Source organism: Actinia tenebrosa, unplaced genomic scaffold (genome assembly GCF_029948245.1).
Source record: "Actinia tenebrosa isolate PJP-AT-01 unplaced genomic scaffold, QUT_ActTen_1.0 PGA_scaffold7__59_contigs__length_16204524, whole genome shotgun sequence".
NCBI lineage: Eukaryota > Metazoa > Cnidaria > Anthozoa > Actiniaria > Actiniidae > Actinia > Actinia tenebrosa.
In genome coordinates, this window is record NW_028292584.1 from 15,287,235 (window position 1) to 15,575,592 (window position 288,358).

General features: G+C 38.7%; 11 protein-coding genes and 1 long non-coding RNA gene across 14 annotated transcripts in view; 8 read left to right on the plus strand and 4 right to left on the minus strand.

Annotated features, from left to right (window-relative positions):
• The window catches only part of LOC116290549 (uncharacterized), a 24,881-nt gene extending 19,510 nt beyond the window's left edge, over window positions 1-5,371 (plus strand). The window contains exon 7 of the mRNA XM_089040319.1: window positions 4,855-5,371. The gene's annotated coding sequence lies outside the window, so the exon portion shown is untranslated. The remainder of the gene's footprint in view (window positions 1-4,854) is intronic.
• Window positions 1-9,410, minus strand: part of LOC116297173 (organic cation transporter protein) — a 10,507-nt gene extending 1,097 nt beyond the window's left edge. Inside the window, exons 1-9 of the mRNA XM_031705343.2 lie at window positions 9,033-9,410; window positions 6,127-6,273; window positions 4,864-5,144; window positions 3,331-3,579; window positions 2,642-2,776; window positions 2,232-2,311; window positions 1,739-1,847; window positions 835-907; window positions 1-83 (exon numbers count right to left, since the gene is read on the minus strand). The exon at window positions 1-83 is cut by the window's left edge and continues 1,097 nt beyond it. Coding sequence (XP_031561203.1) covers window positions 1-83; window positions 835-907; window positions 1,739-1,847; window positions 2,232-2,311; window positions 2,642-2,776; window positions 3,331-3,579; window positions 4,864-5,144; window positions 6,127-6,273; window positions 9,033-9,302 — 1,427 coding nt within the window. The 5' untranslated portion in view covers window positions 9,303-9,410. The remainder of the gene's footprint in view (window positions 84-834; window positions 908-1,738; window positions 1,848-2,231; window positions 2,312-2,641; window positions 2,777-3,330; window positions 3,580-4,863; window positions 5,145-6,126; window positions 6,274-9,032) is intronic.
• A 3,384-nt stretch (window positions 9,411-12,794) lies between these two features.
• On the plus strand, window positions 12,795-23,938 carry LOC116297175 (DNA-binding protein SMUBP-2). The gene is made up of 11 exons (XM_089040314.1): window positions 12,795-13,166; window positions 14,479-14,674; window positions 15,370-15,664; window positions 16,040-16,111; window positions 16,581-16,709; window positions 18,287-18,555; window positions 19,080-19,226; window positions 19,844-20,147; window positions 20,703-20,826; window positions 20,989-21,777; window positions 22,353-23,938. Exons 1-11 carry the CDS (start codon window positions 12,917-12,919, stop codon window positions 22,898-22,900), a joined length of 3,123 nt encoding a protein of 1,040 aa, XP_088896440.1. The 5' UTR covers window positions 12,795-12,916; the 3' UTR covers window positions 22,901-23,938.
• A 697-nt stretch (window positions 23,939-24,635) lies between these two features.
• On the plus strand, window positions 24,636-40,015 carry LOC116297174 (mucosa-associated lymphoid tissue lymphoma translocation protein 1). The gene is given in 17 exon segments (XM_089040324.1): window positions 24,636-24,997; window positions 25,871-25,942; window positions 27,040-27,111; window positions 27,737-27,823; window positions 28,870-28,941; window positions 29,507-29,608; window positions 31,136-31,159; window positions 31,576-31,599; window positions 32,069-32,197; window positions 32,686-32,757; window positions 33,348-33,540; window positions 34,466-34,540; window positions 35,495-35,616; window positions 36,132-36,281; window positions 36,492-36,649; window positions 38,058-38,156; window positions 38,955-40,015. Coding segments are annotated over 17 exon segments (1,950 nt in total). The 5' UTR covers window positions 24,636-24,666; the 3' UTR covers window positions 39,123-40,015.
• Window positions 40,016-53,741: 13,726 nt separating this feature from the next.
• On the minus strand, window positions 53,742-62,899 carry LOC116297171 (serine protease 23). The gene is made up of 4 exons (XM_031705340.2): window positions 62,675-62,899; window positions 57,114-57,443; window positions 56,172-56,599; window positions 53,742-54,635 (listed from the first exon to the last, which is right to left on the minus strand). The coding sequence occupies exons 1-4, from the start codon at window positions 62,734-62,736 to the stop codon at window positions 54,364-54,366; spliced, it is 1,092 nt and encodes a 363-aa protein (XP_031561200.2). The 5' UTR covers window positions 62,737-62,899; the 3' UTR covers window positions 53,742-54,363.
• A 4,055-nt stretch (window positions 62,900-66,954) lies between these two features.
• Window positions 66,955-195,982, plus strand: LOC116297172 (MAM and LDL-receptor class A domain-containing protein 2). The gene is made up of 135 exons (XM_089040313.1): window positions 66,955-67,087; window positions 68,088-68,231; window positions 71,019-71,180; window positions 71,393-71,557; window positions 72,360-72,620; window positions 73,647-73,915; window positions 74,441-74,531; window positions 75,531-75,671; window positions 76,444-76,706; window positions 77,047-77,137; window positions 77,410-77,547; window positions 78,083-78,342; window positions 78,763-78,928; window positions 79,311-79,457; window positions 80,479-80,747; window positions 81,082-81,175; window positions 81,712-81,852; window positions 82,052-82,399; window positions 82,821-83,975; window positions 85,473-85,804; window positions 87,162-87,336; window positions 88,358-88,617; window positions 89,803-90,309; window positions 91,526-91,817; window positions 92,277-92,545; window positions 93,453-93,678; window positions 94,401-94,642; window positions 96,327-96,585; window positions 97,210-97,469; window positions 97,974-98,280; window positions 99,829-100,100; window positions 101,594-101,825; window positions 102,561-102,817; window positions 103,895-103,985; window positions 104,369-104,518; window positions 105,778-106,043; window positions 106,499-106,760; window positions 107,380-107,651; window positions 108,534-108,624; window positions 109,015-109,155; window positions 116,342-116,592; window positions 117,475-117,706; window positions 118,485-118,744; window positions 119,168-119,339; window positions 121,163-121,306; window positions 121,910-122,079; window positions 122,481-122,579; window positions 123,100-123,190; window positions 123,800-123,955; window positions 124,973-125,229; window positions 125,656-125,746; window positions 126,263-126,403; window positions 126,922-127,190; window positions 127,962-128,244; window positions 128,471-128,654; window positions 129,544-129,760; window positions 130,407-130,497; window positions 130,832-131,088; window positions 131,311-131,401; window positions 131,784-131,945; window positions 132,339-133,148; window positions 134,023-134,294; window positions 134,719-134,809; window positions 135,088-135,228; window positions 135,923-136,185; window positions 137,401-137,632; window positions 138,190-138,464; window positions 139,090-139,174; window positions 139,460-139,612; window positions 140,214-140,318; window positions 141,490-141,702; window positions 142,735-143,145; window positions 145,348-145,619; window positions 146,382-146,631; window positions 147,308-147,445; window positions 148,439-148,687; window positions 149,255-149,409; window positions 150,093-150,288; window positions 150,876-151,094; window positions 152,031-152,250; window positions 152,933-153,162; window positions 153,709-153,968; window positions 154,939-155,165; window positions 155,939-156,072; window positions 157,123-157,385; window positions 157,762-157,849; window positions 158,214-158,510; window positions 159,219-159,410; window positions 159,762-159,945; window positions 160,380-160,615; window positions 160,717-160,986; window positions 161,681-161,929; window positions 162,483-162,706; window positions 163,489-163,681; window positions 164,946-165,131; window positions 165,221-165,310; window positions 165,596-165,924; window positions 166,367-166,582; window positions 167,287-167,491; window positions 167,850-168,118; window positions 168,574-168,692; window positions 169,388-169,632; window positions 170,068-170,213; window positions 170,629-170,860; window positions 171,320-171,499; window positions 171,655-171,779; window positions 172,716-172,865; window positions 173,332-173,553; window positions 174,345-174,798; window positions 175,190-175,363; window positions 175,884-176,189; window positions 176,887-177,606; window positions 178,452-178,621; window positions 179,315-179,561; window positions 179,920-180,300; window positions 181,380-181,606; window positions 182,807-183,011; window positions 183,435-183,719; window positions 184,097-184,272; window positions 184,701-184,872; window positions 185,530-185,772; window positions 186,376-186,442; window positions 186,884-187,053; window positions 187,333-187,402; window positions 188,447-188,601; window positions 189,061-189,136; window positions 189,716-189,888; window positions 190,936-191,002; window positions 191,583-191,758; window positions 192,524-192,568; window positions 193,034-193,118; window positions 193,640-193,702; window positions 193,834-193,915; window positions 194,732-194,791; window positions 195,254-195,982. Exons 2-135 carry the CDS (start codon window positions 68,192-68,194, stop codon window positions 195,332-195,334), a joined length of 28,623 nt encoding a protein of 9,540 aa, XP_088896439.1. The 5' UTR covers window positions 66,955-67,087; window positions 68,088-68,191; the 3' UTR covers window positions 195,335-195,982.
• LOC148905752 (uncharacterized) lies at window positions 111,207-116,178 on the minus strand. The gene is made up of 3 exons (XR_016121751.1): window positions 115,936-116,178; window positions 115,409-115,508; window positions 111,207-111,324 (listed from the first exon to the last, which is right to left on the minus strand). It is a non-coding gene; the product is annotated as an uncharacterized LOC148905752 (long non-coding RNA).
• Window positions 112,164-115,259, plus strand: LOC148905753 (uncharacterized). Its single transcript, XM_089040316.1, has one exon. It carries the CDS (start codon window positions 112,387-112,389, stop codon window positions 114,820-114,822), a length of 2,436 nt encoding a protein of 811 aa, XP_088896442.1. The 5' UTR covers window positions 112,164-112,386; the 3' UTR covers window positions 114,823-115,259.
• Window positions 195,983-206,054: 10,072 nt separating the features above from the next.
• On the plus strand, window positions 206,055-212,667 carry LOC116308271 (uncharacterized). Its single transcript, XM_031718664.2, has 5 exons — window positions 206,055-206,143; window positions 207,287-208,452; window positions 208,756-208,824; window positions 209,572-209,661; window positions 210,630-212,667. Exons 2-5 carry the CDS (start codon window positions 207,304-207,306, stop codon window positions 210,678-210,680), a joined length of 1,359 nt encoding a protein of 452 aa, XP_031574524.1. The 5' UTR covers window positions 206,055-206,143; window positions 207,287-207,303; the 3' UTR covers window positions 210,681-212,667.
• A 4,723-nt stretch (window positions 212,668-217,390) lies between these two features.
• Window positions 217,391-233,547, plus strand: LOC116308298 (uncharacterized). 3 transcript variants are annotated; one of them, XM_031718699.2, is made up of 3 exons: window positions 217,391-217,510; window positions 220,266-220,349; window positions 228,162-233,547. In XM_031718699.2, the coding sequence occupies exon 3, from the start codon at window positions 228,239-228,241 to the stop codon at window positions 230,906-230,908; it is 2,670 nt and encodes an 889-aa protein (XP_031574559.1). In that variant the 5' UTR covers window positions 217,391-217,510; window positions 220,266-220,349; window positions 228,162-228,238; the 3' UTR covers window positions 230,909-233,547. The 3 variants fall into 3 exon arrangements, with proteins under 3 accessions (XP_031574559.1, XP_031574551.1, XP_088896595.1); XM_031718691.2 differs by lacking the exons at window positions 217,391-217,510; window positions 220,266-220,349 and adding an exon at window positions 221,766-222,161; XM_089040469.1 differs by lacking the exons at window positions 217,391-217,510; window positions 220,266-220,349 and adding an exon at window positions 223,354-223,682.
• A 1,270-nt stretch (window positions 233,548-234,817) lies between these two features.
• LOC116308282 (uncharacterized) lies at window positions 234,818-247,574 on the minus strand. The gene is made up of 10 exons (XM_089040470.1): window positions 247,438-247,574; window positions 246,780-246,933; window positions 246,206-246,651; window positions 245,292-245,504; window positions 244,075-244,462; window positions 243,506-243,589; window positions 242,102-242,240; window positions 241,816-241,931; window positions 240,569-240,716; window positions 234,818-239,587 (listed from the first exon to the last, which is right to left on the minus strand). The coding sequence occupies exons 2-10, from the start codon at window positions 246,910-246,912 to the stop codon at window positions 239,380-239,382; spliced, it is 1,875 nt and encodes a 624-aa protein (XP_088896596.1). The 5' UTR covers window positions 246,913-246,933; window positions 247,438-247,574; the 3' UTR covers window positions 234,818-239,379.
• A 6,688-nt stretch (window positions 247,575-254,262) lies between these two features.
• Window positions 254,263-264,016, plus strand: LOC116308263 (uncharacterized). The gene is made up of 5 exons (XM_089040631.1): window positions 254,263-254,533; window positions 254,631-254,803; window positions 254,905-255,151; window positions 262,785-263,586; window positions 263,823-264,016. Exons 1-5 carry the CDS (start codon window positions 254,263-254,265, stop codon window positions 263,893-263,895), a joined length of 1,566 nt encoding a protein of 521 aa, XP_088896757.1. The 3' UTR covers window positions 263,896-264,016.
• Window positions 264,017-288,358: the final 24,342 nt, after the last annotated feature.

Consider the following 288,358-nt stretch of genomic DNA (forward strand, 5'->3'; position numbering starts at 1 on the left):
CATAACGACAGCAATGAAGCGAACAAGCCACAAATCCCGAACACTGTTACAGGTAGAGTTACATTAAGACCTGGGAGCTGGGACTGAAAAAAGATTGCATTACTTCAAATAAATGAAAGGCTTGGATTTAAAGGAAGGATTGCGTTACATAACAAATATGAATAAACGTGACATGGAAAAAAGATTGTATTTCAGGATAAATAAGATCAAATTGCTTGTGGTGCAATGTTTTCCCATTAATGACAAAAAAATGATACTCTAGGGAATGACACGTGGTCTGTGTCACTCTCTTGAGAATAAGATTCTTTGTTTGAGTGGTATCTATATTCAGGTGTCTTCTCATGCGCAACCATTAAACAAAGAAATGATACTCTAGGGAATGACACTTGTTCTGTGTCACTCTCTTGAGAATAAGATTCTTTGTTTGAGTGGTATCTATATTCAGGTGTCTTCTCATGTGCAACCATTAAACAAAGAAATGATACTCTAGGGAATGACACTTGTTCTGTGTCACTCTCTTGAGAATAAGATTCTTTGTTTGAGTGGTATCCATATTCAGGTGTCTTCTCATGTGCAACCATTAAACAAAAAAATGATACTCTAGGGAATGACACGAGCATGTTCTGTAATAATAAGGTCTATTGGGAAAAGTATCATTTTTACAGAACACGTGTCATTCTCTTGAGAATAACGTTCTTTGTTTGAGTTGTGTCCATATTCATGTGTCAATAATACTCTAGGGAACAAGAAGTGTTCTGTAATAATAAGATCTTTTGCGAAAAGAAGGTGCAAGTCGGATTGCATTTTACTTGATTTATTTGTGTTGTGTCTTACCAGCATCACGATGTATGGCGATAAAATGGCTCCAATCCTTGCACAAGTCGATCCAAAACCAATACCGACATTCCTGCGCGCAAAGTATTTAAAGCAAACAGAATCATTTATAACTTTCATTACTTTTCCTAAATTGAAATCACTCTTCAAAGAAAATTATCTGGGTCTTTATCTGGGTGCTCTGGTTTTCCTCCCTCCGTAAAAATCAACTGCAAGAGCCACATGATTCCCATCATCATCATCATCATCACCATCATATCATTATCATCATCATTATCATCATCATCATCATTTCCATCATCATCATTGTCATCATCATTATCATCATTATCATCATCATCATCATCATCATTACCATCATCATCATTATCATTATCATTATCATTATCATTATTATCATCATCATAATCATCATAATTACCATCAACATCGTCATTATCATAATCATCAACATCATCACCATCAACATCATCATCATCATCAACATCATCATTATCATCATCATCATCATCACCATCATCATCATCATCATCACCATCATCATCATCATCATCATCATCATCATCACCATCATCATCATCAACATCAACATCAACATCATCATTATCATCATCATCATCATCACCGTCATCATCATCACCATCATCACCATCACCATCATCATCATCATCATCACCATCAACATCCTCATTAATATCATTTATCCGTTTCAAATGTTCTTTCAACAAGAGAGAATCCTGTTGGAAACTTGCGATTCCGCGCGAGACAGGAAATGACGTCAAGTGAAACCCACCAATAGAGTGCAACCAACATGGCGGATATGACGTTAGTGAACCAAAAGATTATTTTCATCATAGGACCTCAAAGTAGTAGCAAGTACATTATTACCATTTGACACACTCACCTGATAACGGTTGGATAGAGTTCAGAGGTGTAAAGGTAGACATTGTTGAAGCAACAAGAGTTCAAGACACGACCAATGATGGCGATGGCCAGGACAGCTGTCTTGTTATCTGTTGATAGATTCCAAAACAAGCAAACATTATCCGATGAAATATGGACATCAGTGAATCGACTTGGCTAACCTCTGTGGTCTCTGGTTTGATTCCTGGACTCAATGTTTCTTGAGAAGAGTTTGTTGGGTGTCTCCTTTCTTTAATTTTTTTTTTTTTTTTCGGTTTCTCTGGGTTTCCCAGCCGGCTTTCTTTTCTCCGCAAAACCCCAAACCGAAAAACCTAAATTCGTATTCAATCTGTGAGTTATTCTCATCTTTGAGGATCACCCCATTGATACCTATCTCTGTCCCCCTCAAGGGGTCACATATATTCAAAACTTGTGACACCCCCAAATCCTCCGATCTCCTACCCCCAGGGGTTAAATAATAACCGTCCCCTTACCTCCTGGGATGACAAGTACAGACAGACAAAGTAAGGCGCTTAGGAACATGTATCCAATGAAAGGAATACGACGACCGAATCTGAAAGCAAAACAAATTTTAAAACCACGATGCTGTTTGGATGGATGGATAGATGGATAGATGGATGGATAGATGGATGGATGGATGGATGGATGGATGGATGGATGGATGGATGGATGGATGGATGGATGGATGGATGGATGGATGGATGGATCGGATGCATGGTAGGGTGGATGGATGGATGGATGCATGGATGGATGCATGGATGGATGCATGGATGGATGGATGGATGGATGGATCGGATGGATGGTAGGGTGGATGCATGGATGGATGGATAGATAAATCTTAATCATCATACTTGTTCAATATTATTAGACTTGCCCTACTTACTTTTCCATCAGGAAGTAAGAGATAGGGAGGTTAGGAATAGTGAGGAGTCCCATGATGAGAAAATTGAAGTAGATGTTACCAGACAAGGCAGTTATGTAAAGATAGAAACCAAAGTACACCATTGAGATCACGAACCTAAAAACGGAGAAAATATCATGCATAAAAAATCTTGCTTAGAGAAATTTTCAGATTTTTAGAAACCTTTTGTGCGCAGATATAATCCTTCCTTGCAAGAGATGCTATATTGTGAAAGGATTCCTAACTACATGGCCTACGTGAGCAAAATGTCTCAGTTCTGCGTTAAATGTGCACTTTAGATCGAACCCTGAAACAACCTCTGTGCTGATCTAAGTCAGGGCACGACTAACTCACAGATTGAACCCTGAAACAACCTCTGCGCTGATCTAAGTCAGGGCACGACTAACTCACAGATTGAACCCTGAAACAACCTCAGGGCTGATCTAAGTCAGGGCACGGCTAACTCACAGATAGAACCCTGAAGCAACCTCTGGGCTGATCTAAGTCAGGGCGCGGCTAACTCTCACAGATCGAAGTGAAGGCGCCACATTGGCGCTTATTTCAGTTATTTCCTTTCATATTGGAAATGTGCATATTGTAGCTCAATGAAAACTCGATAGAACTTTCTCGAATACTATTATTTTCATCTCGGAAAAGCTAAAACAATTTACCAGTTGAATCCAAGAATGAAGCTTCGTTTCCTGATTTTCGGTGTTTTGAACAAATCAAGTGGCGAAAGTTTTCTTTTTCCCCTCCTTTCTTTTTCCATCTTCTCATTTTCTTGTACTTCCTCGAGGAGGTTCATCAGCTCATCTCGGTTTAATTTCTGCTTCTTTCTTCCACCATACTTCATGAGTTGGTTGCAGGCCTCGTCCAGACGATTGTTGGCCACAAGCCATCGTACTGTCTCCGGTACAAACCTTAAAACGAGGCGAAACATTATAACCTATTCTTGGGATGATTGTTACATCATAGCCGCCATTTTGTTTGACAATAAAAAAGCATAGAATTTCTCATTAGCTTCTCTTGTTAGATCTCCTTCAATAAAAATATTGCATATAATGTGTTCCTTAAGGCCCTGTTACACGTTGAAACTTTTAGCTGTGAAACGGTATTTAAGGACAACTGAGTTTCTATTATGGGGCTTGGGCGTCGACGACGAAACACACGACGACGACTGAATAACGGCTTCAATGTTGAAAAAGCTTGGGGCGAGCACTTTCTTTTCGGCGGGATAATTGAAGGGTTAAGCAACTTCGTACGATGACGACGAACAATTATTTACTATTTATTTCGAAAAGAATAACTCAAACATATGATGAATATACTCATATTCAGGCTATACAATCACTTTTCGAATTAACAGTAAGTTACGACAAAAAAAAAAAAAAATTTCGTACGCGTAAAAAGAGCATGTGAACGGCTTGTAACTAGGAAATTCCGTCGTCGACGAAGACAGGCCTAGGACGACATATTCTTTCGTACGCACCTGCGCAGTACATTAGAAATGTAACGATCCGACTTCCGGTCGTCGTCGTCGTGTGTTTCGTCGTCGGGAAGTTCACGAAAAGTAGAACTGTTTTTACTCGTGCAACCGAAACTTGTGTCGCGAACAATTTTCAGGACGAAATAGCGCCGTGTAACTACACCCCTGTGAAACTTGACTCACAAGTTTCAGCCAAAAGTTTCAACAGTTTTAACAGGGCCTTTTTACAGGCCGGTTTAGACGGTACGATTTTCGCCTACAACTATCGTATACAACACGCTCGCGTCTGTCGTAGGCGAGTTGTAGGCTTGATTTACACGCTACGACTCGAGTTGTAGGATGGCGCGAGCGTGTTGTATACGATAGTTGTAGGCGAAAATCGTACCGTCTAAACCGGCCTTAACGCTTCTCTTGTTAGAACAACCAATATGGCGGCTATTTTTCTATATTTTTGGTGACGCAAATCACTAATTTGCAAAGAAAATATATTAAAATTTCTTGTTTATCATTTAGTTTTGCCAATCTAAACAACAGAAGAATATCTAAATTCAAAATTTGCCGCTAATCTATTGTCTAAGTACTCAAACACTATTGGATAATTTGTGGAAAATTTGTCGAGGTTTCCTTGGTTGGAGTAGTCACACTGTAATATGTAAAACCTTTACCAAGCGTGTTTTTAATAGCTGAATATGTTTATTTTTATGTGTAGGTTCCTTACCTCCAGCACAAAATGAATGGGATGATAATCAACGTAGATATCAATGTTAACATTCTCCAGTCACGAATAAGGTATGCCAAAAGGAATGAAATCACATCCCCGAAGTCCCAAAAGAAATCCTGTATTTTACCAGAAAATGTTCGCCTACGTGGTCCAACGATCTCGATGATGTACACATATTGACAAAGCATAAGGGAGACAAGGAAAAAACCGACGAAGAGCCGAAGCAAGGCGAGTAGAGAAGGACAGTCGGCGAAGTACGTTCCAATGGAAGAGACAAACTGCAAGAAATTAATGAAGTACTAAAGTGAGTGTGGTTGTGAATAATTCATTTTCCACCTTCTTAGTTACTGTTGCTACGTCGGACAAGCCGAAATGTGTTTTTGATATACAGCATGGAGCATGCAGACACCGATTGCTGAAAACTGTAAATGTATGTCTTAGAATCACTGCATTCTACTTAAGGTAGATTAAGATAAAAAATCGATAAAAAATCTTACAAATTTGAGTTTGTGGTCTGACACTCTGCAATTCATTGGGAAAATTTCCATAGTTTGGGTGGACACACAAGCGTGTAGTCGGGAGCGGTCTATTCGTACACTACCGCTGTCTTCCTTGACTACAGACTCATTTGCTCAGGCTTAGCCTCGAACCAGCGCAAGGGCGGATCCAGGGGGAGGGTCGGGGGGTCGCGACCCCCCTGTCATTCCTGAGGTTAAATGGGCTTCCTGTGGTAAAAATGCGACTGGGATTCCTTTGCCCACAAAATTTACCCCTTAGACCCCCCCTTCAAAAAAACCCTGGATCCGCCCTTGCAGCGTCCATATATTCATAAATACCAACGGTAAAGTAAAGAATGCACGGCTTTAAAACAATTTGAAATTCCACGGACTTTCACTAGAACACGTGAATATTCTACACAAAACCTGAGCAACAGAGAACTCGAAACTGGAGTGTTGCTGCTCAACCTCAGCCTCGTCACGGCGTGTAATACATTCTTTAGAAATTGCCTACAACTTGTGTAACGGGATCCGTGAAATGGCCTATTGATACGTAAGACACGGAGGCCATGTTGGATGATATAACAAGAGACTAATGTCGAATCTTTTGATAAATTGATCCAACATGGCGGCCGTGACAACCATCAGTTATGCATGCAAATTCACGAAAAATGTTGAAAATTGTTTTTTTTAAAGCATTTTTGAAATGAGGGATTTTGGTAGTAAACGACAGAGGGAACAAATTACAATTTCATTTTCTTACCATCATCGAGAGGCCGACTATTATACAAATTCGTCTGCCAAATGTGTCCGACAACCATCCACCAGGTATGGAACCAAGTAACATTCCAATGAAGAAACATGACTGGACTGTCGCACCGATGTGGGCACGGTCACAGATAAGGTTCCACTGACAAAACAAACAAACAAATTGGAATATCAGTATGAAGTGTGACCTTGAGACAAGCATGGTCATCACGCTGTATTGCTTACTATCAATCACGTGACTTTTTGGAGTTGACTGGGGGGCAAACAAGCGGTTGACTGGGGGGCAACTAGCGGATGCTAAGTCAAAACATATCAAAATAAGTCCTCAAACTATTGTATTTGACTATTTTCACGACATCAAACCAGAAAACAAGAGATCAAAACAACCTCGCCAGGATTCTACAAGCTATCAAAAAAAGCGCTATTACCGGAAGTGACGTCTATTGATAGCAACCTATGGACACCATTTTTGCGATAAATCAACGGTACACAGGGAAAGCGGGGCTAGTTTTGGATTGGGGACGCTAATATTTCAGAAATACGAGTTGCTGTATTCTATTGGGGTTTCAAAATCCGAGTGGAATTCCAAATTCCAAATTTGAAATTCCACGAGGATTTTGAAACCCCAATTATAGAATACAGTGAAGAGTATTTGACACGACATCTTCTACTCTTTTTATTATGTTTATTTTAATTTAAAAGTTCTAGTACTTTGAAATATTTCAAAGTCCGAGTAGTAGGACTTTGAAATATTTCAAAGTACTAGAACTTTGAAATGCGTTAGGTCGTATTTGATGGGGGTTTCAAACTACTGCACGTGGGCACAAATAAGAAACCCTGGTTGGTCGATGAGCTCATGCATAATTAATGAGTATAAGATTATTATATCAAATAGAAAATAAGCGCAAATAAATCAAAAATGGTGGGAAAATTATTGGTGGAGCATAAAGCTAGAGTAAACAACTTTACGAAGATCGTTTACATTTACGCCGATTTCAACAAGATCAGCTTTTCAAGGGGACCATTGACAAGCAATAGATAGAAAACCATTCAAAGTCTTTACGAGTTGCCATTTAATAGGACTCTTGGGCTTAAAGGAGCACGCACCAAAAGACTTGAATAAAATTAATTATCCTTCGTGGATGAGCTAGTAATCTTTTAGTAAAATGCTCTTAAATCTGAATCTTGCTGTTCCAAGACACCTGAGGAATGAAGACGATATAAAACAATAGCCAAGGTAATGAATCTACACTAGACTACTGTTTCGTTTACGAAAATACTTTGGAACAAAGGAACAATAGAATAATAGGATTCTTTCATCTCGACCTTAGTGCACGCTTTTTGAATAAATAAGTAGAAGTATATTTAAGTACGGAATCGCCTTAATATAAATTCATTCAGAAAATATAACTAGCTAAAAACTAGTGTGAGCTGCGTCGGTGTTCCTAATGAAACAGTTATGATAAAAAGGTAAATTATACACCGTGAAAAGATGAAAAAACGAAGGACTAGCGTCCGAAACGTCAGTAAGTTTTTTCATCTTTTCACGGTGTATATTTTACCTTTTTATCATTGCTGTTAATTCACTCAGTCAAGTATAACACCGGCCACCGGGTAAGTTATACCGTTTCTAGATTTGTCGCTATTTTTTTTAGATAGTAACGTTTTGTATCACAAATATCTCTAGATTTCGAACAAGTAAAAGTAACAGAAGATGATTTTAAATGAATAAATGATTAGATGATTAGATGATTAAAGCTCTGAAACCATAGTCGTCAAGTAACATCGTTTATTTCTAAACAACTACAAAGCAAAATTCCTAATAAGCTTGCTCCAGCAAGACAATCAAGAAAGATCTAATTTGTATAGTTGATGTTTTAAAAATACAATTTCGTTTCCTGGTACACGTAAAATGATCCCTAAGAATTCATGCAATTACCAATGGTGTTTTCATCATATGTAAATATGATATACATATACCTTCACATATTTACCCTTCGTGCAGACCGAATTTAACTGTCGTTAACGACACATTTTTAATACATTTTAGAAATTAATGGAGAAAAATAAATATTTCATCGATGATTATGTAATAAAGAACTGGTTATATTGCTTGATGAATCGAAACTCAGAAACAATATATGGATATGGCCGAGCGGTCATGCAGTAAGTACTTCTACTAGATACTGAAGAGTACAAGCTTAGGAATTAGATACTCCTCAAAATAGAAGGATTAGATAATTAACTGTTTTGGGTGGTGTGGAAACATTGGCAAACTGACGAAAACACGAGGTTTGGTCTTATAAGGTTGATACATACACTCAATAATTTGCTTCTTAAGGCCCTGGCTAAACGAGAAAACATGTTTCCAGAAACATGTTTACCGCGCGCATGTTTTCTCGATGTTTCCCTGCATGTTTAGCCACATGCGAAACAACGTGCAATAAATTTTTCTTCCAAGTCGCAAAAAATGTTTTTGCTGTGCGGCAGAAACATTTCATGATTCCAAGACGCATGGAAACATTGTTTCACGATGTTTCCTGACAGTTTTGCCACCTTAGGAAACATTAGGGAAACATGTTTCCTCGTTTAGCCAGGGCCTAATAATAAAATTTTTCTTGTTTAAGAAAATATAATAGGAAAACCTATGAATGTCTATACAATTTTTTTTCGAATACGTAAGGAAATGATTCCTTGATTTGAGGAGTTTGCTCCGAGTTCAAAATAAACGTATAAATTCTATCCAATTAGATCCATGAGCGATCAAGTCACTGATCAGAACTACCTCGGGCAACTGAGCAATCAGCCCTCTGTTATCGACATATTACGACAGCTTTGTTTTTAGCGAAACCAATGTTGACGAATGGATTTACGATCACCTATAAGCACCTAAACTCTCACCTCGGATACGGCGCTCGTAAATGGACCATCAAAAGTATAACTTGTACAGTTATCACAACATTTTCCCGACGGACACGTGGAGTTGGGAGAACTACAATGAAACTTTGGAGTTCCCGTTCCAAACACTAACAACGCGAACTGTAAGGAAATGGGCGTTAGAAGCAAATTCCCAACTATGTAAAGGATCTTTTGATAGCTTCCAAACGAGCGGACCCATTGAAAAACGTCATCTAGTTGGAGGCGATTCTTTTGGGGTACTTGGCCTTCCATGTTACTGCGACGTCTGTCGAGACTTGTTTTTACTTCCTTTGAAATTTAAATGAATGACATAACAGAACTTCAAGTAGAGAAGTGACAATCAAAATACATACAATTGGTCTATATGGGTCGGTAACTTATATTGCCCTCCCTGATAGGCTCGGCTGGCTCGGCAACGTGCATAAACGGAGTCAACAAACTCTTATATTAATTCATGAGCAAAACACATTATAGCAATATCAGCCAACCGCGAAGAGTTACATAACTTCGGATAAAAACCAGTTCATAGCTTGTATTTTCTTGGGTAGATTCAATTAAACTATTGTATTGGTTACTAATCTACACTTTTGTAAAGTAAGTTAGAGTGGTTTTCATAAGTTTACTAGTTAAACAATTGTATTCACTAGAGTGTAACAGTAAGATCAATACAACAGGAAACAGAAGAACTAGATTGTAGTTGATGGATTGCAATGGTTCCCAAGAGAGTGAAAATACAAAAACATGGCAGCCATTGTGGTGTCCTAATGATTTTGGTGCTAATGAGAAATACTTTGTTGAAAGGCACTTTAGTGCCTAATCCAATTACTAAAGGCACCAACATAGCCGCTATGATAATCGAAGAATAGTACATCTTAGGTCCGCTATTATTTATCCTTTATATTAATGACCTTCCAAATTGCAATCTTTACTCAAAAGTGAGAATGTATGCGATGATTCTAGTCTTTCTATTGCAAATTCTAATGAAATTATCTTAGAACAGCAAATGAATCATGACTTGCGTGAAATACACACATGGCTTAAAGCAAATAAGCTAAGCCTAAAATGTGGTCAAAACTAAATACATGATTATTGCTAGTCAATACAAGATAAATCATCTTGAACATGAATTTCAAATCCAAGTAGATCAAAAGTCCCTTGTAAGGGAAACAAAGTATAAATATCTTGGAGTTGACATTGACTTGGAAGGATCATATAGAAAATATTGCTATGAAGGTCTCTGGAGGGATTGGAGCTCTAAGGCGTGTTAAGCATCTTGTACCATACGATACATTAATTACAATGTACAACTCTCTTATACTACCATATTTCGATTATTGTAGTGTTGTGTGGGGGAGTTGTAGGAAAAGGATGAGTGACATTCTTCAGACACTTCAAAATAGAGCTGCTAGAGTAATAACAGGTTCGAATTATGATAGAAGATCAATAGAAATTCTGTGTGAGCTCAAATGGGATAATCTTGAAACTCGAAGATATAAACAACTTGCAAAAATGATGTACAAATCATTAAATGGAATTACTCCACATTATTTGACTCAGATTTTTAGTAGCACAAAATCTCTGCATTGTTATAATCTGAGAAACAGATCTGGAAAAACAGCTTCCATTACAGGGGGGCAGTTCTCTGGAATAATTTGCCCAATCATACTAGAGGGCAACCAAATCTTAATTTTTTTGTAAAAAACTTAGAATAATTTATTATTAGTATTATTAAGCTATTTTTAGTAGATCGTAGTAAATTAGAACATTAGGATATATAGAGTAATTTGCAAATTTTGTACATATTATTTGATCTAATTATTTATTATTTGTTTTTGTATATACGGCTCTCTGGAAGAGCATTTTTATGAAGAGATTCCGTATTGAAAGCATTTCAAGGGTTTATGGAAATCACTACATACTAATTTGAAAAGAACTAGACGCACTTTTGGTGCGTTTACTCGGGCTACCATCAAGATGTCCAACTGATAATAGATATATTCTATATCCCTACTCAGAGTAAAATTACTATGATTGAGTCTGAGATTGAGATTCTTATAAACATGGGATAAACCGTTATACAGGCACCATATTATTAGAGAGTTTTAGATTGACATTTTTTCTCCCCGCGGACGGCAAACGTGAGCACGTTTTCATAGTTTTCCTGTATTTTACTTTACCTTTTGCAAACGTTCTCACCAAGCGCAAATACTCTTTTGTTTTTCTACTACTTGGACTTTTTTGCGATTCTCTTTAAGCTATTTAAAATTATTTTTTACTGGTCAACTGACGTTTCACGTTTGCCGTGAACGTAAATCTAAAACTCTCTATTGTGAACTTGGATTTGCCAGAAGTTGCTGATAATAGTTATAATGACATACATTCATTGCTTTTTTTACGAAACATATTTCTTGAGAAGCGCTTTTAGACCATAATTTCCTTCGTCTGGGTAAAGAACCAGAAGCTTTGCTTATTTTGAGCTTCCGATGATAAATTTTGGGACAAGTCTTGGCTTGGACGACGTAAACAACACTTCATGTGAATAAATATTAGCTTTTATTATAATTTTATTTATTTAAATTGCACTCAGTTCTCAAAGATTGTATGGGCTTCCTGTGATTTGAGTTGACTTGAGTTTCATTTGGGCTCATTTCGCGTGGCAATCGACTCTGCGGTTATGTGATTTCAACTCTGCCTAGTTTTCATGGCAGATTCTCGACTACAACAACAGATAGACAGAAAACCTAAACCAGGGCCTAAACCTAGACTTGGCCTACCACAGGTAGCCCGAGTAATAATACATATGCGGCTTATTATTTGATGTGACAGCTAATTGACAGGCAAGGAATTGGCATTTCAAATGCCCTGAGGACCAAACTGAACAACAAGCGACCGCTTGTTATGCTGGCTACGAATCACTGCACTTTCTGTCGAGCTATTAGTAGACTTGAAGAGCATCACTATCTGATTGTTACACAAATACAAAATGAAGGCTGAAAATCAGTGGAGTGAATATTTTTCGAAAAGGGAAGCCAAATTTTCAAACGTCACAGCGGCCATTATGGGGTACCAAAACAAGGCAATACATTTTCTATTCTCCAGGAACTGAACTCTATTTTTATGCAAATACTGTGCAGAAAGTTTCTATTGTTTATTGCTGCCTTCTCACGTGAGTGAAAACGCTCTATATCTTAACATACTAAAAGATACCTTAACGCTGATCTTTACCCAAGATATAACGAGCAAGACAGTACGATATCTCTTCATTTGGCACTTTATACTATAAAAGTACAAACATACTTATGGGAATAACCAATTTATTTGTGCTGTCTTTGACATACTGAAAAAATGCGTAGAATCTAAATAATAATTAAAAAAAAAAACAAGAACAAAAACAAAAACAAACAAACACACACATTGATCTTAAATTGTTCTAGTGGTTTTTAACTTCTTCTTGGGTAATTTTTTCCATCTCGTTTTACCCTCCCCCTCCCCTACAGTAAAAGAAAATAACGAGAAAAAACGGATAAAATCTACACATACCTAGTTTTCGCCATTCTTTAAAAGTCCAGGTAAGGTCAAGCCAGTTTAAAAGTGACAATTTCGTATTTTTTCGTGACTCAGTTTTCGCAAAAATTTGAAAAACTTCTTAAGGCGGTGGTTTTACATTTCCAAAGGCAAAAGAAAAAGAAAAAGAAAAAAAGAAAAGAAAAAGGAAAAAGGAAAAACCCAACAATCAAACAAATAAATAAATAAACAAAACAAAAAAAGTATTAGAGTCCCCTAAACAGTCCCGTGATGCAACGGGTCTTACTTGAACACACAATATCAAGGTCCAGCTGCTTATCCCATGGCAGTAGAAAACCAAGATGGCGGACGTATCAACATTTGTCAACAAAACTCTTTCTCTGTTGAATATCGAGAGGAAAGCCGAGGTAGACGAGGCGAGAACACTACAAGAGAGCTCAAATTTGAACGAACTTCAGAAGAAGGGTGTATGTTTGTTGAGATTACGAGTACAAAGTCGCTGTACGGGGTTGTATGGGAGAGATTTGTTGACGTTTGAGAGTTCGAGATTTGGGACGGACGGGACGTTGGCTGCTCATCGAATTACTCCAGGTATTTTCAGTTTTGCTTAATAATCTGTTAATAATTTTGATGTAACTAAATTACAGATGGTTTGGGTATGTCTTATAGCAATACTTCATGTCTACTTGCAAAGATATTGTGATGATTTTACACTGTACAGTATGCTATAAACCATTTTCACAAAAGCCCGAACATTACTTGCCACCAGCCAATCGATCTCTGGTTAGCCCATGAATAACAAAAGCTTTTTCACCTAAATTATCGATATAGTACTCTATGAATTCAAATTAACCTTTCTCAAAATTAATCTTGAATGGAAGGCTAACATGGAAATACAAAAGAAATGCCCCAAATTCCATCGAGAAAAAATGTGATTTCTTTTGTGTTTCCATGTTAGCCTCACATCTAAGTTGAGTTTGAGAAGGGTCCATGTATTGTCCATTTTTAAAAGTGCCTTGAGCATAGGATAAGTGCGCTATCGCAATAAAGTTTGTTATTGTGTGATTCAAGAAAATTTTTTTGTATCTCTCCTTTACTTATTAACTGGTTATTATCATTATCATCATCAACCATCCCATCACATTTATTCATTCATCCATCAATCATCTATCCATCGCTTTCTCCATCCACCCAACCATACATCTATCCAACCATCCATCCATCTATCCATCCACTCAACCATACATCTATCCATGTCATCTTATCCATCCATCCATCCCATCCATCCATCCACCCAACCATACATCTATCCATGTCATCTTATCCATCCATCCATCCATCCATCCATCCATCCATCCATCCATCCATCCACCCAACCATACATCTATCCGCGTCATCTTATCCATCCCATCCATCCATCCATCCACCCAACCATACATCTATCCATGTCATCTTATCCATCCATCCATCCATCCATCCACCCAACCATACATCTATCCATGTCATCTTATCCATCCATCCATCCATCCATCCATCCACCCAACCATACATCTATCCATGTCATCTTATCCATCCATCCATCCATCCATCCACCCAACCATACATCTATCCATGTCATCTTATCCATCCCATCCCATTGACTTGGTCGTTTCTCTTTCTGATTCAGAGGGTCTTTCCAGCCTTTCAGTTTTTTCTCCTCTTTCAAAACAAGCCTAACTAATTCAAACTGATTAGAGCTGTGCTAAGGGGTCATAAATGAACTGTACATATAACGAATGCCAGGGGTGCGCCAGTGCTGCACTTACAGTGAATAACAACAAAGAGTTTTTTTTTAAAATTGAACCGAGCATTTTTAATTTTATCTCATTTTTATCTTTCATCTCATTTCCTTGCTGATCGTTAGGTGACATTGTTGGTGTTAGTTACAACAGTCCTGCTGGTAAAACACAAGAGTTATGTTCTGGTATAGTCACCCGTGTTACTCAGACGACTGTAGTGGTGGCATTCAATGATGCTGCTGATACTGATGAGCTTGATGATGATGGACCCTACAAGCTGAACAGACTGGCCAATGATGTCACATATAAAAGAATTAAAAGGTATGTACGTTACCACCCAATTCAAACCTTCTGGTAATAGAAGCGTTTGTCTCTACAAATTCAACTGTGAAACCAAAATATAAGGAACAATGAAACTTATACCCCATTCCCACCTAAAGGTGTTTAGTTAAACTATATGTTTTCATTAGGAAAAAAATTGAGGAACTAGAAACCTACAATATAATAAAACTTTCTAAAATATTATCAGAGCAAGACAAAGGATAGTTTACATGCATTATTTGACCAAAGATTGTGCAGTGTTCGTAGATAGTTTTCCAAACCCGTTTAGTTAAACCACTTTAAAACATGTTTAAGCCTTGGTGTGAATGGGGTATTTAGTCCCATGTGGTTTGAATTGGGTGGAAACGTTTATAACAACATGTTAGCCGATTAGGTCTATCCAGATTTGTATCCAGTTGCTTCTCTTGCGCTGGAGTCGATGGGCAGAATTTAGAGAACCTGTGTTGTACCTTGCATATATTAGCTGTCTTCCCATATTCCATTGGGGGATTGGAAGATCTAGGCTTCCCTGGCCCATGGAGCACCTTCGTGGAATGGAAATAAGACAAATGTGTTTAAAAACTCATGTACAACAACTTAAAAACTCCATTGAGTTTTGAGTTCACAGATGGTAAATTGTATCATAAATATACCTTTTATAGATTGTTACGAATGTTTTTCTTGATTACCAATAGTGCTATGCAAGATTTGTCAAAATACAGGGGGGGAACGGCATCACATCTCATTGATGTCCTCTTTGGCAATTCCGAAGTTGGTTTTCCATTGCAGTCTGATCATCTTGACTTGAGCAAGAACACAGAAGAAGGGGGTGGGTTCTTTAACACCTCTTTGAATGAGTCACAGAAGGCAGCTGTGAGGTTTGCATTGAGTCAGAGAGAAATTGGTGTAATTCACGGCCCCCCTGGAACAGGCAAGACTACAACAGTTGTTGAAATTATACTACAAGCTGTAAAGAAGCTGGGAATGAAGGTATGGGTTGTCTGTGTGTTTGATAATAATTCGTTCTTTTTAAAATAAAATTAAATAATAAAAATATTAATAGTGATGATGATGGTAAGAGCCCATTTCAGAGATGTGCTAACCAAGTGCTACTTGCGAATACATGGTGTGAAATATAAGGCCTTCTTGAGAAGTTTTATCTTTAACAAGTGAATAAACAATAATATACCATAATATTCACAAAATGTCGAAGACAAAACTTCTCAAGAACACTTATGTTTCATGCCACCAAGCTTATTTTTGCACATGTATAGCCTTTGTACAAATTCTAGACATCTTAGAAATTGAAATAATGAAGTTGATGATGTCAATGATGGTGATAGATTGCAATATGTTTTTTCTTAGGTACTTGCCTGTGCTCCTTCAAATGTTGCTGTTGACAATCTGGTTGAAAAGTTGGCAAAAAGTAAAGCTAAGGTAAGTTAAAACAAAGTCACTGAGGATCAAACTATGGACCTCTTGCTTACAGCTGTAGCAGGCAGCACACTAACCAACCAAGCCACACTTGCTCCTTAAAACAAGTGTGTGAGGTCACTGAGGATCAAACTATGAACCTCTTGCTTAGCAGGCAGCACACTAACCAACCAAGGCACACTTGCTCCTTAAAACAAGTGTGTGAGGTCACTGAGGATCAAAATATGGACCTCTTGCTTAGCAGGCAGCACACTAACCAACCAAGCCACACTTGCTCCTTAAAACAAGTGTGTGAGGTCACTGAGGATCAAAGTATGGACCTCTTGCTTAGCAGGCAGCACACTAACCAACCAAGCTACTCTTGCTCCTTAAAACAAGTGTGTGAGGTCATTGAGGATCAAAGTATGGACCTCTTGCTTAGCAGGCAATGCATACTTTAACCCATTCTTCATTTATTGTTCTGTTGTTGCAGGTTGTACGACTGGGTCATCCTGCCAGGCTCTTGAAATCAATCCAACAATATTCTCTTGATGCAATCCTCACATCATCAGATGCTTCTGCCATTATACGAGATGTCAGAAAAGATATTGACAAAGCATTGGTAGGTATTACAGTGCGACTACTTCAACCAAAACCATCTCAACAAATTTTCCACAAATTATCCAATAGTGTTTGAGTATTTAGACAATAGATTAGCGGCAAATTTTGAATTTAAATATTCTTCCGTTGTTCCGGTTGGTAGAACTAAATGATGAAGAAGAGCTTGTAATATATTTTCTTTGCAAATTAGTGATTTGTGTCACCAAAGATATAGAAAAATAGTAATGTACGACTTCAAATACAACAGGAAAGCAAATTAGAGAACGTATAAAACACAGTTTTTATGATTATAGTTTGTTTCTTCCAGACAAAGATATTATCAGGCTGACACTGTTAGATCTTATCACTATGTTGCTATGCGACAGCACTTTATATTTGACAACAGAAGTGCCGGCAGTCTTCTAAGCCGTGTAAACCCATGGATATTTGTCCGATTTGTAGCAATTCTATTGTTTAGATTCCTACTTTTGATTGGCTAATTTGTAGAAAATTTGTCGAGGTGGCTTTGGTTGGAGTAGTCGCACTGTAACAAAAAGCAATGACTTTATAATGTAGATGTAGCCAGGGTGTGGGGGGGGGGGGGGGGGGGGGGAGAGAGTAATCCCTTTGTCTAAGGGGTAGGGGTGATTGCAAAGGTCACTGCCAAGGTTTCCTTACTTCGCTAGTGGTTCTTTTACATCCCTCCAACATAGACCTCTTGCAGCACGTCAGAATGTAGCTCAATTTGGAGAACATAACAATAGGTTTACAATTCTATTGAGAATTAAATTCTTTTGTCTTGTCCTCCAAATTGAGCTGCTTTGACATCACATGAAAGGGGTCTATAGACTTTATTTGTGGTAGGCAATGTGTTGCCATTGCAGATCACGTGTCATTCCCTAGAGAATCATTTCTTTTTTTCACGGTTGTACATGAGAAGACAAATGAACATAGTTACAATTCAAACAAATAATCTTATTATCAAGAGAATGACGTGTTCTGTAATGGGAAAACATCGTACCATGAGACTAAGGCATATTAATTAAAGTCTTCAGCTTAATTTGGAGGACATAACAATAGGTTTCCAATTCTCAGGAGATTGAAATTCTTTTGTTATGTCCTTCAAATTGAGCTGCTTTGACGTCACATGCAAGAGGTCTATTGGTTAGAAATGATGTAGTAAAGGTGCTACACACGGTGCAACATTGCACGCAACAGGACTGTTGCAGTGTGTGTCTACCCCAAACTTGTTGCACACAACGTTGCATGCAACAAATCTGAAGTGGAATCGTGCTCTACTCTTACAACATTGTGTGCAACAAATTTCATCATGTGAACATGGCTGCAACGTTACCTGCAACATTTTGAAATTTCCAGCCAATCAGCTTGTACCAAATTTTTAACTGCTGACCAATTATCTTAACATAGCAGGCTGACACAAGCGATGTTGCATGATTTTGTTTCAATGTTATCAGCCCCAATTCAAATTTGTTGCTTGCAATGTTGCGCGTAATTTTGCACCGTGTGTCAGCACCTTAAGAGGTGTAATAAGAGATGAGAATGCAGGACATGCAGTACTCCAATGATTTTGTGTTTTAGACAAGCTCGAGAAAGTCCCGCGGAGCTGCAGAGAGAAAAAACCTAAGGCAAGAAATCAAAACCCTTCGGAAAGAACTACGACATAGAGAAAAGAAAGCAATCAAAGAGATTCTCACAGGTGCTGAGGTCGTCTTGGCAACCAATACCAGTGCAGCGAGTGATGGTCCTTTGGGTGGGGTCATGGAGAATCATTTTGATCTGGTGGTGATAGATGAAGCTGCACAGGCTTTGGAAGCCAGTTGTTGGATTCCTTTGCTAAGAGCAACAAGGTAAGATAACACTGCATTCTGTGAAATGATGATAATATTGATGATGCTGATGAAGTTAACAATACTAATGATTTGGTGGTGCATGATGGTGATGATAATGATGGTGATGATGATGATGGTGGTGATGATGATGGTGGAGATGATGATTATGACAATAATAATAATGATACTGATCAGTTTAACGATGATGATGGTGATGATGGGGATGCTGTTAAGGATGATGATGATGATGCTGATGTTGGTGATATTGATGGTGATGATGATGGTGATGATGGTGATGGTGATGATGAAAATGATGGTGCTGATGACGATGATGATGGTGCTGATGACGATGATGATGATGATGATGGCGATGATGATGATAATAGTAACAGCTGTTTAGAGGCAGTGCATTACCAGCGCACACCACCACCCCTCACGCACCCATTGTTATTTTCCTTGTTTCTCCCTGTCCCCTCCGACTGCGATAAAACAAAGATGTTCTTCACTTCTTTTCACACGATGAAACATTCGTTTTCCTTTAGGTGTATATTATCAGGCGATCACCACCAGTTACCTCCAACTATCATCTCTCATGAAGCAGCCAAGAAAGGCCTGGACGTGACTTTAATGCAAAGAGTCGTACAACTATATGGAGACAAAGTAGTCCACATGTTGACTACTCAATACAGGTAGTTAAGTATGGATACACCTATTTGATATTGATACGAGTCGTACAACTATATGGAGACAAAGTAGTCCACATGTTGGCTACTCAATATAGGTAGTTAAGTATGGATACACCTATTTGATATTGATACGAGTCGTACAACTGTATGGAGACAAAGTAGTCCACATGTTGACTTCTCAATACAGGTAGTTAAGTATGGATACATCTATTTGATATTGATACGAGTCGTACAACTATGGAGACAAAGTAGTCCACATGTTGACTACTCAATACAGGTAGTTAAGTATGGATACATCTATTTGATATTGATACGAGTCGTTCAACTATATGGAGACAAAGTAGTCCACATGTTGACTACTCAATACAGGTAGTTAAGTATGGATACACCTATTTGATATTGATACGAGTCGTACAACTAAAAAAATGATACATTAGGGAACGACACGTCTCGAACCCAGGTCGTATTGTTGAGAGGCGGCGCATTAGCAGTGCACCCCTCCCCCTCCCCTCCCCCTTGTGCTTCTTACAATATTTTCTGCCAAATCAGAGGCGCAATAATTAATGTTATTCACGCTAATTCTCTCCCTCGTCTATCCACTTTTATCTCATTTTCTCTAGAATGAACGAATTGATCATGCAATGGTCTTCCGACCAACTCTACGAAGGTCGCTTAGAAGCTGATTCATCTGTCAAGCATCATCTACTTAAAGACCTTCCGGAAGTAGAAGACACAGAAGATACGTCACTTCCGGTGCTCTTGATTGACACCGCTGGATGTGACGTTTACGAAAATGAAGCGGAAGACGAGGTTTCAAAGGGGAACGATGGAGAAGCAGATATTGTTACTGCGCATGTCACTGCGTTGGTTAACGCTGGCCTTGACCCAAAGGACATTGCAGTCATTGCACCTTATAATTTACAGGTACGTTTTAACGAATACAAATGTATTTCTTTATTCAGCGTTCTCAATTATTTTTACTGGAAAATCTGTTTTGGAAGAGAAAAAATTGAAACTGAATACAAAGATTGATAACTTGTCAGCAACAACAACAGCAACAACAGCAACAGCTAAGCAGTAGTAACAGAAGCAGCATCTACAGCAGCAGCAACAACAACGACAACAACAACGGCAACAACAACAGCACAACAACAGCAACAACAGCAGCAACAACAACAAAAGCAACAACAAAAGCAGCAGTAACAACAGCAGCAGCAACAGCAACAACAACTGTAATAACAGCAACAACAACAGCAACAACACCAACGACTAAAAATGAACAGCAGCACCAGCTTCAGCAACAACAACCCTGACAACACCTAAGCAGTTTCTTCTCATAGAAGAAAGACTATTTTGTTACAATCCAACGAAAAATGGAATAAGCTTGGTGAACACAGATGAGTGCAGCTGTTCTATTTGAGAAATAAGACTACCTTTCATTTTAATACCAGTGTTAATAGCGATTTTTCTATATTCCAGGTTGAATTGTTAAGAATACGTCTGATACCTTCGTTTCCTTCACTTGAAATCAAATCCGTGGATGGGTTCCAGGGGAGAGAGAAAGAGGCTGTGGTCATTTCATTAGTTCGATCAAACAAAACAGGTTAGTAGATAACAGTAAAGAAACAATAACAACCCACCAACCCACCAACCCACCAACCCACCCACCAAGCAAACATCCATCAAGCAAACAACAAACCATACAATTATCATATTAACTAAACAGCCATAGTTTATTTTTTTCTTAATTCAATATGTTTTTCAGGTGTTGTTGGTTTCCTGGCCGAGGACAGGAGAATTAACGTGGCCATAACACGTGCTCGACGTCACTTAGCTGTTATCTGTGACTCTGAGACAGTTAGCCATCATTCCTTCCTCAAATCCTTGATTGACTATATGAACGACAATGGCGAAGTACGCTCTGCTATGGAGTATCTCCATGGAAACGTCATTACTGCTGACGTTTCTACTCTTGAATCAAGCTCCATAGCAACGCACGTGGGAATCCGAGATACCCACCCTTTGGTTTCCAAGGAAACGAAAGAAGGCTGTGATGTCGATAATAACACAAAGAAAAGCGAGAATATGAGAAATCCCTTGGAGCCATCTTCACTAAAGCATAATGTCAAGAGCTCAAGTAAATTTAATTCTACAAATTCTATTTTGCGAGAAAAATATTGTCTAGAAGAAAAGTTAGGAATTGAAAAAGATTTGCCAGACAAAAGAAGCGAACCAAGCGAAAAGACAAAATATACGAACAATAAAGTTGAACATAGAATTAAAAATAATTTCGAAAAGAAAAAGTTTGCTAATGAGAAAAGAGATGTAGTCGATTCTTCAAGAATACCACTCTCAAAAGAACAATTAGAGGAACAAATTCAAGGTTTTTTAAAGAGTAAGATGAAGGAATTGGTATTCAGCAACGAACTAACGTCGAAGGAAAGATTTTACGTTCACTCTATAGCAGAAGACATGTGCTTGGAACACGAGAGTAAAGGAGAAGGAGAAAAAAGGCATATTGTTGTTAGAAAAATAATGAAGAAAGTTGAAATAGGTGAGTTTATATCATATTTTCTATTGCTTCTGTATTTCCTCTCGTTGTTGTCATTGTTGTTTTAATTGTTGTTGTCATCGTCGTTGTCATTCTTATTTTCATTTTTTGGGGGGAATTTACATTTTCACATCTTTTGAATGGAAAAAACACCAAATTTCAACGCTTTTGGATAGAAAACCTACAGTAAGAAAGAAGAAATAACTAGCTAAAAACTAGTGTGAGCTGCGTCGGTGTTCATGAAACAGTAATGATAAAAGCGTAAATTTTACACCGTGAAAAGATGAAAAAACTTCCTGACGTTTCGGACGCTAGTCCTTCGTTGGAGTAAAAGAGCAAGAAAGGATTTTCCACTTTTATATTTAGGAAAAAAAATTTTGGCGAGGTATGCCAAAGCTCAACGTTTTTGGATAGAAAAATTATTGTAAGAAAGGATTTTCTTCGGTTTTTGGATGTAAAACGTCTGGGGATAATATTACCGATATGAAGCCAGGCTTATGATATTGCTTTTTCCATGCGAGAACATTATTTATGAGTTTCCAAACGAGTTACTATTTATTTTTCTCATTTTACTACAGAGAAAGATGACGATCTGCTCAGCACTTGCCAAATCTGCAAGAAGAAGCTCCCAACATGTAACCTTACGCTACACCTGCTTCGGTGTGAACAGCAACAAAAACAAAGAACAGCAGCAGCAGCAATGGCGAAAAATGAACCATTCTCTGATACAGACGATGTGGTTAAGAAAAAGAAAAAGACAAAGAAAACGGATAAGAATCCACAAAGTTTCTCCAAAGTCAAGAACGATGAAGAAGACCTAGATGTAATGCTAGCAAAGTTTACCCACGCTGACACAAGGTGTGCTTTTGAATTGTGTAAGCAGTGTATCACAATGCTGGGACAGACTTGTCGATGTTGCAGCAACACATATTGCTTGTCGCATCATATTCCCGAGGTCCATGGTTGTGGTGACCAGGCCAAGGTACTCTCCAGAAAGAGCCTGGGGAAGACTGAGCCACGTAAACCAAAGAAACTTGATTCGACGCGTAAAGCACAGCTGCAGAAGAAACTCGATAAGAAAGTGAATGAAATGGTTGATAAACGGAAACATAAAAACAAGGAATAGCTTAATAGATCTTATTTCAGTGCCATGGTGCATTCTTGGGCTGCATGTTACGTCATAGCCGCCATGTTGGTTGACTATACAAAGCTTTTCTTGTTAGATCAATACCCAAGATGGCGGCTCTTTCTTTGTTATTTATATCTCGAAGGGATTTTTGTGTCACGTGGTCGCACCCCAAGAACAGGTTATACATTATTCTCATTGAGCTTCATTCTGATTTGCTGCAAGGGGTCATTTGGTATCCTTCCTTCTTAGCCCTTCCCAAACAATCTCACTGAAGCATTTCTAATGCTCTCTCCCTCATCCAAAGTTTGTTAACCAAATATTCTTCGTTAGCACGTACATCTTAGCGGCCATGTTGGTGATAATTTACCCCCAAAATGTTTCTAATTAACTTCGCTTGTTTTATCACCAACATGGTCGCCATCACACCTTGTCATTTAACTCCTTTGGGAACGCTTGCAAATAATAATTAGTTCAACTCATTGCACCTTGAAATTCCTTATCTGGGATTCAAAACCAAATAGTTGACTTCTCTTTAGATTGGAAAGCAAAACCAAATAGTTGACTTCTCTTTAGATTGGAAAGCATTTTTCACGTCAAATGCAAATGGTCGTGATGTTACTACCGAAGCATCATCTTAACTTTGATCATCCCCATCCCTCATTCTCTCTGTGATTTCCCAAGGAACTGAATTAATATACACGTATTTCAATAAAGTCAGTCACCGAAAACCTAGAAAGCTGAGATCAGTGAGCATCATGGGTAACTTTTCATATCACAAAAGCATATATATACAAAGCTTTTTTTAATACAAACTGCAGCTCGATGATGCCCAGAAGAGGTGAGACTGTAACCGATAAAAGATTCGCAAGTCCATAAACAGTTATCAAGCGGTTGAACGTGTAAAATGAATCTACCCATAATCCTTGTCGGCATCGGCTTTATAGCTTTTTAGGTGACTAACTTTATTGAAATAAATGTATGTGCAGTGATCGCATAGCGCACTAATAATATGTAATAAATTTTCAAAATATTTTAGATGGTTGTTGGTGATTGTGTTAGTAATGGTGGGGAGGCTGTCGGTATTATCAGTTTGGTGTAACTAGGGAGAGCACTTCATTGACTTGGTTCTCGCTGGAAAAATTTTTTTTTATTACAGTCGAGCACGAAAAAAAAATTCTTCAGCTTTAAGAATTGCTTACAAGTGAGGTTATCGGGCCGGTATATTGCTTGTTGTCTGTATCAAACTTTCTCCCAAATAATATTGTCGTTCGCGTCATTTGCATGCATCTTTTGTTTGAATCGGATTTCGAGGCGCGAGCAGCAGTCTGAAGGCTTCGAGGAAGACGAACGGAAGCCACGGAATGTTTTCATTAAAGAAAAGGAAGTAAGGAATTTCCGAAGTCTATGCATTCCATTCCAGATATTCCAATGTCTATTAACCGTCTCCCTTGACCTTGGCAAAACGTGATCAGGCAAATAACGTACGAGACTAGACTCAAAACACTCGAACAATAAACCACCCTTAAATTTTTCTCATAATGTAAACCCGTGCTACTATTTTATTTAAACGCGAAAAAACCAGCCAATCACAAACGTTTAATAGTACTTGGAACATGTTGTGGCGAGCACCAGATACATACTTCATGTGACTCAGATTCTGCTTGTCTTAGGGTCAAAAGTTTAGACGTTTGCAATACATGACGTACGTACCGGGATAGCTTGACCGCTGATCCGTGGCTCAAATTTTGATTTTTTTTGCCAAAATGGCTGCAAAATCGCAAAGGTGTTCAAAAGTTTGTGTCGAAAACTTGGCTTCCAACTTAAAACCAAACATCCTAGACGAGCTAGGAATGTACCTCAATCCTCGAATGCCCTTGAAAGACTATAAAACGCTAGCGGGAAAGCTTGGGTATTCATTTTTAAGAGTAAGAAACTTTGAGAGAGAAAGTAATCCAACAGTGTCGTTACTTGAAGACTGGTGGACAAGTTATGGCAAGAAAGGCGAAGCAAAAACAGTCTCTGAACTTATAAATATACTCGAAGAAATGAAGAGAGACGACGCTGCAAGTTTACTAAAACCTTACGAATATATAGGTGAGTTTGAATATTGAGTTCTCATCGTTATTTTAGGGGTATAAGTTAAAAAGATGATTTGTTTATGTCGTGAGTAATAAAGACGTGAAAAAAATATTCCTCATTTATGCATGATTTTTTGAGCCTTTAGAACAAAAGAATGTTATTATAAAAGTTTAAAAATGTGTTTTGATATATTTTATCAAGTATAGAAGCAATAACTTTGTCTATATATAGTGTTGTACAAGTAAATTCGAATTTGAAGTTATTTTTTACTCTGAAATTACGTTAAAAAAGACTAATTTGAAATTATATTATTATTGAGCTTTTAATTAATTCCATGTTTTGTAAACACGAAGATTTTCATATTAGATTTTATTAGAAAATAAAAAATTCAATTTATGCTAGGAAATGTTAACTAAGGTTTTGAATTTAGAGTCAATTTAGTCTAACTGTTGAATAGTTGACATCACCTCTAGATAAGTTATTTACTATTTTAGTTGACTTCGTATGAATTGAAAATTCACATGCCAATGGCTTGAAAACCAAGGGGAGAAGACATTGTCTAGTGAAGCAAATGCCTGGTTTTGTATGACTGTTAGTTTTCCAGATTGGAAGTAATACTGAAACGTTTTTTATCCTGAATTATGACTTTTCGCTGATATTCAAAGCCTAAAATTATACTAAAACAATTATTGCCCTCAGGCTCAGTGATTATGGTGAATATTTTAACACCTCACCGCTCAAAGACTTGTGGCTCTGTAAATATTCCACCAATAATCACTTTGCCTTTGGCAAATAATTGTTAAATATTATCTGTAAGTTTATTTAGTGGAAAATGAAACCTGTTAAAAATAGTGATCAAATTAGCATAATATTCAATTTTGTTTTCAGAAATTGAAGTTCCACCTCCTAGTTATTCCAGTTCATCACCAAGATTCAAGTTCGGTGCTTACTCTTATAATGGTGTGTAAGGAAATTTTCAATTAATTTTCCTTCATAAAAATCCCAGGATAAAATCCTGATAACGATAGATTATTGCATGGCAGGTATAACTTGTAGAATATAAGTAGGGTGTTGGAAGGTTGACACTAGAGTATTGCAAGGTTGTCAGTAGGGTGTTGGTGGGTTGTCAGCAGGGTATTGGTGGGGTGTCAGAAGGAAGTTGGTGGGTTGTCATAAGGGTGTTGGTGGGTTGTCAGTAGGGTGTTGGTGGGTTGTTAGTAGGGTGTTGGTGGGTTGTCAGTATGGCGTTGGTAGGTTGACAGTAGAGTGTTGCAAGGTTGTCAGTAGGGTGTTGGTGGGTTGTCAGCGGGGTGTTGCGGGGTGTCGGAAGGGTGTTGGTGGGTTGTCATAAGGGTGTAGGTGGGTTGTCAGGGCTTTCAATAATATTTGAAGTAGATGGATGAAACTCAAAAGTACACGTCTGTTTCCACAAATTTTACTTCTTATTTATTAAGACTGATTCGCAAAATAGCCGGCGGTATGAAGGTAAGTACCCGGCAATAAACCGCTGGTAGCCGCCTTCTATTGAAACCCCTGGGTTGTCAGTAGGGTCTTGGTAGGTTATCAGTAGGGTGTTGGAAGGTTGTCAGCAGGGTGTTGGAAGGTTGTTAGTAGGGTGTAGGTAGGTTGTCAGCAGGGTGTTGGAAGGTTGTCAGTAGGGTGTTGGTGGGTTGTCAGTAGGGTGTTGGGGGGTGTCAGAAGGGTGTTGGTGGGTTGTCAGTAGGGTGTTGGTGGGTTATCAGTAGGGTGTTGGAAGGTTGTCAGCAGGGTGTTAGATGGTTGTCAGTAGGGTGTAGGTAGGTTGTCAGCAGGGTGTTGGAAGGTTGTCAGTAGGGTGTTGGTGGGTTATCAGTAGGGTGTTGGAAGGTTGTCAGCAGGGTGTTGGAAGGTTGTTAGTAGGGTGTTGGTGGGTTGTCAGTGGGGTGTTGGTAGGTGGTCAATAGTTGGTTGATTATTTGTAAGGTGTTGGTAGAGCAAAGTAGGGTACATACTGATTCTGGGTAATGAACACCAGAGCGCATGCAGTGCTAACATTAAAACACTTTTGTTACTCACAGATATAATAACAGAGACAAGACTACCTACAGAAAATGATTTTTGTTTCTCTGGCTATTCTGGAACCCCAGAAGGTATCTATAAAATGGTCTAGTTTAATGCATATGTAGCAAGGACGTAGGCAGGGGGCAAGGAGGGCATCCCCCCCCCCCCCCCCCCCTTCCCCACTTCGTGGCAACAAAATGGCAGCTTTTTTTAGAATTTATGCTTATTTCAAAAATGCCAGATTTTTTAATTCAGCGTTTTGGGGGCCCAACCAAAATGGCTACCCTTCAAAAAATCCTTGCTACGCCCATTCATAGAAGCATATCAATGGGTGACACATTCTTATAGCCCACTAATTTATATATATTTAGTAAAAATACGCAGGTGATTATAGAAAATCTTATGTGCTGATTGGGCGAAAAAACTCGCACTATCACACGATAATCACCTGCAGTGATAATCCAAAATGGCGGCCAGCCGCTTTGTTGCTGAAACGGGAAAAAATGCCTTTTGTCTTTTTTTCCTTTTTTTGAAAGAATCACCTGTGTATTTATACTAAAACAATTATTTGCCTCAGCCTCAGTGATTATTGGGGAATAATTACCTTGCCGTTCGAAGACTCGCGTCTTGGTAAATATTCCCCGATATTCACTTCGCCTTTGGCGAATAATTGTTAAATATATAATAATATAATAATTTAACCTCTATTTGAAGCAATTGGTACAGTGGTACAGAGTGAAATTGAACATATAATTCATCCTCATTCTACGATGGGCTCCATGTCAGAACCTCGAGCACAAGGTATGTATAAACTATAATGATATCTTTGTTTTCTTATGTACTTCAAGCTACAAACTATCAAAGATCAAAACCTCTTATTACTATTATCTAAAACTTTTGATGCAATATCTCTAACGAATTTGTAAAATCTCAAAAAGGATAGCCTGTGTGCATCCAGTCTTTTGTCTGTCAAGAAAAGAAGGGAAAAAAATAAAGGAAAGAAGGACTTGACAGAGGAAAGCCTGGATGTACACAGGCTATTTTATTTTTATTTTAAAAATGACACAATTCATAAATTTGGATATAATGAGGTTTCAAGGACTGGCCATGGAGACCTTAGTCTCACTCTCAGTCACTACCGCTACTTAGGGTAGCAGCTGCGAGGGAGTCTATGGAGACCAGGGCCTGGTTGTACGAAGCCTGGATAGCGCTATCCAGTGGATAAGTCGATGCTGTTATCCAATAAATTTTTCCACTGGATAAGATTTATCCATTGGATTTAACAGATCAAAAACAGTTTTCCGTGTTTGATACTCTGATCAAAACACTTGGGATGTTGAGAGAACATGAGAGAAGCATAGGAAACCACGACGCGTAGCGGAGTGGTTTCCAGCTTGTCGAGTGTTCTCCCAACATCCCAAGTGTTTTGATCAGAGTATCAAACACAGAAAACTGTTTTTGATTTGTTTCATAAAATAACAAATAGGCGAAAAGATTGAAAAAAAGCAAAGTCTAAGTAAATTCTCCCTATGTACAGTCTTATTCAAACTGACCAATGAGCGCGCACAATAGATTAAAAATGACGGTAGCGTGTTTTGATACTCTCATAAAACATGGTTTTCGACCAATCATAGTGCGCGTAGTATCCCGATTATTTTATACAACCGTACAACCGGGTCCTGCACAATTGTAATGATAGTCACCTTTGTTACTGTGCAACTACACAACCAAGGCCACCCTGACAAATTTACATACCAATTAGCCAATCATGATTTAGTATTTTTGTTTTTAATTTATTACATGTATATCCATGCTGACTTTGTTTGATTGATGATGTTAATTCCTAGTGCGACACCCAGCAACAATAGAACAGATTCAAAATAGACAACAGAATGAACAACAAAGAGTTAGAACACAAGGTGAGTCAGTAGAAGTATTTAAAATTTATATCAAAAATGAATTGTCATCCTCATTAGTATTCTTTATGTAAAGAATACTTATGAAGAGGACTTTATGGGGTTTAAAGGTCCATGCACACAAAGTGTATGGTCGCTCCAAATATCGATTTAATTGCTCATTATTATTCAGGGGTTTTTGAAAGTATTTCATGAAAGCTTGATGAAGGTTTTCTTGCGTGTTGCATGTTATATGTTGCTTGTTGCATGATGCATGTTGCATGCATGCACACTTTCTGTTCCGTCATTCCTATCTAAAATAAAGGTTGTTGTAATTTGTATTTTATAAAACAAATAAAAAACTTGCTTGCTGTGCTGTGTGGAGTTATAAAACACTTGGGGATTAGCAGAACACTCGAGAAGTGTTGAGAAGCACTCTGATACACGTCATGCTTCTCCTAATACTTCTCTTGTGTTCTGCCAACCCCCGTGTGCTTTATAACTTCACAAAACATGTGTGCCCGTTATCTATTTCTTTATTTGATAACTGTCATATATTATACATTGTATATATGTAACTGACCAACAGAGAACCCACCCAAAGTAAATGAAAACTCTGGCATAAGAAATACAAACGTAATGGATGATAGACCTAGTGGTCACATGAGAAATACACACGTAATGGATAGCGGTAAGTACTAATAAAGTACTAATAAATAAAACCGATTTTTCTGTGATCCGTTCAATAATACAGAGTTGGTATGGGTTTTGGAAAGTCTTGGAAAGTGACAAATAAATGGATTTTCTCAAGGACCTGGAAATTTTTGGAAAATTGATTTTTGGTCCACTAGCCTATGGAAAAGTTATAGATCTTTTGCAGCTTGTCTAGGTCATACCTGACAAAGAATTGTTTTCATTGTACTACGGATTTCATTGAAGTGTGCCATGTATTAAAAAATTTGTCTGCGAATTTGCCTACGAGACGCTGTGACTCCGTCCACTCGGAGGTGTGATATTGTGTGCATTCCTTTCTCGTGAAATGCACAATGGACATCAGCGAACTTGGTCGTGTTTACAGTAGGGGAAGAGCATAAGTAGTGATTTGAGATCTCTCGTCATAGATGAGATTGTTGAAAGTGGTGGGGATATCATAGCATGATTCTTTCCTGGGAAATTTGCAGAAATTGCTCGAAAACGTCCCCCGCCTCCATACTCAACTTTGAACTCAAACCTTTTACTCGACGCCATAATTGCGAATTGAACATTGCACGGGAATAGCCAAGAAAGGAATGCAGACAAAATCACACCTCCAAGTGGGCGGAGTCTCAGCGTCTTGTAGGTAAATTCGCAGACGAATTTCTTAATGCGTGCCACACTTCAATGAAATCCATAGTAAAGAGCTGAAGATTTTTTTGTCAGCATTAACGTGTGATGTACACATGTCATTGTCTGCTTCAGCACCTACTGGCATTTTGGTCCTAGTGGAGTGACTTCATTTATGTTTCAGATCTATGTATTTTGCTTTATTTTTGTGCTACATTATGTGTGGTTTTGGAAATTTGAATCAATGGGTTTTGTTTTGAAAAAGTTTTGGGAATTCGTCCAGGGGATCCTGTATGAACCCTGGTAATAAATCATGCGGGAAGTGACGTAATACTCAAAAAGGAATGACTAGTAAACCAACCCCCCTTATACACACTTTAATATGTAGAATTTTTATTGCCTCTTTAGAAACGAGCAAGAAACTGGAGCGAGTTATTGAATTTCAATCGTATTAGAAAAAAACTTTTGTCATTTGAGAAAGCATCTCAAGATTAGTAAGTCTGACAAATTTCAACAGGATTGGATGAAACAAAGCAGAATAGCTGTCCTTCAAAAGTGTTGAAAATTTATGAAGAAAGTATGGTTACAAGTGCCCCTTTAACCATACAGTACATTCTTTTAAACTTTTTTCACACTTTTGAAGGCTTGTAACTCTGTCTTTTTTTATTGAAATGCTTTATTGAGACGTATTATTGAGATGCTTTTGCTGATTACATTAAAATTGAAAAGTCACGCCAGTCTTTTGCTCGTTTCTAAAATGGCCAATTACAAGCAATGCTCTCTCTGATGAGAGGGATCAAAGGTGGTGTACCTTATTTCTGGTATTACAACACATTTTTTATACCTGTGGCAACTATTGTTTGGCATTACTGACTGTTATTTCATTTTTTTGTAGTACAAAGGCCTGGCCTGATGCAAGGTGGGTTATATTATGTCCTCTAAGAGTCCTAAAACAGTATATAGACTGTACCCCATGCACTAACTATTTTTTATCATTTATTTTTGAACCCACTGATAGAGCAAGGTACTTATATACCTTTTTTATTGGGAGTCGCAGGGCTGAGGCAACTCAAACTTTTTTTCAACAATTGTAGCCCACCCCATTTCATTCAGCAATAGATTCATGATGCTCTTAATAAGTCAACAAGGAAACGTTTTTGTCAAAATAAAATGGTTTGACCTCCAATTACTGCTGTCCTTTCTTTCTAAAATGCAGCCCCCCCCTGCTCACCATAACAAAGGTACTTTTCCTAGGTGTTTAGTGCAAGGGGTCTAAAGACATTCTTTACAAAGTTGTTTCATAAATATTTAAAGGAATATTATTTTCTCTTTTAGTGCCAAGACCAATGGAGCCCCCAGGTAGGAAATATATCAACGACATTGATCAAGGGCACTAGGACACCGAATGTGGTTGGATTTCTATAGGGTTTTTTTTTCCTTTTGATTATTTGAATTAAATCAACGTTATACTTGTTTACTTATCTTGCGTCCATGTTCCTTCGTTCGCTGTTGTAATGCAGACGTTTTCATTCCAAAGGTCAAACGGTTTAAATAGCCTATGAGCGTTACTTCTTTAACGGCCGTTCCGTACTTGACTCCGTTTGTACTATACCAACAACAACGCGACCGCGCGATAGTGAGTTAGCCATGCCCTGACTTAGATCAGCCCAGAGGTTGTTTCAGGGTTTGATCTGTGAGTTAGCCGTGGCCTGACTTAGATCAGCCCAGAGATTGTTTAATTTGTTAATCAATGAAATTCGAAGGTTCTTTTGCATTGCTGGCAACACACATTTATTGATAAGGATTCTATTGTTGTTTTGTTGTTTAGTGGTATCAGATAAAGTAGCCCTGGTTATTGGTAACATGGAATATGAATGTGAAAAGCTGAGAGGATTATTGTAACCCGTGAAACAGATGCCTCAAGAGATAGCAAGCACTTGTGCAGCTGTGGGATTTAGTACTAAAATTATTCATCCATGACCTCCCCCCCCTCCTCCTTTCCTCTCGGACTAGGCTTCCGCCCCCCTCCAGAAATCCAAAGAAGAAGAAGGAAAAGAAGAACTCCACTCTTCTCTTTCCTCCCTCTCCTCCTAACTCTCCATCCATCCATCCACTCAGTCCATCCCTTCCTCCCTTCCTCTCTCCCTCCCTCCCTCCCTCCATCCATTCCTCCCTCCCCTCCTCCCTTCCTTCCTTCCTCTCTTTCTCCCCTCCTTACTTCCTTCCTTCCTCCCTTCCTCTCTACCTCCCATTAATCGTCCATTAATTCATGCATTCCTCCTTTCATTTCTTCATTTTCCATTTCTTTATTTTATCATTCATTCGTCCATTAAAATTTTCATTTTTTCTGGTTCATATTCCACATATTCGTTCATTCCCTCCCATCTTTCCTCCCTTCCTCCATTCTTCCCTTTAAAAAATTCTACCATTTCCTCCCGTTTCTTCAGGTCGTTTCTCTCGTTAACCTGTCTCTCAGCGAGATGAGAATAGCTGTCTTGTCGTTTTGTCGTCTTCTAGGTAAGTCGCGGTTTGATCGAAAATCCTGCAAAAAAAAATTCCCAGTAAAATTTAAAGCAACTCAATTTGGATGAAATAACAATAGGTATCCAATTCTCATGAGATTGAAATTCTGTTGTTTTGTCCTCCAAATAGCCCCTTTTCTTATTCCGTAAATACCGTGTGTTTTAAGACTGAAGACTCATCTCTGCAGGCTTAGCCTTGCTTAAGAGTAAATCATTTGCAAATGTCAATTGTAATGTAAAGAATGTGCAGCTTGAACAATACCAATGTTTTGAAATCCCACGGACTTTTAAATCTAAGAAAAAATCATTTGCAAAAGTCAACTGTAATGCAAAGAATGTGCAGCTTGTACAATACCAATCTTTTCGAATCCCACAGACTTTTGAATGGTATCTGTGAATAGCTGACTTATAAACGAAGCTAAGCCTGTGCAAATGAGTCTGTAGTCTTCAAGAACAGTAAAAGCATCGAATGTGAAACTGGTGTATTGAGCTGCTTAGACGTCACATTCAAGGGGTTCATTGCTTAAATATAAGATATTTTGAATAAGTATACCGATCATATTTTATGATCCTTTATTTTGATAGGAAAGGGAGTGTATGCTGTGTTATACTATGGAGGCCACGGTTATGAAGACGGTGGAGAGAACTTCCTTGTTCCAGTGGACGCTAACTTGTTATATAAAAGAGAGGACAGCCTGTGCGCACAGGAGATACTTCAGACGATGCAAGAATGCGAAACAGCGTTAAACTTGCTTATCATCGATTCTTGTCGGATAAGGTTAGGCCTTGGGGGATTTTACAGATTTACAAATTTTATTTTATTTATTTGGAGTTTTGCAATATTGTACATCGACTTTAGTCCAAATAGACTGAACTACATCGATTATGAAATTATAATATTAAATCTCAAATCTAGCTTTGAGGTTTGATTATTGGAGAGCACGGGTGTGCATGGGGAGGGGGGCTGGGCGAGGCTGCTTATTTTTATGGTCATGAGTTCCATTAAGCCCTTGCTAAACGAGGAAACAAGTTTCCAGAAACATGTTTCCCGCGCGCATGTTCCCCGATGATTCCAAGTTTAGCCACATGCGAAACATTGCTACGTGCAACGAGTTTTGCTTCCAAGACGCAAAAATGTTTCTGCTGTGCGGCAGAAACATTTCATGCTTCCAAGACGCATGGAAACAATGTTTCCCTATGTTTCCTCATTTAGCCACGAAAGTCAACATTATAAAAGTTCGTTACTTAGCAACGCTAGCTCTATCTTGAAAGTGCGCATGCGCTAACCGATATTGAGTAAACATGTTTCCCGATGTTCCCTGACAGTTTTGCCACCTTTGGAAACACTTAGAAAACATGTTTCTGGAAACATGTTTCCTCGTTAGCCAGGGCCTTATGGTCGAACAATGCATTATGTGCCTAGATTCAGAATCGCCTTGGAGGTTCCTTCGCTAATGTGCTGACTCTAGCCACTGTGGTCATGCATTCAATACAAGGACCCAGATGCTTTGTGCGCGTAGATTCATAATCGCCTTGTCGCCAGGGGGGTTGCTTTGCTACTGTGTTGCCTCTCACCTCTTGCTACTGTGTTGCCTCTCACCTCTGTGGTCATACTTCAACACAAGATCCTGAAGCATCGTGCGCCTAGATTCCTCGTCCTCTAAAGTTCAAGTCGACACGATTCATTTTCTTTCTTTCTTTAGGCTTCCCGATAGAGGACAACGCCCTACTTTCGTCAAGCGAGGAGCAAAAGGGAATAACATCTTCGCTTACTCATGGTAAGGAACCGCGCCTCAGGCGAAAGAGCGTTCTTTCACTCACGACGTGACAAGGCTGCCATATGGTGTACCAAACACTAGAAACTTTCTGCACAGTATTTACATAAAAATAGAGTTCAATTCCCGAAGGATAGAAAATGTATTGTTTTGGTACACCATAATGGCCGCTGTGACGTCACGTGAAAACGCTCCACAGGCCTCTTGTATGGACGTAATATTTCCCCATTTCACATCTCATTTCAATCCCTCGAGTATCATTCTTTGTCTTACGGTAGAACACGAGAAGAAACAGATGAACATTGATAATACTAAAAAAAAGTCTTATTCTCAATAGAATGACACATGGTTTGAAATGGGGGGAAATCAAGGCCAAGGTAAAGAGGTATATGTTAACAGACACCTTGCAGCACGTCGGAATGCAATAAGTTGGCAATAAGTTTCCAATTCACCTTTTCGGCGCTAGCCGTCACGGAGGATAAATTGTTTTAGATTGTGTTACTGTCACCAAAAAGTTCGGACATCGTTCTTGAATTCCCGTACAAATGTACTGACTCTAAATGAAATATTTACTTGGTTCGTTTAGTTAGTTCTCTAAATACAAGTAAAGATCATTTTTCTAACTTGCTTAAAGCTTTTCTTACTGCTGTTAAGAGGGTTAACTAAAGAAATCTGTACCTACATTTTCTCCTTAAAGTCAGTGAATTTTTATGGGAATCCGAGAACAATGTCCGAACTTTTTGGTGACCGTAACACAATCCAAGCTAGCGCCGAAAAGGTGAATTCTCATGAGATTGAAATTATTTTGTTTTGTCAAAATTGAGCTGCTTTGACGTCACATGAAAGTGGTCTATACCTCAAATATACTTTGGGCACGTCCTGCGTGGTGTATTTTTATTTAGAGCACGAAAGAAATCTGCGTGAACTAATTTGTTTGTTTATCTGGTTGATAAACAGCTGCTCCCAACAGGTAGCCCACGAAGAACATGACCAGATGAATGGATTGTACGCTCAGCATCTTTTACGGCACATCCGAAGAAATGCTAGAATAGAACATATATTGATGGATGTTGCTACAGGTATGAGATATGTGGATGGATGGATGGACGAATGAATGGGTGGATGGATGGTTGGATGGATGGTTGGATGGATGGGTGGGTGGATGGATGGATGGATGAATGAATGAACGGATGTGCGGGTGGATGGATGGGAAAGAAGGATGGATTGATGGATGGGATAGATGGATGGATGGATGGATGGGATAGAAGGATGGATGAGATAGAAGGATCGGAATCGGAAAACTTTATTTACCCACGGTAATTATATCAAATAGTTACATAAATTATATAAAAATCTGTTCTACTTATAAGCCGTGCAAAAATTACATAAAAACTAAATAAGCTGAATATGAATATACATCGATTTAAAAATACTAATTTTCAGTGTTGTCAATGCTAAATCGACGATTTTCTATTTTCCTTTAAAAAACAGCCTTCTGCTAGTTACCTCCACCATTTCCAAGCCGTGTCATTTCTTGAGTATTATCTCTTTCTCTACACCCCAACATTGATTGATCATTATCTTATTGACCCAGATGTTTCCGTCTCGATTGACCCAAGAATCAACCAAAGACCCTGCCATGAGAGTGACGCATATTTAGACTGCAGATTAACGGATCCAATATACCCCAACGTATTGCCGCATGAGTTTTCAGAACGAGTTGCGCTATGGCAGAAAGCACACAGTAAGTAATATATAATTTTAGGCACTGCCTAAAAGCGGAGCTCCCAATAGCACAGGGAGCCCAAAAAAGAGTTAAGGTTGGGTAAGGAGTCATACATTGTTTTACTTACAATTCACAAAATCCCACCCCCATCACCTCCCGAATGAATTCAGTCATATTAAAAACTCTCATCCTCTCTTAGCCATCTGCTCATACATTCGTGTTTTATAGCTCTTCCAGAACCATTCATCGCGCTTGAGACCAAATATCTTGTGGTCGCAATGGAATTTAGAGCAAACTTCTCGAACGTAATGGAGGTGTTAATGATCACATCAAACAAAACAGACTGTCCGATGACACGGTTCGTTATGGATTTAGACGTACAATCGGTAAGTGCAGACGTCTCTTCTTCAGTGTTTGGGGACCAAGGGCAGTGTAGCGGTAGAAAACCTGCCTTTCACTGGGGCTTCGGGTTCGACTCCAGGACTTCATCAAATGTGTGTAAAGTTTAAATTGAGTTTCCCCATCATCCGAGGTTTTTTATAATTTTTCCCCTCCATCTTATTATTATTATTATTAATTATTATAAATTAATTAAAATTTATTATCAATTATTTTATACACTAATAATAGCCTGTGCTATCAGATGTAATCTGCCTGTGATTATTATTATTTATTATTATTAATTAATTAAAATTTATTATTAATTATTTTATATACTAATAATAGCCTGTGCTATCAGATGTGATCTGTCTGTGATCATTATTATTAATTATTATTAATTAATTAAAATTTATTATCAATTATTTTATACACTAATAATAGCCTGTGCTATCAGATGTGATCTGTCTGTGATCATTATTATTAATTATTATTAATTAATTAAAATTTATTATCAATTATTTTATACACTAATAATAGCCTGTGCTATCAGATGTGATCTGTCTGTGATTATTATTATTAATTATTATTAATTAATTAAAATTTATTATCAATTATTTATATACTAATAATAGCCTGTGCTATCAGATGTGATCTGTCTGTGATCATTATTATTAATTATTATTAATTAATTAAAATTTATTATCAATTATTTTATACACTAATAATAGCCTGTGCTATCAGATGTGATCTGTCTGTGATTATTATATTAATTATTATTAATTAATTAAAATTTATTATCAATTATTTAATATACTAATAATAGCCTGTGCTATCAGATGTGATCTGTCTGTGATCATTATTATTAATTATTATGAATTAATTAAAATTTATTATCAATTATTTTATACACTAATAATAGCCTGTGCTATCAGATGTGATCTGTCTGTGATTATTATTATTAATTATTATTAATTAATTAAAATTTATTATCAATTATTTAATATACTAATAATAGCCTGTGCTATCAGATGTGATCTGTCTGTGATCATTATTATTAATTATTATTAATTAATTAAAATTTATTATCAATTATTTAATATACTAATAATAGCCTGTGCTATCAGATGTGATCTGTCTGTGATCATTATTATTAATTATTATTAATTAATTAAAATTTATTATCAATTATTTTATACACTAATAATAGCCTGTGCTATCAGATGTGATCTGTCTGTGATTATTATTTTTTTATTATTATTGATCATTATTATTAATTAATTAATACTTATTATTAATTATTTTATATACTTCTAATAGCCTGTGCGATCAGATGTGATCTGTCTGTGATTATTATCATTATCATTAATTTATTAATTAATACTTATTATTAATTATTTTATATCCTTCTAACAGCCTGTGCGATCAGTTGTGATCTGTCTATCAAGTGATCTGCTGGATGCACGCAGTAATGTGAAACAAGTGGTCAAATTGTCTGCGTTACAAAAGCTTCCCGTAAGTAAATAGTCCAATTATTGAATATTACCTTTATAAACCGACCGACCGTTATTTGGAGGTGGTCACACTGGATATAGGTGCCCTCAAGTCCAGTAAAGGAAATATCTACGCTTATTATCCAAATGGAACCTCTATAATACGGACACCGAGGGGCCATAAAAAATGTCCGTGATATAGAGGTGTCCGTATATAGAAGTGTCCATAATATAGAGGTGTCCGTAATATAAAGGTGTCCGTAATATAAAGGTGTCCGTAATATAGTGGTGCTCGTGATATAGAGGTGTCCGTAATATAGAGATGTCCGTAATATAGAGGTGTCCGTAATATAGAGGTGTCCGTAATATAGAGGTGTCCACAATATAGAGGTGTTCGTAATATAGAGGTGTCCGTAATATAGAGGTGCTCGTAATATAGAGGTGTCCGTAATATAGAGGTGTCCGTAATATAGAGGTGTCCGTAATATAGAGATGTCCGTAATATAGAGGTGTCCGTAATATAGAGGCGTCCGTAATATAGAGGCGTTCGTAATATAGAAGTGTCCATAACATAGAGATGTCCGTAATATAGAGGTGTCCGTAATGTTGATGGTTTTCAACCATTCCCTAGAGAATTAAATAACAAAAGACACGGCGGCCATGTTGGAGGATATAACAAAAGAATTCATTGACAATTCTTTTGTTAAGTTCCTCCAACGTGGCCGCCGTGAAAACCATCAATAGAAGTGTCCGTAATATAGAAGTGTCCGTAATGTAGAGGTGTTCGGGCATCTTGATAAGTCTTGGTTCGTTTTAACAGGATCAACTTCTAGCAAATCTACAGTTATTCTACGACTTCAATGGTAAACCAGAGAGATTGACAAAAAACCTTAACCTTGGTTTTCCACTAGTCTCGTCAGTCTTTACAGAGTGGGATTGGTGGATTACCTGTGGTCGATCCCCGCCTACTAAAATCACGCAAGTCTGAAATGTCCTGAATATTTCAAGGTAATCCTTGGGCTTCCTGTGGTGATCTACACTTTGTGGGGTGATTCGAAGAAAATCGATGGGTTCCCAGTGGAATATTGTAATGTAGTCATTGGGCTGCCTGTGGTGATCAGTCTACAAGGAATATTGTAATCTAGTCTATGAGCTGCCTGCGGTGATCAGTCTACAAGGATTTTCTAAGAAAAACGATGGGTTCCCTGTGGTGATCACTTTATAGGAATATTCTAGTGTAGTGGATTACTGCCTGTGCTGATAAGTCTACAAGGTTTTTCTAAGAAAAACGATGGGTTCCCTGTGGTGATCACTTTATAGGAATATTCTAATGAAGTCAATGGGCTGCCTGTGCTGATCAGTCTACAAGGATTTTCTAAGAAAAACGATGGGTACCCTGTGGTGATCACTTTATAGGAATATTCTAATGAAGTCGATGGGCTGCCTGTGGTGATTAGTCTACAAGGTTTTTCTAAGAAAAATGATGGGTACCCTGTGGTAATCACTTTATAGTAATATTCTAATGTAGTCGATGGGCTCCCTGTGGTGAACTCTCCTAACCAAGAGTACACAAATTTAAAGTATTAATGGTCGCTGTATATAGTAATCTTCTAGTGGTAGTTAGGTTCCCTGTGGTGATATCCATTCAATCTCTTTGTATATAGCTATGTTTTAATGAATTGAGTCTGATCGATGGGATCCCTTCAGGTGATAGCTGGGTTCCCTGTGGTAATATCCACTCTTTATCCTAAATTTATACTCGGTGTAAATACTCGATTGTAAAATCGTCGTGAAGTTCAAAATAATAGGCATTGGGAGAGTGTGATGAAGTGTGACAAAATGCTTTGTTTGATAAGATGAATCGATGTTCGAGAGCTGCAATATGCGTGATATTAGCCTCATTTACTGTGTACCCGGAACACCCTGCGGTCCCAACAACGTTTTTTCAAATAGACCAGTTTCGAATTGCAAATTACCGCTGTGTTCCTTGATTACAGACTCATTTGCACATGGTTAGCCTCGTATCAGTGTTTAAATATTCACAAATACCAACGGTAAAGTAAAGAATGCACAACTTCAACAATACAAACACTTTGAAACTCGACGGACCTTGACTGGAACACGTGAATATTCTGCACAAACTCGAGGCTAACCCTGTGCAAATGGGTCTGTAATCAAGAAACACAGCGGTAATTTGGAATTCGAAACGGGTCTATTTGTTGTAAACTTATTTCAACAAAGTTAGTCAACCTAAAACACTCGACGCTCAGACTGCTAAGGATCCTGGGACATTTCGTATTCAACAAGTAAAGCTTTTGATAGAAACTGTAGCTTGAGGTTGCTCACAGAAGGTGGTACAAATAACCGATAAAGTAAATTTACCACAATCCTTGACGAACTCAGCTTTGGGGCTTTTCAGGTGACTAACTTGAAATAAAGACTCGGAATTTTTTCTGAGGCTTTCAATTTGCAGCTGCATAAGTTACTTGATATACTGCGAGGATCAGCTCAATTTGATACATTACAACCGCAGTACAAATATAAATTTCATATATATTCTCATACACATAACTTGAAATAAGCATTCTCTACTTTCACATCCCCATAATACTTTTCATCTTTGGGGGGTAACCAGAGGGTAAAAACCCACTTATTTTGCTGAAGGCTAATCAGACAATATTGACAATAACTTGTTTGGTATCCAAAAATAAAATGAAGAAGTAAAAAACAGAAAAAGATAGAAGCTTGAAGACGTTTAAGGTAAATTTCAAACATTTTTTCGTAAGTCAATATATTTTCTGTAAGACCAAAACACTTCATGATCTGTACACGCAAAAATAACTTGGAATAAACTGATAATCAGTATTGTACAGATAAAAGCAGGTATAGTATAAATTCAATTAAGAAACCTTTCAATTTGGGACAGTTTTTTGATTGGTTACCCCCCAAAGACGCAAGGCATTATGGGGATGTGAAAGTAGAGAATACAACTATTTCAAAAAGAGTTGTCGGTCGGAGGTCTGCAATCTAAGACCGAGTAGCACGCTGCAAAATGTAATATCTTCACAGTCGAACAACGTAGTTTTCTTTTAGATTGGAATGTCAAGCATGACCATCTAGTTATGACCATCTAGTTAGAAATTTGATTTTTCCGTATTAACTCCCGTTTGAATCCGAATTTTTATTCATTCGGTTAGGCCTACCGTCCACACTAGTCCGGGCGAATCCGGAACAATTCTTCACTGAAAACGATTTTTTTCGAATACGATCTCCAGAGTAGAACAATTAGAAAACGCCGGCTAGCCGTATTAGTATGGACGGAGAACATTTCGTATCCGAATTTTTTCGAATACGATGACGTCATGATTGTCATGGGAACATGGCGGGAAGGCTAAAAATTCACCGCGGGCTCAATTTCAGCTTCGATGCACATGCTCAGTTGTGCAATGAAGCGTTTTTGCAGCCTCTGATCGGACTAGTGTGGACTCGAAATATTTTATCCGTTTTTAGGTGTGGACGGAAAACTTTTTTTTCGGTTTCGGTGTGAAAGTTGCGGATTCAAATTTATCCGGCATAGTGTGGACGGGGCCTTAGTCTCATACCGCTCATTTCACATCTGGGACCGACAACGTTTCAGGAATAGCTAGATGTATAGCCACGTTTGACTGAGTATGAGCGATGGGTTACTCCAGATACTCCATGGAAATATAGACAATTCGCTTTTTCAAACTTCAAAGAATCCAATAATCTAAAATCAGAGATAGTTTCCACTTATTTTATTTAAAGATAATTTCAAACGATAAAACACTTTTCCAAGCATAAATTTTCAATACGCAATGCCAATTTGGACTTTTGATGCTATTTTTGCGAACTATTTGTCTCCGTTAGTAAATAATATATATGCCTATTAATATGTAAAAAAGTATATTTTGTAAATGAAAAAGAAAGAATTTGTAAAAAAAATTATTCTGGTGTTTTCCGTTTTGTTCAATATTTTAAACGCGTTCCAAGGGCGTGGCCAGGGGGACGTTTTTTTGGTTCGGAGTTTCGGGGGCCCAAATGAAATTGCAAATTTTTGTATTTTGTACTCCCCCCATCCCCCACCCCCCACCCCCCAACTCTCCAATACAATGACAATCCAAACATTTTGGTGACCGTAAAAGATTCCAGCCGAAACTACAGGTACTCAACAAAAACAATTTAGAAATCTAGAAAGTTAGAAAGAATATGAAGAAGCCCGAAGACGGTTGTTTACTCGTCTCCCTACGCCACCCTAATCTTGATTACTTGTTAATTATCTGGCAGTAATTGGTTATTTCCAATTTTAATTAATCAATTAATTGCTTGGTCATCAGTTAATTAGGTCTCAGTTTTGTAGCATATAGCGACACTGGTGAAAAACGCACTGTGCACGCTCGGAGATGGCGTAGCGTAACTAACGGCAACTTGTATTTTTGATGCCGGTGTTTTGATTGTTTTACAAAATCGCAAGACTTAAGAAAAATAATGAAAACTTAAGGTTGTCCTTTTCGCAATAGCAAGATAATTTCGATTGAAACTCATTGCTGATTTATACAAAAAAACTTTTGTCTATACAAAGCAAAAATAATTCCGCCACTCGCGGCCCGACGTCAACATCCAGCATGGTTAATTTGCAGATAATCACAAGGTCGGATTCTATGTAAAGAAATTCAAAAACATCTGTAAAATTCCAAAACGAATATTCAAAAAATAGCCCTGTCGGTTAAAATAAAATCTAACTTTCGGATGTGATCAATTGTTATTGTCCGCCATTTTGTTTTTTCTCCCAACGCATGCGCAGTGCGTTTTTCACCAGTGTCGCATATAGCCCCTTGCACTGAGACCCGAGTGGAATTGTTCTCGAAACGAAACAATGACATTGTTTTGAATAAGAAAAGACGGTCTATTGTTTTGGCCCCGAGGACATTTCCTCTTGGAAATCAATGGAAGTATGAAAGCGCAGGAATGCTAAAAACAACCTAGTCGTAAATATTGCTATCCATAGATCTTAAAATTATAAAATTATCTACAATTAACAATTATTCGCCGAAGTCGAAGTGATTATCGGTGAATGTTTGCCGAGACGCAAGTCTTTGAGCGGCGCGCGAGGTAAATATTCACAGTGATTACTGAGTTATATATGGAAGTACTCCCCCCACCCCTTCTTTTAGGTTTTGTGACCCGGTAATACGCGTCACGCGTTATTGAGAATCCAATAAGCCTGAAGGGAGATGACGTTTTACCCCCGTCTCTAGACCAAAGTCCTTTTCACGCTGCTTTTGTTCTTTAATTATGACTATTGTTCCTGTATTCTCTAAGGATTCAAAATTTTTAATATGAACGAATTAAAAAAACTATTATGATATGGAGTCGGGGGTAAAACGTCATCTCGCTTCAGGCTTATTTACAAGTTCTATCGTATGAAATTTGATGTTATATCTCTAGACAGACTGGCAGTCGATTTCTCTAAATGTCAATCGTTTTCTCATCACCCTTTGTCTCGTTCTTCTTACTTGTGTTTTGTCCACAGTGTCACACGTCGCTGTTCGTCTCTCTCGGTACAGATCCGGGCTATTTTGGACAGCATCTGAATCATTGTCATCGACCTCTTCATTGCTATTGATGGTGAAAAAACCTGTTAAAAATGCTTTATACTCCATTTGCACTTTTGAACGTACAGATCATGTGACCTTACCCCAACCCCTTAAACAGGCAGTTGTGTGAAAATGATCCTCGGAAATGAAAAGAACAGTGGACCTCGATATTTGGCAAGGAAGCGAGGTGTCTGCTTCTAGAGCTCGACAGCCAATGCATTTTTATCATACAAATTCTTACAAAATTCTTGCCAACTTTCTTATTAACCATTCCGAAATTAAGGGAAAGATCTAGGTTGAGTTGGCATTGATGTGCATTGCTTAGGACTGTTTTAGAGGTTCGACATATTTCCAAGATGGTGTCTATTTCTATCCCAATAACACTCCGACAATGCACTTCAATGCCAACTCGACCCAGTTTTTTGCTCAACCTCGAGATGACCAATGACCTTGAGATAACCTTGCTATCATCGAGGTGCTCTTTCCATTTCTGGCGGAAATGGCGGTTAGCTTGAGAAGTGCCTTTTGGCCATTTATACAGTTCAATGGTCTACTTCGACGATACGATGGCCATCTTGGATCGCAAGACATTATGGAGCGTCCAGGGGGCAAATAAAGCTTCGTTATAGTAATGACCTCGATTCATATTAACAGCTCACCAAAAGAGAATATAACAACAACCACAACAGCAACAGAACCAAAACGGTACATCGATCACCTTTACCGATAAAACAGAGACACCTTTGTTTTGTGTCATCTTTAATTTGCTTTGTTTTGCAAGAAGGCCTCCGTATCGTCGAAGTAGATTAAGTACGTTCAATAATCAATCCTTAGATTCCTTACCTTGTACGAAAATGCATAGCATTTCTTCGTGTTTTTTGATTTGCCGACTTGCAACCATTCCGATTTTTAAGAGCGTCTATAGAAGAACCTGTGAAATGCTGGCTGTCTTGACGATTATTTAAGAACTCTTCGAAGTCGCATTGACGCGGTTTGTCACTTCTTTCCAATCGTTTTCTTTCGTGGCGATTTGCCGCTTCAATTTCAAGGGCTGTTAGGTCCAGGCTAGCCGTTCCTTGGTTTGCGGCATTCTTACTGTTGCAAAGTGGGCTAATGTCATCCACAATGACGTCAACTGTACTGATACTAAGCATGGATCCTAAGAGTGAAGAGAAAATCTTTGTGTATTTGAAATAACAATTGGAATATTGGCCAAAAATCATCCAACATGGATGCCACTTTTATTCCCTTAGGGATGGTTGCGAACCACCTATAGTGAACATCATCCAACATGGCTGGCACTTTTATTCCCTTAGGAACGATCACAAACCACCTATAGTGAACACCATCCAACATAGCTGCCACTTTTATTCCCTTAGGAATGATTACAAACCACCTATAGTGAACATCATCCAACATGGCTGCCACTTTTATTCCCTTAGGAATGATTACAAACCACCTATAGTGAACATCATCCAACATCGTTGGCACTTTTACTTTTTTACTTCATGGTAAATATAATCTAAGCAATAATGGTACCGCTATTTAAAAAGCGGATAACTAACTTTCAATTGTTCAATTCATAAAAAAAGCGAATGGAAATTAGGAACTCGGAACAAATTTGATTCAGGTGCTGGCGTATTGAAAAAGGAAACAAAAACGGACGCGGTGCCAGCAAGACGTGATCACTAGCAAAATTCTATATCTGTGTCCGTTTAAAAAAAATAAGGTTCTTATATTATAAATGACCAAATGGGCTCGTATTTTAGCGTCCGCCTCGACTTTAGAGAAGTACCCGCAGGTTCGTTTTAGAGTTACCACTGTCTTCTTGTTTTTCGTCAATTCTTCAATCAGCAAATTGAGTCAAACGGTGGAATTCTATCGGGACACTTATTCGATTCAGGTTTTTAGTGCTTAGAAAGCAAAGTTTTGTTAGCATTACTATATACAACATCATCTTTGCCTCTTGCGCCCGCTTTTCTCAAAACCACACGGAATATTAATGTACCGACGTAAGAGATGAAAGTATAGCGCTTGAACCCTATTTCCCTACACCATATCAAAGCAATTTTACCAATCATACCTACATCTTATTTTAGATCTTTTCGAAATTACCTTGAGTGTAAGACTAACATGAAAATACAAAAAGAAATCACACTTTTTCTCGATAGAAGTTGTGCCAGTACTTTTGTATATTCCCGTTGGCGTTGAAGATCTTTCAGTCAAAGGGGTCTATTTATAAAAAGCATTTCAAACAAATGTTCTGTAAAACTCTTCACTTTGTTTTACCTTTCTTTCGCGAGTCTTCTTGTGGAATAGGAGAGTCCATCTCGAGATTGCAGTCTTTACGTGGTGCCATGGAGGAGTGAAATGCTTTCTAATAATGTAATGCATGGAATAACTCTCCTACCATAACAATCGAAAGCTTAATTAAAGCCAATTATGATTGGTAAAGTACTTGAGGTGTGGCTCCCAAATCGATCATCAAAGCATTTCTTTGTTTCTCCGATGCCAGTTAAATTGTTTGCTTTTGTGTTTCTTTCGCGTCCCTGTATAACTGTTAAAATTGGACGAAAATTAATTTATTATTATCATTATTATTATTATCATTTATTATTATCATAAACTCATTAACGCTCAAACGTCGGTGCATGAAAGCATGCAAATACGTTACCGTTAGTCAGAGCAGTTTTAGTATGACTGAAAAGCTCAGTGCCGTAAACGTGAAGTGCCGTGACCGTGATGCTTAATAGAATCTTAATTGGCTGATTTTCTTCACGCGCAATGTGATTGGTCTAAAAGTGATTGACCTTGGCGTGACCGTGTCCGCGCAGTGTTTATGCCGTGTTCCGGGTATTTGATTGGATGGAGAGTAAATTCTCGTGCAATGTGATTGGTCTGGCGTATCCCTTACCGTTTCACGACCGTTCGTGCCGTGAATTAACTTTCCACGGACATACGAAAACTGCTCTACTTTTCCACGTCGTGCTGTAAAAAGAATATGGGTTTTGTAACATTTTCATTGAAGTCAAAACTTTAAATAATTTAAGGCTTGGCTGACTCATTTCTTTTCTCTTTCAAAACTTTCTTTGCTAAGGTAATATTAAATATTGATTGTCAGCTTGGCAGCCTTATGTCCACTCTTTTTCAAAATTTTCGTTGGTATGGTAATATTGAAGAAATAGAAAACGCGCGTACGTACTGTGTACAGTTATAAAGCACGTGGGGGTTAGCAGAAGACTAGAGAAGTGTAAGAAGAAGCACGACGCGTAGTGGAGTGCTTCTGAACACTTCTCGAGTGTTCTGTCAATCCTCAAGTGCTTTATAACTCCACACAGCACAGCAAGCAAGTTCTTTATTTCTTTTATAAAATACAAATTACTATGACCGTTATTTTGGTTAGGAATGACGCAACTGAAAGTGTGCGCGCGTTCTGTGGTGCTATCATATCGTTGCTATGGTAATATTAAATATAGATTGTCGGCTTGGCTACCTAGCTTCTTTTTTTAACTTGTGTTGCTATGGTAATATTAAATATTGATTGTCGGTTTGGCTACCTAGCTTCTTTTTTTAACTTGTGTTGCTATGGTAATATTAAATATTGATTGTCGGTTTGGCTACCTAGCTTCTTTTTTTAACTTGTGTTGCTATGGTAATATTAAATAATGATTGTCGGCTTGGGTGTCTTATGACATTTCTTTTTCAAAACTTTCGTTGCTATGGTAATATTAAATAATGATTGTCGGCTTGGGTGTCTTATGACATTCTCCGTGGTTTTTTAGGTGTAGCAAATGTTATTGTTTTCGGTGTTATAGTTTTTGTTTTGCAGGGTACAGACCATTCCCGGCTATGCTTGAGCATCCACCCAAACAATGGGTAGTTTTTTTCAATAGAACACAAAATGTCCAACCAACAAACTCGAATTCATAAGATTTTTAGGTAGATTTTTTATTTTTTTTATTTTTTTTTATGTACCTTTAGAATAGCAGCAGTAAGGGGGACTCGCGGAGCGCCGGCAGAGGCAAAATAGACCCCCGGCCCCCCCTGGGCTTTTTCGGGTTTGACGAGGCCCTACAGGGGGTCTTGCACGATCCGTCGGCAGCGCGAAAAGTCCCTTACTGCTGCTGTGTTGGGTACCGTAAACGGAGGTAAAAATATCTTATAAATATACGATGCACGAATGTAAGAAGTTCGTTAACGACTTTTGCATAATTTGTCTAAGACCTAAAGTTATCGTACCTAAGCCAGAACCCTTTTGGTGTTGTGGTAAAAAAATGCAAATAGAAGACGACACGTCAGCACAGTGTTACGAGTGTGGTAAGAATATTCGTAATGCCGTACCAAATGCTACCAAAGAGCAATATTAGTAGAGTGTACAGAATCCCATTGTTTCGGCAACCACTTTCGGCTACCTTTTTTTGTGTTCCAAAAGAGTGTATGCGTGTTCCAAAAGATGTGTATGCGTGTCCCAAAAGATGTGCAGCCGCGTCCCAAAAGATGTGCAGCCGCGTCCCAAAAGATGTGCATGCGTGTCCCAAAAGACGTGCATGTGCTAAAAAAGTGTCTCAGAATGTTAACAATAAGGTTAAATCTTCGTTAAGTATATGCTAGTAGAGGGTATGGATTGTCCGCGCCTCGACTACCTTTTTTTGTGTTCCAAAAGAGTGTATGCGTGTTCCAAAAGAGTGTATGCGTGTTCCAAAAGATGTGGATCCGTGTTCCAAAAGATGTGGATCCATGTTCCAAAAGATGTGCATAGTAGAAGCGCCCTGTTTTAGGGCCCTTCCTAACTTAGAAGAGTGTATCGTTTGTCCGCGCCTCGACACCTTTTGTGTTCGCAACCGCGTCCCAAAAGGTGTCGATCCGGATATCCCCCGTAGAATGTCGACAATAAGGTTAAATCTTTGTTAAGGATGCCTGGAAACTATTTCAAAGAGTGTCTTAGAATGTCGACAATAAGGTTAAATCTTTGTTTAGGATGTTACAGAATCCCATTTTCCCGGCAACCACTTTCGGCTACCTTTTTTTGTGTTCCAAAAGATGTGCATTGCTGTCCCAAAAGATGTCTGTGTCGTGGTTTGCGACGCTTCCCAAAATAGAAGAGGGTCAGTGCCTCGACACGACTACCTTTTTTTGGTGTCCCCAAAAGGGTGTCTTTGCGTGTTCCAAAAGATGCGTATGTGTGTCCCCAAAAGATGTAGATCCATGTTCCAAAAGATGCGTATGTGTGTTCCAAAAGAGTGTCTCAGAATGTCGACAATTAAGGTTAGATCTTTGTTAAGTATATATGGAAACTATTTCAAAGAGTGTCTTAACAAAGATTTAACCTTATTGTCGACATTCTGAGACACTCTTTGGAATAGTTTCCAGGTATCCTTAACAAAGATTTAACCTTATTGTCGACATTCTAAGACACTCTTTGGAATAGTTTGCCCGAAGAGAATGGAGGCCCCTTCTACCTTCTTTGTAGGGCCACGCGCAATGGTGCAGCTACGTAGCCCGGAATTCGAATGTTGCCTATTGTCTCCTGCGCTCTGTACAAGCCACCTACCACATCCAAAAGGATTTCTATCGTGCGCTGTTTTCCTAGCATGTATCCAGCTATGCCTATGGCTATGTACAAATACATGTCTATATCCTATGGATCCATGGAATACCCCCTATGGATCCACATGCCCAAACCCTGTCTACATATGTATATGGCCACGCCCAAGATACTATCCGAGGAAGAGATCGCAGGATTGTTGGAAGATCGACGAAATGGAGTAGGGCTGCAAAAGGTAGCCAAAAAGTACGGCATAGGCATACCAAAGATACGCAGGATAGAGCGAGAGAATGGTCTGGAGGTAGCAATACCCGAAAAGCCACCTACTACAGACCTGCAGAAACATTTCCTAGAAGTGCAGGATTCCTTTGCTATAGTCTTGGACGATCTCCAAAAAGCTAGAGAAGAACTCCGAGACGCAAAGGAGGAATTGCTAGCCAAAATGGAACCCGAAGAGGATTCCTTCGAAGAAATAGAGGACGAAGTGGAGGAAATATCCACAAAAATAGACTGGCAAATAGCCGGCAATGTGCTATTTGCCGTCTTGGGCATTGCTGCTGTCGTTTGGGCGCGCATGCAACCGCCCAAAGTTGTCTACTACAGACATCCAGCGGAGCCGCAGAGAAATTCTAGGATTCCGGAAATGGAGTAGAAACGTGCACTAGCCGGTCTTTCTTCTTTGCTTTGGTAGTCTTTTCTCTGCCTATTTTGCAATACAAAGGCGCTGGAGATGTCCAGTCTATAGTTTGCTCTTCTAGAAAATGTCCCCAAACTGGAGTGGTTGCATGCTCCACAGTGCAGCCCTCCAATACGCACTCCGAACATAGCTCGGAAAGGAACAGTATTGTCCTTTCTTTTTTTCTGTAGGTGGTTTTGGCGTACTTCCAGCATTGGTATTCGTTCGGCTGCATATGTAGCGCCTGCGTACATTCTTTGTTCGGTGGCGCTACGACTTTCAGTAGCTTTCCTGGATTCTGCGGCATTTTGTGGTCTATTTTTCTGGCCAACTCGTGGTATGTGTCCAAGCCTGGTCCTTCCGGTACGAAGACAGTTGCTATGCCATTTTTCCATGGCAGTGCGTATGTTGCCGTTTGCTTCGAACTTTCCAGCTGCAAATGCCTCCAATAGGGCTTCCGTGGCCCATGCCACAGACGTTTCTCTATTCCTCCGCAATACTACTCGGTGCCCCCTTGCCAACCAGCCAGCATCCAAGTCTCTGGGGATCGCATATCCTAGTATTTTGTAGTCTCCTGCGGGTATTTGGTCCATCCTATGCACTTTGGCTCTGGGCGTCTCTGGACCAAACGAGCTTTCTTTTCCAAAGAACAATCTACGCAGATTGTCTGTTCTTTTGGAAATCCTATCCAACAGCTTTTCGTACTTTTCCAACTCTTCTTCTATCTTTCGCCTGTCTTCTTCTTTTTGCCGCAGGATGTTCTGCTTTTGTTCCGACAGCTCTGCGTGGTATCTCTGCGTGGCTTCTACCCACTCGTCGCCTTCCAAATCGTCTCGTATGTCTTCCAAGCGCTGCTGCCGCTTTCTTTTGGACAGAAAGGATATCCTGCGGTCCGTAGGTACTTCCAGTATTCCGAAGAGACTCTTTTCTACTCCTATTCTTTGCGCCTTCTTCGTACGCCATATCCACTCTACGTGTTCCGTCGGAGGCAGCATTGTGGCAATGGCAGGGGCATTTGTATGCACTCGGGTGGGGAATTTGGACTCCGCCAATACCGTAGGCGAGTTTTTTGTGTAGCAGCGCAGCGGAGCTATTTCCACAGGTTCCATACCAAGCACATCTATGCGAAATATGGGGCATTTGCGCAGGCCAAACTCTGCTATGGTCCAAAGTACACATTGTTCCCATTTGTCGTTGCCACGAACTCGCACTCCGGCTATGCGTCTGGTTTCCAAATTACAGTACCAAGCTAGGAATATTTCTTTCGTCTCCTCGCAGCAAATACACAAGCACCTGTCCAAATGTTCCGCAAGTGCCAACCACATATTCTTTGGCGGCTGTACTACGAATATGTCCTGCAAAGGTTCTAGTGTTTCCGCGATGGCATTGGTGTGGGATTTGGAGAAATCTTTGCCATAGATGGATATTTCTACCCTAGTGCATCCTCTTTTTTGCACGTCTGGGCGTAGGAATGTTCTACGCAAATGGTCGTTGGGACAATCCACGTACTCTGCCAACTTTGCTCCTACTGGGTTTTGCACTTCTCCGGCCTCGAAGTTCGACACTATCTTGTTGTATATTTTGGTTCTCTTTCCGTCTTCCATCCAAGTACAAACATGGTTCCCGACTGCATGCGTATTGTCCAAAATGGTACCATTGCGCCAACCAACTTCTCCTTGTTCTTTGTAGCCCATTTGCCGCAGTCTGCGCACCAATGCAGCTCTGTCCAAAGTACCGGAGAAATCCTGTGTGTAGTCCACGGAGTAGATGCCATATCCTTGCCCATACAAAGCCATGGAGAATTTGCGTACGTTTTCCCCGACATCTTCTATTTGCAGCTCCGAAGTGTCTACTTTGGCCACGAAGTATCCAGCAGGATCTGTGTCGTGTATTCCATACCATTTGCCTTTGGCATTGGAGCGCTCTTCTATCTTTGCGATGTTTTCTATGATCTTTCCCTGCTTGCAGGTATGTACGATACTCATGGGCAGAAACCCACCAAATGCCACTGTTGCTGCCGTAGATATCTGCGCAACTATTGTCTTTGCATTTCTGCAGAGCAGCTTCTTGCCATACAAATTCTCTTCCGCAACGAAACCATATACGAATATGTCGTCTACGAATGGCGGCAATCCTTCCAGCGGCTGCAAACTGGTAGTACCTTCGTTGTTGCGTAGGTAGTCGCATTTGGATATGTCCGGCAGCAAGTTCCCGTCGCATGCATTGTCCAGCAGCAAATGCGCCAACACTCTGCTCTTTGCACGTATGCCCATTTCTTGCAATGTAACCGAAATACTCTTTTGGGAGTCCATGTCTATATCTAGGAGCAGAAGGTTTTTGGCTACTACTATGGATTTTCCCGCGCGCCCTTGCTACGAGGACTCGTTTTGGGGCCCTTGCTACCATGGAGAGGCATTTCGCACCACGGACATTTCTGGTGCCAGCGCAGTGGGCACGCACATCTTTTGGACAAAAAAGGTAGTAGAGTGACACAACAAGCAGTCCTAGCCTCCATTTACATCCTTAACAAAGATTTAACCTAATTGTCGACATTCTGACACTCTTTTGGGACACGCAATGCTAGGTAGTTTCCACACATACTTAACAAAGATTTAACTTCGTTGTCGACATTCTGAGACACCTTTCGAAATAGTTTCCACACATACTTAACAAAGATTTAACTTCGTTGTCGACATTCTTTGCCGCGGCGGGGAACGAATCGTCCTCTCCCATCTTTCGGGAAACGCATACACTCTTTTGGGAGGCAGTGACGATCCATACACTCCGCGGCACAAAAAAAGGTAGCCGAAAGTGGTTGCCGAAACAATGGGATTCTGTACACTCTACTAAATATACCGGCCGAAGACCTTGGATATGACTCATCCAGTCCCTAAAGTATTTTATTCTCTTATAAGGTGTTTTCGTACGACCTCCATTGGCGTAATATTGCTCTTTGGTAGCATTTGGTACGGCATTACGAATATTCTTACCACACTCGTAACACTGTGCTGACGTGTCGTCTTCTATTTGCATTTTTTTACCACAACACCAAAAGGGTTCTGGCTTAGGTACGATAACTTTAGGTCTTAGACAAATTATGCAAAAGTCGTTAACGAACTTCTTACATTCGTGCATCGTATATTTATAAGATATTTTTACCTCCGTTTACGGTACCCAACACAGCAGCAGTAAGGGACTTTTCGCGCTGCCGACGGATCGTGCAAGACCCCCTGTAGGGCCTCGTCAAACCCGAAAAAGCCCAGGGGGGGCCGGGGGTCTATTTTGCCTCTGCCGGCGCTCCGCGAGTCCCCCTTACTGCTGCTAGAATGCATTGATTCTAAGGCACACATTTTCAGCAATCGGTGTCTGTTCCATGCTGTATATCAGCAACACATTCTAGCTTGTCCGACGTAGCAACAGTAACTAGGGAGGTAGAACAATGAATGCGGGATCGGTGTATTGGAAACCAGTATTGACACTTGTTGGGAAACTATTAAAAAAGTATTCGTTCATAAGCCTTGAAAGCGCTTCTCATTCACACGCGCGAAATCTTGAAAAAAAATATCGAGACATAATAGGGTTTTGGTGGACGCCAATCAAAGAAAAGGCATTGTCGGAAAACACAAAGCTTTTAATGGCACGTGCCTATGGAATGTCATGGAAACGCATTGATTGACGTCCACCTAAACCTACTTCGTCACGATGGCAAATTATACGATTTCACGCGTGTGATTGAGAAGCGCTGTAAATGCACACCTAATAAACGCAATGTGAAATCAGAACTCTTTATTAATATACCAATATTTCTAATACTGTAAATTAGACGCGTTTTTTTCCCTGACAAACACAGCTATTTCAAAAACGGTTGGTGAAGGGTTCGTTACATGCTGCTTACTAAGCTTGAAATGTATTTTTTACAATAACTTACTAATTTCTCGCGCGCTGATTGGTTATTTTTTATCATCAATAAGAGGACAGACAGATAAAGCTGACGTCAACGAGCGCGCGCTCTTTCCGTTGGTTGTTTTGATCGCTAAAAATGAGAAGTTTTTATCGTTTTTGTTATTGTAAAAAACCAATTGACATCAGATTTTTATGTGTCTGTCCTCTAATTGACAATAAATTTCGCCATCACATTGTCAAAGTATTATGCGGAACCAATTTATTGTCAACAAGAGGACAGACACATAAAAATCTGATGTCAATTGGTTAAATATTCAGATGTAAGTAATTTCAGCAGAGAAGATTTTTGCAGGAAAAGGTGCAGACAACGTTCAGAAAAATTTTATATCGTTGCGACTTTTCGCTGCCGTTAGTGCAGTTCGAGCTTGTTATGCAACATGCAACGAGCATTTCTTGCCAGTTTTGAAGTAACTGTAGTCAAGATCGTACATCAAGATCTCGTCATCCATCGATTGATTTGAGATATTTTTTTCCTATTCAAATACGACGCTACCATGTAATAACGAGAGCGGCCTCTATAAACTGATAGTTTTTGAGCTGCAGAAAGAACTCCAACAACTTGGTAACCATGCCTTGCATGATGGACGAGTATTCCTGCGCCTGAGTTTCCTTGAACTGCGTCACACTGAGTAATGATGCGAGAGTTTACTGGGAAAAGAGGTTTACAAGTGGACTTGTACATCTTGTTTCTTGCATTAAAAGCTAGAATGAGATAAGTATTTTTTCTTTAATTTTTTAAATTTTTTCTTCAATATTTAAAATTTTTTAAATCTTTTAATTTTTTAAATCCTGCTGATTCGTTCTTTGAGTGCGAGGATTGTGAGCATCTTTGTCGCGCAATGTCACGGCATGTCGTAACCGTGTACGTGGTGTAAGTCAGTACCGTATGCTTCCCACTCATACGATAACCATTCTTATAGGAAGCCATATCAATGTTACGACATGTTGTACCGTGTACGTGATGTAAGTCAGTACTAAAGTATGTTTCCCACTCATACGATAACCATTCTTATGGAAAGCCATTTCAATGTTACCACGTCGTACCGTGTACATGCTGTATGTCAGTACAGTGCGTTTCACACTCATACGATAACCATTGTTATGGGAAGCCATATGAATGTTACGGCATGTCGTACCGTGTACGTGGCGTAAGTCAGTACAGTGCGTTTTCCACTCATACGATAACCATTGTTATGGGAAGCCATATCAATGTTACGGCATGTCGTACCGTGTACGTGATGTAAGTCAGTACATTGTGTTTCCCACTCTTAGGATAACCATTGTTATGGGAAGCCATTTCAATGTTACGACATGTCGTACTGTGTACGTGATGTAAGTCAATACAGTGTGTTTCCCACTCAGCACCATTAAGGCATGGCTCTTTTGAGGAAGTGATGGAAAATCAGTTATTTATTCATATCTTTGACAGTTTACTATGAATCTTTCCCAAATTTGGCTCGTAGTAGTAATTCTTCAAGGCAAGCAATTACCGCATATCTGTTACCATGGAAACCAGGTCACGTGACCACAAGGCCGCCATCTTGAATTTTTTAAACAAATCGTTTGTAGTCGTATTGAAACTACTTCAAAAGTCCTGAAAATCCATATTCCTTTTTATATTTGCAATACCTATATGGATCTAATTGGATATCTTGGAAATTATATTAAGTTTAATTTTTAGAATATTTTTAATTTTTTGGAAAATACAGAAAATATTCTAAAAATTAAACTTAATATAATTTCCAAGATGTCCAATTAGATCCATATAGGTATTGCAAATATAAAAAGGAATATGGATTTTCAGGACTTTTGAAGTAGTTTCAATACGACTACAAACGATTTGTTTAAAAATCCAAGATGGCGGCCTTGTGCTCACGTGACCTGGTTTCCATGGTAACCAAGGTTCTAAGGTTCCTTCTTTTCACAAAAGACATTAACTTGCCAAGTTTGGGGAAGATTCGTAGAAAACTGGCTATGATATAGCCAAACTGTTTTTCATCTGAGAGCCATGCCTTAATGATGCTGAGCACTCTTAGGATAACCATTGTTATGGGAAGCCATTTCAATGTTACGGCATGTCGTACCGTGCACGTGATGTAAGTCAGTACTGTGTGGGTCCCACTCATACGATAACCATTCTTATGGGATGCCATTTCAATGTTACAGCATGTCGTACCGCACTAGTACGATAACCGCTCTAAATGACAGTGTTAACGATTTTGGATTAAACTTTCTTACCTGAAAATGAGAGACTTGTTCTTCGGTTAAGAGGAACGGAACGCATTTCGATGCTTGTTTTTCCAGGAGATCTTGAAAGCTTTATGAGTGCATAGTCATAATCAACATTTGACTTCCGCTCAGTCGATCGTTTTGGTCTCCATACATGAGGGATATTATAGCTGTCCACGGTGTACCAGTTCATATCATTACTTCTTTGGAGAAACCCGACCCTAATGCTTTTGACAGGTTCCTTATTGATGCAGTGCGCTGCTGTGAGGACGTGGCGTGGACCTACGAGGGTTCCTGTGCAACTCCAGGAACAAAAGCGACCACAAGAGATGAGGGCCGTTGATGATTGGGGACTTAACTGTGCACTTACTGGACTCACCCTTGCTCTGTTATCTGCGCCAAAGATTTGACTTGCTTGAACTCTTGAAAATTGTTTTCTTGAAAAATGAACCAAAAACATGACAAACTGTTGCAACAAGATAAAGATGATCGCTTTCGACAAGTGGTCATTATCTAAAGATGGTGGTTGCGCTTAAGACCGATTTAGATGGCAAGAGTTTTTCTTACAACTGTCGCGCGCAACATGTTGGCAACGTGGAAAGTGTGTCACAAAAGGCCCGTCACAAAAGATGATCGTGATTACGATAGATGGACTCATGCTATAGATGGACTCGTGCTATAAATGGTTGCTCGCAAAAGATAATCATGATTACGATAGATGGACTCGTGCTATAGATGGATAATAATAATAATAATAATAATAATATAATAATAACTTTATTAATGTCTCTATTTCTTCTAGCCGGGCACAAGTGCCCTACTAATCGGGGAGACAAATTAATGGGCTCGTGGTGGACTTTTAAATGGACTCGTGCTATAGATGGTCGCTTACGACAAGTGTATAGTCGATCATGGAATGTATATCATTAGCTATTTTTCTTATCTGCTCACCTTTTTTCTATACTATGATCCACAACTACTCTTTTCTTCAGGTCATCACCACTACTTTTGTATTCATCCGGGATCTTCGTAGCCTTGACAACCGTTAGAAATCTTTTTCCATTGGAATAAACAGTATCATAGCTCTCTTTTAAATCAATAGATGGAATACTTTGGAGAATTTGGTCAATTTGTTCGGAACAGTTCATATTTGTATCGATAGTTGTGAGTTCTTCGTAGATAACGTCGCCGGGTTCGGGGTCTTGGTTGACGTTTGCGCTCTCTTTCTCTGGAGCCCAGCTCCACTCTATCTTGGTAAAATTACTATTCCCTGTCGAAAAACTAAAGAAGGACAAAAGATCAGAGTAACTCAAAGAGCTCGACTTACTAAATAGTACATGGTTATAGTATGTTGGAATTCAAAGCAAAATTAAAAAAAGCTATTCTGTTTTCATACGAAAAGAGATGTTTTGGCTGCAATAGGTAAAACATGTTTGTTTAGCTTGGTTTTGGCTTCTAAAAGACTCTCGTTATAGTTTACCACGATGACTCGAGCTGCAATTCACTATGCAAAGTAAAGAAAAGTATTCTGTATTTCTACAAAACGAGATGTATTGGTTACAATAGGTAATACATGTTGGTTTAGCCTGGTTTTGGCTTCTAAAAGACTCTCGTTATAGTTTACCACGATGACTCGAGCTGCAATTCACTATGCAAAGTAAAGAAAAGTATTCTGTATTTCTACAAAAAGAATTGTATTGACTACAATAGGTGAAAAAATGTTGGTTTAGCCTGGTTTTGGCTTCTAATAGACTCTAGTTATAATTTACCACGATAACTCGAGCTGCAATTCACTATGCAAAGTAAAGAAAAGTATTCTGTATTTCTACAAAAAGAATTGTATTGACTACAATAGGTGAAAAAATGTTGGTTTAGCCTGGTTTTGGCTTCTAAAAGCTCTAGTTATAATTTACCACGATAACTCGAGCCCGGGGGGTACTCCGCCAGAATTTGGGTAGGGGTGTTCCGCTGGGATTCTGAAAGGGGTACCCTGTTTATGACAAAAAAACTCAAATTTGTAGACCCTATGACAAAAGATATAATTTATTGCACCGAGTTCCTGTTTCAATTATCATGTCATCTCGCGTATCGTTTTTTTACAACCATAATAACCAGTTTCGGTCAATACGAAAGTAGAAACCCTGAATATGACAGGAAGTTCAGGAAGAACTTGGAACTTAAGTGAAATTGCATACCCTGTTTATGACAAGAAGCTCGAAAAACCATACCCTGTTCAGCGGATCATTCCCGTATAGTCCATATATGCGAGTACCCCCCCCCCCCTTCCCCCCGGGGACTCGAGCTGCAATTCACTATCCACTAACGTTTTTCATTTATTTATTCGAAAAAAATTCCAAAAGATCTAAGGAGTAGCAAGTGTATTCATGATTTTTAGAGAAGACACGATATTTTTCTTTATATTTCTCTCATAAACATTTTATCAGTCGAACCATATTTTGAGAATACGTTTCTCAGTTTGTTTTGTTTGTTGAAGACGAGAATTGATACTTTCCAAACTTGCCCGAATTTTTTTCATGTTGCTGTGTTTTTTCTTTTAGTGTTAAAATGTTTGAATTTTTCATGCTCTAATAAAACATTTTAAATTAAAGAAAGCATGCATGTGTTCAATACTATCTCATGGTATTTTAATAAACACGGTGTGTGGGGGATTTTCTATTGTTTATCATATCTTTAATTTCATAATTATCTTTTTTTTGCCTCCATGAGTTTAGTCCTAAATTAAGAGAACAGTAATATCATATCAGATTACACGCTATTTTTTGTCAAGTAATAAATTAAACATTCTTAAATCTTATTTTTGTATATTTTCTTATTTTCTTAATTTTTTTACTGCATTCTTTTTTTTTTCATTTCTCTATATATCATAAGTATTAAGAGGACATTTTTTTCAATAACGAGCAATAATGGCAAAAAGCGCCAAAAACTAGACTTTCGTATGAGCTTTTATCCCAATTTTCGTTTTGGGTTAACACTCAAAACCTTTTTTAAACAGTTAGAAACTGATGTACTATCATAAAATGCCTGTTTGAAGCGGTATTCTTAATTGTACAAAGATGTTTTGTTGCATTTGTGTTAGAATGTTGCTTTTTCAGCCTTTTTTATAGAAAATATATGGGAAATATGCAAATGAAGGCCTAAACCTCATTTTCGAATAAAATTTTTGCTTTGGGTCAACACTTTAATTCCACTTTCATCGGTCATCTCCACTTCCAAACAAGTGAAACTTTCTGAATAACAAGATTTTAGCCTTGTACAACAGCCTTTCTTCAAGAAAATAGCTTTCGGCGCTCACTGCTCTAATACGAAAAGAATTCTCTCTTAATTATTGTGTTCTTTTTTATGATTATTCGGTTTCTCGTATATATCTTTTTAGATATCTCTTTCCTAATTCGAAGTCCCACTTGTTTTTTCTAATTTGTAATGTACGATTTTTATATTTTCACCAACCATTTTTCGATTTCATTTCTAATTTTTGCTTTCTTCTCTCATTATTCCCTTTGTTTATATTTTTTATTCCTATTCTTCATTTTTGTTATCTTATTTCTTGGTTACAATTAATGCCCACCTTAATTTTCCTTTACATTTCTCCTGTCTTATTTCCGATTTTTCTTTTCGTTTTTTCTCGTTTTTCATATCTTATTACCTATTCCTCAACATCTATTTTTCATATGTGTTATTTTTGACTTCTTCTTCTTCTTTCAAATCCGTCTTATCTTCCTTTTTTTTCCTATAATTTTGAATTTATTTTAAGTTCTTATATTATCAAAACTCATTGTTATAGTATATAGTTCAGCGTTTGTATTGCCAAAATTCTCACTGACAAAAAAGCCCTAAATAATAAAGGCTTTATGCTAAACATAGCTAACAAAAGGAAGCTATTTTCGCCCACGGTTTCCTACCTATTATTTCAAACTCTAATATCACCGGTAATTCAGAGTACAATATCTCAAGTTAGCAACTGTTAGCTTCACTTGGGGGCGAAAGGTAATGAACGGATAATTCATACTTTAGCAAATCATTTAGCTTTGCCTAGTCGGTTCATGGTCAACGTAGGTAGACAAAAACACGATAACAACTGTGACGTGAAGCTTGTATAGATCTAATTTTAAATCTTGTAACATCCTATGATTATAGAATATCGAAAACTTACATTGAATAAATAAATAAATGTGTGAGGACAAAGAGGATCAAACTATGGACTTCTTGCTTAGCAGGCAGCATACTAACCATTCAAGCCACACTTGCTCCTTAAAACAAGTGTATGAGGTCACTGAGGATCAAACTATGGACCTCTTCATTAGCAGGCAGCACACTAACCAACCAAGCCACACTTGCTCCTTAAAACAAGTGTGTGAGGTCACTGAGGATCAAACTATGGACCTATAGTGCTTAACAGGCAGCAAACTAACCAACCAAGCCACACTTGCTTCTTAAAACAAGTGTGTGAGGTCACTGAGGATCAAACAATGGACCTCTAGTGCTTAGCTGGCAGCACACTAACCGACCAAGCCACACTTTCTCCTAAAACAAGTGTGTGAGGTTACTGAGGATCAAACTATGGTCCTCTTGCTTAGCAGGCAGCATACTAACCAACCAAGCCACACTTTCTCCTTAAAACAAGTGTGTGAGGTCACTGAGGATCAAACTATGGTCCTCTTGCCTAGCACTAGAATTTGCTGTATTTAAAAACTGCGCATTTACAAGGAAAGTTTAAGATTAAAAAGCCCAACAATGTTTAAGAAGTTTTAAGGACACAAGAGCTGGAAAAGTAAGAGCAGATCGTTTGCATGAGAAATGGAATCCATTTTTTTCCAAAACTGTGGAAAATTCTTCTTTTCTCTTAGTTAAATCTATTTTTTTAATCGATTAGTACGTACGTTTTTAGCACGTGTCTTTATCTCAACAAGCTTAATAGAACGGATGCCTTGTGACAAAACATGTGATAACACTTTATTAAAACGACGAAACAGAGGTTATCAAAGAAGACTTCGCAATCCGCCCTGTTTTACAAAATATATAATATTATTGTGTTAGAAATCTAATTTCCTAGACAAAAAGAAGTAATAAGTTGCTAATTTTAGAAAAGTGGATATCTTTTTGCTCTCATTATTCTTTAAGGAAACTAGCAGCTGAAAGGTTTTCCGAACGAAAATATGATTGACGTGACTTGCACGTGCCAATGCAAATTCCGAGAAAATGTGAGTGATGACGTGAAATTTGATGTGTTTAAAAAAGGATGTATGTAGTTTGAGAGCTATGTAATTTTGAAGTAAATGATAACGAAAAATAGTTTATTCTGTTTTATTTTATTTGTGTCTTATTGACAAATATAACTGAACATAAATTTAAAACTACAAAAATAAATTTGAAATCAAAATAACATTCCGAAGGTAAATATGGTATATACTGTGCTAGCGTTAAATACGATCTATATTATTATTACCAATAATATTATATAGTGGTATTTTATGTCATTTTTTCAAATTACAAGGGCGTAGTCAGGATTTTCCGGGGGAGGGGGGGAAGGGGGTGGGGAGGTTTTCTTTTTCTCAAATTACAAGGGCGTAGTGAGGATTTTCCGGGGGGGGATGGGGTGGGAGGGGTAATTTCATTACGTTTCTTTTTTACGAAAGATAGATTCTAAAGAGCCGCCATTTTGTTAATTGCCACAAAGAGAGGTAAACACGCAAGGTAAATTTATTTCAACTTAACCTAAAATAGTGCTAGTTATTTCTATATTAATTAAAAGCTTTAGGAATAAATCTTAACGAAAGATAACATAGAATCAAAAGATCAAGTTTGATAGACGAGAACTGAAGACAAAGAAATTACGTGAAATTTGGGGGAAGGAGCACTGAAGATAGCCATGATAGTGAAGACAGCAATACACAGAGAAATTTGAGCCTTAATTTAGAACATTAAGCAGAGGAAGATGGTGAAAATTAGACAAATGTAAGTGTGAGAGAGATATGATACACACAGGAAAGACTGAAGATTGTGAGAAACGGGAAAAAAAAGTCAAATGATAACCAGAAAAACTAGCGAAGATAGGAAAAACGTTCAGAAGATTGTTAAAGACACATGACAAGGAATGAGGAGGAAAGGAAGAGTAAATGAAACGGGGCAGATAAGAGAACGACTAAAGAATATATGCAAAAATATGAAATTATGGAAAGGGTAGGCTAGCTGTGAGGAATGAAAAGATAAAGAATGAAGGAAAGATGAAACATTTTAGAGAAAGAGAAAGAGAAAGAGAAAGAGAAAGAGAAAGAGAAAGAGAAAGAGAAAGAGAAAGAGAAAGAGAAAGAGAAAGAGAAAGATGAAAGCGGAAAATAACAAGATAAGAAAATAACCCGTCGTTCTCGAAGATATTTGAACGAACCAAGTACACTTAAATGGTTTTCACATGGAAGTATGATTGGCTTCCAGGGCGAAATTCTCGTATTTTTTTCCAAAAATTGTAATAAACATTAAAGAACTGGAAAGCTTACCTTGAAGATTTGACAAAGAAACCCACTAAACAACAAAGAAATAATCGAATTCCTAATGCCATATTGAGGGATATAGCAAGCGCGCACTTGGAGTCAGTCAGAAATGTTTTGACCAGAATCTTGGCTAATCCTTTTATGCTCTACTTACTTCCTCTTTTAAAGCCTAATTATTTCTAAAACAGGATTGAAAGAATTTAGATCTTTCTTTTAAGGTGGCTGATAGGGCTGAACTAGACTTTGACTTACAATTTGATGCGCTTTTGTGCCCCCATAAATAGTTTCTGTATTTAAAAATGCTGTCAAAATTCTATCTTTAATTAAGATTAACTCTCTTGGCAGCGACGGAACTATGTGGGATTCTTCAACGTAAAACGTTATCAAAGAGAACAAAACAAGAATTTAAAGCGTGTTTCGTCCCTCCTACTTCTCCAAATGCCCCGTTCTCAGACCATGTCAAAGGTTCATTAAAATCGAAATTTATCGTCATTTTATGTGAACTTGTGACGCAAGTATTCAATACCAATCTATTAAAGACTATCAACAAAGGATAATGCCATATGTTCACTATATATAGGTTCTCACTAAAATCGCCCACATTTTCAGCATTTATTAAAACCAAACTCGATCCAAAATTGAGTAGAGGGGTACTGATGAAATCGTAAGAGAACCATATAAAGGTAGAATCCAGGTTGAGTAATTTACGTCAACGCCATTATCATCATCAGATGAATACCTACTATCTCCTGTTATTCTATAATATGTCGAACCAATTTCTTCATTAATTTCCAAGAGCCTTTCCAAGGCGGAAGTTTCTAGAAAAGGCCACACCCACGTCGAGCATCTGGTATGTCTGGTCGCTTTCAAAAACATGGGTTTTTATCTCCGGCAGGAGAAATCTTTTGCCATCAAAATGGCTGTCTTTTAATTAGGGAAATTTTTTAAAAATTCCCTGTATCATGTCCCTTGGTTTTTAAACTATAGTCGGGTTGATTTAAGTTAAATTTAATTGGCGTTTACCAAGTATAGGCGGATAAAGCCTAAATATCTCAATCATGGGATGAAAAACAACTAGGGAAAAAAAGAGAAAATGACATTTGAAAATGTCAACATAAGGAATATCTTTGGAAATGAATTATTCGTTCTATAAAGTTTAAGGGCTAGATAACAGATTATTTAATACAATTTAATGAATTTTTTTTATTTTTCTATTATTATATATATTTCAAAAAAGTTTCACTTTCAGATGCACTTGAATTACTTGGGATGAAGGTATAGGACTAAGAATGTACCTGTATTAGATTGGATTAACGTAAGTATAGGAAAGCTGGTATACCCATGAATTACATTGATGAGTTTAATGTATAGGAAGTAAGAATGTACCTCAATTAGATTGGATGTACATTATGTACTTGAATTAGATTGGATTGTTTCCTGCTAGCAGAGTCTCTCTTCTCTTCCTCTCCCTTCTTTCAGGCGGGGAGGAAGGAGATTTTTCTCTCTCAACCAAAGGAAAATAGGCTCTGCTAGCAGGGAAATTAGATGGACGTATAGAAAAATGAATGTACTGAATCTGATTGAATGGAATATGACGAATGTGCCTGAATTAGATGAAATGAAATAAGAAAGGACCTGAAGTTAGATTACAAAAATTTTGACTGCAGAACGTGGAAAACATGCTAAAAATATTTACTGTGTTAATGCGCATTATTCTCGCTCTGTCCGGCCCCGAGGGGTGGGGTTTTCAAGTGATCACTTTGCGCAACGGTTATTGCTTTAGTTTTATGAACGAACCTTCTATATATCGTTTTATTTGTCATCCAGTTAACTATATTTTTACACTGTAATGCTTCAAATCTCTTCATTTAGTGCACCCACGTCACTCTACTCCATTAGGCGTACTTTAACCATTTAAAATTTTTCTTAGCCTTTAGCTATATTTTATTATAGGACCGAACTAGGAAGTTTATCATTTAAGATTGACCACTATATCCGTCTTTAATCTACATAAGTAATACTTAGTTTAAATGATTTTCAATTTTCAAATGAGGATTAAATCTTTATTTTTAAAGATCGAGGGAAAAAAAAGATTTGACTCGGTTAAGGCCAATTTTTGAAAATGTTATTAAACGCTACTTAGCTTATAAGCTATTAGTTTTTTTCTACTTTTAACTGCAGTTTATATACCGAAAAATAGTTTCTATGAAAAATTCTCCCGACATTACAAGCATCAAATTGGCTTTCCCAAGCCCCGTGAACATTTATGCAAATTAGCTTGCGTAAAGCCGTCTAGTGCGAGTTTCAGTTAAACTTCGAAACGGTAGGTTAAAAAAGTTGTGCAAATACCGCTTTATTTTTGCTTGAAATACCTCACTTAGGCTACCCAATGATTTGTCATTATTCTGGGTACAGTTTAAATGAGGAATTTTGGGTTAATGTTTAGTAAGTGCCTAATTTTTCAAAGGCTTTTCAAAGACAGTTTTAGTTGAGCGAAACTTCAACTGAAGTAAACATGCATATGGAAGCTAACTTTCTTCATTCATCTTTTTGGAATGTCTTTTTTCTAAGAAAAGAAACTAGAAAAGAAACTTTACATTATGGAGATATTCGACCGGATTTGATTAGCAATTTAAGACAATGATTAGATCAAAAACTGCCGTTTTTTGTAGTGGAATTTTCATGGTACTTTTTAGCTTTTATTGTAAATATATGTTCAGTAGATCAACAAGACTTGATGTCCTAAAGCCCTTAAAGTAAATTGAAAGGTGGTGTTTGTCTATTTTCGGATTTTAAGGTCGAAAATTGAAGAATCTCCATCAAAAGTGTGAGATTTTGGGCTCATGAGATGAAGTACCACAGGGGCGGGAACCTATCAAATTTAAAATTGAGGGCGCTATATTTTATAAGTATGTTTTGTTTGTTTGACACTCAGAATCTCGCAATAATTTTATGTTGGCAGAATCTGGCAATGGAATATATCAGCAGGACAGAAAACTAGATGGTGAAAGAGCCCATCATGGACTTCCTGTAGCAAATAAAGAGCTCGAGGTAGCACAAGGAATATCGTTAAAAGAGTACATGGGATTCCTGTGGCTATATGTACGAAGAGACCTGGCAAGAGGACCACAGGAATACCATCTTGGGAAATCTTGGGATGACATTCAATCTCGTACCCAGCGTTTTCCGGCGCCTTCCTGTCGTCAGTGCCTGGGACAGCGCCTGGAGTGTCTGGAGCCAAGATCACTGATGGGCTTGATGTGGCTTTTAAAATGTAGATTAAGTGGACCTAGGTCAAAGGGTGCCAACACAGGCATACCATCAATGGTAATGAACAAAAATGATGAGTCACTTGCTGAAACAGAAAGTTTCACATCACAGGCACAGTAAACAGAGTCTGTTTTTCTTTATCTCTGTCTGTCTGTCTGTCTGTCTGTCTGTCTTTTCTTTCTTTCTTTCTGTCTGTCTGTCTGTCTGTCTGTCTGTCTTTCTTTCTTTCTTTCTTTCTTTCTTTCTTTCTTTCTTTCTTTCTTTCTTTCTTTCTTTCTTTCTTCTCTCTCTCTCTCTCTCTCTCTCTCTCTTTCTTTTTTTCTTTCTTTCTTTCTTGTCACAATCTGTCTGTCTGTCAGTCTGTTTGTGTGTCGGTCTGTCTTTCTGTCCGTCTTTTTCCATTTTCTTTGTTACTAGGATAAATATCAAATAATGCTCACAATTCACTGATTCTGAGTATGTCTTGATGGACGGGATTTGAACCCGTGCCCTGGCGATTCCGGTGCCATGCTCTAACTACTGAGCTACCAAGTCTCATAGAATAGTGTTGAGTGTGTGTTTGTGTTTTTTTATTTATTGTGTGTTATTTTGGTCAAGAATACTTTACGTCCTGTGTGAGTCAAGGTTTATTTCTCCTTGACCCTGATCTTAGGCTGTCGGCCACCCTGTGGGCACCCTGTGGTGCGTGAGTTCACTTGCAATATGACACCTATGAATACCCTGAGCCAACTCATTTATTACTAGTTAGTCGTTACAACTAAAACCGTATTCTCACACTCATATCCTCACACTCTGAAACTATGTTTAAAAAGCACAGAAATTATTTAGACTAAAGAAAAGTTATCAAGATTTCAAAATATAAATTGCCCAATATTTAAACTAAGTAAAGCTGTAAATCGAGTCAAAACAGCGGCAGCCGCGACCGAGGTCGTAGACGAATTTAAACCTGCTCTGATTGGACAATATTATTGACATGTATCTTTCAGTGTATCATCTGTTATAATGCAGGGGCTAGCGGCGTCAATCCGTACCAGTCTCGAGTATACTTCTTACAGTATTCTCTCTGTACCTCCTCGCCCCTGTTACAAGACTTGCTTCAAGACCTTGTGAATGTAGCACAGCTTTTTAGCGTTTCGTGGACATTTACAGGTAAGTTGCGCAGAAATACTTAATATAAAAGTTTGTGCTTGGAGTGTAGAGTGTTTTAATAGAGTGTTTAATGCTTGCAAGCATGCACAGGAATGTATGAATGAACTTTGTGTACGGTGCAATGCGAGCCAAGCTCCAAGAGCTCTTCAATACTACAACACCAAATATTCTTAAAAACGCTTCCCAGCACTTGCGCTAGTCGAACAAACTTAATACCGAGCTCTGTTAGCCAATCCCAACTTTTTAAAATGAATTAAATTGGCAATATTATACAAATTATTTTGAAAGTGCGTATGTTGAGATCACTACGAAATCCCTTGGAATAGCGCGCGTCTTAACTCTCACTCTTTCTCTGCCTCGTAACTTTATCCAAATTTTGGAGCTCGAATCATTAAGGATGATGCTCAGATCTTGTAATGTTTAAAGACTTTTGGCTTGTAATTTGCATTTTGAAGTGGATTTTAACAGAACTATCTATCGTTCCTTTGTTGCCAATACCCTTCAATGAAAGACAGTTTTAGTCTTGCACAACACATTGTCGCGTACGATATTCATATAATTGATCATTTTTTGTTATAAGTGTTTTTAAATTTGAAAAAGATTTTTAAAGTCTACCTACCTAAGTTCACAATTTCAAATCTAAATTGCTTGCAAAGAAATTATACTTAAATCAAACAAACTGACGTTAGGGGATTAGTAATTTCCCCTCTAGAATGCTAAAAAATACTAGCCGTAATTCGTGTTTGCTAAAATGCAAGACAAAATAATCCAAAAGTTAAAAATCCGATTCTGAAAATAAATTTTTAAGAGTTTATATCGGAATTTAGAACAACGGGTAGAGATTTTAATAAATGTGTTGGTAACATCGATGACCGAATTCGCGCGTTTTTTGTTTAATTATTAAATGTTAGTGTAGGGGCTATCGCCATTTGGTACCGTTTAGTTAGGGAATGTTTTGTGATTTTGTTTCAAGACGACTTATTATGTTTATATTTTTTAGGTCTTCTATCAAAGTAAAAAGTAACACAGAAGAGTAAAAACTAAAGTAAAAAGTTGAAGAGTTGTCAACCTTCAACTACACGGGGTTTAAAAACCCTCGTAAACATGAGAGAGACTGCAGTGCTCCTTTTATGCCTCGTGGCAGGTAAGACAACTTATATCTTAAAATTCCTGAACTTATTTGAAGCCGAATGGTAGAGATTTGTTCAGCGAAATCACGCAGCTAAAGTGTTATACCAACATGTTATGTAATCTTGATTTTTTAGATATATATTTTTTGATGATTTCACAACCTTTAAAAAAATTGCACAAAGAAAGAAAACTGAAAAAGTTTTGCATTTTCCATAAAAATTTCAAAACTAAATAAAAACGACTTCAGTCGACCTTTGATAAAATTTTGAGGTCAAAATTATCAAATAGACTGTCTCTTGTCATAAAACCCGCGTAAAAAAATTAGTTTTCGATGTAAAACCTGGCACTGATATTTGAGACAATCATTGGGGATTTTTCTTTACTCTTGTAAAACATGCACTAAAATTATTTGATTCTCCTGTATTCAGTTTTCATTTTCCTTTTACTAATATGAGAAATAAACTTGCTTCGAAAACTGTACAATTCTTCTTCCTCAAAATCACTCTAAATTTGCGATAAAAATGTCCTTAGATTTTTGTATATCTAACAATGCTATAAGTTTCAATGACTATGATTAAATTTGGAAAGAATGTGATTTAAAATTCCAGAATCTCAGTGATTTTTGTTGTTGCGCGATCGAGGTTGGCACCGACATTCCCGCTTTCCACCACGTGGACTATATGCGTGACTGAGGAGCGTGACAAACCACGACCGTAAAACGCGAGCAAATCCAAAAGTTTAAAACTTAATCTTTTTGGAATTTAATTCTTATTTAGATAGAAAAATTATTATATTTTAGCCGTTTAGATCTTATGGGTCCATTATACATGAGTTTTTAGCTTTAATTTTGAAAATGCTTATGTAATTGTTAGCAAAGTAACGTCACGCATCGTGCACGAGACGCCCTAATACGACAAGCTCAAAGTCTAAAATCCAGGCATGAAATTCATTGTACAAAATTTCGCAAACCTAAAGAAGGATGGAGTCAGAAAAGAAAATTATCACGGGAAGATTGAGGTAAAAATTCACGGAGAAAAGATTTAAATCTGTTAAAGATAGATTCATCCAGCATTTTTTATTTCGTTTAAACCCAATTTTGCCAAATTGAAATAGCAGCGTGCGTTAGTATTGTATATGTCCAATTTTCGGTTATATTTTTAACTTTCTGTCACATTTTTTGCCTCTGTTGTTACAAGCCTACAAGCTATTCAGAGTCTTTTTTTAAAAGTGGATTAGCCGTCTCTGACGTAGTATCCACTAAAAACAATTAGGGCCAACGCAGCTCTAAGGTTAACTCTTTATAGTTTTCGGTCTACAACTTGATGACCTTGATAAACAAAACAAAAGACACGTACTGATTCTTATTGAATCAGTTCTTATTCTAACTCTCTTTTATTACAGTGTTATCAAAACGAAGATGAACAAAAGAATCTCGTGTGTTTGTCACAAGCCTGAACAAGCACTCCTTTTTTTACGAAAATACAAATTTGATTCTCTATGTTAAGTGTATAATGCTACATCGAGTGTATAAGCAGATTAAAAAATCTGCCTCGTTTTTGTAGTTTTAATTTTTTTTATCTTAATAAAAATACTCATATGCGTTCATTGGGTCACAAGCTTTCTCCTCACATTTATAGGCATTGCAACAGGCTATATCCTATGAGTTTTTTAATTTCAGTGAAGAACAATAAGCCTACAAAAAATGTAGGCTGCCTACAAAAAATTTAGGCTCATGATATGAGAATTTATCAATTTCTCTTGGAAGGGATACAGTTGAAGTGAAACTGTAAAAAAAAACAACTTTTATTTAAGTGTCTAGTCGTTCTAGCGCTTTCGCACTAATTGGGGACACTTTTCACTCACACGCACTACCACTACATATGCACGCAACATTCAACTCACATGTTGATTTTTACGGAGGGAGGAAACCGGAGAACCCGGAGAAAACCCTCGTAGCATAGGAGAGAACAACACATCAAACAAACTCAATTCACATGTGGCGACCACAGGGCTCGAACCAACGACCCGACCCGTTGGACTCACAGCGGTGAAAGACGATGCGTTAGCCACGAACACCACCCATGCTACCATGCTAAAGCGAAAATGTCTAAGTGATAAAGTAGTTTTTCATATTTGGTGAATAACCATGCAACTAGTTACGCCTTTGATTTTATATTTTCTTACCTTTGGCCTTCTATCCGTTCAGTGGCAGATCCAGGGGAGGGGTGTAGGGGGTGCGCACCCCTCCCTGGTTCGACTTTGTGTCCCTACTTCAAAGATTTAACCAATACATAATTATGTTTTTTCACTTTGAGTCTAAGGGGTGCACCCCTCTCTGGGCTAACTATGTACGCTGCACCCCTCCCTGAACAAATTCCTGGATCCGCCTCTGTAGTTCATTTACGGCAGTATGAGTTCATAATACTTAATTGATGGATCAAAACTTTGAATTACACAAATAGCAGTTGCTATTGCAGAAGACAAAAACATCTCTAAGACAGAAATGGGTTGGAAATTAGTATGAGCATTCCCATTATTTCCCTTGGCCACATTTTTGTATTTTTCACAACTGAACCAAAGTTTACCAAAAATAACACCAAACAGTAACTAAGGGAAATACAAGAACTGCTTGCAGTCTACATGGAAGTGGAATAAGGGGTAGAGATAAAGAAAATAGTCTGTCTCTTTTAACCTGTCAAGTTTTTGTTTATTTTTCTTTTATTTAATGTTCTAGTGTGCGGTTTTAGTAATGATATAGTATAGTAATCTAAACCTACCCTTTTATTGTACCTTAATGCAGGTACAATATCACAAAGTCCTCTAGACTGTGACTTTGAGAAGAAAACATGCAACTATAGACAAGATACAACAGATAACTTTGACTGGACATGGAACAAGAGAGGTACTGGTGGTATCAACACTGGACCCAACACAGACCACACCTCTCAGGTGTCAATGCCAAGTAAGTAGACACATGACACACAGGGGTAAGTATTACACTGGACCCAACACCGGCCACACCTTTCGATCAGGTGGCAATGTGAAGTAAGTAAACACACAAGACACAGGGGGCGGGGTAAGTATTAACACAGATCACACCTCTCAGGTGGTCAATGCCAAGTAATCTGATAACAAATGCTTATAAATCTCTTTTTCATGTGTTTACTTTTACAGCTTTGACTGCTGGAGGTACTGCAAATGGTGCTCCGTGTGTTTTTCCATTTATCTACAAGACAAAGTCCTACTCCACGTGTATACCCACTGGTCACACATACCTGTGGTGTGCAACAACCAAAAACTATGACCAAGATCAGAAATGGGGAAATTGTATTCCTAAAGGTAACGCATTACAGATACTTGTACTACAATTTCAGTCGTGGATGCAGAATGATTTATAGGGGGTGACTGCTACCTAGAAAGGCATCACATAACAACCCTTTTTAGTTTTTATCTTATCTTTTACTCTTATTATTTTTCAACTTAAAAAAGGGGGGGGGGGGTGACTAGTCACTTAATTCAACCTGACCCTTGATATTTTGGAACCCTGGGCTGCTGCCTATATTAATTTTTTTTTTGTTTATTTTGGCAAAGAACAAATTCTTTATAGATACTGGTTTTCAATTTGGCCCACTTTTGTTCAGACACACTACCACTATGTGTGCAACTCTCAACACAAATCTCCAGTTTTGTGAAGGGAAAAAACAAGAGAACCCACAAAAAACCCCTCCTGGCAAGGGAGAGAACATCACATCAAACAAACTCAACTCACATGTTGATTTTATGAAGGGAGGAAAACCAGAGAACCTGGAGAAAAACCCTCGTGGCAAGGGAGAGAACAACACATCAAACAAACTCAACTCACATGTTGATTTTATGGAGGGAGGAAAACCAGAGAACCTGGAGAAAAACCCTTGCGGCAAGGGAGAGAACAACACATCAAACAAATTCAACTCACATGTTGATTTTATGGGGAGAGGAAAACCAGAAAAACACTTCTGGCAAGGGAGAGACCAACATGGAACCACTCAACTCACTTATGGCATTTGCAGGAAATGAATCCACTACATGACAAAATACATTTTGACCTTTAAGTCACCCTTCCATCATCAAAGCAAACATGATTTTTTTTGTTTTTCTTTAGGTCTGTCCCCCATTGGTTGTTACAAAGATACTTGGACTCGTGCAATCCCTACTCTATTGGGTAGTGTAGGAGGCAATAATACTCTTGGTCAATGTATGTCAATGGCAAAAGCTAGAAGATTTTCGTTGTTTGCAGTGCAAAATGGTAACGAGTGTTGGTCTGGTGCGAATGCTCATTTGACATTTGATAGATATGGAAAACAAACCACTTGTAGAAATGGTGTTGGAGGTGGTTGGGGAAACGATGTGTATGTTTTTAGAGGTAAGAAAAACTATTGACCAAACTAACGAACCACTAACGTAGGGAGGGGGTGCACCCCTACCCCTAAGGTTTTGGTACCAAAATTTAATTAATTAGTATGTGATTCCTGTGGATTTGGCAGGAAAATGATACACTGCTTCACCTATAATGAAACGAAATATAACGAAAAACAAGCAAAAATAACTAATGAAAAAGAAAATAAACAAATAATCAAGCACTCAAACAAAGAAACAAACGAATGAACGAACGACCAGACAAAAATCATCCACATTGTCGTCAAACGAATGCACAAACAAGCAAAAAATAATCTCAGAGATATCAAGTTTTATCAGGGTTGTCAATAAAATTTTTGGTAGGCGGTTATGAAATTAAAATAGGCGGTAAACCGGAAATCACTGGAGCATGTAATTGAAGCATACTTATCACCAGTCTCACTCTTCTCACAAAAATTCAAGATGGCGGACAACGATCGTCGTAGTTTCTATTGAAAACCCTGTTTATACTTCCAATATGTTAATGAGTGTGATGTCAAACGAGGCATTGGAGTTAATTTGTTATTATTCGTAAATTGAAGCACTAATTGTACTATGAGAAAACAAATAACCTTTCTATAAACCATGAGTAAGACAATGATGTTTTATATAGGATATTTTACTGCCCCCAAAAAATTTTGTATATTTGATAATTCCTCCTATTCACCATTTTCCATACATTCGTTCACTCGTCGCACATGCAAGACACCGAGGTACTTTCAAAGGATTGTTTAAATTTGAACCTTGCAACCTCGACTGAATGCTTTGTGTTTGACCAGTGAACCGATGTATGGAAAATGGTGAATGACATCAAACTCATTACCATAATTGAAGTATAAACCTCAATATCTCCAAGATGCATCACTAATCATTAAAAAAAAACATTTCAGTATTCAACAATCAGCTTCATCAAAAATCGATACTGAAAATTTTGAGTTATAGGGATGAGGGGCACTTTGTTAAGATAAATCCCTGTGTCCATCATTGTTCCTAGGCTGGTATGCACTGATAACCCAGCCAAAGCCCTCGTCAACCAATGGTGTTGCACGCCTCCTTAGCCCCACTGTCCCAGCAACCGGAAGCAACAGCAAATGCCTGCGTTTTTGGTATCACATCTATGGACCTCACATTGACACACTGAAGGTTTATACCAACTCCTCGTACAATTCTTCTCTCGGTTATCCAATTTGGCAAAAGACTGGAACCCAGGGAAACCAGTGGAATGAAGCAATACTTACCATCCAACAGTCGCTGCAGTTCACTGTAAGTATTAGCTGGTATGCAACCCCTGCAGTGAGTTCAAAGAGGAATTGTTCTGGGAGATTGAAAAAACGATAGATTTTTCTTACATAAGAAAAGATGGCCTATTATTTTGTCCTTTCAGAACAATTCCTCTAGGAAATCAATGTAAGTGGTCTATTAATAGTATTAGTGAAACCGTATTAGTGGAAAGCTTGGTTCTCCCTAGTGGCACAAGTCCACACAAGCAGACGCAACTTCAAATTATTGCATGTTCTCACTATGAAAAAAACTGATGCAAGCGCAAGAGAAAAGAAGGTTTTATTTTTATTGCATTGGCTTGATGCACTTAATATGCTTGCGGTGGCCTGTGTTGCTAGTAAGAAAAAACAAAACTTAAGTGATATGAGCTGTTTGATTTCGAATAATTGTTGGTCTGTTGTGAGAGATTGAGAAAGGAAAGAGTACTAGTGGTAGGCCTATATGTACTTATTGAATTAATAAGTTCTCCAACAACTGAAAATAACCAAGCTTTTCTTATATTTGAAGGTTGTATTTGAAGCTTCAAGGACAACTGGATTCAAAGGGGACATAGCTATTGATGATATCACTTTCAAAGATGGTGCTTGTCCAGCCACTGGTAAGAAACACATAATAATAATAAATAATTTAACTTATATTGCACAATTCTCAATACTGTGATTTTCTATTACCCATTAGCATTAATAAGTTTATAGTACACTCAAAAAAATTACTAGACTCTGGTTGGTCGAGAGGAATACAATTATAGCGTTAATTGTACTCTGTAGGAGTATAGTTGCCGCTATGGCAACACGGCCAAAACAATGTCAAAACAATTATTTTCTATCATTTTGTACTTAAAAAACATATAAATAAAATTTTAAAGCCGTAAGAACTAATCTTTTTTATGCATTTCAGTTGCGCGATGGACTGAAAATCGGCCGCCAAATAGACAAAGATGAACAGTATCGCTTCGCATTTTTTACTGAAATTTTGTTGAGTGAACTATAAACAAAAAATCGCACCATCTTCTCATACAATTTGGAATTAATAGACACTTGTAATGTTTTGAAAGTTCTTTAATTGCACTCGCCTAAAGGCTCATGCAATTACAAGAATTTTCAAAACATTACTCGTGTCTATTAATTTCCAAATCGTACTCGAGATCGTGCGATTTCCTATACAAATATCTAGTTATCAATATCTATGTTAAAATCGAATTGAAATATAGCTAAAAAATCATTAAGACTTACATGTAATGAAATAGAATGATCTATGATATTAATTTATAATACACACTACAAAATTACACGATTCTGATTGGACAAGAGGAGTACAATTAAATCCCAAATTGTACTCTGTAGAGTCCCAATTAAGATGCTCATTTTTTTTGGTTGTATTATAAACAAAAAATCCCACAATCTTCTCGTACAATTCGGAATTTATAGATACTTGTGATGTTTTGAAAGGTCTCCAATTGAAATCGCCCAAAGGCTCGTCCAATTTTGAAAACTTTCAAAACATCACTTGTATCAATAGATTTCGAATCGTACTCAAGATCGTGCGATTTCCTATGCAAATTGACAAACTGATTAATTTTTGTAATTGTCTTTTTTAGTTGGTTCTTGTGATTTCCAGACAGACCTCTGTGGTTTCTCCCAAGATACGACAGATAACTTTGACTGGACGCGTAAACGAGGTGGTACAGCTACCCCAGGCACTGGACCTATAACTGACCATACTCAGAACTCAAGAAGGGGTGAGTAGAGAGTTTAGCAGGGTTATCACTGTGTGGAGCTCTGCCTGTGGTGGGAAAGTCAGGAGTACTTTTGTGTTGTTGATAAAAGATAGATAGGGAGGGAGAAGAAAAGAAGGAAGGAAGAGAGGGAGGGAGTGAGGTAGTAAGGGATGGAGGGAAGGAGGGAGGGAGGAAGGGAGGAAGGAAGGGAGGGAGGGAGAGATGGAGGAAGTGAGGGAGGGAGGGAGGGAGGAGGAGGAGGGGAGGGAGGGAGGAAGAATGAAAGACAACAAAAACCAAAAGAGAACAAAAAAATAATTAAAGTAAAAATAAGGTTAGACAGAAATAGATTAAAGGATAAGGAAGGAAGGAAGGAAGGAAGGAAGGGAGGGAGGGAGGGAGGGAGGGATGAAAGAAGGAAGGAAGGAGGGAAGGAAGGAAGGTAGGAAGGAATGACAGAAGGAAAGAAAGAAGGAAGGAAGGAAAGAAGGAAGGTAGGAAGGAAGGAAGCAAGGAAGTTAGGTAAGAAGGGATGAAAGAAGGAAGGAAGAAAGGAAGGAAGGAAAACAAAAAAGAACAATAAGAAAAAAACAAGACCATTGCTCTTTCTAGTGCTTAAGGTTTTCTCGACATCTTAGGCAGCAATATTCATAATATCTAATATTTTTCATTAATTATAAATGTTGTTGAAAATGGTGACAAGATGTCATCGAAACGTCCAGCAATTATTGCGTAGTTTATTTTCTTAATCAATTATAAATTTATTGATGAAAATACAAATATATATCCCTAGGTTATTACGTATACACCGAGGTGAACAACCAGAGAAATGGCGCCAAAGCGCGTATAATGAAGTCCTACTCCAAGACTACTACAAACGGTCGATGTCTGCAGTTTTACTACATGATGTATGGTAGAGAGCTTGGAACCTTGAACGTATATCAGAAGGTCGGCAGCAGCTTGGGTAGTCCTATCTTTACTAGGACAGGAGACGCTGGACGAAAAAGAACGTGGTTGAAAGGACGAGCTACGCTCAATAGTACAGTCGACTTTATGGTAAAAAGTCTAACACTTTTTTTCCCGTTTCAAGACACGTTACCTCTTTGGTAATAGACAAATTTAGCATCAGGTTTACGGCTAACCGCTATAGGGATCAGGGCAAGAAACGCGCCCGCAAACACTACGAAACACTTGGCAGTAATGATATTCAACATGGCGTCTCTTCCATAAACAACTTTGTTATGAAACCTTGCTAAATGTCGAAAGTTTGACAAGAAACGCTTGACGTCGAATTGCAGTTTTAGATTTACAGTACCTAGCAAAAACGTCGTGCTAAAAGTCACTATTATTTCTTTGTTTACCCATAACGCGATGGGATTTTTAATGTTTTATTCAGGTTGTTTTCGAGGGAATCAGAGGATCTGGATCCAGAAGTGACATAGCTATTGATGATGTGTCAGTCGTAGAAGGGAGTTGCGGCAACCCCGGTAAGTTTGTTTTGCATCTTCTGCTTCTTTCTTCTTGGCCATTGTCTGTTAACATGCATATCTGATCACATAGGGCTATGACTGCGAAAAATGAATGGATCTCACTATTTTTTTCTTTGATCATGATGGTGTTGGGTTTGGCAGTAATGACGATAAGAATGACGATAACGATGAAGATGACGGTGACGGTGACGGTGACGGTGACGGTGACGGTGACGCTGTTGTTGTCGATGACAGTGACGATCATAGTAATATGATTTATCTGTTTCTAGGTGACTGTAACTTCCAAAATGGCTGGTGCACATGGTCCAACGACAAGTCCACGGACAATTTTGATTGGATAGTAGGATCAGGGGGAACACCCAGTTACCTCACTGGACCAAGCACAGATCGCCTTGGCTCATCCAAAGGTATTATAAAATAACTGGCGATATTAAGTAATTCCTTCCAAAATAATTTACTCAGGGGGAAAAAAAGGGTAAGACCAATTCTGGTGGAAAAAATAGCGAGAAGTGTAAGTGAACTCTTTTCTCCACATTCGTCTCTGGTTTAATTTCTGGACTTTTCATTAAGTTTGAGTAAAGTTTGTTAAGTTTTCTAGCCGTGCCCTGAATAGATCAGCCAAAAGGTTGTTTCAGGGTTCTATCTGTGAGTTAGCCGTGCCCTGACTTAGATCAGCCCAGAGGTTGTTTCAGGGTTCAATCTGTGAGTTAGCCGTGCCCTGACTTAGATCAGCCCAGAGGTTGTTTCAGGGTTCAATCTGTGAGTTAGCCGTGCCCTGACTTAGATCAGCCCCGAGGTTGCTTCAGGGTTCCGTCTGTGAGTTAGCCATGCCCTGAGTTAGACCAGCCCCGAGGTTGTTTCAAGGTTCCATAAAATTGACGTTTTAAAAATAGTGTACTCTTCATTCTGATCTAAAAGTAACATATTTCGTACATTTTCAAGGTAAATATGTATTCATCGAGTCATCGTTTCCAAGAAAAACAGGCGACAAAGCTCGTCTCATAAGCGAGCAGTTCACCTTCTCCTCGTCCAGCACTCGTTGTTTTACCTTCTGGTACCACATGTACGGAACAACGATTGGTACGCTCAATATCTACCAGAACACCAATGGAGTGAACAAACTGGTTTGGTCCTTGACTGGAAACAAAGGGAACAAGTGGTATAACGGACAAGTGACTGTTGGAAATGCGGCTTCTTACAAGGTAATCCATAATTTCTTCAACATTGACTCTTAATTCACTTTCTTGACCTTCATAGCTCAGTAAAGCAGTATTTGTACGACTGTGAAAGGTTCGGTGCCATATGCGTGCCTTGCCGCTACATTGATGTTTTCTGGAATTTGGATTTGCAATGTTTATTTTTTTCTCGGACAATTAACACTTATTGACTGGGACCGAGGGAAACAAAAAATTCCAATCTCCTGAGAATTGGAACCTATTGTTTTGTCCCCCAGATTGACCTGCATTCCAAAGTGCTGCAAGGGGTCTATTGAAAGTGCTCTAACACAGGAAGCCCAACCACTGAGCACTTTGAAAATGAATAAAAAAGCGTGCGCGCAGAAAGGATGCGCACAAATGCACGGTCGCATTACCTTAAGATATTAACATATTTTTTTACATTAGATCGTAGCGGAAGGAATACGGGGGAAAGGATACAGGGGAGACATCGCTATTGATGATTTCAAGTTCCTTGAAAATACAAACTGTGCCATTGTTCCTTCATCTGCTTCTCCCAACGTACCGACCACCATGCCGACCACGCCTGTTGGAGCCACTACTCAGCCAGTCAGTAAGTATCATTACCCCATCATCCACATAACTCCCTTTACTTTACTACTCACACAACACTGTCACTGTCAACGTACCGAACACTAGACAGACCACGCCTGTTACAGCTACTACTCAGACAATCAGTAAGCATCGTTACCCCATCATCCACACAACTCCCTTCACTTCACATGTAACACAACAATGTCACTGTCAATTACCGATGACTACTGTGGTATCACACCACCTCACCTAGTTTAAAATTTATCATCACCCAGCCACTTGGAAGCACCCTCTGTTACATTACAATCTGGAAATGAGTGCAAGACAACTTTTTTCTCTGGGGGGGAGGGGTTATGTACATATTTGTCATCCCATTTATAACTGTTTTAATATATTTCTAGACAACCTTGGATTAAACTGCAACTTCGAACGAGGTATCTGTAACACTTGGTCACAAGACAAGACAGACACCTTTGACTGGACCCTTCAACAGGGTGCTACATCATCAATTTCTACTGGCCCATCAGTTGATCACACTACAGGAACAGGTACATCAGACCGCCATTATTAGCTGTGTACCATAAACAACAATATGATCTATTATTATTAGCTATTATTTGCTAATTATTAACTAGCGGTTTTTGATTAAAAATTGAAATAAATAATTATTATAATGATAATGATAATGATGGTGATGATGATGATGATGAAGATGATGATAATGATGGTGATGATGATGATGATGATGATGATAATGATGGTGATGATGATGATGATGATAATGATGGTGATGATGGTGATGATAATGATGATGATAATGATAATGATGGTGATGATGATGATGATGATGATAATGATGGTGATGATGATGATGATGATAATGATGGTGATGATGGTGATGATAATGATGATGATAATGATGGTGATGATGATAATGATGGTGATGATGATGATGATAATGATGGTGATGATGATGGTGATGATGAAGATGATGATAATGATGGTGATGATGATGATAATGATGGTGATGATGATGATGATAATGATAATGATGGTGATGATGATGATGATAATGATGGTGATAATGATGATGATGATAATGATGGTGATGATAATGATGATGATAATGATGGTGATGATGATGATGATAATGATGGTGATGATGATAATGATGATGATAATGATGAAAATTAATTATTATGATAATAGTAATGATAATGATGGAGGTGATAATGATAATAATATTACTATTTATAATACACAAATTAACAGAGTGACGGACGGTACAATAAATTTAAATGCGCAAATAATGATAAGGATAATAATGATAATAATAATAATACTACTACTACTAATAATGATGATAATAATGATAATAATAATGGAAACTTTATTATAGCTTTTTTTTGCAATATACAATCATAAACCTCACTATAATAATAATAATAATAACAATAATATATAACAATAATAATATATAATAATAATAAAAAAATAATAATAATAAGACTTGGCTGGTAATGTAGTTATGATATTGATTGTAATATTACAAACTGTTATATATTCTAGGTTCTGGCTCGTACATATTTATTGAGACGTCTTTCCCTAGAAAGCCGAATGATACAGCTCGTATCGTCAGCCAGTCTATTCCTGGGACAACCGGGACCACGGGGAAGTGCTTGTCTTTTTGGTATCACATGTACGGTGCAGATATTAATGCTCTTAATGTCCTGATCAAGACTGGCCCACATAATACAACCTTGTGGTCAAAGACTGGTTCCAGAGGAGATAAGTGGATAGAGGCTAAGGTTACCATAACAAGCAGGGACTTCTTTAAGGTATTGTTTATAATGGGAAATAGGTATCTGATTTATTTATCTCATCCATCTTTCCATCCATCCATCCATCCATCCATCCATCCATCAGTCCACCCACTCACCCACCAATCTCATCCATCCATCCACCCAACCCTCCCTCCCTCCCTCCCTCCCTCCCTCCCTCCCCCCATCCATTATTTCGCTGTCATATCTTTATGCATCCTCTTTCCCCCTTTCATTTCCTCTATTCTTTTCTTTCATTCACTTTTAACCTAATTTCATTATAATTGATCATAAACGTCAGACTCTTATATAATATGATTCCAATATAAACCGTGCCGTGACATCTTTCCAGATCATATTTGAAGGCCTGGCTGGGAGTAGTTACCAAGGCGACATAGCCCTCGATGACATTAGCGTCACCAATGGAGCTTGCAATGTTGCGTCAAGTAAGTGAGAACTCGTGAATAAAAAAGGAAAATAGTTAATTTTGGTTCTCCTCACTTAGACAAAAAGAAAAGAAAAATTCAATGGATGGCAAGGTTCGAACCCGGCACCTTTGGCGCCACATGATATTACAATGCCTATCCCAACCTTAACCCTAAACCTAACCACTTAACCACGAAATGAACTCGCTTGGATGTTTTCCAATTTGAAACAATATCAATATATTTGTGGACACGACTACTAGCCGAATGAATTTGCATTTCGGAATTTAAATTATTCTTCGATTGCACATTACGTCATCGCGGCCATATTGGTGCCATTTAACAAAAGATTTCTCATTAGCATCCATTGTTAACGGCACCACAATGGCCGCCATGCTTTTGTCTTTTAACTCTCTTGGGAATGCTTGCAATCCATCATTAATAGAATCTCCCTGACAATTCCCGTACTCCACGATGCTACCAATGAGTTTGTTGGTTTTCCTCGCTATGATAAATTCGCATGTAAAAGTATTTTTTATTTGGTTAATTTTGTACAGCGACTTGTACCTTTGAGGAATCGCATGTCTGTGGTTATACGCAAGATTCATCTGACAACTTTAACTGGCTCAGAGGCAGCAGTGCAACGACTAGTTCAGGAACTGGCCCGTCTAACGATCACACGTTGGGAACTGCATCAGGTAGGTTTATATTTGACCTGAGAATAGAGTGAAGGCAACGTTTAATAGTCAATAGTCAATAGTCAATAGAAAGCAATGGAATTAGGGTTTACTAAAGTGTATATTAAAGCTTTTTCACAGGTCTAGTGACTTCAAAATAATGACTTTTCTTTCGTCAAGATACTTTTAAACATATACTTGTTTTATTTTTCCTTTGCAGGTTTCTATATGTACATTGAGACCTCTTCTCCTCGTCGACCAAGGGACAAAGCACGTCTCATCGGGCCGCAACAAACAGCAACTAATGGTCAATGCCTCGAGTTCTGGTACCACATGTATGGCCGTTCCATAGGCAGTCTTAATGTATATCGTAGGAGGTCGTCCCTTGGAAGAGCCCTGTGGACCAAATCAGGTAACCATGGAAACCAATGGCTTGTCGCTCACGTGACTATGTCCAGTCCCACATCGAGTTATCAAGTGGTTTTTGAAGGCGTTAGAGGCAACAGCTATACTGGAGATATTGCTATTGACGATATCAGGTTGTTGGATGGACGTTGCCCTTCAGCAGGTATGAATAAACGTATAGCAGAATTTACGATGTACCCATAGGAAGCTGAAATGATATCGCAATAGGTTGCTATCAATAGACGTCACTTCCGGTAATAGCTCTTTTTTGATGGCTTGTAGAATCCTGGAGGTTGTTTTGATCTCTTGTTTTCTGGTTTGATGTCGTGAAAATAGTCAAATACAATAGTTTGAAGACTTATTTTGATATGTTTTGACTTGGCATCCGCTAGTTGCCCCCCAGTCAACCGCTTGTTTGCCCCCCAGTTCCAGAGAACCTGGAGAAAAAACCTCGTGGCAAGGGAGAGAACAACACATCAAACAAACTCAACTCACGTTGATTTTATGGAGGGAGGAAAACCAGATAACCCGGAGAAAAACCATTGTGTCAATAAACTAAAATGATAAAAACATTACCTTCACAGGCACGTGTACCTTTGAAAATGGACTTTGTACCTACAGAAATGATCGTCAAGAGGACAACTTTGATTGGCTACAAGGGAAAGGCAACACCCTGTCACAACAGACAGGTCCAACAACAGATCACACCACAGGAACCAGTAACGGAACCTATATGTTTATCGAAGCTTCCAGTCCTCGCATTCCTGGGGATAAGGCTAGGCTCCTGAGTCAGTACTTCGATACCATGCCCGCCCGTGGAATGTGTGTGTCTTTCTGGTACCACATGTATGGTAATGATATTGGTACTCTTAATGTTCTTTGGAAGACTGCTCCAGGAAATGGCTCCAATGCCGAGCGAATTGTCTGGACATTGAAAGGACAGCAACAAAATAAATGGCTCTTCGCTAGAGTCACCATCCCAAACTTGGTCAAACCAATGATCGTGTTTGAGGCCATCCGTGGCAACTCGTACAAAGGTGATATCTCCATCGATGACATTCAGGTGACAAAAAGGCCTTGTAGTATTCTGCCAACAAATGCAAACCCAACTAAACCAACAGCAACCCCTGTACCGACCACAACCAAGTTCACCCTGCCACCCACCATCCCTCCATCGCCCTACAACTGTGACTTTGAAAAAGACTTCTGTAGTTACACCCAAGTTGTTGCAAGCGATGTGTTTAACTGGACCAGGACGCAGGGTGATACTCATTCAGGTGGTACGGGACCCCTATACGATCACACCATCCAACAAGGCGTTGTGCTGAGCGACAATGGGCCTGGCTCCCTTCGACATGCTCTCAGCGGCAAATGCCTTCACATTAATCAAGGTGCATTCATTAAGCCCAAAACAGGAACAAACGTTGTCTATTATGACGGCTGTGGTCAACTTCGTCTGGAGTTCCAGTTTACAAAAGCTAAGCTTTGGAAGCATACGAAGTTTGGAATGTGCATTGCAAGACGCGGAGGGTCTGGATCAAACGCCGATGATGTCATCATCACCGATACATGTACTGACACATGGACGTTTACACCTAAAGGGTCCATCAAGCATATCGCTACAGGAAAGTGTGCCATGCCATTCAGAGGATATAAAAACCCGCCAAACAATCTCAAAATGGTGCTGTCCACTACTTGTGATGATGCGTCAAACAAACAGAAGATGTTATGGGCTCCATGTAAGTGCAGTGTTTAACGAAGAAATAGAAAACGCGCGCGCGTGCTGTGTGCAGTTATAAAGCATGCGGGAATTGACAGGACATGAGGGAAGTGTTAAAAGATGCATGAGGCGCAAAAGAGCGCTTCTCGAGACTTCTCGCCGAGTATTCTGCCAATCCCGAAGTGTAATATAACTCCTTACAGCAATGCAAGCAACTTTTATAATGTTTTAGGGAATCAGGGGCAGTTTAGAAGCAACGAGGGAAAATTGTCTTTCTATTCAAATCACGATATTCCAGCGTGTTAAAGCAAACGTTGTGCAAGTTTCTCATGCAAAATCAGATTGATACATTTTCTCGGTTTAACCACTTTTTGCATCGCTATTGGGCAATGCACTTCCGTCAATCAGAGTACGTAAAGGTACCGAACAATAGACCTCTTGGGCGCAATATTTTCAGACCACGTGTCATTCCCTAGAGAATAAAATTCTTTGTTTGAGTTTTATTCATTGTCATGTGCATGTCTTCTCATGTGTGCAGTCGTTAAACAAAGAAACGATACTCTAGGGAATGACACGTGATCTGAAATGGGAGAACATAACGCCTAAGCTAGAGTTCTTTTTATTTGATTGACGGCAGTATATTACCTGATTTAGTTCCTGTCAGTCCCTGTCAGTGCGTAGTGCGTAGTGCGTAGTGCGCAATTAAAACGGCGGTAATGCGTTCAAGGACTCACTCCATTTGCCGACGAACGGACAAACACACTCAAAATTCTTAGGGCCCAGAGAAAACTAATTGGGACCCAATTAGATCCAAAATTCAAACAGACATTTAGAGCTCATTTCCCAGAAAATGAAAACCACTGCGCCGTTTTTTTTAATTATTTGTTTATTTTATTTATTTCTTTATAAATAAGTTTGTTTTGAAAATTTCAAGACCAAAGAAATGCGGCTTATTCACCTATTGTGCACTCTTAGTCCCAACGGGATTAATGAACGCTTTATTTTCAACTAACCTTTTCTTTTGTCTTTTGATTGTTTGTTTTTGTTTCCTTGCCTACCTTGCTCTCATTGGTTTCTTTTGTCTTATTCTATCATATATACACTCCTTTCTACCACTTCTTTCTCTTTTACTACGATGAAGGACTAGCGTCCGAAACGTCCGTAAGTTTTTTCATCTTTTCACGGTGTATAATTTACCTTTTTATCATTACTGTTTCATTAGAAACACCGACGCAGATCACACTAGTTTTTAGCTAGTTATATCTTTTTGTTTTGAAACTGTATTGTCAATTTTAAGAACATTTAGCATCGAACCTTTGTTCATATAATGCTTTGTATAGCGTTGTCTCTACCCAAGCTAGAACAGAGTGCATGCTGTTTTTCCTGAAATTCACTGAGATAGCGAACATGATGCATTATGGGCTTGCATGGGTATAAGCATCTTTTGTTCATTATATATGGTATCATATCAACCCAAACCTATAAAAAAAACTTTTTCTATTTTTTCTATTCTTAGCTCTTGGCTATTATGCGTATATTGAAGCCTCGTTTCCAAGGAAACCAAACGACACAGCTCATTTACAGTCCCCAGTCATCAACAGCAACCCCTCTCCAGGCAAATGCCTTTCTTTCTACTACCACATGTATGGGCCCCATATTGGTAGATTTAACGTTTATCTAAAGAGTGGAAATAGGCTTGGGAACCCTGTGTGGTCCAGGACTGGTACCCAGGGCAATATCTGGCACAATGCTAAAATCCCGTTGTGGAAGAATGCGCCATTCCAGATTGTGTTTGAAGGTGTTCGTGGATCGAGCTATCGAGGTGATATAGCTCTCGATGATGTCGAGGTAGGACAAAGGTTTCAATAATCAATATTTTCATTTATTTCCTTATTATGTTGAGATTATACGAAGTTAATAGTCATAGCCGCCATGTTGGTGTACACTTTGCCAAAGAATTTCTCGTTAGAGTGTGGAAAGAAAAGAAAAGAAAAAGGAATGGTGAAGCAACCCATGCCTTGCCTTCTCTAATTTTCATTTGTTTCAAACTGATGTAAGATCTAAAATATAATTGATTTACCAGTCCATGGTGGACGGAAAGCCTAACCTTTTGCGACCCGCTTGTCAAGGCTACCGATACATTGAATTAGAATTTAGTAGTTGATTTTCAGGGAGAGAGGAAAACCGGAGAACCCGGAGAAAAATCCTCTAAGCATAGGAGAGAACCAACAAACAACTCTACTCACATACAACACCAAGCCCAGCGGGTTTCGAACCGAGATGCCTAAGTATTAGAGGCAAGCGTTCTCATTTCTACGCCAGCCGTGCTTCCCAAAATACTATGTACTTGCTAGAGATATTGGGTTTTAAATGACTTCAAGCATATTTTTCTCGGGAAAAAAATTCCGAGCTCCAGCCGGGATTCGAACCTTCTGTTTGCTTGTCAGACGCTCTAACGACTGAGCTACTGGAACTTTTAGTTGAGCGACGTCTAGATGGTATTTAAGCTTGACCACTTAGGATAACGATGTTCTAAGTGGAGATTGGCCGAGCGGTTGAGATCTCGTCTAGCAAACGAGAGGTCAGTGGTTCGAGTCCCGCGAGAACCCAACTGAGGCAGATTTTTTAATCTGCTTATACACTCGATGTAGCATACTTAACATAAAGATCTTTACCGAGTGACAAAAACACATTTCAATAAGATCTTGAATTTGTTCCCAAGGAAAATCTACTCGAATTAAGAAAAAAAAAAAGGATAAATCTTTAATAACTATTCAAGTAGCAAAAATACCTGAATACACGACTTTCATAGCTGGCTGCTGCTAATTTGCATAAACATTAAAAATCAATGTTGTTGGAGTGAAAACCCTTTTAAATCATTGATCTTGTTGATTTAGATAAGGCGTGTGAGTTTCTACTTAAATTATTAAATCCTGTACAAGATGTGAGCATTTGAAGTTTTGAAAATGCAACAAAACAAGGCCACCAAGGCTTCCAGTGATAAATACATACAAAACTCTCTATTTTCGTTCTTTCATAACTTCTTTGGTATGCAGTCAAATTCTACAAACTTTTCTGGAAATAGTTTTCGTGAAGTATTTTCTCAGATAGCATTAATAGTTTCTGGTAAAAAGGCTTCATTTTCTCTATCTGAAAAAACTGAGTTATGAAAGTCGTCTATAGTTATGTAATTCGTTGTTGACAGGTTTCGAATGGCCAATGCCAAGCTACCGTGGACTGTAGTTTTGAGGGTCGCTATCCAAGGTATTGTGGCTGGAAGAACATCAGGGGTGATAATTTCGACTGGACTTACCAGCAAGGAAGCACTGCATCGATAGGCACAGGACCTACTTTTGACCACACCTTTGGAGATGCACGAGGTATACTATAATCATTCTCGTACCAAGACCCTTCTCACCAAAAAATAGAACATTCTGAAAAAAATGAGCAATTTAACGAAACCAATCAAATTAACGATCGATTTGTGCGTTAGCAGAGCCTTCAATTTTTCGTTAGAAGGCGGAGAAGGCTTTGGGTACGAGAATGTAGTATAATAGGCTTATTGTATTTAACAGTCCCCTGGTGATATACACCAATTTTTTTCAAAAAACAAAAAAAAAAACAACGTAATTTTAGATTTGAAAATGAAAGTGCGCGCGCGTGCTGTGTGCTCTAATGAAGCACACCCATCCAACCAATCAGAAAACAAAATCGATAACAGTTTTTTTTTTGGATGATATTTTGGTATCTCAGGTCATTACATGTACATTGAAGCACACCCATCCAACCAATCAGAAAACAAAATCCATAACAGGTTTTTTTAAATGTTTTTTTTTTTTGTATCTCGGGTCATTACATGTACATTGAAGCACACCCATCCAACCAATCAGAAAACAAAATCGATAACAGTTTTTTTTTTGAATGACTTTTTGTATCTCGGGTCATTACATGTACATTGAAGCACACCCATCCAACCAATCAGAAAACAAAAGCGATAACGTTTTTTTTGGGGGGATGTTTTTTTGGTATCTCAGGTCATTACATGTACATTGAAGCACACCCATCCAACCAATCAGAAAACAAAACCGATAACAGTTTTTTTTGGATGATTTTTTGTATCTCAGGTCATTACATGTACATTGAAGCACACCCATCCAACCAATCAGAAAACAAAAGCGATAACGTTTTTTTTGGGGGGATGTTTTTTTGGTATCTCAGGTCATTAAATGTACATTGAAGCACACCCATCCAACCAATCAGAAAACAAAATCGATAACGGTTTTTTGGGGGGATGTTTTTTTGGTATCTCAGGTCATTACATGTACATTGAAGCACACCCATCCAACCAATCAGAAAACAAAATCGATAACAGTTTTTTTTGGATGATTTTTTGTATCTCAGGTCATTACATGTACATTGAAGTCTCGCCTGTCAGTAGAGGCGCCAAGGCATGGTTGCAGAGCACGGTTATTCAACCTCAGAGCGGCAAATGTCTTCGATTCTGGTACCACATGTATGGAAGCAGTGTAGGGACACTCAATGTCTACCTCCAAACCGGATCCAGTCTCCCGCGGTATCCATCATGGAGTAGGAACCGGGACCAAGGAAATCAGTGGTTTATTGGACAAGTGTCAATCAAAAATATCTACTCTGCATTAACTGTAAGTTGTGATGGACATGTCTGTTGAATACTCTTGATTTGGACTTGCTATCAATACACCAGTTTAGCGTTCGATGCATACCGCTGTTTTTGAAGACCACAGACTCATTTGCACAGGCTTTGCCTCGGTTATGAGCCAGCTATTTAAAGATACCATTAAAAGTCACTAAAAAACATTGACATAGTTAATTCAAGCTGCACATTCTTTATATTACGGTTGATTTTTGCAAATGATTGACGTTTGTGCAGATGTGTCTTCAGTCATAAAACATAGAGGTATATACCGAATGAAAATCTATCGCTGACAGATAGACAGACAGACAAAAAAAGACACGTGGACAGACAGACAAACAGACAGAAAGACAGACAAAAAAGACACGCGGACAGACAGAAGACAGACAATCATTGGGCCAGACAGGTAGACAGACAGACATGCAGACAACAGACAAAAATTGTGTCAAATAACAAATGGCACTCTTTGGATTCTTCTTACAATACAGCTGACTCACTTACACAGGGTTAGCATCATTTCAGTGTTAGAATATTCACAAATACCGACGGTATAGTTAAAACTGTAAAGAATGTACAACTTCGACAATACAAACACTTTGAAATTCCACGGAGAGAATTCTCTGAGCAACAGAGAAATTTGAGTAATTTTGAGTACTATTTCGTGTTAGTAACCTCATTTGAACATATTTCTTGATATTAACGAGTGAATTAGCCTGCGTCACATCCGGAATTTTCTTCGTAAATATTTACGAAGAAAATTCCGGATGTGACGCAGGCTTCAAGCGAATAAGAAGCCTGGACTTATAGGAGCACTTGAATAGTCGCCAAGCAACATATTTTCTTCACAGTCAAAATTGACAGATAAAAATTATCAATTATTGTAGCATCTACATTGTGAGTAAATGCCGTCATTTACTCGCAACCCTATTCTTTTTAACCCTTAACTTTTTAACCATTTCTTCTTAATTATAACGTGCTTAAAATGCTGTATGTTTGGTAGCCATCGTCTAATTACTTCAACTAGAAATAATCAGTTTTCAATTTTGACGGATTTTCGTCCAAGTGCACCTTGTAAGAAAAGTTTGTAACTAAACTAGCGTTTCGGACATTTGTCCGTCATCGGAGTAAAGAAGACTTAATATTATTTGATCTTAACTCAATGTTTTTCTGATAGATTGTCTTCGAAGGTGTTCGTGGCAGTAGCTATACTGGAGACATTGCCATTGATGATGTTCGTCTTCTGGACGGTGCTTGCAACCAACCAGCCTTCTGCGACTTCGAAAAAGACGAGGCCTGCACGTGGACAAACGATAAACTAGAAGACGATTTTGATTGGCTCATTGGAAGTGGTACGACAGCGTCATCCTACACCGGCCCTTCTACAGATCACACAACCGGTCTTGGTTATGGGCGCTACACTTTTCTCGAGGCCTCAGCCCCTGCGCGACCAGGACAGAAGGCTCGGTGGCTCAGTGAACGGTTCCCGCCATCCAGTAGGCGTGGTAACTGTATTAAGTTCTGGTATCACATGTACGGGTCGGGTATTGGTGTTTTGAATGTCCTTATCAAGAACAGACCAGGAAACAGAAGCGAGACGCTTGTATGGAGTTTGTCAGGGAATCAGGGAAATAAATGGAGCTATGGACAGGCACCTATCAGTAGCTTGTCTGACTCTTTTCAGGTATTTTTTACTCTTTTGTTTCCATATCGTATTCGCGTTTTAAAAATATCTCTTTTTTGTGCTGTTTCGGTACTAACGACGATGATAATAGAGTATCAAAGTGTGACGTCATCAAATTCGAATTTTGACATTCTTCTTTGAAATGTTCCTATTTGAAGAGAGCATAACATTGTTGCAAGCTGTTGAAATGGAGATATTGAGTATTTAAGCTCAAAAAAATCCCCAAACATTTTCTCTTTTCACTCATTTTTTCATACATTTCGCACGGAGGAAGCATAAGAGTCTAGCTTCTTGTGTGATTAAGCAATCGACCAAGTGCACCAAAAACTCGATGGAAGCTCGCTAATCAATGGCCAATGCTTTTATAATATAGCAAAAGCATAATAAAAATGTCTAAGAAATTCAAATACTATCTTTAACGAAAACTCCATTACATAGCGTGCGTTACTCAATCAGCGTGCACCATTGATTTTTGGATGCACGTTCGCTCACACTAAATAGCCTATCAGTGCGCGCGTTATATCGAAGCCATGTCATAAGACGTCGGTTGTCGGTTGCTTAATCAATCAAGAAGTAAGAGTCGCATTCGGCTACGCCTCGCCTTCAACTGCAACTAAAACTAGATGGAAGAAAGTTAATCAATGACTATTGTCTTAATGGAGAGAAGGCCGCAGAGCTGTCAGTAAGATGCAAAGGTCGTATTTTTCCCCCAAAAAAGTTTATTTATCTATAAAGAGGATTTTTTCAATAATGAGCAATAATGGCAAAAAGCGCCAAAAACTAGACTTTCGTATGAGTTTTGATCCCAATTTTCGTTTTGGGTTAACACTCAAAACCTTTTTTAAACAGTTAGAAACTGATGTACTATGATAAAATGCCTGTTTGAAGCGGTATTTTCAATTGTACGAAGATGTTTTGTTGCATTTGTGTTAGAATGTTGCTTTGTCAGGCTTTTTTATAGAAAATATTAAAAAAAACAAAATAAACAAATAAACAAATGAAGGCCTAAACCTCATTTTCGAATAAAATTTTTGCTTTGGGTTAACACTTTGATTCCACTTTCATCGGTCATCTCCACTTCCAAACAAGTTAAACTTTCTGAATAACAAGATCTTAGCCTTGTACAACAGCCTTTCTTCAAGAAAATAGTATTTGGCGCTCACTGCTTGAATACGAAAATAATTCTCTCTAAATAAATAATTTAATTCTTTACCAGATTGTGCTAGAAGGAATTCGAGGCAGTGGTTACCGAGGAGATATAGCAATCGACGACATTTCCTACACAATTGGGACATGCCCAGTACTACCAAAAATAGCCGTACCTGGCATGACAACCAAGCCTCCTGTTACCATACCAACCACTGTCTCCCCAACCAACCTATACGCCTGCAACTTTGACAAGAACTTCTGTTCTTGGACGCAAGACTCTAGTGATCATTTCAACTGGACAAGACAGTCTGGTCCAACTGGGTCAGGCAGCACTGGACCTGCTTTTGATCACACGTCTAGTAAGTAATATAAATTACTAAGAGTAAATGGTTTGAATATAAATTACTATATTTGGAACATGTTACCGTATTTGGTAAAAGAAAAGCCATGATAATTAATTATAGATGACCATATTTGGAAACAGAAAGCCGTTTAAGTGCCAAGTAATTATAGATTTCCATATATGGTAAAATAAAATCCATTTAAGTGCTAAATAATTATAGATTTCTTTAAATAGAAAATTTAAATTTTCGGTAATTGTAGATATTTGTTAAAAGCCAATTTTACCGAATAAGCCGAAAACTGCAGTAATAATAATAATCGTTGCAGCAAACGTGACCTTCACTTGATATCCGCAATAGAGAGAGTTAATTACAGCCATTTTGTGTTAGCATTTTTCGCGGGGGATTTTTCTCATGTCTCTCATTGCGCGGTGTCCACAAGACAAAAATTAAATCTACTTCTATGTCTTTGTACAGAAAACGGAAGCTATGCTTACATAGAGACGTCTTGGCCACGAAGACCCAACGACACAGCCAGACTTCTCAGTCCTGTGGTACCAGTAAGTACTCGTCCAGGAAACTGTTTGAAGTTCTGGTACCATATGTATGGGCCTCACATCGAGACACTGAATGTATACACCATGACCAGCAATAAGCAGCGCACCTTACGGTGGACGAGAAGTGGGAACCAAGGAACCGAGTGGAAGTATGGACAAGTGTTTATGATGAACCCTACACCGATACAGGTGGGTAGTAAAAAGTTTAAAAGGATTCACGAAACTTTTATAAGCTTTGTCAGATCCTCATCGTCACCATCATCGTCGTCATTACCATCATTACCATTATCATCTAAAAGAATTGTCATCGTCACCGTCATCGTCATTTTTATCGTCGCCATCATCGTCTCCATCATCGTCACCATCATCATCACCATGATCGTCAACATTAACATCATCGTCACATCATCGTCATCATTATCGTCAACATCGTCACCATCATCGTCATCATCATCATTATCACCATCCACATCATCGTCATCATCAACATCATCATCATCACCATCAGCTTCATTATCACCATCCACATCATCATCGTCGTCATCATCACCATCATTAACATCATCGTCTCATCATTATCATCACAACTACCATCATATTTTGATCGTCATTATAATATATCATGAAGGAGGATCACATTCAGCTTTACTAGCATCATCACCAGCTTCACTAGCATCATCACCAGCTTCACTAGCATCATCACCAGCTTCACTAGCATCATCACCAGCTTCACTAGCATCATCACCAGCTTCACTAGCATCATCACCAGCTTCACTAGCATCATCACCAGCTTCACTAGCATCATCACCAGCTTCACTAGCATCATCACCAGCTTCACTAGCATCATCACTATCACCATCGACAACATTGTCATCATTTATCCCCCTCCTCATCATCATCTTTAACTTCGCTATTACAATCATAAGATATAAATTTAATAGATAATCATGATAATGATAAAAATGATAGCAGCGCCAATGATTAAGCTAAAGTCAATGCTCAAAATACATTTATTCCGTTTAAGCCCCAAGACTTTCCGGACTGAAGACGAAAATTAATTGGAATGTCAATTTTATTCCTTTTTGTTCTTTGTTAGTTTGTATTCGAAGGAGTTCGTGGCAATGGTTATATGGGAGATATTGCCTTAGATGACGTAGCCGTTACTGCGGGCCGCTGTCCTCCTCTTAAAGAGTGCACATTTGAAGATAGTCAGATTTGTGGTTGGACGAACGAAAAGACTGATGACTTTGATTGGACAAGACAGAATGGAGCAACACCTAGTGTCACTACCGGTCCACCTAATGACCACACCTACGGCACAGGTAAAGGGGTGTTATGGGTGGTGTGCGCTGCTAATGCGTCGTCTTTCACCGTTGTGAGTCCAACGGGTCGGGTAGCTGGTTCGAGCCCTGCGGTTGCCACATGCGAATTGAGTTTATTTGATGTGTTGTTCTCTCCTGTGCTACGAGGGTTTTCTCAGGGTTCTCCGGTTTGTCTCCCTCTGTAAAAATCAGCATGTGAGTTGAGCGTTGTGTGAATAGAATAGTAAATGTAGTGGTAGTGAGTGTTAGTGAAAGCAGGCCCTGCTCTAACAAATAAAATATTATTATCAAAAAATTAATAGAGCAGTTTTCGCATGATTGTGAAACGCTTACGGCATGAACACGGCGCGGACACGGTCACGCACATGTCACGGTAATGCCAGACCAATCACATTTGAGGAGTAAGAAATCCCCAAATCAAAATTCTAAAAAACATTACGGTCACGGCAAGGCACGCATACGTCACCAACGTTTTCACAGTCATATGAAAACTGCTTTATAGATCCCTTCCATGAGACGTCAATGCAGCTCGATCTGGGGGACAAAACAAAAAATTCCAATCTCCTGAGAATTGGAACCTATTTTTTTGTCCCCCAGATTGAGCTACATCTCAAAGTGCTGCATTCTTATTCTCTCATTCTTATTTTTACCATGTGGGATGTAGTGATAAAGCGCTCCTATCTCACTGATGTTCGCTGATTCTTATTCTCTCTTGTCCCCAGCTAAGGGATACTACATGTATATCGAAACATCTTTACCTGTAACTCGGGGCAAAAAAGCTCGTCTTGCCAGCCCATCGTACCCAGCCACCATTGGCAAGTGCTTGACGTTCTGGTATCATATGTACGGTGCTTCAATAGGAACACTCAACGTCAAGGTCAAAAGGAGTTTCTTCGGAAGACCATTCTATTTCCTCCAGTGGTCTCGAACTGGTGACCATGGCAACAGATGGCGCATAGCTCAGGTATGTTGTTTTTTTTGATGTTGCTATAGTAACCATAGTGACTCCTGGATGCCTATTTGATTTTTACTCGTAAATTAATGTTTTTGTAATATTGTTAAAATATCTTTGTAAATCTATCATTACGTGTGTAAACAACGGGTCAAAATCGAATGGATTAAAATATCGAATAAAATGGGTCAAAATCGAATGGATTAAAATATCGAATAAAATGGGTCAAAATCGAATAGATCAAAATATCGAATAAAATGGGTCAAAATCGAATGGATTAAAATATCGAATAAAATGGGTCAAAATCGAATAGATCAAAATATCGAATAAAATGGGTCAAAATCGAATGGATTAAAATATCGAATAAAATGGGTCAAAATCGAATAGATTAAAATATCGAATAAAATGGGTCAAAATCGAATGGATTAAAATATCGAATAAAATGGGTCAAAATCGAATAGATCAAAATATCGAATAAAATGGGTCAAAATCGAATGGATTAAAATATCGAATAAAATGGGTCAAAATCGAATAGATTAAAATATCGAATAAAATGGGTCAAAATCGAATAGATCAAAATATTGAATAAAATGGGTCAAAATCGAATAGATTAAAATATCGAATAAAATGGGTCAAAATCGAATGGATTAAAATATCGAATAAAATGAGTCAAAATCGAATAGATCAAAATATTGAATAAAACGGGTCAAAATCGAATGGATTAAAATATCGAATAAAATGGGTCAAAATCGAATGGATTAAAATATCGAATAAAATGGGTCAAAATCAAATGGATTAAAATATCGAATAAAATGGGTCAAAATCGAATAGATCAAAATATTGAATAAAACGGGTCAAAATCAAATGGATTAAAATATCGAATAAAATGGGTCAAAATCGAATGGATTAAAATATCAAATAAAATGGGTCAAAATCGAATGGATTAAAATATCGAATAAAATGGGTCAAAATCAAATGGATCAAAATATCGAATAAAATGGGTCAAAATTGAATGGATTAAAATATCGAATAAAATGGGTCAAAATCAAATGGATCAAAATATCGAATAAAATGGGTCAAAATCGAATGGATTAAAATATCGAATAAAATGGGTCAAAATCGAATGGATTAAAATATCGAATAAAATGGGTCAGAATCGAATGGAATAAAATATCGAATAAAATGGGTCAAAATCGAATGGATCAAAATATCGAATAAAATGGGTCAAAATCGAATAGATCAAAATATCAAATAAAATGGGTCAAAATCGAATGGATTAAAATATCGAATAAAATTGGTCAAAATCGAATGGATCAAAATATCAAATAAATGGGTCAAAATCGAATGGATTAAAATATCGAATAAAATGGGTCAAAATCGAATGGATTAAAATATCGAATAAAATGGGTCAAAATCGAATAGATCAAAATATTGAATCAAATGGGTCAAAATCGAATGGATTAAAATATCGAATACATACTATTATTATTATTATTAGCATTATTATTATCATTACTATTATTACTATTATTATCAATATTATTATGAGTATTATTATTATTATTATTATTATTATTACTTCTATGATTAATATTAGTATTTGCGTGTGTCTTCAATTCAAGTAGTCAGTTTGTAAATTACCTATTAGGGACTATTATGAAGGGGATAATAATAGAATTTGCTGAATACATTTCAGGTGACCATTCGATCAATCAGTAGCTACAGCATCATTTTCGAAGGAATCAGCGGCTCTAGTTACCGAGGTGACATCGCTATTGATGACGTCATGTTGTCAGACAACGCTTGTCCTCCCCCAGGGGACTGTAATTTTGAGAATGGTATGTGTACTTGGGTCAACACTAAAGGAGACGTCTTTGATTGGACCAGGAACAGTGGTACCACACCGAGCCTCCAGACTGGACCGAGTGTTGATCATACAGTAGGAACCAAATTTGGTAAGAATGTTTTCGCATAAAGTATGGTCTATGACACGAGTGAAAAACGTCTGTGCATGCTCTGAATCCGTATGCAAATTAGTCAAAACATAAGTAAATTTGACTTTCAAACATGTCTGATAAATTGGACTTCACAAGATACCAAAACTTAGTGTCCATGCTTGAAACTTAAGGCTAATTCTTTCATATTGTGTTTGTTAATACAGTATCTTGGTCTGACAAAAGTATACTCTCGAACTCTTTTGTATACTTGGAGAAAACAAACATTTATTTTCTCACTCAAACTCTTCAAAATTCTTAGAAAACGTACTGAAGTGCACGCATGCGCAAACGTTTTTCTCTAGTGTCACGGTCTATTCTTGGTTTTCGCCTACGTCATCATGAATTTCAAAAGTGTAAATTTGCATTTCAATTTAATAAACGTTTCATAATCTTGGAAAGCGGTCAAAACTACATATTCTGGTCAAATTTTAAGGCTGTAAAACATTTTTTTTACTCTGCACTGCAAATGCACTGCACAACACAGGCTTTTGTTAATACATTCGTCCTTTCCTTGGCATACTTTTGATTTTTATATTATTAGCATTATATTTACTTTACATACCATGTTTTGTTGGATATCAGGACATTATGCCTTCATCGAGACATCATCCCCACGTAAGCCTGGTGACAACGCATTCCTGGAATCAGAGGAATTCCAACCGACTGGTTCCAATGGCCGATGCTTGAAGTTTTGGTTCCATATGAAAGGAAGTGGTATTGGATCGCTAAACGTGTGGATCTACGAAAACAAAACCAAAGGACAAATATGGAGCGTGAACACTCCTAAGACTAATAATTGGGAATACGCTACAGCACCCATCAAGACGACTCAGATATACCAGGTAGAGACTATAGAACGTTTTTACTAATACGGGTGGCCATTTTGAATAATGTGATGTCGAGGGGGCAAACATGTAGAAAATTCACAAAGCAAAGAGCGACATAGAGGAAGAGTTAGATTAAAGTTAATAGAGGGGAATGGTTAGGAAACCTATTGTTATCAGGTCTTTGTTCGCTTTTGATGTTGAACTGGTCTTGACCGTGCACAATGTTTGATTTATGCTCATCCGAAATTGCAAAATAAGTAAACATAAACTTTGTCTATGGTATTGTTGTAAGGAATATTCAAATACCTCTTATAAATCTTTTTTTAAGTATTTTGAACTAGCAGCCAAAAGAAAGATTTTGGTCTGTTCACTCAGCCATTGCCAACAAAAGTAAAACAAAGGATTGTGCACGGTCACGCTTGAAAAAAGTGAACAAACACTTATAACAAAAGGGTTTCCTAACCATTCCCCTCTATTAACTATGGTTAGATTATAATTATTGTTATTGAACAATTTCAGATCGTTTTCGAAGGAATCAGAGGACAAAACCATAAAGGAGACATAGCAGTAGATGACATCTCATTCGTGGTTGGTACATGTCCTGTGGTACCAGCCAGAGCTGTACCTACAAACCCCTGGACAACACCATCCGCTCCACCTACTGTCACGACTGTCGGACCTACTCTTCAGCCATCGAAATGGGATTGTAACTTTGAAGGTGGCTTCTGCTTGTGGACCCAAGCAGTTGATGATAAATTCAATTGGACGCGAATCCAAGGATCAACGGGATCCACTGGGACTGGACCAAGTTTGGACCATACAACAGGTTTGTGGTTTATGGAGGAGTTTTATGGTAGCCAGTATTAATACAATCCAATGTGATGTCTGCCAAGAAAGAGGTTCATAGTTTGATCCTCAGTGACATCACACACTTGTTTTAAGAAGCAAGTGTGGCTTGGTTAGTGTGCTGCTTGCTAAGCAAGAGGTTCATAGTTTGATCCTCAGTGACCTTACACACTTGTTTTAAGGAGCGAGTGTGGCTTGGTTGGTTAGTGTGCTTTCTGCTACAAGAGGTCCATAGTTTGATCCTCAGTGACCTCACACACTTGTTTTAAGGAGCAAGTGTGGCTTGGCTTGTTAGTGTGCTGCCTGCTAAGCAAGAGGTCCATAGTTTGATCCTCAGTAACCTCACACACTTGTTTTAAGGAGCAAGTGTAGCTTGGTTGGTTAGTGTGCTGTCTGCTAAGCAAGAGGTCCATACTTTGATCCTCAGTAACCTCACACACTTGTTTTAGGAGAAAGTGTGGCTTGGTCGGTTAGTGTGCTGCCAGCTAAGCACTAGAGGTCCATTGTTTGATCCTCAGTGACCTCACACACTTGTTTTAAGAAGCAAGTGTGGCTTGGTTGGTTAGTTTGCTGCCTGTTAAGCACTATAGGTCCATAGTTTGATCCTCAGTGACCTCACACACTTGTTTTAAGGAGCAAGTGTGGCTTGGTTGGTTAGTGTGCTGCCTGCTAATCAAGAGGTCCATAGTTTGATCCTCAGTGACCTCATACACTTGTTTTAAGGAGCGAGCGTGGCTTGGTTGGTTAGTGTGCTTTCTGCTACAAGAGGTCCATAGTTTGATCCTCAGTGACCTCACACACTTGTTTTAAGGAGCAAGTGTGGCTTGGCTTGTTAGTGTGCTGCCTGCTAAGCAAGAGGTCCATAGTTTGATCCTCAGTGACCTCACACACTTGTTTTAAGGAGCAAGTGTAGCTTGGTTGGTTAGTGTGCTGTCTGCTAAGCAAGAGGTCCATAGTTTGATCCTCAATGACCTCACACACTTGTTTAAAGGAGCAAGTGTGGCTTGGTTGGTTAGTGTGCTGCCTGCTAAGTAAGAGGTCCATAGTTTGATCCTCAGTGACCTCAAACACTTGTTTTAAGGAGCAAGTGTGGCTTGGTTGGTTAGTATGCTGCCTGCTAAGCAAGAGGTTTATAGTTTGATCCTCAGTAACCTCACACACTTGTTTTAAGGAGAAAGTGTGGCTTGGTCGGTTAGTGTGCTGCCTGCTAAGCAAGAGGTCCATAGTTTGATCCTCAGTGACCTCACACACTTGTTTTAAGGAGCAAGTGTGGCTTGGTTGGTTAGTGTGCTGCCTGCTAAGCAAGAGGTTCATAGTTTGATCCTCAGTGACCTCACACACTTGTTTTAAGGAGCAAGTGAGGCTTGGTTGGTTAGTGTGCTGCCTGTTAAAGTTTGATCCTCAGTGATTTCACACACTCGGTTTGTCTACCTAACCCACACAGCTATAACTTGACACCGACTTCCGACGAAGTGACCCCTTTATTTACATTTATATGAACACTTATAGTTGTGGTATATTTTTCCAGGAAGTAAAAATGGGTACTACATTTACATTGAGACGTCATCTCCAAGAAAACCAAACGAAACAGCACGAATAGAAAGTGCTCTTATCCCCTCAACAAGACAGAAGTGCCTCCAGTTCTGGTACCATATGTACGGCCCGCACGTCGATACTCTCAACGTTTATACCAAACAAAATGGCGGCGCGCTTGGCTCACCTATATGGACCATTAGTGGGACCCAGGGCAACCGCTGGAGACATGCTGTGGTCGCTATGACCGTCTCGACAAAATTCCAGGTACACTTTCTTTGACATTTTTGATGATTAAATCTTCCATTTTTCAACAAGTAACAATCAATCATAATTTTCAAAGAAGACATTTGATGCTGTAGGGTATAAAATCTTAATCTAGAAAGCTTTAGCTGACAGTGTGGGACAATCGCAAAAGAGCTAGGCTCAAAACTAGGTGAAACCTCAAAGATCAAATTGGAGTTTATAAATTGATATCTGAGGAGGGAGGAAAATCGGAGAACCTGGAGTAAAAACCATCAAAGCACGGAAGAGAATCAACAAACAACTAAAATCAAGAGTGTAGAACGCCCTGTAAACCTTCATTTTGTTTAAGAGGAAATGTTTTTCAATAATGAGCAATAATGGCCAAAAGCTCCAAAAACTAGACCTTCGTATGAGTTTTGATCCCAATTTTGGTTAACACTCAAAACCTTTTTTAAACAGTTATAAACTGATGAACTATGATAAAATGCCTGTTTGAAGCGGTATTTTCAATTGCACAAAGATGTTTTGTTGCATTTGTGTTAGAATGGTGCTTTGTCAGGCTTTTTTATAGAAAATATATGGCAAATAAGCAAATGAAGGCCTAAACCTCATTTTCAAATAAAATTTTTGCTTTGGGTTAACCCTTTGATTCCACTTTCATCGGTCATCTCCACTTCCAAACAAGTTAAACTTTCTGAATAACAAGATTTTAGCCTTGTACAACAGCCTTTCTTCAAGAAAATAGTTTTTGGAGCTCACTGCTTGAATACGAAAAGAATTCTCTCTTAATTTGTTGTAAAACAAATTAAAACTGATCGCAAACGTTATAAAACAACCTTGATCTTTGGTAATTTTTTTTCCTGGATGAGTACTACTAATAATATTAATGAACTTTTATTGAGTGTTACACTTAATATTCACTGATAATTACTCATGAATAGACCATTTTACTGTTACGGCAGCCATCTTAAATTATGGGATGCCCAGGGAGTAAGCAAAATATTCATAAAGTATAGATTGGGGAAGTTACTTTTTCAAATGATTTTACGCTTCGGTGTTTTACATTTCGCTTCAACTACCAAATTCAGTAAGCCTGAAGCGAGATGACGTTTTACCCCCGTCTCTAGACCATAATCCTTTTCACACATAATCCTTTTGTTCTTTAATTATGACTATTGTTCCTGTATTCTCTAAGGAAACAAAACTATTATGGTATAGAGTCAGGGGTAAAACGTCATCTTCATTGGATAACGTAAAGTTATACAAAAAGCCGCCCTGAGTGCTGTGCTGTCCACAGATTTTCCAATTGATTTTGCGCCCACGATATCCCATATAAAATTTTACTTAAGACGACAGAATCCAAGATGGCCGCCGCATTAGTATAAAGGTCTATTAGCATACTCGTTGAATATGACGTATATGGCATCACGGTTTGCTAGTTTGCTCGAGCATTGCTCGAAATAGAAATAATGAAGGAAACGAGAAAGCCAAAAGTTGTTTTGTTTGGTTACCAGGTGGTGTTCGAAGGCCGACGTGGCTCAAGTTGGGCCGGTGATATCGCTCTTGACGATGTATCCATGCAAGATGGTCAATGTCCGCCTCAACTGGAATGTACCTTTGAAGATCCTAATCTCTGTGGATGGAAGAACGTTCATGGAGATAACTTTGACTGGACTCGAGCTAATGGAAAAACTGCTAGTTATGGTACTGGACCTTCAAATGACAATACATACGGAACAAAAACTGGTATGTTTTGTTTGATATTTTGCCCTTAACCTGGTGCTGTACAGTAGGACTCAGGGCCCCATTCGTGGAACTTTGCACCAGTTTCCAACCCTGTAAATGCCCAAAAGTAAGAAAACTAATGAAATTGCCAAAAAAAAACCAATTAAATAAAATACTAATAAATGATAATGATAACTATTTAATTAAGATATGATCTGTTTTAAAAAAAAAGAGATGTTTTAAGATCCTTCTTGAGGTTATTTATATCGGACCTTCAGCACCAACTTTTCCACTCTTTATCAATTTTTTTCTTCAGGGGATATTAAGGGAAGGTATGTTTGTTATGGGGGGTGGGGGTGGGGGTGGGGTGTGGAAGCAAGGGTTATCAGTAATAAATTAAGGGACACACCGATAGCTGTTTCTTGAAGGGCCGTAGCCATCAAGAGGCAAGAGAGGCAGTTTCTTTGGTAAAAATGTCACAAACTCATTTCAAAACACTGGAAATCATACTTCCGAGGGTCTCAATTTAGAAGTTGCTCTCGCCTTTGTCGCTTGTTTTGCCTGGGTAAACTATTCGGCCTGCCTTGTCCACTCAATAGGAAGGTCATTAATTTCTTACTGAGTGAAATGGGGAAGGATAAGACTATTTAAGAAAAATTCACTTCGAAATTCCCCACCCCCTCCCCCCCACGTTCCTACCCCAAGTACAATGTCCGCCTAAAGACATACGATTTATACTTTGTGTGATATTTTTAGGATACTATATGTACCTTGAAACATCCTCTCCACGAACGAAAGGCCACAAGGCTTGGCTAGTGAGCAAGCAGTTCCAACCAACCAGCGGCAAATGCTTGCAGTTCTATTTCCACATGTACGGCAGCTCAATCGGAAAGCTCAATGTTCTCTTGCTTCAAAACAGTAGTCGTTCTGCGCCGATATGGTCCATGGGCAGTAACCTTGGTAACAGATGGCGTGTTGCACAAGTGACATTGAAGAGCTTTGTCCCATTCAGTGTAAGTGAATTCTCCGTTCTTCGACTTTTTCTCAATTGATTCAAGGGGTTTTCTCCAGGTTCTCTGTTGTTGTTTTTTTTTCTCTTCTTGCGAAACCTAATAAGCTAAATTCCGTTTCGAATTGTGAGTTAGCCTTGCCCTGACTTTGATCAACCTAGAGGTTGTTTCAAGGTTCTTCCTGTCAGTTAGCCATGCCCTGACTTAGATCAGCCCAGAGGTTGTTTCAGGGTTCAATCTGTGAGTTAGCCATGCTATGCCCTGACTTAGATCAGCCCAGAGGTTGTTTCAGGGTTCAATCTGTGAGTTAGCCATGCCCTGACTTAGATCAGCCCAGAGGTTGTTTCAGAGTTCAATCTGTGAGTTAGCTGTACCCTGACTTAGATCAGCCCAGAGGTTGTTTCAAGGTTCTTCCTGTGAGTTAGCCATGCCCTGACTTAGATCAGCCCAGGGGTTGTTTCAGGGTTCTATCTTTGAGTTAGTCATGCCCTGACTTAGATCAGCCCAGAGGTTGTTTCAGTGTTCAATCTGTGAGTTAGCCATACCCTGACTTAGATCAGCCCAGAGGTTGTTTCAGGGTTCAATCTGTGAGTTAGCCATGCCCTGACTTAGATCAGCCCAGAGGTTGTTTCAGGGTTTGATCTGTGAGTTAGCCATGCCCTGACTTAGATCAGCCCAGGGGTTGTTTCAGGGTTCAATCTGTGAGTTAGCCATGCCCTGACTTAGATCAGCCCAGAGGTTGTTTCACGGTTCAATCTGTGAGTTAGCCATGCCCTGACTTAGATCAGCCCAGAGGTTGTTTCACGGTTCAATCTGTGAGTTAGTCATGCCCTGACTTAGATCAGCCCAGAGGTTGTTTCACGGTTCAATCTGTGAGTTAGCCATGCCCTGACTTAGATCAGCCCAGAGGTTGTTTCACGGTTCAATCTGTGAGTTAGCCATGCCCTGACTTAGATCAGCCCAGAGGTTGTTCCATAAAAATTAATTCTCAAGTAATAAACCTTGCCGCCATTTAGAGAAACTCACTCATATTGTTTTTTTAATCAGAAGTCAATAAAAATAACTTATGATGTTTAATAGGTCATATTTGAAGGAATAACCGGAACAAGCTTTAGTGGTGACATAGCTATTGATGATGTAGAGGTACTTGATGGTGTTTGTCAAATCCCAGGTAAGCAGTTACCGCTTATGACGGAAAATAGAGCAGTATGACACATAAACCTGGATTTATTCTCAAGAAAATGACACAATAAACAATAACATGCTATTTCTAAAGTATATTTTAAAAGAAAGAAAGTAAAAAAGTAAAAGCCGTTGATTATCGAACCGAGAACATGGAACTATTAGAATTGTGAGATACAGACCAAATGTTCACTGATTGGCTAATTCGTTCGGTCAAAGAGAAGCAAAATCGGCTATGCCGGAGATTTCGACCCCGACACCGCTATCCCGGTAGGAATTACAGACTGATCAGGAAGCTCGGCAAAAGCCTAAGGGAAAGGTTAGTTGGCCCCTAGACCGTAGATGATTGTTGATCGTACTTCATGTTTCTAGGTGATTGTAACTTTGAGAATGGTCAATGCACATGGCTCAACACACCGGCTATTGCTAAGGAAGACGAGTTTGACTGGACCCTAGGTGGAGGTACAACACCTAGCTCGTTCACAGGCCCTTCCACGGATCACACTACGAACTCGGCTAAAGGTAAGATACAAAAAGAAACGAAGACCAAATTGGTCTTTTAAACCAACATGGCGGCTATGACGTCACATTTCTTGGCCGCCATGTTGGTTAATACAAAAAGAAACGAAGACCAAATTGTTCTTTCAAACCAAAATGGCGGCTATGACGTCACATTTACAAAACAAAATACTTTGCCGCCATGTTGGTTGATACAAAAAGACACGAAGACCAAATTGTTCTTTTAAACCAACATGGCGGCTATGACGTTACATTCACATAGACAAAATACTTGGTCGCCATGTTAGTTGATACAAAAAGAAACGAAGACCAAATCGTTCTTTTAAACCAACATGGCGGCTATGGCGTCACATTTACAAGACAAAATACTTGGTCACCATGTTGGTTGATACAAAAAGACACGAAGACCAAATCGTTCTTTTAAACCAACATGGCGGCTATGACATCACGAGCAATAATAAAATTGAGAATAAAGCTACACTAATGTATTTAAAGTGCATATGACACGAAAAAATTCTAATATTAAAAATGTGTAGTTTATTGGCACTAATAAGAATATCACGGTTACGTTTGTTCCAAAAACGTACTTCTCTAGAAATTCAAGAAAATTTAGCACAAGTTGTGACGTCATTTTGTTTACAAGTCTCCAGATTTAGTTGCAAATACACGAAATATGTTTGAATGCAGAATCTTAATTTCAGGTAGTACACTTTTCAGTTTCCCAACATTTGAAGAGTACTACGTAAGCTATCAAATGAAGCTGAATAGAATATGCCTTTTGTTGTTATTTTATACGAATTACAATTTATATTTAGTGCATTTCTACCGAATCTAGAGTACGTGTCAACAAAATGACGTCACAAATTGGGCTTAATTTTCTCACATATCTCAAGAAATAAGCTTTTGAAACAAATTTTATTACGACATATTTATTATTATTAACAAACTATACATTTTAAACGATGAAATGTTTTCGTGTCATATACACTTTAAACCCGAGGCTAAGTTCAAGGAGGCGGTGATAGCCACGTGAGAAGTGAAAGAGATAAGGCATGCTGGAGAAGGAAACGATAAAAAAACCTCCGTTCTTAAAAATATTTTGTTTTTTAGGAGGCTATATGTTCATTGAAACCTCTTATCCACACATGCGCGGAGACCGAGCTCGCCTCGAGAGTTCTGTATTCCAGCCTACAACAGGCCAGGGTTCGTGTCTGAACTTCTTTTACCATATGTCTCCTTCTTTAAAATATTTTGTTTTTTAGGAGGCTACATGTTCATTGAAACCTCTTATCCACGCATGCGCGGAGACCGAGCTCGCCTCGAGAGTTCTGTATTCCAGCCTACAACAGGCCAGGGTTCGTGTCTGAACTTCTTTTACCATATGTCTGGAACTGGTATCGGAACACTGAATGTATATATGAGGGTAATAGGACGATCAATGAGTAAACTGTGGACCCAGTCTGGTGACAAGGGAACTACTTGGATTGAGGGACAAATACCCATACTTAGCGCTGGAAGCAGTTATCAGGTAAAATAAATGAGGGTTCTAAAGGGCTAAAATGGGAGCCAAGATTCGCCTTTTTTTGCTGAGAAAGTGGGATTTTATGCACTGGGAATTGGATTCACAAACCAAAACAAAAAACAACAAAATGGGAATGGTATTGAGATTCAGGCAAAACATAGGCTGGGATTGTAGAATCAAGTCAAAATTATTGCTGGGAAATGAGATGAGGAGCCCCATTCAGGATCCTCATAAATGGATGAATGGACGGAGCGGGAAAGAGAGGGAGAGTAAGAGAAAGAGAGAAAAAGCGAGGGAGTAGCGAACGGAAGGGATGGTACAAAAGATTCGAGGGATGGGTTTGGACAAAATGTCTGGCAGCTGCTATACAGTTGAGTACCAGTTTGAGTGAGAGTTGGTTTGATTGGAAAAGTCTTTGCATCTATTTTATTTGTAATTTGATCGCGTTATTTTCCTTCTAGGTCGTGTTCGAAGGTGTCCGCGGGTCGGATCACAAAGGAGACATCGCAATTGATGACATTTCATTCACTCGCTCTTTGTCATCTGGTGGATGCCCCATCAACGCCACCACAGCCAACCCATGGCCTTTTGACTGTAACTTCGAATATGGTCTTTGCAATTGGAAACAAGTTAGAGGAAACGATAGATTTGATTGGACCCGATACCGAGGTTCCACTGCATCTTCCGGGACAGGTCCACGGGTTGACCACACTGGAGGAACTTGTGAGTATACAAATTCAGACCAAGGCTAATCAGAAAAGGAACACATCATTCCCTTGATTAGCATTACTGTTTTTTTATTGACAAAGGTTTGGAATAAAGTGATCTGAGATCGAAGCGCGTAATGCAAACGTACATTTTCTCACTCAAACTCTTCTAAATCCTTAGAAAATGCGATGACATGCACGCATGCGCAATCGTTTTTTTCTATTGTCGCTCACAAAGATTATAAATCTCCGGAAAGTGATGCGTCATGTGAAATAGGAAAACATTAGGATCATTCACCAAATCGGCTGGCTTTCAATCAGCTGGCAAATATCGTATCTTATCTGCTTAAATGGTGGTCAAACAGTGACCAACATGTGCTGTCAACCAGAATGAATTTTATTGAAAACTTTTGATTCAGCTGATGAACGTTCTGCACGAGAGAGGAAATGACGTCCGTGAAATCATGGAATTGGAAAAATAATATGTCAACGCCTTAATTTTTTCCCTTTTTTTGACAACTTATTTTTGTGTTTCATACTGACCTCAAAATTCTAAGTTTTGTCTTGACATTCCTAATATTATCGTAAAAATTAAAAATTAAAATTGTAAAATTATAATTTTCTTATTTGTATAGCTCAAGGCTGGTATATCTTCATCGAGACTTCCTCTCCCCGAAACCCCAACGACACGGCATCGATTGAAAGTCCTGTGGTATCGGGTAACGGAACATTGGTTATACGATGTGTATCCTTCTGGTACCATATGTACGGTCCACACGTCAATACCTTGAATTTGTACGTCAAAACTGGTGGGAATATGGGAAAACCTCAATGGTCCAAGACTGGTACACAAGGAAATGTCTGGAGGAAGGGAGAATATACCCTACGAACATCATCTGATGCAACGGTATGTGATTACAGGGTTGTCAATAAAAATTTTGGTAGGCGGTTATGAAATTAAACTAGGCGGTAAACCGGAAATCACTGGAGCATGTAATCGAGGCATACTTGTCACCAGTCTCACTCTTCTCACAAAAATCCAAGATGGCGGACAACGATCGTCGTAGTTTCGATTGCGTTGCAGTTTTCGTAGTACAACAACAAAATTTGGTTATAATTTATTTTAACGAACTTTAAAGAACTTTAATCAAAATTTACAATTACATTGGGAAGTGGCTGAGTAGGCGGCTGAATTAGCAAGAGTAGACGGTGGAATCTGCCGGTTGCCGGCTTCTATTGAAAACCCTGCAGTGATTATACATGTTACCGATGGTACTGGATTTTTTATTCGTACCATTGAAAACTCTCGGTTTTATATAATCTCTTAGTAGATTGCACGCTATATAGAGTGCAAACCTTATAACTTTGAAACAGGATTTATGGTTCGGAAAAAAATAGCGTGTCACTGCTGGCCTGACTGAGGTAGTGAATGCCTATGTTTTTTTTGTTTTTGTTTTTGTTTTTGTTTTTTTTTTCTATGCAAAATAATCAAATCATATGTGGAACGAGTCTTTAATAATTTGTATAGGAAATCGCATGGTTTCGAGTGCACTTTGGAATAAATTTGCACGAGCGGGTTTTCAAAAAGTTTAAAATTGCACGAGCCCGACAGTAGACCGTAAACCTACAAAACTTTATCGAACTTTGAAATGTTCACAGTAACTTGAAGCTTACTTGCTTTAGCCCACATTCTAGGGCGCTGTGCGCTCCCTTGGAAGGTAAAGACTTTTAAGGCCTTATCTTATATTCTAGTAACACGAGAAATTTTCTTTGCCTTACTCTTAATTAGATCGTGTTTGAAGGTGTACGAGGAATAAGCTACAAAGGTGACATAGCACTTGATGATATATCACTTGAAGGCGGTAGTTGCCCATCTACAGGTAAGATGCTCTGCTTTTGTTGTCTCCATTATAGTTTAGACAGGACCATTACAAACCTGTATTGATTGGCTATGCCTCTACAAACGTGCGTTCTGATTGGCTAATTTTATTTTATCTTATTTTTTCTTAACCAATATGCTTTTAGAATTTCATTTTATCTTTTTTTTCTTCTCTCGACCAATATGTTTTTCAATTTTATTTTATTTCATTTCTTTTCATTTCATTTCATTTCATTTTATTTTATTTTGTTTTGTTTTGTTTTGTTTTGTTTTGTTTTGTTTTGTTTTGTTTTGTTTTGTTTTGTTTTGTTTTGTTTTGTTTTGTTTTGTTTTGTTTTATTTTATTTTATTTTATTTTTATTTTTTCTTAACCAATATTTTTTTATTTCAGCCATGTGTAGCTTCGAGTCGCCCTCCATTTGTAAATATACGCAAGCCACGAACGATAAATTTGATTGGACTAGAGGAAGTGGTACCACGACCAGCATCGGGACAGGACCGCGGAACGACCACACGTATAACACACCATACGGTAAATACTTTCCCTAGATCAGTAAGAATTCGCTATTTTCATATCCCTAATAATGCATTGAGTGTAAACAGGGTAAAAATGCACTATTTAAAGATAATTTAAGAAACGAGGAGAGAAAAGAATTTTTTTTTGACCGGGTTTTTTTTTTTTTTTTTGATCCTCAAAAATCAATGCCTTTTGTGGAATGTGAAAAGGCGAATAAACCATTTTAGTTTATACGTGATGTTTTTCCATCCCAATCCACGCGTCCTCAGGTGTATTAAGGCCTGACTTTAGCATGGAAACGAGGCTAAAAATCAAAAAAAAATTTTCTAACCCCTAAATAATTTTTTCTTCACCGAACTGACATATATTATTAATCATATCAAAATGAAGTCTTTTTCTTCATTTTCGTTGCTATGGCAACCCTTGTCTGTAAAATTTCTTGAAAAATACTACATTAAAAACTCGGTGAAAAGAATTGTAAAATGGGGAAAATTTAAAGACTTTTAACTTTGCCTTATCCGGCCCTTATGTACTCATATGTAATTGAATAATTCAAATACGCTTTTTAAGGTTGACTACAATGTAGATAAATGAAGAAAAATTCCAAAGTCACGAGTAAATTACTATTTTGAGCATCTTTTCCTTTTACTGTTTGGAAACGAAGCTTTCTGGACTAAGTTGAAAGGCGTCTTTATAAAGAACAACCATGCTACTTTTCAGAAAAATATAAATTTACATGATTTTATATGATTAAATGTTCCCCATTTTAGAAAAACTATTGCTTTTTCTAACCATTTCTTGGAGCCGCCATTTTGGTTTGCATACCGAGCTGGGAATGGGCCCGAAATAGTCAAATTCCCCATCCAGGGGAGAGAGGGGATATAAAACCCCATTGGTTTTGAAGCTTTTAAAATCTTCGTCTTACCTCCCCAAGCGAAAAAATGGCACAATTTCAAAATGGCGGACGAAAACCTTCGATTCCCTCTATGTTTGATTTCAAATTGCTCATAAAATACAGATAATATTGATGATTCTACGAGCATGGTTCAATCATTTGATACCTCTTCTATTATAAAATGAGCAAAGATATTCCTTTTTGGAAGTTTTAGACAGGTAATTTTGATTTGAAAAAGGTTATGCACACCACAATGTTTGAGTGATCGTTTACTAACAAATAAAAGTTCTGCTCTATTAAAATGTTAAATATTCTTCAATATCTTCATGTTTATTTGAGTTTTAGGCGGGAAAACCTTGCAACGCGCGTCAATTTGCAAACAGAGCCTCAAATTTCTCTTCAATTCTGTCGGTTTAGTCGAGGCAAAGGGATCTCCTACGAGACAGTCTGTTGAAGTCATACCCTTATTACAAGTAATTACTTGTGTTTAAACAGCTTCCGTAGAAGCTATATCAATTCTTTTCAAACTTATTTTTGTTTGAGGGGGATTAATTTAGTTGAAGACCTAAGTTTAGTTTGCATACAGCTTCTTTAGAAGCTATATGGTTTATGCAATTTACTTTTCTTCAAGGATAATTAATTCACTTGAACAATATTTAAGTTCAATATGTCTGTAAAAGTAGAATGTGCCTGGGCTAGAGTGTGCATTCGAGAAACCAAGAGCCTGTGTTCTATAAAAAAGGCCTTTAATGAGGGAAAGGCAAAGTTTGGGGCAAGGGTTTTGCATGAAAGGTATCAACTTTACAGTGAACATTTCAGTGGCCATGCAAAATTTAACCTAACGCAGTACGAATTTAACCGTGTTGCGAGGAAAATAGATGAGCAAATTGCTAACTGGAGAAACAAAAAAGACAAGGAGCTGTATTTGTCTCAATTTTCGATGACAAACTGGTCTGATCAGGGAAAGATGATGACCAGCGAAACACGAAAAGCACACTCGATAACATATTGCAAGGCTTGCCAACTCTATAACTCACAGTATCAAGCAGCGTATCCTTTGAAAAAAATGTCCATGCTAGGTAAAAGGGGCCCGCTTACCAGTATTGCCACAGATTCTAAAAAACATACACTGCTTTCTGAAGGGTTAAAGGCAACAAAAAAACAGCTGAAGTCTGTTGGACAAACAATTTATTCGACATACAATGAAAAATGTAAAGAAAACTTTGGAAAGACACTAAGGGAAATACTAGTTCTTGTCCCAGATGCTGGTCTTCAGAGAAAACTTTCCCCTGTGGAAAAGAAAAAAGAAAAAAGGAATAAGCTTCGACAGACCAAGAGAGATGTTGAAAACAGGGTTTTAATGGAGAATGACACTGGTGTGCACCTAAATTTAAGGGAATCCTACAATGCAAGACAACAACGCCGATTAGCACAGTCATTTGAAACACCAGAACAGGCACAAGAAAGGGCAAGTACAACACCCCCTAAAATAAAAGAGAGGTCCCACATTCCTGCACTAGAAAACATTACAGGTGATATCGATCAGCTTTTGATAGACATCAACTCATGGCCGCATGAACAAGTAAACTGGTCTGAAAAGGCTAGGGTGTACAAGATACGGTACAAAGGGCAAGACTCCACTCCTCCAAATGGTGGTCAAATATTGAAGACCTTACTGCAGAAAACTCAAAGTGTTAACCTGGCAAATTTTGATAAGCCTGAAAATAAGGATGGTCCAAAAGGTATTTAAAATCTATATATCATTGATTTTGAATTGTCATCAATGTAGTTGGGATGCCTGTGGTAAATATATTTAAATACCGGTAAGCTCCAGTACAATAAGTTTGTTCTATTAGGGAATGGGAAATTCAAACGTTGATGAGGGAATGGATAAAACAAATATGAACTTTGTTTTTCTATTATTGCATGTGCAGGTTTTTTTTTACTATCTTAAACAATAATAATGTGTGCTTAGTTATATGATGTACTGTGAGTTGAAATATAGTAATTTCTTTTATATGTGGCTTACAGAATTTCGAGTAAGACGAGCACTGAAGAAGCAGGCAGGAGGTGAGATATCAGTTCCAGTTCCTCGCACCAATGAGAACATCCGGGCATCCATCAAGCAACTAATTGAGGATGGGACATATGATGTTGGAGTCCCAGTGGTACAAACCGAAATAGTTAAGTTAGCTATTAGTAATGAGGGTGAAGTTATCCAAAAAAAGACTAATGTCTCTGCAAGAAAAATCCCCCTACAGCAAATTAGATCTGAAGCACTCGTTAGAAACAAGGATCTACTCAGAATCAAAGATGACAGTTCATATGACAAATTAACCAGAGAAGAAATAATGAGTGAGCTGAAAAGAATTAACGAAACAACTGGAGATGACACTGAAGAAATGAGAAGTCGCTTAAAGAAATTGCAGCGCCAAAGACATTGGCTAACATGGCATGACCACTCAACAGTGGCAAATCATGGGCATATGCTGTTCTGCGTAAGAGAACTGTATGACAATGCAATTCATTTAAGCACAGAAGAGTTTGCTACTAAGACAGGCCGAAGTATAGACATCCAAGCCACAATTGAAGAGCCACAGCTGTATATACTGGGTCCCAGTAGATCAACAGTAGAGGACCAAATGCAGTTTGTGCCTACAAGACAGGAAGACTTAAAGAAATTGAAAGACAATATCACAACTGAATCTGGAATAGGAATAAAGGATGTCATGAGATTCATGAATGGGGACAATCCAGCAGCAGAAATGGAAGATGGAACTCAACATGGGGGCCACTATGGATGTCCAGGTTGTGATGGTGATATTAATTTTAGCTGTGATATGGAATACTCCTTCCAGAGGAAATATAAAACGTTAGAAGAGAAAAAGAATTTGATTACTGCTGGTCCTGCTGGGAGAAAGAATTCACTGCATCCATTCAAGGACTTGAAAGTCAATGAACTCAAAGCTGAGCTTAGAGCTAGGGGTATGTCTGATGAAGGGAAAAAGAATGAGCTACAGAAAGAGCTAGCAGAAGTACTAGGTGGAACAACTAGACTGCCTGCATTGCTACACCATAATGCCTCAGTTCAAGATCTCAATCTGGAAATGTATGAAGTGCTGTGCTTTGAACCATTACATTGTTTGATGAACCACATCAAAAACATCTTGCAAGAACTGCCTCATCACATAACAGACATTGACACATTGATCAAGCTTAAGGAAATCCTTTCTGTACAGCTAGGTAAAGAGAAACTTAGAGGTGTGGACTACAGAAAGACACTTCTTTATGTGACAATTGCCCTTTACCCACTGGCCAACCGGGAAGTTAAACTTCTACTTGTAACTTTGTGTGAAATGGCTGAGATCTATTATAGCCAGGATGAGAAGAGATGCCCCAAGATGATCCTACGCCTCCACAACCTTTGTTGGAGGCATGCTATTCAATGCCGAAGAGTACTGACTCCTCCAAAGTCCCTGAGCTACAGAAAACTTTTTGGATTGTACTTCCACAGCTGCATCACACACTCCTCACAGCTTCTTAGAATAACATCCCACAGGTCCATTAATGCTGAAATGTTTGAAAGATTTTTTGAGAAGATATCAGATATCACTTCCAAGACTTGGAGCAGGAGAATACAAGATCTGCCAAAGAATGCCATTCTTCATGTCAAACAAGATCCATCCAAACCTGGTCTAAACTATGTTCTCAAAGAAGAAAGGGAGATCAGCAAACTAGCTAAGTCTCTTCCAAGGATGGGAAATACCTTTGTGCCCACAACTGATCTGATGAAATATGCAGGGGACTGGGAGGCACACCTGAAGCTCATTGCAGACTATTTGGAGCCAGGAGAAGGAGTATGGTGGAAAGAAGTTGTTGGTGGAATAGAATTCCTTGATGGTCATGATGAAACAAGCTTCAGAGAAGAGGGACCACAGCTTCATCATTTTCGATCAAGTACAATAAAGAAGGAGCAACAACATCTAGACACTTCCTGGAACAAATGCCTAGAGAGCAAGGTCAAGATTCCAGCAACAAAGCTGAGAGATGCCAAGGGTAAGTGGCATGTCCCTGAAACATGCTATTGCTCTGGAACTGTGCCTGATGATGAGGATGACAATGCCATTTCTACAGAGCAAATGATTCAGCTAATAACAGAAGACAGTGATGTTGGTAATGCCTTGGCTGATGATGAGGACAACATGGATGGAGAAGCCTTTACAACTACATGTGACATAGAATCAGAAGAAGAACAAATGGCTGCACATCAAGAGATGACTGAAGAAATGCATGGAAGTGTCTTGGGTGATGACAAGACCAGAGGGACAGAGAATGTATTGACTGCTGTAAATAAAACACCAACAACTGCTGAAGAAGGAAACAAACTACATGGTAAAAGGCCATACTCATTTCCTGAGGTCAATGAATGTACACCAGAAACCAAAAAGAAAAAGAATTCAGATGAAACAAACAATCAACAACTCAACTCCAAGACAGCAAAAGCCTTATGTACAGTGCTAGGCCCCTGTGAGGAAGTTTTGAAGTATGACAAACTAAGAGAGAATTTAAGACATAATTCCAAATCAAGGTTTCACATTGAAAGATATGAAACTCACCTTGTGAAAATCCAAATTGCAGTTCTCAAAGCTTTCAAACATCTGAGCTCATTCCTTGACGATGCTGAAGAGCCCGTAGTACAAGTAGATGAGTTCAAAACAAAGAAAGTACAATTAAAAACAGCTTCAGAACTTCTTAAATTATGGAAAATAACTGTACACTTCCAATAGGTAGTATGATGTTTACATGTCTCAAGAAATATAAAAGGGCCATTATATGTATACATCATGTATATTAAATTAATAATTTTTTTGTATGAGATTAATAAGATAGTATTTCTAGATGAAGCTGCTGTTAGAACTATTCACACCAATGACTAAATACAGATGTTAAGAAGCATTCACAAACACAACTACCTACTGCAGTGAATATGTTTGAAAACAACTTTGTATATAGAGAAAGCATCCATTACTGCTATTTTTGTATTTAATTGTATAAATATTTAAATAACTTTGTATATAGATGAAGCATGTATTGTTATTTTTGCATTCGAGTGTATAATATTTTAAATAACTTTGTATATAGATGAAACATGATTTGCTATTTTCACATTTTTAAACGATTTTGTATATACATCAAGCATGTATTATTAATTTTTTACATACTTTTGAGGGCACAAAAAATTTCTAAATAAATTATTTATTTATAAAGTTAGAATCATCATGTTATGGGTTGTATATAGGGAATAATCCAGCTATAGATTGGGACATCAAACTAAAACAAAGATCAATTAAATTGATAATGTACGAAACTTACCATGAGAAACGACAACTTTTGTCCACCAATTATGATGACAAGCTAATGTATTATAAGCCTATCAAATAGCTTATAAATACACCCAGCAATATTACATTGTCTGGAAGCAAATACAAAATTAGTGTTGTAGCAAATTTCTGGAGGCAATCACTGATAAAAATACAACGCAACAACAATTCCTAGGTTAGAAGAACTCGGTATTGTGACCTGTTTCATCCGCAAAACATATAAGATTTATAAGTTCAACTTGTAAACAAGCAGCAAAAAAACCCGGGCAAAAAAAAAAACAATGGAAAATTTGAAAAACATTCTTACAAAGCTTGGTGAATAAGATTTGCATCGCTTTGGATAAGCCTTATTGTGTTTAACCTTCAACGGCTCTAATGTTTCTCAATTCGACTTGTAGCAGAGTCAAACAAAAATGCAAACTTCGTGATAATACGGTTTCATTACCGTTGCGTTCGAATCTTTAAAATTTTAATTGACCTTAAAAGGTCAAGTTAAAACAACAACTTGGTATCACTCACCTTCATTCATCATATCTCATGAACTTCTGTTGTTCCCATCTTCAAACATACAAACTCAGCTTTGTACAACCAAGAAAGAAAAATACCTTTCATAGCAAACAACGCTTCGAATCTCATTTTGAATCTTCGGCCGCGTGTATCCCTAAGCATCCGCCATCTTGGATTTGCCAGCAAAGGAAAAAGCTTCGCGGGGGATATTTTGAAACTATTTACCAGGCCTTAATACACCTGAGTCATTCATAGTTTTGACTCGAACAGGATGCTACTAAAACCTTGGAACCCTTAATTGTAACCACGAATTTAATTTCCAATAGTCACTTTGCTCATTCCGACGAAGACAAAAAGTTTCAGACTTTAGTTAGACAATCTTTAGTTATATTTGCTGTAATGTTTATATCGTTTTCAGGACACTACATGTATATTGAGACGTCAGGTAGTCTACCAACTGGCTCCAACGCCCAACTCCTGACACCATTCTATCGAGGCACAACGGGGTCATGTCTTGAGTTCTTCTACCACATGAAAGGAAAAACTATCGGCACTTTGAATGTCTACGTCAAGTTCTTTGGCTTGACTAAAGTGTGGTCGAAATCTGGCAACCAAAGCAACGTGTGGAACAAAGCTCAGGTTACGGTTAAGAGCAGATTTGGCTATCAGGTATGGCTGTTTACCAGTTTTGTTCCTACTGCATAGCTAAGAAAATCGGCCATTTCGTTTCCTGATATGGTACAACTCTGTGTAGCCAGTGGCTGACAGACCTATGGCCTTCGTTCCATAATCCCGGCGTAGTTCCCGGCGCCATCTTGAAAGGTAGCCGCGCCTTTGCATTGGAGCGAGACGAACGGTAAGCTTGCAATTGCAATGATAGAGACCTTTTTAACACCTTGGACAATTATTCACATGTCTCTATCATTGCAAGCTCACCGTTCGTCTCGCTACGAAGCAAGGGCACGGCTACCTTTCAAGATGGCGCCGGGAACTGTGAAAAGGACTATTGGAATGTAAGAGTTGATTTTTGCGAAGGGAGGAAAGTACCCGGAGAAAAACCCTAGAAGCACAGGAGGGAACCAATAAGCAGCTTTACTAACATACAACACCGAGCCTGGCGGGATTTGAACTCGGGTCAAATTGATTAGAGGCGAGCGCTCTCATCGCTAAGCCACCCATGCTTCCCGAATAGTAATGGTTGGAGCGCGTGAAATGCGCGCGTGGGCATTTTTGAGTGCACACATAACCTTATCTTGAAAACAAAACAAATACAAACAAGCAAAAATATATAAATAAAAAATAAAACACGAACACGAATTGATGGTTTTCAGCCATTCCCAAGAGAATTAAATAACAAAAGACACGGCGGCCATGTTGGAGGATATAACAAAAGAATTCATTGACAATTCTTTTGTTAAGTTCCTCCAACATAGCCGACGTGAAAACCATCAATACACAAGAAAAACAAAAACAAAACATAAAAAGGGAAGAGACAAGAACCCTAAACTGGAGTAACGGAAATGCCATTATAACTGTACTATCTCATTCCAGATCGTATTTGAAGGCGTCAAGGGTTCCAGCTACACCGGAGATATCGCCATCGATGACGTCAAGATAACAGACGGCAGTTGTCCAAACCCAGGTGACTGTTCCTTCGAGGATGGTTCCTGTACGTGGTCGAATACTCTTGTCGGTGATAAGTTTGATTGGATTAGCGGCAGCGGATCAACTGGTAGTTTCTTTACTGGTCCTTCAAATGACCACACGACTGGAACCGGCCAAGGTTAGTATCATCTTGATTTTATAAAAATTCTAATGTTTTCCACACAATAAATTGTTTGCGTCTGCGTATTTGCGATTTGAAGTTGAAAGGTAGTTAGCCAAGAAAAAACCCACCTATTGTTATTAATGTGCGGACGCACTAACCGGGGCCACTTGAATAAAACTGACCATTCAAATAACAGTAAACTAGACAGAGATTGAACTGATTACAGCGATAGCCAATCAGATTATCACCTTCTCACGCTCTTATTATATCGATGTGTTATCTGATTGGCTGGTTAGAAATATTGAACTACATGTCACAATGTGATTGGTTAATGATACAAGTTTATAAAATGGTCCCTGTTGGAGTATCCGCCACAATGTGCCAACCAGATGTCTATTGGCTACTGAAGCAAAGAGATGGTAGTCAAACACTGATAACCATTGGGGTCTAATTAATTAGTTGATAAAAGTCTTTATATCTCATTTTCTGCCAAATGATGGTCAAATGCTGACCACCGTGTGCTGTCAGCCAGAAAGAATCATGTTGTAAAGCTGATGCGTATTTAAGCACATGAGCATTCTGCACGAGACAAGAAATGACGTCAAATGAGACCAAACAATCAAAATATTACTAATTCAGGCTTGTGGGAATTTGATTGACAAAATCAAGTCCCTTGTGAGGCCATGTTGGCATCTCGCTAATGAAAAAGGTTTTATCGAAAAAATATATTCCTTTTCCATCCAATTTCTTTTATCAATATTATTATGCCTGATCATGATTATGACATTCTCAGGCAAGTATATGTTCATCGAGACGTCAGCGCCAAGACGAACAGGTGATAATGCATTCTTTGTAAGTCAGCGGTTTGACCCTACTACCAGTGCTGGTAGATGTATGTCTTTCTGGCATCACATGTATGGCTCGACTATTGGTACTTTGAATGTATGGATGGCTGTGAACTCGACGAAGATTCTCATGTGGCAGCGCAAGGGAAATAAGGGAAATACTTGGTTCCAAGGACAGATTCCAGTGACCAGCAACACTCCTTATCAGGTTTGTTTTGCCTTGAGGAAGGAAGGAAGGAAGGAAGGAAGGAAGGAAGGAAGGAAGGAAGGAAGGAAGGAAGGAAGGAAGGAAGGAAGGAAGGAAGGAAGGAAGGAAGGAAGGAAGGAAGGAAGGAAGGAAGGAAGGAAGGAAGGAAGGAAGGAAGGAAGGAAGGAAGGAAGGAAAGAAAGAAAGAAAGAACGAAGGAAAGAAAGAACGAAGGGAGGGAGGAAGGAAGGGAAGGAGGGAGGGAGAAAGAAAGAAAGAAGTAACTATGAATTTTGAATGATGAAGAATTGAATAAACAGGAAGACAGGAAGGAAGGAATGAGTGAATTTTTAAAATTTGGTAATGTGATTTGACGAATATGTTTAATAAATAATATGTTTAATAATGTTTGAATAGATAATCTTTTTAATAATATTTTAATAGATAATATTCGAGGGTATTCGAGGCAGTAGCTATACTGGAGATATCGCTATAGATGACATCGTCTTTACCGTGGTAACCAGTTCATGTCCAATCAAACCATCTGATGCTGTTCCACCAGGAATGTCTACAGTACGTCCACCTCCCACTACCTCTACTGTATCACCAACAGCAGGTATGCAGTCCTTCCAATAGAGGTTTTGCACCATCATGTGCCTGCGCCCATAATACAGCTTGGGCTGCCTGTGGTCAGTAGATGGCAGAACAATAAATCCCTTTGCTCTCGGGAATTGAATCGTTTCTTATGTAAAACGAGTGTATTGTTCATGCCATGCGCATGAGTGCCGCCACGTGATGGTTCAAAACCTCTATGTGTTTTTTTCTTTCATTTCTTGATATGCCGTTTGCAACAAACAGTCGCGTGCTGATATATCACTTTGATAACGAATCAATTCAGCTCAAGGTCCCTTGAAGAAGGCTCTGCTGGATGGCAAGCAAACTTTAAATTGCTTCGTATCTTGAAATAGAAGTATCTTATAAGGGAAAAAAAGTATTTTTGAAAAGGTTTTGGATAAGATATTAGTATTCCAGCAAAATATCTTTAAAAAAAGGAAGTCCATTTTTTTGCCATCCAGTAACAATCTCGTGTCAATCTTTTGCAAAAAGGCATATTAGCCATTCCGAGGTTGAGTCTGTTAGAGTAAAGCCTGTGTCGAGTTAGTGTTGCAGTGCATTGTGGGGCTTTTTAGGCGCGAAATAGACCTGTTTACCTTGGGCGTAATGTTTTCCCATGACAGACCACGTGTCATTCTCTTGAGAATAAGATTCTTTGTTTGAGTTATACAGTCCTTTGACTAAACGTTGTCGTTTGATCGGCTTCTTCCCTACGCGCCTAGACCGAAAAGGATCATGGGGATATCTAATTCACAGTTACTAGCTGCCGCATATGTTATCAAACACGTCTTGAGCAAGTTGTACTGGACTGGAATACTAAATTTTTGGCTCTTATCCCAAAAGTAACCTATTTCGAAGCTACTATCTGTAGCCGGCGATAACTCATCTGAACAGCGCTCAAGCAGGTAATCTTTTAGCGCCTGCACGTTGTCGATATTTGGGACATCCTTGATGGAATATGATGTGAAACGGCTCTTGTTTTCCTTGCGTATACAGTCAATTCAAAAAACGTTGTCGTCGACCGGCTAAAGCCTACGCGACTGGACCGAAAGGAATATGGGTAAAAATCACTGAAGCGGTTAAATATTCATTCTGAATTAATTGTTCCCGCTAGGAATAAAGATAATAATGGCGAGAAACAATCCATCAAATGCATGTCTTTGGGTTTAGGGAAAGAAAAACAAAGTAGTTATGATTCAGTTCACAATTTCGAAAATATGAAGGCATTAAAAAACGTCTCCTTCGACACTTCCCGCTCGCCTACGAAGGTTCGTGCTGTAAACCAGGCATAACTAGTGAGATAAAATTATGCAGTCAACTCAAAGTCAAATGTGCGTTTTGCTCTCCATTGTGCGATTGTCTTCTACTGATAGAGAACAATTAATTATTCATGTTAATTTACCCGTTATCCTTTTCGGTCTAGGCGCGTAGGGATGATCCGATCAACGACAACGTTTAGTCAAAGGACTGTATTCAGGTGTCTTCTCATATGCAACCGCTAAACAAGGAAATGATACTCTAGGGAATGACACATTGTCTTATGAATAGGAAAACATTACGCCTATTCTTATGTGTAACCGTTAAACAAATAAGTAATACTCTAGAAAATAACACGTGATCTGAAATGGGAAAACGTTACTTCCAAGGTAAAGAGGTCTTTAGAAGCCATATTGGAAACATTTCCACGACCTCGAAAATATTGAGACTCCTGTGTTTTTGGTGTCCCCCATTAAAAAATTTATTGATGGAAAAATAAACAGAGAAAAATATAAAGCGTCTGGGGTTGTTTGATCGCTATTACATGATGGGGATTTATCTTTTCAGGAAACACAGGGAATGACTGTAATTTCGAGCTTGGATTTTGCAAATGGAATCAAGACACCACTGACAAGTTTGACTGGAAGCGTCACCAGGGCAGCACGGGCTCTGCAGGAACAGGACCAAAATATGACCACACTAAGGGAACAGGTAAATAACGGGAGTCAATTAGACCACACTAAGGGAACAGGTAAATAACGGGAGTCAATTAGACCACACTAAGGGAACAGGTAAATAACGGGAGTCAATTAGACCACACTAAGGGAACAGGTAAATAACGGGAGTCAATTAGACCACACTAAGGGAACAGGTAAATAACGGGAGTCAATTAGACCACACTAAGGGAACAGGTAAATAGCGGGAGTCAATTAGATCACACTAAGGGAACAGGTAAATAACGGGAGTCAATTACTGGGGTCTAGTTAGTTAGGATAGTACTTGCGCGCTGATTGCACGAAAACTGTGCACTATTAGTGAAGCGTGCGCGAAGTTCTGCTAAATCCTGCGACCTTCTTTCTTTTTGCGTAAATAAATTTAATACCGAAATAAAGTTAGAAACAATATAACAAAACAAATAAAACAGCTTTTTCCTTGCTCCTTTCAGTAATAAAAGACTTAGGAAGCGCCGTAAGCACTCAAGAAGTGTGAGAAGCACTCGCCCACGGCTCGGCTGAACGAAGCATGGAAAAAGCTGTTTTATTTTATAACGTAGGCACTTAACAGGTACCTCGTACTAAACTATTTTCTCTTCAGGTGCTGGCTATTACCTGTACATCGAGACGTCATACCCTCGTAAACCTAACGACACAGCACGTATACTCAGCCCGAGCATACAGAAAGTATCTTCCTCGTCATTCGTCTGCATGAGCTTCTGGTACCATATGTATGGACCACATGTCGATACACTCAACATTTATTATAAGGTATTATTAAATGACTTATAAATAACGCGTTCTGATTGGTTGGGAGCACGTGCTATATGAAAGCACACAGAATGCGCGATCACTTTCAGTTGTGTCATTTTTATAAAAAAAAACCGGTTGTAAATTGTATTTTATGAAAAATATAAAAAATTGCTTGCTGTGCTGTTGTCCCTTAGCGTCGTGCTTCTCCCAACACTTCTCTCGTGTTCTGCCAATCCCCAAGTCCTTTATTACTACACACACAACACGCTACTATATCACATCAGCGTGCACCATCCATTTCTGGATGCACGCTTCGCGTATGCTAATTAACCAATCAAAGCGCGCGTTGTATCTTGGCTATGTTAATAGTTTATGTGCGACATATCAAACAAATAAAATATCGATGAATTTTTCTACAGATTTCAAACACCCAAACTAAGATCTGGCAGAAGACTGGAACTCAGGGGGATGAATGGAAGAATGGCTTGGTGCAGTTCTCTCCTTCAGCTGATTACACGGTAAAGCCATTCATTCGTATACACTACGAAACAATTCAAGGGCGGATCCAGCCACAATTTTAGGGGGGTGGGCTAATTGAGTTTAGGGGGGGCTAACTGAGTTTCTTCCGTCAACACAACCGAAAACTATAAAAAAGCATCTAATTCTTCAGTTTTTTGTTTTTTTGGTTTTTTTTGGTTTTTTTCTGCTGAAGGAACTTCAGCCCCCCTTGCCCCCCTTGCCCCCCTTGCCCCCCTTGCCCCTGATGAAATTGATACAAACTGCAATATGAATGGAACATTACAATTTTGAAATACAAGGCAAAAGTAAAGAAAAGTATTCTGTATTTCTACAAAAAGAGATGTATCGGCTGCAATAGGTAAAACATGTTGGTTTAGCCTGGTTTTGGCTTCTAAAATACTCTAGTTACAACTAACCTCCAAGACTCGAGGTGCAATTTACTATGCGGAGCATTTAGTATTCACAACACGACAGCTGTTTGTAATGTGACATTTTATTCTCACACAAATTCTTATTTAGATCATAATTGAGGGAATACGCGGTACCAGTTACCAAGGAGACATCGCTCTCGATGACGTCACTTTCAAGAATGACCGCTGTCCACCGATAAGTAAGTTCACCCATACACAATGGACCTTCTCAAAATTACCTTGACTGCAGGACAAAATACGAAAGAAAGGACACCCATTCTATCGTGATTTTTTTGTATTTTTCTGTTATTTACATCCAAATTAACTTTGAGACGACGTTAATAGACTTTTCCCAAATTCCCACAAGTGACCACGAAACAATTGCTTCAAGTCGAGGTTGCACTTGTTAAAATACAGTAAATGTATGAACACATCAAGCCCCACCTCGCCTTCAAGCTATCGTTTCGTGGTCACTTGAGCAAGTTCGGGAAGGTTTATCGAAGACTGTATGTTACGTTACGAAAAATCGGAAATAGTGAAGAAACAGAGTATAAGTGGGTGAGGAATCCTTTAAATAATGTTTTGCTTTTTTATATACTTTTGTTGACCAAAAACTTATGTTAACGTATCTTATAATTTGCCAATTGTCTCGTTTACCCTATTGCTATTACGGCTGGCTTGTACCAATTTTCTGTATTTTTGTTGTTTAGTATATGTAATTTTGCAATTTTGGTACTCAATAATGATTGATTGATTGATTGATTGATTGATTGATTGATTGATTGATTGATTGATTGATTGATTTACAGAGGAGTGTACTTTCGAGTACTTTCTTGGTCAACCCTCAACATCATGTGGATGGACTCAGGATGGATCAGACCAGTTTGACTGGACTAGAGCAACAGGATCCACAGCCAGTGTACAGACAGGACCTCCTAGTGATCATACATATGGGACGTCTAAAGGTACTTCCATCCCATTCCATCCCATCCATCCCATTTCATCTATCCTATCCATCCATCCCATTAAATACTTCTATCCATCCATCCATCCCATTCCTTTCATCTATCCTATCCATATCCATCCCATTTATTGCTTCTATCCATCCATCCCATTAAATACTTCTATTTATCCATCCATCCATCCATCCCATTCCTTTCATCTATCCTATCCATATCCATCTCATTTATTGCTTCTATCCATCCATCCCATTTAATACTTCTATCCATCCATCCATCCCATTTAATGCTTCTATCCATCCATCCATTCATCCATCCCATTCCTTTCATCTATCCTATCCATATCCATCCCATTTATTGCTTCTATTCATCCATCCCATTTAATACTTCTATCCATCCATCCATCCCATTTAATACTTCTATCCATCCATCCATCCATCCCATTCCTTTCATCTATTCTATCCATATCCATCCCATTTATTGCTTCTATCCATCCATCCCATTTAATACTTCTATCCATCCATCCATCCAATTTAATACTTCTATCCATCCATCCATCCCATTCCTTTCATCTATCCTATCCACATCCATCCCATTTATTGCTTCTATCCATCCATCCCATTTAATACTTCTATCCATCCATCCATCCCATTTTATACTTCTGTCCATCCATCCCATTCTTTTCATCTATCCTATCCATATCCATCCCATTTATTGCTTCTATCCATCCATCCCATTCGTCCATTTGTCCATTCAACCAGACTCAATCAAAACAAAACCCTTTTATTGGTAATCCTTTTGTATATAATCATTGTAGCATGTTTTGACCTTAAAATGCTTCTCACTTGAATATTAATTTACTTGATAATGACATCGGACGATGTTGAAACATCGTAATTTAGTAGTGTTTGTATTCATTTTAAATCTATTATCAAAACTAAACTTATCAATCCATTTGTCTTCACTTTTTTTTCACTTTTTAGATAAAAATTACATGACTTAAATCTAGTCTTTTTTGCTTAGGATTCTACATGTACATTGAAACGTCTTTGCCTCGAAAGAAAGGCGACAAGGCACGCTTTCTTAGCCCTTCTTACTCTTCAACAAAAGCCAGTTGTTTCCAATTCTGGTATCATATGTATGGTTCAAACATTGGAGCACTTAACATCTACATCAAGACTAATAACCAGCTTGGGAACCCTGTGTGGACGCGGACTGGAAACATGGGTAACAAGTGGAAGATTAGCCAGTTTACTGTCTCTAGGTCCACCTCTTATCAGGTATTAATAATGATGTTGATGATGATATTGGTGATGACAATGGCGATTGTAGTGGTGGTGGCGATGATGATGATGATGTTGTTGACAATGGCGATGGTGGTGGTGGTGCCGATGGTGATTATGATGATGACAATGGTGGTGGTGGTGCCAATGATGATGATGATGATGGTAGTAATAATAGTGATGATGGTGGTGATGGTGATAATGATGATGATGATAATGATGATAGTGTTACATGATGATGATAATAATGATGATAGTGATAAATGATGATGATGATGATAATGGTAATGATGATGGTGATGCTGATGATAGTGACAATGATGTTGGCGGTGATCATGATGCTGATGATGACTGAGAATCTGATGAATCAATGACTTAAACATACCTTTATATTCTTACCTCATTCTTTGAAATCTTTTTCAGATTGTCTTTGAAGGTGTTGTAGGATCCAGTTACAAGGGAGACATCGCAATTGATGACCTGAAACTTAAAGACGGCTCCTGTCCACTTCCTGGTCAGTAAGACCATTAAGTACATTTATATCCAGCTGTGTTGACCCATAATCCTTTTCGAGGAACGCAGTCAACTCAGCTGAATAGTCCCCTTCACGGTTCCCTGCGCCATCTTGAAAGGTAGCCGTGCCTTTGCATCGAAGCAAGACGAACGGTGAGCTTGCAATGATAGAGACATTTTTTAACACCTTGGACAATTATTCACAAGTCTCTATCACTGCAAGCTCATCGTTCGTCTCGCTTCGATGCAAAGGCATGGCTACCTTTCAAGATGGCGCAGGGAACTGTGAAGGAGACTATTGATATTAGTCACATACGGTATTTTATGCTGTTTTTTTTGTTATTGTTGTTGTGGTTTTTTTTTTTTTTTTTTGTTTTTTTTGTTTTTTTGCTGAGTTGATTTTAAGTCCCTGTTGAATAAGATGATAAAAATTGGGGTTTCAGTCCTGAATGCGTTTCTACGAGGCACAACAAGGTCACATGCGTAGTACTCAACAGTTCTATTTTTGTTTTACCAGGGGATTGTACGTTTGAAAACGGTGTCTGCACATACTCACAAGAGACGAAGGAAGATAATTTTGACTGGTTGAGAGGATCTGGAGCCACGCCCAGTTGGAAGACAGGTCCATCTGTTGACCACACCCTTGGCACCAAGAGCGGTACGTAGTTCGAACAATAGATTCCATCACTCGTAGCCTCGTTTTCAAGTGCTTGAGAATGATGTATGCGGGTGAAACAAAGATTTTTCTTCCCATGAGGATAAACATGGCTGCCGTGTGATAAAGGTCGATGTCGTCTAGATTGGTGGATATTGGATATATTACATAGATTGAGAATATGGCTTGAGGCAAGGGTTGAGAAAGGAAAAGGAAAAAAAAGATGGAAGGGAGGTAGTGCGACCGAGTAAAGAGTAATTCCATTCCCGTTGCCATTCCCTTTTCTCGTTTTATTATGTTTGTTTATTTTGGTTGCCTCCTGTGCTTTGAGGGTTTTCCGGGTTGTCCGGCCTTCCTCCCTTCTAAATTCCAATTGGAATCCAGTGGAAGAAGAGCCACTCTGTGGAATCCACTGTTAATCCCATTGTTATTATTCATTATTATTATTATTATTATCATCATCATCATCATTATTATTTATTTATTATTATTTATTATTATATTTCTAATTTGTCTTCCAGGCCACTACATGTATATTGAAGTATCGTATCCAATCAAAACTGGACAAAAAGCTCGCACACTCAGCGAAGACTTCCCTCCAGCTACTCGTCGCTGTGTCAGCTTCTGGTTCCACATGTACGGCGCTACTGTTGGGACGCTGAACGTCTACATCAAGACTGCACCAGGGAACTCATCAGCGGCTGAACGAAAGATCTGGTCATTGTCTGGTAACTTTGGTGATCAATGGATGAATGGTCAGGCACCTATTACGAGTAAAGTGTGGTACACGGTAAGTAGAACAAGAGTAGAACAAGAGTGGAGAGTCTAAGTAGCTCCTTGAGTCTAAAAAAGTGCAGATCAAACAGACCTCTTCGGCTCTGGAGAGCTCGAGCGAAATGTTGTCCCATTTCAGACCACGTGTCATTCCATTGAGAGTAATATTCTTTGTTTGAGTTGTATTCATATTCATGCGTCTACTGATGTGCAATCGAGCGCAAACCTTAAGCAAAGAAATGATGCTCTAGGGAATGACACGTGGCCTGAAATGGGAAAACATTACGTCAGAGCCGAGGAGGTCTATTTTTGGTCATCATAATAGACATCTTTACCTTGGGCGTAATATTTTTCCATTTCAAACCATGTGTCATTCTCTTAGGAATAAAATTCTTTGTTTGAGTTATATCCATATTTACGTGTCTTCTCATGCTCAACTTTGAAACAGAGAAATGATACTCTAGGGAATGAATGACATCTGGTCTAAAATAAGAAAACATTACGGCTAAGAAGTGAAGATGTCTGTTGTGAAACGAAATGTTATTATTATTATGATTTCAAGTGATTTGTTTCCATAAAAGAAAATCTTGACAGTGCTTTGTAGAAGATTTCTCTTTCCACAGCTTACCATTAAACGTTTGAATAGCTGCATAAAATTACCATCTATCGAGGGCTCGATTGTCTCTCAATCACAAGTACTTTTAGTGACGATGGCGTGACTGCGTGACATGCGCTAGTCAGTCCTTGATTTAGCATCCTCGTTATAATTGTCACACTTCCATTCCAGATTGTATTCGAAGGTATCAAAGGCAAGGGAGTCAGTGGAGATCTTGCCATCGATGACATCACCTTCACCAACACCCGCTGTAACGTCCTGCCATCATTAGCCATCCCCCCTACACCACCGCCCACCACCCCTCCCCCTATCATCAACAACTGTACCTTTGAGCAAGGGCTCTGTTCCTGGACCAATCTGAAGGGGGATAAATTTGACTGGACGAGAGACCGTGGTGGTACGGCTTCCTGGAGTACTGGACCATCAGTGGATCACACACTGGGAACTAAACGAGGTGAGCTTTACAACTTATCTTGGCGCATTGCTCTTCTTTCTTTATGTGATTGAGAACAACACTGCTCGAAGGACTCAAGGGGGGAGGGTTTAGTCGAGATTTCCTGCAGTGTTGCGCGCAGCAAAGTTGTGCCAGACATGCAATGTGAACGAGAATTACTTCACATGAAAGTTTGCTCTGTTGCTACTGAATGTTTAAAACTAAAATTAGAAAATTTTTTTCCAAGGTTACTACGTGTACATCGAAACGTCATCGCCTCGAAAGGCAAAAGACTTTGCCTGGTTACAAAGCGGTCTTGTGCAGGCAACATCCGGGAGCTCTGGCAAGTGCTTGAAGTTCTGGTATCACATGTATGGTGATCACGTGGACACTCTGAATGTCTATAAAAAAGTGGGATCCACTAAATCTAAGTAAGTTGTCTGGAGTCAGATGTATAGCCATTTCAAAAAAAAAAAAGGTTGCCATCGCCAAAGGCGATAAGCAATAGGCGAAAAGCGATAGGAGATGAGTCATTCCAAGATCCAAGTATTGATGGTTTTCAACCATTCCCAAGAGAATTAAATAACAAAAGACACGGCGGCCATGTTGGAGGATATAACAAGAGAATTCATTGATAATTCTTTTAAGTTCCTCCAACATGGCCGCCGTGAAAACCATCAATAGCTGGAATAACTTGTGTTTCTGCTTCTTATTCTCGTCAAGAACATGGACCTTAGGGATTCACTGATGAATGTTTTTAACTAATGCACGTTTTTTATGAATGAATGAATAAATATACCATTCAATGAATGAAATTATTCACGGAGAATGATTGATTATTTTGCTGATGAATGATAATATGACTGATCAAATGAAAAAATGAATAAATAAAAACACATCAATACGATATTTAAACTCAGAATTCAGAATAGCGATTTACAAATTTTTAAATCAAAATACAAAACGATTTGTTTTTTTATTTTTTATTTAAACATATTTTGTCGTTATATTAACCCCAAGAGCGTAACGCTCATCGAGGGGGTCTATGTCTTAATTATATTACAAATATATATTTATGTGGACGAAAGGAAAAGAAAATATACACATATAGGAACAAAAAATATAAAGGAACGATTAATATAGTGTAAGTAATATAGGTGGCGTGAATTTAAATTAAGGTATACCAGTTAAAAGTGAGAAACAGTTAATTACAAAAAGCATTCTAAATGAATACTAATTATAATCAAAGCGCTTTGAATCTAATATATATTTGACAAAACAATTTGACTCTTTATCTACAATTTATCTATATTTCACCAGGATCTGGACTCGAACAGGGACACAGGGTAACAACTGGCGTTATGGTCAAGTAGATCTCATCAGCAACTCTCCTTTCTACGTCATCTTCGAGGGCATCCGTGGCAAGAGTTTCCAGGGAGATATCGCTCTAGATGACCTTGACATTGCTGATGGAAACTGCCCTACACCCAAACACTGTGACTTTGAAGGCGACACTTGTGGATGGAAGAACGTCAAGGTAAAGCCCTTTACTACACATTTAGTGTCGATATCAGTGTGATGAAGCCGTGAATAAAAACCATAACGGTAAACTGAAAACTGGAAATTTTGTCCATTTATCGGACTTAAATGTGTAATAAACAAATTATAACATATGTAAAGTGTATGCTGCATCGATTGTATAAGCAGATTAAAAAATCTGCCTCAGTTGGGTTCTCGCGGGACTCGAACCACTGACCTTATATATTCCGAACGGGTTCCGAACATTGTTCGTCCCGTTACGTGTTGGGTAAAAAAACACGTGCGGATTTGATTTAATATATAGATCTAACACGGCCTTCTTCTTTAAAGCCTCAGTGGCCGAGCGGTTGAGATCTCGTCTAGCAAGCGAGAGGTCAGTGGTTCGAGTCCCGCGAGGACCCAACTGAGGCAGATTTTTTAATCTGCTTATACACTCGATGTAGCATACACTTTACATATAGATCTGTACCGAGTGACAAAAACACATTTCATAAATCATAACATGTTGAAAGCATGATATCGTGTTTATATTTCCTTTTGTAGTAAAGCAGAAGAGCTCCATATCTGTTATTGAAAGTCGCATTTTCAACAATAAAAGTGTTATTGGCCGCGAGCATTTATTTATAGTTTTATTTGTACTATAGGGCGACCAATTTGATTGGACAAGAGACAATGGGGGAACGCCTTCTATCACCACTGGCCCATCAACAGATCACACCACGGGAACAAAGAACGGTAAAATATATCATCTTTAAGTTCAACACATCAACACAGTCCCAACTAGTAACCACTAGTCATTCTTATTCACTAGTTGTATTCAACACTTCAACACAGTCCCAACTAGTAACCACTAGTCATTCTTATTCACTTGTTGTATTCAACACACCAACACAGTCCCAACTAGTAACCACTAGTCATTCTTATTCACTTGTTGTATTCAACACATCAACACAGTCCCAACTAGTAACCACTAGTCATTCTTATTCACTTGTTGTGTCCAACACGGTCCCAACTAGTAACGGCTAGTGATCAACGAGTTATTGACTTAAACTTTTGTATATATTTTCAGGATATTACATGTACATTGAGACATCTTACCCTCGCAAACAAGGTGACATCGCTTGGCTTCTTAGCCCACAGTACCCCGCAACATCTGGCAAATGTTTTAACTTTTACTACCACATGTATGGTAACCATATTGGCACGATGAACATCTACGTCAAGACAGGACTTACAATTGGTACTAGGGTGTGGAATATGACTGGCAGTCAAGGAAATGCTTGGCAACATGGTCGAGCAACTGTTTCTAGTTCAAGTCCGTTCAATGTAAGTATTCTTGATCGAGGTGGTCTTTCAGCTCAAACATGTCAGTATGTAGAGACTTATAATAATAAATGAAATAATAAGATTTTGTCATCTTACGAATGTTAAAGTGTTCATTTTATTTTTGATATTAATTTTAACACACCTCGTTGTAAGGCGGTTAGCTCAATGTGTCCTGTTAGTACAAATGGAATTTTTTGAGTGCATTTTCTTTTTTATTTCAAGATTGTTATTGAAGGGGTTGTTGGCTCAAGCTACTTAGGTGACATCGCTTTTGATGACATATGGATGGATGACAGTCCTTGCCCTCCTCCAGGTAACTGCCTCATATAAAGTGATACACTAGACTTGTTATATTGGACTAGCATATTGGAGTGAGAGTATATAGGTACCCTTGCAGCACGTCGGAATGTATCTCAGTTTGGAGGACATAACAATAGGTTTCCAATTCTCATAAGATTGAAATTATTTTGTTTTGTCTTCCAAATTGGGCTGCATTGACATCACATGCAAGTGGGTTTATGGTAGGATAAAGGTTTCATTCCATTGCGAACAGAGTTCGATTTTCGATGTCATATATGAAATTGGGTTTTGCAAGCTGAGAAAATAGTCTTATACTCTGCCTCTCTTGATATTTTCTCAAATATTTGTATAATTTCATGTCTTTTAATGTTTTTATTGTAACCTTACCTTCGTAGGAAGCTGCGACTTCGAGCAGAAGACTCTGTGCACATGGATGAACGTTCCTAACGCAAACAGATCTGTAGGGCTGGATGATTTTGATTGGACACTCGGCAGTGGAGGGACAGCAAGTTACCAGACAGGACCGTCTACTGACCACACAACCGGCACCGCTGCAGGTAGGGGAACATGACAAAAATAAATGGTCGCCGATGGTCGCCATTTTGGTTTTCATCCAATATGGCGGCTATGACATCACATGCACAAGGAAAAAAAACTTGCCGGTCATGTTGGTTGGTATGGCAATAGAAACCAAGACCAAATCTTTTGTTCAAGTCATCCAACATGGAGGCTATGACATCACATGCACAAGGACAAAAGACATGACCGCCATGTTGGTTGACACAACAAAAGACACCAAGACCAAATCTTTTGTTCAAGTCAACCAAAATGGCAGCTATGACGTCATATGCACAAGGACAAAAACATGGCTGTCATGTTGTTTGAAATAATAAAGGAAGCCACATTCAAAAGGATTTTTGTTAATGATACGTGCCTGTTGTATCTATCAGGTACTTATCTCTTCATCGAGACGTCATACCCACGACAACCAGGAGACGTTGCTCGCATACAGAGTCAGACATTCTCACCAACAACAGGCCGCTGCATGTCCTGGTGGTTCCACATGTACGGGCGAACAGTCTCTTTCCTCAACGTCTACTTAGTAGTGGGCAAGACTGAGACCCTGGTATGGAACTTGAATGGAACGCAAGGAAATGTGTGGAAGCGTGGTGAAAGAACTATAGTCTCGCAGAGTCCTTACAGGATCATTATTGAAGGAGTTCGTGGTAAAAGTTACACTGGTGACATTGCTATTGATGACCTTGCATTCTCTGATGGATATTGTGTTGGGTTGTGTAGCTCAGTCGCACCTAACCAGAGAGCCGACTGTGGGTACCTGGGTATCACTCAATCAACGTGTATCCGGACACGTGGTTGTTGTTGGGATTCCAGCGTTCCAAATGTGCCATTCTGCTTCTATCATCCAAGCTCTTGCTCAAGTGTCAACCCTCAGACTCGACGTGACTGTGGTTATCCAGGAATAAGCCAAAGTACTTGCTATAGAAAGGGTTGTTGTTGGGATGGTTCAATACCTAATGTTCCCCATTGCTTCTACGGCCCAGCTGTGCCAACCCCCTTCCCGACCACGCCCGTACCCCCTACCACCCGCCCTCCATCTATCTATGACTGCGACTTTGAAGGTGGCTGGTGTAACTGGAACAACTCCAAAGAAGACGATTTCAATTGGTACAGGCAAAAGGGTGGTACAACCTCTTCAGGAACTGGACCTAGCTTTGACCACACCACGGGCAGTGCACAGGGTAAGTGCCAACAACGCGCCTTTTGGTAAATCAGTCTTAAATAGACCTCTTAAGCTTGGGCATAATTTTTTCCCATTTCAGACCTCGCGTCATTCCCTAGAGCATCATTTTTTTGTTTGTTTAATTGCTGCACATGAGAAGACACAAATATGGATACAACTCAGAAAGAGTCTTATTCTCAAGGGAATGACACGTGGTCTCACATGACGTTTGACCATTTCAAACCACGTGTCATTCCCTAGAGTATCATTTCTTTGTTTAACGGTTGCAAAGGAGAAGGCACATAAATATGGATACAACTCACACAAAGAGTCTTATTCGAGAGAGAATGACACGTGGTCTCACATGACGTTTTCCCTCGATGGAAGCTAGTTTTATGCATGTTGAAAAAACTTGGCTTTCAGCATTGCTGCTGTATCAACTATTTTAACTAGGTTTTGTGGCTTTTCATTTGTTGCCCAAATCACTCATGATTATAATCTACTCGGCGACTCTAAGCAGCATCATATGAAGAACACGAAGTTCCAAACATGCATTTTAAATCTTGCGTACTTCTTCTGCTGCAAAGTTAACAGCGTGTCACCCTCTCTCGATGGACGCTAGTTTTATAGAAAAACTGAACAAGAGAGTTGAGTGTGCTTCAAATAGTAAATTTAGTGGTAGTGAGTATGAGTGAAGGCAGGCCCACATCAGTGCAAGCTGATCAAATAATGAGCCTGCTCTAACAAATAACACATTATTTTCTATCCCTTTATTTCCCTTTCGCTTTTTTTCCTATTTTAGCCGGTTATTTTATAGATCTCTGGTTGGAAATATGTCATATTACGCCCGCCTGTTTAATATTCATTTTGAGCAACTGCATTTCATTTTCTAGGTTACTATGCGTATATCGAGACGTCATGGCAGTCTGCAAACTCAACAGCCGTTCTTATCAGCCCCAACGTCCCACCTACGACAAGCAAACCCAAGAACATGATCTGCTTCGGTTTCTGGTATCACATGCATGGACAGCACGTGGATAAACTGAACATCTACATGAAGACTGGTTCACAGTTACCTACAGTACCGATCTGGAGCAAGTCTGGTACTCAAGGAGATAGATGGAGGTTTGCTCAGATTGAAATGACAAGTAGTGTGAATTTTAAGGTGAGTTTCTCTCCTCTTCTCTCGCACTTCTCTCCTCTCCTCTCCTCTCCTCTCCTCTCCTCTCCTCTCCTCTCCTCTCCTCTCCTCTCCTCTCCTCTCCTCTCCTCTCCTCTCCTCTACCGCCTCTTCTTGCCTCGCTTTCCCGCACATATATTCTCTCAATATCAACCGTCCGAAGATTGGTCGAAGACTACTCATCCGACGACCGGGCTCCTTCGGGTGAGAATCGGCTTTTGGAATATTGGCATTTAATAATTTATTCCAAATTACCTCGGTGAACTCAAACAATAGCGGATAATAGTCCACTGCCGATTTCAATAGCTGTCTCTTTAATGAATTGGCACTTCAAAATTGCAACCGAACAATAGGCCAATCTTTGATACGTCATGTTTAATATTCTTGTTTCATTTTGATTTTCTGGCAGATCGCTGTAGAGGGTACTCGAGGAATTAGTTACCAAGGAGATATCGCCTTGGATGACTTCACTGTATCTGACGGGCCATGCCCACTCCTCCGTAAGTATTTAGCAAGTTAATTAGTTATTATTAGAATTTAATTTTTAATTGAATATTATTAATTTATTGTTATTAATTTATTATTATCATTACGTTTTGACTTTAACTCTAATAGTTGTGATTTCAATTTTTGGGTTCGTAACAGTTGCGGCCATCTTGGAACCCTCCTTTTTAAAATTCCGGATCCCCCACCGAATTCTATGATCAAGGAACACAGCGGTATTTGACTAATTCGTAAACTTCTATTGAGTATATTTTTACCATCCATATTTTAACAGCCGAATGCCAGTTCGAAAATCCCAATATCTGTAAGTACACACAAGACAAGGGAGATATCTTTGACTGGACACAGGGAAGTGGAAAGACAGTGAGCTTTGGAACAGGGCCGGCCTCTGACCACACTTATGGAACATCCACAGGTAAATTGTCAGTCTCACCTCGTTACGCTACTGGACATACGACGGATCGAAATTTGAATAACTATCTGACTGAATAGCGACTGACTAGCCTCTAATACATGTGAAAACGCTTTTGTTTCCACATGAACACGACTCGAGGATACTTAGTCGCTTGTCAGTGCAGAAAAACAGTGATTCAAATTGGTCGCCATATTTCGACATAGAGCAGTCTTCGTATGACTGAGAAAAGCTCGCGGCACGAACACGGTTTTCACACGCCAAGGCATGCGCCAGACCAGTGTCATTGCATGAGAATTTAGTCTCTGTTCAATGCCTGAAACACGGCGTGGACACGGTCACGCCAAGGTTACGGAACTACCAGGCGAATCTTATTGCACGAGAAAAAATCCTCTAATCAAAATTCTAGAAAACAGCACGGTCACGGCAAGGCACGCATACGGCACCGACTTTTTACAGACATACTGCTATAACAAAGAAATGGCTCCCCATTGCCTTCTTGTAACTCATCGATTCACAGGTAAAGTACGGTATAGTTTGGCTAAGAATTTACCTTATCATTTCTAAATCATACAAAAATAATCACTATTTCCGACTCATTTCCGACTCACCGTACGATTGGTCAATTTGCAGTCCATAACCAACGGTGCGGCTCTCGCATTAACCTACATTTATTTCTTTTCTTTTTTCACGATAGGCCGCTATATGTATATCGAGACGTCATATCCGCGCAAGCCTGGTGACTTTGCACGCCTGACGTCACCATCCTTCAGTAAGGCAGACGGTAACGGTAAATGTCTTGTCTTCTGGTACCACATGTATGGCACTGGCATTGGACGACTTAATGTCTACATGAAAGTAAGGAATAGCATAGGAAAGCCCCTCTTCTCGGAGTCAGGTAACCAGGGCAACAAATGGAACAAAGGAATGGTTACTATCAGGAGCCTTCAGTCTTGGCAGGTATGACGTCACACCACAGGAAGCCCATGAATATTAAATTGGCAAGATCAAATTGAAACTAGTTTTTGCACTAATTTATACCTCTATTAAGCGACCAACCTCTATTTAGTGACCAGTTGTCAAAGTCCCAAAGAGGGTTTTTGTACTAATTTATACCTCTATTAAGCGACCAACCTCTATTTAGTGACCAGTTGTCAAAGTCCCAAAGAGGGTTTTTGCACTAATTTATACCTCTATTAAGCGACCAACCTCTATTTAGTGACCAGTTGTCAAAGTCCCAAAGAGGGTTTTTGCACTAATTTATACCTCTATTAAGCGACCAACCTCTGTTTAGCGACCAGCTGTCCAAGTCCCAAAGAGGGTTTTTGCACTAATTTATACCTCTATTAAGCGACCAACCTCTATTTAGCGACCAGCTGTCCAAGTCCCAAAGAGGGTTTTTGCACTAATTTATACCTCTATTAAGCGACCAACCTCTATTTAGTGACCAGTTGTCAAAGTCCCAAAGAGGGTTTTTGCGCTAATTTATACCTCTATTAAGCGACCAACCTCTATTTAGTGTTCAGTTTTCAAAGTCCCAAAGAGGGTTTTTGCACTAATTTATACCTCTATTAAGTGACCAACCTCTATTTAGCGACCAGTTGTCAAAGTCCCAAAGAGGGTTTTTGCACTAATTTATACCTCTATTAAGTGACCAACCTCTATTTAGCGACCAGTTGTCAAAGTCCCAAAGAGGGTTTTTGCACTAATTTATACCTCTATTAAGCGACCAACCTCTATTTAGTGACCAGTTGTCAAAGTCCCAAAGAGGGTTTTTGTACTAATTTATACCTCTATTAAGCGACCAACCTCTATTTAGCGACCAGTTGTCAAAGTCCCAAAGAGGGGTTTTGTACTAATTTATACCTCTATTAACCGACCAACCATTCCTGAAAATGAGTATTTACTGATTCATATCTACATTAAGCGGCCACTTCAAAGTCTTCCGAAGGTGGTCGCTTTTAAAATAGCTGTTATTACAGTTGAGCCCATAATGAGACATTGTTTTGTTTTAAGAATCATACAAGTGAGTCTACTGGATCTATACACTGGTCATTGTCTCATTTGCATATCATTTGCATGCATCCATAATATAGATCTGCTAATGAGGTTCCACTGTGTCAATGAATTTCATTTTGGTCATATATTGAATCGATATTCTATTTTTACCACTAGGCTGTTTTCGAAGGCGTTCGCGGGCGAAACTACCGAGGTGACATTGCTATCGATGACGTCAGCGTCTTGAACTACCCATGCCCAGATCCCGCAAGCTGTGACTTCGAACGTGATAAATGTGCATATACAAATGATGTGCAGGGAGATAAGTTTGACTGGGAGAGAAATAAGGGTCACACTGGAAGTATTGGTACTGGACCATCAACTGACCACACTCTTGGAACATCTCAAGGTATTTTAATTGATGTTATTTTAAATCGCACTAATTTTAAAAAAGTGTGACAGACAGACATAGAAACAGACCCATCTGCAGGAAGGCAGGCAGGCAGACAGACAGACAAGAGAGCAGACAAACAGCAAGCAAGCAGGCAGACCCATGGACCTGGAGGATAGACAGACAGACGGACAGCCCATTCTGCAGGCAGGGAGGCAGGCAGACAGAGAGACATACAAGAAGGCAGACAGACCCATGGACCAACAGGACAGACCGACAGACCAATCTGCAGGCAGGCAGAAAGACAGGAAGACAAACCCACCTGCGGCTTGCAGAAAATCAGGCAGAAAGACACGACAAGCAGACAGACAGACAGAAAGATAAAGGAGCTCCATGGCTCCTCTTACTCGTTACCAGTTTACCGCGTTACCTCAGAAAGGCCAAAAAATTGTTTTGCAAGAACTATATAATGTTTTCGCAAAACAATGAATGTTATTTTCTGATTAAAAAATCGAATGTTTTACCGTATCACATGGCTACTTGATCGTAATAGTCACACTTCTTGAATTTCATAGGTTACTATATGTTCATCGAAACCTCGTCACCTCGTGTCCCAGGTGAAATTGCGCGCCTTACATCCGGGCGTCTCCGTATCAGCTCCGGATATCAATGGTGCTTAAACTTCTGGTATCACATGTATGGCAATAGTATGGGCACGCTCAGAGTCAGTGCCAAATATATACCCAAGTCTGGAAGACCGTACTTGAGACGTCTGACCTACCTTAGTGGCAACCGTGGAGATAACTGGCTATCCAAGCAAGTACAGATCAACAGTGTTGATGATTTCCAGGTAAAAAGGAAAAGCAAAGAAAACATTTACAGCTGATCTGAGGAAAAAATCTTAGCCAATTAGAATCGATTCAAAAATTTGAAAAAAGTTTCAAAACTGATGTGTCACTTTTCCTCTTACAAATATGAATTATCAGGCCACCAAATGAAAAAAAAATTTGGCTGATAAGCTTTTGATAACAGTGACGTAATAATTAATTTTTATTGCAATGACGGGTATGTTTTATTTTTCACTGGCCAATTTTTGTAAGTTTCTTGACAACTCAGTTTTGCAGTGACGTCATTTCAAGGGTGAGATGTTAAAAGAAATGGTACTATCTATATACCGTAGAATCGCCGTTATAAGCCCTGGGCTTTAAGTGGTTTTGAATAAGCTCATAATCCATGGATGAGGCTTATAACCCGGGGATGGGGCTTATAAAAGGGTAGTTTAAAACGTCTGTTAGCAGACGGGAACAAATTTCTGTTAGCTGTCGGCTAGGCTTATGATCGGTAGAGAGGCCTTATAACAGGGGAGCTTATAACCGGGATTCTACAGTATAGCAACAGCTAGTACAAGCAGTTTATGAGCCTACTTGGCATGCACAAAGAGCAAACAAAAACACTTCCTCTTGTTTGTAAACCAGGTTGTCTTTGAGGCAGCTGTTGGTTCATCATATGACTCGGATATCGCCATTGATGACGTCATCGTCACTCAAGGAAACTGCCCAGGTACGATCACGTGTCATGTGCGGTTATACTATTTATGTCATGCGCAGTACATATATTGAATGTCGATTTTTTCTTCTAAAACTCACAAACACCTCATACGGACAAAGCAAAGAAAATCACTAGCGTGAAGTTGGTTTGGAAATGTGATCTTAATTATCATAAAATTTGGCCAATTTATGCTTTGAATTTCTCCGAGAAATCGTTTTTTCAACTCACTCCTCGGTGTTTGGAGATCGGATGAAAATTTCTTCCACGTGTTTAATATATTACTTTATTTTTTTCCAGCTCCGACACCAGCACCTTCTCCGAATCCTTGTGCTGTCAAGTGTAAGAATAGTCAATGTGTCCCCTCGACTAAAGTCTGTGACTTTGTTAATGATTGCGGAGTGGGTGACAATTCTGACGAAAATGGCTGCGCTGACTGTAATTTTGAAACAGGTTTGTCTAAGATATTACGCTTTATACTTCACTGGAAGCAAGTGCCGCGAGACAAAGTGACTTTCAGATTTCCCTTGACCTGCGGCAAGTGCCTGGCAGTGACTTAAGAAGATGTAAAATATGGTATAAAAAGGCCAGATATAGAACCCTTTACCTAGGACGATATGTTTTCTCCCATCAGTCAGAACACGTGTCATTCCCTTGAACACAGAAAACACACACGAATATGGATACCACTCAAACAAGAAACTTATCTTCAAGGGACTAACACTTGGTCTGAAGTGGTTAAACATAATTTCCAAGCTAAAAGGTTATATTAAAGAATAAAGACTGCGGTTTTCGATATTCCGTGAACTCGGTAGTTACAAGCTGCACGCCGAAATTTTTTTTTTTTTTTTTTTTTTTTTTTTTTTTTTTTTTTTGCTGCCGTCAATCAAAACATAATCAGTTCGTTACCTATTATTATTATTATTATTTATTTTTATTTTTATTTTTATTTTTGACTTGCGGCACTAAAAAATAATTACACAACAAGCCGTCAAAATGTCTGAGTTCGCAGAGTATTGAAAACACAGTAATATATTATCTTTATTATGTTTAGGAACATGTAGTTGGAACGATACAAGCAAAGGTTCGTTCGACTGGCGACGTGACCGAGGAGGCACACCATCTTCAAACACAGGACCAACTACTGACCACACACTAGGTAAGGCTCTTTTGATCCATGGAAACGTATTTGAGAGAGATATGATACATAGATAGTCTTTCTGCTAATAGAGTTTGAGAGGGAAACGATATGGCAAATACTTAGCTGTACTCCAGCTGTACCTTATCTTATTCACCATTTTCCATACATTGGTTCACTGGTCAAGCACAACGCGCTCAAGCGAGTCGCCAAGGTACTTTCAAAGGATTATTCAAATTTGAACCTTGCAACCTCGACTGATTGCTTTGTGTTTGACCACAGTGAACCGATGTATGGCAAATGGTGAATATAGTACATACATATTATCACATGTTAATAGCTTGATATCGTTTTTATTCACGAGTTTTCATCTAGCGAGTCCACGAGCGAGTGAGCGATATCATATGGAAAACGAGTGAATAAAAAAGATATCAGGCTGTTAACATGTATAATAATTTGTTTATATTAGGGTCGATGAAATAACAAAATTTACAATATTCAGTTTACCGTTAAGTGATATCGTATCACTTCACTGATATGGTTTTTATTCACGGCTTTATTTCACTGATATCGAACCTAAAAGTGTGATAAATAAACTTATTATATAATTACCAATGAAATATCTATTTTTCTCTATTTCGAAAAATTGATATCTCCGCTTGGAGATACACAATTTATCTTCTCGTGTTGAAAATCTCTCACTCGTTCGCTGCGCTCTTTTCACCACTCGAAGATAAATTTTGTATCTCCGCGCGCCCATGTAATATCCTCTATTTATTATATAATTACCAATGAAATATCTATTTTTCTCTATTTCGAAAAATTGATATCTTCACACGTGAAAATAACATGTTATTTTCACGTGTGAAAATAACACCATTGCGATGGCTATTCAAAAATACAAGGAAAGAATTGCCTGAAAAAGCCATAACATACTTCATTGATAATTATATAATAAACAGAATATTACATGGGCGCTTGGAGATACGAAATTTATCTTCTCGTGTTGAAAATCTCTCACTCGTTCGCTGCGCTCACTTGTGAGAGATCTTTTCAACACTCGAAGATAAATGTCGTATCTCCGCGCGCCCATGTAATATCCTCTATATAAAACTTAACAAACATAAAAAGATGCATATCTCGAAACACAAAAAATCAATGATAACTTACATGACGTGTTTCAATATTCCAGGTAATGCCCTCGGATGGTACATGTTCGTAGAAGCTTCAAACGGCAACTCTTACAGCTTGGCCAGGCTAGAGAGTGGATACCTAAAGCAGTCGTCTGCGACATGTGTCATGAAATTCTGGTACCATATGTATGGCGCAGGAATAGGCAGTCTGTATGTGTATGTCAAGGTTGGACTGACATATTCCAAACTGTTGGAGATGAATGGCAACAAAGGTATACAAATGTAATCACTGGGCTTTGTTTGACATCATTTCCTGTCTCGTGCGAAATGTTCATCTGCTGGATCTCAAGTTTTTAATTCTCTACTTTCACATCCTCATAATGCCTTGCGTCTTTGGGGGGTAACCAATCAAAAAACTGTCCCAAATAGCGCAGCGCAACCGTGACGTCATAAAAACGAAGACAAAGGCAAAATTCGGACAAACAAACTTACAAGTTTACTTTCAGCAGATAATTTTCACAGCCGATCGCAGTTGATCTTAGTTTACATGGGTTATTATTGTAACTTTAAGTAAAAATAATAAAATCGGTTCGTATAATCCTCGTAGCGGTTAAACAGAATGCAATGTTTGTCCGAATCTTTAAGCTATTTTTAGAATCAGTGCGCTGCGCTATTGAAAGGTTTCTTAATTGAATTTATACTATACCTGCTTTTATCTGTACAATACTGATTATCAGTTTATTCCAAGTTATTCTTGCGTGTACAGATCATCCAGAGTTTTGGTCTTACAGAAAATGTATTGACTTACGAAAAAAAAGTTTAAATTTTACCTTCAACGTCTTCAAGCTTCTATCTTTTTCTGTTTCTTACTTCTTCATTTTATTTTTGGATACCAAACAAGGTATTGTCAACATTGTCTGATCAGCCTTCAGCAAAATAAGTGGGTTTTTGCCCTCCGGTTACCCCCCAAAGACGCAAAGTATTATGGGGATGTGAAAGTAGAGAATACTAGGGATGACCTTAAATTCGCACTTTCATTCAATAGAGGCTTTGCATCATCACGTGATAGCAGCCATGACAGGAGGCAGGAACAATTGAATCTGGTCTAACCTGGTTTACATGAGAACGAAATCAGTTTCTAAAGAGAAAAAGACTCTATCTATGCGCCTTTATCATGGCTGTTATCACGTGATGGTGCAAAGCCTCTATTATGGCGGGTAGAGATCACGTGACCTGTTATTATTATCTTCTTAAGCATTCTGGGTAGCTGGTATATCAAAACTGATTTTTCGTGTTCTTCACAGGAAATAAATGGCAGCAAGGGACAGTGTACATCGCACGGCGCTCAACTCCTTTCAAACTCATGTTTGAGGCGGAACGTAGCTACAGCGTCTTCGGTGACATCGCAATTGATGACATCACACTTTCGAACTGCGCGCTTCCTCCAATAACCCGACGTTGTAGGCGTGGTCAGTTCAGATGCGCACGTGGTTCTTGCGTCGATCGAAGCCGTGTTTGTGATTACACCGATGATTGTGGTGATCGCTCAGACGAGCGTAATTGTTACAACTACAACTCCAGGTGTAGCTTCCAGTGGTCTTTGTGTCGATGGTCTCAGGACAAGGGCGATGACTTCGACTGGACAAGAAACCGTGGGTCAACGTCTTCCTATGACACTGGACCGATGTTCGATCACACCTATGGCACATCTACAGGTACCAATCTTCACCTTAGTGCAGATTTCGCATGACTGTTAAAAGCTTACAGCGCGAACACGGTCGTGACACAGCAAGGGATAAGCCAGACAAATCACATTAAACGAGAATTTACTCTCCATCCAATCAAATACCCGGAACACGGCATAAACACGGCGCGGACATGGTCACGCCAAGATCACGGCACTTTTAGACCAACCATATTGCGCGTGAAAAAAATCGGGCAATTAAAATTCTAGAAAGTATCACGGCACGTCACGCTTACGGCACTGAGCTTTCCACAGTCATACGAAAACTGCTCTAACAATATCCTAAGTGGCATAATTTTTGTCAAAAAATCTTTGAAAAAAGTTTGTAGGTTATTATAAAAGACGACGTACTTGCTACTTTTATCGAAGTATTATGATCACCCGGGTGGATGTAATCCTGAGAAGGGCTGTTTGATGTGACTGACGTTTCAACAACCTGAGCGGAAGTCATCTTCAGAGTCAAGTGAAGAATAAAGTCAGATTGGTCATATTTATACTGCCACGATAACAATAGCCTAGTTACCTGGATTAGCGTAATTATTGGCTATTCCCAAATTGAGGAAAAGACTGGCTCGAGTTAGCATTGCAGTGCATTGTGGGATGGTCATGTGTTATTTCCATGATGGCGTCTATTTTGTCCGCTACTACAGTCTCACAATGCACTGCACTGCCAACTCGACCCAGTTTCTTAACTTAAGTAGGCTCAGGGTAGTTTTGGTCTGGCACACCTAGCCGCATTGAAACGGCTACAACTTCGTCTTGAATAACTCGATCTGCAAGCGCTTTTCACACAATGTCAGGAAAGGATTAAAGGTTTCAAAAATGATAAATTAGTTTAAAGCGGCCTTTTCATTATGACGTAATGATGACATCATAGAAATCGTTTACCGCTTATTTTCTCGAAAACTAGACCTAAACTTTCAAAGCGACTTGCACCAGTCGATAGCATTCATCAAGGCACCTCACATATTGCAATATGAAAAAAATGTATGAGAATGTTTTCCAAATATTACGCGGTGAATATTTTCATGGACTTTTACTATTATTTCCAGCGTGTCAACTTTATACCCTCAAAATCTGGACTTTAATTTAGTGGATTCAATATTTTTAGTAGCTAGAATATAGGTACGGATATAGACACTGTCCCTATTGAGTATGAATCAAATTGTGACTTTCTTTCTAACGTTATGGATTTTTTGATATGAAGCTAAATGACCCCATTTGTTGTCAAAAGCGATAGAAAATATCGTTGAAAGCGGCATTCAAAAATTCGTCGAACGATTTTTTTCTAAATGAAGTCACTAAAAGATGTATCTTTTACAAATATTTTCCTTTAATTTCATATGCATTGAAGGGTTTTAAGGCAGTCAAATAAAAATAAGTACGCTCGATACTAACAGCACACGACAAGGAATAACACGGAAGTCAAGCGTGAATAATCAACAAGCAGCCGTGAGCGAAAGTAGTTATGAGCGTACTTATTTTTATTTGACTGCCTTAAACCCTTCAATGCCGCTTTAAACTAATTTATCATTTTTGAAACCTTTAATCCTTTCCTGACATTGTGTGAAAAGCGCTTGCAGATCGAGTTATTCAAGACGAAGTTGTAGCCGTTTCAATGCGGCTAGATGTGCCAGATGTGCTAGATGTGCCTCCTTAACCTTGGAATGGCTTATATAATCTCCTGTTTAGATTTTAGATTACTCTTTATTCTTATTTGAAATTAATACTCCAAACGGTGATGGCTAGCCACAACATCAACCAGACCTTACCAAAATAGACCGTTTTCCCAAGGTTGCGTGCGCATCCAACTTGACGGGCCACAAAACTGAAAAACACAAATTCAGTAAAATTGAGAAGACTTTTTTATATTTACAGAGGGGAATAATCGATTTTATGAATTGTTATCGTAAAAAAAATTCATGGCAATGTATTATATTATATGTACGTGTTCTGGTACCGTTGCCCGTCAAGTTCCTTAAATTTGGATGCGCACGCAATCTTGAGAAAACGATCTATTGTGATTTTTCTCGCTTTCTGATTGGTCTAGAGCCGTGGGATATAGGAGGACATACCGGAAAGCGGTTTTCTTTCAAAGTTTCCTCTTGTTTTTGTATTTTGTGGTAAAAATGCGCTCTCAAATTAAACTTACTTGGTCATCTGTTCTTTTTAGGATACTATCTTTACGCCGAGGCGTCGTATCCAAGGAAACAAGGCGACAAAACTTGGCTCGTCAGCAGGTTCTTCTCCAGCACACCCTCAGGTGACACTAGTTGCCGACTTCGCTTGTATTACCATATGCTTGGGTCAAGCATTGGCTCATTGAACGTGTACACCAGGCCATGTAATGGATGCGCACTCACACAAGTCTTCACTAAGAAGGGACAGCTTGGTAATTACTGGGAGAGAACTGAGATCGTTCTTCAGAGCAAGTATACCTTCCAGGTATGAGTCTATGTTTTGTACAATTCCTTACCGGTTTTCGTATGAGTGGGAGACTGACTTACAGCACGTGCACAGTAGGGTGTGCCGTAACACTGAAATGGCTTGCCATAAGAACGGTTTCTGTATGTATGAGTGGAATCGCAGCATACTATACTGGCTTACATTACATACATGGTACGACATGCCGTAACATTGAAATGACTTCCCTTAAGAATCGTTATCGTATGAATGGGAAACATACGGTACTGACTTACAGCACGAACACGGTACGACATGCCGTAACATTGAAATGACTTCCCATAAGAATGGTAATCGTATGAATGGGAAACATACGGTACTGACTTACAGCACGAACACGGTACGACATGCCGTAACATTGAAATGACTTCCCATAAGAATGGTAATCGTATGAATGGGAAACATACGGTACTGACTTACAGCACGAACACGGTACGACATGCCGTAACATTGAAATGACTTCCCTTAAGAATTGTTATCGTATGAATGGGAAACATACGGTACTGACTTACAGCACGAATACAGTACGACATGCCGTAACATTGAAATGGTTGTGGTGAATCTTTTTTACTTCGTTGTCTGTTAACTTCCCAAGATTTTGTTTTCATTTGTATGTTTATTTTATTATGTTATTGTGTTGATTTGTTTGTCTGTCTGTTCGTTTGTTTAGTAGGTTTGCTTTGCATTCTTTTTTTCATTGCTTGGTTTGCCTTTTTTGATCTATATTTCATATCTCTCCAACAGGTGGTGATCGAAGCAGTCATTGGAAGTAGTTACGATGGAGACATCGCCATCGATGACTTATCCATGACTACATTCTGTCGTCCATACACGGGACCCACCCCTACATCTCCTCCTGTTGTCACGACCAAGCCTCCCAATCCTTGCCCATTCTTAAACTTCCGCTGTAACGATGGCTCCTGTATTGACGTCAGCAAGAGATGTGATTATATAGATGGTGATTGTAAAGATGGATCTGATGAAGCAGGTTGCGGTAAGTTGTTTTTTGTTAATAAGTAGAGGTTATTGTTCAAGCATGGTGTCCAGGAAGCAGGACAAATGTCCAGGAAGCAGGACGAATGTCCAGGAAGCAGGACGAATGTCCAGGAAGCAGGACGGATGTCCAGGAACCAGGGGGAAGGGGATGGTAGAAATTTGTTTGTTCTTTTGCGAGCAAAGTTTTTGGTTACTTTGTTACTTGTCAATAAGTAGAGGTTATTGACCAAGTACGATATCCAGGAAGCAGGACGGATGTCCAGGAAACAGGGGGAAGGGGATGGTAGCAAAGATAGCTTGCAAAGTTCTTGGTTACTTTGTTACTTATTTGTTGACCAAGTACGATATCCAGGAAACAGGATGGATGTCCAGGAAAAAGGGAAGAGGGGATGGTAGAACTCTGTTCTTTGGGTGCAAAGTTTTTGGTTACTTTTTTACTGGTCAATAAGTAAAGGTTATTAACCAAGTATGTATGTTGTCCAGGAAATAGGACAGATGTCCAGGGATGTCCAAAACTCTGGGTTTTTTTTGTTTTTTTTTTCGGTTACTTTGTTACTTATAAATTATTAGAGCTTATTGACCAAGCATGATGTCCATGACGTATATATCTACGTCACATCAAAACAAATAATTATTTTTCTTTAACACGTCCAATGTCTGTTTATTTTATAAAGGAAAATGTGACTTTGAATCTGGACAATGTGGCTGGAGTGATACCAGTCCTGGAAAGTACATGTGGAGCAGGCACAGTGGTAGTACACCATCTACTGGTACTGGACCAAGTGTGGATCATACCTGTGGTAACAATACATGTAAGCGAAGAAACTTTAGTCTGGTACTTAATGCGGGTTTCGATATTCTGCAAAGTCAGGCATTTCAAGGGCTTGTTGTGAAATCGTTTTTTACTGCCACCAGTTAAGAACATAATAGACAGTTAGTAACAATCATGGGATGATAATGATGATGATTATGGTGTTGGTGGTGGTGGTGATGGTGACAATAATAATTTTAGTGGTAAATGATGATAATGGTGACGATGAAGATGATAATCATGGAATGATGTTGATTATGATGATGATGTTGGTGGTGGTGATTATGGTGGTGGTGGTGGTGATGGTGTCGATGAAGATAACAATCCTGGGATGATGATGATGATTATAGTGGTGGTGGTGATGGTGATGGTGGCAATAGTAATGGTAATGATAAGTGATGATAACGGTGACAATGAAGATAACAATCATGGGATGATGATGATGATGATGATTATGGTGGTGGTGGTGGTGATGGTGGCAATAATAATGGTAATGATAAGTGATGATAATGGTGACGATGAAGATGATAATCATGGAATGATGTTGATTATGATGATGATGGTGGTGGTGGTGGTGATTATGGTGGTGGTGGTGATGGTGTCGATGAAGATAACAATCCTGGGATGATGATGATGATGATGATTATAGTGGTGGTGATGGTGGCAATAATAATGGTAATGATAAGTGATGATAATAGTGACGATGAAGATGATAATCATGGAATGATGTTGATTATGATGATGATGGTGGTGGTGGTGGTGATTATGGTGGTGGTGGTGATGGTGTCGATGAAGATAACAATCCTGGGATGATGATGATGATGATGATTATAGTGGTGGTGATGATGGCAATAATAATGGTAATGATAAGTGATGATAATAGTGACGATGAAGATGATAATCATGGAATGATGTTGATTATGATGGTGATGGTGGTGGTGGTGGTGGCAATGATAATATCTTTCAACACCTGACAAAGTTTTATTCCGAACAGGTTACTACATGTATGTAGAGGCTGGTACTGGCTCGTTCATGGACAAGGCAAGGCTACAAAGTCCTAACATGACCCAAACTGGCCCAGGCTGTATGATGCAGTTCTGGTACCACATGTTTGGCAATAGCTTCAGTGATATGCAACTAAAACTCAATTACAAAGGAGGAACGTCCACGGTATTTGAAGCCAGCGGTAACAAAGGCAACAAATGGATAAAGGCAATGGTTGGACTTGGTGCTATGGATAAAGGTATGAGAATTTGCTTTATAATGCAAACCAAATTATACTAAATTATGGTAAATTTTAACGAGAGTCTGTAAAAAGCCCAAACCTGACTAAACCAACAAGTTTAACTCCTTGTAGCGCACAGACACTTTTCTATCTTGTCAGTTGCCTATTTTTTATTCTAGTTTAGTTTCAATTTTGTATAGAATATTCACCTGTTCCAGTTAAGGTCCGTTGAATTTAAGTGTTTGTATTGCTGGAGTTGTACATTATTAACTTTATCATTGGTATTTGTAAATATTTGAATATTGAATATTGAATTGTAGTGCAGACATTTTTCTATCTTGTCAGTTGCCTATTCTTTATTCTAGTTAAGTTTCAACTTTGTTGTATAGAATATTCATGTGTTCCAGTGAAGGTCCATTAAATTTAAGTGTTTGTATTGTTGAAGTTGTACATTATTTAACTTTACCATTGGTATTTGTAAATCTTCTGACATCAAAAGGAGGCAAGCCTTTATTAAATGAGTCTGTAATCAAGAAACACAGTGAAATGTAAAAATATATCTCATGGGAGTGAATTTTCTTACAGGCTTCAACCTCTACTTTGAGGCCAGCAAGTTCTTTACGGCATCAGATATGGCGATCGACGACATCAGTTTCCCAAGCTGCGAACTTCCTCCAATAAGAGCATGTCAAACTGGAGAATACCGCTGCACAAGAGGATCGTGTGTTCTACCGACGCAGGTGAGACTGTTTTGACTTTGATATGGTTGTCATTGTTTCTAATGCTGTTGCTACTGCTGATTTTTTCTGCTTCTGTTGTTGTTGTTTTTTTTAATCTTGTATGTAGTTGTTGCCCCTGTTATTGTTGTAGTTATTGTTGCTGTCGTAGCTGTGTTTTTTTATTGTTGGTACTCTTTCAGTTGCTGCTGCAGCCATTCTTTCGTCTTCTGATGCTGTTGTTGTTCCTGTCGCTTTTGTTGTTGCCGTTGTTGTTGTTACTTCTTTTGCTGATGTTGCTGCTGTCCTTTCTAGACCTTTTTTGTTGCCTTGCTGTTGTTGCTGTGGATTTTGATGTTGTGGTTGTTGCAGTTGCTGTTTTTGCTGCTGCTTTTTCTGTTGTTTTTGCTGTTCCTGCTATTGTTATAATAATAATGATATCTATTTATATAGCGTTCTTTTCCATATGCATATGTTTAAAGGCGCTTCACAATGAGTTTTTGAACTAGAGGTGGTTAGTATGAGGTGTAGGCACTGAGGGTGGTCACTGCCAGGGTTTCTTTACGTCCTCAGTGGTTCTTTTACGTCCCTCCGTTATGGTTATTGTTGTTGTTGTATTTTCTTTTGCTGATGTGGTTGCTGCTGTTGTTGTTTATGTCGTTGCTGTTTGCTGAATAATTCCTTGTTACCTTTGCCACCCTCTTCAGGTTTGCGACTTCTCCAACGACTGTGGTGACAACAGTGACGAACTAATCCAGACATGCGCAACATACAAGGAAAGATGCAACTTCGACACAGATCTCTGTGGTTGGAACCAAGACACAGATGACGTATTTGACTGGAAGAGAGACAATGGTGGTACTGCGTCGTCCATGACAGGTCCAGGAAGAGACCACACAACAGGTACGCCCGTTTTTAGTTGCTTATTTAAAATTACAATAGTGGACCCTTAAAGCTTGGCGTAATGTTTAGAGATGAAAACAACCGTAAGAAGAAGTTGTAGTAGAGGAATGTTTTCCAACTTGCTGCCTGCTCGAATGTGTGCTTTTTGTTTACTAACGCTGCTTTTGTAAGAGAAAAATTCTAGTTCAACTTGTGTACAAACCATTCCAGGTTTCAAAAAAATTTATGATATAGATGCAAATTTATTTGAAAATATTTTGCAAATTGCAGAAAGTAAAAGTTGGTTTTATTTTTTCCTGCAACAGAAATTGGAAGGCACAGTTTGCACTAACATGAACAAAAAAAAACTTGTTTAACTTACAAAATTTTTTTACGAGACAATTTGCGCACAATTTTCTCGAGAAACAGCGCTTTAAATGTGGTTGTTTTCTATCTGTGATAAGTTTAAACATTGGTTGCCTTTCGAGGGTCTATTTCAAAGTAGAATGCACGAACAATGTACCTACGCAAAGTGTGCGGATTTTCTTTTTTTTTTTTTTTTCTTTTTTTTTTTTGTCTTATCTTTTGTATTTTCTTTCGTTCTATAGGTTCAACAAAGGGCTACTATTTGTATATGGAGAGTTCATCACCAAGGAAACAAAACGACACAGCTCGTATCAGCAGTATAACATTCAGATCGACCTCGATCTCTAGCAATTGTCGAGTACGCTTCTGGTATCACATGTTTGGTGCTCACGTGGACACTCTTAATGTCCATCTACGAACATCCGTTGGAGGACCGCTCAAGAACATCTGGAACATGACAGGTAAAGCTAAATTTACAATGTTCAAACAACAGTATTAGCGGACATTGGCGGACACTTTGTCTGCACGACCATACATTTCTTAGTGAATTTTGAAGTTTTATAATGGCTGTATCTTCATCAATATTGACCCGATTAACACCAAACTTCGGGATTTTGTATGGATCAATGTGCTCTTTCTTACTATGTGGGTCTTGTTTTGATTATCACAATATTCAGGAACTCTTACCCAGTCCCTCATGATCTGAAATCAGACAATGGCTGTGATGGTGCAACGCATTAAATCCTTTCTGTTATAAGCCCCCTGGTTTTAAGCCCAATAGTCTGATAACACAACCAGTTATAAGTCGCCTTCCCACGGTTACAATCCCGCCTCTGGAATCTCAGGTTTATGGCGCTGATAAAACGAAAAGATTGAATGGGAAACTCAAAATAAAGAACCTTTTCACTCTCATCTACTCTCTTTTCTTCCAGTTATAACCCCACCCCTCCCATCGCCCACTGAAAAAAGCCGCCCTTCCCCTCCTGAAAGTAAGCCCCCATGCTATAGGCCAATCAAAAACCCTTACGCACAAACTCTTTCTCCTTCCAGTAATCAACGCCCCCCTGAAAATTTAGATGCCCTTCCCCTCCTGAAAATAAGCCCCCTTGCTATAAGCCAATCAAAAACTCTTACGCACAAACTCTTTCTCCTTCCAGTAATCAATGTCCCCCTGAAAATAAGACACAGCTTTATTTGGGAAAACTAATATTACAATGTATTGAATAGAAAAAAAACTAATAGTTACCCAGAAAGGAAAGTCACGAACCCTTCCCCTCCTGAAAATAAGCCCCCTTGCTATAAACAATTTCAAAAAACCCCTTACTGATGAGTGCAAACCCAAAACGTATAACTAGGATTTTAAGGTTAACTGAAAGTATAATTTTTTTTTTGACCAGGTAATCAAGGTGATTTCTGGTTGCGTGCCGAGATACTTATAGTCAGTGCAGTCAACTACCAGGTCGTGTTTGAAGGCATTCGTGGCGCTAGTTACAAAGGGGATATCGCCATTGATGATATCTCTTTTACACCTGGATGTAGACCAGATAGTACTGCAACTATCTCACCTAACGTACCAACTGGCACACCTCCTTCTGGATGCACATCAGGACAGCACAAGTAAGTCAGCGTTCACCTCAATGATGATCTTCATAATCCTGAAAATCTTGACTTAATTTGCATATTATAAGGTATCAGGAGGGGATTTGGACCCCTATAAATCTATCAGTTTTCTCTATAATCACAGAGTGGGACAATCACAGGGAGGAGAGAACAGGAGAGAACCAACAAACAACTCAACTCACATACAACACCGAGCTTGTAGGGACTCGAACCCGGATAGCATTGGTGAGAGGCGAGCACTCTCACCGCTACGCCACCCAGGCTTCCCTATACGCGTTACCTTACATTTAGGACGGACTTAACAATATTTTGCAATAAATTAGTATACATTTTCTGAAAGCGAAATAAACGTAGTTCTCGATAATGATCTAGAATTGTCTCCTGATGCCTTAATGCTACCTTTCTTGCAATTTTTAGGACATTTCTTTGTCATTCACAGTAATGTCAAAATTTACTTTCGTTGAAGATTTCATGTTTCTTTAAAAAGCGTAATGCTTCAATTTTGAATTTCCTTTTGGTCAGTGCTAGCCCAAATTTTGTGTAAACCATCCATAACTTCCAGTGCAGGTCTGTTGAATTTCGGTGTTAGCCAATTTTGCGTAGAATATTCAATATTAAATGATGCTAACCCTAAGTTAAGTGATATATAAGGATTCTCTTTTCTCTTGGCAACAAACAGGTGCACAAACAGCCAGCAGTGTATTCCCGCAAATGCAGTCTGCAACTTCAAGAACGACTGTGGTGATGGATCAGACGAATCGACTTGCCCAGCGCAGTGTGATTTTGAAACCAATGAATGCATGTGGACCAACTCCAAAGCAGACAGATACGACTGGACAAGAAACAAGGGACAAACGCCGACTGCCAACACTGGACCCTCGGTGGATCATACCACGAACACTTCAGCAGGTAATCAGCGCTGTCACGTTGTACCATCTTGTCACGTGGTTCCATCTTGTCACGCGGTACCATCTTGTCACGCGGTACCATCTTGTCACGTGGTACCATCTTGTCACGTAGTACCATCTTGTCACGTAGTACCATCTTCTCACGTGGTACTATCTTGTTACGTGGAATCATCTTGTCACGTGGTATCATCTTGTCACGTTGTACCATCTTGTCACGTTGTACCATCTTTTCACGTGTTAACATCTTTTTTACACTAATTTATTCGCATCATGAGTGCGAATGTGATCTTGTCACGTGGTACCATCGTGAGATTAAAAGACTTTTTTAAGCTGACTGGAAGCCAGCAAAACGTTATGACATTGTCCAAGGGTTATTTTAGTTTATATTTGTTGTTGTTGTTGTTGTTGTAAACGCTGTTAATGAATAATAAATTTCGTTGAGAATGACGACATGGCGTCGTAGAGCTGCCCAATACTTTTGTCTGACATTTTCCTTTCAAAATGTTTTTCAAAAACGTAACTCAAAAGATATTTTTTATTTCTTTAGGTTATTACATGTACACTGAAATCAACAACCGTCCAGGAATCTACGCCAACGCTGACTACATCAGTCCTCTCTTCAAAGTGGCTGGCAGAAGTTGTAAGTTCACTTTCTGGTACCACATGTATGGCAAGAACACCGGATACTTACAGGTGTTCCTCAGACGTAACGCTAGGGACACTAGGTTGTTTTCTATCCTTGGTAACCAAGGCAACGTATGGAAGCAAGGGTCGGTCAACATCCCTCCTTGTGCGAATGACTTCAGGGTAAGTAAAGCAAATTAAGTCGTGTGGTTCATTAGAATCCTAGAAAAGAGGCAACCAATCACCGTTGCAACAGTTTACCCAGGTGGAATTTCCCTATAACACTATGACGTCGCATCAAAACAATCTATTGTTTAAACGCAAAGGATCATGGTCGTCGGAGGGGGTCAAATCAACGCAAATTCACCGAAAATTCTAAAACCCGTATCAATCCACGAAGAGAAGTAGAATAGCCAGCAAACGCTCAGAATATTTTTTTGAGTACATATTAACACATATTATATCTGAAACCCAGGAAATTTTAGATTAAACTGTTTCGCTAGGAGCAAATTTTGTTGAATTTTCTATTGGATTTGGCGATTCTATCCCCCACATAAACAAGCAGTGACGTCATAGTGAAATAGGGCAATTAAAATCTTGTCCCACGAACAACTACACAGTATCTGTTAAGGGTGCTACAAGGATCACGAGGCAATTTTATTTTATTTTCTAAGGACAGTAAATGGTAGAAACAATTTATAATAAACTTTCCACGATCACGAGATATTCTAGATAAGTTGTTGAGGTTGTGAGTCAAAAATCCGATTGACATCGTAAGATCATTACCGTCGTTTGCATTACTACGCGGTCAACCCAGACACAAATCGAGTCGTGTAGTTTGCAATAGACTACCGCCAATCATTCATGTTGACGCCATTTATACACGTTTGGATCAGTGAGTTGGATTTTCTATCAAACTTTCTCAGTCAGATATCACGAAGGAAAGTTCCGAAAGCGATTGCAAAGAGTTTGAGTACATCCATGTAGAATGAGGTGTTTGATTGACGGCAGTCTATTGCAAACTACACGACATGATTTGTGTTTGGGGTGGCTGCGTAGTAATGCAAACGATGGTAATGTGGAATCGTCACGATGTCAATGTGGTTTAATGTTTTTAAATTTTTTTTTTTTACCTTATTCTCTTGACATTCAGATCGTTATCAAAGGTTACCATTACTCAAGCGGTTTATTAGGAGACATAGCTATTGATGACGTCAAATTCATCAACTGTGCCCAACCCTCCCCTCCTTCGTCATGTTCGTCCAACCAGTTCCGCTGTGACAGTGGACACTGTATCGATATGAACTCCAAGTGCGACTTGGAACGCGACTGCTGTGATGGAAGTGATGAGAAGAACAGCTCTTGCACGGCATACACTAGGTACGTTGACTCACCCCTAGAAACTGTGGCTTGGTTGGTTAGTGTGCTACCTGCTAAGCAAGAGATTCATAGTTTGATCCTCAGTGACCTCACACACTTGTTTTAAGGAGCAACTGTCGCTTGGTTTGTTAGTGTGCTGCCGGCTAAGCAAGAGGTTCATAGTTTGATCCTCAGTGACCTCACACACTTGTTTTAAGGAGCAACTGTCGCTTGGTCGGTTAGTGTGCTGTCTGCTAAGCAAGAGGTCCATAGTTTGATCCTCAGTGACCTCACACACTTGTTTTAAGGAGCAACTGTCGCTTAGTCGGTTAGTGTGCTGTCTGCTAAGCAAGAGGTCCATAGTTTGATCCTCAGTGACCTCACACACTTGTTTTAAGGAGCAACTGTCGCTTGGTCGGTTAGTGTGCTGTCTGCTAAGCAAGAGGTCCATAGTTTGATCCTCAGTGTCCTCACACACTTGTTTTAAGGAGAGAGTGTGGCTTGGTTTGTTAGTGTGCTGTCTGCTAAGCAAGAGGTCCATAGTTTGATCCTCAGTGACCTCACACACTTGTTTTAAGGAGCAAATGTGGCTTGGTTGGTTAGTGTGCTGCCTGCTAAGCAAGAGATCCATAGTTTGATCCTCAGTGTCCTCACACACTTGTTTTAAGGAGCAAGTGTGGCTTGGTTTGTTAGTATGCTGCCTATTAAGGTCCATAGTTTGATTCTCAGTGACTTCACGCGCTCGCTGAAAATGAAGAGAACATTTGATAGCAATTGGTTTACTTGATTTTCAGATGTAACTTCGAGAGTGGATTGTGTTCATGGACTCAGCTAACCAACGACAAATTTGACTGGAAACGCAAATCTGGACGAACTGGATCATTTGGTACTGGCCCAGCCGTTGACCACACATCAAAGACTCGATATGGTACGTAAATGAATTCATGATGATTGACAGTTGACTTACCTATCTGGTTGCTTATGGTTTTCAATTATAATATCATTCATAAGAAAATGATCCATACTATTGTGATTCAGTTTCCCAATTGCAATATTGCTTGTTAGTAAACTATCATTATTATGAAATATCCTAAAGACATGTTGACCTCGTTGGTTGATTTAACAAATTGACATCAGATTTTTATGTGTCTGTCCTCTTATTGAAGATAAATTGCGTCATCACATTGTCCAAGTAGTGTGGATCTGCATACTACTTTGACAATGTGATGGCGAAATTTATCGTCAATAAGGTTACAGACACATAAAAATCTGATTGTTATTTTTACAATAACAAAAACGATAAAAACTTCTCATTTTTAGCGATCAAAACAAATAACGGAAAGAGCGCGCGCTCGTTGACATCAGCTTTATCTGTCTGTCCTCTTATTGATGATAAAAAATAACCAATCAGCGCGCGAGAAATTTGTAAGTTATTGAAAAAATAACATATAAGAAACTAAAGAGGAATCTTTCGTGAAGTTTAACCAACATGTAAGAGTGGTTGTGACTAAATAAATCTTTATTTATTCTCATACACATATATATTTTTCCTATCGGGCCGATAAACCTACCTAATGTGTCTTTTCAATCTCATATGAGACTTGGTAGCTCAGTGGTTCGAGCATGCCACCGGAATCGCCAGGGCACGGGTTCAAATCAATTCAATTTGCAGCTGCATAAGTTGCTTCATATACTGCGAGGATCAGCTCAATTTGATGAATAAATTTTTAAGATTTTCGAATAATGATAAAGAAATTTAGCAAACTTGATCAAAATGAAGATTCTGATGAAACAGCATATAAAAGTCGAGTGCGGAAACGTAAGATAAGCTCCTTCAAAGATTCGTTTCCACAACTCAACGCGGTTTATATTTAGTCTCTTTAGAATCCTCCAAAGGTTGCTTTTGGTACTTATATATCCAATGCATATGCTTGTTGTCTAACGCCGTTTTCTTTTTTTTTTTTTTTTGTTAATTAAGGTTATTACGTATACATCGAAGCGTCATCCCCACGTGTTAAGGGCGACAACGCCATGATCGCAAGCCCATTCTTCAAGCCTAGCACGACCTGTACTGTCCGTTGGTTCTACCACATGTACGGTGCTCATATTGGAACCCTTAACGTCTACACACGAACTAGCCTATCTGGACCTCTCAGTAAGATCTGGACTTTAAGTGGTAACCAAGGCAACGTCTGGAAACGAGGCAAAGCGTTTATTAATGTTCCATCGTCAAATTTCCAGGTACATCATAGTCGTAAGGTCTGCTACAGGTGCTGTTAACAAGAAGTATAGAGTAAAGTTTAGAAAAGTTTCAGTTTAGGAATCGAGGGTTAGGAAACAAATCTTCGTGATTTATCTGTAATACCCTCGTAAAACAAGGTTGTTTTTTTAAAGTAACGAATACGCTTTCTTCAATTCTCATAAAAGAACAGATTTGATAATTAGGGCCGTCCATTTTTTTCCTCACGGGGGGAGGGGGGATGTTGGCTGGGATTTAGGGGCTTTAAACCAGGTTGAGAAGGGTTCCTACAAAATCTTACCATGCCCCCAATGCCTGTAACAAATTATCGGCTCCTAAATTTGAAGCTTTGATTAACTTTTTTCGTTGTTCCTACAGGTCGTCTTTGAGGGCATTGTGGGCACTTCCTACAGAGGAGACATCGCTATTGATGATGTTTCATTCACAACAGACTGTGTACTTGTTGGTAAGTTACATGACCCACCAATCGCATCATTTAAGAACCTCTTTGTCTCTTTTCCTAAATCGTAAGATTGACCACGAATATATGATTCGAAGTTTTCTTTGCGAGAGTGTTACACGAAAAAAAATCACCTTCCTACTCCCATACCTAATAGTTGGGTCGCAAGGAAAGATTTAATTCTAGGGGTTCTCTCCTTCCGCGAAATCTAACAATTTAAATTCAAATTCGATCTGTGTGTTAGCTATGCTCTGACTTAGATCAACCCTGCCAGAGGTTGTTTCAGGGTTCGATAATTTATTCCCAAAGCCTTTAGGAGTCATCCGAGTCGTCCCACATGCTCAATCAATCAATTTCTAATACCATACAGGAGCCAGTCCTTCACCCACACCCTCAGTCGGTCCTTGTGGCGCCAACAAGTTCCAGTGCCCAGGATTAACAGGCTCTAACGTCTGTCTGGATATCTCAAAGAAATGTGACTTCTCCAACGATTGCTCGGACAACTCAGACGAAGGACCAGCTGCCTGTGGTTACCCCTGTCCGTTTACTTCAGATACATGTGGATGGACTGACTCAGTGCAGGATAACTTTGACTGGAAGAGACATCGAGGTTGCACTGCTAGTACGCTAACTGGACCATGCATTGACGCCGATAACAGCAGACAAGGTTAAGATTTTCCTTTGCATTTTATGTGAATAAAGTAATAGCATCTCAATTCACCGTTGTCCCATTTCAGACCATGCGTCAAAGATGTTGAGAGTTAGATTCTCTGTTTTTAAAACTTTTTCTGATTGGACAAGCGGAGTACAATTACGTTTCTCAATTTTGTTGAGTGTATTATAAAGGCGAGTCAAATTTGAGAACTTTCAAAACATCACGAGTATCTATGAATTCCGAATTGTACGAGAAGATCGTGCGATTTCCTATACTTACAAAATCACTTCTTGAATCTCATTCAATTTTGGTGTAGCATTATAGTGTAATGTAGAAACTAATGAAAATATGCTCAATGGAATGACCTATGGTCTGTAATAGAAAGACAGTTAGGGTAGTCAGGTCAACTGGGTCAGTACTAACGAATATTATATTTGATGTACTGCCACTAAGACTTTTCTTAATGCAAGATATAAAGATATAGATAAGTAATAGTGCTCGGGAACGAGGTTATTCCGGGCGAAAGACCCTTGGAAATAAATTCGGAAAAATTAATTTCCGACCTCGCTGGGAATCGAACCCACGACCTTCAGAATTGTACTACCGATGCTCTACCAGCTGAGCTAGAGGTCAGACTGAGAGCAGGCCGGGGTGAAATAGATGTTTGGTCGCGGTAATTAAGACTTTTCTTAATGGTTTTTTTATTCTTCTATCACTCAGGTTATTACATGTACATCGAGACATCAACAGGAACCATAGGCAACAAGGCAGTACTGGTCAGTCCTGTTTTCCAGCAAACCTATGCGCAATGTCAACTGAAATTTTCCTATCACATGTACGGTAGAACTATTGGAAGACTCAGTGTCTATCTAAATATTGGTGGACAAAGATTCCCTATTTGGACTCTTGCTGGTAAGTTTGAACTAGTAGCTATGTACGGGTGCTAAAAGTTCCCAACGTTCTCATAATGGCTCGCGAGCGCACAAAGATGAGGCCACCCAGTCTTGTTAAGGCTGAGCAAGGCGCTCATTCAAAATTAAAGGTGGATAGTGCGAATGCAGGTCAAAACAAAAGGTCAAATTTCTATACTTTTCTTCTATAAACGCATTCCATGTGCCTTTGTATCTTTTATTGTCATGAACTAATGACCCTGTGGCCTCCTTTTGGTGCACTTCTCAGCCATTACGAGAGTGCTTTATCTAATGTTTTCCTAAACTTTGTAATTTGTGGATGTCTCACATTTGTTGATTTCTATCGTTTCAGGTAACCAAGGAAACAAGTGGAAGACAGCCTACGCCATGATTGGTCGTCGTTCTTCTGCATTCAACATCGAGTTCGAAGGCAGGCGAGGAATTTCATATCTGGGAGATATAGCCATTGATAACATCAACATGGTGTCTTGTAGAAAACCTCCATCATGTAGTAGCCCTCCATCTGACTCGACCAAGTAAGTCTACCTAGAAGTGGGACATTGGATATGAGGCTGTCAATACTGTATTTTACTCTTCCCATAATCAATAACTGAAAGTATTGACTTGAGTCTACCTTATGGGACATGAGGGTGTCAATATTTCATTGTTCCCATATTTCTTGTAATCAGTGACTGAAAGTGTGGACCTTGATCAAGTGAGAGCCACGTTTATTGCCATAACCACTAGTCGCTCAACAATTACAATATCAAAGGAAAGACGAAACTCAGGATAAAACGTTTTAGTATAATTTTCTCTGGTAAACGCTGGAGAAACCGCACAATCACCGCTCAAGCAGTGAATATCGGCTCATAATCACTGGTCGCTCAACCAATCACAGCGCGCGAATCTCTATTCAAGTTCATAATTACACTAATTTCATATATTAAACATTTACTTTGAATTTCAACAGGTGTAGAAATGGTGGCTGCATCAAAAAGAACCTCTTATGTGACTTCTCCGATGACTGTGGTGACAATTCTGACGAGGGCTCCTGCAGTTCTTACCCTTCAAGATGTAACTTCGAGACCGGCACTTGCAACTGGAAACAACTCAAAGATGACACGTTTGATTGGAGAAGACAGAATGGAAGCACGCCATCTTGGAATACTGGTCCATCACGTGATCATACCTTGGGAACTCCCACAGGTAAGGGAGTGGCCCATTGGATTTAGGTTGCAGGAATTTATGTTGTACGATATTTTTTTGTCTTTGTAACGTTTGCTTTTTTTTTTTTTTTTTTTTTACAGGTTACTTCATGTATCTTGAAGCATCACGTGGTCGCTATGGCGACAATGCTCGTCTAGCCAGCCCCAATCTCCAAGGCCAGTGCACTCTTCGCCTCTTCTACCACATGTTCGGCCGACACGTCAATTCTCTAAACATTTATGTACGAACAACTGTAGATGGGCAGGGCACGAGAGTCATGAATGTATCTGGACAGGCTGGTGATAATTGGTTGAGGTTGGAAGTTCCACTAACAGCTGCTGGATCCAAGCCCTTCCAAGTCATTATTGAAGGTTTGTCTAGAGAACAGACCTTTTCAGACGCCATGTCATTCCCTAGAGTATCACTTATTTATTTAACGGTTGCGCATGAGAAGACGCATGAATATGGATAGAACTCAAACCAAGAATCTTATTCTCAAGACCACGTGTCATTCCCTAGAGTATCATTTCTTTGTTTAACGGTTGCGCATGAGAAGACACATGAATATGGACCAATACAACTCAAACCAAGAATCTTATTCTCAAGACTACGTGTCATTCCCTAGAGTATCATTTCTTTGTTTAACGTTTGCTCATGAGAAAACGCATGAATATGGACCAATACAACTCAAACCAAGAATCTTATTCTCAAGACCACGTGTCATTCCCTAGAGTATCATTTCTTTGTTTAACGTTTGCGCTTGAGAAAACGCATGAATATGGATAAAATTTTTAAAATTTTTGCATAAAATTTGCTTTGCATTTTGCATTCAAGAAAGTATTGCTTGGGAATGAATATCATACAACCATCCCCTTGAGTATTATTATTTTTGTTTAACAACAACGAACATACTTTTGTATAGATGACGCTCATACAAAGAATCTTAATTTCAATGGAATGACACTGACGTGGTCTGGATGCTGCTGACAATCGTTTATTCGATCTTTAACTTAATAAAAAATGATATTACTTACTTTCTTTTGATTCTGATTCTTTTCTTTCCAGCTGTACGTGGTAGAACATACCTTGGTGATATTGCCATTGACGATATCAGTCTCACACCTGGCTGCACCCTATACAGTGGAGTCCTACCCACAGCCGCACCCACCCTGTCTCCTCCTCAAACCACTGCAGCGCCCAACAACTGTAACAGTAGACAGTTTGGCTGCGTGTCTGATGGCAGGTGTATCGACTCGCGTAAGGTCTGTGACTTCAACATTGACTGCCGAGATGGATCAGACGAACGATCTTGCCGTAAGTTCGACCTTTATCTATTTCTTGAATATTTCATTTTTCGGACAATAAGGAAATATCAAAACTAGCTGTTAATATTAATGATATGATGATGATAACATAAATATATGAACTTTATTTTTATTTTACTTATTTATTTTATTTGATGATAATGACGGTGATGATGGTAATGACTAAGACGATGATGATGGTGGTGATGATGAAGATAATGACTGTGATGATGATGGTGGTGATGTTGATGGCGATGAAGATGATGGTAATGATGAAGATAATGACTGTGATGATGATGGTGGTGATGATGTTGATGACGATGAAGATGATGGCAATGATGAAGATAATGACTGTGATGATGATGGTGGTAGGGATGATGATAATGATTGTGATAATGGTAAAGATGATGATTATGATTGTGATGATGACAATACGGTGACGACGATGATAATGATGTTGATATTGATAATGATAGTAATGATGACAGTGATGAAGATGATACCGACTTCGATAATAGTCTCCAAATGTCAAATAATAACTTCTTTCTGTTGTCGATTCCCAGAATCCAACTGCACCTTCGAGTCAGGATTCTGTAGCTGGCGCGTCTCTCCCGATGATAATGATAACTTCGACTGGAAGCGCAAACAAGGACGTACACCAAGCTGGGGCACTGGACCTTCAGTCGACCACACAACAGGAACCAACAAAGGCTACTTCCTCTACATCGAGACATCATATGGCAGTATTGGCAACAAAGCTAAGTTGTTGGGTCCTCGATACCAAAAGGTAGTTTAAATTGTTTTTATTTATTTATTTATTTATTTATTTATTTATTTATTTATTTATTATTTTTATTATTTTTTTTTTGCTCACGAAGAAAAATTAAAAAAATTCACTGCGTGGGAAATAATCACGTGATTTCCATTTTGCGGAAAATTGTCACGTGATATGTAATAAACTCGCCATTTCGACCCTAGCCAGCACGCGGTATGAATTGTATTGGATGATTGTGTTAAAGTCATGAAAAAGTTCGAAAATCGTTCTCGGATTTCGGTACGAAGGTACTGACTGTTAAACAAATTATTCACTTGATTTGTTTAGCAGCTCCCTAAATAATCTTGACTATTTATAAACTTAAACGAAAATTTGCATTATACAAAAAGAGCTTGGCCTTGAGGGAATCAGATGGCTTTTTTGATTGAATAAAAAGCATTTCATAAACAAGGCATTAGAACTTGCTCGTTCATTTCTTAATCACATTAACGTTCGATGAGAAGTCCCCAGGGGTGGTACCATGATAATAATAATAATAATGATAATTATGATAATGATGATGATAATAATAATGATGATAATGATGATGATAATAATGATGATGATGATGATAATAATAATAATAATAACCCATGTAAATAATTTGTTCAAAAGTTGTACCGAAATCTTGTAGCGAACTTCTTGGTGACCGTAACACAATCCAACAGCATTTATACCACGTGACGGCTAGCTCTGAAGTGGTGAATTTCATTGTTGCTTGATACTCTAACAGATTATTCTATTGCATACATCAGTCCCATTCAAATTGTAAGCTTGTATTTTGGTACCATATGTACGGTTCCTCCATTGGTTCCCTCCAAGTCTATGTCAACGTCTCCAACACCTTGTCAATGTGGTGGTTCAAGTCTGGTAACCAAGGCAACTCCTGGCAGAAGGGCGTTGTTGGTATTGGCAAAAGAACACAGCCGTTCCAGATTCTTATTCAAGGTGAGACGATAATATTTCTTGCGCCTTGTTTCTTGACTTTTCTCGTGCATACTCAAGGTCCTGTTACACTGTGCAGTAGACCTTATTCGTGGCGTGACAATGTTTTACCAATTCAGCGTGACAAACCTCCAGAGGATTCATTTTCTTTTTGTTTTACTCTTCAAAAAATTCATGAGTATCCCAAAGGATACGAAAGGAATAACGATGATATCCCGACGATTTGCAAAACAATAGCTCTTCATTCCCCCAGAGGTTTGGGAAAAATTGTCACACCGCGAATAAGGTCTATTCTCTCCATCAGGGGAAGGGCTACACTGCAGCACTATCTCAGCAACTTGCAACATTTTTTGGCTCCTCGGAAAGAAATGAAAAATGTGCGCTTGCGCTAATAATGCCTTAAAGTTGCGAGAAAAAATGTTGGAGGGGTGAAACGCTATGTAATGGCATTGCCAGTTGATGCGATCCGTTGCGAAACGCTTCGTGCAAAGCACAAAAATGCTACATCACTCCTGTTACACAGTGCAATTCTCCAGCAACATGTCTTGGAACATTTTACAGTGTATACGTAAAAAGGCCTTAAACTGATCTATTCATGATCAACATTTTCACTATGAAGTCACAGCGTGTTTGTAAGAGAGGCAAAATGGTGAAAAACATTAACGATTTGGACTAATTTTACTGGGAAGCTGAATTAATAGCTCTGATATTATATGTCTTGTTTTGAAATATGTTATGAACCGCTGTTTATCCTACAAATATACACGGTATTTGGTGGCTATTATTGCTGTTCTAAGTTCTAAAAGATACAATTCTTTTGCTCTTTTGTGTAGGTATTGTCTTGTCCCCCTCCAACAACTACGATTGTTAGTGTTAAAAGAAAATATTAATGTTTTCGTCTGATGTCGTTTAACAAGTAGATATCAGCTTTTTATGTGTCTGTCCTCTTATTGACGATAAATTGCGTCATCACATTGTCCAAGTTGTGTGGATCCACGAGACGTATTGTCAATGTGATGACGAAATTTATCGTCAATAAGAGGACAGACACTTAAAACACTGATGTCGATTTGTATGTTTTTTACAATAACAAAAACAATAAAAACTTCTCATTTTTAACGATCAAAACAACCAACGGAGAGAGCGCGCGCTCGTTGACAGCTTTATCTGTCTGTCCTCTTATTGATGATAAAAAATAACCAATCAGCGCGCGGGTAGTTTGTAAGTTATTGTAAAAGATATAACATGTTATATTAATTTTTCCCAGCAACACGTGGTCGGTCATTCAGTGGGGACATTGCCATCGATGACGTCGAACTCGACGGCTGTGCCCTGCCTCAAACAGGTGGATCCTGCAGCGGTTACAGGTGCTCACGTGGTTCATGCGTCAATCAAGATTACGTGTGCGACTTCAATGATGACTGCGGTGATTCGTCCGATGAGTCAAGATGCTGTGAGTGACTGTTATATAGCTTTATTGCCATTCCCCGTGTTAGAATCCTGTGTCATAATCTAACTCTGATTTTATTTGGATTTTTTTAGCGTCCTATAATAACAGGTGTGACTTCACTAGGGGACTTTGTAGCTGGAAACAGAGCAAAGAAGAAGAGTTTGATTGGTCTAGAACTAAAGGTATTGTAGATGGTTCCCTTCCTTCCTTCCTTCCTTGCTTCCTTCCTTCCTTTTCTTCCTACCTTCCTTCCTTCCTTGCTTCCTTCCTTCCTTCCTTCCTACCTTCCTTCCTTCCGTACTTTTTACTTTAAGACATTTATCCTTGCTTGTTTCCTTCCTTGCTTCCTTCCTTGCTTCCTTCCTTCCTTCCTTCCGTACTTTTTACTTTAAGACATTTATCACATCATGGATAAAATGAATGTCATATTTCATTAAAACTAACCCAATCAATATTTCCAATATTAGGTACAACTGCCTCTTGGAACACTGGGCCACCGGGTGACCACACCACGGGGTCAGGCTACTACTTATACACAGAGACATCATGGCCGCGAAAATACGGCGATCGCGCCTGGCTCGTCAGCTCGAACTTCCAAGCCATCTCCCCATCAGTCAAAGACTGCAAGCTTCGTTTCTTCTATCACATGTACGGCAACTCGGTAGAGAAGCTTAATGTTTATATAAGAACATTCCAGAATGGAAGTGTTGGACAGCCAATCTTGAAGCTTGTTGGTGGTCAAGGATCGATATGGAATAGGGCTGTTGTACCCTTGTCTTCAAGCAAGAACTTCCAAGTAAGTAAATGTGATGATAAACACTGGAACAACCTCTTGGCTGATCTAAGTCAGGGCACAACTAACTCACAGATTGAACCCTGAAACAACCTCTTGGTTGATCAAAGTTAGGGCACAACTAACTCACAGATTGAGCCCTGAAACAACCTTTGGGCTGATCTAAGTCAGGGCGCAACTATCTCACAGATTGAACCCTGAAACAATCTCTTGGCTTATCAAAGTCAGGGCACAACTAACTCACAGATTGTACCCTGAAACAACCTCTGGGCTGATCTATGTCAGGGCACGGCTAACTCACAGATTGAATTATAATTCAGCATGTTTGCTTTTGTGAATTGAGGAAAACCAAGAAAACTATAAGAAAAACCCTCGAATCAAGAGATACCCAGATGTGATGCTGACTCAAGGAATCGAAAATTGAATTCTTTCTTCATTTCCACAGGTGGTAATCGAAGGCGTGCGTGGTGACAGCTACGATGGAGATATCGCATTAGATGATGTTTCCTTTACAACCTCTTGTATACCATTCTATGGGCAGTTACCCATCGCTCCAAAACCGTCCCCGACACCCAAGCCCGTCACTCCTCCCAGCCAATGTACAACGGCCGAATTCAACTGTGTGAATGAAGGGCCCAATGTTTGCATTCCATCGACACAGGCGAGTCTCTCATCTTCCTGTGTATTGTAGTTTATGATTCTAAGATTGTATAGATGTTAAAATGGCATAATCTTAAAAATCATGTGTTTTTGACCTAAGTTTGCGATATACACATATGTATCTTTCCTATCGGGCCGATAAACCCACCTAATGTGTACTTGAAGTCTCATATGAGACTTGGAAGCTCAGTGGTTCGAGCATGGCTCCGGAATCGCCAGAGCACGGGTTCAAATGTCATTCAAGATTCAGAGTCTTTCAATTTGCTGCTGCATAAGTTGCTTGGTATACTGTGAGAATCAGCTCAGATTGATACAACCGCAGTACAAATATATATATATCATATATATTCTCATTCACACAAAAAATTGTCTTGGACTTAACTTGCCTGGAATATTGTAATTCAGACTCATCCATATTTCTTCCTCGCCTCTGTTATCGTAGCGATCCTGGCATTTGTTTTCTCTTTTTGTTTTGTTTTTGTATATTGTATTTATTCATTTGTTTGTTTTGTTTGTTGTTGTCTTTATATTTCGTTTTGTTTCTCTCAGTAATTGATTCACAGTCAGACTCTATAACTGGTCATTCTTCAAGTACCCAAATGACCGCTTGATAAAGGTCAAGTTCACAGTAAAAATATGGAGATGACCGCTTAATCGAGGTTTATCTGAACAATCGTCTTACCTTTTTGATTTTCCTTTTCTTAGGTTTGTGATTTCAGATCCAATTGCAAAGATGGTTCGGATGAAGCCAACTGCATCAAGCCCAAGTGTTCATTTGACGGAGGCGACTTCTGTGGCTGGTACGTGGACAATCCTACACGCATGAAAAGGGCGTTGGCTTACACGTGGTTAATGCAACAAGGCGGCACAGCAACACCTGGAACAGGACCTTCTGTTGACCACACAACTGGTAAGTGTGTAGGATGAGTCAGCAGTACTGCACTCGCCTTCACCTCTAGGGTCTCTGATTATATTCCTGGACTTGACACGTGAGACGAATTTGTTGGATCACTCCCTTAATCCGGTTTTCGCAAAACCAGCATACTAAATTCCAAATCAGTCTATGAGTTAGCTGTGCCCAAATTCTCATCAGCCCAGATCATGGTTATTTGCTGAAAAGGGTTTTGGTACGAGAATGGGTTCTTTGAAATTAGTTATTTTTGCCAAACATAGTATTTATAACTTGAAATGAAAACCAACACTGATGGGTAGGTCTTACAACATTCCACGTTCAGCAGCTTTCAAATTTTTACGATATTTTTGTGTAGGAACCGCGAACGGCTGGTACGCATATGCAGAAAGCTCCGCTGGCCAAGCGGGCTCAACTGCTCCTCTTACAACACCTCGCATTGGTTTGTCTGGACCAGAATGCGTGGTTTCATTCTGGTACCACATGTACGGCAAGAGCGTGGGCACCCTGTCTGTTAAGCTTAAGTTCTTGGATGGGTCGACGCCTCTGTTGTGGAGCAAATCTGGTAACCAAGGCAACCAATGGTTGAACTCTAAAGTCATCATTGGATCAAGAAAACTATTCCAGGTATAAATAATGAAAATAATAATAAACTTTATTTACGTGTCAAGATATTTAGCTATGCAGCTCTTTGAGGACACAACATAAATAAATATTCTAAGAAGAAAAGAAAGAGAGAAAGGAAGGAAGGAAGGAAGGAAGAAAGAAAGAAAGAAAGAAAAAGGACAATATAGAATACAAAAACTTGATGACCGACCTTGCAAGTCATCCAAAATAATATATAAAATCTGTTATAAAATCTATAAAAATCTAACTTCTCTACATATTATAAAATATAAATATATTGAACAGCTAAGATAATTCTAGGTTTCGCAAAAATAGGAACTTAGCCAATCATATTTCTTTATCAAATGTGTGTCGTCGAAGGGAATTAACTTGAATACATCACACATTTATCGAAGACAATTTGTACATATTTTTATATTTATTGAGTGATTTTTATGTTGTACTTTATTGCGTAGGTTGTGTTTGAAGCTAAACGTATTCGAGGATATCAAGGTGATATAGCCATTGACGATGTAGAGATGCAAAACTGTAAACCTCTGGACGTAACTCGCCCATGTAACACTGACGAATTCAAGTAAGAACTGTTTAACAAGACGTGGCTGCTATTTGTTTCAAAAATTCATCAATAATTAATGAGCATTTAGAACTATCAGGTCCTTCAAATCCATCGCGTGCTTGGATCTTTATACCTGATAATAGCTCAACTTGGATATCTTTTTATTAAGATTTTGAAATCTTTATAAAGGACCAAAAGAGTACAAGAGTATGTTACGAATAAGGACCCTAAATGCTCATTAATTATTCATGATCTTTTGAAGTCGTTCATTAAACTCGCAGTTCGTGTTTTACCTGATAAAACACTCCTGCTCATTTATTAACATAGTTCAAACTCTGTAGCTGCGAGCTGCGTGATAAAATTCGATTTTTCATTGCAGTCGGTCGAGAATACGAAAGGTACCGACTGATCATTTTTGATTGACGACAGCGAAAAACCAAATTTCAACCTGCAGCTCGCACCTACATTTCATATACATTATTGTGGTTTTCGATCTTCTGCGAACTCAGACATTCCAACAGCTTGTTGTGAACTTTGCTTTTCGCTGCCGCCAGTCAAGAATGCAAAAGATACCGACTGGTTATATTTGATTGACAGCAGCGAAAAAACAAATTTCAACGTGCAGCTGGTAACTACCGAGTTCGCAGGATATAGAAAATCGCAGTAAGTCGTGGAACAGCTGTACTAAGTTTTCTGTTATTCATCCTATACAGGTGTTTACAGGGAGGTTGTATTCCAAAGACAAGCTTGTGTGACTTCAAGTCTGACTGCATGGCTGGCGACATCTCAGACGAGTCTTCCTGCTCTTCGTATCCTGCACGCTGTGACTTTGAACACGGCTTGTGTTCATATTCACAATCCTATGGTGATGACAAATTTGATTGGTCAATGGGTTCGGGAGATACCGGTTCGTCGGGAACTGGACCGAGTGGCGACCACTCAACAAACTCACCGAAAGGTATTCTTGGGATGCATGTGACATCATAGCCGCCATGTTGGTTGACTTGAACAATGGATTTGATCCTGGTTTCTTTTGTTCTGTCAACCAACATGGCGGCCATGTCTTTTGTCAATGTGAATGTAAATGTGACGTCATAGCCGCCATGTTGGTTGAGTTGGCTAATAGATTTGGTTTTGGTTGCTCTTGTTATGTCAACCAACATGGCGGCCATGTCTTTTGTCAATGTGAATGTAAATGTGACGTCATAGCCGCCATGTTGGTTGAGTTGGCTAATAGATTTGGTTTTGGTTGCTCTTGTTATGTCAACCAACATGGCGGCCATGTCTATTGTTATATTTTAGTTTTTTTGGCCTTGTTTAGTCTTCTCATTTCTCATTACTCATATTTCCATTCTTTTTTTTTTTTTTTTTTTTTTCTGTAATTGTCTCACAGGTCACTACCTCTACACGGAAACTTCGTATCCACGTAAACAAGGAGACAATGCTCGTCTCAATTCACCAATCATCCAGGGCTCATCCCGTGGGTGTAGTCTTCGCTTCTTCTACCACATGAAGGGTGACCACATTGGCAGTCTCATTGTAAGTCATGTTTATTATAAGGGATTGTGTCCCCATTCAACAGCCTATTCCAATGGGAGGCATAATACTAATCTACTACCATTTCATACTCATGATTGTAAGCTGCACGGCTGCCATAGCGCCTTAATATGCAGCCCGTAAAGTCCTCCTCGGGTCATAAATGTAAAGCGCATTGAGATATTTGAGATGCGCTATATAAGAAACTCCCATTATTATAGAACTTATTGTGTAGTTTCCTTTTAGATTGGAATGTGAAGCATGACCTTTGAGAAAGGAATGCAACTTTTCGTAGATAGAAATAAATAAATAAAAACACAGAAATTCCGTCTCAGATCGCCCATTTCCGATCTCCGACCGACAACGTTTTATGATATAAGCTTATATAAATTTATTTTTCTTGTAACCTGATCCACAGGTTTATACCAGAACATCTTACTTTGCCGGTGGACTATCGAGACCATTGCTGAATATTACGGGTAAACAAGGCGACTTCTGGTACAAAACCATGGTGACTGTGCCCTCATCCAATGCTGACTATCAGTTTGTCATTGAGGGCATTAGAGGCGTCAGTTACCAAGGAGATATCGCTATTGATGATGTTTCCATGACAACTAGTTGCTCCATCTGTCCAGACTGTGTCATTCCAGGTGAGATCTAATACTGAATATTTTTAAAATTCACATGATCACTGTTATTATCATATTGCTTGGCGAACGAGCTTGTTCCTAGTTTAGATTATGCCAGGCACATAAGTTGAATAAGAAATAAAAAAGGTAAGGCACGGCACGGTAACAGTATGTAAAAACAATTTGCGTAATCTAATGACAGGGCTAGAAGCATTATCCTCCTTCAGTGAGCGGTTAAACAGCGTGGGCACCTCACAAGATACCTGTACCTTATCTTCTTACCGTCACAAGAAATCTTCTATTTCGACGTCTCAAGAAATTTTTTTGAAAGATCGTCCTTCTCCCTCTTCCTCTCTCACTGCCTCTACCTCACCCTCTGCCCTTTTCTCCCTCTCTGCACCTGCCTCTGCCTCTCCCTTTCCCACTCCTCATTAGCCCCTTCTTGCATCTTAAATACGCCATTTTTACTCTTATTCTTAGGTCAACCAACATCAACACCATTTGGTTTCCATACTCGTCCAACTGGCTCAACCTGTTATGCATCCCAGTTCGTTTGTGCTAATTCCAAGTGTGTAGACAAGGCACAACTCTGTAACTTTAAGGACGACTGTGGCGATAACTCTGACGAGTTGCCCTGTGGAACAACATGCGACTTCGAAGGTGAGATGTTTTTTGTTGTTTTTTTTTCTTCCTTTTTTTTCTTTTTTTCTTTTTTTCTTTTTTTTTTTTTTTTTTTTTTTTTCATATGTAAAAATGATTGTATACTGGTCTTTGGCTCTGACGCATTCTGAAAACATTTTCTTTGGTTGTTTTAGGGCAATGTTACAAGGGCTGGAGACAAGCTACAGCAACTGATAACCACAACTGGATCAGACGTCAAGGACAGACACCAAGTGTCGGGACAGGACCATCTACTGACCACACCCTTAAAACAAAGAAGGTAAAAGTTCAAAATAAAAACACCTTAAATCCAATACAAAAAGATCTTAAATCATATTCCTTTAGTATTGTTACGATAGTAATAGCCATTATACCTTTCGAAATGAAATCATCAATTCTTCAAGAGGCCTTCCTATAGGACGCTTGCACGATGACGTCATTGACCTCTACTACCAGACTCCTTTTCACCCTTTCTTTTGTTCAGTTAATTAGCACCAATTGTCTTACTATTCTCATGAGGGAATACAAATTTGAATAAGAAAGAAAATTAGTGGTGGGAGTCAATTAACGTCATCATGCAAACGTACTATTTCTATGACATGTATTTAACATACAGAAAGACCTATAGAAAGGGTCCTCAGTATTTTACTTTGTGACGGTAATAAATAAATAAATGAATGTAATATAAATATTATATTACTATTCTGATAATGATAATGGCTAACTCGTAGTGAATTGGGACGGCGTGGGTGTGTTGAATACATTAGGGCCAGGTTGTATGAAGAGTGGATAGCGCTATTCGACGAAAAAATTTTATCCAGTGAATAAATTTATTGGATAACAGCATCATTTATTCATTGCTGTCCACCTTTCGTTCAACCGGGCCCTGGAGTATAGAAATGGAACTTTAACACCGTGCAAGAAATTTTGTAACTTACGTCTCCTTACGTTTTGAAAGTTGTTTTTTCGTCAGAGTCTTCAACCCTCTTTTATTTCGACAAGAACTTCGAAACATTTTCACACTCCTTTTTACTCATTACGTTTTTTACTTATTTACGTTTACTCCTTCAAGATGAATGCACTCGATGAAGATTATCTGAAGTGATAATGATGTTGTTAGTGAGGATGATTTTGTTGGTCATGATGATGAATAATGATTGATGGTCATGAGTTGATGGTGATGATGATGATGATTAAATTATGCATTTTTCATCAGGGCTATTACATGTTCTTTGAGACATCATGGGGTAGCCTTGGTGACAAGGCTGAGTTGATCTCATACCAATACGTTGCGTCCAGTCCTAACTGCAAGATGTCATTCTGGTATCACATGTACGGAAATGGAATTGGATCACTCTCAGTAAAGGTATGAACACCAGAACGATAAAGGTTATAAAGGTCCAGGCTAGGATTGGGTCTCTCCTTCAAATTTTATCAATACCCTGAAACAACCTCTGGGCTGATCCCATTTATTGTTACTATATATAATTACCAATGAAATATCTATTTTTCTCTATTTCGAAAAATTGATATCTTCACACGTGAAAATAACACCATTGCGATGGCTATTCAAAAATACACGGAAAGAATTGCCTGAAAAAGCCAAAACATACTTCATTGATAATCATATAATAAACAGAATATTACATGGGCGCTTGGAGATACAAAATTTATCTTCTCGTGTTGAAAATCTCTCACTCGTTCGCTACGCTCACTTTTCAACACTCGAAAATAAAATTCATATCACCGCGCACCCATGTAATATCCTCTATGTATTTTATTATTTTATTATGCCTATCATTATTGTTAATATTGATAAATTTGTTTTTCAGATCAAGAAGCCTGACGGCACCTATGACGTCAAGTTCAGTTTGTACGGCGATCAGGGCAACGTCTGGAAGAAGGCGAGTATTGGAATCCCAAGTCTAAAGAACTTCGTTATCATTTTCGAAGCAACACGAGGAACTACATACCGAGGAGATATCGCTATCGATGACATTGCTTTCGATAATACTTGCTATGTTGATGTGGCCAGAAATTGCACTCCTAATGAGGTAAGTACTCGTGTAAACATAGAACATATTATGAATATACTGATAGCAACCTTAACTTTTCTTAGCAAACCCTGAAACAACCTCTGGGCTGATATAAGTCAGGGCATGGCTAACTCACAGATCAAACCCTGAAAACAACCTCTGGGCTGATCTAAGTCAGGGCATGGATAACTCACAGATCAAACCCTGAAAACAACCTCTGGGCTGATATAAGTCAGAGCATGGCTAACTCACAGATAGAACCCTGAAACAACCTCTGGGCTGATCTAAGTCAGGGCATGGCTAACTCGCAGATCAAACCTTGAAACAACCTCTGGGCTGATTTAAGTCAGGGCATGGCTATCTCACAGATCAAACCCTGAAAACAACCTCTGGGCTGATCTAAGTCAGCGCATGGCTAACTAACAGATTGAACCCTAAAACAACCTCTGGGCTGATCTAAGTCAGGGCATGGCTAACTAACAGATTGAACCCTAAAACAACCTCTGGGCTGATCTAAGTCAGTGCATGGCTAACTCACAGATCAAACCCTGAAACAACCTCTGGGCTGATCTAAGTCAGGGCATAGCATGGCTAACTCAAAGATAGAACCCTAAAACAACCTCTGGGCTGATCTAAGTCAGTGCATGGCCAACTCAAATATTTAATGGAAAAGGTTTTTCTGCCAGGAAGGAAGAAAACTGGAGATCGCGGAGAAACCCATCGTATCATCGTCGTGATTTTTTTTCGTCTTGTATTCTGTTATATGAAGATAATAGGAAAAAACGATATTTTTTTAATCAAATCTACAGGTTCGATGTAAAAACACCGGATATTGCGTCATGCCGCAGTCTGTCTGTGACTTCGTGGATGACTGTGGTGATGGCACAGATGAAGCAGCCAGTATCTGCAGCAGCCGAACCGGAAACTGCAACTTCGAGAACGGCTGGTGTAGATGGTACAATTGGTACTACGATGACTTCAATTGGTCAAGAGGCAAAACAACAGGCGGTGTGGGGACTGGGCCGACTGGTGACCACACAACCGGAAGTGGACAATTCCTGTATATCGATTCATCGTCTCCAAGGCAACCATTTGACCGAGCTCGTCTTGTAAGCCGAACTACGTTCCCTGCCAGCAAAGGTGTATGCACCATGAGGTTTTTCTATAACATGTATGGATCTTCTAGCATGGGAATTCTCAGGGTCTATATCCTTGTACGTAGTGGATATGTGTATCGATGGAGGGAAGTCTGGAGAACAAGAGGTATGTGTTAATTTTCTTTATGTGTATCGTTTTGTTTGTTGTTGTTGTTGTTGTTTTTTTGTTTGTTTTTTTGTTTTTTTTGTTTTGGTTTTTTGTTTTGGTTTTGTTTTTGTTTTTTTTTTTTGTTCTAATTAGAAAAAATACTTAAGGAAATAAAACTCTTGCTTCTACTGGATGGCAAAAAAAAAAGTTGACTTCCTATATTTATAAATTTTTTTGCTGGGATAAGCAATCTTGTATCCAAAGCCTTTTCCTTAAAGGCTGCCTAAGACACCTTTGTGGTTGAATTGATTTGCTATCAAATCATATATCAGCACGTGACTGTTTAAGGCAAATAACCTTTTACTGACTTTTTTAACCGTTATTCTTGCCGCTAATTCTTTTCAAACAGGGGACTCCACAAACAAGAATTGGATCAAGGCTGAAATCCAACTCAACTCGCGCGTTGCTTTCTTGATTGGAATGGAAGGAACCGTAGGTGGTAACGACAAGACCGACATCGCCATCGATGACATCAGTTATTCAGCAGGCTGTTATGCTGGAGGTACCCCAGCACCACCCACAGGTCAGTACCATCGCTATCTTCTTTACTAACAATAGACGTCACTCCCGACAAAATCTGTGTTTTCACTAGAAGGCAATCAATATTCGTAAGCTTAGAGTATCTTCAAGGTTGAATGTTTATCTTGATTTCTGATTTCAGAACGTATAAATAGTTACTCCATTAATAGAGGTTTAGCACCATCACGTGACGGCAGCCATGTTAGATGCCATGAACAATAAAAACGTTTTACATGAGAAAGAATTCAATCCCCGAGAAAAAAGGGATTCTATTGTCCTGCCATCTAACCACAGGTATTCCAAGCTGTATAATGGGCGCCTGCACGTGATGGTGCAAACCTCTATTGATAGTTAAGCAATGAGGAAACAGTGAATATTAGGGGCATGAACCGGAGAGCTCGTATTTTACGTTGATTAGTTTTTGTTCGTTATAAAAGAACAATTCTCAAGGCAATGTCATGTGATCTGAAATGGGCAATTGGTACGCCTACATCCTTTTAATGTTCATATTTGTGCTTGTAAAGGTTACTACAAGTGCAAGACAAACGAATTCTACTGTCCTAAAGACGATCTCTGCATCAACAATAACTGGCGATGTGACGGAGAGAATGACTGCAGTGATGGAGCCGACGAAATGAACTGCCCAAGCACCCAGCCTGTCATCACCCCATCTCTAGGACCTGCTCATCCTGCTGACTGTACTTTCGAGACCGGACTATGTTTGTGGAAGTCTGCTTCGTTTTCCGACATGAAATGGGTGAGAAATCGTGGGAAGACGCCAAGCTGGAAAACTGGACCATCAGTCGACCACACTACAGGGTCTAACCTCGGTATGAGATAATAGAATGCATTCTTCTATCTCTGCTTATTATAATTTCCCAGTTATCTTTGTGCTGCCTTTCGTAAGATCCTGTTACTCTTACTATTATTTGTTTTATTGAGTTTACACTTTCATTCAATTTGTGTATTTATATGTGTGGAATTCTTCTGTTGGTTTTGTTACTGTCCTAGAAGTTATTGTTATGATTGTGGTTGCTGTTGTTGATGTGATGGTGGTTGTCGTCGTTGTAAGACACTAATTCATGTAATAGTCGTTATTGTTCTGATTGTGGTTGCTGTTGTTGATGTGATGGTGGTTGTCGTTGTTGTAAGACACTAATTCCTGTAATAGTCATTATTATGATTGTGATTGCTGTTGTTGATGTGATGGTGGTTGTCTTTGTCGTAAGACACTAATTCCTTTAATAGTCTGTCGTAATAGTTATTGTTCTGATTGTGGTTGCTGTTGTTGATGTGATGGTGGTTGTCTTTGTCGTAAGACACTAATTCCTTTAATAGTCTGTCGTAATAGTTATTGTTCTGATTGTGGTTGCTGTTGTTGATGTGATGGTGGTTGTCGTTGTTGTAAGACACTAATTCATGTAATGGTCGTTATTTTTATGATTGTGGTTGCTGTTGTTATGTGATGGTGGTAGTGATTGTCATTGTCTTTGTTATAAGACACTAATTTCTGTTTATATTGTCTAGGCTACTACGTCTACGCTGAAACTTCAGGATACTACCAAGGTCACTTTGGTGAACTTCTTGGCCCCAACCTCATGCCATCCCAAACATGCCAGCTAAGGTTCTGTTACCACATGTATGGCTCTAACATGGGAACCCTTAACGTGTATACCAGAAACACAAACGATCCAGACCCAGACAACACACAGAAGAAGATCTTCTCAGAGAAAGGTGACCATGGAGATAAGTGGTTCTGCAAGTTCCTCAAGATTCCAAGCACCGTACAGTATTCAGTTGTTTTTGAATCTGTGCGCGGTAATGGCTTCAGATCTGACATAGCTCTTGACGATATTAAGTTTATTAGTTGTGCGAGCCTCGGCCCCACCCCTGCACCGACACCAACTCCCAAACCTTCCATTAACAACGAAGACTTTGAGGACTGTACCAGTTGTTGGATGAACGACAAATCTGGCCACGACCAAATGGACTGGAAAATAGGGCGTGGTTCAACTGGAAGCCTTAATACGGGACCTTCGTTTGATCATACACAGAAGAGTATTTATGGAAGGTACCTTTATATTGAGGCTTCAAATCAGAGCGCGTGGAGTCATGCTGATCTTGAAAGTCGACTGCTCGTCGTTAAAAAAAGGTGCTTCATGTCATTCTGGTATCATATGTACGGCAAGTCAGTTGGATCGTTGTCGGTGACCGCCTATGTTTACAAGAATTATCCGGACCTGACAAGTAAGAAATTGCAATAAACTTAAGCCGTAATTACTTTGTCTCTCAGGGTTAACCTTGATTTTTTAATATGCAGCCCGTAAAGTCCTCCTCTGCAATGTAAAGCGCATTGAGACAATGTGAAAATGCGCTGTATAAGAACCCCATTATTTTTTTAATAAAATATTAACGTGTTTCAGTGAAGGTCCTTGGAACCTTGGAAGTTCAAAGTGTTTGTTTTGTTAACGTTGTGAATACTTTACTATATCGTTGGTTTTTGTGAATATTTAGACACTGAAATAGGCTAACCCTGAGTAAATGAGTCTGTAATCAGCTGCAGTAACTTAAGATCTATTTTCAATCTGCCCAAGATGCGAAACAAACGATCCCTTCAGTTCACTCTATTCTATTGGACGGCACTTGCATGAGTAAATAACAAAGAATTTGGCAATGATAGAGTAAAGGCATTTAACCCGTGAAATAAAAATTATTAGTCAACGTGTAATCGCCAAATAGACACAAAAGAAAACAATAGAATTAAGGTATACGAAAGTGTATTAGTCTAATATCTATTTCACGGGTTTAATGACTTGACTCTAAGTAAGCTAATGTATGGAAATTGTAATACGCCGAAAACACAAAAGAAACTCAAAAGAAAATGCGGACGTGTAATACCCTAAAGTGTATTTCACGGGTTTTTGAAAACCACTCTATTATTATTATTTATTGTTATTTATTATTTTATAGAGTGGTAATTAGAATGAAGTAGTGTTAAATAAACGGGTTATTGAAAACCAATCTATTATTTTTTATTTTTTATTTTATTAATATGTATTGTATTTTGTCACTTCTATTTCATGTTGTTTTAGATCACGAGGAAGCTTCACTGTTTTCTCAATACGGCAACAAAGGCAACCAATGGAACTACGCTATGGTCAGCCTAAACAACTATAAAACAAGCAGTAAAACTAGCCGAATTGTGATATCTGCCTACCGTGGATGGGATTACTATGGTGATATCGCCATTGATGACATACAGGTGAGTACTTGGTCTTAATCAGCTGAATGAATCGCATGAATCTCATTACTGCATCTTATAATTTGCCTTCAATGACAGGCAAACACTACCCAACATTATAAAATAACTGCTCTAAATCTCGCATTCTGATTTGTTGGGAGCGCGTGCTTTATGGGAACTCAAAGCACGCAATCGCTCTTTGCTTTTTATAAAAGAATTAGAAAACTTGCTTGCTGTGTTGTGTGGAGTTATAAAGCTCTAGGGGAATGACAGAGCACTCTAGAAGTGTCGAGAAGCACTCCGCTACGCATCGTGCTTCTCCTAACACTTCTCTTGTGTTCTGCCAGTCCCTGCGTGCTTTATAACTGCACATAGCACGTTTGCGCCTTTTCTATTTCTTCATTTGCTATCAAATAGAGAGTATTCTATTGCTTGTTATCAATCAGCTGAAGCTTCAATCTCATTGCATTCCGTAGATTGAAAGGGTTAATTGATATATTTCTATTTTTTCATGATACGAAGTTCTAAACCTTTAAAATAATATTTTTCGCATTAAAAATCAAGATTGTTATCGTAAATAATCTTGATTTTTGAAAAGATTATTTAGAAGGTTTAGAACCTCGTATCACGAAATTAACTAAATCTTTTGAAATCCAAGCAAAGAAAATATCGGTAGATATATTTCTATTGATTCTGTTTTTCATTTGTTTGCAGTTCCATAACTGTGCGTTCACAACTGAAAGCGTAACCATCCCATGCGGAGAGACGTTTGACGACTGCAATAAAAAGCCAGTTGTACCGCCGACTCTCGGACCAGCAACAGGAGATTGTACCTTCGAAAATGGTTTGTGTCACTGGACGATTTCTTCGAATGCTGACATGCCATGGTATCTGAGAGAAGGAAGTACTGTTAGTAAGGGAACTGGACCATCTGCTGACCACACCACAGGCTCAGGAAAGGGTAAAATCATGAACGTGTCTATGTACCTCCTTCCTCCTCTCTCTCTTCCTCTCCTCTCCTCTCCTCTCCTCTCCTTTCCTCTCCATCCAGTCAAGTTTGCGCTGGCAAATTTCCACGGCTAGGCTTGCAAATGTTTGTTCGGATAGCTCAGTTCCATGTGAACGAAACCCCTAAACGTACAACAACCGGTTAAAAATTCGTCCGGTACCGTGTATACGCAGCGTTACATAGCCTTCCAAGTTTCAGCCGTCCTTAAGGTCCGTCACGCGTTACCCTAAGGACGGCTGTGTACCGTCACGCGTTACCCTAAGGACGGCTGTGTAGGAAGCTACCTCTTACCATCGTTTTATATTTCCAGGTCACTATATCCATGTAGAAGCCAGTTACTATCCCAAAGGATCAGCAGCTGTCCTTGAAAGTCCATACATGCTCCCAACAGATTATTGCTCAATGACATTCTACTACCACATGCTTGGAGCTGACATTGGTTCCCTCATGGTCTTCCTCTACTCTGGTTCCAGGACAAAGATGGTGTTCAATGTGACGGGGAATCAGGCAGATGCATGGAAAGTGGCTTCTGTCACGATGAAGAGTCAATATGGCTTCCGTATTCACATCGTGGGTACCAAAGGTTCTGGCTATCAAGGGGATATATCCATCGATGACATCTCGTTTGCGGGCAATTGCAAATTTACTACTGAGTCGGCTTTGATGTATGGAGCTAATGCTTTGGCGACAGGTAGGCAATTGGTAAAATGCATTAAGCCCCGTTTACACTGGCGATTTTTGCTGCAAATTTTTGTGGCAATTTTCGTAAATATGAAATCTTTTGTCTCATCCTTCAAAAGAGACATTCGTCTAGGAAAATCTTGGTATCCTGAATAAAACTAAGTAAATTCTTTACCATTATTTATTATAATGCAAAAAAAAAAATCGCCGCAAAAATCGCTATTGTAAACGGGGCTTTATGTTGGCTCAGAAAATTGGCGGGAAATAGTATACCTTCAATAAGATGACACCTTGGGGAGGTGACTCTGCCTGATTTCCACTGAATAGAGTCCAATGTATGGCAAGGAAATTTAGGGAGCCGTGTCAATGTATCCGTTTGATAAAGGGTGTCAAGATAATAAGCCATTCTGAGGTTGAGGAAAAAGCTGGGTCGTGTTGGCATTGCAATGTATTGTGGGGCTTTTTTAGGAAACATATCATCAAGATGGCGACAATATCGTCCCTTAAAACAGTCCCGCAATGCACCGCAATGTCAACTCAACCCAGTGTTTTCCTTCTCGGCCTCGCAATGGCTAATAATAGGTGCACTGTTTACGTAAAACTGCCAGTAAAGTAACGATAAATTTTTCGTTGCTTGACTGTTTGTTCATATGTTTTATTGGTTTGATTGCAAGCTGGTGCAGTAGTTTCTACCGATATGAAAACCATATTTCTTCAGTTCCTGAGTTATAATATACCGATCCCACATTCATTGTTCTACCTTACTAGTTGCTGTTACTACGTTGGACAAGCTAAAATGTGTTTTTGATATACAGCATGGAACAGACGCAGATTACTGGAAAATGTGAATGTCTGTCTTAGAATTAATGCACTCCAAAAGCACAATAACAAAAAAATCGAAAACTACTATAAAAAATCTTATAAATTCGAGTTTGTTTTTCGGACATTCTGTATTCCATTAGGAAAACTACCCATTGTTGGGGTGGACACTCGATCATAGCCGGGAACGGTTTATTAATGAATCTAGTGTTTAAGGTAGTCCACGTATCTTTGGTATTATTCATTTCATTACGTTCTTTCTTCGCGTAGGATGCTCTGATGGCAAGAGAGATGGCTTCTTCTACAACCCAGACGTGGCCGGATGCCGAGGACGTTGGTGGGGAAGGAAGAGTCTGAGAGCAACGCGACAAAAAGGCCGTGTGTGTGGTGACGATGTTAAAGGATGGAGTAGATTCTGTTCTAACCCGGCGGACCTTTGCGCTGATGGCTGGCATGTCTGTGGTACTTATGGAGATATATTTGAGATCGTTAACAGGGTATGTATAAATAGCTGTTATTACAGTTGAGCCCGCGATGAGATATTCTTTTGTTTTAAGAACCAAACAAGTGAGGCTATCGAGGCTATTGCATGCATCCATAATATCTTCTGTTGATGTTATTATACTCTATTCCAATTGACCTACTTCACTATGACGTCACATCAAAACAATCTATTGTTTAAACGCAAAGGACCATGGTCGTCGAAGGGGGTCAAATCAACGCAGATTCACCGAAAAATTCATCTAAAACCCGTATCAATCCATGAAGAGAAGTAAAAAAGCCAGCAAACGCTCAGAATATTTTTTAGCACATATTAACACATATTATATCTGAAAACCAGGCCATTTTAGATTAAACTGTTTCGCTAGGAGCAAATTTTGTTGAATTTTCTATTGGATTTGGCGATCTATCCCCCACATAAACAAGCAGTGACGTCATAGTGAAATAGGGCAATTCCAAGAATTTGTTTTACGAAACTTGCATTCCCATAATGCCTTGCGGATGGGGGGAGGGGGACCGCACATAATATGTTCAAAACAGATCAGAAGATGTTGCAAATGTATCTTATGATATTAAAAGGTGTAAAAGAAACGACAAGGAACAAAAAAAAAGAACTTTGAAGTCTTTGAAGTAAATCTTGAACACTTCTTTATGACAATACATTTTCTGTACAATAAACCTCTTGATGTTATGGACGTAGTAATTAACTCAGAAATAAACTGATCATCAGTATTTTACAGATAAAAGCAGCTATGATGTGCATTCGATAGAAGAACTTTTAATTTTATGGCATGTGGAATTTTTAAATGGCTATATAGTTTGATTTGATTTAATTCGCCACAAAAATACAGCAATTGTAACAAATAACAGAGAAAAAGGGGGAAGAAAGGGTTGCGATAGTTTTGGGTAGATAGGTAAATGGATGAGTGATGGACGGACGGACGGACGTGTGGGGTGGGTGGGTGGGTGGATGGACGGATGTATGGATGGATGGATGGATGGGTGGATGGGTGGGTGGATGGATGGATAGACGGACGGACGGACGAACAGATGGGGGGGGTGGTTGGATGGATGAATGGGTGGGTGGATGGATGGATGAATGGATGGGTGGGTGGGTGGGTGGGTGGTTGGACGGATGGATGGATGGATGTATGGATGAATGACTGTTTAACCGATTGATTAAATAATTTCCACAGACAACAGGCGATGAGTGTCGAGGATCAACATACGGTACTCTAAGCGCTGCTATCAACCACTGCGGCAGGAGCAAAGCACAGGGAGCTGATGGATGTAGTCGACCTGTAACTGGACAAGATTACGGCTGTAGTCAATACCACCAAGACTGCTCGGAGCCACTCTGTTGCGGTGCGTCATGCGCAGGTCCTGATGTTTGTGACTCAGGTAAATCTATGTTTGGTTATTTGTTTGTTTGTTCGGGTTTTTTTTTGTTTTTTTTTTTAATTGTGTGTTTTTGTTTTGTTTTGTGGTCGTCGTTGTTGTTGTTGCCGTTATTTTGTTGTTTTGGTTGTTGTTTTTTTTTGTTTTTTGTTTTTTTTTATGTAAGCTTTCAAGCCTTTGGCTCATCTTCAGGGAAATAAAAACGAAAAAAATATTGTTCAAAATGTTCTTGCTATCGATGGTTTTCACAGCCGCCATGTTGGATAAATGTAACAAAAGATTCGTCATTAGTCTCTCCTGCCTTATCATCCAACATGGCCGCCGTGTCTTTTGTTATTTTATTCTATTAGGAATGAATAAAAGAACAATTGCAATTGCTTTGTGTTTTCGGTGATTGACCCTTCTTTTGTTCCTGTTTGTTCATAGGTGTATTCCCGGGTGTGACTCGCTATTCACCATCCAAAGGTGACCAGCAAGGCTGTTCCTTCATTAACACTAATAACGCTGGTGGTGTCATGTGCTGTAAGGATGACAGTACAACCCCTACCCTACCCCCCACGAGTCAGCCAACTACAGGATCATGCAACTTTGAACGGGATTGTGACTGGTCGACAGACCAGACACTTCCTGGCAAGTTTGTTCGGTACAGAGGTGAAACACCTTCAAGAAATACTGGCCCAAGATACGACCACACTAAGGAAGATTCAACAGGTATGATGATGGTTAACTCATTCAATCACTGTTTTCCCATTCCAGATCATGTCATGTCTCAATATCTCCTTTCACATTGATACCAATAAATTAGTGTTGTTTATTTTTTTCTTTGGTGTTTTTTTTTTAGGTTTTTTTAGGTCTTTTTTTAGTGTTTTTTTGAGGGAAAGACTGACACTGACGGGGGGAAAACGGCATTTAGGGAAGAATTCCGGTTGGACCACCCTCAGTGCCTACACCTCATAATAACCACATCTCATTATAAAGCGCCTTTGATCATTTCAATATTGAAAAGAGCGCTATATAAACTCAAAAATAAATCATAATTGTCCTGGAAGATAGAGTTCGCTATAATATTTGTTTTCCTTGACATACAGGCTGGTACGTATACATGCGAGGATATGGCATTGTAAGAGGTGCAAACGCACGTTTCACTTCACCCACCCTCCGACCTGTGCCATCCAGCTGCCGTATTAATTTCTGGTACCACATGTATGGTTCTGGAATGGGAACATTGAGGATGCTGGTCCAGGTTGATGGCAATAATACCGAGGTATGTAAAATGGCTAATTGTGGAATTGGGGGTCCCGTTCCTAGCGTACATAGGCCATGCAGCTTTAAATAGAGTTTGTATGATGTATGAATTGAAGAATTGCTTTGGGACAAACATCTTCATCTTTATGAAGAACAGAACGTATCATGTTTATCTAAGTCACATAAGCCCTATGAGGTTTTCTCTCTGGGCATATATGTCTTGTATGGAGATATTTGTACCCAATTATCAAGACCAATATGCATCCTATTTATCGAAGTCACATAAGGCTTATGAGGGTTTCTCTCTTGTCCACATGCATATAGACCCTTGCAAACGCGTTTGGTCTATTCTATACTGAAAAAAAAATTATGTCGTTTAAGATTCTCCATCGATTAATAACGTAAAAAGTGACCATTGATGAAAAAAAAATTTGATTTTTTTCTAAGGTATGGAAAGTAGGTGGTAACCAAGGAGACGGATGGATTAGAGGCAAGTACGACTTCGCGGCACAGATCAACAACAACAAAAAATTCCGTGTGATATTCGAAGCTGCACGAGGTCCAACCTACACTAGTGACATCGCCTTGGATGACATTTCTTTCACCGACTGCAAACCACGTAAGTATCGCCATGTTTGTGTTCGGTGTTTGTTGTTCTTCAACGACAGTATGATGATGATGATGAAAATAATGATGTTGATACTTGATGATGATGGTGATGATGAATATGGAGATGATGGTGATGATGATACTTCATGATGATGGTGATGATGATACTTGAAGAAGATGATGATGATACTTAATGAAGATGGTGATGATGATGATGATGATGATGATGATACTTAATGATGATGATGATGGTGATGATGATACTTAATGAAGATGCTGCATGATGATGATAATGATGTTACATGATGATGGTAATGATGATAATAAAGTTGATTGATTTGATGGCATGACGATCATGTTGGTTGTGGCGGTGGTGATGGTGATGACGATGATGATGATTAAACCAGAGAACCCGAAGAAAAATTATCGAAGCACAGCTGAAGAGAACCAAACAAACAACTCTACTCATATACAACACAATACCTGTTAGGAATTAAACCCGGGTTTCATTGGTGAGAGGCGGTGCATTAGCAGCTAACGCCACCCGTGCTTCCTGATGATAGTGGTGATGACCATAATGATGATCATGAATTGACGATGAGGTTTTCGGTAATAACGATAGTTCAACCGATTTTTTTTTTTTTTTTTTTTTTTTTTTTTCTTACAGCCCAACCAGGCACATGTAACCGCGACCAATTCAAGTGCAGAAGTGGAGAATGCATCAAATCAAGCTTCGTCTGTGACAACGTGGGTGACTGCTCCGACAGATCCGATGAAGAATACTGCCCCAATGGTAAATGTAGCCTGAAAGAGATCTACTGCCCAGCGGAACGTAAATGCTTGAACAGAACTCTCCAGTGTGATAAGAAACCGGATTGTAGTGATTTTAGTGATGAAGCTCATTGCGGAGGTAGGCTACTATGAAGTACTTCTACTGTAGTGTATGATATGATATACTCTATGATAATCTATGATATATTCTCTATGATATACTCAATTATGTGCGCTATGATTGGTGTAAAAGTTGCCCATAAAGTTCTTCCATAATCACTTTATTCCGTGCAATTTGATTGGTGGAAATCTCTAGGTCTATTATGTTTTACTATAATCATTTTATCACGAGCACTTTGATTGGTGGAAATCCGTGGGTCTTTCATATTATATCATAATCATTTTATTGCGTGCACTTTGATTGGTGGAAATCCGTGGGCCATCTAACTATCATGTTATACCATAATCACTTTATTACGCGCACTATGATTGGTGGAAATCCTTGAATCTATTATTACTCGCGCTCGAATTGGTGCAAATTCGTGGGTCTGTTATTACACGCGCTCTGATTGGTGGAAATCCGTGGGACTATTGTTACGCGCGCTCTGATTGGTGGAATTCCGTGGGACTATTATTACACACGCTCTGATTTGCGCAAGCCTTTCCTTTCTTTATTGGTCGCGTGCCTACATCGACGTCCATCAGATATATTCATCTGGAAGGGTTTCTTATCTCCTTACAGCTTGTGCTAAGGGATATTGTCTGCATGGATATTGTCGTCTGGATGGAGAAGGCCGACCTGATTGTCTGTAAGTATATATATATGTGTGTGTGTGTATGAGAATATATATGAAATATATATTTGTACTGCGGTTGTAATGTATCATACATGCATTATTGGGCCGACAAACCCACCTAATGTGTCCGTGAAGCCTCATGTGAGACTTGTGGCTCAGTAGTTAGAGCATGGCACCGGAATCGCAAGACACGGGTTCAAATCCCGTTCAAGACTTAAAATTTTTCAATTTGCAGCTGCATAAGCTGCTTCATATACTGCGAGGATCAGCTCAATTTGATGTATATACGAATCTTCGATATCATGGGGTCTGCGAATAGACCTTTTTCTAGTTCCAAATTACCGCTGTGTTCCAGAGCATTTCAAGTCAGTGTATTCAAAGAATAATTCAACGTGGGATTCCCTCTCCAGCCAATGAATAATATTGATATAATATTTTGGTTTCTAATTTCAGATGTGCCAAGGGATGGAATGGAACTCGATGTGAGAACAGGATGAACTTCTCGTGTGATCCATCGCTGGTCACATGCAAGATTAATAACTGGTTCTGCGCAAAGAAGGAGGATGTGTGTAACGGAACAGAGTGTGGTTTGACTGTAGGAGAAAAGGCGAAACTCTGTAAATGTGAGTACTTTCAAATTTAGATTTGATCGATTTCCTGACACAAGCTATGGGCACCAAAGTCAGGATACAGTTAAGACTTCTACGAAGACAGGAAAATTAGATAACGAGAAAAAAAGAGAAGCACACAAGAAGAAAATGTCGTACTGATAAATCACGCTAGTTCCATTCGATACATACCGCTGTTTTTGAAGATAATTTATTACTTATTTGCACCGGTTTAGCCTCGTTCATAAGTCAGCTATTCACACTGTAACTAATAACATTATCTTTTTATATTAGATTGCATCTCTGGTTATTGTAAGAACGGTGGAACGTGCAGCGTTGACAAAGACGGCAATCCAAAATGCTCGTAAGTATGCTAAATAAAACTTCCATCCGTGACCGGAAATGATATAAGTCTTAGATAATATTCTTAGACCACCTCAGCACTAATGTGTTTTCGAAACGCTCCGCTTTCGTCCCACCAAAAATGCATGGAAAGCTTCGCGACTTCATAAGTGTCATATTGTCCAAACTAAAACGATTAAAATCGGAGCTAATATTGGAAAGGATGTATGCATATCATCATCTGCGCATGCGAAAAACAGACGTGACAGTGTGGATGACGTCAGCGTTTTCAAAAGCTTTAGTCTTTGCTTTCTAAACTAATACGATAGGCCTCTATTTTAAATATCGCCACCCTGTAGACCGTTTCGTACCAAATGTATGCGTTTTGCTGCGTTTTAATAAGATAAGTGACGTATGGTTTTAGAATTTTGTAAAGTCGACCATTTGTCAGACAAACCCGAAAGTCAACGTTTCATATTTTTACAATAGCACGAATATCTCTTGGACCAATATTGATAGTGAGGGTGCATCTTTATCACTATATTTTGAGCGCAATTGTGATGTTTAGTCAGCTATGGCTTTTTAAAACGCATCCCACATGGAAAAGATAGACCATGGTAGCTTAGTCCTCAGTGATACAAGAGACATATCGGGTATGCTGGTCATAGCAAGGGGTTAATCATATACGGTCTAGGGGCCGACTAACCTCTCCCTTAGGTTTTTGCCAAGCTTCCTGATCAGTCTGTAATTCCTCCCGGGATAGCGGTGTCGGGGTCGAAAAGTCCATACGATGGTTCAGCACTCGATGTCTGGAAGTATGGTCCTGGTTATCTTAATAAATCAATAAAAAAAACTGTTTATATTGGGTTCCAAAAAGTTTTCAAGCAAATTTGCATTTTTACATGATGGCGAAGACTGGTTTTGGAATAATATGTTTGCTTTTGCGATCATAAAACTTCTCCTTTAGATCGTATCAGTCCAAAACACAACGAAAAGTATGCGTTTTCAAACAGAAACCCATAAGTCTCGACGAAGCCATATTAAGTGTCGTATTTTTCTCCTTCAGGTGTCCAGCTAATTACGCAGGTGAACAATGTATGACGCCTAGCTGCGGGAAGGACGAAACTGTCTGTCGTAACCAGTGTGTCAAGAAAAAAGATATTTGTTCTGGACAAAACTTGTGTGGAAAGAACCCAACACAAATACAAGCTTTCTGCGGAGGTAAAGTGATTATTAATTTTGTATCTGTATCCCTGGTAGATTGAGCTTTGAATAGCCTTAAAACAGAGCACTGATAGAGAGAGGGGAATAAAGTGCGCACCGCTCTTCGAGTTCTATCTATCCCTGGTAGATCGAGCTTTGAATAGCCTTAAAACGGAGCACTGATGGAGAGAGGGGAATAAAGTGCGCACTGCTCTTCGAGTTCTCTCTATCCCTGGTAGATTGAGCTTTGAATAGCCTTAAAACAGAGCACTGATGGAGAGAGGGGAATAAAGTGCGCACTGCTCTAAAAATACTCTAAAAACAGAGCACTGACGGAGAGAGGAGGTAGTGTGCACCATCGGCCTCCTGGGATACCAGCCTCGCAGCTGAAGGAACTACCAATATTAAATACAGTTACTTTACATTTACCTTTATTCCTTATTACCTTGAGTAACTTTGAGCGCAATTACTTTTCAGGCTGTAACGATGGCAGTAATTTCTGCGATAACAATGGACACTGTCAACTTCTTTCTACTGGAGTCAAGTCTTGCATGTAAGATTTACTTTCAGCAATCAAAACGTACTTATACCAGGGTTCGTGCTACTCCTTGAAATCCTTGAAAAGTCCATGAATTGAAAACACGTTTTTAAGGGCGCTTGAAAAGCTCTTGAAAATAGGGGAAACGCCAAAACTCCTGGAATACTCCTTGAATTTAATGCAAACTTAATGCTATTTCTAACTTTCCTTTTAAAATAAATAACAATTAAAATTGATAGAAGAGTTTCTGGTTGCTTGTTTACTGGTTGGTTGCGTGTCATGCTCGTTTTTTATCTAAGCTAGTGGCTCCGGCTGAATTAACTGCACTTTAACATTGAATGAATGTTTAAAACCACGTTCCAATACAAAAAACTTTGTCCTTGAAAATCGAATTTTTGTGCTTGAAAAGTGCTTAAAATGTTCTTGAATATTGTAATGAGAATGTAGCACGAACCCTGTTATACCAAGAGAGCATAAATAAGAGAGGCAAACTTCTAAAACGCACGCGCCATGTAAATTTCGGGTTGGGCTATTAGGCTTATCTACTCTGACTTAAATTCTAGTGTCTTATGTAACCCAATTCTATCTTTACAGATGTCCTTTGGAATACTCTGGTCCTCAATGTAAAACAAAAATACAATCTACCTGTGCATCTGGATCCTATCCGTGTGGTCAGGGTATATGTAAGACGAAGAAGGAGCTATGTCCTACAAACGTCGTCGCTCAGTGTGGATACACCGACGAACAGCTCAAGATGTTCTGTGGACGTAAGTGATTGACAACGTGGCCGAATGATACGATTATAATTGTGAAAACGATTTAAGGGAGGGAGGATTACCAGAGAAATACCAGAGAAATTCGAGTAAAATCCTTGACGTGTTTACGAGAGAAGCAATTAGCAATTGCCCTGTTTCACTATGACGTCACATCAAAACAATCTGTTGTTTAAACGCAAAGGATCATGGTCGTCGGAGGGGGTCATATCAACGCAAATTCACCGAAAATTGTTCTAAAACCCGTATCAATCCACGAAGAGAAGTAGAATAGCCAGCAAACGCTCAGAATATTTTTTAGTACATATTAACACATATTATATCTGAAAACCAGGCCATTTTAGATCAAATTTTGTTGAATTTTCTATTGGATTTGGCGATTCTATCCCCCACATAAACAAGCAGTGACGTCATAGTGAAATAGGGCAATTCCACTTACATATGATGGCTGGTACAGGGATTTAATTAACAACTACAACCATCGCCCGTGCTTTCCATTTAAATTTTCTCTCACTGTTTTGTTTACTATAGAGGAAAAGCCCCTTTTCTCATTCCGTAAATACCGCTGTGTTTTGTGACTCATCTTCACGGGCTCAGCCTCGCTTAAGAGCAAATCATTTGCAAAAGTCAACTGTAATGTAAAGAATGTGCAAATTGAACAACACCAATGTTCGAAATCTCAAGGACTTTTAATAGTATCTGTGAATAGCTGACTTTTAAACGAGACTAAGCCTGTGCAAATGAGTCTGTGGTCTTCAAAAACAGCGGTTGTTTGGCGCATTTTTGACTGTAATTTTTTAAACTACTAATATTTCGATAAACGTGCGTGTAGTGATGACTTAGGAAGTGGTTGGGCACTATTTATTCACCTATATTTCCTATCAAATTTGTCTAAAAAGTGGCTGGGATGCCTGCAAATAATTACCAAAAATGTATGGAGGAGCACGCCCCCCCCTACCCCCTACCCTATCAGTGCCCCTCCCTATCAGTGCCTCACCCTCCCTACGTTAGTGTTTCAATGTGCTTTTTTTTTCTTTGCAGAGTGCTTCGCAGCGTATTGTGGCACTCATGGTACATGTAAACTAGTCAATGGAGTCAAAACATGCAGGTATGCGGCTTAGAAAAATCCACACTACATTAGAATGAAAACAATACATTCCAACTTTGGATAGTAGAGACAATCAGAAATCAGCAGAAAACAATAGCCTTATCTGGTTAAAAGACAACAACCAAGCCCTATTTTTAATGTTTGATGTCGGGTTTGAAGTAACATTTCAAAGTCTCCAACATCGGACTGGACGGGATTTCAAGCCAGTCCGATAATGGAGGCTTTGAAATAACTTCTCATGCTCATTATTATTCGACTTGGAGTAACTGGAACAAAATTAATTCAGTCCTAGGACTGAATTTATTTTGTTCCAGTTACTACAGACTGAATTCAGTCCTTTCACATGACTTTACCAGGTTTCAAGTAACATCATGTGACCCAAAAATAGCCCATTGATTGGCTGGTTTCCTCATGAATTATTAATGAGTATGGAAAATTGGATGGAAAACTTGTCCCGGGTTTTGAATTCAGCCCAGCTCTCCTCTGTTAGAATCAATGCTAAAAGGTGACACAAGTTGCAAAAAAAATTGCTCCGCGTAATCGACCTTTTTATGCATTTGTCTGTTGAATTTTGCTGTAGTTGCCAGACGAACTGGAAAGGAGATAAATGCGAGAAAACTGCAATCAACTGCACAGACCCGAAGAAACCCATCCCGTGTAGCATAGGAGACGGCTACTGTGAGAATGTTACTAACGTCTGCAACAAAGGAGTCATGTGTGGGCTGTCAGTTTCTGAAAAGAGCCAATACTGTCAACGTAAGTTTATTTTATATGTATTTAATATTTATTTATTTATTTATTTTAATTATTATTCATTTTTGACTTGATAATGACGTTGCGCAACGTCGAAACGTCGTCACATTTTTTTTTTAAATGTTAAATCATGTTTTTATCGTTCAATTTATTATTTCTAAAAATTATTTATTTATTTATTTATTTTCATTTAGAGTTATTGTTAATCCAATCCGTTAAACTCTTTATAAAACATTTTCAAATTTACCAACAATTTTTATTATTTGGTTAATATTAACCTATCCAAATTACCCGTTACTCCCTGCGCAAGTATAATATACTCTATCAGAATAGGTCATTAGCAGGAAATATTGACTGTTGGATACGGGATGGCAAAACAAATTTGGGGCTTCCGTTTTTCAATAACTTTTGGTGGATTACTAATGTCATATTCAAAACCCTTTTTAAAATACTTTTTCCCCTTATAAAATACTTTCAATTTCAAGATACGAAGCTATTTCAAGTTTGTTTGCCATCCAGCAGAGCCTTCCCCAAGGGACTCTGAGCTGAATTGATTCGTTATCAAAGTGATATATCAGCACGTGACTGTTTAAGGGCCTATTTTCCATCATTCTCTTAGCTAGTAGGATTTTATTTCTCTAGTTTACTAAGACATAATTTTTTGATGCATTGATAACACAATTACACAATTAAATTATCTCAAAACCATTTGATCGTTCAAGTTATTTTACATTTTTTCTGATTTAAATACTTCTATATTTTATTTAGTTTCACCAAATGCTGGAGCTTCAACTGGAGCGAAACAACAAACAAGTAAGTACTTCGAATAAAAACTAAAATAAAAATGGTTTGGTTCGCTGTTCAAACCTATGAATCTATAGAGGCTTTGCACCATCACGTGATAGCAGCCATGACAGGAGGCAGGAACAATTGAATCTGGTCTAGTCCGATTTACATTAGAAAGAATTCAGTTTCCAATGGAGAAAAGACTCTGTCGTGCCTCCTGTCATGGCTGCCATCACGTGATACTGTAAAGCGTCTATAGAACGTTTGCACGTGACGTCACAGCGGGCATGTTAGTGTACCAAAACAATACATTTTCTATCCTCCGGGAATTGAACTCTATTTTTATGCAAAAACTGTGCAAAAATTGTTTGGTACACCAATATGGCTGCCTTGTCACGCGATTGAAAACACTCTATTCTGATTGGATAGACATATTTTCATTTGGGTAACTCCTGATTCGATTGCTAAACTCACTTCGTTTTATTTGTTTAGCTTACATCGCTGTTGGTGTCGCTGGTGGCATCCTCCTCATCATTGTCTTGTTGATTGTTGCTTATTTGGTCACCAAAGGACGAAGGTAATATTTTTTTTCTTTTCACTTCTTCCTTCACTTCCCTCCTTTTCCCTTACATTCTCATTTATTTTTTCCTTTTTTCTTTTCTTTCTATTCATTTCCACTTCTTCCCCCCCCCTCTTTGTCTTCCCTCATTCTAGCAAAATATAAGAAGCATCAATAATCCCACCCTTCGACCTAGAAAATGGTTTTTTGATACGAATAATATACTTTCCTATTGCTCATTGTTAGCCTTCAATGTTAATAAAATATTTTAGCACTAGGAGAAAAACCCGGGGAATTCTAAAGCACTTGTATTGTTCATTTGTATACTTTCCTCGCCTTATTTTCACTGACTGTTACTAATGCTAAACAATGTATTACATGCTATGCTGTTGAGGCTAAACTCGAGTATTAGCCGTTCACTGACTCAGATCATCTTTTTTTTTTTTTTGGAATCGGTAAAATATGAGTCCCTGTTTTTAACTCCTTGTCTACGAACACTTTTGAGCTCCATTTGACGCGGGTCTGATTTACGTTTTCAGGAAAAAGCTTCATCTATTCAACGTCTTCTATGATCCAACGAAGGCAGAAGCAGCACAGATGAGGTAAACATTATATTTTAGTCACGTGACACTTGGCAAATCACGTGATTGTTTTTCACGACCGATTGTATTCATGCTGCTCAAACTTATGTTGGTCAACATATTGAAATAAAATGCTCTTGTCGTGTTTACAGGGGAGGTAAAGGAGCAGGAGTATCTGAGGGCGTTGGGAACCCTGTGTACGACACATTCAACGAAGGACAACCGCTTGAAGAAGTAAGCAGAAAATGTGATATAAGAATAGGACTTGAGCAAGATGGCGTTGTTTTACTTCCACTACCTAAATGCTTCGCGAATATTTTTTCTTTTTTAAATTTGTATTTCTCATGAGAATGGTAAGATAATTGGTTCAAATTAACTGAACAAAAGAAAGTGTGCAAGGGATTCTGGTATTTGTAGTTAATAACGCCATAATGGAAATGTTCTATTAGTCTCGCATACCCATACGCATATCAGTTAAAAACTAACTTTTAAGATGTCACAGAATACTAATTGTTTTTGGCTAATATAGACCCCTTGCATGTGACATCAAAGCAGCTCCATCTGTGGGACAAAACAAAAGAATTCCAATCTCCTGAGAATTGGAACCTATTGTTTTGTCCCCCAGATTGAGCTGCATTCCATTTCAAGAACGAAGGGGAAAAAACCAAAGAAGCCCACAACAGAGTCGATTCCAGATCATATTAACTTAAGTGAAATAGAGTACTTTTAGTCTCACTGTTTAATAGTTGACGTCACCTAAATTAGATAAGTTAGTTACTATTTTAGGTGACGTCACCTAAATTTGAAACTATGAGTAAACAGCTACTGAGATCAGGGGGAGAAACGATGATACAAATGAATGTCTATTCACTCATTCTCTGGTAAAACAACCCCCGGATTAGCATGACCGTTATTTGGCGCGCTTTTACTATTTTAGGTGACGTCAACTAAACAGTTATCTAAGTTAGATAAATTTATCTAACTATTCAACAGTGAGACTACAAGCACTCTAGTAGTACTTATTAAATAACTCTTGTTGTCTTGTTCTAGTTTCAAATGAGCGATGTGGACACCAATATGTTTGTTTCTGACGATGCTTTTGGAATGCCGGTAAGTAAAAAAAATACCTCTTCAGACCTTCAGACCTTCTTTGAATAGCGAAAGTGGTTTATTCTGGTCTACCTTGGGTACAAATTTTCTTGCCCCTACCCAAAATAGACCATAATGCATTGTTATTTTTTCGCACGCTGTACGCTGTATCATTTTAATTCGTTTTTGTTTTGTTTTGTTTTGTTTTTTGTTGTTTTTTTTGTTTGTTTGTTGTTGTTTTGTTTCGTTTTTTTGTAGTTTTTGTTTTGCTTTGTTTTTTTGTTTGTTTTTTTTTGTTTGTTTGTTTTGTTTTTGTTGTTTTTGTTTTGCTTTGTTTTTTTGTTTGTTTTTTTTTTGTTTGTTTTTTTTGTTTTGTTTTTGTTTTTTGTTGTTGTTGTTGTTTTTTGTGTGTGTGTGTTGTTTTTTTTTGCGCAATCGATATTTTCGTTTCGCTGTATAATCTTTTTTTTTTTCATATTTCAGTCTGAAAAAGGAGGTGCAACATCCATGGCAAACCCTCTATATCAAGATCCTTATCTAGAAGAAGACCTCAACAAGTATTGATTACTGATCCCGAAATTCCCTCCAAACAATCCCGTATATATCCCGCAAGAAACCGCTCTTTAGATAAACACTAATTTTGAAAATGAAGATAATAGATGATTGAAAAATTATTACTTTTTTAACCAAGCTGCACATAAAAAGCATGCAACAACAAAGTGGTCAAAAAAACCCCACTAATTAGCACCATTATAGTTAGGCTAACAAATTATTTTAGTTTGCTGAAGTATTTTAAGTTTTCAGGCACTTTAAGGGCTTCTAAGTTGTGACGTATTTCCGGTCAAAATAATTTCCTGACGTGTTTTATATTCTAAAATGCAAATTAGGAACAAAACATTTCTTTTAAAATAACACGTTTTTTAGCAAATGACTCCAGCTTCGAAGGTCTTAAAGTAGTATATCACCTCATAAAGTACATTGAATTTCATGATTTTTTTTGGTTTATATAAATTTTAACAAAACAAATCCTTCAAGAAAGTTTAGCTTTTTAAATCAATCATTTTTTTGTCCTTTGATTTAACAATAGCTTACCTCAGCGTATCCTTTGTTTCTCAATCCTATTATAGTTTTTAATCAATAGTAATAATTTTATTTTAGTCAAATATCAAAAATATTATATTTTTAACTCAAATAAATGTGTTTTTACAAATGTTTCCTGGGTTGCTTTTGTTGAAGGTTTCATAAGCCGTAGAACAATTTACTTGCACAGTAAGTACACAACCCAATGCCGTCCAGACAAATTTCAATGTAAATGTCCAATCACGATTGAGTATATTCTATTATATTCTACATCGAAAACGTGATTTGTGGATTTTATTCAACCATTCCTTTGTCAAAATCCATCAAAACCATGGACTATAGTCCATGCTTTTTGTCCAAAAAGAGCTAAAAAGGACCCATTTTTCATTCTTCATAAATAATGCATAGATTTTGAAAAGGTGTGAAAATGACCCAAAATCGATCAGAACCATGGGCTATAGTCCATGCTTTTTGCCCAAAATTGGCCAAAAATCACCTATTTTGCATTCTTCAAAAATAATGCATAGATTTTGAAAAGGTGTGAAAATGACCCAAAATCGATCAAAACCATGAGCTATAGTCCATGCTTTTTACCCAAAAATAACCTATTTTGCATTCTTCATAAATAATGGATACTTTTTGAAAAGGTGTGAAAATGACCCAAAATCGATCAATACTATGGCCTATAGTCCATGCTTTTTACCCAAAAAAACCCTATTTTGCATTCTTCATAAATAATGCATAGATTTTGAAAAGGTGTGAAAATGACCCAAAATCGATCAAAACCATAGGCTATAGTCCATGCTTTTTGCCCAAAAATGACCTATTATGCATTCTTCATCAATAATGCATAGATTTTTAAAAGTTGTGAAAATGACCCAAAATCGATCAAAACCATGGGCTATAGTCCATGCTTTTTCCCAAAATTGGCCAAAAATCAACTATTTTGCATTCTTCAAAAATAATGCATACTTTTTGAAAAGGTGTGAAAATGACCCAAAATCGATCAAAACCATGAGCTATAGTCCATGCTTTTTGTTCAAAAAGAGCTAAAAATGACCCATTTTTCATTCTTCATAAATAATGCATAGATTTTGAAAAGCTGTGAAAATGACCCAAAATCGATCAAAACCATGGGCTATAGTCCATGCTTTTTGTCCAAAAATGGCCACAAATCACCTATTTTTCATTCTTCATCAATAATGCATAGATTTTTAAAAGGTGTGAAAATGACCCAAAATCGATCAATACCATGGGCTATAGTCCATGATTTTTGCCCAAAATTGGCCAAAAATCACCTATTTTGCATTCTTCAAAAATACTGCAAACTTTTTGAAAAGGTGTGAAAATGACCCAAAATCGATCAGAGCCATGGGCTATAGTCCATGCTTTTTAACCAAAAAGAGCTAAAAAGGACCCATTTTTCATTCTTCATAAATAATGCATAGATTTTGAAAAGGTGTGAAAATGACCCAAAATCGATCAGAACCATGGGCTATAGTCCATGCTTTTTGCCCAAAATTGGCCAAAAATCACCTATTTTGCATTCTTCAAAAATAATGCATAGATTTTGAAAAGGTGTGAAAATGACCCAAGATCGATCAAAACCATGAGCTATAGTCCATGCTTTTTACCCAAAAATAACCTATTTTGCATTCCTCATAAATAATGGATACTTTTTGAAAAGGTGTGAAAATGACCCAAAATCGATCAATACTATGGCCTATAGTCCATGCTTTTTACCCAAAAAAAACCTATTTTGCATTCTTCATAAATAATGCATAGATTTTGAAAAGGTGTGAAAATGACCCAAAATCGATCAAAACCATAGGCTATAGTCCATGCTTTTTGCCCAAAAATGACCTATTATGCATTCTTCATCAATAATGCATAGATTTTTAAAAGTTGTGAAAATGACCCAAAATCGATCAAAACCATGGGCTATAGTCCATGCTTTTTCCCAAAATTGGCCAAAAATCAACTATTTTGCATTCTTCAAAAATAATGCATACTTTTTGAAAAGGTGTGAAAATGACCCAAAATCGATCAAAACCATGAGCTATAGTCCATGCTTTTTGTTCAAAAAGAGCTAAAAATGACCCATTTTTCATTCTTCATAAATAATGCATAGATTTTGAAAAGCTGTGAAAATGACCCAAAATCGATCAAAACCATGGGCTATAGTCCATGCTTTTTGTCCAAAAATGGCCACAAATCACCTATTTTTCATTCTTCATCAATAATGCATAGATTTTTAAAAGGTGTGAAAATGACCCAAAATCGATCAATACCATGGGCTATAGTCCATGCTTTTTGCCCAAAAATGGCCACAAATCAACTATTTTGCATTCTTCATAAATAATGCATAGATTTTGAAAAGGTGTGAAAATGACCCAAAATCGATCAAAACCATGGGCTATAGTCCATGCTTTTTGCCCAAAATTGGCCAAAAATCACCTATTTTGCATTCTTCAAAAATACTGCAAACTTTTTGAAAAGGTGTGAAAATGACCCAAAATCGATCAGAGCCATGGGCTATAGTCCATGCTTTTTGCCCAAAATTGGCCAAAAATCACCTATTTTGCATTCTTCATAAATAATGCATAGATTTTGAAAAGGTGTGAAAATGACCCAAAATCGATCAAAACCATGGCCTATAGTCCATGCTTTTTGCCCAAAATTGGCCAAAAATCAACTATTTTGCATTCTTCAAAAATAATGCAAACTTTTTGAAAAGGTGTGAAAATGACCCAAAATCGATCAAAACCATGCGCTATAGTCCATGCTTTTTGCCTAATAATAACCTATTTTGCATTCTTCATAAATAATGCATAGATTTTGAAAAGGTGTGAAAATGACCCAAAATCGATCAAAACCATGGGCTATAGTCCATGCTTTTTGCCCAAAAAAGGCCACAAATCAACTATTTTGCATTCTTCATCAATAATGCATAGATTTTGAAAAGGTGTGAAAATGACCCAAAATCGATCAAAACCATGGGCTATAGTCCATGCTTTTTGCCCAAAAATTGTCCAAAAATCACCTATTTTGCATTCTTGATAAATAATGCATACTTTTTGAAAAGGTGTGAAAATAACCCAAAATCGATCAAAACCATGGGCTATAGTCCATGGTTTTTGCCTAATAATGACCTATTTTGCATTCTTCATAAATAATGCATAGATTTTGAAAAGGTGTGAAAATGACCCAAAATCGATCAAAACCATGGGCTATAGTCCATGCTTTTTGCCCAAAAATTGTCCAAAAATCACCTCTTTTGCATTCTTGATAAATAATGCATAGTTTTTGAAAAGGTTTGAAAATGACCCAAAATCGATCAAAACCATGGACTATAGTCCATGGTTTTTGCCTAATAATGACCTATTTTGCATTGTTCATAAATAATGCATAGATTTTGAAAAGGTGTGAAAATGACCCAAAATCGATCAAAACCATGGGCTATAGTCCATGCTTTTTGCCCAAAAATGGCCACAAATCAACTATTTTGCATTCTTCATAAATAATGCATAGATTTTGAAAAGGTGTGAAAATGACCCAAAATCGATCAAAACCATGGGCTATAGTCCATGGTTTTTGCCTAATAATGACCTATTTTGCATTCTTCATAAATAATGCATAGATTTTGAAAAGGTGTGAAAATGACCCAAAATCGATCAAAACCATGGGCTATAGTCCATGCTTTTTGCCCAAAAATGGCCACAAATCAACTATTTTGCATTCTTCATAAATAATGCATAGATTTTGAAAAGGTGTGAAAATGACCCAAAATCGATCAAAACCATGGGCAATAGTCCATGCTTTATGCCCAAAATTGGCCAAAAATCACCTATTTTGCATTCTTCATAAATAATGCATACTTTTTGAAAAGGTGTGAAAATAACCCAAAATCGATCAAAACCATGGGCTATAGTCCATGCTTTTTACCCAAAAATCACCTATTTTGCATTCTTCATAAATAATTCATAGATTTTGAAAAGGTGTGAAAATGACCCAAAATCGATCAAAACCATGGGCTATAGTCCATGCTTTTTACCCAAGAATAACCTATTTTGCATTCTTCATAAATAATGCATACTTTTTGAAAAGGTGTGAAAATGACCCAAAATCGATCAAAACCATGGGCTATAGTCCATGCTTTTTGCCCGAAAATGGCCACAAATCAACTATTCTGCATTCTTCATAAATAATGCATAGATTTTTGAAAAGGTGTGAAAATGACCCAAAATCGATCAAAACCATGGGCAATAGTCTATGCTTTTTGCCCAAAATTGGCCAAAAATCACCTATTTGGCATTCTTCATAAATAATGCATACTTTTTGAAAAGGTGTGAAAATAATCCAAAATCGATCAAAAGCATGGGCTATAGTCCATGCTTTTTACCCAAAAATCACCTTTTTTGCATTCTTCATAAATAATGCATAGATTTTGAAAAGGTGTGAAAATGACCCAAAATCGATCAAAACCATAGGCTATAGTCCATGCTTTTTGCCCAAAAATGACCTTTTATGCATTCTTCATCAATAATGCATAGATTTTGAAAAGGTGTGAAAATGACCCAAAATCGATCAGAACCATGGGCTATAGTCCATGCTTTTTGCCCAAAATTGGCCAAATATCACCTATTTTGCATTGTTCATAAATAATATATACTTTTTGAAAAGGTGTGAAAATGACCCAAAATCGATCAAAACCATGGGCTATAGTCTATGCTTTTTGCCCAAAAATGGCCACAAATCAACTATTTTGCATTCTTCATAAATAATGCATAGATTTTGAAAAGGTGTGAAAATGACCCAAAATCGATCAAAACCATGGGCTATAGTCTATGCTTTTTGCCCAAAATTGGCCAAAAATCACCTATTTTGCATTCTTCAAAAATAATGCAAACTTTTTGAAAAGGTGTTCATAAATAATGCATAGATTTTGAAAAGGTGTGAAAATAACCCAAAATCGATCAAAACCATGGGCTATAGTCCATGCTTTTTGTCCAAAAACAGCTAAAAAGGACCCATTTTCCATTGTTCATAAATAATGCATAGATTTTGAAAAGGTATGAAAATGACCCAAAATCGATGAAAACCATTGGCTATAGTCCATGCTTTTTACATGTGGTTAAATGTAATTTAGGCTAAGTTAGACTCGAGGTCAATGACATCTCGCAGTAGCGTTGTCCGGACGCATACCGCTATCTCCGCTGTCAACGCATTTATTACCTCACGCGATCGTTGATCGACTCAGCTAGCAAGTTGTTTATAGCATGTCGCAATCTATTCTAGTTGATCTCTGTGGCCTGTATGAGATATGGATCATAGCTATCATTACGAAATTCGATAAGACGCTACACACGTGATCACGCTAGCTTAATGCCAACCACGCGAACCTTTATTCGCCATCGCTATCTATCGCTAGCACTTGCTATACGACGCTATTACGCTATTACGCTATTACGCTACAACACGAGTTTAATTTCCCGCCCGCCATCCCTACCACTGGTACAGGTAAGTAGAGGTAAGTATTCCATTGACTGATCGCGGTCAATGTGACAGGTGTTCGGCGGGTGGTGACAGGGTGACCATGGTTACCGCTAATTTGTGCCTGGCTCCGCCCATCCCACCGAATATGCACCTAACGCCAAGCTCATCATTAACGATGAGTTTAACCAAAAATAACCTATTTTGCATTCTTCATAAATAATGCATACTTTTTGAAAAGGTGTGAAAATGACCCAAAATCGATCAAAACCATGGGCTATAGTCCATGCTTTTTACCCAAAACTTGACAAAAATCAACTTTTTTGCATTCTTCATAAATAATGCATAGATTTTGAAAAGGTGTGAAAATGACCCAAAATCGATCAAAACCATGGCCTATAGTCCATGCTTTTTTTCCAAAAACAGCTAAAAAGGACCCATTTTGCATTGTTCATAAATAATGCATAGATTTTGAAAAGGTGTGAAAATGACCCAAAATCGATCAAAACCATGGCCTATAGTCCATGCTTTTTGCCCAAAATTGGCCACAAATCATCTATTTTGCATTGTTCATAAATAATGCATAGATTTTGAAAAGGTGTGAAAATGACCCAAAATCGATCAAAACCATGGCCTATAGTCCATGCTTTTTGCCCAAAAATGACCTATTATGCATTCTTCATCAATAATGCATAGATTTTGAAAAGGTGTGAAAATGACCCAAAATCGATCAGAACCATGGGCTATAGTCCATCCTTTTTGCCCAAAATTGGCCAAATATCACCTATTTTGCATTGTTCATAAATAATATATACTTTTTGAAAAGGTGTGAAAATGACCCAAAATCGATCAAAACCATGGGCTATAGTCTATGCTTTTTGCCCAAAAATGGCCACAAATCAACTATTTTGCATTCTTCATAAATAATGCATAGATTTTGAAAAGGTGTGAAAATGACCCAAAATCGATCAAAACCATGGGCTATAGTCTATGCTTTTTGCCCAAAATTGGCCAAAAATCACCTATTTTGCATTCTTCAAAAATAATGCAAACTTTTTGAAAAGGTGTTCATAAATAATGCATAGATTTTGAAAAGGTGTGAAAATAACCCAAAATCGATCAAAACCATGGGCTATAGTCCATGCTTTTTGTCCAAAAACAGCTAAAAAGGACCCATTTTCCATTGTTCATAAATAATGCATAGATTTTGAAAAGGTGTGAAAATGACCCAAAATCGATCAAAACCATGGCCTATAGTCCATGCTTTTTGCCCAAAAATGACCTATTATGCATTCTTCATCAATAATGCATAGATTTTGAAAAGGTGTGAAAATGACCCAAAATCGATCAGAACCATGGGCTATAGTCCATCCTTTTTGCCCAAAATTGGCCAAATATCACCTATTTTGCATTGTTCATAAATAATATATACTTTTTGAAAAGGTATGAAAATGACCCAAAATCGATCAAAACCATGGGCTATAGTCTATGCTTTTTGCCCAAAAATGGCCACAAATCAACTATTTTGCATTCTTCATAAATAATGCATAGATTTTGAAAAGGTGTGAAAATGACCCAAAATCGAGCAAAACCATGGGCTATAGTCTATGCTTTTTGCCCAAAATTGGCCAAAAATCACCTATTTTGCATTCTTCAAAAATAATGCAAACTTTTTGAAAAGGTGTTCATAAATAATGCATAGATTTTGAAAAGGTGTGAAAATAACCCAAAATCGATCAAAACCATGGGCTATAGTCCATGCTTTTTGTCCAAAAACAGCTAAAAAGGACCCATTTTCCATTGTTCATAAATAATGCATAGATTTTGAAAAGGTGTGAAAATGACCGAAAATCGATCAAAACCATGGGCTATAGTCCATGCTTTTTACCCAAAAATAACCTATTTTGCATTCTTCATAAATAATGCATACTTTTTGAAAAGGTGTGAAAATGACCCAAAATCGATCAAAACCATGGGCTATAGTCCATGCTTTTTACCCAAAACTTGACAAAAATCAACTTTTTTGCATTCTTCATAAATAATGCATAGATTTTGAAAAGGTGTGAAAATGACCCAAAATCGATCAAAACCATGGACTATAGTCCATGCTTTTTGTCCAAAAACAGCTAAAAAGGACCCATTTTTCATTGTTCATAAATAATGCATAGATTTTGAAAAGGTGTGAAAATGACCCAAAATCGATCAAAACCATGGCCTATAGTCCATGCTTTTTGCCCAAAATTGGCCACAAATCATCTATTTTGCATTGTTCATAAATAATGCATAGATTTTGAAAAGGTGTGAAAATGACCCAAAATCGATCAAAACCATGGCCTATAGTCCATGCTTTTTGTCCAAAAATGACCTATTATGCATTCTTCATCAATAATGCATAGATTTTGAAAAGGTGTGAAAATGACCCAAACTCGATCAAAACCATGGGCTATAGTCCATGCTTTTTGCCCAAAAATGACCTATTATGCATTCTTCATAAATAATGCATAGATTTTGAAAAGGTGTGAAACTGACCCAAAATCGATCAAAACCATGGGCTATAGTCCATGCTTTTTGTCCAAAAAGAGCTAAAAATGACCCATTTTTCATTGTTCATAAATAATGCATAGTTTTTGAAAAGGTTTGAAAATGACCCAAAATCGATCAAAACCATAGGCTATAGTCCATGCTTTTTGTTCAAAAATGGCCACAAATCAACTATTTTGCATTCTTCATAAATAATGCATAGATTTTTAAAAGGTGTGAAAATGACCCAAAATCGATCAAAACCATGGGCTATAGTCCATGCTTTTTGTCCAAAAATGACCTATTATGCATTCTTCATCAATAATGCATAGATTTTAAAAGGTGTGAAAATGACCCAAACTCGATCAAAACCATGGGCTATAGTCCATGCTTTTTGCCCAAAAATGACCTATTATGCATTCTTCATCAATAATGCATATATTTTGAAAAGGTGTGAAACTGACCCAAAATCGATCAAAACCATGGGCTATAGTCCATACTTTTTGACCAAAAATGGCCACAAATCAACTATTTTTCATTCTTCATAAATAATGCATAGATTTTGAAAAGGTGTGAAAACGACCCAAAATCGATCAAAACCATGGGCTATAGTCCATGCTTTTTGCCCAAAAATGACCTATTTAGCATTCCTCATAAATAATGCACGAATTTTGAAAGGGTGTGAAAATAACCCAAAATCGATCATAACCATGGGCTATAGTCCATGCTTTTTGCCCAAAAATGGCTAAAAATCGCCTATTTTGCATTCTTCAGAAATAATGCATACTTTTTGAAAAGGTGTGAAAATGACCCAAAATCGATCAAAACCATGGGCTATAGTCCATGCTTTTTGCCCAAAAGTGGCTAAAAATGACCTATTTTGCATTCTTATATTGTCCTTTTGTTTTTCCTATAACATAAAGTTATAACAGATTTCCTTTTCTCGATGTGAGTTTCCTTCGCCGTCCCTTGGGCTTTTAAGGCAAGGTAATAGAGATATGCTTATGCTAAGATATTATTAAGTTCAGTTTAAGAGTAAATGGTTTGATCCCAGGTGTTGAAGTTTGTTGTGAAGTGTGATCGTCCGGGTGAGTGTAGTCTTGAGAAAAACTGTTGTTGGTGGTGACTGACGTTTCGACAACCTGAGCGTAAGTCATCTTCAGAGTCCAGTGAGAAAATGAGACATAGTCGATGGTATTTATACCTAAGTTCAGTTTACTGCAAATCTATTATGACATAATTCTTTTAAATTAAGGATCTATTTGAACCGCATTTAATAACTGAAGATAATAATAACTTCATAAATAAAAATATAGCATGTAAACGATTATTGTCATACATTCACTCGTTTAAGACAAACAAATATGTCGAGCGTATGATAGAATACTAACTATTTTTAGATCAAACTTTTCCAAACCCTTTGACTTGTATGTGTACAGCATTTTTTCCCTCCTTCCTGCCCCAGATACAAAACGCGTACGTACCTTCCCTATAAGCAACATACGATAAAATCTTCCCCAACCCAGCTGTATTTGTACTACTATGCAATTGAATTTAGATTTCCTGAAGAAAAACTTTTTTTCTCCTCAAAAGCTAAGGTTGGTTTCTCTTCATTGTCTTCAAAATCGTGTTTATATATGATTGTGTAAAATCGCCAATATCTCAAAAACAACGTAACACCCCTATTCTTTTTCCTTACCAGTTTTTAAATCAGATTAAAGTTATTTTGAAGAAATTGAGATTTAAAAACTCTTTCATGGATTTCTTTCAATAGTAGGCAATCGCCATCAATTAAAGTTAAATTATTTTTTTTACAAAAACTGCACAAATCTATTAATTCAACTTCATACATAAAATTTTTTTAATTACTTTTTCCCATCATTAAATTTTTATATAAATGCAATCTACATTTTGAACTCTGTTAAAAACAATGGTGAAAAAAAATAATTAACACACGAATCTGAATTAACTCTAACATGACTCCAACCTTCTTTCAATAAACTTGTTTGTTATCTTCGGTATGGAGTCTCTATACAAATCAACTTCGATTTGTAATTTCTTCATTATATTGGCTTCTTTTGATGACATAAGTGTGTGAATTGTGCCATATTGAATGTCTTGGAAACAGGGTCAAGAGTAAGTAAACAAAGAAAGCTCAAAGCTGTTTTACTTGAAATTTCATTTGGTTGAAGGTACTTGTGGTGAAATTTTCCAATAAGCGAAAAATCCGTTGACTTCAAGCTTTCCTTCAAGAGAAAATCAGATTTTCTTCATAAGAAGGTGAGAAAATTACTTTTCATATTGAAAACAATAACTGTTTTAAAAAAGCTGAAGTATTTCTATAATTTAGGGATCTCTCGTTGGCTATGAATATGACAAATAGGCCTCTTAGTTTCTCAGTGAATATGTGCATTAAAAAAGGAAAAACGGAAAAGAGAAAAAAGTTTATTAGAGTTCTTCATTCGCATAAACTCAGCATATATTCCGTTCAAATATGCAATGAAAATTCATATTTCGACATTAGAACCAAATATAATTTTAAAAAATATTTTCACTTTTTTTCTGTGAACGCCGAGACCCTCTAACATTTTGCCTTTGTACGTATTTCATTGATTTTCGAATTTCCATGCGTTAAGTCAAACAGACCAATCCGAGCGGCCATTTCTCAATGGTACGCGTCAGATCTATAGAACAAGTTGATCTATAGAACAAGCTGACCAAGTTCATAAACTAATAAGAACAGACGATTGCTATTTGAGAACTGGCCACTCAGAATGGTCGGTTGGTGTCAATGGAGAGCGCCAGTTCAACATTCAACACTTGAACGCATAGCTGAGAAACGAGAGTAAAGACAACTGAGGTAGAATACTGCCACTGCATTACGAGGTATAATCAATCCGAGAGAGGTTGTGAATACCTTTTTGAGTATTAATTTTGGTTTTGCATTCGTCCTTACGTTCGTTTCTCTTGTTCCTTCGTTTCGTTCTCTCGCTTGTTCGTCCGTTTCGTTTTCTTTGTCCGTTCGTTGTTTCAGTTGGTTTGCTTGTTCCTAGTTCTTTCCGTTTCGTTTTTTTCGTTCTCTTTTTGTTAGTTTTTTCCTTCCGTTCGTTCGTTTGTTCGTTTGTTTGTTCGTTCGTTCGTTCGTTCGTTCGTTCGTTCGTTCGTTCGTTCGTTCGTTGTTCGTTCGTTCGTTCGTGTTCGTTCGTTTGTTCGTTCTCTCGTTCGTTCGTTCGTTCGTTCGTTCGTTCGTTCGTTCGTTCGTTCGTTCGTTCGTTCGTTCGTTCGTTCGTTCGTTCGTTCGTTCGTTCCTTTGTTCGTTCGTTCATTCGTTCGTTTGTTCGTTCGTTCAATCGTTCGTTAGTTTACTTCCCTTTTTATTCGTTTCCTCTTTACTCTTTTACCATGTGAACCATTTCTTTATAGGATAATATATTCAAACGATGAAGTCTTCAAACATAACAACACCGCCTAGCATAGGAATAGCCAATGATACTGAACTCGATGTCGATGATGTTGAAGATCTTGGGAGCACGGAGAATAAAGCCCGCGAAGAAAACATGTTTAAACTGGATAAGATTAAGATAATTCTTAAGCCATTGCACTTCTCCCTAAGATGTTTTGGTCTTGCATATGATGGAGCATTTCAAGGTCTTTCTTCGAAATTTAACTCCATTGAGCCTGAAAATAACACCCCTACTGATTCCAATGATATTGAAGCAGGAAACGAGGTAGATAACAGAAGACAACCAATGCAGAGCTCGAAGTGTAACCTGGGAAAATGCTATTGTATCGCCATATCGGTAGCGATGTGTTACCAAGTGATAGTCTCATTCATGAATTTCTTTGATGCCAAGAATTTCTTAGATATAATGCAGACCTCAGTTCCCGTTGCATGGATGACGCTGTGCGCAAGTCAACAACTTGTGTTCTTCCGTGCAAGTTGTACAACAATTAAAAAGATGTCCAAATTTGGTAAATTCCTTAAAGAGTTAGTTTCGGTAAAGGCAAATGACATGTCCAGCACCGCACGTCAGATTAAAGCGATAGTACTTGTGGCCTGGCTTGCATATATCACCAACACCTTCATAGTTTCTTTCGGTCTGATTTTCTCAGCCGATGAAACGACGGGACGAAATGAATTTCGAGAGATCTTGGTTGGCAAGAGGTATGAAAATTTTCTCATCATAACCTACATATATTTGTCAATTAATTTGTTCTTGTCCGGAGTTTGGTTGTTTTCTACAGCAGCCTATGTAGCCTTGTGTGTCCTCGTTGCTAAGCGATTTGATGACGTCTTCAAGAGGACATCTGCTGCTATCTCTTTGAAAAAGAGTCTCAACTTTGCAGCACTTCGAAAAGAACACGTTCAGCTCTGTCACGTGGTCTCCGCTTTGGATGACACGTTGTCGCCCTCCTGTTTAGTCTACTATGCCATCTATATACCGATCACCTGTGTTTCATTGAACGTCTGCATCATTACCTTCGAGGAATCGTCAACAATCAAACGTGTGGCGTTCATATTCTGGATCATAAGCAATGTTATTATCCTCTTTCTAGTCTCTGTCTCTGGTGCTCTTGTTAGCCACAAGGTAAGATTTCTTACATCTGATTATTGATAAATGAATAAATGATACACGTCACAGAAGCTGAAATTTCGATAGTACAGCACAAAAGGGACAGAAAAGACGAGCATGTGACAGGAGGCGGTAACAGGACAACCGCCCCCTTACAGTAAAACGAATAAAAAAATAAAACGCTGACAAATAAGCAAAAAATGAGGACATGATACTGTTTCGTTGCTCAGTTAATTTTTCTTATCGTTTCTTTCGATGTATAGCCGGTAGCGTGTTGTACTCATTCAACTAATAGTTTATATCTCACTTGTGTTGTAGACAAACAGTTTGTCTGAAGTCATTTATGACATCAATGCTAATGATCTTGACAGAGAAAGCGAGCTAGAGGTAAAGTTATAATCTATTGACACTTGCAGCATATCTACCCAATGCAAATCAGACAAAGAATTATTTTTTTTTGGCAATACTCCAGTTTCGAGTTCTCTGTAGCTCAGGTTTAGCCTCGATTTTGAGTAGAATATTCACTATTAAAGCCGTGCATTTTTTACTTTACCGTTGGTATTTATGAATATCTGGACGCTGGTTCGAGGCTAAGCCTGAGTAAATGAGTCTGTAATCAGTTACAGCGGTAATTTGAAATACGTCATTGTTTTGCCCATTGCTCTTATAGAAATTATTGCAAGCTATTTTTCACATAGAAGCCGGTGTTTCGAATGACAAGGAACAACAAATAACTATAAATGCCTCCTCATACGTTACAGCATTAGCATATGACATGGAAAAACCTTCATAATTTTAAGAAGCTGCACTCAAACTATGATTTTTTTCCAGGTTATTCGACATCTTACCCCATGTAGAATCAATACTGTGAATATTGTCAGAAGGGTGATAGGCACTTTAAACAAAGAAATAATAATACTTTTTTAATATGTTTATCCAGCAAAATAAAATATTTACAGTCATGGACTTGTCACGTCCACATCAGGATATAGAAAAAGAAATAACACTCTAGGGAATGACACGTGGTCTGGAATTGGAAAACATTATGTCAAAGCTGAAAAGATCTATTTATTCTAGTGACTGCTGCGGTCACGAGGGGAAGTTTCATGCATGCTTGTTTTCTTACACTTTCAGATGATGCTTCTCATATCCAACTTGAATAGTAACAGTACAGGGCTGACTGTCGGGGGTTTGACCACCATAGACAAGGGGATGATTATCACTGTAAGTGATTATTTATCTTATTTATTTATTTAGCTTTAGATTTTTTTTTATTTTTTTTTTGTACAGCCATTTGTATGTTATAAAATTTGTGAAATATGAATAAAATAAATAAATGAATAAATGAATGAATGAATGAATGAATGAATGAATGAATGAATGAATGAATGAATGAATGAATGAATGAATGAATAAATAAATCACTGTACGTCAATATTAACAACACACACACATATTGCAGAGTGATTTCATCTAACCCGTGAAAGAAAAATGACTTTTAGTTAGTACCAGTTGCTTAAAAAAAAAAGAAAAAAAACAAAAGAAAACAATGGGTTTAGAGTCTACTACTAGTTAGTATGCGTACTATTTTTTCACGGGTTAAGGAAAATCACTCTTGGCCCCGTCCACACTATGCCGGATAAATTTAAATCCGAATTTTTATTTGTTTGGTTCCATTTCGAAAATTCGTTTTCGGTGAAGAATTGTTCCGGATTCGCCCGGACTAGTGTGGACGGTAGGCCTAACCGAATAAATAAAATTTCGGATTCAAATTTATCCGGCATAGTGTGGACGGGGCCCTAGACTCACCATCCACCCCATCATATGGATGTCAAGTATTTTAAAGCAGTAGTCTGAGATAACTCTATTACCGATCTTTTTGGGGGGGAGAAGGGCTAGTACAAAACGAGTTGTATTTTGCTTCAATTTTCCTGAGCTCCCCTACCCCCTCCAACCAATATATATTTTCACATATTCTCCATGTCCCTGCTTAAAAAATCATATAGTGTTCCAGCCCTCTAAATAATAACACCTTGGATATTTAAACTTTTCATTGATGGGAGGCAAAAATCCAAAATCTGGAAATGTCAAACTCTTCATGGTAAATTTTAAAAAATTGATAAAACTCAAAAATTCACTAGTCTGCTGGAAGTTTTCAAATCATCGCAATGCCTCTTTTATTATTTTTTCAGGTGTTTGGTACTGTCGTTGCATATTTTACTTTTCTTATCCAGCTCAAGTGAAAACACCTATAGAAACCTCTCTCTCTCTCTCTCTACAACATTATGATTTGATGACGTAATTCATCGGTATGTCCTACTGCTTCACCCGACTCTAGCTTAGACCAATCAGAAAGCGAGATAATTCACAATGTTGTAAAACATAGAATATCTCACGATTCACTTGTATTTCCTATTCTCCAAAGGAGGCTTCAGGCGAGAATATATACTAAGGGAAAATAAAGTGGGATATTCCATGGTGTGTCACGAGAAAGCATTGTATAACTATATTATACAGTCAATTCAAAAAACGTTGTCGTCGACCAGCTCAAGCCTACGCGACTGGACCGAAAGGAACTCTGGGTAGTAATCGTTGAAGCCGAGTTGACTCCATAATTTTATCTGACTATAGTTTACTAGTTATGCCTGGTTTACAGCACGAACCTTCGTAGGCGAGCGGGAAGTGTTGAAGGAGACGTCTTTTTAATGCCTTCATATTTTCGGAATTGTGTACTGAATCATAACTACTTTATCTTTCTTTCCCTAAACCCGAAGACATGCATTTGACGGATTGAATTGTTCCTCGCCATTATTATCTTTACTACTAGCGGGAACAATTAATTCAGAACGAATATTTAACCGCTTCAGTGAATTTTACCCATATTTCTTTCGGTCCTGTCGCGTAGGCTTGAGCCGGTCGACGACAACGTTTTTTGAATTGACTGTATACAAGTGACAACTGGGATATTCCATGGTGTGTCATGAGAAAGCATTGTATAACTATTATATACAAGTGACAAGTGGGATATCCCATGGTGCGTCACTAGAAAACATTGTATAACTATTATATACAAGTGACAAGTGGGATATTCCATGGTGTGTCACGAGAAAGTATTGTATAACTATTATATTTAAGTGGGATATTCCATAGCGTGTCATGAGAAAGCATTGTATAACTATTATATACAAGTGACAAGTGGGATATTCCATGGTGTGTCACGAGAAAGCATTGTATAACTATATTATATACAAGTGGGGTATTCCATGGTTTGTAACGAGAAAGCATGTATAATTATCTTTTCCTATACCATTGAAATAGCGCCAATACCTAGGCATTAACGTCAAGACATCGCAATACCAGATAACAAGAGAAGTTGTGAAATAGTGCTGATTATACAACATCTTTCCTTTATGCCGATTGCCTGTATTTTCAATGGTCTGTGATTTTTTTCGTACTAGTCTCTTATATTTTCCAATCTTAGCCGCTAAAATTTTCCGATACTTTTTTCCCCCACTACTTCCCCCCCCACGCCAAGGCACCAAATATTGAATATCTTGGTAATACACCGACTCAAAATATAATATTAAAACGTTGTCAGTATAAAAATAAAAAGTAACAGAATAGAAAATAGGAATTAGTTAGAAATATCTTTTTCAAATTTTGATTTTAAATCCCCCTCAGTAAATTGATGAAAATAACCGTTTCAGTATATACCAACAGGGTAATATCAAAAATGTCAGTGTATACCTACCTTCAAAATACTGAAATAATTGATGGATTACAAGCATTCCCAAGAGAGTTAAAAGACAAAAACATAATGGCCATTGTGGTGCCGTTAACAATGGATGCTAATGAGAATTCTTTTGTCAAATGACACCAACATGGCCACGATGACGTAACGTGCAATCGAAGAATTACACCAGTTTTGCTTCAAAAACAATTAATTCCGACTTGTTGTTTGTTATTTTTACATGACAACGTTCTTGCAATTAGGTGTATATTTTGCGACAATAAACACTGTTATCATTATTTAGCTTCATGTCATAACTCTTCTTTTTATTATCGTTATTTAAAGGGGCACTTGGATGAAAACACCCGATTTTTGAAAGTCCGAATAATTGAAGTATTTGAGGATAATATGACTCAATTATAATCATGGAAATCTGATCAGTGAAAATTTTAGCCTGGGAGCCACTCGCTGTTGAGATATTTTGGGCTAAAAGAGAAAAGTACAATAGGGTTGAGTAAATGACGTCATTTACTCACAATTTATATGCTGAATAAATTTGATAATTTTTTCCCGCCACTTTCGACCCTGAAGGAAACGTGTTGCTTGGCTACTATCTGAGCCATATAGATAAGTTTAAACAAGTTTCAAGTCATTTCCAATTTTTATTGATTTTCATCCAAGTGCCACTTTAATCTATGCCCCTTTTAAATATTTTTTATTGACTTATTTTAGATTAAGTTTTGGATAAGAAAAAAAATTTAATCAAAATAATGTTTGTCTTATATTTTTGAATGACACTCATGTCATTTTCTAAATTTTAATTTCATTACAGTAAATGGCTCAAGGTTCGATTAAAGGTTTTATTTTTCGAATATTTAAATTGATTATTTTTTCTGATAATACGAAGACTCAGGCCACACTTTGCCGGATAAATTTGAATCCGAAATTTTCACACTGAAACCGAAAAAAAAGTTTTCCGTCCACACATGAAAACGAATAAAATGTTTCGTGTCCACACTAGTCCGATCAGAGGCTGCAAAAACGCTTCATTGCACATCTGAGTATGTGCATCGAAGCTGAAATTAAGCCCGCGGTGAATTTTTAGCCTTCCCGCCATGTTCCCATGATAATCATGACGTCAACGTATCCGAAAAAATTCGGATACGAAATGTTCTCCGTCCACACTAATATGACTAGCCGGCGTTTTCAAATTGTTCCACTCTGGAGACCGTATTCGAAAATAATCGTTTTCGGTGAAGAATTGTTCCGGATTCGCCCGGACTAGTGTGGACGGTAGGCCAAACCGAATAAATAAAAATTCGGATTCAGATTTATCCGGCATAGTGTGTACGGGGCTTCAAAATTCGAATTCTGATTGTATTATGGTGTTCCTTATATGGAATAACTGATCCAATCAGAATTCAAGTTTTGAATCGGTTATTATTTCAAATCCTGAGTCTTCGTATTCTCAGAAAGAATAATAAGTTCAATATTCGATTAAATAAACCATTAATGGAACTTAGAGGGGGGTAAGTTTACCGTTTTGACTGAAATTAAAATTGTAAATCATCAACTTCTACATATTGTTCACATATTTATATTAAATAATTTCTTCAATACCTTATGATAAAACAAGATATTTCAGGTTCAATTTAAGAATTTCAACAAATTCATGTCTTATCAAAAAAAATTACAGGTATTTTTGTTTGGTAAAATATAATTATTAATTTTCGTGTTGTAGTACACATACGAACGCCTTGCCTTGTTGGTAACGCAGAAGGTGGGTTTTATGCTAGTCACGCAAACGTTTGATATCCAGTCGTTTGGTGCCAATGACACAGTAAGTCCTCAGTGTAGCAAGCAACATCAAGAACCACATGATTAAAACAACTTCATTAAATATTAACTTCGTTAAAAAGTAACATATCTGTTATTTTGTTGCTGCTGAGGTTCTGGTGCTATAAATACTTTAAATATTACGAATTTATAATAATTATTTTGAAGGTTTAATATTATTGTACATACATACATCATCATTATCATCATCACCATCATCATCATGCATCATCATCATGCATCATCATCATGCATCATCATCATGCATCATCATCATGTATCTTCATCATGCATCATCATCATCATGCATCATGCATCATCATCATCATCATGCATCATCATCATGCATCATCATCATGCATCATCACCATCATCATCATGCATCATCACCATCATCATCATCATCATGCATCATCACCATCATCATCATGCATCATTATCCTGCATCATCATCATTATCATGTATCATCATTATCATCAAAATATGAAAATAAATTTATAAATCGAATTTCTCACCATTTAAATTAAATTCTAACTTATTATTACGAATTTATAATTATTATTTTGAAGGTTTAATATTATTATACATACATACATCATCATTATCATCATCATCATGCATCATCATCATGCATCATCATCTTGCATCATCATCATCATCAAAATATGAAAAATGAAAATGAATTTATAAATCGAATTTCTCACCATTTAAATTAAATTCTAACTTAATTTTCAGTGCTCATTTTCTGTAACATTTGTATGTTTATATTTGCCGTCGAGCAGTAAATAGCTTATTTGTGCTACGCGTGGTTATGTGTCAAGTGTTCAAGGGCACTTAGGCCGGATGGCTTGAGCGATAATGACAATATAAATAGATTTGCTGTGTTTGACTGTGAAACCAAAAATGCCCCATGTAAAGGCTAGTAAAAGTCATTTCCTTTTAATTGCTATTTTTTAGAATTTTTTAGTCAGTTATTAAGCTCTCAAGCGTTGTTCATCTCTCACGATTTGGTTCGCATGGCGACTTTTTTCCCTTTTGTCAACACCTTTTAGTATCATTCATGCACAATGTTACCGAGATGCATTTATTCTGCCTTCAGGATTTTTTGCAAATTCCAAACCGGAAACTCTTTGCCTCTTGGCGAATTTTAACCCATTATTAGTGATAAACCTGGAAGACAATAAACCCAATCAAAGATCTAGAAGACGCCTAACTTGACTATGTCTTTTATAAAGGGGTGGCAAGGCAGCCACAAAGGTGAAAAAAGAGAGAAAATTTCCCATTAACAAAATGTAATCTCTTGTCATAAAAACGTTTTACATTGTCCTTCATCATGGCTGCCACTGTCGCTCCTCTATATGAGGCATTCTTATAATCATGGGAACAGGATATAATTTTGAAAGGATCAATCAAAATATACCTGCGTGTCATTTCGTAGCAGATCTTCGAAAAATATTTAAAAATTTATTTAGATTTTTAATCGTGTTTCCATATACTATTAGTCAAGTCATTAAACCCGTGAAACAGATATTAGACTAATACACATTGGTAGATCTCAATACCATTATTTTCTTTTGTATCTATTTGACTATTACACGTTGACTAGTAATTTTTATTTCACGGGTTAAATGCCTTCATTCTATCATTATAATTACTATAATGATATTTAAAACTAATTTCCCTAGTTATTATATTGTTACTGTAATAGATTTAAATATTTAGATTAGCATAACCGTGTTTGCATTTACCATTTATCACTATTATCATAATGATCATAATAACTAATATCACAAATTGTTATAATCATTACTATAAAAAAAAAAAAAAGGGAACACGATGTATCATTAGTATTTTCATGTTCTATTAGTATCAGAGTGCATACCGTATATCTGTGAAAAAGTTAACTTAAAAAATTGTACAAATTAGTGCAAAGTTTTGTAGGTCTACGGTCTACTGAGGGACTGGTCATAAAGTATAGGGGGTGGGGCAAAATCAGGGGTTGGGTCACATAATTTTGAACTCCTTCAAAAGGGTGGGATGTTGATAAAATTTGACAACTAAAAAGGGTGGGCCATTACAAAATAGAGTAGTACTGTATAATTGTCATCATCAGAATTTCTCAAGGAAATTTGCAGTTGCAGTGGATCTGGTTAGGAAGTATGTAAAACAGCTATAGTACCTTCGAATAAAAAAAATTAAAAGGGCAAATGAAAAGAAAAAAATAAGAAAGCAGAGAAACTTAAAGCATACGAAGACTATGACTGGAAAGACATACAAGAAAGCTGAATGCTTAAGAAGCAGAGGGTTGCAGTCTTTGACCTCTTTTTAAAAAAGCACAACTTGCTCAAGCGCAAAATGTACAAAAGTGAGAAAGTCCAAGTAATAAATGCTTGGCTGTCTATGCAGTTTTTAAATACTACGACAGAGGAAGAGCATGAAGATGGTACTTCACGCGAGGACACTGAAGATGATGATAATTCATGTGAGGACACTAATGAGGATACTGAAGATTTGGATAGCAACGAAGAAACTGACATTGTTACTCATGAATTAGGAATTACTATACTGATAGTGAGGAAGACGATGTTAAAGAGAAAGAAGAAGCTGAAACAGTCAATGTTACAAGAAGTGGTAGACGTGTGCAATCAAGAAAATTCTTTTGGCATTTAGATTAAATATAGGTAAATCTGGCCAGTGGATCCTTTTTTCAGGGGTGGGTCATCTGCAATTTTGCTTCTAAACTGGGGTTGGGTCATCACATTTTCAGCATCATTTTATATTTTACAATAACTTACAAATTTCTAGCGCGCTGATTGGTTATTTTTTATCATCAATAAGAGGACAGACAGATAAAGCTGACGTCAACGAGCGAGCGCTCTTTCCGTTGGTTGTTTTGATCGCTAAAAATGAGAATTTTTTATCGTTTCTGTTATTATAAAAAACAAATAGACATCAGTTTTTTATGTGTCTGTCCTCTTATTGACGTTAAACTTTAACCAATGTGATGACGCAATTTATTGTCAATAAGAGGACAGACACATAAAAAAACTGATGTCTATTTGTTAAATGGGCCAAGATAAAAAAAAATACTGATTCTATTCTAATTTTGCCCTCCCCCCCCCCCCCCCCAATACTTTATGACCAGTCCCTGAGATCTACTGAGCTTAATAATTTGTGCAAATTTGTGCAGATTCTTACAAAGTTTTTCACGCATATATGGTATGCACTCTAGTAATATTACTATAAGTGTTATAATGTGTTCTGGTTTAATCTGGTTTATACATCCATACTCTTTGGGTTCCAGTGAATATTGCCTTTCGCGGTCACTGAAATAGCCCAGCCAGCACCCGACACCTGCTAGACAGCGCCACAGAATTTATTAATAGTCTACTTGGCCTTCATTATATTCGAGTATTTCAAGGCGTACATCGACTTCCAACATCTTGGAACAGTTTTACGGTTGATGGGTCAGTTCAAAGCGAACTTCTGAGATATCAAATAAAAAGGTATGTGGAGAACTTGCCAACAATCGTATTTGAATTAATACCATACATTTTTAAGGTATTTTTTTGAAATAGTCTATCTTCATGACATTGAAATAATTAGATATATATTTTGAACATATTACTGATTTTAATACCAAGTTTTTGAGAATGGGGATGTTTTTTTTTACATCCTGAAGGCTGTCACTGATGTCGTAAGATCTTAAATTGCGTATTTGTCAAGCCTGTAATTTTGAATTCAAGAATCTATTGAGGAATATTTTAAACGCGCCATGGAAATTTTTTATATTATATTTACATTTTCACTTGACTTCCTGTAAATCTAATTTATATTGTTTTTTTATTTTCATAAGAAAAATTAGAAAAAATATTAAGTAATTGAATTTATTGTGGCAATGCATGTCAAGCTCAGTTTGAAATCGGTTCGAAGGAAATGCAAATTTCAAACGTCTACACCAAAAAATAATTGATTAAAAAATGTCTTAGTTGGTCGTAATCAAGTACACATTGGTGAGTTTAAATAGATAAACTACAGGTAGATAGCTTTTATTATGTCGAACATGATATCTAATTCTTCGACTATTTTCGTCAAAATAATTGTCACACTAACAATATTGACTTCGAACTTCCGGCTTCAAAATTTAAGTTCATATTTTTTAATTGTAAATACGACAAGAATCATGGTTAACTGATAAAATTGGCTATTTATTCAAGATTTGCGGGATATAATAATTACCCTAATTTTACTAAATTTCCTAATTTCAAATTCAAAGGAACCATTTTGCACCATCATCAACAACGTCCTCATCATCATCATCAACGTCATAGTCAGTAATACACCGTTACCAATTTTTGTTTGTTTGTTTGTTTTTCTTTTTTTCCTTTCTTTTCTTTTCTTTTCTTTTCTTTTCTTTTCTTTTCTTTTCTTTTCTTTTCTTTTCTTTCTCCCCTTTTTTTTCTTTCTCCCCTTTTTTTTTTGTTATTTGTTTTTGAAGCCATTTGTAGACCACAATTTAGGTGAGTTTATGTTTAATAGGAAACGATATATTGGTCAGGTGTTCATGTTTATACTAATATAAATGAAATTATAATTAAGGTAATATTTTAAATTTGATATTATTTTAAAACAAATATGTAAATCAACTATATTTGTTTAATTTGTTTAAAACCAATGTTGTGCCCAGTTTCTTCAAAACTTGGAATATAACACGAATTATTTTTACTCGAGTCTCTTAAACTGTTCGCTGAATGTAACTATAGAGAAAGAGATGAAATAGAGGCGAATGAGAGATGAATAGAGGCGAAATAGAGATGAAATAATACTACAAAAATATAAATATTACATCTGGTAATTAAAACTGAACTTATTGAAATAGCAGTTGATTGAGGTATTTATAATGATACACTTTTTGGAGGCCTTATAGTAGCTTCGGTACTATACTGGAAGCGGGCCTCGGTCGCTGGCACTGAGAGTAGTCACGGCCAGGGTTTCGTTGCGTTCTCAGTGGTTCTCAGTTTACGTTTCATTTTATTGAGACGGGACTGCCATTTAAAGTAGTCATCCGCTAAAATTATTTCACATCACCAAAGGCAATAGGCGAAAAGCAATTTGACATAGGTCATTCCAAGATCCAAGAATAGCTGGAATGACTTGTGTTTCTGCTTATTTTCGTCAATGTTGTCTGTAGTGGACGAAACCATTTCCATCTTGGAATGCCCTATATCGCCTATCGCTTTTGGCGATGACAACTTTTTTTTGAAATAGGTGTATTTTATATACATTTCAAAGCTTAGTAAGCAGCAAGCCAGATTCAAGATTCAGCATGCAACAAAACCTACGTCATCTTTTTTTTTTTTTTTTCAAATAATAACTGCAAATTTTTTTTTAAAATGTTGGATACTGAATACTGCATACTTGGAGTAGTGCATTCCAAGACCAATGTGCATTGTGGGTCTCGTTAATTCGAAATAAAAAGTAAATATACAGCGATTTGTTCCCTATATTTAACTATAGTGTATTGTTTCGGATATAATGTACTAAAAACAAGATAATACACCGAATCGAAATATGGCGACCAATTTGAATAACTATTGTTCTGCACTGACTAGCGACTGAGTAGCCTCGTGATCACGTGCAAACATAAAAGCATTTTCACATGTATGAGAGGCCAATCAGTCGCTAGTCAGTGCAGAACAATAGTAATTCAAATTGGTCGCCATATTTCGATTCGGTGTATAATTATAATTTATTTTTGTACTTTGGACAATATTACATAGGACCCAAAATGCATTTCGGTCTTGGAATACACTATTTAGTATTCAATATCAGGATTCAAAGTTTTTTGAAATAGCTGTATACTACCAATGCTTCTGTAGCTACTACGTATTGTTTATCAAAATTACTAATGTAATACTAGAAAAAACGTTTCCACGTAACATGAGTGCACTTAGGTTTGCGTATGAATAGCGATCTCAGTTGGTGCACGATCAGTTGACGTCATAAGTATATTGACTGCAGCCTGATGTAACAGCCATGAATGCTAATGATACAAAGAAAACCAGGCAAAGATCGGGCCCTTTTACTTAGTCCGTCATGTTCTCCCATCTCGAAATTTTACTTTGAGTCCAGAGGCTATTTATAGACCCCTTGCATATGACGTCAAAGCAGCTCAGTCTGGGCGTCAAAACAAAAGAATTCCCTTTTTTTGAGGATTTAAATGTCTTAAGATGTTAATACATTTATTGTTTTGACCCCCAGGTACAGGGATTTAAAGCAAGGGATCTATTCTTGCTCTGACGTTTTTTACAGCCACAGGAGGAAGCGAAATATCTGGAGCCCAAGGTACTCGGAACGCGTTGTCTTGAGCAAAATCCCTTTGGCTTCCAGTGAAGCTTGAGAAACTATATGGAGACATGTACATGATATCCATAAGAAGAATCTCCATCCAAATGTCCATCTCCATTGCCAACCTCCAGTCAAAGGAGGTGGGCAATGGCGTTAGTATAGTTAACTGACAATTCAGTGGCAAAAAACAAAAAAAAAGTAACTAACTGACAAATAACCTAAAATTAGTAGTTAAAAGTTAACTGATATTTCATTCTTTTGTTTGATATTATGACCAACGCTCGTAATACTATTACAGTTAACTGACATGCGGCCGAAAAATTAGAAGTTAACTAACAATTGGGTACCCCATTGGCAATCTCTAAAAGGGCTCCGCTATCTTGTACTGTAGTTCAATTAAATCGGCAAAGCAACTGGAACGTTATAGTAGGACCATTCAATTATAGTGAATGCAATCAGACAATACCTTTACAAAATAGACCTCTAAATATGTCTAATGCAAAATCTCCCTACGCAGAAAACACATAAAAAATGAGTAAACCAATACAATAGTGTTATGATAATAGATACATTATTTTTGTTTTTGCATTTGTAAAGTTCAATGTTTTTTCAGTCTTTATAAATGCAATTTTGAGGTCCTTAAAAGCCGTAGTTTTTTTAGGTAGCATTTTATTTAAGTTTTAGCTGGGATGACCTTGGCCAGATTCAGTTGAAGATTTTGATTTTTCTGTGGTTTACCACTGAGTTAAAGTATTACCAGTAAACCGATGGATTTGGTGGGCTATAAGCCATCTAAAAATACTTAAAATGAACCAATGCAAGTTCAATCCCACTTAAAAAAGTGGAAATACGTGTGAAAAGAAGCTTTAAGGTGAACTGTTTAAGACTTGAATAAATGACCGCATTTCTTCGAAAACATTTTCTTCTCATGTTCGAAGCGAAACTGAAAATAATTTAGAGGAAAAAGAATAGAAAAGGATGTTCCCCGCAGCGGTTATACTCATTCTAGAGGTACACTAGATAACGCTTGCAAAAAAACATTGGGAATGACTAAATGAATTATTTCAAACCACAAATTAATGCAGCTATATCAAACAACCTATAGGCTATCCACTCTTGGGTTGTTTGGGAGTGAATTTTTAAAGTCAATAAATAAATAAAAAGGGAATCTTTAGGACTAAGAAATCGATAGAATAGTCATTCAAAATATTTCCCTATGTTTGCTGTGAGGATTAGGCTCTTTGTTGTTTTCTCAATGGATTAAAGATTTAGAAAAATTAGGAATTTAATTCCAGGACGATTTCAGAAAAAGTTTAGTTTTGAATTATGCAAAGTAGAAAATTGAAAATACGCGAAAACACAAAGAAATTGAATTTCAGTAATTCAGTCTCCCGATTTTTGATGAGGCTTGCGAATCAACCCGCCTAAAGGCATAAATTATGTATAACAAAAATAGTACTGAAGCGTGCTATTATAAAAAGCTCGACAAACACAAAGCTCGTTCACTGTCACACGCATTAACTTTAGGAATCAAAAAATGACTTAAGCTATGATTACTACAAGCTTGTAAGCCAACTATAGGACTGAAAATCAGGAGTTCTAGATTTGTGGAATTGAGAAATTGTAGGACGGATTTGAATTGGGCATCTGTAAGCGGTTGTGTCGCAGCAGTGAACCCGAGATTCCAGTTGATGACACCTGCTAGCGAGAGATTGTTTGTGTTTTCGTTCATTTTGCGTCCGTGCGTTGGAGTAGTGGAACTCTTTATTACTCGGCCACAGAACTTCAGGAGACTAGAAAATACCCAAGGTATGGATTTAAGTCATGGAGAGTTACTTTATCCCACTTAAAAAACACTGGTATTCGTTTTTATCACCTTATGAATGTATTCTAAGGAAAATAGGTCGTTTCTTCTTTAAAAAATTTACAGAATAACAGCAGTTTGGAATAACAGCTTTATGGAAAAACAAATACGAAACTTTGAATGATTTGCTTTAAAGGACTAAAAGGTTTCTTGGTATTTTGAAATTTTGATATTTCGCCGTTTGACAAACTGAGAATTTTTTTGCGTTGCAATAACGAAGGAATAGTATTTGATGTATGGAAGTCAGTAAATTACGTATTAAGAGGTTATGTTTTGCAAGTTGCTTACTAGTGACATATATCCACTTCAAACACAACTCCCTGAAATACAAATCATGATATCTAAGCTAAATCATACTAGATTGATTTACTTACATCGAGAAGGTGCTAACAATTAATACTAGTATTTGTTTTGGCAAATATCTGTACTAAAGGATTCTTGTTTATCATAATTTTTTTATGGTTTCTTGTGGCAAAAACTGAATCAGATTGGTTAGATATTACAAAATATAACTGACTTCACAATGCCTTTGAAAGCTTAAATGAACTAAATTTAGTTGCCGCTAATCCACAGAAATTTAATGAAATTCTACGATTACAGATGATAAATGCTTGTGTAGAATTACCTAAGATTTTGGTTCGAATCCAATGTTGAACTGCTTAAGCAAATATTTTTTTAAAGCAAAATAAAACATGTTTTTCCCCCTTGGAAATAATAGTCTATAGAAGTGCTCGTTGTCAGGTTGTGAAAAAAGACAAATTGATTCGTTGCGTATATATGTGTTCATTAGCTCCTAGATTAATTACTTTTTTACCATGTTGTAAGCGAACTTCCTTCCTTTCAAGTAGGAGCGAGCAAATCCTCACATTTAAATAAAAACATTTCTCGTGCAAAAATAAATTAAACGTATGCAAAAATAACCTACTCCTCAGATGCGCCAATTACGAAAAAAAGTAAGCTTTCATAACTTGGTTTTCAAGCAAATATTTTTTAATTTTGATTTATATTAAATGAAATAGAAAATCATATATTCAAAAATATGAGGTCGGAACCAAATTATGTTTATTTAAAAAAAAAGGAATACTCGAATGTAAAAGACATGGCATGGATTATTCGTATACTTTAAAAACCTAATTTTGTAATGTCAGCGTGCAGCATAAGTCATTCTTGAACGTAAAAAAATTATTTTAAAGGCTTTTCACAGAATACTTATTTTATGATAATGAATATGGCGATGCCTGGAGAAGAGAACAGTCTGAGCCTAATAATCTTGTATTGCTTGAATATCCTTGATAATAACTTGGTAAAAAAAAAATCAAAATGACTAATCAGAGAGGATTACATTCCTCCTGGATGCGTTGGTTACGATGACGATAAACGTCGAGAGCAAAACTCGTCGAAGCTAAAGCGTCTTAGGACACTCAGAACGAGCTATTTATCCATCTTCGCAGGCGTTGAAATGAAAGGTTTGCATCTTATATCTTTATTTTTGCATACAATATACGTATATATAAATAAGTATAAGTATATAGGCAGCTATTGCAAAAATTCTGACTCTTAAAGTTATATCTCAATATGTGTATACCAACAACCTGAGTTTTCAATAACAACAGGAGATATATCGTGAGATATATCTTAAGTTTTTCCATTTATCATGAAATATACTGCATAGCTGTATCCTTAGAGAGCCTAAGATTCCATTTCATTTATTTTACATATGATTTAACTGAGTTGCTTTAGTCTTAATTTTTTAATTGTGGTAGTAACTATATATTTTATTTTTAATTGTAGCAGTAGCTACTGGCAGTTAAAGCCTATCTTGGTCAATTCGTATTTAAATAATAACAAAAAATGTAAAATAATTTATACTGATTTCAGTATTAAGGGAAATTTTTTCTTCAGATAGCCTGAATGTTAGAAAGAGAGAGGGACAAATAGGAACAATTATTTTATTAAAATATGATATACATATAAAATAATATAATTATTTAATATATAATATACTATAAATATTCAATTTTTATCGAACCGTAAAATAACCTCTGTGCTGATCAAAGTCAAGGCATGGCTAACTGACATATTGAACTTGAATTTAGCTCGTTTATAGGTTTTGAAGAGGGAGGAAAACCCTCAAACCAGGAGAAAAACCCTAGAATCAAAGGAGAGAGCTAATAAACTCTACTCGACACATTTGTTGGAGGAGATAGAAAGACAAGGAAATAGAAACAGAGAAAAATAAAGAAAGGAGAGAGGCAGAGAGGAGGAAGGCAGAGAGGAGGAAGGAAGATCGATGTAATTAAAACGTTTGTAGCAATTAAACCGTTTGCGAAAATTCCGGAATCCTTGATTATTTATAAATGTATTAAAATAGGAATTAAAGATTAGGAAATGACACAAATGACATATAGCTGATATATAAGATGATCAGCAAGTCGAAAATGAAGGAAAAATTAAAACCTTCAGTATTTATTTTATTTTATATTTTATTTTTACTTTTGCTCGCGAGGGCAGGGACACCATAACAGCCTTCACTAATTACTGTAGGCCCTGTAGTGTTAGTACGGGCAGTGCAGAATCTGTCTGTACTATTAATGCCTGCAAATGTAAAATTTTTTTTTTTTTTTTTTTTCAAAACGAAAATGAAAACTGACATCATTCAGCGTAAGATACTATTAAAGAAAAAATATAATTTAATATCATCTCAAACACCAAAACAACATGTAGCTATATAGATCTTGTAAGTATAGATAAGTATAGATCTTGCGACAGAGAAAGGTATAAATACCGATATTTTTGTCCATCATGCAGATTCCATCAATTCACGGCCATATTTTAAGACTTTTTAAAATTTTTCATCTCATTAGGTATTTGTATATATGTATATAAAAGTATACTACAACATTTATGCAACCGAGTGTAAATATTTTTGAGACTAAAAATATTTACCAATGGGTGTAAATAGCTTTTTATGAGATGCACGAATCTGGATCTACTATAGAATTTGAATCTAGTTGTTGAATTTAATTTATTTGTTTAGGGATAGTTATTAGGCAAGAGTGGTTTCTATAGAGTGTGACCTTGGTGAGTTCAGTTTATCCTGAGTGAGAAAGAAAGAAAGAAAGAAAGAAAGAAAGAAAGAAAGAAAGTTCCAGGAAAAAAAAAAAAAAAACAAAAACAAAAAAAAACAAAACAAAACAAACGCCAAAAGAAAAAAAAGCTTACAAACTCGTTCATAAAAAAAGAGAGAAAAAAACTACAGTTTGGACCAAGGTCAATATATCAAGAGCTTTCTTGTACCATAATTAAGCCCCTTTAGAAACGGCTTTCTCTTCTCATCAATATACAGTATTAAATGGAAAGCTTCAGTTTTGCAGACAAAGCCGGAGAGTTTAAGTGGATCATTAGTTGATTAACAGGCATGCAAGGAAAAGGGCTATTTTACACGCCGACAACCCTCGGGGTCAGTGAACTGTCTACAAAACTGCCAAAAAAAGTTGAAAAGAAATTTACGTTTCATGGAATTTTCTATTGAACAATTCTTAAGTGAGACGCTTTTCGTGCTTAATCATAAGTATCTTGTTTAAATACATTTATTATATATCAATTGTATGAAATGGAATAAATTCAATTAGTTCCTATCTCGGCGTTTTTAGTTCTGTCGTTTTTCGTCGTTTCTTAATTTTTTTAGTTTTGTCGTGCTCTTAGGATTTTGTTTTGCCTTTTTTATTGCTATTTGCAACTTCCAATTCGATCATGTAACAAAGGTTGTCAGCAATAGCTATTTTAAAATTGTTATAAACATCGTAATACAAAGACGATTTGTTTATTTGCATTTCATTTCATTTTATTCAATGTTGTTTTCGGCAAAGCCATTCAAATGCTAATTGCTAGAACGTTCTATTTTCTCTTAGACACGGAAAAGTGAAACTTATTTAAAATAAATATTTTTTTCTTAAAGTTTTAAACTTGTAAAACGAGGACGGTTTGTTTATTTTTGTTTTATTTTATTCAAAGGTATTTTCAGCGAGGCCATCCAAATCATAGAACGTTTTATTCAATCTTTTAGACACGAAAAGTAAAACTTATTTAAAAGAACTTGATTAATTGTTTGTAAGTTTAAGCCTTGTTAAAAAAAAGAACGATTTATGTATTGGTATTTTATTTCAATTTCGATGCTTAGTTTCCTTGCTCCAAAGTAAATCTAAATCTCTTAATCTTAGCACTTTGCAGAATTCATCTTTAATAAAAAACCTTTTAAAAATAGGTGTAAGCAAGACTTACTTGTGCCACATGATATGATATCAGTTTTTTTTTTAGCGTATAGTTCGATACGTGAATTCAATTCAATTCGAAATTTCAAAGTACCCGGCTGAGTCAAATATAACCGAGCTTATTTAATTGTCATCAGAATTTTGCAATAATTTGAATTAAGTTCAACAATGAAACAACATCAATTATGGTCGACCCAGAATTATTGATATATTTGGCACGAGCGAAGGGCAGCTTTTAAACTAGAGTCATGAGGAAAGTACATAAATTGAAGTCATTTATTTTAACGACTAGAGACAATTAGCTTCAAAGAAATTTTTAAAAGAATAGGAATTTCTTGCTTTTAAGTAAGTGTTAGCATAAATGTGTTTGTTGTTGTTATATTATATCAAAATTTACTTTGAGGTCAAGCTGTGTCTAAAAACGGTTTTAAAATTGATCTGATTTCTTTTCATAGCAAGTGGCTTTTTTGCTGACTCATACAGACTAAGAAAATGAATAAAAAATACGTATCGTATAATTGGAAAATTACGTAACAAGATCCGTGAATGATCGGTAGTTTGACTATTTATAGTGATCTATGTACACTAGAGAAAATGTTTTGCTCATGCTTGCATTTCAGTACTTCTTTAGTTTAATCTCGTACCCAGAGCCCTTATTATTTACTGGGCATGCTCGACGAAATAACAATTATTTTGTCGAGCATGCGCAGTAAGCCAGTGATAAGGACTCTGGCTACGAGAGTGGCTTTAATTCCAAGAATTCCAAGGGGTTTTAGAAAAAAAAAAAATTTTCATTTTCTCCGAATATACAAAACAAAATTGTGAGTATAACTTAGAGACAAAGATACTGCATTAACAAACAAAGCTAGCTGTATGAAAGAATTCAAGAACTGACCGCTTTAATTAGTTTTGGCATTTCATAAAGTTCATTTTGTAAATCTATAAAGATTAAAGTGCTACTCTGACGAGAATCGCTCAAACTTGGATTCAGCTGAAACTTCCTAAGAATACTCTTTAAAGGTCCAATAATCACTGTATGAAGTGTTTTCTCGATATTCAGGACGAAAGTATGATATTTTTACGATTATTTTTTGGAGTCTGTGACGTCATACACTCAACATCGAACATCGCTCCATACATTTCATTGTAGTTTATGATCAAAATATTAGTAGCAAAGGGAGAAAGAAATACCCAAACACCCCAAAATATAAATTATAGTCACAAGTAATGTGAAATAAGCACATTAGCCACCCTTTGGGCTTCATAGGAATAAAATAAATTAAGGATTTATGTACAAAGAAATGAATGGAGCGATGTTGAGTCTATGATGTCACAGACTCCAAAAAATAATCGTAAAAATATCATACTTTCGTACTGAATATCGAGAAAACACTTCATACAGTGATTATTGGACCTTTAAAGAGTATTTTTAGGAAGTTTCAGCTGAATCCAAGTTTGAGCGATTTTCGTCGTAGTAGCACTTTAAAGCAACACACATTTCCATATTTTTACTGTAGTAAGAAAACGTTTTGTGTGGCAGACTAGGAGCATGCGCAGATTGTCATTTACTCGAGTCGGATCAATGTAAGTGAACCGAAATTAATGAAATAAAAAATCCAATGAAGATGCTAAGTTATGAATTTCATCATTGATGTTTTATTTGTTTCTTTTCAGAATAATATTATAATCATCGTCAAACGGAGGGCTTGCTTCAAAGTTCTTATCCACCAAGAAGGCAATGCTGCTAGAACATGGTGACTGCTCGTCATGAAGGAGTGGCAAGAATAGACTTGCGTTCAATAATCTTACTCCAACAAGCTTGTAAGGATGGAAACATCCAGGTCTTGAAAAAAATTGGTAACAAGCTCTCGAATATTGATCTCAAAGCAAATGGCATGGCCTTAATACATATCGCATCAAGACACGGAAACATCGATACAGTCAGATATCTGATCTCGCTGGGTGCTAATGTTAATACTGTTGATGATGATGGACTTACACCCTTGCATTGGGCAAGTAAAGGCGCCCATACAGAAGTTATGGAATTACTTCTTAGAGCTGGAGCAAACTGCAACGCTCGATCCAAGAATGGCACAATGCCCGTTCACTTAGCTGCAAAGAGCGGTAGCGATAAAGCTGTGCATATACTGATTACTAATGGCGCTGACGGCAACGCAGTCGACAAAGAAGGGCGTAACCCACTCTACCTAGCGAGCGAAGCAGGACATGTGTCTGTCATTGATATTCTAATTCACTATGGTTTCCAGCAACACTTACCGCTTACGGATGGAAATACTCCAGTCCACAAAGCTGCCATGAACGGACACTTGGGAGCCGTTGACTTTCTAATTAAACAGGGAGCTGATAAAAACGCTGTTGACAAAGATGGATGGAACCCACTCCACTCTGCCTGCCAAAAAGGCCATATCGGTGTTATAGAGACGCTTCTTTCTAATGGCATAAAAGCTGATTCACGAATTAACGGAGGATGTACACCCGTAATGATTGCGGGCTGCCATGGCTACCCTGAGGCAGTCGACTTTCTTGCCAACAAAGGCGCAAATGTTCGATCTGCAGATGAATTTGGATGGACAGCTTTGCATTTTGCAAGTCTAGGTGGCCATATTCCTATAATTCGCTTGCTTTTAAAACTCGACGCGGACATTAATAGGCAAACAAGGCAGGGTTCAACTGCGCTACAAATCGCGGCCCGGTACGGACACCACGAGGTAATCTACTATCTGCTAAGGAAAGGCGCAGATGTGCATGCTACTGATAAAGAAGGATGGACAGTCCTTCATTACGCAAGCCAAGGCGGAAAACTGTTAACTAAAGCCTTAGAAGTCATAGTTCAAAAAGGTGTCGATTTAAATGCTCCTTCAAATTCAGGCATAACTCCTTTACATATAGCATCAAGGCACGGGCATCAGGAAATTTTAGAATTTTTATTGGAAAACGGGGCTGACTTCCAAATTGAAGACAAAGAAGGCTGGAATGCCTTTCACCATGCGTGCAAGGGTGGACACACAGACGTTATCGAGACGCTTTTTCACAAAGGTCTAGATATTAACACACGTACTAAATGCGGCCTGACACCTGTGTGTATTGCGGCTCTACGTGGTCATCGTGAGGTGCTGGAGTTTCTTCTTCCTCGTGGTGGTGATCTTCATGTTGCAGACAACAATAGCATGACAGCTCTACACTATGCTAGCAAGAGTGGAGAAATAGGTGTGATAAAGATGCTCCTTGAACATGGTATGGATATAAATGCTCAAACAGAGAAATTTGTTTCGCCTCTGCATAGTGCGGCTGGTGCTGGGCAACTGGAGGCAGTAAAGTACCTCATTGATCAGGGAGGGGATTTCGCCCTGATGGATGAAAATGGATGGAGTACTCTACATTTTGCAAGTCAGGCAGGCCATTTATCTGTAATAAGTGAGCTTATTGACCATGAGGCTGACCCAAACTGCCGAACATTCGAAGGTTTTACACCTTTACACCTAGCGATACAGAATAATAAGCTAAATGCTATAAGAATGTTGCTTTCTAAAGGTGCTGATGAGTACGAGACGACACAAGCAGGTCTCAATTCACTACATATTGCCTGTGAATACGGCTTTGTTTCAATAATAGAGTTACTTCTTGAGCTTGGAGTGAACGTGAATAGCACCACAACTAAAGGCTCTACTGCATTACACATTGTAGCAAGTCGTGGTCACGTTGCAGCTGTTGCACCGTTGTTGTCACGCAATGCTGATTTGCGAATGGAAGATTCGAACAACTGGACGCCACTTCATATAGCTTGCATCGAAGGCCATCTAGAAGTCGTTAAAGCTTTGCTGCAGCACGGCTTGGAGCCAGATATAAAAAACACAAAGAGTATAACTCCACTGCACTGCGCATCACAACATGGCCACCCTGAAATCATCGACTTCCTTCTTACTAAAGGCGTGGATATGAACGCCACAGACGATGCAGGCTGGAATGCGTTACACTTTGCTAGCAGCGAGGGCAAAATTGATGTCGTTAAGAGCTTGATTAAACTTGGCGCTCAACCAGATTGCCCAACATATGACGGCGTAGCACCTATACACATAGCCTCTAAGAATCGTCACTCTGAGGTAATTGACTTTTTAATAGAGCAAGGTGCAGACAAGCATATTGTAGACAAAAAGGGATGGAACGCGCTGCATTATCTTGCTAAAGATGGGAGCGTCAAAGAAGCAGAGGTACTCTTGAACCATGGTGTTGATATTATCGTCAAGAGAACATACGATGGTGATACGGCTCTTGCAATTGCCGAGAAGGAAGGCAACAACGCGATGCAGCAGTACCTACATGGATTTATGTTTAAGCATTTTGGAATAACTGGAGATGAAGCAGATGGTGCAAAACAAGGTGCTTATTGCGTAATTTTATGAAATAAGTCCATAAACTCTGGAGAATAATTCAGATTGATTTGAGTGCGCTTACTGAATGTGAAAGCTGTTTATAGATCCGAGTTAAAACTAAATGTGTCGGCGTGCATCTGAACAAATTCTTTGCAAATGATTGGCATAGCGGCAGATTAAAATTATGACTAGAATTCCAAAACATTGTTCTAATGCAAAGAGCTCATCATATCCGAAAGCTGCATCAAACAAGGAAACAAAAGCAAAATATAGATAATCAGATGAAATGCCTTACTTAACCTGAATAAAAGCTAGTGATATCTCTAAAAGATACTGGACACTGAATTCAAAAGCCATGGCTTTACAGATGCGAAAAACACAGACAAGCTCTAACAGCCAACTAACAGCCATATGACTTGAAAAGGATAAACCAAGCCAGACAAAGAGAAATATAATACAGCAAAGAAAATTCCATTAGTGAGTGGAGATAACGTGGTTATCTCGGTCCTTGTTATTTCCATTATAATTATAAAGATTTTTTCGTTTCTTTGGTTGTTTTTTTTTTCCTTTTCCTTTTTATTTTCTTGACTAGGTAGTTTGTGATTTGTCGCGAAGATATACTCAATTACAAAATTATTACCGGGTTCAAAACTTTAAAAAAAAGAAGCTGAGTCCGAAAGGTATTCTGGGAAATGACCAAAATTTCCTCCCGATGTATTTATTTGAAGAGTAAAGAGTCGATATGGAACATGTGTTAAAAGTGCAAAAATGTGTGAACATTCCACGCGTTGTATCAATAGATATCTCTAATTAACGTATTGCCCATGTACTGTTTTAGGAGCAGGCGTAGCTCAGTTGGTTAGTGCGCAGCCATCAGAGCTAGAGGTCCAAAGTTCGATCCTCAGGAACTCCACGTCGGTTTCGACTTCTCTCTGTTCTGTGTAGCTTTGATTAGCTTTAAATACCCGTAAAAAGGAGCACTGATAGTTAGAGGGGGTAGAGGTCGCACCTTCGAGCGCATTAAACATGAGCCCTTGGCTCTGGAGAATTGGGCAACAACTCCCCGCGTCATCGAAGTAAAATAAATCACCTTTACCTTTCACCTTCTTTTTTACCATTTCGGTCTCAGTTCTATGTTTTGAAACAGGAAATGATTTTGATATTGATGATATGGAACATGTTAATATATCAAAGAGAATAGGATATTTTTTCTTTTAAAAATATTTATCTTATTTTTAGTTCTATAGTCTTTTTGTTCTTAATATATTTCGAACAGAAAATCCTTTCCTAACAAGAGGATTATCATGGGATTATCAAAGAATGACATGCAATTCCCTACGTTATGATACGCGACTAATAAGCTTAAGGTTTCAAGGTTTAAAAATGTTTTCTTGGTTTTAGACGGAGCTTTGCTCTCAAATACGTTAAGAATGAGGTTTAGGAGCTACCAAAATCTCTTCTTATTTTTGTATTAAATTATGCTTTTCCCTGAAAATCTCGAGAAATTTGAGAGTTAGATGAGAAATATTCCAGAGGTCAAGTTTGTTCAAAAAGAGAATGAAGAAGTTTGGTTTCTTGAACAGTTTGGCGCATGGGCGTAAGTTTTGAGTCCAGTCCCAAATGGTTCAATACAATGCAAAACCGATAAAAACGCGGATATGTAATAACTTTGACAGTTCTTTTAAGAGCTGCGACTTTAATTCAATCAACATAGAATATGATATGCGTAAATTTAAAAAAATGCTTTTAAAACATTATTGAAAACTACATTTGTTACGGGATTTAGTGAAGTGAAGTGAAGTGAAGAAATTATTCTTACAAGCATAAAAAAATCGTTTATAAAATGCTATTGGTTTATAAATTACTTTGATACTCCTTCAAATATTTCTTCTAAATTCAAATTTATTTCTTATTAGTTTTGTATTATATAATTATTGCAATTTGATAACTATTAGTCTAGAACTAAACGGAGCGCGAGTTAATAGTAAACATCACTAATAAAGAGATTTAACACCGACAAGGTCTGGAAAATGGACCATATATCCTAGAAGACGCACCGTTGGTATTGTTGTATGCGTTGTATCGACAAATACTTGATTCAAAAGCTTTGCTTGAAATATAAGTGAGGTGCATCTCTTCAATGGGATTATAAACACAGAGAGGCCACACTGCTTGTTGGCATAACAAAAGAACTAACGTGCTGGCTAATGACGTCACACAAAGTTTAAAAAATTATGGAACATTGAAACTTTAAAGTTCAAGATTATCCTAACGTTACCTAACCTTACCCTAAAGCTAACCTTACCTTACCCTAGACCTAACCTAACCTAATCTTACTCTAGACCTAACCTAACCTAACCTTACCCTAGACCTAACCTAACCTAACCTAACCTAACCTAACCTAACCTAACCTTACCTTACCTTACCCTAGACCTAACCTAACCTTACCCTAGACCTAACCTAACCTAATCTTACTCTAGGCCTAACCTAACCTTACCTTACCCTATCCCTTGGGAATCTGCATCCGCCAGCAGTTTTGCATCGTGTGTTTTTTTGCCAATATTAGTTGATGTAATACATTCTTAGATGACATTAGATTTATTGAAATTTTTTACGCTCTAGCAATCTAACATTGTGTTTGAAACAATAAAACAGCTATTACCTCATTATTCAGTATCATACCTGTTCAATACTTATCAACCCACCTCAAAACTGGAAGGTCCCAAATGCACATTCCAGGGTAGAAAGGGGTTGACAGGCATCCATTGAATCTTCACTAGCTTCACCGTTGGTACGGTTTTATCGATTTACGATCCCCTTCTTATGACTGAACCAATCACAATGCCTTCAGGTTCTAACTAATGAAGATTAGTAGTTTTCTCTGCTATTTCCCTGTAGAGGTTGTAACGCTAGCTACCATGTAATGTAGAATAAGTTACGTTTCATTATAGTTACAGGTGTGCGTAAACTATTTTACTGACGGATTCATTAATCTTCTACCTGGTGAAGCTGAATAATCTCTGCTATTTCCTTGTAGAGGTTGTAACTCTAGCTACCATGTAATGTAGAAAATATTACGTTTCATTATAGTTATAAGTGTGCGTAAACTATTTTACTGACGGATTCATTAAAGTTCTAGCTACCTGGTGAAGTTGAATAATCTCTGCTATTTCCCTGTAGAGGTTGTAACGCTAGCTACCATGTAATGTAGAATAAGTTACGTTTCATTATAGTTATAAGTGTTCGTAAACTATTTTACTGACGGATTCATTAATCTTCTACCTGGTGAAGCTGAATAATCTCTGCTATTTCCTTGTAGAGGTTGTAACTCTAGCTACCATGTAATGTAGAAAATATTACGTTTCATTATAGTTATAAGTGTGCGTAAACTATTTTACTGACGGATTCATTAAAGTTCTAGCTACCTGGTGAAGTTGAATAATCTCTGCTATTTCCCTGTAGAGGTTGTAACGCTAGCTACCATGTAATGTAGAATAAGTTACGTTTCATTATAGTTATAGGTGTGCGTAAACTATTTTACTGACGGATTCATTAATGTTCTAGCTACCTGGTGAAGTTGAATAATCTCTGCTATTTCCCTGTAGAGGTTGTAACTCTAGCTACCATGTAATGTAGAATAAGTTACGTTTCATTATAGTTACAGGTGTGCGTAAACTATTTTACTGACGGATTCATTAATGTTCTACCTGGTGAAGTTGAATAATCTCTGCTATTTCCCTGTAGAGGTTGTAACGCTAGCTACCACGTAACGTAGAAAATATTACGTTTCATTATAGTTATAAGTGTTCGTAAACTATTTTACTGACGGATTCATTAAAGTTCTAGGATCAATGTGTCTATCTGGGATATCGTATACGATCTCATGACATCGTACACGATCTCATATCCAACACGTTTCATCTGATCGTACACGATCAGTTTCGTTGTGTGTAGATAATCGTACACGATCAGCTTTAATATCGTACACGATCACTTGGTTGGTTACATTTACAATCGTACACGATATAATTTTGGATTTCGTACACGATCAGTTTCGTTGGTTACATTTACAATCGTACACGATTCAGCTTTGATATCGTACACGTTTCGGGATAAATAACTTTAGGGCTCCAAAACGCGCATGACTATGGATATAACATCACTGGTGACGTAATGATAATGATCATTCATCCATAAATACCGGACATAGATGGGAAAAGCGATAAATATTGGGATCCAAATATTGGATAATACATGGAAAAGGAAAAGAGACTAAAGGGATAAAACATAGATGGGAGTACTAAAGGAATAAAACATAGATGGGACTAAAAGAATAAAACATAGATGGGACTAGAGGGATGAAACATAGATGGGACTAAAGGAATGAAACATAGACGGGACTAGAGGAATAAAACATAGATGGGACTAAAGGGATGAAACATATATGGGACTAGAGGGATAAAACATAGATGGGACTAAAGGGATGAAACATATATGGGACTAAAGGGATGAAACATAGACGGGACTAGAGGGATAAAACATAGATGGGACTAAAGGAATAAAACATAGATGGGACTAGAGGGATGTAACATAGACGGGACTAAAGGGATGAAACATAGATGGGACTAAAGGGATAAAACATAGATGGGACTAGAGGGTTAAAACATAGATGGGACTAAAGGGATGAAACATATATGGGACTAAAGGGATGAAACATAGACGGGACTAGAGGGATGAAACATAGATGGGACTAAAGGGATGAAACATAGACGGGACTAGAGGGATGAAACATAGATGGGACTAAAGGGATGTAACATAGACGGGACTAAAGGGATGAAACATATATGGGACTAAAGGGATGAAACATAGACGGGACTAGAGGGATGAAACATAGATGAGACTAAAGGGATAAAACATAGATGGGACTAGAGGGATGAAACATAGATGGGACTAAAGGGATGAAACATAGACGGGACTAGAGGGATGAAACATAGATGGGACTAAAGGGATGAAACATAGATGGGACTAGAGGGATGAAACATAGATGGGACTAAAGGGATGAAACATATATGGGACTAAAGGGATGAAACATATATGGGACTAAAGGGATGAAACATAGATGGGACTAAAGGGATAAAACATAGATGGGACTAAAGGGATGAAACATAGAGGGGACTAGAGGGATGAAACATAGATGGGACTAAAGGGATAAAACATAGATGGGACTAAAGGAATGAAACATCTATGGGACTAAAGGGTTAAAACATAGACGGGACTAGAGGGATGAAACATAGACGGGAGTAAAGGGATGAAACATAGACGGGACTAGAGGGATAAAACATAGATGGGACTAAAGGGATGAAACATCTGTGGGACTAAAGGAATAAAACATTAATCTCTTTGCAGAGGATTATTGCATGAGGGAAAAGCTTTTCAACTTCACCAGGTAGAACATTTATGTTTCATTATAGTATAAGTGTGCGTAAACTATTTTACTGAAGGATTCATTAATGCTCTACCTGGCGAAGCTGAATAATCTCCGCTATTTCCCTGTAGAGGTCGTAACCCTAGCTACCATGTAATGTAGAATAAGTTACGTTTCATTATAGTTATAGGTGTGCGTAAACTATTTTACTGACGGATTCATTAATGTTCTAGCTACCTGGTGAAGTTGAATAATCTCTGCTATTTCCCTGTAGAGGTTGTAACTCTAGCTACCATGTAATGTAGAATAAGTTACGTTTCATTATAGTTATAGGTGTGCGTAAACTATTTTACTGACGGATTCATTAATGTTCTAGCTACCTGGTGAAGTTGAATAATCTCTGCTATTTCCCTGTAGAGGTTGTAACGCTAGCTACCATGTAATGTAGAAAATATTACGTTTCATTATAGTTATAAGTGTTCGTAAACTATTTTACTGACGGATTCATTAATGTTCTAGCTACCTGGTGAAGTTGAATAATCTCTACTATTTCCCTGTAGAGGTTGTAACTCTAGCTACCATGTAATGTAGAAAATATTACGTTTCATTATAGTTATAAGTGTTCGTAAACTATTTTACTGACGGATTCATTAATGTTCTAGCTACCTGGTGAAGTTGAATAATCTCTGCTATTTCCCTGTAGAGGTTGTAACGCTAGCTACCATGTAATGTAGAATAAGTTACGTTTCATTATAGTTATAAGTGTGCGTAAACTATTTTACTGAAGGATTCATTAATGCTCTACCTGGCGAAGCTCGTAACCCTAGCTACCATGTAATGTAGAATAAGTTACGTTTCATTATAGTTACAGGTGTGCGTAAACTATTTTACTGACAGATTCATTAATGTTCTAGCTACCTGGTGAAGTTGAATAATCTCTACTATTTCCCTGTAGAGGTTGTAACGCTAGCTACCATGTAATGTAGAATAAGTTACGTTTCAATATTGTCATAGGTGTGCGGAAACTATTTTACTGATGGATTCATTAATGTTCTAGCTACCTGGTGAAGTTGAATAATCTCTACTATTTCCCTGTAGAGGTTGTAACTCTAGCTACCATGTAATGTAGAATAAGTTACGTTTCATTATAGTTATAAGTGTTCGTAAACTATTTTACTGACGGATTCATTAATGCTCTACCTGGCGAAGCTGAATAATCTCCGCTATTTCCCTGTAGAGGTCGTAACCCTAGCTACCATGTAATGTAGAATAAGTTACGTTTCATTATAGTTACAGGTGTGCGTAAACTATTTTACTGACGGATTCATTAATGTTCTAGCTACCTGGTGAAGTTGAATAATCTCTACTATTTCCCTGTAGAGGTTGTAACGCTAGCTACCATGTAATGTAGAATAAGTTACGTTTCATTATAGTTATAAGTGTGCGTAAACTATTTTACTGAAGGATTCATTAATGCTCTACCTGGCGAAGCTGAATAATCTCCGCTATTTCCCTGTAGAGGTCGTAACCCTAGCTATTATGTAATGTAGAATAAGTTACGTTTCATTATAGTTACAGGTGTGCGTAAACTATTTTACTGACGGATTCATTAATGTTCTAGCTACCTGGTGAAGTTGAATAATCTCTACTATTTCCCTGTAGAGGTTGTAACGCTAGCTACCATGTAATGTAGAATAAGTTACGTTTCATTATAGTTATAAGTGTGCGTAAACTATTTTACTGACGGATTCATTAATGCTCTACCTGGCGAAGCTGAATAATCTCCGCTATTTCCCTGTAGAGGTCGTAACCCTAGCTACCATGTAATGTAGAATAAGTTACGTTTCATTATAGTTACAGGTGTGCGTAAACTATTTTACTGACGGATTCATTAAAGTTCTAGCTACCTGGTGAAGTTGAATAATCTCTGCTATTTCCCTGTAGAGGTTGTAACGCTAGCTACCACGTAACGTAGAATAATTTCCGTTTCAATATTGTCATAGGTGTGCGTAAACTGTTTTACTGACGGATTCATTAATGTTCTACCTGGTGAAGTTGAATAATCTCTGCTATTTCCCTGTAGAGGTTGTAACGCTAGCTACCACGTAACGTAGAATAAGTTACGTTTCAATATTGTCATAGGTGTGCGTAAACTATTTTACTGACGGATTCATTAATGTTCTACCTGGTGAAGTTGAATAATCTCTGCTATTTCCCTGTAGAGGTTGTAACGCTAGCTACCACGTAACGTAGAATAAGTTACGTTTCAATATTGTCATAGGTGTGCGTAAACTATTTTACTGACGGATGCATTAATGTTCTACCTGGTGAAGCTGAATAATCTCTGCTATTTCCCTGTAGAGGTTGTAACGCTAGCTACCACGTAACGTAGAATAAGTTACGTTTCAATATTGTCATAGGTGTGCGTAAACTATTTTACTGACGGATTCATTAATCTTCTAGCTGGTGAAGCTGAATAATCTCTGCTATTTCCCTGTAGAGGTTGTAACGCTAGCTACCACGTAACGTAGAATAAGTTACGTTTCAATATTGTCATAGGTGTGCGTAAACTATTTTACTGACAGATTCATTAATGTTCTACCTGGTGAAGCTGAATAATCTCTGCTATTTCCATTTAGAGGTTGTAACGCTAGCTACCACGTAACGTAGAATAAGTTACGTTTCAATATTGTCATAGGTGTGCGTAAACTATTTTACTGACGGATTCATTAATCTTCTAGCTGGTGAAGCTGAATAATCTCTGCTATTTCCCTGTAGAGGTTGTAACGCTAGCTACCATGTAATGTAGAATAAGTTACGTTTCAATATTGTCATAGGTGTGCGGAAACTATTTTACTGACGGATTCATTAATGTTCTACCTGGTGAAGTTGAAAAGTTTTTCCCTCATGCAATAATCCTCTGCAGAGAGATTAAAGCTACCAATACTAAAAAATCCCTTACGCTGACAGCCATGTTCTCAGTATCGTTTTGTAGAACTACATATGCGAGAGATAATAGCTATATTTTGGACAGGCTTGTCCCGCATGATCTACAGTTGAAGATAAATGTTTCTATTTATTCTTCGAGGTGTACAAGAACCCCATAAAGATGAATGGCACTCCTTCGTGCTGTTGCCCATTCGATTTCCTGGTTGCTGAATTTCGGATCAATCTCGTTTTCGGCACCGACGGTCTGTTGACCAACCTTGTAGCTGTCAGGTTTGATCCACAACTGAAAAACAACCTTGGCTTTATAGGTCTTCTTCGTTTGTGGATCCTCGAACCTGGTAAAATAACAAAATTGTCCGCAAAAGCCTTTAGATTCATTTATGTAACACGTGAATCCTTTGTAAAACAATAGAAAGTAGGGATCATATGAAGTCAATATTCGTCCCCAAGAGTGCAGTCTATCTCATTATGAATTTTATTCACTGTTTGGTGATATATCGTTTCTCATAAGCAAAGGCTTTGTATTATTTTATTGATATAACTATATTGTATCGTGCATGTGCTGAAATCTTCTTATATCATTCTAACTTCTACTTATAACATCGAAGCTCGTTACTTAATATTTTAAGATAAATCATGCGGGTGAATTATTGACGATCTGCTTAGGTGCTTGATTGATGCTTTTATTTATACTATCATAATATATCTTAATAGCATATGGTTAATTGATGACCCCTTGCGCCGAATGTTATTTTTACTTTAATGCATTGATACATACTATATTGTGAAACGTATTAAGAAAGTGCCAGTGATACATGCACACTGATCATGATTCTCCCATGTGAGTGATCCTAGACTGCATCTATATAATAGTCAGGCGGATATGGACGCGGATATTGTGCAAAATCTTTCACGTCAAGACTGAAAATGGGTATTGGAAATTTAGGGATATTATTCTGTGAATTGACCAACATTAAATTTGGTATTGGTGAATCCATGCATCCCTCACGTAAAGTAATAAACAGTATTTTTATTGCAAGTCCATGACATTTGGCATCCTAATAAACCGAAAAGATTTTTCGGAATCCAAAAGTATGTCACTCACACGAGCAAAGTGTTCTCGATAATAAGAAAGAAAAAGTGGCGAACGACAGAGAAAGACAGTCTTGAAGAAAATGGAGGATGGGAAATGTATGATAGATAACAAAAAAATTATCCTTCCAAGTTCAATGCCTCCATAATCAAAGGTTTCCATTTAATAAAAAGAAAAAACAATTGATGACTGTATCTTCATGACCTACTTGTAAAGGACTTACCTCTTGGACTTAGCGTAGACTTCTAGCCCAGAGTATCGAATACTTGGTGATACGAAGATCTGCTTGGTGTTGAATCCTTCAGGCTTGTTGTCATCGGTAAAGTGTCCATCTACCTCAGATAATCTTCTTCCTTCCAGAGTCTCGTCACCTGATAATGTTATTATTAAGTTAATATTCCAGTTTCGAATTCCCTGTTGGTTAGGGTTAGCCTTGATTTTGTGTAGAATATTCACGTGTTCCAGTGAAAGTCCGTGGAATTGCAAAGTGTTACCGTTTGTATTTGTGAATATTCTAACGGTAAAATGGCCCTTAGTAAGCAGTCTGTTATCAAGGAACACTATTGTACGGATTTGAAAATGGTCTAGAAAATGGTCTAACTTCAGGTAATTAACTTTAAGATGATGGCTATGGTGGCTATTATTGGAAGAATCAGGTAAAAAAGGCGATTAGAATTCAAACAGAAAGTGAAAAAAAGAAAAAGAAGAAAGAATGAACAAACAAATGAAAATAGATGAGTGAATTAACTATGAATGAACACTGACAGACAAAAGAGGGTAAGGAAACGTATATTGAATACTGTATCCAGTGTACACCTAATTCAAAAAACGTTGTCATCGCCAAAGGCGATAGGCGATAGGCCATTCCGACTTGGAAATCGTTTCGTTGAATACAAAGAACATGGAGTCAGTTTCAGCACGAAGGTCCTTGTTCTTGACGAGAATACGAAGAAGAAACACAAGTCATTCCAGCTATTTTTGGATCTTGGAATGACATAAATCCTATCGCTTTTCGCCTATCGCCTCTGGCGACGACAACGTTTTTTTTGAATTAGGTATATACTGAATATAGTGGTTTTACGCCAGCCACGTTGAGGGCAAAATATTTGTACTTTTTACCTTGGTGAAATGAAATCTTTTCTAATGCACAAACATTATACTGAGTTTTCCCACCGTTCAAAATGGCAGTCTTGAAATCCCTCATTATGTGTTCCTAACAGTAGAGGGCTTTATCCACACCAGACTAGCTCAACGTATTGGACCCGAGGCTGGGATGTGGGTGCTTCCATATATAGGAAGGGCGGGGATGCACTTAGGGGAGTGAGCGTTGCGTGACGACACTAATAGCGGCTGCGTAGGAGACTACTAAAAGGTACGGACTGTCCCCCCGGGTTAATGGAGCATGGATTTGTTATCGGAGCTTTCCCGAGTGGACGCGATGATTGCATAACTGAGATATAGTGATCCTACCTGGCATAAGAAGTTTTCCATCTTCGAGTATTGACTTCACACTGTCTGGAGAAGTACCATGGTAAGCGACGTGCCAGTCTTTGTTACAATTGTGTACTAGAGCCGTTCTTTCCATCCTGTATACGAGTTAACCAATAAAAAAATGAATATTTTGCTTTTAAATAGTTTTAAAATGTTTAAACTGAGATAACATTAGTGCATCGGCGTATAGAGCAAGCATAACATTCATATTTCAGGTGTTACGGCTAAAAATAATGGCACTTAACAGAATGACAATTGTATTTACTTGAGTGCAGATCGAGCCCATCCTATCGGTATGGAATAGTCCTTGGCTGGTTTGCCTTGTGTGTAGTAGAGTTTCTCGTTGCGTGATGCGTGACATTCCGTGCAGTAGCATTTGTCAAACTTGTGGTCAAATAAAACATCTGTAACGCAAATGATGTCCAAAAAGATGCCACAACAGTAAATATTTGTATATGTCGCATATTTGATAATTGACTCTGATTGTCTCCGAACAGTCTATGAAGATGGAAAGTCCAAGCGTTCTTTTTTCGTCGCACAACCTCTTTGGTCTTCTTTATTTTGGGTGTATTGTTTTCTCATTTCAGGCAACATGTCATTCTCTTGAGAATACGTTCTCTGTTTGATTCGTATGATACTCTAGGAAATGACACGTGATCTGCAATGGAAAAGCCGTTTGCCAAAGGTAAACGGATCTATTTAAAAGTTTCAGAGTCGCAAGATAATGTAATGAATTAATTAGGCCATCAAAAAAAAAAAAAAAAAAAAGGATAATGGTAGTATCAACCTAATATTGATAAAATGAAAGGAGGATTCTAAATGCTCCTTGTGTCGAATGGTAATCAGCGAGAACGAAATGCATGGCGGGCATGGCACACCACACCACAGCACACCACAGCACACAACAGCACACCACAACACACCACAGCACACCACACCACACCACACCACACCACACCACATCATAACTAATTAAGGTGACTGCCTACTTTTGGAAATTGATTTAAGATTTTTCTAAAACTTCGATTTTCCGAATTAAAATTTAATGCTGATTTCAATCTGGAAAGAAAAATAGGGTGTCCCGAGCTCGTTTTCGAGATAATCAGCATTTAATGGAAGCCTACGCACGAGCTTTTGGAGTAAAAATTGCGCCACCGGAAGTGATTAGAAAAAAAATTAAGATGAATAAGATAATAGTTATTTGCAGACTATATGAATGCACGAACGAAGGCTAGTCAATCCTTCTACAATAATACATGGATATTTTCCACAAAAAGACAGAGAGATACATTGATTTGTCATATTTTGTAGTTTCGGTGCTCTTAAAAAATCTCATAAAGTCGAACAAAATTCCCTACAAAAATCTATTTTTTCATGTGTTCCTGATTTAAACTTTTCCTAAAATGTTGATATAACCTAGATTTTTAGGAGTTTTTTCGAATGAGCTATCAAAAAATATAGAGTCCCGTGCAAAATTTGAGGGTTTTGCGCTGTTGAAGCTCAAAACGCGTATGGTTCTTCAATAAAATCTTGTAGATTTTTCAGCGGTTTTTGAGCGCGCGCACATCGTGGGCTGAAATCGAACGTTCAAAAGTAGGCAGCCACCTTAAACCAAAAGGCTGGCCATATAAGCAAGGTCTTACCCTACCTTCATCTAATAGTCCCTTACCGTTAAGATTGAGTGATTTAATGAATAATCTGCATGTTTCTTTGTAAGCACAATTCTTCCTTGGTATCCCTTTTAATGATACTCCTTTGGGAAAAAAAACAAAAACCATAAAGCGAAACAGCCATTAACGTTTAGTAACTAATATAATTTAATAGCTATAAATAAATAATAATAATCTTCATTGCACATTTAACTAAATATGCTCCTGACCAGGAAAACTCTCTCACATTGGTGATGTTAAGAGAGGTCCTGGTCCTAGTTAAATGCATGCATTGTTCGAATAATTCCAATGTGAAGAGCATATATATCTTATATTCTTAATAATCTTTCAATGTATGCTGAACAATGAATTGGCTTATAGAGGGGCATCACGGCAGCATTGTAGGACAAGACAATTATTTTAAAGTATTTTTTAGAGTAACAATATTTTAGGGATAAAACGATTTTATTTTTTCTTTAAGAAATGTTTTCGTTATGCAAAAACGTTGCGGCATTGCTCTTGTCGTATAAGAGGGCTGCCGCAAAAACCCTTTATATTGAAGGCTCATAATGAGAGACAATCGTCTTACCTTGTTTCATAGGCTGTTGCTTTATTCTCAATAGAACTCTTTTAGCCGCGGCTGCGATGCTTTTGTTGGAGTTCTTACTCAACTCATTCAGCGTTGCCATAGCACCAGGATAATCACGTATCTTCTTTTTGCCTGGTTCAGAATTTGCAAGTAACCACAATGCATTAGCTGAGCATTCTTTGTCTATTGGGTCACCTTTCTTGATCACATCAAAAAGCGGAGGAATGACACCTGCATCAATCAAGTTCGCGCGGTTTTTCTCGTTGACCGCGATATTAGCAATCCCAGAGACGATCTCTAAGGCTGACCAAGTACAACTGCCTGATGCTCCTCTCAGACCTGGACTGTTTGCTGCGTTGACTAACATCCCCTGTATCTGCGATATTGTCTGCAAGTAATATTCTATATTAGTTTAATTCTTTATTTGACAGTTATATAACTTTCTGTCATTCCTAGCATCATTTAAGTACATGACGAAAGCAGGAAAGGTTTTTCACGAAAAAAGGTTTCATTTCCAAAATTTCTGCTATTCTGTTTTCCATGCAATATACGCTTATTTCAATAAAGTTAGTCTACTGAAAAGCTACAAAGCTGAGACCGGCAAGGATTATGGTTAGATACATTTTACATGTTTCAACCGCTCGTTGATAACTGTTGACGGACTTGAAATCTTTTACCATTTACAGTCTCACCTCTCCTCTGAGCATCCCCAACTGCTGCAGTTTTTGTCAAAAGCTTTACTTTTGAATATGAAATATTTAATAATGATAATAATAATAATAATAATAATAATAATAATAATAATAATAATAATACATTGAAATATTTCCCATGATTCTCAGCGATCACAGCTTTCTAGGTTTTTGGTGACTAACTTTATTGAAATAAGTATATATATCTGTCTTGAAACTCCTCTAATAGTTGGAGTAAAGCGGTAATATTATTTTTTGGCCGGGCTGCATGCCTGTTGTTGCAAAATATGCACTCAGGCTATACTATACTTTGTACAGACATTAGCTCCAAACTAGATCTACATTTTTCACCAGCTAATCCGGTCGTATATGCTCTAAAAGGAGTCAATAAAAGTTGGATGTCCGGATCTGAAGAATATACTGCATGGACGTAGAACCAAATTCCCTTACATGCTAGGCTGATGTTGCAAATGCACGGCACATGCACAAAACAGCAGGATGGCTCTTTAATGCTTGCTTATTTACCTTCGTGTCTGCATCAAGAAGATGACTTTGGTTGTCTTCAGTGATGTAAGACATCGCCAACAGTGCTGATATTACAACTTCCGATTCTTCGCATTTCAGGAATGGAGCAAGGATCTCTACGGCATTGATGTCACGAAAGACCTGACGATTCTCTGTTGCCTTAGCACAGTTGTGCAATATGTTGACGGCAGAATCAATGATTCTTTTCTGTTTCTATTAAAAATTTAGGGAAATTTGTAAATATATTTGTAAGCATTTGCTTTAAAACTGATTAATTGGGGTCTTTGGTCTCTTTAGTAACAATTTTGCAGTATACAGCTATTTGCAAAAATGTAAGTAAATTTAGGGTTTGTTGCATGTTGCTTTACCAAAAAATTAATTAAACTTGAAATGTATTATATTCATATGTAAATTATATCAGAATAATACCAGGAAAAAATATATATATACCAGAAAAAAATATATATATCAGAAAAACGTGCAGACAATGTTTGGGAAAATTTCATATGTGCAGACAATGTTTGGGAAAATTTCATATCATTTTTCGCTGATTGCATTCCTATCGCCCATGGTGCGTTTCAAGCTTGGTATGCAAAATACAACATGTAACATGAGGCAGAGAAACTGCAGCTAAGGACCTTTCAAAAAATAAAGTCAGTGTCATTGACAATACATTTACGAGCAGCAACAGGTTTTTGTTTTTGGATGTGTCTATATAATAAAAAACGAAAATTACATGTTGGCTTGAAGATATGATGGTTTTCTTCTCCGGTGTTGAAGCGTCACTTGAAGAAAAACTTCATATCTTTGATTTACCGTCTAACATCCTCTACTATACTAACACTGCTATTTCCATTGCATAGTTTTCTCCCAAAGCTTGACATATTGATATTTCAAGGCTATTTAGTCTATACCTCATCTCCAAAAGCTCCTGATGGTCCAATCCGCTTCAGATCATTGACAAACCTTCCCAAAAGCCCACATTTTCCAATTTCTTTGGCAATTTTCAAACTAGCGTCTGAATAATTCCAGAGAATGCTGCGCACAATGGTAATCCCAACCCAACCTTCTTCGCTTTCGATGCCAAGATCCGGTCGATCAAGTCTTTCCAGAAACTTTTTCAGTTCCGGTACTGCTCCAATATCTGACAGATGATCACCATATCTCTGTCGTACTGCGCGGTCCCGCGTATCTGTGTATGGCTCAAGGACACCTTGATATAGCATTTTAATTATCAAAAGAGGATTGAATGGCAGTTTCATTAGTTCGATGACCTTTTTCATCTGGACCATGACAATAATATGATCCTGCTCGACTGACTCCTCATCATCATTGCTTGATTGGGTTTCTGCGGTTCCTCCTGTTTTTCGTTATTTGTTTTTCAGTGGGACACAAGAAACAAAAATGAATGAGTGAATTTACCACTATGCCTCCCTTGATCCCATTTAAAGAAAGAAATTGTTCACAAAAGAAGAATCGATAGGATACCTGTGATGGTCACTTGTTCTGCCTGTCCATATATATCCACAACTCCGTACAGAACATCAGGGATTGTTTTGAAGCAGTTCCCAATGTCTTTGCCATTCAAGTAAAAGTGCAAACTGTTGTCCGATTTGCGCATCACACCAATTCGATCTCCTGTCTTTAAGACAAAACACGAGCATCAAATTTAGCTTAAGGGTGATTGCTGTATTTTATTTTAAACTCTCACTTAATAATCACTTCATGATCCGTGATGACGTTACAGTTACTACAGACGATACGGCCTAATATGACTATAGCGATGACTCTTGAGCACCACCCGGGAAGAGCAGAGAAAACATTGGGTTTTTGAAAGTAAATGAAAACATCTCGGAGGATCGTTATTTAATTCCAACCTTAGCTTACCTTTACGTGAGGGACTAAACATTTGCAGATAACTATTGCTACAATGACAGTAACTTTTACTCGTCCTTTTAAAGGTCATATGATACAGATTTCGAAAATAATATTATTTGAAAGCGATTTTCTATTTTGAAACAATACCAGAGCCTTAAACACAAATCGGGCACGATATGAAAAAATTCCAATGTCGGTTGATGTTTTACGGCATAAAAGACGAGATACTCAAACTTAAATATTCTTAACTCTTAACTTAAAAACTCACCGTTAAATTGCCCGTGTCGCGGCCTCTTTAACAGTTTTTTTCAAGTTTTTATTATAAACTGTTTGATTTCCTGCCCACATAAAGTTGCTTCCTTCGGTGAAGTCAAACAAGATTCGTGGAAAAGTGCTGAAGGAGCTACTACTATTAGTTGTAGCCCCAATAACAAGGCTGCCATCCCATCTATCAACCTTGCTGTCCAATCGAACTTCAAAGAGTTCGTTGTCTTTCAGTGGCTCAGAAGTGATAACGACACCATCACAGTAAGAACCAAGCGGACTATAATGAATCGAATCATTGGATTTTGAATTAATTTTAAGAAACTGACTACACGAGAAATTTGTTTATTTCTTTGTTCGTTTGCTCGTTCTTTCGATCGTCCGTTCGTTTTCGAATTTACAATTTCAGGACCAAAATACGCGACGTATATATTAGGCGCTTGACTGGATCCTAGAATGCACCCAAAATGGAAAAGAAATATTTACTTACTCGACGCGTTTGGCCTTCTTCCCTTCATACATGACTGCAACATTTTCACCGTGTTTATGACGGGCAAACTGGTAACGTTTAGACGCTTCCACTACAGAGCTATCCGAGTCGTTTCCTGGCGATCCCCTTGATTTTCGCCTAGAGTCCTCGCTCGCCTTTTTGGGGGCTTCAGATGGGTCCTCGGACGTTGTGCAATGAAATGCTATAGGACGTAGGAGGTTTGAAAGGATGGATTCTACAAATATGGAAGAAAATATATAAACGTTTGGCCTGAAACCCCAAATTAATGTTAGTATTTTATGATACCAAATGCTTTTTAAAGTTGTACTTACCACCCTTCCCCATGTATCTCATACGGATGTCACAGTTGCCGAAGATGGCGTTTACAATAGGGCACATTGGACGATCCAACTGTTTCGGTAGATCAGTAAAGGCAACACCTAAATGTACATCACTCGTTGAAAAACTGTAAGACAAAACAGTTAGTAAAAAGCAATATTTTACTTCCATTATCGTTGAAATATGGCGCGCGAGCTTTGATATTCTGTTCGCTGACTAGCATTTCAGCGGCCGTCAATAAAAGAACTGCAATAAAAAAACAATATATTAAGGGGAATTTTGGACTGAAATGAAGTGGTACTTGTAAGGCAGTAGCATTAAATTTGGGCTATGCCTCTAGGTTGCTTTCTCGACATTTTTCTAAATGGACATTGCGGAAAAACTTGAACTCTTGAATACGCAGGTACTTAGGGTTATATTTAATGATTCGAGTAGCACTTATAATGTATTACTGAAAAAGATGAACCTCAAATCTCTGATAACGAGAAGATTACAGGACATTGTAATAACTGTTTTCAAATGCCTTAATAATGTGGCACCATCATACTTAAGTTCACGCTTTGAGCATCGCCTTAGTTCATATAATTTAAGTGGGGTTAGGAAGCTGTGTGTACCTAAAGCGATTACCACTAGGTATGGGCTTCATTCTTTTACTTATTTAGGGGTTAAGCTTTGGAATTCTCTCAGGGATGAGCATAGGGCTCTGGATTCTATTAGTAGTTTTAAAACTAAAGTGAGGAAACTTAACTTTTTAAAATTATTGATCTTATTTTTTTTACACCTTCATTTATTTATCTACTTAAAATTTACTTTATTTAGTTTCTATATTTTTCGGAGATACTCGGGCTTTGTAGCTACTATACATATAAAGATCATGTATGTATGTATGTGTGTGTGTGTGTGTGTGTGTGTGTGTGTGTGTGTGTGTGTGTGTGTGTGTGTGTGTGTGTGCGGTGTGTGTGTGTGTGTGTGTGTGCGGTGTGTGTGTGTGTGTGTGTGTGTGTGTATGCGGTTGAGAACCTTTTGAATGAGCTGCATGCTCTGCTTTATATTACATATAGTGCTATATCCAATGATGTTGTTACCTTAGTGTCTTCTGGTCCATATCCAAGATTACAAAGAATGTATCAGGTACTTGGAATCCTGTTCCAACTGCTGGATAACTGCCCCTTTTCCCGCAATGCCAAAGTGTCTTGCTGACAATATCCCACCCCCAAGACTCGCTGTTGCTGCCAATAAGAGGCTCATAACCCAGAGACTGTAAAGGAGCTTTAGGTGTGGCCACTCCAACAATGGCGAATGTTCCTCTTTCTTCATTTTCCCAATTAATCTCCCAGACGTGTTGTCCATCTCGATACCTTTTTTTGCCTGAAAAATGAGGGCACCGTAAGAAAAATAAATATCAAATAGTTTGTTGCGCCTCAAATTAACTTCCCCAAAGTTCTTCTTAGTGCCTTTCCGAGGCTCATCTCGCAGTCCGCGCCGCTCATCATCAGTAAGTTAAATGGCGCGAGTGTGTTCCCTACTGAATCACGGATTAAAAAACAAACGAAAAAAATTGATCGCTCAGGAGCTACTATAAGGATATGATATTACCTCGTATACAGTCTGAAGTGAGGATTGAAAGTTGCCTTCTTGCCGTCAGTCTATCAGGCAGAACTACAAAGGGTGGTGAACAATCACTTGGATCCCAAGCGTGTTCTAGCATCTCTGATGAGCCATCCGACTCATTGGCAGCTTCTTGAAGGGCCTCCAACATTGCACTACGGAATAGGGCATCAGCCAAGTCTTGTCTAAGTCTCTTTTTTAAAGACTGCTTTGCTCCCATCTTAAATCACAGATGCAGGAGGTACTACTGACAAGTTAAAACACAAACAAATATAAACTACGTTCCTTGCTCAATGAGATAATCGTCAATACATTTGTTTATCCCTTTCCCTTCCATCCAACCATCCATCTACACCTATACGCATTCGCACATCTGCCACTAATGGTACATCAATAAAAATTGGAAGTACCACGTCCCCCGCGTAATCTCTCAGCCGACAAATTCTGCCTTATTCGTTCGTTTGTTCATTCCTTTATCCCATAGTTACACCACTTGACTTAGATAATCAAAGGCAGTCCAAGCACTGTACTTCTATAAAGAATGTATGTGGATTTTTGTGATCGAATTTTTTATAAGTTTAAGTTTAATAAATAACCTAAAAAACTTGATTTTATTATACAAGTATACAAATATACGTTTCTGCATTACATAGTAATCATGTGAATGTAAAATTCTGTTTATGGTATTAATAATTAATATTATTATTTGTATCTGTAAACTATTGAGCACAATAAAGATTGATTGATTGATTGATTGATTGATTGATTGATTGATTGAATAAAACGATATAAAACTTGAAAATGACATTTCATTGTTGACTACAGTCATCCCATTATTCCCAGGATGGAATAAAGGTTCTTGAGAAACGTTTAGTTCTGCATTCAATAAGAGGAAAAGTGCGTGGATTTCTCAGTCCACAAAATAATATCAAAATATGACTAAAAATTGCTTTCGTTCGCTAGGTCCGCGTAGCAAAACTCTTAATCAAAATAGCCTTACAATACTTTCTGCTCATAGTACAGCTCTTCTTCTCTCATTTACAGTATTAAATTTTTTTTTTTGAGTCGGACAATTTATAATATTTTAGCACAATGAAAAGCAAAGGGCACTAAGTTACATGGCTCGTCATTACATCTCAAAAACTGCGAGTTTCATCATGTGCCATCTCTCTAAATTTTATAAAATTATGGTCAATAGCTATTTGGAAACTGCCCTTTTGAAAAATGTATTTTTTATTTTGGGTAAATAATTGTGCGCTTTTTGCGACAGATTTTATTTTGGCTCATTTTACATGCAAAAATACTATGTTTGGCGATTGCGTGACTAAAGATTTTTCAAACTAAGTTCACTTGAAGCATTATTTCTCTTCAAATGTAATCTATAAACAGAAGAAAAAACATAAATATACAAACCTTTAACACAAAAAAGTGCTTTTCATGAGATATCAAGAATTCACAACCGTGAACGCTTCAGTTTACAACCGAGTCTCAAAATTCCCAAAATACAATCTATCAGATAACTCGTCAGTTAATAGCCCAACTTTCGTTCGTGTTTCTTTCAAAGTGATGGGGTGGTTTTCGATGAGCTATCCAGTTGACTAAAGTCGATTTCTACAGTGTCCGGTAGGTTCGTTATTCTAGTTGCACTTGCAAGTTGTTCGTTATCACTAATTTACACATTGTAACGAGGGAAAGTGACAGCTATATTATAATTACAGTCAAACAAGCTCACGCGTTGACCCCTAGAGTCGATTAATGATTTGAATTTTCGAATTTTGATTTCATTATTCAGTTGAAATTTACAACGTCGAAAACGGAGATATGAAAATTCCAATCAACTTTAAATTCAATATACGACATTTTGATTGGTTAATCAGTGCTAACACAGCAGGAAGACCAAGAAAACATGGCGGCCAGAAATAGTCTTGGCCGTGTTTATGTGCCGGGAAGGCCTTTACCTGATATTATTCGACAGCAAATTGTTCATCTCAGCAATAGCGGATTGTCCAATAAAGCAATTTCGTGACAACTGAAAATTTCTAGCTGGGGAGTCCAGAAAATACTTCAACATTATCGACGACATGGAACTGTGTCTCCATTTCGCCCAAGGCGGGAGCGTTCCATACAAAATTACTGACGATATCCTCCAAGTAATTGAGGCATGGAAATTACGAAACCTAGTGTGTATGCTTATGAAATAAGAGAGCGACTTCTGCTCGAAGGTATCTGTAATTTAGATGATTTACCTTCTTCATCACGAGTCGAATAATGAACTGAATTTTCATTTGAATATTGCAACATTGCATTATTCCGGTTCGTACGTATAAAAGGAATAATTGACTTATGATTTCATTAATCGAATCTAGGGGTCAACGCGTGAGCTTGTTTGACTGTAAACACGCAGTCGCTGCGAGAGCAAGTGTGTATTTTCTTTTGGTGTCGCAAGAACCGCGGAGCATAGATTTGAGTCGGGGAACTAATCTGCGGGTACAAGAGAGTGCCCCCTAAACCCCGTAAATTTTGAAAATGAGGTGAAAAAGTCTATCCTAAGAGTGGCTGGACCCCGGGGGGGGGGGGGGGGGGGTACCCCATATATGGACTATACGGGGATGATCCGCTGAACAGGGTATGGTTTCTCGAGCTTCTTGTCATGAACAGGGTATGCAATTTCACTAAAGGTCCAAGTTCTTCCTGACTTTCTTGACATATTCAGGGTTTCTACTTTCATATTGACCGAAACTGGTTATCATAGTCGTAAAAAAAAAAACGATACGCGAGATGACATGATAATTGAAACAGGAACTCACTGCAATTAATTATATCTTTTGTCATAAACAGCGTCTACAAACTTAATTTTTTGTCATGAACAAGGTACCCCTTTCAGAATCCCAGCGGAACACCCCTACCAAATTCTGGCGAGTTATTCCCACCCCCCACCCGCGGGGCTGGACACCACATTGACACCATCCTATGCTGGGATGTTCCGCTGAATAGGGTGATATATGAGCTCTTTAGGTGCACCTCACTTTAAAAAATGCTTTCTCCAAAATTTGGATAGGACGAGAGCTGTAGAAATTTCACTACCATCTAGATAAAGCTCTGGTCTATTGATGTAGGTAGTTTAAAGAAAACACTTGGAGCCGTTTTAAAGAAAACGGCGAAAATGTGGTTTTTAGAAAAACTCTTATTTGTGAGGTTTACAACGACAATTAGTAAAAAAACATTTATTCGATGAGTTTTTAAGATCTGATGCTGATTTTTCGTATGGCTCATTCGCAATACTTGGAAATATATATGTGAAAATTTCAAGACAATCCATTCAATAGTAATGTTTCTAAAGCGCGAGGTCTTAAGGTGGCTCGACTGGGGTTTTGTTTGTGGCGTACCTTCGAAGTTTGAAGGGGAAATGCGTCGCTGCCAATAAGTTAATTTCATATAAATCATTATGACATGTCTAGAGATAGATTCAAGTTTTACATGATATACAATTTATCATGATCGGAGTTACCATAGCAATACAGTGACGTCATGTCATTTTTTTATACATTCCATTTTTGGCGAAATCAGACGTTTGTTTTAAAAATTGTTTAACAGAACTTAAAGTGCATATATTTGTCTTCAAGTTAACAAAGTTTCGAAGATTCGTATGGAAGCGTTTCGAAATAATTGCCGTCGGAACTTTTGGGCAACGAAGAAAGCGGTCGTATATTTAGAATTAGGATACAAATGTTTACGGAATTGAGAATATTATTTGACGGTTTTAAATTATTTCAATGAACTTGAAACTTTAGGGTATATAAATGCGTTATCTAAAGTAACTGACTTCGAAGTTAAAGAATTCATCATCGGATTATTGAGTTTAACCGTTTTTAGTAAAGACAAGTGAAATCTTTGACAAGATATCAAAAGGCACAACTTTACTAACTAGGCTTGAAATCATATTTTTCGAAATCGAATAACGCGATTTCTTTCCATTTCTCAGAAGGACTAGTGGAATAGTAACACAACACTATGACCCCAAAAAAAAGCTTTTCCCAAGTCCAGAAAGGAAAGGTTTGTTTACATTTTTGTTGCCCAAAAGTTCCGACGGCAATTATATCGAAACGCTTCCATACAAATCTTCGAAACTTTGTTAACTTGAAGACAAACATATGAACTTTAAGTTCTGTTAAACAATTTTTAAAACAAACGTCTGATTTCGCCAAAAATGGAATGTATAAAAAAATGACATGACGTCACTGTATTGCTATGGTAACTCCGATCATGATAAATAGTCCATTTCACGGTTACCTGGACGCCATCTTGGACTTGCACGAAAGCGAGGCTGACCTTGAGTCGTCTGGAAAGGCTTGAAAAGTTTATACTGTAGTTCCGGTAACTGTTCAAGCAAAAATGAGCTCAAAACGTTTGAAAAACGAGAGAAAAAGCGTAGGTCCGCAATGTGCTGCCTATGGCTGTACCAACGCTTTTAATAAGAATCCAGACTTGAATTTTTTCTTTTTCCCGAGTGACAAATCAAAGCAAAATCGATGGTGTAATCTTATAAAGAGACGGCACGGCCATGATGGTTTCTATATCACGAGGTTAACAGTGGTTTGCAGTAGTCATTTTTCGGAAAAAGACATTTATAAAACATTAACTGGGATCAAGAAACTAAAAAAAGGTAAGCTTAAAGGTAAACTTGCGTTTTTTCTTGGTGATATAAGCAAACCGGATCAAGCAAAAGATTTATTATTGTTTTTGAAATCTACATCATGCAGACGCGGAACCATCGCTTGGTCATCAATGGAGTAAACCTAAAGATACCAACAAAAGAGCACTTCCTAAATCAAGAAAAGTTGAGACACTGGACAAAAGAACTGAAGATATTGTAACTAGTTGTAATATCGAAGAGGATGTTGAAGTTCCAGTGGAAAACATCGATAATATGGAGGTAAATGTGTTATGGCAATGTAACTTACATCTCAATAAATTTTACACACTTTACTTTGTGAGCTTTGGAGATTAATAACTAGTGTTCCAATTTACCTTTAGGGCTACCAAGAAAACTCTCAGGAAAAACTCATAAATGAGCTGAGGATGCAAGTAGATGGACTTCAGAAACAAGTACAGTCATTAAACGATGAATGTCAGTATCACAAGAGCAAATATTTTTCTCTCGAAAAATATAAAGATGATGATAACGCCATCTCGTTTTACACAGGATTTGAAAATCATAATGCACTAGTAGCCTTCTACAGATATCTTGAGCCTAAAGTACAGAATTTGCAGTATTGGAAAGGTGAAAAAAAATTTAAAGCTGTCTACAAGATATCATGAAAATAATGAAAAAAAGAAACCTGGTCCTACCAGAAAACTTGATGGTTTGAATGAACTATTCATGGTTCTTGTCAGATTAAGAGTTGGATTGTTTTTATCTGATCTTGCAGATAGATTCGGAGTTAGTCAGTCATTAGCTTCAAGCATATGTAATACTTGGATTGTCTTTTTAAGTCATGAACTGAAACTTTTGTTTCCTTTCCCTTCTCAAGACCTTGTGAGAAGAAATATGCCTGCAGAGTTTAACAAATATCCCACCACCAGAGTAGTGTTAGACTGTACAGAAGTTTTTATAGAAAAACCATCAACAATGATTGCGCAGTCCCAAACTTGGTCCCAGTACAAACATCATAATACCTGGAAACTGTTGGTAGGAGTATCCCCAAATGGACAGGTGACCTTTGTAAGTGAGGCTTGGGGTGGTAATTTTCTTGGTTTATCTGTCTTTGATGCATTGCTCGGGGGTCATGACGAATAACTTTTGTGGTAGTACGAATGTTTTCCTTTCCAAACTGGATTTTTCGGATCAGAACTTGATCAGCTGGCTTTGATTCCTCGGTACCACCCACGTTGAAAGACGGGAAGTACAGGACAATGGCTCTTGGTGCTTTTGTAGGTCTTTTCGGGAGAAGTCCTCTATCGCAAAAATAAGTCCTCCTATATGATTGCATTTACCTCTTCCTTCCCCGCTCAGCCCTGCCGGACAGGTGCAAGTCGCCCTTTGGATGTCGTGCTCTTTTGAGAATTCTACCAAAACTTGATAGCATTTTTTCCTCATAGAAGCTATGACATTTGCTTTTACGTATGTGTTCTCTCCTGTATTCTCAGCGATCTCAATTCTACGAATATGTCCTTCAAAAAAGAACTGGTACGACTTGAGCTTTTTGTAGTTTGTGGCTTTCAACACAATATGACGATATTTTGATGTTTTAACTACCAAGTACTCGTAGAGCTGTAGGAAGTTCATTTTTGGCAGTTTTCTCAAGTCTTTCGACCACATAGTTGGCTCAATTTCCTTTGTTGCACTTTCGAAAGTGTAATCTTTGTAAGTAGTTGCCTTAATTCCTGAATTTTTTCCAGTGGTCACTCTGGGAAGGACCGTCTTCATCAAGATAGCGTAAACTCTCAAAATTAAATCTGCCTTAATGCCACAGCATGACTCTGAATATGACCGCAGAATCTCTTTCAATTAGTGACTTTTAGTGCTTGGATATCTTCTAGCGAAAGAAGTTGTTTTCCCCTAAAGGTGATCGGCATAATTAACCTTGTTTCAGATAATAATTCTCTTAAGTATCAATTTTGGCGAACACGTTCTTGCTACACCTTTCCAGACGACTCAAGGTCAGCCTCGCTTTCGTGCAAATCCAAGATGGCGTCCAGGTAACCGTGAAATGGACTATTGTACATCATTTAAAACTTGAATCTATCTCTAGACATGTCATAATAATTTATTTGAAATTAACTTATTGGCAGCGACGCATTTCCCCTTCAAACTTCGAAAGTACCCCACAAACAAAACCCAGTCGAGACACCTTAATTAAATGCTTCAAATTTTGGATCGAATTTTCAAGCTGCGTCATAACTTTTTTTCTGCCCAAGTCTTTCCATCCAAATTTATACACAGGCTACAATAGTACTAGATAATAAGAGGGTGTCTCTGTAAGAACCTCATAACCATTGTGGGTGAAAAAACAGATTTCTTTCAAACTTTGTGTGTGAGTGTGCCCTTCCAAGGTTATTTCCAAAACACATTTTGTTTTGTGTCTCGGCGCTTTTTTGCAAAGTTTCAGGGGGGGGTCCTCTTGGGGGCCAAATTAGTGATTTTGACTAGTTCTCATTCATGAAATTTGGGCGATGTTTAAAAATTCGTAATTCCATAACAAATCATCACAACACTAAATCCTTCCATATTATAGTAGACATATATCTTACGCAAAGATGAGTAGCCTTAAAGTTAAATATGAACTTATTTATATCTAGATATTTTAATTTTACCGACCATCGATAATCGACTTCGGCCAGTTGGCTAAAATATGGCTTAGGAAAAAAAATCAAAACTCAAAAGTTAGACTTCGTATAGGACTATAATATTTGAGTACTGCAGAGATAAAAGGTAGTTCTTACAGAAATTAAAATAATATTTTGCGGCCAGCAGGTTTTGAGAAGTGAACAGGTCGACAAACTTTCAGTATTTTTGAGATTTAATGTACACCTTTTGCTGTTCATTAAGAGAAAATGTACATTCATTTGTGCCAATAGTTGTATCAATAACGTGTAATGTACTTTCATCAACACCACAAGTAACATCATTAGCGCGGATCAACTTTCAATAACGATATTTGAATATGCGTGTACATTCATAGGCATCAATGGACAATCAATAGCGCGTTTGTACATTCATATGCGCGGATTGTATTTTCTTGTGCGCGAAATTCAACTTCAATAACACCAAATGACAAACAATTGCATTTATGGACAATCATTTACCCAAAAGTGAAAATTCATTAGTGCTATTAGCATAATCATTGACAATCTATAATGCGTTTGGACAATCATGAGGGTCAATGTTATATTCTATAGCGTGGTTCGACAAACATTTGCATGATTCGAATGAACAATAAGAGAAATAAAACAATCATTAGCGATTTTTGTTTATCACTTTAAAACGTATAAAAAAACTCAGGTAACTGCCTCCATAATAGCGGCTGCGTAGGAGAATAGCAGTTAGCTCACTTAAAGCAGCAATCAAAGCCGACCTCAGCCGTCCAGAGATCCAACAACATACGAACGATCGGGCTGGGGCAAGACGACAAGGGATTGCTCTAGGTCACTATAGAACGCAGTTGCTAATGGAAGGGCTCCAGAGAAATGTGGCAACTATCACTATCGCTAAATGTGGTCAGTGATTCAGTTATATGCAAACGTATTTGCCACGATGTATAAATGGCGAAGAAATTAAAGGCTAAAATAGATAAAAGGTGTAATAGCAGCCAGAACGAAGAGATATATAGATCAAAGAAGTACGTGTAAACAAACCAGAATTCCACGAAAAGATCAATATTAATTACTTCCAAGAAATATCTTTCACATCTAGAAATTCAGTCTTGAAAATCAAATTATTGATTTCAAAAAATAATCCTTAAATAACAACTAAGCTAAAATATTACTTCATGACTGTGAAGATGAAGATATGAAAATTTTATAACATTGGATATGGGCAAAAAGTGGGATATTTATGGCTTATATACGCGTAGTGTCGTGAAGGCAAAGCTGGAAATGTTCCAAAGCGGGTCTTACCTACTCCAATCGTTTCTCTTTCTGTTTTAAATACGATAGAGTTGTTCGAAAACGTCTCCTGAACTTCTTCAGTCTTTTAGCTAGAAAAGTTTCGCTGTTACTTTAGTAAGCACTTAGGTTTTGTAGCCAGTCTATGTAACGTTCGCTTTCGAGTTTCGACGCCACCTTGTGGAAACAAGAGACCGATTATAATAAAGCAAACAAAGTTTTTTCAAATTACACAGTGTAACCACAGGTAGCCCAAGCTTGGTTTCTGTGGTGTCCTGTTATAAGGAAATGTATGGGGAATCATCACAAATTTCAATAAAATCATCAAAACGTGAAATAAAGCCTCGAAATTTTACCCTATCATTGAGAAATAGCACTTCTTTCGCTCTGCGTGGTTATTTTTTGAATTTAGCCCGTTTTAAGGATTTTTTTCCACACCAGTAAGAAATAAGAGAAGGTTGGAAACTCGGGATCCAAAAGCGAGCCATCACGAGTCTTTGAAACCTCGTACGTCTTCGAATTTTCTTTCCAGCGCCAAATTTTAGTCATGACCCTTCTCTCACATCCCTATAGAACCGAGAAAGTCGCATTAGAGATTAGTCTTCGCGTCTTTAAGCCATGAAATTTGGCTGTATTCACATACTACCTCGCTTGTTCTGACCCGTACTTGGAGCTCACTGTACACCAGTTCAACGGATTTCTTTCGGCAGCCGACCCGAGGTCACGCCGAAAGTCTTCGTATCGTAAATGCGGATTCGATTTGGATATCGTATTTCTTCGAAATTATAAGTTAAATACTTTTGTATCTTAGGCCGTTAAAAAATACACTCACCATAATTTTCGAAATTATAAGTTAAATACTTTCGTATCTTAGGCCGTTAAAAACTACACTCACCATAATTTTCGAAATCATAAGTTAAATACTTTTGTATCTTAGGCCGTTAAAAAATACACTCACCATAATTTTCGAAATCATAAGTTGAATACTTTTGTATCTTAGGCTGTTAAAAAATACACTCACCATAATTTTCGAAATCATAAGTTAAATACTTTTGTATCTTAGGCCGTTAAAAAATACACTCACCATAATTTTCGAAATCATAAGTTGAATACCTTTGTATCTTAGGCCGTTAAAAAATACACTCACCATAATTTTCGAAATCACAAGTTAAATACTTTTGTATCTTAGGCCGTTAAAAAATACACTCACCATAATTTCGAAGAAATACGATATCCAAATCGAATCCGCATTTACGATACGAAGACTTCCGGCGTGACCTCGGGTCGGTTGCCGAAAGAAATCCGTTGAACTGGTGTACAGTGAGCTCCAAGTACGGGTCAGAACAAGCGAGGTAGTATGTGAATACAGCCAAATTTCATGGCTTAAAGACGCGAAGACTAATCTCTAATGCGACTTTCTCGGTTCTATAGGGATGTGAGAGAAGGGTCATGACTAAAATTTGGCGCTGGAAAGAAAATTCGAAGACGTACGAGGTTTCAAAGACTCGTGATGGCTCGCTTTTGGATCCCGAGTTTCCAACCTTCTCTTATTTCTTACTGGTGTGGAAAAAAATCCTTAAAACGGGCTAAATTCAAAAAATAACCACGCAGAGCGAAAGAAGTGCTATTTCTCAATGATAGGGTAAAATTTCGAGGCTTTATTTCACGTTTTGATGATTTTATTGAAATTTGTGATGATTCCCCATACATTTCCTTATAACAGGACACCACAGAAACCAAGCTTCGGCTACCTGTGGTGTAACGGCTTGGGGTCACCCTTGCTGTCAACTAGACCCGCGGTTACGCCGCTTGGGGAGAAAGGCTTAAGAGGGCGTCTCTGTAACAGCGTGCCACTCGATCTGGGCTCGAAAAATAGATTTCTTTTACATTCCTATCATCGAAAGTACTATCTATCCTCACTACAAAATTGCAGTTAGAATTGTTCTAAATTCTTTTTTCCACCCGCTATGCGAATTTTTGTCCATCGACCCCAAATCAGTGAAAGACGCTGATTTTCGAGGTCGGCCGAGGGCTACTTTCAAAGTCTGTTTTCTCGGGTTTCTCTGCACATAAAAGCTAATTTTTCTATCCAGAACATTAGTCTAGTGTAACTTCTGCATAAAAACAGTAATAGTTTTTTTTGGAATGCTCGAATTCTGAAAAATAATCCTAACTAATCGAGACTACTGAAAGCGTGACGTGGAAAGCTAAGATTATGAGACCTCGAATATTGCAAATTTCTCATTTGTGGCACCTAACCCAGCCCTAAAAAATCATTCAACCTTGAGATAAGAAGCTATTTTATAGATGTGTGCAATGAAATTTGCGGCACATTGCGTTTCTACGAAATAAGTTAAGTTTCAAATTGTTCTATTTTCAGTTATTTCCTCGCGTGACACGACAGGCCGTTGGGTCTGTGACGGCTACTTCTTTGCTCATTATCCTCAATACCATTACCTAAAATATAATATGATGTATTAAACCTTAACTTTACAATATTTGTTCCATTATAAAAGATTTCAATGATCTACGGCTTCATTTAATAGTGTTTCTATAAGATGTTTTGAAATTTCACCGCACAGTAATTTTTTTTATTTGAATATCTCGTGGTCGGGAGGTCAATCGCTATTTGTTTATTTAATTGTAGTAAAGAAATCTTCGCTTTATCTCGAAACATACTAAAGAGATCCAAAAATGAGAAGTGTTCTTGTTTGTAGAGCTGAATATTTCTATTTTTTTTTAGTTAAAGGTAACATATTATTTATATCATTGTAAGTGAAGGATGTACTCGCCCGCGTTAGCAGCGTTATTGATCAACTCTATTCTTATGTTAGTAGCACTTGGAATACTGAATCTATATGTCTTTGTACTGAATCAGAATGTGAGTCAGACTAGGACGTCTAAATTGAAGACTCTTGCAAAAATAAAAAAATAAAACAAAATAGCAATGCATAATATATTTTTTTAAATATACATCTTTAATATAATACAAATAACCATAATTACAAATACGAATATATATCTAAGAGCTAAATTATCAGAGAGAAATGAAACTATATACGATGGGCTCCGCCGAGAACCAGACGAAGCTTCTTATACAGTATATCGCTTGTTCAAGAGACATCTTCAACACTTAACATGGGCTGGGCTCTAAAACCAAGAGCCGGAGCTGCTCTACAGAAAATGTGCGGTCGTATTTGACGGTGAAGTTTGACCTGGGTGAGAGGACTGGTTGAGAAGCAGACCCTGAACAAGTTGCCGCGGAAATGCGGTGCGCGAGAAATGAGAACAATGAAAGGAGCTTTGAAAGAGTAGAATCGGGCTATCGAAGACCCAGATTGCAGGATTCTTTTCGCGTCTTTCCACTTCGCGAAAAAAATCCACAGTACGAGATATTTCCGTGACCAGTCCTCAACAAAATGTACGATCTTTGGTGGACGAGGAAGACATTCAGGATGTAATACGAGAGTCAGAACGTAAATCTGTTACAAGAAATTGAGGATAGCATTGGCCTGCAACACCCCATTATGCACTAGTCAATTGAAACCCCCACCCCCCGACCCCCGCGAAAGAAGGATAATAAGAACCTATAAGGCTACAATTTTAAGAAAGGTTCCGATCAGTGGAGTTCAGTGTAAAAGTGTATAGGTAGAAACTACTATAAGTTTGTTTGAGCATGTGTTTTGTGTAGAACATACTGCTATGCACTAGGCTACGGGCTGCCTGTGCTTGGAATCACAACGCCTTCTTTGGTATTTTTCAAGATGGCCGACCTCTTGTTTCCAGGCTATTACATATTCAAACGAGCGTTAAAAAATCCCCGCTCGATTCCCCGATGAGAAAACCATTCGTTAAATCCCCGAACCCCGGGTGCAATCATGCTCTTAAAAGCACATCAAAAACGCGTCACGCCCCCGTTCAGTGCCCGGCTAGCCGCGGGGGTTTCAATTGACTAGTGCATTATGACACGTACGATCTATGCGACTTCTATATCAAAGAAACAAGATCTCTGCCTTCAATGGCGGAAGCTGAACATTAGAGAGTTTTAGATTGACTTTTTTTTTTCCCCTCAAACGGCAAACGCGACCACGTTTTCATAGTTTCCCTGTATTTTGCTTTACCTTTTGCAAACCTTCTCACCAGGCGCAAATATTCTTTTGATGATCGATGATAATGACACTGACACTGACACTGACACTGACACTGACACTGACACTGACACTGACACTGACACTGACACTGACACTGACACTGACACTGACACTGACACTGACACTGACACTGACACTGACACTGACACGAAGAAGAAGAAGAAGAAGCAGAAGAAGAAGAAGAAGAAAGAGCTGCAGACAAGGGATTCTCTTCTCTCATTAGTGATGCAAAGAAATTTGCCCAGGAACTGAGAACAACTCTGAACCTAAATACCCCTGAACCGTCATGTAGCCCATTAGAAGAACCGGAGATAAAGATCAAGGGAATGCACATCAAGAAACACCTTAAGAAAGCTGTAAATGAAAAACTCGTGGGGAAGGTTGAAGATCAACATTGGCAAGGAAGTCTACTGAAAGCAAGATGGCAGGATGATCAATTAAGTCATGAAGGTTGCTTTGCATGGCTTAACAAGTGGGTAAGCGCTCCTACCCATTGTGTTGCAGGCATTATGGAATTGTACGAACAGCTAACTCCAGCGAGAGTCTACTCCGCCTACAAGACGGGAACAACAGACAAGAATAATGTCACATGCAGAATGTGCGGCGAGGGTTCCGAATGTCTGGCACATGTACTGGCTGGATGTCCGTCTCTAGCACAGTCCAAGTACCTGGATAGACACAACGCTGCTTTGAAAGTGTTTTTCTTTGAGATGCTAAGAGATCTCAAACTGGCTGATAGTACACCCCCATGGTTTTCTGATGTCAAACCCAAACCACTCTACAAATCAACTGACGCTGAAGCATACTGGGATGTACCTGTATATGCTGACCACATGTATGTACGATCTAACCGTGTGGACGCGCGTTTCATCGACCACAATAACAAGAAAGTACTCATGGTGGAAGTGAGCTGCCCGTGGGTTAACAACCGAGAAAAGAAAGACAAAGAGAAGACGAAGAAGTATGGAGCACTTAGACTTGAGCTCACAAAACATACATACATACATACATACATACATAAACTTTATTTAACCTCGAATTTCAGAGTAGCTTACAAAGCTAATATCTTCGAGAGAAAAAAAGGGGAAAAGAAAAAAAGAAAAAAAAAAAGAAAAGGGCTATTGAATAATGATTATAAAACTATTATATAATGGTAATTAATATTTACATATGTACACTATATACACTATTTTGCAGAATCCAAACAACACCCAGGATACACGATCTTGCAAGTGAACCTCATTTTGGACGCTCTTGGAGGATGGTCTAAAGAGATGGAGCCTGAGATGAAGAATATATTTGGAGCAAGATACAAAGATGTATTACTTAGAATGCAGAAAGCGGTATTAAGCTGCACAGTGAACATTGCAAGAACATTTAAATTAATCACATCTTAAGGACATTTCAAACATTCCAAGTATTTAAACTGCATCTTGAGAACATTAATAATTGGTTTTAAGTGATTGTATATATTATTAATCCTGTCATGCTGGTAGGTTACGGAATTACGCCCTATCTAGCTTACCTGGTTGGCATTCAAACGTGTTTACTGCTGATAATAATAATACAGCAAAACAACAATAAAAGAAAAGGCCGTCCAATAAAAACATCAATAAGAACAATCTACCAAAGATTTCAGGAATATCAACCATCACAGATTTTGAAAGAATGCTTTAGACGCAACCATAATAGCTTGGCTTCAAAGTAGTTGAACTTACTCGGGTAGAGTGAGAGCTGAATGTTTCTCTAAGAAAAATGAGCAATTTACAGAGTAGCTCTATATCTTCAAAATTATTAAATTGGAGGAGCCAGTACCCGCAACCTCCACTTCCGAACCGCCGCCCCTATATGATCATAATTTTCACAATCACTCCTTCTGTAGTTATAAATGAATTCATACGTTTGTTTGCACCTGTTGCAAAAATCGTCATCTCAGCCGAAGAACAGTCAAGACTGCAAAGTGTTTTTCGACAAAATGATAGTATATGGAGTTCGAAAATGTCATTAGATCATTGAATTCTTTCATATTGGAACAAATATTGTAAAGTTAAGGTTTAATTCATCATATTATATTTTAGGTAATGGTATTGAGGATAATGAGCAAAGAAGTAGCCGTCACAGACCCAACGGCCTGTCGTGTCAAGCAAGGAAATAACTGAAAATAGAACAATTTGAAACTTAACTTATTTCGTAGAAACGCAATGTGCCGCAAATTTCATTGCACACATCTATAAAATAGCTTCTTATCTCAAGGTTGAATGATTTTTTAGGGCTGGGTTAGGTGCCACAAATGAGAAATTTGCAATATTCGAGGTCTCATAATCTTAGCTTTCCACGTCACGCTTTCAGTAGTCTCGATTAGTTAGGATTATTTTTCAGAATTCGAGCATTCCAAAAAAAACTATTACTGTTTTTATGCAGAAGTTACACTAGACTAATGTTCTGGATAGAAAAATTAGCTTTTATGTGCAGAGAAACCCGAGAAAACAGACTTTGAAAGTAGCCCTCGGCCGACCTCGAAAATCAGCGTCTTTCACTGATTTGGGGTCGATGGACAAAAATTCGCATAGCGGGTGGAAAAAAGAATTTAGAACAATCCTAACTGCAATTTTGTAGTGAGGATAGATAGTACTTTCGATGATAGGAATGTAAAAGAAATCTATTTTTCGAGCCCAGATCGAGTGGCACGCTGTTACAGAGACGCCCTCTTAAACACTGTAATCCACACTCGATTCTTTATTGCAATAATGTTGGATCACGTAAAAACTAAAACATAATACAAAGGACATAAATAACTAACTATAATCGACTATAATCGGGTTACTAAGCTAGAATCACATGCGTAAACTTTGGTAACATTGTATAAGTTTGGTTCTTTAAATCATAACAAATTTGTATACGTTGAAGTATGAATCTAAAGATATTGATGGGTTTCTTCCGTAATCAGGTATAGGTGATTGTAAATGATCATGCAACACTATATATTTGATATAAAAGGGGGGAAAATAAGAAGGATAACAAAGTACATACCTCTTTCCTCCCGTACAGTATTCAATCTAAAGCCACGAGGCTGAAACATTATACTACGCTAATAGTAATTGACGAAGTGACGTAATCGAATAAACAGCAAATCATTTACACACGGGAAATCATGGCCAGCTATTGGCCACTTTAGAAACGAGTTGAGGACTGGGAACGAGTTTTTTTAGGGGAGAAAAAAAGAAAAAAATCGCTTTAGGACAAGCTATAGACCAAAAACAATTTAAAAAAACTTTCATGTAGTCAAAGAAGCAGCAGTAAGGGGGACCCGCGGCCACCCCCCGGAATTACATGGGTATTACCCGCGCTCACGTACGTGCGTCCGCCGTGGGTATTACCCGTAAGGTCCCTATGTGTCTGTTCGCATTACTGAGTTAAGATATTTGTCTTATATATGCATGAATGTAAAAAGTTCACCAATGACTTCTGTATAATTTGCATAAGATCCAAAGTTAACATACCCAAGCCCAAGGGTTTCTGGTGTTGTGGTAAGAAAATGCAAATAGAAGATGACACGTCAGCACAGTGTTACGAGTGTGGTAAGAATATTCGTAATGCCGTACCAAATGCTACCAGAGAGCAGTATTACGCCAATGGAGGTCGTAAGAAAACACCTTATAAGAGAATAAAATACTTTAGAGACTGGATGAGTCATATCCAAGGTCTTCGACCGGTATATTTAGACAACGAAGTAAAGGAGAAAATCATAGACCACTTAGAAGGGCCAACCCCACAAAGTCTACGGAAGACATTGAAAAAATTAAAGCTAGGGAAATATTACAAAGCTATTCCCTATCTTTTGTCTGAAATTACCGGTAAGTCTATTCCCGAGGTTTCTGATATGACAAAAGCCGAGTGGATGTTTTGTCGGTTGGATAAGGATATTCCTTATTATCCTGACGTAATCTATAAAAATATTTCACGAAATTGACCCCAACCCCCTGTTGGGATGGATTCCAAGAAAATAAAAATGCAAAACTGGCGTTTGTTTTGCCAGAAACCCCACTGGGGAATGCATCGCGCAGAACACCAAGCTATCCCCAGTGGGGTTTTTTGCATATATCTTTCTTACGACCCACCAGAGGGTGAACTCCGGACAGCGTCCCGAGACACCCCCTGACTTTTCCAACTTTTCCTCGCGAAACCCCCCATCGCGGGGTTGAGCGAGTTTTCTTTGAAGCTCCTCTTTTGCCTCCTGGTAGATCTTTTTGCGAGATTCCTCGGAAAGATCTTTTACGACTGTTTTTTTGTTCCTTATGTCCGACTTTAATTTCTCGTACTTTTCCTCTTCGGCTAAGATAAGCGAGAATTCTACGTCGTCTATCTTTCTGTCACGCAAAGCCTTTGAGACAAGATCGGTAATAGTATTTACTTAAGCCCTTGACAGAGCTATTGTCGTGTCATGCTTGGATATTTTGCTAGACAACTGTTTCATAATGCCCGTAGCAACGGCAGAAATAATACCACAGGCTGCCCCAACGCCGGCCAAAGGAACTCCAACAATTATTCCCGGTCCAGTAAGGGAAGTAGCAACGCCGGAGCCCGTTAACACGACAGATATGGATCCTGAAGTTATTGCAATCTTATGTAGCGTACTCCGGGCTCTGACGTATTTCTTCCTAACTTTTTCGTAGTGTTTTGTCTGCCCTTCCAAGTAAGCCAGGATTAAATTTGCTTTATTGAGCCTGAAGTTTTCGGCATTCATTTCGTTAGGTTCCTTAGGAAGTTCAGGATAAAGTGGAGGTGCTGATGCTATAACATCCATTATATATACTAATGTACGACGCTTTTGGGAATGACATTGAGGAGCAGCCACATCATGACAACCGGGATTACTGGAATTGGAGAGCATTTAGGAAGATGTTTCCGCATGCAGACCCTAGTATAAGTTCGAAAGAAGACCCGATGGGATTTACTTTAACGGCTCCAGGATGTACAGCAATGCGGACTTGGAGCCAAAGGCGACCACCAAGCATCCTAAAATTTTATCGCCCGGTTATGTTAAAGAAAGGCTACCTAATTTTCCAAAGAATCTATTAATAACCAACCAGGATTACCCATTTTACGATGCTGAAGGTGGTGTAAACGACTTTGATAAAATAGTAACACATTTGAAGATTCCAGTGGGTAAGCAAACGTTTGACGTAGTAGTAAGGAATATCTTTAAGGATTTCAATATTACGCACACTTTAGGAAAAGAAGCCAGAGAATGGTTAAAGGGACCTAACTTTAAATATTGGACGCAGCAGTTAAACTTTGCAGTTTGGGCGGCTACGAAGGGCTGTGGGGTTGCCGTGGATATGTTTAACACTGCTTTTCTAAGGTTCCACGTGGCTTTTACTATGCGCCGCCTATTAAAGGAGCTTAACATGCCATTACCGGGAGAGAAGCTTTTTAATAGAATGAATAACCATTACGATTCCGCTGCCCTAGAAAGGCATGAGTTTAAGCCGCAGCAAAGAGACTTTCGTTATTGGGAGGGTGCCACGCATGGTTTAGGTATCATTTATCTTTACCATCCGACTGGAACATACCCCGCAGACACGTATCATCAAAAATACCCAGGTAAGTTAGAGTTTGCAGATTTAGGTGGTAGTAGGTGGAACCTTAATCTTATTGAGAAGATTGAGACGATTTACCCCAGTCCATGGGATCCATTCGTATTATTAAAAGGAAAAGGCCTAAGAAACCTAGCTCGAATTAACCGCAGCATAGAGGCATTCGTGTACTGCATCTTAGGAGCGCAGGTAAATACCCGCAGCCCCATTGTTGGATCCCAAGGTGCTTCACAGGAAACGCAACAGGAATTCCTAACTTTATTTGAGTCCGCAATAATAGAAAATGACATATCCAAGTCGGTGCAGAGATATCAATTAGCGGTGCAGCAATCCAAAGTGCGGTTAGATTACGCCTTGAGTCCTGGTTGTTGGTTAATGCCAAGTAATTTGGTCATCAACACTAATTCCGTCGTGGGTTATAACAACAAGCTGCAGCGAGCTACTAAGGATATGAAGTTTGGGGTGAATGACGTGAACTCTGACATGACCAAGGGCATTCCTCACTTCGTAGAGAAGCCAAAAAAGGAACACGTAGAAAAACCATCAAAAAAGGAATACGTGACACCAAAGAAGGTCCTGCCTACGATACCCGAGGAATATGAACATAACTTACTAAAAGCCGGCTTAGCCACCGCAAGCATTGGTCTGAGTTATTATATATGGCGATGAACAACCCCTACGTAGCTGGAGTAGGTTGTGTCTATACGACTTACACAGGCGAGAAAAAATACAACCTTGTTCTCTCATTTGTACTATTAGCTGATTTTGTCGTCAAGTTCTCTATTTGGGCATCGAGAAGTAGTCGGTTTTGTCTCATGTAATCTGCTTCCCTTTCTTCCAACGTTTCTTGTAGCCCCTCGGCGCGTTTTTCTAACGCAACCCTTTTGTTCAGGGTTTCCAACCTTTCTAGCGCACTTCGGGTAGCCTCTTGAAAGCCCCTTAATCTCTCCACGTTGACCTTGACTGAGCCACTATCGTCGAAGAGGACTCGCGGCCTGGTCCAACGGTTAGCGTTGGGATATCTCATGTCTCTGACGCTTATGAGGACTTTGTTTCCGCGTTCTGTGAGCTTTATATCGTCAGCCTCGAAATGGGGATAGCGCATCCGTAGCTCTTGCTTTGCCCACTCTACGGTTTCCCGCGCGGTTGCTCCCTGCTCGTCTATATTTTGAAGTTCCAAGTGCTCAGGGACGGGGCTGCCGCGGTTCCTTGATTGCCACATGCGATTCAAGGAGGTCTTGAAGCTTTTCCACCTACCACCGTACGTGTTTTCTAGGGCCATGTCGTAGATTAGGGGGTCGGTCTCCGCGCCTTTAGTCCATGCGTCAAATTCTTCATCGTTAATATCGACTTGGCCTTCTTCGGTAAGGGGGTGAAAATCCGTTCCTTCTACTTCCATTATATATGATAAGCTCAAAGTTAAACCCCAACGTATTACCTAAGCAGGTTGGCGGACTAAAGGCAGAACGCACCTTTCACCGGGTCACCTTTACCCCCAGCAGCGCAATACCAGGAGAAACCTTGTACGTAGGCGTGCCCCGCCTAACGGATAACCTAGTATTGGTACACGGCACGCTGGTGTTAAGGTTTGACCTAGCGGTGCAGCCAGATACCGCAGACGCGCGTCATGTCGTCAATAACGTAGGCAGGAACATCGTCTCTAAGATGAGAATCAAGTTCGCCGGGGAATCCCTCTTGGATTTGAACAGGTACGATCTGTACACCACGTACAAAGATTTGTGGCTGACGGCCTTCGACCGCGCGCAAAGGATAGAACAAGGAATCGCAAGCGCAGCCATACGTAAGGTAAGAAGCGCAGCCTCTGGCACCTCAGGAGAAGACGAAATAAAGGCGGCCTACGGTACTAAATATGCTATCCCGTTGGACTTCGAAGTTATCACGAACCACGGCGCATACTACCCAAGGCAGCTAAGTGAACTACAGTTTGAAGTGACCCTAGCAGACCCTACGAACATCCTGCAAGGAAAGGACGTAAGTTCCGCAGCCGTCCACCCATACTCCGTTACTAACTTAGAGCTGCAGTACGAAACGATGTACAGCGAAGAGCTGGCCCGTAGCGCCGGCATGGAATACAGTGCAGGGAAGGCTTTTCTTTACGATCACGTAGTAATGTACAAGACGTTCAGCTTTACGAACAACGTCGAAGAGGTTATCAACCAATGCATTAATCTTCCCAGGCGCAGCCTTACGGGGTTAATGTTGCTGTTCGCAAAGACATACACCGCAGGCTTGCGTGACTCTGAGGTATTCTTTAATCCTAACATTACCAACGTAGGCGTTAGTATTAACGGAGTGCCTAACAAGGTCTACTCCCAAGGGATAAAGCCCGCGGATACGTACCGGGAAGTCGCGCGCAAGTTTGGCGACCAAATTGCCCCAAAGGAGTTCTTCACGGATAAATACGCGCTGTGGATTGACATGCGCACTACCAACGATGAATCTATGCACGGTCAGGGTCTGCGGCTGTAAACACTCAAGACGGTATTACTTTGGAAATGAAGCGCACCAAACATGCCAGCGATTCGACTAAGATAAACTGCTACGTCTTTGTCGTGTCTGACGCGCAGCTAAGCGTAGAAATGAATCAGCTAAAGAGCGTTGCATATTAACATATTCGACTAATACACCATGTTACGCGTCTTTGAAAACAACAACACCAAACTGCAATGCATAGTGCAAGGCGATGAACTGTACTTCAAGGGAAAGGAAGTCGCCGCGGCGTTGGAATATTCCAATGCTAGAGATGCTTTGATCACGCACGTTTCGGATAAGTACAAGAAAAGACTGTCTGAGTTAAAAGGGGTCGTGAATCGCGACACCCTTACTATGCAGCCACATTCCGTGTTTATCTCCGAGCCTGGTTTGTATGAACTGATATTCAGCTCCAAACTGCCTCGGGCCGTAGAGTTCCGCGATTGGGTATTTGAGGAAGTCCTACCCGCGCTGCTTAAGGACGGTCGATACGCAATAGAGCGGCGTTTTGACAGTCCTAACAAGTTGGTCTTCAAAATAGAGAATGAATTCGACCTACATAAAAAGGTGGTGGACTACATCCGCAGGTTTTATCCCCAAATGCTCGTGGCCCCTGGTCTAGGCGAACTGCAGGATTCGGACGGCAAACGCATAAAGTGCTGGCAGAAAGGATATCAACGCGGTCAGCCCGACTTGTTAATCCTCAATGCACACATGCGATACCATGGTTTCTGCATAGAGCTGAAGACTCCTAAAGGTAATGGGGTATTATCTGAGGATCAACGTCGCCTGTTGCACGAATATGAGAGGAATGGTCATAAAGTAATGATCAGTAATGAGCCATCACAGAGTATGCACAAGGAATGCGTTTACCATGTAGGTGGTGCTGCAAGCGTTTTAAGACCACGGACACTTTAAGGACGCATTTAAAGATATTTCATAGAATATATGACGTTTGAGGCTGTAAGGCAGATACACTGGAGAGACTTAAAGGAGGGTGTTACGTATGAAATAAAAAATTACGTAGCCTTTGAAGACAGGCTACGGTTGTTATTGGCGCATGAGGGTGTCACGTACAGCCTGTGGGCGCCGGATCGCGTCCGATACGTCATCGAAGGACAGGAGTTTACGCATCTGAGGTCGTATGGTAAGAAGGATGGCCGCTGGGCCTTTGACGTCGCAAAGTGCGTCCTTCCTTCGCCTCTATGTGGTTAGGCGTGCCTAAAGCGTCGTTTAAGTGGGGTTCGTCGACGATGAGGGTCGGCGACTCTTTTTTAACGATGCAGTCTGCAGGGGGTTCGCATGTAATACAGTCCATATATACTTAGGGTAATTAGTAATCCTCCAAGGAATGCTGCTGCGTAGGCTATCATATATCAGAAACTATTTTGAAGGAATCCCTTATTATTATTAAGATCTTATTAGGGCCCCGGAAACTATTTTGAAAGGAGTCTTATTATTATTCATTATTTATTAAGGGTTTACGGAAACTATTCTAAGGGAAGGCTTATTAAGCAGCAGTAAGGGGGACTCGCGGAATCCAAATCACCAAACATCGAATTTCACGGGTATTACCTGCGTTTCAGGCCCCTCTAAATGTGTGCGTCCGCATCGGGTATTACCCGCGCGATGATTCCCTTACTGCTGCTGTGCGAAGGTTAAAATATTTGTGTCGCAAACGAGGGTTAAAATATTTCCTAGATATAGATGGACGCCATCCAAAGCATTCAAAACAAAACTGTACGCAAGCTGCGAACCCAGGTGTTGGATCGTTTAGATGCTGACTTCGCCTTCACGACTTTTATGGAAGGAGATACGGACGAGACTATGGACGACGCAAGGGCTGAAAAGATAATTGACTTAATTCCTGAAGGCGATTACCGTTTAGAATTGACTTTCATAAAGTATTTAGATGGTGACTGGGTAATAGAAAGGGGCCGCAATCCTATCCGGGCGTCTGGTAAGCAGAACCTGTTTGTCTTAAACAAGCACACCCGCCCCGGAGCGTTGGTAGGCATCGACATGTTGTTCTACGAAGTTGCCTATCCAGTCACCGTAGTTATTTATGCTGCTTATGAGATCAAGAAGCCGGATGTTAAAAAGCTTAAGCCAATGCGGCATCCTGGTAACTGCGTGGGTAAGTTGGTGAGGGAGTTCTTTGAGGATTCCTCTCGTGGTGGTAAGCTTACGTTGAAAAGAAGAGAAGCCATCAGAAAATGGGAAGATGCTACTCGTAGGGCCGGAGCAACGATAGACAACATCAAAAAATTAGAAACTGCCTTAGAAAGGCGCATACACGTAAAAGATATCACAGACGGGTACATTTACCCTGGGACACATAAATACGGCGGCAGAGGTGCTCCTATAGTCATCTACCAGCATAACGGACACGCTTGGCGAGAACTTCGATTCCCGCGAAAGAAAGAGACTAAGGTCTATGAAACTTCCCCATTGGTAGACTTAATCCATGAGAACTCCGTTTGGCTGATGGATCCCGAAGGAAGTCAGTTTATGACGCAAGATGGTACTCTTTACCGCCCCGAAATCGAACACCGGCGCATCCAAAGCGCCTGCGAAACCCTTGGGGAAGACTTCTCAGATGAAGTGCTTAGCTCCCGCAGCTTAGACTTCTTGGCGGCCAAGAAGAGAAACGGCTGGAGACCTACCCCAAAAGAGTTCAAAGATATCTCCAAAGCGTGCGTAGAACACGGTCATGGAGGTCTTTGGAATATGGAGTACGACGAAGACGAATACGTCTCCTTAGACATGAAGCATTGCTATCCTGCCAGCTTCAAAGGCCTGGGAGATTGTAAGGAGTATCATGACAGATACGGGCATCCAGACTCGCAATTCTTTAGGGTGTCCTTAGACGGCACCTACGATGCGCCAGTAACGGGGTTCGTCAGGCTAACATCTTGGAAGTTGGCTAAAGACTTACATCCCATAATTTACGCATGGTACGGAAAGCATCTACAAGAGAAAGAATGGATACCCGTACCGTTGTTAAAGTTCCTCGAAGAACGTAAACTACTCACCTACACCGCGCACGAAGCCATACTTTGCCATAGCGCCTTCACTAAATGGTTACCAGAACACAACCCCACCGCGAGGATTGTCATAGGAAAGTTCACGCAAGGTGCTAAGGAGGGTGAAAAACATATGCAGCGACGCCTAATAACGGACGAGGGTGAGTTAAGTTTCCTCATCAAGCGTGCCATGACCAAGGAACGATGGTGTCCGTGGAGAAGTGGGACTATTTCATAGAAGCCGAGCCAAAAGAACGCAAATGGAATGCTTTATGCTACTACCAGGACCATCGACCGCAGTATTACCATCTGCGTGGCAGCATGCTCGCATATGCGCACATTAACCTATTAGCGATGCTCCTGCGGTTCGACAAAGAAGATATCCCCCGCGTAGCCACGGATTCCTTATACGTAAAGCCTAGCGTGCTGGAAAAGATGAAGGAATTCTACACAAAAGACGAGTTGGCGGAAAGTGGTCAATGGCGCGTCAAAGACGAAGAGATCAAAGCTTGGAGGGAACGCGTAGAATACCACGGAGAACACACCCGTGGTTCCGCAACCCCCACCGCGGACCCCCTACCTTCAGTTGCGGACCCAATCTCTTACCAACGCTTCTCTTACCTCTACGGTACGGGAGGCAGCGGTAAGACGACGCGTGTGTTAGAACTCTTTCCTAAGATAAAGGTGCTAACGCCAACGCACCGTTTAGAACGAGGACTCTGCGAAATGGGCCACGACGCACAAACCTACCACAGCTTCTTCCGTTGGAATGGTCAAAAGTGGGTACCGGAAGCTATCTACGACGTACCACCAGTAATACTTTGGGATGAGATTTGCACCGTTCCTTTAGAAATCCTCAAAGAATTCGTAGAATTCCTCCGTGGAAAGTGTCAAGTAATATTCGCCGGAGATCCCTGCCAGCCTCCTCCAATAGCCGGAGAAATGCCCCACGAATGGCTGAAAGATTTCGTAGACCATGCGGAGGAAATTAACACCGACTACCGCAGCAAGGATCAAGTAAGGAACCTGAAAGCGGAATTAAGGGGCCTTAGTGATGCCGAGCAATGCAAGACACTGCGCAAACGCGTACGAGCGAAAAAGTACGAGGACTTTCTATACGCCTGGCACCCTAAGGATCTGGTGCTAAGTAGTAAGCGCGCGGCACAATCTCGCATACAGAAAGACTTACTCAAAATACACCAAGAGCGCTTTCCTACGCATCCCGTACCCGTTTGTTATAAACCCCACGACACCCGCATGCAGCGCCACGACGTCTGCGTACCCGGTACCGACATCCAACTGCAAAATGCGGTAACGCACGATAAAGCCTGGGTACCCATAGAAAAGGTGGAAAAAATAACCTCCCATCCAGATTGGCGCTTGGGCTATTGCATGACAGTCCACAGCGCGCAAGGGCTTACCATAAAAGAAACCTTATGGATCATAGACCAGCGGCTGTGTTGGAGCAACCTTATCTACACCGCCGTAAGCCGCGTAGAATATGCCAAACAGTTAAAAAGAGCCTGGGGGCCGCAACTGCGTTACGACCGCACCCCAGAAGACATAGCAAAGGAGAACATTGCCAAGAAACTCCTTCGCTACAAAAGACACGACGAAGAGAAGGGTCATGTCTTTGACTTATGCGTGGACGACGTCTATAAGAAAGGGGCAAGGTGTGCAAAATGTAACATACCTCTACTATGGAGGTTTGACCCAAATGACGATCAGCAGTTCTCCGTGGATCGTATCAACAACAAGCGCGGCCATTGCAAAGGTAACGTAAGACTGACATGCCTAGAGTGCAATCGGGCGCGTGGAGCAGCACTACTCTGAGTCTTTGGGAACTATGAGCAGCTCTTCCTTGACAAATCCACGACTTGGGCCATCTAGGTAATACAACACGGGCTGCCCTTCCTTGGTGACGGACTTCGAAATCTCATACATTTTCAGGGACCAGTTAGGATCCGTGGCTCTCTTACTGCCACCTTCGAGTTCCCCCGGCTGATAGAGAGTATCTGACCACTATGTTGCGGGGGAGCTTTTTTTCCTTCAGTCCGACCGCCCTCGAACTTCTGACGTAGGACTTGTGCTCCACGTGTTTCTTTTTTATGGCATCCTTGGGTTTCATTCCCGTAGCCCTGGCCGCCTCGTTGTTCAAAGCCGCGACGACCCGGGGGAGCCTCTGAGTCCATTCCCTGTTGCGTTTGGACGGATCTTCCAGCTCTTTCCAATACTGGTACCCAAAGAGACGCTCGGCCAAGGTCTTGTTGAATCTTTCGACGATGCTCTGACCCCTGTGGTACTCAGCTTCAGCTCTCCTAATCTTGGTGCTGTGGTCTTTCAGGGTCTTGGTAACCACGCCCATGAACTCCGTCCCCGCATCCACTTGCAGCAGCTTAGGCCATTTCAAGACGCGCTTATAAATCCTACCTAGGGCTTCTGCGACTTCCCCAGAATCCTTGCTGGTTATGGGTTCGGCGTCCTTGTATCTGCTTGCGATATCAACTACGGTCAAAGCGTATTTATAGGTCTTTCTTCTCACCTTGTCGTGCGGTAAGAAAAGCAAATCTGCCTGATGAACCTCGTTGGGGGCATTTACGGTGAAGCTGGGCCTGGGAATGTACTTGGGCACGGGAAGATAAACCTGCCAGAGGGTTTTCTTAGAGTTTTCTTTAAGTTGTTTTCTTAGCCAGTTCTTAGCCGTTTCTTCTGATACCCTGGCCGCGGTCGCGAGTTTCTTGATAGCTGACGCTCCTCTCCAATAGCCTTCGGGCCCATAGTAAATCCTTTTAAGTTTGTCCTCTGTTCGACCCATTATATGAATTCCAAAACAAGATTGATCTTTCGCCCGTTGAAATCCACCGTCTCTCCGTCCACTTTAATGGTGATGTTTATGCTTTCTACCAAATGAGACAAATCATAGCTCAAAGAAATGGGAGTGTATTCTACTGGGTCAAATGGATTACCTTTGGGTAGAAACTTGGACATAAGAGAAGACTTTTCCCCATTGCTGTAACTATTGACCAAGTCGCAATAGACTTCGTAAGAGGATGCGACTTTCCATTTCACAGGTATGGCTGTGTCGGTAATTGTTTTGCCCGAGGCACATAATAAAGATCCCAATGGGTCAAACTTTCCAAAAGTTACTGAATAGTTTGGCATATTATGTTTGAGGGTCATTTCGTGCAGCAATCCCGTGGTGAGAGTATAACCGCGCTTGGCGAGCTCCTTAGCAAGGGTGATTGGCGTGTAATGTCCATCGGGCAGCATTTCACCTTGATATTTGTTAGGCGCCTTAAGTACGGTGACCAAGGCATTGACTAAATTATACCAAGAATTGTACAAAGAACAACTAACCAGCCTAACCTTATGGGCTTTGATGGGGGGATTCAGATAAGTGGTAAAGTCATTCTTGTCGCTTTCCAAAAAGACGATCATCATATTCTAGGCGCCAAAGGCGCCACTAGAGGCTAAGCGCAGCTTAGACTAAATACGCCAAAGCTACGCCTCCTGCCAGCCCTGCAATTCCTACGAAGACCAGCTCACTATCTTTTTGTTTCTTAGAAGGCTGATAGTAATTATTAAACTGAGGCTTTCTCAACACCGTCGATGCCGCGGGGTGTGCTTGCGCATAGAGCTTAAAGGCGTAGTCTGTATTTTCGAAGTTCTTGTCTGCTTGCATCTTGTCTTGGTAGTTCTTATCCAACCAATCCCTGTAAGCTTGTCTTTTTTCATTCCAAGCTGCCACATCTCGCTGATATTTCTCCAGCGCTAAGTCGTGTCTCTTCCTTTCGGCGGCTAAATCTCCGCTGCGATCACCTCTAACTAATCTATCCAAATACTGACCACCATAATTAGCTCCAGTGAATGCTAAAGCTGCAATGACTCCGCCTACGACCACGCTAGCCATTTATACATTAGGCAGGTACTTTTCCTTCCGTAGGTAATCCTTTACCATGATAGCCCCACCCACGGCAGTGGTCATCTTAGCAAAATTAGCGAAGCTCTTGCTTGTGTCTTCAGTAAAGTCTTCTTTGAGCACTTTCTGACCTACCCAACCAATACCCGCAACGATGGAAGTAATGATAGCTGCTTTTTCAACAGTTTTCAATAACGCGGTTGACATTATATTACAGAGTGAGAAGGTTATTCCGCTATTCCATCACGGGTATTTTGCTTCTAGGCTCCTGCGTCACGTGCACGGGTTCTAATTCTACCTTTGGCTTTGCTGCCTTCCATTGTAAGTAAAGGCTACCTGCTGCTATGATGACTCCTAACGCGCCGATGACGTACCCAGGATTAATAAAGGATTCCTCTTCTTTCTCTTCTACCTTTTCCTCCTTCTTTGCTTTGTTCTTTTTATTCATCTCCGCGAGCTTCTTTCCCGCGGCAACTCTGCCCGGAGATCTAGCCTTGGTAATCTTTTGCTCCTCTTGGGGCTGCTTCTCCACCTTTGATTCAGCTTCACTCATTTATATCTAAGGACTTGAAGGACTTGATAAGTAACTTAATAGGACTTGACTAAGTACTTAAAGACGACTTGACTAAGTACTTGAGGCGACCTGGGTAATTCCTGAGGACTACTTGACTAAGTACTTGAGGCGACTTGATCAGGTACCTCAGCAAGTGCCGCCTGGAAGACCTTTTCGACTTCTCTATCCTTCTTAAAGTCTTTCCAAGACGTCGTAAGTTCCTTCAAGTTGACATGCTGAGCTACGTGAAGTGCCGCAGAGGCGACTGCCATTAACTTACCACACTTCAACGACAACCACCCACAGGTTATCTTAAGTTCTTGGGCGATGACATAGTCCTCGCTAATGTCCTTCCGTAGTTGCTCCACGTCGTCTATGGGCAGCGCAAGTCCAAGCAATTTAGTCGCAAGTCGGATGGCGGAATCTGCTACGGCGTCCGTGGTCTTACTTGCAAGGGCGGCCTCGTACCTCTTATGGAACTTCTTAACCTCCTCTTCTGACAACTTATTAACCTGCTCATGGGTAAGTTCCTTGCCTATCATTTCTTTACACTTCCCAGTAGACACCAGGATGTTAAGTTGTTCCTTGAGGTTACTTTCATCTAGCTGCGTGGGGACTTCATCTAAGAGCTGCTCAATCTCCATATACATTAGGAATCATAGATTCCAACCGTGTAGGGAAACCTCAAAGAGAAGATCATTTTGGAATGTTGGTGCGTTTTTAAATGCCGCATGTATTCGTGTAACTGTTCCTTGGATATCTCACCGCCGTAGTCGCTTAAGATGGTTTCCAGATCAGACTTGCTCGGAGTATAAAATACGACAAGCGAACCTATGTTTTCCCTAAAAGGCTTAGAGACGCTGGTAAGCTGCTGCGAGAGCAACCAAACGCTAATGTTGTCATGTCTGCCGCTAAAGGCGAGTTTAACGAGCTCGGAAGTGCGTCTCTTTACGTCATCCCCGCAGGCAATGTCATCCAGTATGAGGAGTGTCTGTGTATCCTTAGGGAATTGCTTATGCCAAAACTTAAGGTGGCTGGATAACTCGTTGGGGTCTAAGATATCTACGAAGAAGTCGTCATCTTTCACTCCTATGTCCGTCCAGGTGCGGTTATTCACGTAGGTGGGGCAGAGCAGCACTATGTAGTCGAAACGGTATCTAAAGGGTCCTAATAGCTGCTCTACCACGAACTGGGTCTTTCCGCAGCCGGTGGGTCCTACTATCAGAGCGTTACAAGGAATATGGTTCGGATCCATTATATCCCTTCTTTCGAAGGGAACTAGAAGCAAATTTATTTGCTGGTATATATGGAAGGCCCAATGGAAGCAGTAGAAAAGATGGTTAACGTCGTCAAAGAAAAGTCAGACCTGGAGAGGACGGTCGAAATGCAAAGGGAGGAGATATACCGGTTAAAAGAGCGCGTGCAGGAATTGTACAATGAAATGTGTGGTTTGAAGCGCGCAGAACGGTTCGGTGCGCTGATAACAATGGCGGGCTGGGCAAAAGAGTCCGTGAAGGACTTTATGAAATATCCTATGTAAATTGCATGGACAAGTGTTCGAAAGTCATTTAAATGAAGCCTTAGGATGTTGAGGATGAAGTTGTTATCTTGTTAAGTAGGGTACGAAACTCCTCAAAAAAACCCCGTAGGATGTTGAGGATAAAGTTGTTATCTTGTTAAGTAGGGCTGGAAACTATTCTGAGATGCCCATAGAATGTTGAGGAATGTGTTGTTATCTTGTTAAAGGATGTTAAATGGAGGCTAAAATATAGTAAAAGGGTGTTTAGCACCAAGCAAAGACTGCAATACCATGTTCGGCATGGAGTTTGCACAAAGAAGCCAATTAGCAAGGTTTGTAAGGATTGTAATAAGGAATTCAGCACCGTTCAAAAGATGCAGCAACACCAGGAAAGACACGTCTGTAGAAGCGCCTGTAAGGATTGTAATAAGGAATTCAGCACTCTTCAGGAAATGCAGCAACATCTGAAAAGAGGGGTTTGCTGTAGGACTAGGCAGTGTAGTTTCTGTGATAAGATACTTAGCAGCCGCCAACGTCTTCAGACACATAGAAAGAGGCATGAGGAGACTTATCGATTCCTTTCTAGGACCTACGACATGGAAGGAGTAGATTGTTACCAGTGCGGTGATATTATGAGTCGTTGCGAACATAAGGAGGAATATCTAAGGAATAGAATAGACTACCATAGGAAGATAATCCGTGCATTTCCTTTCTTTGAGCGCACCGAAGGAATTCCATGGACTAACAGAGAATATTGGAGGCAGGAGTGTGACCGCTGCGGATGCGTCAGAGAAGAAGAACACATCTCTAACTGCTTAACACGATAACAACCTCATCCTTAACATTCTACGAGGGTTTCTGAGATAGTTTCAGACCCTACTTAACAAGATAACAACCTCATCCTTAACATTGTACGAGGGTTTCTGAGATAGTTTCAGACCCTACTTAACAAGATAACAACCTCATCCTTAACATTCTGAGGGGGTCTCTGACAAGGACATATGATAGCCTACGCAGCTGCATTGGAGGATTCCTAATCGCCCTTTCAATATATGGACTGTATTACATGTGAACCCCCTGCAGATTGCATCGTTAAAAAAGAGTCGCCGAGCACTGCCGACGACCCTACTTTAGACGCGCCTAACCACATAGAGGCGAAGGAAGGACGCACTTTGCGACGTCAAACGCCCAGCGACCATCCTTCTTCCCATACGACCTCAGATGCGTAAACTCCTGCCCCTCTATCACGTATCGGACGCGATCCGGCGCCCACAGGCTGTACGTGACACCCTCATGCGCCAATAACAACCGTAGCCTGTCTTCAAAGGCTACATAATTTTTTATTTCATACGTAACACCCTCCTTTAAGTCTCTCCAGTGTATCTGCCTTATAGCCTCAAACTCCATATATTCTATGGAATATCTTTAAATGCGTTCCCAGAGTCTGCGCGTTCTTAAAGCGCTTACAGCACCACCTACATGGTAAACGCATTCCTTGTGCATACTCCGTCATGCCTCTGCCGATGTCTTCGTAATCGTTACTGATCATTACTTTATAACCATTTCTTTCGTATTCGTGCAACAGGCGACGTTGGTCCTCAGATAATACCCCATTGCCTTTAGGGGTCTTCAGCTCTACGCAGAAACCGCGGTATCGCACGTGTGCATTCAAGATAAGAAGGTTGGGCTGACCGCGTTGGTAGCCCTTCTGCCAGCACTTCATACGTTTGCCGTCCGAGTCCTGCCGTTTACCTAGACCAGTGGTCACGAGCATTTGGGGGTAAAACCTGCGGATGTAGTCCACTACCTTTTTATGCAGGTCGAATTCATTTTCGATCTTAAATACCAACTTGTTTGGACCGCCAAACCGCTTTTCTATTGCATATCGACCGTCCTTACGCAGCGAGGGTAGGACTTCCTCAAAGACCCAATCCTGAAATGCTTCTGCCTTTGGTAGCTTTGAGCTAAATATCAGCTGATACAACCCAGGTTCGGAAATGAACACGGAATGTGGGTGTATAGTACAAGTGTCGCGATTCACGACCCCTTTTAACTCAGACAGCCTTTTCTTGTACTTATCCGAAACGTGAGTAATTAAAGCATCTCTAGCATTGGAATATTCCAACGCAGCTGCCACCTCCTTTCCCCTGAAGTACAGTTCGTTGCCTTGCACTATGCATTGCAGTTTGGTTTCGTTGTTTTGAAATACGCGAAGCATATTATACGTAAGGAACATTTTTTGTTCACGAAACTAGTAGGCGACGCTCTTTAGCTGATTCATTTCCACGCTCAGTTGCGCGTCAGACACCACGAAAACGTAGCAGTTTATCCTATCGTCGTCGCCCGCACTGTCGTTCTTGGTGCGCTTAATCGCCAAGGTGATGCCGTCTTGGCTATTTATTAGACGTAAACCCTGACCATGTAGGTCTTCGTCGTTGGTGGTGCGCATGTCAATCCACAGCGCGTACTTATCCTTAAAGAATTCCTCAGGACTTACCTGGTCGCCAAACTTACGCTTTGCCTCCCTGTAGATGTCTACGGGTTTCATTCCCTGGGGGTAGACCTTATCTGGAATGCCGTTGACACCTATTCCTACGTTAGTAATGTTGGGGTTATGAAAGGCCTCAGAGTCGCGCTTGCCGGCCTCGTAGGGTTTGGCAAACACCAGCATTAGCCCCGTGAGACTTCTTCGGGGGAGATTGATAGCTTGGTTAATAACCTCATCCGTCTTATCCAAGAAGCTAAACATCTTGTACATTGCCACGTGGTCGTATAGGAATGCCTTGCCGGAGCTGTATTCCATGCCGGCGCTACGGGCCAGCTCTTCACTGCGCACGGTTTCGTACTGCAGCTCTAAGTTGGTAATAGAGTATGGAGTCGTTTTGGTAAGTGCAGTGCTTAGCCCACCAATGATGTTATTAGCATCTGCTAAGGTTACTTCAAACTGTAACTCGGATAACTGTCTTGGGTAATACACACCGTGATTCGTAACCACTTCGAAGTCCAGTGGTATGACATACTTACTACCATAGGCTGTCTTTATTCGCTTTGCGTCTGCCACTGCGGTTTCTCCGCTGCCGTCAGTAGGTTGCGTTTTCGTAGGTGTGCGGACCTTACGCAGAATGACACTACCAATTCCTTGTTCTATCCTTTGCGCGCGGTCAAAGGCTGTCAACCATAAGTCTTTGTACGTGGTATACAGATCGTACCTACTTAACTCCAGCAAGGATTCCCCTGCGAACTTTACGCGCATCTTAGAGACTAAGTTTCTACCCACGTTGTTAACGATAATTCTTTCGTCTGTGGGGTCAGACTGCACCGCTAGGTCGAACCTTAAAGCCAGGGTGCCAGGAACTAAGACTAGGTTATCCGTTAGACGGGGCACGCTCACGTACAAGGTTTCTCCTGGCTTCGCGCTGGATGGTGTGAACGTGGCCCGGCGAAAGGCGCGTTCTGCCTTCAGTCCGCCGACCTGCTTGGGTAATATGTTGGGGTTTAACTTTGAGCTTATCCTATATAATGGAAGTAGAAGGAACGGATTTTGACCCCACCACCGAAAAAGGTCAAGTCGACATTAACAACGAAGAATACGACGCATGGACTAAAGGCGCGGAGACCGACCCCCTAATCTACGACATGGCCCTAGAAAACACGTACGGTAGTAGGTGGAAAAGCTTCAAGACCTCCTTGAATCGCATGTGGCAATCAAGGAACCGCGGGAAGTCCGTCCCTGAGTACTTGGAACTTCGAAACATGAACGAGCAGGAAGCAACCGCGCGGGAAACCGTAGAGTGGGCAACGCAAGAGCTAACGCAGCGCTATTCCCGCTTTGAGGCTGACGACGTAAGGCTCACAGAACGCGGAAACAAAGTCCTCATAAGCGTCCAAGACCTGCGACTTCCTGACAAAAACCGCTGGACGAAACCGCAGTCCCTCTTTGATGAGAATGGTGACGTTAGGGGTGACGTCTCAAGATTAAAAGGCTTCCAGCGTGCCACTAGAAGCCTATTAGACCGGCTGGAGGCGTTAAACGAAAAGGCTGCGTTAGAAAGGCGCGTCGAGGAGCTGCAAGAAACGTTGGAAGAAAGGGAAGCAGAATACATGAAAAAAAACCGACTGCTCCTTGATGTTCAAAAAAGAGAAATCGACGATAAAAACCAAAGAATGATAGAAATGAGAGAGCAAAAAGACAATGCCCTGCGCGATAGGGACCAAGCCCAAAAGGCCTTCGAGCTTGCCCTGCAAGACCTGGACATGAGCAAGGAAGAAGCCAAGGACTTGCAAACCACCATAGTCGGCTCTTTGGAGGAACGGCGGCAGTTGGTTGCCGAAATCAACACTAAGGAAGAAGAAATCCGGCAAAGAGATCAGGCTATTGAAGACCTGGAGGGGCAAATAGAGCGGCAGCGAGAAGTAGTTGCGGACCAGACTCGTCCCGAAGAGGAAAGGGAGGCTGCCCAAAGGGAAGTGGAAGCCCTCGAGGTACGCCTTGCGGAATTACAGGCGCAAAAGGACAACCTGGAAAAGGAGCTGGGGCTTACCACCAAGGAAAAGGTAAAAAGAGCCCTTTTGAAGTATGGCATTCCACTGGCATTTGCGGTCGCTATTAGCACCGTAGTAGGAGTTATCCTATCCGCGCTTAAGACTACGGGCGCGGGCGTAAAGAAATTAGGTTCTGGTTTGACGGACTTGGGAAAAAAGATGGCAGCCGGTCTTCCTGGGCTGCTGGGTTCGGTTGTTTCCTTGGCACTTAGGGCCGGCGGCGAACTGTTGAAGTTCGTGGGCAACAACATTTGGATCTTGGTCGTCGCTATTGGAGTGGTACTCCTGAAGAAGATGAAGGGTTAATCTTATCCTTGTGTATTACTGGTGGCTTATCGTCGTCGGGCATCCGAGGCGTCCTCGACTGGGGATAAGTAAAGATAGTATTCGCACCGCCTTGATAATTCGGCACCAGGGGTAGGGCAGTCATGGTGCTAATGGGCTTATGATTCCAAGTAGCATCCGTCGAAGGGTTAACAGTCGAGGCGGCATTTATTCGTATGCGGCCGTTACCATCGCTGGGGCGAACTTGAAGCTTCGCATATTGGCAATTAGCTATCATATGGAAAGTTACCGGTGTTATGTCTTCCCCTTGCGGAGGAACAGGCTCCGACGAAAAATGAGTTGGATGCTTGGTATTACTTTTTACCCTGTATGGCGGTAATGGGTGGTTATTCTCATCAACGATCCTAAAACCGGCATTGCATGAGTACCCCGCCGAAATACAAATAGTGCATATGATCAATCCCAGACCTCCAACCTCCACCCACAATCCTGCGTCTTGCCACTTGTCGCCCACGTACTCCTTTTCCTCCAGGTAATGGAGAAACCAATCTTCCTTCGCGTGTGGGTTCATGTATTTCAGCAAATAAATTTGCTTCTAAAGGCTAAGCACCGTAAGAGTGCTAATGGTTGTGTGATTATAAGGTCGATCTCTTTGGTCATGTATGCTATTTATCGTTACTACGCCCGTGTCGTCTACTCTCATTTGCAGCTTTACCTTCCCATGGCAATCAGCAACCACGTGGAAAGTCCAAACCGAGATGTTTTCGGCGCTGCCGGGGTTGGGCTCTACGGAGAAATGCGTAGGCTCCCTGTTGTTTGTCTTCACACGCATAGGCTGCAGTATGCCATTGTCATCCAGGAACCTAAAGCCCACGTTGGCATGGCTGCTCGTGCCAATGCAAATACTACAAAGGATTAACTTCTTTCCTGAGTAGTTCAGGTCTATAGACATCCCAGTGACATCAACCCAAGATGCCTGGGTGTATTTTTTCTCGCCTGTGTAAGTCGTATAGACACAATCCACTCCCGCTACGTAAGGGTTGTTCATCGCCATATATAATAACTCAGACCAATGCCTGCGGTGGCTAAGCCGGCCTTTAGTAAGTTATGGTCATATTCCTCAGGTGGCATAACGTGGACCTTCTTTGATGGTTTCTTAACTGCGGGTAGCTTCGTTTCGTGTGACTTTTTTGGCTTCTCTACAAAGTGAGGAATGCCCTTGGTCATGTCAGAGTTCACATCATTCGCTCCAAACTTCATATCCTTAGTAGCTCGTTGAAGTTTGTTGTTGTAACCCACAACGGAATTAGTGTTGATGACCAAATTACTTGGCATTAACCAACAACCAGGCGACAAAGCGTAATCTAACCGCACTTTGGATTGCTGCACCGCCAATTGATGTCTTTGAACTGACTTGGATATGTCATTTTCTATTATTGCGGACTCAAACAGGGTTAGGAATTCCTGTTGCGTTTCCCGCGAAGCACCTTGGGATCCAACGATGGGGCTGCGGGTATTTACCTGCGCTCCCAGGATGCAGTAGACAAATGCTTCAATGCTGCGGTTGATCATGGCTAGGTTTCTTAGGCCTTTTCCTTTTAATAATACAAACGGATCCCAAGGACTGGGGTAAATTGTCTCAATCCTATCGATCAGCGTAACGTCATTCTTACGACCGCCCAAGTCGTAAAACTTTAGGACCCCGGGGTATTTTTGATGATACATGTCTGCCGGACGCACGCCGTCAACATGCCAAGCATAGATAATACCCAAGCCATGTGTGCCGCCCTCCCGATAACGAAAGTCTCTCTGCTGCGGCTTGAACTCATTCATTAGCCTTTCTAGGGCAGCGGAATCGTAGTGGTTATTCATTCGATTGAATGGCTTTTCCCCCGGCAGGGGCACTCTCAGCTCCTTCAATATGCGCCGCATAGTAAAGGCAACGTGGAACCTTAGAAAGGCAATGTCGAACATATCCGCGGCAACCCCGCAGCCCTTTGTAGCCGCCCAGACGGCAAAGTTTAACTGCTGCGGCCAGTACTTAAAGTTAGGCCCCTTTAGCCATTCGTGGGCTTCTTTTCCTGAAGTGTGCTTAAGCTTAAAATCCTTAAAGATATCCCTTATTACTACATCAAAGGTTTGCTTACCCACTGGGATCTTCAAATGCGTCACTATCTTATCGAAGTTGTTTACGCCACCTTCAGCATTGTAAAATGGGTAATCTTCCTTGGTTATCAATAAATTCTCCGGGAAATTAGGCTGTACCTCCTTCGTTATTAACAAATGCTGTGCCTCTTTCCTCTTCTCATGCGGCTTCAAGTCCGCATTGCTGTACATTCTGGAGCCTTGGTAATAAATACCGTCGGGTCTTCTTTCGAACTTACTAGGGTCTGCATGCGGAAACATCTTCCTAAAGGCCCTCCAGTTCCAGTAATCCCGGTTGTCGTGATGTGGCTGCTCCTCAATATCATTCCCAAAAGCGTCGTACATTAGTATATATAATGGATGTTATACCATCAGCACCTCCACTTTATCCTGAACTTTCCAAAGAGGGTCCTAACGAATTAAACGCGGAAAACGTTAGGCTCAACAAAGCAAATTTAATCCTGGCTTACTTGGAAGGGCAGACAAAACACTACGAAAAAGTCCGAAAAAAGTACGCCAGAGCCCGGAGTACGCTACATAAGATTTCGATAACTTCAGGATCCATATCTGTTGTGTTAACAGGCTCCGGCGTTGCTACTTCGCTTACCGGACCGGGAATAATTGTTGAAGTTCCTTTGGCCGGCGTTGGGGCAGCCTGTGGTAGTATTTCGGCTGTTGCTACGGGCATTATTAAACAGTTGTCAAGCAAAATATCCAAGCATGACACGACAATAGCCCTGTCAAGGGCTAAAGTAAATACAATTACCGATCTTGTCTCAAAGGCTTTGCGTGACAGAAAGATAGATGATGTAGAATTTTCGCTTATTCTGGCCGAAGAAGACAAATACGAGAAATTAAAGTCGGACATAAGGAATAAAAAAACAGTCGTAAAAGATCTTTCCGAGGAATCTCGCAAAAAGATCTATCAAGAAGCGAAAGAAGAGCTTCAAAGAAAGCTTGCTCAGTAAACATCTGCTTTGAAAAAAGCGTGACAGGATTCTATTTACATATCGAACGTCAGTCTAGAAAATATGCAAATTAGAGTGTAAGACATAAATATAATAATTTTCACATACATAAGCGTACATAAGCGTCTGGCGTTCGCTTGTGATCGTGGACTTTGGAGCTGGGGAGGCCTAAAGTCCCGAGTTCAAGCCTCGCTGTAGACGCATTTGGACCGTGAGTGAAAAAAAAAGCCTCCCCCACTCACAGCAACCGTGGGGGGAGGGGTGGAAAAGATAGAAAGTGCGATTCAACCCCGCGATGGGGGGTTTCGCGAGGAAAAGTTGGAAAAGTCAGGGGGTGTCTCGGGACGCTGTCCGGAGTTCACCCTCTGGTGGGTCGTAAGAAAGATATATGTGTATGTACTAGAGGGTCTCTGGCGCGGGATGAAATAAGCCTCGTAAGCCCAAAATGCAAAAAACCCCACTGGGGATAGCTTGGTGTTCTGCGCGATGCATTCCCCAGTGGGGTTTCTGGCAAAATAAACGCCAGTTTCGCATTTTTATTTTCTCCGAATCCATCCCAAGAGGGGGTGGTTGGGGTCTATTTTGTAAAATATTTCGTAAATTACGTCAGGGTAATAAGGAATATCCTTATCCAATCGACAAAACATCCACTCGGCTTTTGTCATATCAGAAACCTCGGGAATAGA

Coding starts and splice junctions, on each gene's coding strand:
- LOC116297175 (XM_089040314.1), top strand. CDS start 12,917: ATGGCGGACGTATCAACATTTGTCAACAAAACTCTTTCTCTGTTGAAT. Junction 15,665..16,039: donor TAAAGAAGCTGGGAATGAAG/GTATGGGTTGTC, acceptor GTTTTTTCTTAG/GTACTTGCCTGTGCTCCTTC. Junction 18,556..19,079: donor CCTTTGCTAAGAGCAACAAG/GTAAGATAACAC, acceptor GTTTTCCTTTAG/GTGTATATTATCAGGCGATC.
- LOC116297171 (XM_031705340.2), bottom strand. CDS start 62,736: ATGGCATTAGGAATTCGATTATTTCTTTGTTGTTTAGTGGGTTTCTTT. Junction 57,444..62,674: donor TTCTTTGTCAAATCTTCAAG/GTAAGCTTTCCA, acceptor GTCCTTCTTTAG/TTTTTCGACAGGGAATAGTA. Junction 54,636..56,171: donor AACAAGTCTCTCATTTTCAG/GTAAGAAAGTTT, acceptor ATCTCATTCTAG/CTTTTAATGCAAGAAACAAG.
- LOC116297172 (XM_089040313.1), top strand. CDS start 68,192: ATGAGAGAGACTGCAGTGCTCCTTTTATGCCTCGTGGCAG. Junction 139,613..140,213: donor TGACTGTAATTTTGAAACAG/GTTTGTCTAAGA, acceptor TATTATGTTTAG/GAACATGTAGTTGGAACGAT. Junction 160,616..160,716: donor TACCTTGGGAACTCCCACAG/GTAAGGGAGTGG, acceptor TTTTTTTTACAG/GTTACTTCATGTATCTTGAA.
- LOC148905753 (XM_089040316.1), top strand. CDS start 112,387: ATGAGTGAGCTGAAAAGAATTAACGAAACAACTGGAGATGACACTGAA.
- LOC116308271 (XM_031718664.2), top strand. CDS start 207,304: ATGAAGTCTTCAAACATAACAACACCGCCTAGCATAGGAATAGCCAAT. Junction 208,453..208,755: donor GTGCTCTTGTTAGCCACAAG/GTAAGATTTCTT, acceptor CTTGTGTTGTAG/ACAAACAGTTTGTCTGAAGT. Junction 209,662..210,629: donor ACAAGGGGATGATTATCACT/GTAAGTGATTAT, acceptor TTATTTTTTCAG/GTGTTTGGTACTGTCGTTGC.
- LOC116308298 (XM_031718699.2), top strand. CDS start 228,239: ATGGTGACTGCTCGTCATGAAGGAGTGGCAAGAATAGACTTGCGTTCA.
- LOC116308282 (XM_089040470.1), bottom strand. CDS start 246,912: ATGCGCAAATCGGACAACAGTTTGCACTTTTACTTGAATGGCAAAGAC. Junction 243,590..244,074: donor GCAACAGCCTATGAAACAAG/GTAAGACGATTG, acceptor TTTTTCCCAAAG/GAGTATCATTAAAAGGGATA. Junction 240,717..241,815: donor TGGAAAACTTCTTATGCCAG/GTAGGATCACTA, acceptor TAACATTATCAG/GTGACGAGACTCTGGAAGGA.
- LOC116308263 (XM_089040631.1), top strand. CDS start 254,263: ATGAGCTCAAAACGTTTGAAAAACGAGAGAAAAAGCGTAGGTCCGCAA. Junction 254,534..254,630: donor GATCAAGAAACTAAAAAAAG/GTAAGCTTAAAG, acceptor TACATCATGCAG/ACGCGGAACCATCGCTTGGT. Junction 254,804..254,904: donor AAAACATCGATAATATGGAG/GTAAATGTGTTA, acceptor ATTTACCTTTAG/GGCTACCAAGAAAACTCTCA.